This window comes from Paroedura picta, chromosome 3, assembly GCF_049243985.1.
Source record: "Paroedura picta isolate Pp20150507F chromosome 3, Ppicta_v3.0, whole genome shotgun sequence".
NCBI lineage: Eukaryota > Metazoa > Chordata > Lepidosauria > Squamata > Gekkonidae > Paroedura > Paroedura picta.
The window spans coordinates 158,220,326-158,506,737 of record NC_135371.1 but is presented as its reverse complement, the minus strand read 5'-3'; the positions used below and the strand labels follow the sequence as shown (position 1 = coordinate 158,506,737).

Below are 286,412 nucleotides of genomic sequence, written 5' to 3'. Positions count from 1 at the left end.
ATTGACGTGAAAACATCTTATGTGGCAGCCATAGGGGAAATCTTTAAGATTTGCAACAAAAAATGCAATGGAAATCCATTACGGAAGTAATACTTGTCCAGCAAAATTTAAAGAACATGGAGACACGAGCTGTAAATATCCAGGAGGCCGGTTTAATCTAGAACCCACTTGTTTGTCTTTTTGTCCGTCCATGGGCTCTGTAAATCCCTCCTCCTGCACCATGTTTCAAGCAAATCAACTTCTTTCCTACCAATGTTCTTCATTGCCTAACTTTCACAACCATACATAGTAATAGAGAACAGTATGGGATAAATTATCTAGGTCTCCAGTGACACCTCCTTACAGATATTTTCTAGCTCTTCATGGTTTCCCTTCCCAGTTTTAATCCCCTTCTGATTTCTTATTATTTTTATACCCTGCTTTTCACTGCCCAAAGGAGTCTCAAAATGGCTTACAATCATCCATGCCTACATCAATTAATTTCCATATTAGTTGAATAAAAGACAATGGTTCTCCCCACAAATTGCAGTGGTTTTAATATGGACTCTGCTTACCTTATGGATCTTGTGTGGCTTCTCAAACCTCCCTGGGAATGACCTTCACGGGAAGACTGTATCCAAAATGGGTTAGGAATGTGTGGACAGGACGGCAAAGATTTCTACACCTCCTGCCCATGTCCTTTCCCCCACCTTATGCTCACCACTTCCCCCACCACCACCTCAGGTGGTTGAGATCTAGCAATTAGAATCTATTTAGGATTCCTGAGCCTAGGACAGGCCGTCTCAACCAGGGTTTCATGAAACCCTGGGGTTTCTTGACAGACCTGAAAGAATATCCAAAATGGGTGGGGGTTAATTTTTAATATTAAAAAAAAAACGTTAAACATTTATCGGGTGATAAGACCATATGTGGTCATGTTGACATCCCCCGCCCAATAGCCAATAATGAGCCAGGAAGGGAAGGGGCCCTGGGTGGTCATGTCACAACTATGCCTCCCAACCATATCCTGCATGATATGCAGAGCGGCTCTCCGCTCTGCGGGTATGAATCTACTGACTGTCCCGGGCCCCCGGGACGTTTGCCTGGCCTCAACCAGGGCCAGGGCCTTTTCGGTCCTGGCCCCAAACTGGTGGAATGAGCTCCCGGAGGAGCTAAGGGCCCTGTCGGAACTACCATCTTTCCGCAGGGCCTGTAAGACGGAGCTCTTCCGCCAGGCGTATGGTTGAGGCCAGGGCAGAGCCCGGGTTCCAACCAGGATCCCTAATCCATCGGCCAGTCTTTCTCTCCTCTCCCTCTTACGGAATTAACGCCCGACCTCTCTCTGAACAAGCGGGGAAAGTTATAGAATAGAATGCCATCTTTTTTATTGTAATAATGGGGTATTTATGGGATTTTATGTGATTTTACTTTGATTTTATATTTTATTGTGAACCGCCGTGAGACCTTTTGGCGAACGACGGTAAATAAATAAATAAATAAATAAATAAATAAATAAATAAATAAATAAATGATCACACCACTTCTGGGGTTTCTTGAAGCCAGAAGAATGTTAAAAAGAAAAGCTGGAATAGATGCTGGTCAGTCTCTCCTAACTTTGCCTATTTAAAAGGGCTTATGAGAGGAGAAAATGGGACAGAACCATCCATGCTGTCATAGATTCCTTACAGGAATGGTGAGATAAAATATAATAAAGTAATAAAATATAATAAAGAAATTTGTGTGCACATGAAAGCTTATTCACTTTGTTGGTCTTGAAGGTGTCGTTAGATTCAAATTTTGTTCTGTTTGATATCAATTCAACTGTAATGGTTTCTCCTAAAGAAGTCGAGGGACGCTTGCCTGGTTAGAGCGCTGAGAATTCTTTTTAGTCATCAACAGAGCAATCCTAAACAGTTATGATCTTCTCATTCAGTAAGATTAGAGGGGTGTCATTGTTTTTAGGATTGCACTGCAATCCTTCTAGCTTTCCATTTCTGAACTGTAATTCCCTTGGGAAGATTTTAAAATCAGTTTATTTTTGTAGTGCCGAAACTTCACCCACCCACAAATCCTTCTCCAGTTTCAGTCCCAATATTATAGACAAATTAGACAGGTTTCCTCTTTGGTTTTTTTGTAAAAAAAATTCATATTTATTATTCAAAGGCAATAAATAACATTTAAACATAGCACCGAAGAAACAGCGGTAACCGCAGCAGCTGTTTTAAGTACAGAGGAGCCTAATGTACTTTGAAAAAACAATTCATCATTATAACAGCTTCTGCCACATCACAGGGAGAACTTTTATAAATTATAGGCTAGAGAAATATAAATATGTATTAAATATGAATGATTATTAGCATAATAGTAATAAAAACTTGGGGATATATAGATATGAAAAAAGTGATTGCACATTCTCAGACAGGGTATGCCTAACCTGCTTTATCTCCGCTTTGATTGACAAGGCTGTCCTCAAATAAAGAAAGATTTCTGTTATCGGATAGTCTTTTGCTGGAGATGCTGAGAACTTAGGCACATGTTGAAAGTTTGGCTTTCTAAACCAGGCTTTTTAAACCTGAGTGAGGACATGTAAGACTTCCAGACGTGTCTGGTGTCCCCCCCCCCTCCAAGACACAGCAAGTGAGGAGGGGTCTGGCATCAGGATAATAATCATAGTATCATAGAGTTAGAAGGGATCTCCAGAGTCATCTGGTCCAACCCCCTGCACAATGCAGGAATAATAATAATCACAGAAGAGTGTGTGTTGACATTCACCTGATATTAGAAAGCAAAAAAAAGGACATATTTCCAGATTTACTACTTCAAACAACTGGTCACTATACCCCCACTATTTAAGCTGAAAGTTGCCTCCTCTGGGGGCAAATAGGCTCAGCCTCCCAACCCCAAAAGTGGACATTTACACCTGTGTTTTTAAACTAGAGCCCAAAAGAGGACACACACACATACACACAAAGAGATGTCCTCTAAAAAGAGAACATCTGGTAACCCTATTTGACTTTGCATTCAATATGCCTGGGGGCCTCAATATTTAATTATTTTTATTTATTAGTTAGACTTTGAGGCCACCATTCCTAGCATTGCTAGCTGCCAAATGGCCAGGAGAAAAAAAATGTCCTGACTCTTTAAAAGACATTTAATGTGCAAAAAAGGGCACATGGAGATTGTCATGGCACAGAAGCAAATCATATCAGCTGACAATTTTTTGTGTTCAAAGTGGTATTAAAAGGACAGCTTGAGGGACCAGCTCTAAAAGTTAGACTCCTCAACGTTACTGAGCCTCTTTTGGGATTTTAGGGAAAGGGTAAAAGGCACTTGGACAAAATGGCTGCCACAGAACTGCCTCACAAAATGGAGGGCACTACAAAATAGTGGGAAGTTTTTAACTCAGCATTGTCCTACGATGAGGACAGTTATTTCCACATGGGCACTTCTGGTTGACCCAAAGCTGATGCTGCCTGTGGTTTCCTGAAGCACCATCTGCTCCAGTGAGGCGGAAGAAACCCAGAATTAGTTCTTTGCTTTAGAAAAGAGGTATTTGGAGGGATGAATCAAGTGGGAACCAGGAAACACATTGTTGGGCACTGCATTGGTGGTCACTGCACAATGCCCTTCACTAACTCACAGCTAAAGAGAAGACCACCTCCATTGCAGTGAATTTTACAATTCACGACTCAGTGGAGTGTCTAAAAGGCAAATGTGAATTCCCCCCTATTATTACATTTGCAGTAGGCAAATGCAATCAATTCCAGTTGTCTGTTCCTCAATCTTGAACCAACAAAGAGGGCACTGAGGCGCAAAACATCTTGCTCTTACATTTCAGGTGCATGTGTGCACTCTATGGTGGAAAAGCTCTGGCACTGGAGAACTTCTAAGCTCCTCACTTTTGAGACCTATCAAAGTATAATATGCCCAAGACAACCCTGGTTACGTCTTGAGCACCGTCTGGTCAGTGGAACAAGGTTGAACTCCTCATCACAGATTCTACTCCAGTCAGTCTCTGAGCGTCCAGTCAAAACATTCAGAAGGTCAGTCTCGCTCCAGCCTGCTAGATGGTTTCTCCTCTTGGCCTGGTGCTGTTTCGTGCCTTGTTGGGGAAGCTCCAGTCAGTGGTTCTGCTTCAAGCCCCCCTTAGCGACTCAGAAACTGGAGACTGATTTCCTTCTCAGGGACCAAGAGCGTCCGTGTCATGGGTTTCACAGCATGTCCTTCTTGTGCTGGCTTTACTTCAAAACGCATCAGGATCTTAAATGCAGAAAGGAAAAGAAGATACATTTTAGCTCCCTTTGAGTCAAAGCTTCTTTTTTTAAAGAGTAATTGCAGAGCCATCCAAGGTCATGGGAGTCAGTTTGGTGTAGTGGTTAGGAGAGCGGACTTCTAATCTGGCATGCCAAGTTCGATTCTGTACTCCCCCACATGCAGGCAGCTGGGTGACCTTGGGCTCGGCATGGCACTGATGAAGCTGTTCTGACAGAGCAGTGATATCCCGGCTCTCTCAGCCTCACCCACCTCACAGGATGTCTGTTGTGGGGAGAGGAAAGGGAGTGCAGTAATATCAGGGCTCTCTCAGCCTCCCCTCCCTCACAGGGTGTCTGTTGTGAGGAGAGTAAAGGGAGGGCAGTAATATCAGGGCTCTCTCAGCCTCACCCACCTCAAAGGGTGCGTGTTGTGGGGAGAGGAAAGGGAAGGCGACTAAGCCCCTTTGAGCCTCCTTTAGGTAGAGAAAAGTGGCATATAAGAACCAACTCTTCTTCTTCTTCATTTGGGGTCACGAAAGCCATCTGCGGGGAGAAGGCCGAAGCCTTTCTCCACATATGCCATGATCCGCGTCCACTCCACCCCTCTAAACTGTTTGTGCTAACCAGATTTCAGTTCACAGTGCAATCTGGTTTCCCTACAATGGGTAACAGCAGCTCTGCAAGAAAAGCCACAAAACATATGAACAATGTCGTCCTTCGGAAATTTGAGCCAGTTCACAAAATCAGATCAACGAAGAGGACAGCTGAGTAAATCCACGGTGCAGTTAGGGTTGCCAGCTCTGGGTTGGGAAATGCCTGGAGACTTTGGGGATGGAGCCAGGAATGGGCAAGATTTGGAGCAGGAATGGATTTCAGTGGAGTACAATGTTACAGAGCCCACCCTCCACAGCAGCCCTTTCCTCCAGGGGAACTGATCTCTCTGTCACCTGGAGATGTGCTATGATTCCAGGTCCCACTTGGAGACTGGCATCCCTAAGTGCAGTTTAGATTTCCAACTCCTTTAGACATCCTGGACATTGGACAGTGGTCCCTTGGAAGATACGTTTGGGGAAGAAACTGAGTTGGAGTATGAGGCCATGAAATCCATCCTCTGAAGCCTCACTGCAGCTGCCATGGTGCTGAAGGCGTCCTGCAACTGATTCGCTACACCCCAAATATACTGTACTAGGGTTAGGCCCACTTTCCGCACTGGAAACATGGTGGAACAATCCCATGAACACTGTGTCACATGGCCATGCCCAGAAATCTCTGGCTGGCCACTGCTGAGACTGGATATCTCTTAGGCTCTCAGTCCAGCTGTTCTGAGGGCTGACATATTCAATCAAATCAGCTTTATAATGTAATTTGACCCTTTATGAAAGGGGCTACATTTCCTCCCAGCCCCCAGACTCACCCTGGCCAGAGCTAGATACACCTCCAGCTCTGCGATGCGCCGGCCGACGCAGCTGCGCTTGCCGAAGCCGAAAGGGATGGAGGCATAGGGGTGATGCGAGTCTTCCTTGTGCAGCCATCGCTCCGGCTGGAAGGAGTTGGGATTGGAAAAGTACTTCTCATCCCGAGAGGTGGCGTACTGGCAGAGGCTGATCAGGGTCTGGGGAAGGAAAAGGGTGTCATAAGGAAAGCAGCCCAGAAATCCATCTCTGACAGCCCACATGCACAAGCACAAGCTCTTCGTGCTACAAGCCAACCACGAAGGAAGCCCTCTTAGCTCTGTTCTTTCCAACCCATTCTCCTCCTTTTGCTATTTCATCTGGGCTCGCTGTAACCAACCACTCCCCATTTTATTTGTTCGCTTGTTTATTTATCACATTTGTAGACCACCCCGTCTACAGTCTCAGGGTGGGTGACAGCAATTAAAAACCCGTACAAAAATAGGTTAAAACCATTATGCAATCTAAAACTAATTTCCAGTGTAAAGTAAGTGCTCCGGTAATCCCCACAGGGGCCAAATACAATCCAGAATTCCTCAGATCTAGTTCAAAGTTCCGATGCGGGGAGATAGGGAGTAAAGGACAGAGGCCATTTCGATGTTAGTACATTGGCCTCAACCATGCGCCTGGCGGAACGGCATCATTTTGCAGGCCCTGTGGAACTTTGGTAGCTCCGATAGGGCCCGGATCTCTGCTAGCAGCTCATTACACGAGGCTGGAGCCAGGGCCCAAATTTTTCCCTGTGTATCTGCTGGACATTCAACAGCGTTTTTCAAACCTCCTGTCCCCTTTCTACAGGCCTGCCTTAGAATACCAGATTTGTGGCCCTGACTCACTTTTTTAGGGATGAGATAGTCTCCCACTTGGATATCCCTGTCCGAGATGACGCGTGCATTGCCGGGAATCACTGGGTACAACCTGCAGGGAGAAACATAGAAGTGAAGTGAGTCTGAAGGAACCGTTCTGCACATGCTGCAAGGCTCATGGGGGGTCTGATTGCAAGGCCCCAGGGTACTGGCCAACCATCTGACTAAGCGACCATGTTCTTACAGCTGTCTAGATCCAAAGGGGAGCATTTAGAGCAGCCAACTTTATGCATCTTAATTTATAGCCTGCAGTGCTCCTGAAACTCAGCTTTGCTGCCAGAGTTTATACAGAAGATGGGAGCTTGAGTCTTCTTGGTTGCAAAGATCCCCAGAAGCACAAAAGGACTGATCATGGGAGATATTCCTCAAGTTCTTGCACAATGGCAGAAGACTCTTTCCTGGACATAGACCTTAAAAGGCCTCATGGCTTTATATTGGCTCCAAGTTTTGCTTTGCTTTTTGGCTGAAAGGGCTTTTATTTGTGGTGGTTGTCTTGGGTTTGTGTGGCTGTCATCCATCTGAATTGCCAACACCTAGTTGAATCGCTACTAGTCAGAGGCTCTGTGATCTATTGCCGATGTTTTGAAAAATCTCTGGCTGTTCTGCAGACATTGTTCAAACTGAGTCGAGGATCCTAATGATCTGATTCAGTGTTGGTTGCTTGGGCCTCTCCACCTGCTGCTGCATGAGAACTCACCTCAGTGTTTCCTTCATCACTGCCTTCAGCAGAGGCATCTTGGCTACATCAGCCGCTGTTGGGATGGGGCTGCCTTTCATCGTGGCTGTAATTTCCTGGTAGAGGTTTTCCTGCACCTGAGGGTGTCGGGACAGCTCATACAGGCTCCAGGACAAAGTGCTTGAGATCTGCAGAGAGCCAGGCAAGGCTAGATTAATCAGGAGGCAGAGCAGGCTCTAACTGACCAGACGAGGGGCTTAGTTGCAAAATGCTTGGCAGGACAGGGCAGGGCAGGGAAGCAGATGGCTATGCCAGTGCAAAGATTCAGCAGTCCGGCAGACTATGCATGACGTCACGTGGAAGAGCCACTCCTGCTATCCTGCAGTAAAAGATTAATGGCTAGGGACAGTGTTTGACCCTGTAGTTAAATTCCAGGACTCCAGTCCAGCCACGTACACCGCACATAAACAGAAGCACCCTCTTCAAAACACAGCCACTTTGCTCATCAATGACACTGGAAACTATAGACTTGATCTCTTAGCCCCCCATGAAGGCAGACAAAGGAGGAAGTGAGGGTTGTGGTACAGTGGTTAGGGCACTGGACAAGGACTTGGAGCCCCGGGTTCCCAATCCTCATGCTGCCTGGAAGCTTACTGGCAGTGTGATCTGACACAGCTATTCCCATCTAAACCCACTGTGGGAATTCCTTGAGCCAGACATTCTTGTGCTTAATTTAACCTACCTAGCATGGTTGTTGTGACAATGCAGGGAGGGCAAACTATATACACTACCCTGAACTTTTGGGAGGAAAGGACGGAGTAGGAAGGTGCAGGCCAGAGTGGAGACCTAGAATATAGGCCTGCATGATGCTTGGTTGAGAAAAAAAAGGTACAGATCATCCAGAAGGGATGGTCTTAGACCATATTCCTATACACACTACCAAACCCTTTCATGGATTTTGTCCATCCTCCAGACTATTTCAACATGGCAGCTAAGCACACAAGACTTCTACAAGCAGGACATAAAATTCCTCCTTCTGCACACAGGAAACCCTTCCCAAAATGCTCACCGTGTCCACGCCAGCCAGCAGAAGTTCAGTCACATTGCCATAGATGGATTTCATGGACAATTTCTCCTGAGCCAGGTAGTAAGTCAAATATTTTCCTTCCACTTTCTCCCCGCGTGAGATCCTCTCTGAAATCTCAGCCATCCGCTTGTCAATGTGTCCCTTGGCTGGAAAGAAATGGGCAAGAAATGAATGCCTGTTCCCCTAGGGTAACCATCAAGCGACATGCCACCTTTGACAGGCTGGTTCTTACTTAAGGCTAGTTCTGTACAATTCAGCACAAGTAGGAGGAAGACGTTAACCATCAGAGAAAAATACAGGTTAGGACAAGTGATGGCAAATATTGTTCTCTAGACAGGAGGGTGCTTCTTAGAGGACACATAATTGTGTCCCAGTAGCAAATAGGCTACACACACTACAAAATACAACAATTACATGAAAGGGAATACTGAGTAGCCCAGATGCTGGGAAACTAACAAGTTTCTAGTCCCCACTGAGAACAACCTTTTAAAAATCCCTTTAAAAAAAACAGTATTTCCTAGTGGCTTAACACAAAAATGGTAACTGGAAAGAAGTATCCAGTGGGAAAAGATTCTCCTTCCTAACCATCAAAAATTGTTAGTGGCCTCAGAATTGTGGAATTCTCTATAAGTTACTGAAGCCAGAAAATCCTATAACAGCCATTTTTCTTATGGAGCCTTTTAGTAACATATAATAACTGGAAAACTTGACAAAGTTTGGTTGATTAATAATCTATATTTAATTCTGTTTATTTTATTGGTCGTCAACTGCTCTGGGACACGGGGAATCAAGAGCAGTATACATTTAGTTAATAGTTAGAAGAAAAGAATAATTATTGCAGAAAAAGGTTTTCCATAATTTTGGGGGGGAGAAACCCACACATTTCTGTTGCAGCTATAGACTTGTTTGTACACAAACGTGCTTAGTCCACAGTACAGGTACAGAAAAGCAAGAAGAGCTTTTTTTGTATCCCAATTTTCATTACCCAAAGGAGTCTCAAAGCAGCCTACAAAATATACTTTCCCTTCCTCTCCCCAGATCAGACACCCTGTGAGGTAGCTGGGACTGGGAAAACTCTGACAGAACAGCTCTAACAGGACTGTGAGTAGCTCAAGGTCACCGAGCTGGCTGCATGTGGAGGAGAGGGGAATCAAACCGAGTCCTCCAAATTAGGGGCAGCTGCTCGTCACCATTGCACCAAGCTGGCTTTCAGGAACACCTGGAAACACATTGGTTGGTACTGAGACCCAGGGGTGCTATGTTGGGGATCACTGTGCTACAGCAACTTTTAAATAAGCCAGACAGCTCTTCTTCATGGCACTGAGAAACCCAGCATGGATACTCACCAAATGCAAACATATAGTCCCAGGACTCGCAGAATTTCTGCCAGGGCTTGGGAAAGATGCGGTGCAAGATCTTGGGCATGGCCATAGTGAGCAGGGTCATGACAAACATGGTGTTGATGGAACTGATGAAAGTCTCCGTCTCCTTGGGCACTTTGGGCTCCAGGCAGCCGATGCGGGATTCAAAGAGGACCGAAGAAATGCCTAAGGGGAGGCGGGGGAGACCAGAAAGAGAACGAGTCACGATCGATGGAGTTACCAGAGCAGATCACAATCTGAAAGCTCATCTTGACTCATTCCTTGCCCAACCTTGAAGCTGGGGAGGGATTGGAAATGGGGAAATAAATGCCCATCTGCTGTGAAGATGATTACTTAAAACTTACTCATTTCACAAGTTCAACAAAGGGAAAGCAACAAACATTGATTTAAAAAAAATGGACTGGTGCATGACTAACCATGCCTGTAAATTATTTGGCATCTAACCAGATTACAACGTGCCACAGCCTGAAAAATCTCCAATCATTGGGGCAGAACCTGGACACGACACATTCCTAAGACTGCCGTTGTTTTCATGGTAGAAGAAGGGTGTAGTAATTGGCTTTGCCAGCATTTGCCTTCCAGAAATCAAGTGACATGTAAAAACACAGAATACATCAGGGTGAAAATATCTATAGCCCATGAGCTTCCAAGAGGAATGATCCCCCAATTTACAACAGCAACCACCACCAAAGTTTTATGATTCTGCAGGCTGTGTAGGGTTGCAAAGTTCCCCGTGTCCACTGACAGGGGCCATGGGAGTATGGTTGCCAGATTCAGGTTGGGAAACCCCTGGAGATTTGGAGAAGGAGCCTGGGGAAGTCAGGGACCTGAGTAGGCTACAATGGCATAGAGTCTAACCCCCAAAACATCCATTTTCTCCAGAGTAACTGATCTGGAGATGAGCTATAATTCCTTGGCAGCCCTAAGGCTGTCTAACTTAAGACCATTGATTCTGGTTGACAGGCAAACGAAGAGCTATGCAAAGACACGTAGCTCCAGCTTCTGCCCAATTTGAAGTTTATTTTAAAAATCTGCTAATCAAAGTGTTCAATTTGTTTTCTGAGGTTTCAGCCATTTGCTCACATATTGTCCAAGAGAGGGAACATGCGTGTTTGTTTGAATGGCATTGAAACTGAAAGGGGTGCGGAATTCTGTGTCCATTGTCAGTTCTTGAATTCACAGAATGCACATTATTCTAGAGAAAGTGGGTAGCGATGCAGCAGAAGCAGTAAGACAGGAGGCTGAGGATTACTGAACGCTGGTGCCACTGGGCAAAGATGCTGGTGACGCTGGGCAAAAGGCAAAGGGAAAGCTCCCACAACAGCCCTGAATTCCCAGGGCTTACAAGATTCCGGGCAACCCCAACCGAGACCTTCCTCACTCCCCCTCAAGAGCCCCCCCAGCTTTGCCTGTCCCGACACGTACCTTCCAGCCCAAACTTGTAGAACTCGCCCGCCACATCTTTGACCACGCGCTGCTCGTGAAGATTCCGCTGGCGCTCCAGCCGGCTGACGAGATCACTGACCACCTCATTCAGAGTGCCCGTGTAGGCCTCCACCTCCTTGGGCTTCAACATGTGTTTGCCGAGGATGCTGCGGATTTTCTGCCACTCCTCGCCTTCCCTGGGAAGAAGAGCGGGGCTTCGGTGAGCTTGCTGGGCTGGAGAAGCCCCCCGGAGAGCAAGAGAGAGCATGGTGCCGCCACAGAACACAGGCAGGTGTCATTCCAAGTGATCCACTTCGGGATCCGGTACAGGGAAGGATGCAGCCCAGCCATAACAGAAGAGCAAGTTTTACTGGCCACCCAGGGAGGCTCGGTCTGGGCTTTGAAAGTGTGGCCCTAGCTCGTCTGCCCATCGCATCTCACTTCTGGTCGTTACTCATATCCTGTGTCTAGATTGCGGAAGTGGCGGCCCAGCTGTCTTAAAAAAAGACAATAAAACACCGAGGAAGCCCTGAGTCACAGCTGCTGAGAGCCTTGCATTGATTTCTCACTCTCAGCCCGTTCGTTGCACAAGCCCAGGCAGAAGCCTACAGTTCCTGAGTGATGCACTTCCAGGAAGACAAGCGTGAAAGCAAAACAGCCCGGAAGCAACACTGGGCTTAACGTATGAAACTGGAGAAGGGCTCCTTTTATAGGCAGGCTCAGAATTTGGGTTCCGGTGCTCTTTTAACTGATGCATAAACTGTGAAGCAAGGATCCCCAACACGGTGCCCAGGGGCCCTACAGGGCCTGTGGTCACCTTTCCTGGTCCCCCCCAAGGAAAATGGGTGGGTCAGGGGGGCTTTGCCCCAGTAAGGCCTCTGATTGGCCGCCAGAGATTTCATTGGCTGTGCAGATTTTGAAAAACGTTGCTTTGGCACCAGCTGCCTCCACAGCCCAAGGACCTTCTTCGCTTTGGGCCTGAAGGCATGCTGTTGTAGCTGGCCCCGCCTCTTGCTGCACAGCAGCCATTTTGCAGCTGCGCCCCTCACATTTCTGTAATAAACCCAAGGAGGCCCACAGGCTCAAAAACATTGGGGACCCCTGCTCGAATCATAGAATCATAGAATCATAGAATCATAGAATCATAGAATCATAGAATCATAGAATCATAGAATCATAGAATCATAGAATCATAGAATCATAGAGTTGGAAGGGGCCATACAGGCCATCTAGTCCAACCCCCTGCTCAACGCAGGATCAGCCCAAAGCATCCTAAAGTAATCGAAAATAAAGCATATTTGGAGAGAGCTTCTATGAAGCTATTGAAACAGCCTTTGCTTGGGACATGTTTTGGGGATTGGTCCACTGGGATCTTTCCTGATCTCTGCCAGTCATGGCTTAATAAGGACAGTGAAGCACCACAAACTGTTGTGTCTCTCCACATTCATCTCTTTCCCAGACTCCTTGGCTTGAGAAAAGCTCCTCAAGGGGAGGCCCCAGCGACTAAACTCATGCTTTTTAAGACGCCTCTTCTACAGAGTTTTTATTCAGAAAGGCCTTCATGGATTTGGGCAGGTGTGTGTGTGTGTCAAGTATTAGGACTGGCTTGGTGAATGGCGTTTAGATAGTTGCCTTTTGCATAACTGACCGACACTGCAAATCGATTTTCAATCTGTTAGTGAATCTGGCAAGTGGATTGCTGTGCTTCCCCTCCAGGGAAGGGCAGCATACAAGTATAAAAATAAATTAATTAAAGGGGAGACACAACCGAGGAACCCCATGCCGATTGGATGCTCTGGACAGATGCTTCCCTACAGATGCCCCTCCCTCTGCAGCGTGAAGCCAATACTTACGCAGTCAGCAGCCCGTAGGAATGGCCTCGGGACACCCTGTAATCCTTCCAGGAAGAGAGGTCCGAGCGGATGGGGTGCTTGCCTTCCTGCCGCAAGACCTGCTCGATCAGGCCGGGGTCGGCGACGTTGACGGTGAGGATGGGCCCGAAGCTGGCTTTCCAGATGGGGCCGTATTTGGCTCTGCTTTCAATCTAGGAAAGAAGCAAGAAGGCAGATGCTTATCGGGCACCAGAATGGCCAGTGGGACTCCCCGGTTCTTCTTTCCCCCTTGAGCCTGTCACACACTCTCTGCCTAACCTACCTCACAGGGCTGTTGTGGGAATAAACCGTAGGAGAAGAGGGTGATGGAAACTGCTGTGGGTCCCCATTGGGCAGAAAGGAAAGAGGCATAAATAAAATCAATAACAAAACAGAAGAAGAGTAGACAAAGAGATGGTTTTTATACCCTGCTTTAGACTGTATTAGAGGGAATTTCTTTTGCCTTGATTTCATCCCATTGGTTCTGGTCTATCCCTCCAAGGCAAGAGAGAACAACTCTCCTCCATCCTCTATATGGCAGCCTCTTAAATACTTGAAGATGGTTATCAGATCCCCTCTTAATTTTACCATGCCATCCTAAGCAGAGGACTTCTAGGTCCACTGACTTTGGCAGGTTCAGAAAAGTACAACTCTGTTTGGGATTAGATCCAGATGGGTAGCCATGCTTGCAAGTCTGTAGCAGTAGGAAGGAGCCAAGTTCAGTAGCTCCTTAAAGACTAACCAAATTTTCTGAGTAGCTGCTCACTTCTTCAGAGGGGATTGCCCTGTTACTGTCCAAACTCTATACAGACTTAATCTAATTTGAACCCAATTCCTAGTATTGCATTGTTAGTTTGTCAGCAAAGCATTCTCAGATCTTGAGCACTATGCAGCCCCCACTCCCCCAGTCTGTACTTGCTCTTGTTAGAAAGGCCTGATTTTTGTTATCTTTAAGTTTCTAGTCCACATGAATCAAGGTGCTTTTCGAGCTCTGGCAGCCGAAAAACTCAGATGCAATTAAAGAGATGTAGAAGAAGCCAAATCTGTTCTTTGACTACTTTTTTATGCCAATAAAGGTACTCTGATTCTGATTCTGACTACTTTTTCAAAGGATGACTCAGCTGCTTTTTGACACACACAAGGAACGCAAACCAGTGGCAGGCAACATGGCATAGTAGTAGAAGAGGAGGAAATAGTACACAAACACACACAAATATATCTTTACAAAAGGGCTTTACGCTCTGCGGGGGCTAACCTACTGGTCGTTCCCGGCCCCAAGGAAGCCCGCCTGGCCTCAACTAGGGCCAGGGCCTTTTCGGTCCTGGCCCCAACCTGGTGGAATGAGCTCCCGGAAGAGCTGAGGGCCCTGCGGGAATTACCAGCATTCCGCAGGGCCTGTAAGACGGAGCTCTTCCGCCAGGCTTATAACTGAGGCCGGGCGGAAAGAAGATCAGCCCCCCCCCTCACAAACTGGCGGTAGAGAGCGTCACCCCCCACCGTAGATGAGGATGCGGAGAGCAAATGAGTAGGCTACGCCATCGCTGTTACAATTATTGTAAATCATTGGTTTTTATTGTCATTTTATGGTTTTAGGGGACGGGTTTATGTAAGCCGCCTCGAGCCTTCGGGGGGAGGCGGGGTATAAATATAAATATAATAATAATAATAATAATAATAATAATAATAATAATAATAATAATAATAATAATAATAATAATAATAAAAGAAGAAGCATGAGCAATTCTCAAGCCAGCTGAAGATAACAAAGGACGTTCAATTCAGCCAATGTTACAGGTAAAAAAACGTATCTGAAATTGTTATTTAGCTCTGCAAAACAGCAACTGTCCCGCCACCATTATTTCATAGATGAAGAGGAGGCATAGAGGAAGTCAGAGCTGTGATAATAGTAGTCACAGACATTATGTCCTCTTCTCCATCTAGCAAAATCAATGCTGGGACTCTGGCACTCTGGATAAAGAAGTAAAAACGTGTCGCCAGATGTACAGAACTGGGTAGCCATAGTGGAATATCGGTGTGAAGATTTCAGCCCAGTGCCCATTTACTTGGCAGCCAGCTCCACGTAACTCAGTAGGGTTTGCTTCCTCTGAAACTGCCCAAGCACTTATTGTGAAGACAGCGCTGTAGAACGATCCAGCCAGTCTTCCTGTTTCGCAGAAGTGGCCAAGATAAAAGCTTAGCTAGCCAGCACCCCTGGCTGAAGCAGGCTTCGAAACCTGCTCTCTAGCTCAGTGCCCTGGGACCACATTGGTGCTTATTCAATGCACAAAGCTCATTCATTTAAAACAATACTCATTTCTGTAAAATGGGCATAATATCCGATCTCATAGGACTGAGGCAAGGATGAGGAAGGGCTACAGAGTTATCAATGAAAACAGAGGAAGAATGCAACCTTTGGGTGGATATTGGGCAGGTCTGGGCAATGCAATTCATTCCCCCAAATTAATTAAGCAGAGAATGAGATGCATCTTTGATTTCATGATCCCATTACCAACTGAACGGAGTTCAAAAGCATCTGAGCAAGGGAAGGCATTTTGCAAAACTTTTAGGTTTGCAGATTTTTTTTATTTACCCCTTCCTGGTATCACTGCCATTTTTTCATTTTTAAAAAATCTTTAACATTTTTAAAATCTACTTGCACACTTAAGACAACCTTGTTTGACATCCATGTTTAACCTGCATCCTGGATACAGACATTACAATGCTCCCCTTGATGCCAGCCCTTGTAGATTTCCAAAAGTCCTGCTTCCAGAGCCAGGTGATTCACCCTGCGAGGTCCAAATCGCTCGGCTGAGGCCAGGAACTAAAAGCGTGTCTACCTGCAGGCTTGCCAAGCTGACCCAGAACTGTATTGACAAGGCAACCAAAGAGCGCGATTGCTTAGTCTACATTATTTAAATAGCTTTTTAACAAGCACATTTGGAGACGGCGGTAGGCATTTCAAGGTTTAAGTGCACCTGGGGGAAGCTTCTTGTGCCTTGTTTTATATCCCTTGCAGGGCATATGTTTAAACTGGTGAGGCAAGGCATCAGGCAAACACACTAACCTACTTTATGGCATCAGGAAACGGTGTGCGTTTGGACATACGAGCAGTTCTGGGCTCTTGGAGAAGCCATTCCAAATGCAACTCCCATTGATTAAATTATGTGCATCAATACAGGATGAGAAGGGCTTTCTAACTGTAAGACACTGAGAGAAAGTACTCTTCCATAAGGATAGATTCAAATGGGTAGCCGTGTTGGTCTGAAGTTGCACAATAAAATCAGAGTCCAGTAGCACCTTTAAGACCAACAAAGATTTATTCAAGGCGTGAGCTTTCGAGTGCAAGCACTCGAAAGCTCACGCCCTGAATAAATCTTTGTTGGTCTTAAAGGTGCTACTGGACTCCGATTTTATTGGACTCTTCCATAAACATTCTGCTAGAGCACCAATATGGTGTAATGTTGAATGTCGGACCAAGACTTGGGAGAACCAGGTTCAAAGTCCTACTTACGCACTGTCCCCTAGCCAACCTCACTGGGTTGTTGTGAAGGTCAAAGGGAGAAGAGAGCAATGCACATGAAAGCTTATGCCCAGAATTCCATTTAGCTGGTCAATCTGGTGCCGCAGGACTCGAACATTGTCCTATAACTTCAGACCAGACCAGTTACAACCTGAATCGATCATTAGGGAGAAAGGCAAGGCGCAAAGGAAGCAAAATAAATACACCTTAGATCATCACTCATATAAAAATCAGACTTTAAGAGGATATCCCACACCTGGAAGGGATCCTCCAAAGATCCTACCTGGAGTTCATGCAGCCTGGACAGCCCCTTTTTGCAAAAAAGGTCGGTCAGGAAGCTCACAGTGCTGGGTCCCGGCATCTCCGCCAGGGTCTTGTGAGTTTTGAGCACTCCAGGCTGACTTTTGAAGAGGGGCTCTGTCCAGCTCTCGGGAAAGCACCTCGCCAGCAACGACGCCTTGTGCGCCAGCTTGAGCGTCTGCGGCATCTCGGCTCTGAGACGGTGCGGAGAACAAGCGGGTTTTTTCGCAGGGAGCATCATTTTTGACAGCCTTTTATTGATCTTGGGCGCACATGGCACGGGCAGGCCACGCCCCCCGGCATGGCTCATTAGCAATCCCCGCCCACTCCGTCTGCGTCAGCCATCGGATTAGGCAAACCCCAACGGGCCAATCGGAAGCGGTCGCGGGAGGTGTGGGGCAAGGGAGGGGGGGGGCGCATCTCGTGCGATCTGCGAGGCGTTTGGCAAGACCGGGGCGAAAATAGCCGGCGGGGGCGTCGGGACTGGTCGGCGGAGGGACGATGAGCCACTTCCCATCGCCGCGCAACTTTGCGGTCTGGAATCGGACAGGTTCACACGGCATCCTTGAGCGTCCGATTCGCATCGCGCTCGGATGCACGCCGCGATCGCACCGTTTTGTTCGCGGGGCATTGAATCCGGAAAGAGCGCCGCCGTTTGTGCGTCCATACAAGGCAGATTCCCCCCCCCCAACCTCACTTATAAACATGGTGCAAAAAATGGTGCTTGTAATGTCGCAGATTCCAGGAATAAACCTCGATGAAACTAGTTTAGTGGTGGCCAAGGATGTGTGCGTGTGTGAAAATACAGCGATCCAAATCAGAAGTGAAAGCAGTCCTCATGTAATTCTGGGAAAACTGGCTCAGCATGAGGCAGAAAGCAAGTTTTCCAGTTCCCCAGAACTTTTTTTACAAGCTACAATGTTCAGTGGGGGAGGAGGAGGAGCGCAAAAGCCATTCCAGCGCACATGGGAAAGCTGCACGGTCTGCAGCGCCTAACAGTTTAAATGCACAAGGAGTTAATTCAGATTTCATTGCGTGAAGGTGTGCCTGGTGCAGAACAGATTTCAGGTTTAGGGACAGAAGAACACTGGCTCTTCCTTAAACCCACAGTAGCAATAATGCCGGTCTCCAGCACAAAGCAGAGTGCACAGATCCCTTTGCAAGGCAGAGAATAGAATCAAGCATCTGTAGTGCTTTAGGTGGCAGTGGGAATTTAATTGTAAGTTAGTTTCAGACCTGATAATCGGAGCTTCATCGCACCAGTGCTCAAATACATTATGATGCGAGTCCAGGAGTGACATCAAGTCCAGGAGTGGCACTTTTCAGAGTCAAAGCTCCCCTCGTCAAATACATGAAGTAGCACAATAAAATCCAAGTATATAAGCACCTGACCAGTTTTATTTTGCTGCTACATTTTGACATTGCTAGCTGCCAAGAATTCTGGAGAGTGCACTAGGTAGTCAGCAGAAGCCGCATTTTCCTAGCGTGCATTACCCCCTTATGTTTCATTGATTTGTGAGAACTAGCCGTGTTATTCTGTTGTAACAAAATTACACAAGAATCCAGCAGCTTGATAAAGACCCAAGAAGATTATTCCATCATCGGCTGTCATGAGTCACTTTGTCATGAGCTCTGACTCAGGGAAATTTCTAATAGGATATATTGTGGTAGCCTCCTGGATCGCTAATTCTTTTTTTGCTCTGAAATCCGCACAAATGGCAGTAGCCCTGCCTGTTTTTTTGGTTAAGCTTGTAGCAATCTGTTGTTCCCTCTCTCTTGGAAACAGAACCTTTTCCAGCCCATACAGTGCTTGGAGCATGGATGATGGCATGAAAGCTCCATCTCCCGTTTCTGCAAAATCTATATTATGAGCCTCCAGGAAGGGTGGTATATAAATATAATAAATAAAAATAAAATAAATATATGGGATAAATCCATTACCACTTTGGTGGGTACTTAGCATGGGTTTACACATAGAGGTATGATTTTATTTCCTGTCACTTAATGGTGCATGGCAGAACATGTTGTCGGACACCCTCTGAGAACTGTATGAGAGGTGACACAGATGCTCAAGTGCTGGATTTTCGAGGGCTTAGATCCACCTGAAAGTCATCACTGCATGCCCGTTATCATAGGAGAGACAGATAAGACTGAAGAAAATGTGGATTTTTAAAATCACCCCCTCCCTGAGAAGGGAATTTGGCCTCGAGTATGTAGCTGGCAGGAGCCTCTTGTGGCGTAGAGTGGTAAGGCAGCGACATGCTGTCTGAAGTTGTCTGCCCATGAGGTTGGGAGTTCGATCCCAGCAGCCGGCTCAAGGTGGACTCAGCCTCACACCCTTCCGAAGTCAGTAGAATGAGTACCCAGCTTGCGGGGGGGGGGGGGTAAACGGTAATGACTGGGGAAGGCACTGGCAAACCACCCCGTATTGAGTCTGCCATGAAAACGCTGGAGGGCGTCACCCCAAGGGTCAGACATGACTCGGTGCTTGCACAGGGGACACCTTTACCTTTATGTAGCTGGCAAAATCCACCTTGTAGAAATCACCCTAAGTAAGAGACTGCAAGTGTTGCTGCAGCCAATTAGACCTATAAGCACACCAACGAAATTTGCAGGGGACGCTGCTGGACAGTACAAGAAAATCAGGCAGTAACGAGGGCTGGAAAACAGAACAAGCTGAAATCACCATATGCCTCCAGAACACTCTCCAATGGAAGCTACGGATTCCATTTGTAAATGTTTTAAATAAATAATAATTTCTATCCACCTGTTCTACCAAGAGATGCATGAGGTTCATATCTCCCCTGTCAAGTTGCAGCCAGCTTATGACAACCTCATAGGGCTTTCAAGGCAAAAGACATCCAGAGGTGGTTTGCCATTGGCTACCTTCGAGTAGCAACCCTGAACTTCTTTGGTGGTCTCCCATCCAAATACTGATCAGGGCTGATCCTGATTAGCTTCTAAGATCTGACAAGATCAAGCTAGCCTGCATTACCCAGGTCAGAAAGGTTATATTACTGCCCCTTTTATCTTCACCTCACCCCAGCTTGAAGTGGTTAAGAGCAGCGGCTTCTAAACTGGTGAGCTGAGTTTGATTCTCCACTTCTTCATATGCAGCCATTTGGGTGACCTTGGGCTAGTCACAGCCCTGATACTGCTGTTCTGAATGAGCAGTCCTGTCAAAGCTCTCATCTACCTCACAGGGTGTCCATTGTGAGGAGAGGAAGGGAAGGCTATTGTAAGCCACTGTGAGATTCCTGGTAGTGAAAAGCAAGGTATAAAGCCCAACTCTTCTCTGCTGGGTATATGTAATCTATTTATGTAATCTAATATGTAATCTTTGGCTCAACTGAAGTTTGTGCTGGACTTTTGTTGGTGGGAAGGGGATTGAACCTGGGTCTAACCAGTCAGTTTGCTGACTTTTATACCAAAGGTGGACTCAGCCTTCCATCCTTCCGAGGTGGGTAAAATGAGTACCCAGCTTGCTGGGGGGTAAACCGTAATGACTGGGGAAGGCACTGGCAAACCACCCCGTATTGAGTCTGCCATGAAAACACTAGAGAGCATCACCCCAAGGGTCAGACATGACCCGGTGCTTGCAGAGGGGATACCTTTACCTTTACCTTTACCTTTATACCATACTGGCTTTAGTAGAGAATTTAGATTCAATTGTCTTGGGGAGTGGTTTTCTTAGTACAAGAAACAAAATAATTGCCTTGTCTTCAAGAGTTAATATTTGATGTGCTATTTTGCTGTCAGGAACTGATAATTAGGAGTGGCAGAATGAGAGGAAGGGCAGTGCCAGGGAGTGAAAAAAGAGAATTGAAGCTTCAGTATATATTTATGCATGTAGAATACTTGATTTTTCATTTTTAAAAAGTTCAAGGATACTTTAGTTTGATCATGTATATAAAGGAAACATCAAAATCAATTCATGCCTAATCTCAGGTGTGTGACTTACACAATGTAATATTACTCGAACAAATCAAAACAGAATTGCTTTCTATTGTGCAGAGTCCACGCTTCAAAATCATAAGACAATAAGCTTGTATTGCTTATGGGACCCACTGCGATTCCATTTAGCATGAGAGGATATCTCATCAACACAGTGTTTTCATAGAAAAGAACCAAGAAAATAGCTTCATTTCATACAGCTGTGGCTGTTTGAGCAAAGAAAATCCAATTCATGAGATCTACCTACCAGCATGTTTCTTATTCTACCCTCCCTCCACGGAGCTTCTGGTAGCATATATGACTCTCCCCTATTTTATCCTCCTAGCAACTCCGGGGGCTAGGCTGGGCTAGGCTAGGCTGGGAGGTAGGCTAGTTCAATATCACCAAGGAATTTGAGCCTGGGTCTGGATTTCATAGGTGCTGGGCAGTTCTCCTTTACCTATGTGGTGGTTCAATGAACCCTACAGGTGAATGAGACAGGTGCTAGCAATGCCTTTGGAAGATGCCAGGTGTGAGTTGCCGCTATAAGCACCTTCCCCAATGACAGGTACTCAGGGCCATCAAGAAGAGATTAAGGGGGTTGGGTGGGGCAGGGACAATGACAAAATTCCTGTGGCCCATATCAGCTGGAGAGCCCTTGAAGCAAACTTCATGCTTCTAATTGTAACTTAATTTTATTAACTGAAAATGTGGGCTTTTTAAAAAGATTTTATGTATGGGTTTTAAATGGGGTTAGCTACCCTGAGACTGCTGCCAGAGAAGGGCAGCCTATAAATCTAACAAATTCAGAATGCATCCAATAAAATCAGAGTCCAGTAGCACCTTTAAGTGCTTGCCCTCGAAAGCTCATGCCTTGAATAAATCTATGTTGGTCTTAAAGGTGCTACTGGACTTTTTTATTGTTCTACTTCAGAGCAACATGGCTACTCATTAGAATGCATCCAGATTTTTAAAACTTCTAATGCAATTCTGCAAATCAGCCACTAGGGGCACAGGGAAAATAGCGCAATAAAATTTTTCTGCAGGGCCCATTCTGCACACACAGGATAATGCACTTTCAATGTGCTTTGGCAGCTGGATTTTCCTGTGCGGAACAGGAAAATCTACTTATAAAGTGCATTGAAAGTGTGGCTGGCCTCTTCAGAGGTAGGCCATGGCACTTTGGCACAGAGAGATTCCCATTTTGCCATGTCCTACTTCAGAAACGCTAAAACTACCAATGGCCCCAGAGTCCAGAAAACCCACAACAGTCAGTTGACATGAAACAGATTTCATTCTGATTTATTTTCAGAAGATTTATTGTGATCTAAGGTTTTGAGCAGCCCTGCAGGTACTTACCGAGAAAATTCCATGGAAAGAAATCCCACCGTGTTAGGTATGTTAGACTGCTACGATAAAAACAGAAGCAACCCTTGTGGCACTTTAAACACCCCCCCAAAAACGCTATTTCTGCATTGCTCTTTATATTTCAATGGGTCTATCAGTATTTAAGGAGCCACAAGAGTTCTTTTTGTTTTCTCCATCATAAGAAATAATTGAATGTGTTTCTCTACTAGTTTGGGATAGATTTTTTTTGTCTTTGCCTATAAATTTTCCTCCTCTGGTTGCACTTTTGCTGGGATGTTTGATATATATTGCATAAAGTGTAGTAAGATGAATGGATAGAATTGATTTCACTTTCACAATCCTGCTTCAGAGGGTGGCTCTATGTACCGCCCTTTTGAGAGGTTCCTTTATAATTTATTTAGTATCTTTTCATCCCAACCTCCTCCTGAGACAATCATTCTCCCCTGCCCTTCGCAGCAACCCTTATGAGGTGGGTTAGGAGAGAAATGGTTGGCTCAAGGTCACCCATGGTCACATGGGAATTCAGATCTGAGTCTCTTAGATCTTAGTCCAAGACTCTTTCCACTAAAACCACATTGGCACGCCGAATGCTTTACTTTTTAACCATGGTTGCTGTAGCATAACGTCATGCATGATATCATTAGTCAGTGCATTTTGGTTTAACAGAGCAAAATAGGGAAGTGACCTAGGAATTACCCAGTAACTAGATTTCATAACAAATACATCCGTGGCAGAGGAAGTGAAGCGGTTTTGTTTTCAATATTCCTAGCTCTGTCATCTTTTACGCCTCCTGTCAGTATGGGTCTTGTGTGCCACATTTTCTCTTGAGTCTTGTGTGAGGTACTTTTGAGGTGGAGGGAATTACAGATCTCCACACAAGATTCGGATCAGATACCTTTTCCACACAAGATGGCTTCCTTACAAAATCCCCAATATTGCCATGTCAGTGGCAACAGGACTCCTAGGGGGAAGATTTCCCTTCCCTTCCCTTCTCCTAGTTCCCCCCTTCCATACCAGGAAAGGGGCTTTTCTGAGTGCCCCCTCTAAAATCAATAATCGTGCCAAGATGGAGATGACAATTACCAATTTTTTAAAACCCTTAAAAATTGTTGCTATGCAGGGATGGGGGGGAATGGCAACGAGGAAGACAGGGACAGGGGAAATGGCTGCTGTTTGGGCAAAGCTGAAAAAATCCAGACTTTCCAAAAACACCACCCCACGGCAGGTTTGGTAAATATTACAGGAAAGTTGAGGAACATTCAGGTGGTGCTCTGAAGCATCACAATGGCATGGGGCATCAGGGAAGAAATATATATTTCTGTACATCTTAGAGCAGCGGTTCTCAACCGTTGTAGCTCCACAACCCCTACAGCAGGGGTAGCGGCGGTAGTGCATGTGTCCATGTGGGTGTGCGCAGACGCATGCAGGTTCACAGGCGCAACACGCATGCATCGCTGCTGCTCCTGTTTGCCATGGTGCTGTGGCCTCCTTCGGGCCACCTCAATGAGCTCTTAGGCGGTGAGGAGGAGGCCAGCGTCATGCCGCCACCACTGTGACCCCCCGGGAAAGACCGAGCGACCCCTGGGTTGAGAACCACTGTTCTAGAGGATGTAATTACAAAAATAAACAGCTTTAAAAGGGGATTAGATAGATTAATGGAGGATAAGTCTACCAATGCCTACTAGCCATGGTGACTGAGGGGAACCTCCACATTCAGAGCCCTAAACTTTGAATCCTCAAGCCAGGGAGCAACATCAGGGGAAGGCCTCAGCTTCTACGCCCTGTTGTTGGCCCTCCAGAGGAACTGGTGAGCCACTGTGTGAGACAGGATGCTGAACTAAATGCATAATCGGTGTGATCCAGCAGGGCTCTTCTTATGTGACATTTGAACCAGTAAGCCCCATTGGCTCTGGAATTAGCAGTCATGGGGGCCACAGGATGTCACTGTCCAGATTTGGTGTAAGGGCCACTAGGTGTGGGCCCCTTTTAAAGTTTACTTGTGACATCTGCTTCTAAAGTGCGTCATCCAACACACATGGAATGAAATGTACACAAAGTGTTTTGATCTCTCAGAAAAAGCGAGGTGCAAGTTCTAATTTATAAAATACCATTCCTTTTTTACAGGACTTCTCAAGGGAGGACTCCTCAGATGTATGTCCTCAAAAGGCTTAAAGAAATGGCTCAACTGGAAGACAAGGATTTAATTTGCATGGATTTATACTTGAAAGCCTCAGAGACAGTAACTTAAGGGAGGTTACAGTCTTCTGAAAACTTGAGTTCCTTTAACTGCTCCCACTGATCATGTTGTCTTCAACAGGAAAACTGGGTTGAGGAAGACCAGGAAGAGGCCTGTCCCAACTTTAAAAAAGCATTACTTTAAACCAGAAATGGGAGGTTCAAATGAAAATCACCAGGAGACGGTGAACATTACTGACCTAAGTCTCTAAAGAAGAAAAATAGAAAGTGGGGACTGCTAAGGCATTCATTGCCTTATCTTGGGAAAAGTCAGATTCTTTTGGTCAACTTTTAGGTTTATATTGCCATAAGTTGACAGATCAGTGGATACTGATAAATTTCTTGAAAAATCAATTCTATTTATTATTCTATTTATTACTGGATAATGTAGTAATAATACTTTGATTTTGTTTACTTGTCATGAATGATGTTATATACAGATGGAAAAGAAACTTTTAATTATACAGATCACAAGAATTATTTTAGAGAACACAAGGATAAAACATTGTTCTTATTTATCGTTCTGAAAGTTTTTTATCATAGTCATAGCCAAGCACAATAATACATTCCTCATTTGGTATAACGTAATAAAAAAGAAAGAGAAACAAATTGGCACTTCCTTTTCCTACAAACTTACAAACCCCATTACCACAAGGTGTTGTGACAGACACCAATTTGAATTACCGTTTAAAGCAGGGGTAGTCAACCTGTGGTCCTCCGGATGTCCGTGGACTACAATTCCCATGAGCCCCTGCCAGCATTTGCTGGCAGGGGCTCATGGGAATTGTAGTCCATGAACATCCGGAGGACCACAGATTGACTACCTGTGCTTTAAAGGATTATAGACATTCAAGGCTGGGCCTATCAATGCCTTTTGACATCTTTAATAGACCCAATCACGATGCTAGGTTCAGAGGTAATACCACATGCATTAGGTGGCTATGTCAAAAGTTTTCCTCAGGTACCACTTCCATCACTGTGAGCATCTCATGATCCATGTTGATTTAAGCCAGGTATTACCAACCAGGGTTCTCACGAACCCTGGGGTTACGTAGCCTTCCCGAGAAATTGGGAGGGCTGCTGACATCACTAGAACCACTTCCCCTATTGTTCTACAGGCCTAGTTTCTTTCTCCACAATGGAAATGGTAAACGATTGATCGATAGGCTGGCTCCTACATCGTACTTCGGCACCTCTGAAGGGGCGTGGCACCACCCCCGGGGTTCCTCAAGGTCTGGAAACTACTTCTGGAACAGCCATTTCCAGCTAGGGCAGCCTCGGCCCCAATCTGCCCTTTCACCAAAGACAAGACCTCCAACCAACAGGGACTTTTGGTCTCGTCTTGCAATACGCGCCTTGCATTACCCTCAGTGTGCTGAGCAGGGTGACTCTGCGAGACAGTGTGTGTAGGAGAGCCAGATTCCACAAATGCAGTCTAGTCAAATTGTGGGAAGAATGAGGGGATTTTCCCCTTTTTTAAAAGCCTGCAGCCAGGAAACCATCTCTGTTTCAGTATTAATCAGCCTGCATGGATGGATGGATGTCCTCATACTTGGACTGGGATGTGTGGGAGAGAAACAGATGTCTTCTGGAGGCAGCCGAAGCCCCTGCCGTTTTTAAGAATTCCCAACTTGCCTAGGGCAAGGGTTCTCTTGCCTTCAGCAGAGGGAACAATGAAGGGATTCACACTTCCCAGCCTGCGAGTGGGCACCCCTTTGGGCATAACAACAGGCTGCTCCAGCTCCATTAAGGCTGAGGAACAAGCCAAAGGATGACTCAGGGTTCACTCATACGACTGCTTAGCCTTGGGAGTGAGAACTATGGGAGTCGGCATCAAGGTGCGCACACTTAGCCTGTCTCACCGTGTCAGGATGACTCACTTTCTTGAGCGAGGGCCAAAGTGAAGGCAAAAGTAAGAGGGCACCTCTCACAGTTTAGAAGTTAAAAGCATCTCCTAGGATGGGGCAGGGCGGCTGAGGGAGAATTGGACTGGAACCGCAGCACTGAAGATTAAGGGCGTGTTTGTTCTTGTTTTTCCAATGCAAAAACTGCAGCACTGACAGGAGGGATGCTTTGTTCCTGTTTTCCTAATGCAAATCCCTGCCCCTTGGCTGCCTTTTGCCCTACTGGGCAAATAGTTTCGTTGAGAATATTTACATGGGGAAAAACAGACCGTCTTACAAGATCTACTTCCGGTTCTCTCTTTCAGACTCCATGGGGAGGTAGATGGCTTCTTCTCCAAGCATTAGGTGGATCCAGCCTAAAGTGGCGCCTGTTCTCCCTTCTTGCTGCAGAGACCTCCTTCATGTCATTCTTCAAAAACCTCTGTTCCCTAAAAGCAGTATTTTGTGGCGATCACCGGGAAAGGACAGGCAGGTCAGTCCCACTCTGCTGGTGGGAAAAAGCTGCCCTGATCCAACCCATTATTAATAAATATATAATGATGACACATGTTCTTTAAAGGTAAAGGTAAAGGTATCCCCTGTGCAAGCACCAGGTCATGTCTGACCCTTGGGGTGACGCCCTCTAGCGTTTTCATGGCAGACTCAATACGGGGTGGTTTGCCAGTGCCTTCCCCAGTCATGACCGTTTACCCCCCAGCAAGCTGGGTACTCATTTTACCGACCTCGGAAGGATGGAAGGCTGAGTCAACCTTGAGCCGGCTGCTGGGATTGAACTCCCAACCTTATGGGCAAAGCTTTCAGACGGCTGCCTTACCACTCTGCGCCACAAGAGGCTCATCACATGTTCTTTACTATCCCTCAAATACTGTGCTCAGCATGAAAACACATTCAGAGGTCTGTTCCTACACATGATGGACTGGCAAAGGGTTAACAAGGTGTTCATGAAACTAAGTCAGGGATTCCCAACCAGGGGTCGACGGGAGCTCCAGAGGGTGTCTGCAGCTTTTCCCTCCTGCCTTAATGGACTAAGCCAGGGGTACTCAACCTGTGGTCCTCCAGATGTCCATGGACTACAATTCCCATGAGCCCCTGCCAGCAAATGCTGGCAGGGGCTCATGGGAATTGTAGTCCATGGACATCTGGAGGACCACAGGTTGACTACCCCTGGACTAAACCACAAGGTAGAGAACTGGCTGCTTCACTGTTCCCCTTCTCCCCTTTCAACCATTAGTGACAGCTCTCATGGTTTCCCCTGCCTGGCAGGGGGCGGAGCCTGCACACCCTTTCCCTCCTTAAACCATCCCTTCTCTCCCCAACCCAGTACTCCTCAAGCCTGCCTGTTTATGCGGGTGGTGATGTCACTTTTGGTGACATGTCACTTCCAGGGTACGTGGCAGGGAGGCGTGGCCCTGACATCACTTCCGGGGCTCCTCGAAGCCTGAAAAAATATTTCAGGGTTTCCCTCCACGGGTAAAAGGTTGAAAAAGGCTCAGCTAATTAGCTGCTGTTAATTATAGAGGAGCAGCAGCTTTGCCTTGTGTAAGTCTACTAGACAGATCCTCCCATACTGGAACCTTCTACAGGTGCAACCCATGCAAGGAATTTCTCAAAGAGATGATCATCACCCATTTCAGAAATCTCAACCCGTGAGCGTTTTCCCATCTCAGGAGAGCCACGCTTTGGATTCTATGATTTCAAATTTTATCTCCAGCTGCAGGAGGAAATGCAAAAACGGTACCCATTCGCCTTGTGGCAGAACACTCTCCTACTCCTTGGGCGTTTAGAATTGGCACTGATCTGGCAGCTGGTGAATGTGTGACTCACCCTTACCCTGTGCCAGTCACCGGATGAGTAGGGAAGCAGGGAGTATGCTAACACATACGGGTGCACCTCCAGTCTACAAAACTACCAAGGTCCCTTCTCACTGAAATGCTGCACTGGGGAGCAGACTATTTTAAGTAACTCTTCCAGTATTATGTATTCAAAACTAAAGGGACACTAGGTGGTACGGGTTGGAGGACCCCATATAATCACTGATCTTGCTCCATGTTTATGGGACTTTCAGTTCAGCTACTATGGCCATGATAGCTCATTGTGACCCCGCTATGAGCAACATCAACCTCAATGAGACTCATTACACAACTGTACACTGTTTCTCTGAAGGGATTTCCCCCTTTATATCTACAGAAGGCTGACTCTGCTATGGGGATAGACATGAAGTCCTTTTCACTGCTGCTGCTGCAACTCCTCTCCCCATCCCTGAAAGGAAGGCACGGTCAACGTGAATTTTGTCAGGGCTCAGGAAATTCCCCGGTCATGTCCCAGCCACTTCCTGTGTTGCATCCGGCAGATCCTTCAGGGTTTTGTCTGCGACACGCCGGAAGACGGCAGGGAAGGTCTTGCCACCGTTCCTCTGAACCTTCTTTCCTTCTTCAGTTGAGCTTCCCAAGAGATTGACGACAGGGTCACTTGCCTTTTGGAGAAAGAGAGGCAAGGGCTATTAGGTCGCAACATGAACTGATAAGGCCCGGTCATCACCCCTCCTTGTACTCTCAAGGGTCGGGTAACGGACTCTCAGCATCCAATAGCTTGCCAATAAAATTAGGCTGCAAATTGTGCAGTCTGATGCTCAGATGCCTAATATTTTTAATTTTATATGTTCACATTATACGATAAACATATTGTTATTTCGTTGCATTTGTTGTAGCTTGAGCCTTTTGACAAAACTTGAATTTTACGGAGTCACCACAACTCCCAAGAGTATTGCTCCTACATTGTAGCAGTGACGGGACTTCCCTTCGGACAACTCCTCGGTACAGTTCTTGATTCCAAGAGCCCTTCCCTCTCCAAAACATGAGTGGCAAGGGGCTCTTTAACACTCCTCCGATCCCGTGTGAAGAACAAAACAGGTTTAGGCAGAGGTCTCATCCTCTGGTCGTCAGCTGCCTGCCCCATTGGCCCCTTTCCTAGTTTGCGTGGGGAAATCATTAGCGGAGGTGCTTGTGTTGCGGTGCACAGCAGCCAGGGGGTGGGTAGAGAGAGCCCTTTGCCTTCCTGTAGGTGGCTGCTGAACACAAGAAGAAGAGGACCCTGCCCTACTAACACTGCAGTCACGGTGGATGGATTTTATTATAGGAGAGAGACTTGGCATGCTGCCCCTGCCAATAAATAAGAAAAAAAAAACACCAGGACACTTTCTTTGTACTATTCTGCAGCACTCAGACTAGCAGGCTGCTTGCATTTTGGCCCAGTGGCCACTACCTGGGGCCTGAAAAACTAAGCCTCTTTAGCGTTTCCATTCCTGTATGTCTACTGCAAGCCCACCTAAGACTGTTTCTCGCCGTAATGCATTGTGACCCAGAATGGCCTTGATCAGTGATCAAATAAATATAATACTAGTTCAATAAGTCCTGGCTCACACATGAGGATGCACACTCAGGGTTGAATTTTGGCCTTGGACAGAGTGGTGAGTTTTGACCATTTTGATTCTTATTGTGAGCTCTGCATTTGGAATCATTATTATATATTATTGAGAGATTTGGATTTTGTGATTCTTATGCCACCAAGCAAGTCCAACTGAAATATACCCTGTGTGCATAGATATTAATTTATCTGACCCCTGATGGAGACCCTTTAGGGTCAAAACGTATTTTGTTCTATGGTCATACCATGTGCAACCATTAAGATTGTACAGTATTGCAGATTATTATTTTTATATATCAAATCTGCTCTTAATCCTCTTAATGTGCACTAAATAATAAATATTTGTCTCCTAATTTTTATATTTTTGTTCAACCTTTGGGTTCCCGACTTGTTTTCTAGGGTTGGGCTTTTGTTCCCTTTTTGTTTTGCATTATTCCCCTCACTGTCCATAGAGTTTTCATGGCAAAGAAAAGCAGAGACATCACCCTGCCAACAAAAGTGCGTTTAGTCAAGGCTATTGTATTCCCAGCTGCAATGTATGGCTGCGAAAGTTGGACCATAAGGAAGGCCGAGCGTCAAAGAATTGAGGCTTTTGAACTCTGGTGCTGGAGAAGACTCTTGCGAGTCCCTTGGACTGCAAGGCGAACAAACCGGTCAGTCCTAGAGGAGATCAGCCCTGACTGCTCCTTAGAAGGCCAGATCCTGAAGATGAAACTCAAATACTTTGGCCACCTCATGAGAAGGAAGGACTCCCTGGAGAAGAGCCTAATGCTGGGAGCGATTGAGGGCAAAAGAAGAAGGGGACAACAGAGAATGAGGTGGCTGGATGGAGTCACTGAAGCAGTAGGTGCAAACTTAAATGGACTCCGGGGAATGGTAGAGGACAGGAAGGCCTGGAGGATCATTGTCCATGGGGTCGCGATGGGTCGCACACGACTTCGCAACTACAACAACAACATTCCCCTGACATTTTAAACTTCGGATCAGCTTTGAAAAGAGCTATGCACTTGGTAGGGAAGGATTTAGCCCAATCACATTGGAAGGTATGTGGATCTGTATGTACATTCTTAGAACAATAAATATATTAATATGTTTACCTGTTTGGATGATGTATTTTAATGACTGTAATAAACAGCTTTTAAAAATATATATTGATGTTAACTGCCGTAGGCCCTGACTGTATCAGGAGAAATAAGCAGAATTAACTAGGTTAAATTGTAACTTAATGTGTTCATCTGTATATCATGCCCAACCTTTTTTGCCCATCTGAACACAGCCCGCGGCGCTGCGGACTAAATAAAGCCGTAAAGGCTTTGTGGGAGGAGTTAGGGCGGGCCAATTGATTGGCCCGGCCGATTCCCGTCCTGCTAACAAGGAAGCAACTGCGAGCCGTGCGGAGCGCGGCTCGCTGTTGCTCCTTTGCCGGCGGCCTGACCCGGCGAGAGGCGCGAAGCCCAAGGGAGCCCCCAGCAGTCGCGCGGAATTCAGAGAACAAACGGCATTGGTAGGACACTCTCCACTCTACGAGCCATGTACAGCAGGGGTAGTCAACCTGTGGTCCTCCAGATGTTCATGGACTACAATTCCCACGAGCCCCTGCCAGCAAATGCTGGCAGGGACTCATGGGAATCGTAGTCCATGAACATCTGGAGGACCACAGGTTGACTACCCCTGATGTACAGAACAGTAAAATGTGATGTTGTACATTTCAGAGTCTCTCTGTCTTACCAGTTCTTCTAAGGGCACTTGCTTAAAGAGTGGATGCTCTTGGAAATGCTTCACCATCCATTTGTGTACCTCTTCCACATCTGTGATGGTGTACACCAGACCCTGCATAAGCCACAAAGATACTGTAAGGAGAAGAGTGCCAGCATGCAAGGGCCCCCAAGAGTTCCATCATCAGATTGACACACTGGAAGGCAGTAACTAGATGGGAAGGGGAATACACCTAGAACAAAAAGCAATGCACTCTAAAGGCGAAGAATGGAAGTCCATCAGTGGCTACCAGCCATGATGACTGAAGGAGCCTTTGTTTGTAGGAGCAGAAAAACATCTGAATTTCATCACTATGCAGAAACAGCAGGGGACAGCCTTGGCCTCCAGGCCCCATTTCTTTGTCTGGACTGGATGGGTGATAGATCTTAATGATCTAACAGAAACCTCCTGTTTGAGGAACTGTAGGTCTTCATACCCTGATTTTCTCTACCTTAAGGGGTCTCAAAGCAGCTTGCAATCGCCTCTCCCCATCACAGACACCCTGTGAGGTAGATAAGACAGAGATTTCTGAGGGAACTGGGACTGGCCCAAGGTCATCCAGCTGGCTTCATGTGGAGGAGGCGTGGGGGATAAACCCGGTTCTCCAGATTAGGGGCCATTTCTCTTAACCACTATACCAAGCTGGCTTGGTAGGAAAGCAGATCTTGGACCCGTTTTCTAAAATGAGTTGCTCCGGACTTAACAAGGCCCTGATTTCCCTGTGGCGCAAGGTTCAGCTATTTCATAGAATGGAAGGGGCCAGTTGGAAGGGGCCATACAGGCCATCTAGTCCAACCCCCTGCTCAACGCAGGATCAGCCCTAAGCATCCTAAAGCATCCAAGACAAGTGTGTATCCAACCTTTGCTTGAAGACTGCCAGTGAGGGGAGCCTTAGGCAGCCTATTCCACTGCGGAGTTACTCTGACTGTGAAACTTTTTTTCCTAATATCTAGCCTTTATCGTTGTACTTTTAGTTTAAACCCATTACTGCATGTCCTCTCCTCTGCAGCCAATCTCCATGGTGGATCATACGGCTGCCACGGCAGGCAGGTCACCACCATCATCACTGCCATCACTTACAGGAAACACCTCAGAGCAACAGCAGAAGCCGCGCCCAGCCTCTTCCTCTGAAAGCAATGCCTTTGGAGGAACATTGACAGCTCTGTCTGTGATTCACCCCAGCTCCAGGTGAGGCCCCACACCGATTCATCGCCAAGATAAGATCTGCGGGTTCCAAGCCTGAAAGTGATGATGCAAGAAAAGAAAAGGGCTCTCTCTTTTCTTTGGCAGCGGAACGTTGAGGCAGCCAGAGAGCCCTAAAGGAGGCTGCTGAACGTCAGGGAGTGATGCAAAACCTCTGCCTACGAGGACTCCTGCCAACCCCTGGCTCGCTCAGTTGGATGCAGGGAAGCATTGCTCTTTTGCCCTCTGGCGTTAATTAGCGCCCTGCCCATGTTCTTGGGCTCTGAGATTCCCAAAGGATGAAAAGGTGCCTTTTCCTCTAGACTCCAGGATGTGTTGATACACAAGGGCTTTGTAAAGAGATTAGTCACCTATATGGCTTGACAGTAACACGAGGAATGGTTACAAGCTCTTGGCAGGGAACGAGCAGGTATAGTGGGAGGTCTAAGCTAGACATCCTTTATTGAAGCATCCTCTTGTGTTAAAATTCCCAGACTCCCTAGTCAGGCTTCCTTTGAGAAATCCGAAGCAGAAGACAACCTGTCAACACTGTCTCCTGAACTGCACCTCTAGGCCAGAGTTATCACAGTCTTCAAGGAACCTTTTCCACACTGGCTCAGCAGTTGAGGAAAGGTTTGGCTGAGAACAGGATCGTAGGGTGGTTGCTTTAGGAAGTTAGGAGCACACTGATTCCCAGCAGCCTCCAATTCCCTCCCCAGAGAGCCAATTTGGTGTGGTGGTTAAGAGTAGCGGATTCTAATCTGGAGAAACTGGTTCAATTCCTCCTTTCCCCGCATGCAGCCAGCTGGGTGACCCTGGGCTAGTCACAGTTTTCTTATAGCTGTTCTTGCAGAGCAGTTCTCTCAGAGCACTCTTAGCCCCACCTACCTCGTAGGGCGTCTGTTGTCCGGAGAGGAAGGGAAGGTCTTTTGTAGTGAAAAGCAGGGTACAAAAGCCCCCATCAAAGATGCACCTAGATAACCACTGAGGGGGAAGTGGTTTTTCTTTTGGACTAGGATCTTGGGACTAGGAACTCAAAACAGTTCTGCAGAGCCTGAAAAAGGGAGCTCCTCCGCTAGGCATTTGGTTGAGGTCGACCTGAACCACCACTTCCCGTGGGCACTCCCCCTGAGCCGCCCCTCCTATGGCACCCACTGCAATTCCACCCAACCCACTGGGCTATCAGTATGCATTAATTTAATGTTCTCCATATTATTCTATTGTTCTACTATGTTGCTTTCCGTTATCACTATATTGTTGTTAAAAGTTATCTGTACAGGTTCTGTTTTATGTGAACTTCCCTGAGCTTTCAGGGAGGGCGGTATATAAATATAATAAATAAATAAAATCTGGAAGACCCAGGTGCAAATCCCCACTCTGCCATGGAACCTTGCTGGGTGACCTTGGACCAGTCACACTCTCAGCCTCACCTACCCCAAAGGGTTGTTGTGAAGATAAATAAAGAAAGGGGGAATGCTGTAAGCCGGTGGTCCCCAACCACCGGGCCGTGGCCCGGTGCCGGGCTGCAAAGGCCCTGGCTGGGCCCCACATGCTCGTGTGCACCATGTGCGGCTACAACGTGTATGCGTGGCCACACCGCGCATGCGTGGAACTCCCACGCGTGCGCACATGTGTGGGAGTGCCGCACACGAGCATTTGCAGCTGCACATGGTGCAAACGCACATGCGCAACCTGGCAGCGCATGCATACTTGCATACTTGCGTAGCCGGGCAATCGCCCTCCCTGCCGCCGCTGGTCCGCAGCCTGAAAAAGGTTGCGGACCACTGTTGTAAGCCACTTTAGGTCCCCACTGAGGAGGAAGCAGGGTATAAGTATTTAAAAACATAAATATGAGTTCCTCCTGTTGGCGGAGGCTTGGAATACCTGAAGCGCATTTCACCGACTCACCTGCTCACGTAGGACATAGGCGTACTCCGCCAGCAAGGTGGTGCTGATAATCCTCCACTTGTGCTTTGTCTTCTTGAAGTGAGGGTCGGGGAAAAGGAAGAACATCTTGCACAGCTGCAGAAATATGGGAAAATTCCACCGCCATCAGAGCCCTCCCGAGCCTTGCAGCTTCAACAGTACCCTGATGCTTTGAGAGCAACCCTAAGCAGGTCTACTTGGAAGTAAGTCCCATTTTATTCAATGGAACCTTTCCCCCAGAAAACTGTTCTCAGAAGGACGGCCTTTTGTGACTTCATGGTCAAGTCAATCGAGGGGATTGTAATTTCCCCTAACAAGGGACAGTTCTTATTTTTGCCTTTTTCTCAAGGTTTGGACCAGTCTTGCTCAGCCTCAACAAAGCTGCTGCGTATTGTTCCTTCCTTCTAGCCAGGGCCTAGGGAAAGGACAGTAGCTCAGCAACAGCCTAAAATGTTGGCTTCTCAGCTCACATGTAAGTGGGACTGATGCATTCCTCATCTACCTTGGCCTCTTCATTACCAGAGCTGTACATAAAAGAAGAAGAAGAAGAAGAAGAAGAGTTGGTTCTTATATGCCGCTTTTCCCTACCCGAAGGAGGCTCAAAGCGGCTTACAGTCGCCTTCCCATTCCTCTTTGCCAGATCTGTATATGAGAAATTGGATCACAGATTCTTAGAATTCTGAGAGTTCTTTAAGTTCTTTTTGTTGTAACTTTCCTTTATTTCCATTAATTGGTTTATACTTGATGTGTTATTGTTATTCACATTTTATTTATTTATTTTTGTATTTTTAACCAGTCCATCCCCAAAAGCTCAGGGTGGTTACTGCATGTAAAAAACCACATAATTTAAAATATACAATCTAAACTTTCCATTACTTAAAATTTAGATTCCTAAAAATACAAATTACTAAGATGTAGAATTATAAAACTGCCAGCCCAGAGTTTTCCTGCCCAGAGAAGAAGAGGGGGCAGTGAGTGAAACATCCTTCCTCAGATGCAGAACAACTTGGTGGATTTAGGCAGTTATGGTTTCAATGTCCTCTTTTTCAATTCTGTGCTGAGGCTATGACCTTAAGAACACAGACATCGCAAATCTTTCAATAACCTTTTATGGGTAATCAATTATACCTCTAAGGCTACGAATTGTAATCGTTGTCTATCAATTTAATATTTGTACATCAATTGCTGGGCTGATCTTCAATCACAATAAATGCGGATGATAAATCTTTTAAAGGCCAGGAAACAGGAAGAGATGGCTCTGCCTTCCGTCAATACATCCCCTGGAAACTCACCTGTCCCTTGCGGAAAAAGTTGGGCAGGTGTTTCATGGCATTGCTGCGGATGCAGGCAATGTTCTGGTACAGCCCAGGGTGGGACACGCGCAGGGACTGGATCCTGTCCCGCACGTAATCCGAGACCTTCACACGGATCTCCAGGCCCAGCATCAAGGTGTTCGGGAACAGGGGAGACAAGGCAACTATGGAAGAGAACAGACATCAGCATCAGGAAAGTCACAATCAAACAAGGTGGAATAAAATCTATGACAAATGAGTAGATAAAGAACTAAAAATTGTTTTTATATTTTACATTGCAGAAGCATTCCGAATACCTCCCCTAGACTTATCATTCTCTTCTCGTACCATGACCAACTCTTCCCTCTCAATGGTCCAGTACTCACATACTTATGCCGGAACTCAAACAGTTCCGTAGGGCCTGAAAATTGGAGCTCTTCCACAAGTCTTCCGGTTGAGACAAATGACAGGGGCCTCCCTCAACCTGGTCCCTTGCCAAGCAACTTCTGACCCTCCGCACACCCTGCCTGGCTGCTGTCACTCCCCCTTCAGAGCTGACCTACTGCAACGTCCCAGTGTGCAACATTCTTAAACTTTGATTGACGTTGACTGTTTCATGAGCATTAGGCTTTCTGTTCATACCGTTGCAAATGTTTCAATGTACTCTGTTCTACTGTTCCGTGTACACCGCCTGGAGATGCCATGGTGAGGGGCAGTATATAAATTGAATCAATAAACACATATGTTTATTTTATTTCTTATATTTATATAAGTTAATATATTTATATATATAATGCACATATTTATATATGTGCATTAAAATACACTGAACTTCCAATTAAATGTGACTGTGACCAAGTTGATCACATCCAAACTGGCTCCTGGCATTAACTAGGCTTTAAGCATTAAGGCAGAGCCCCTTGTGGTGCAGAGTGGTAAGGCAGCCGTCTGAAAGCTCTGCCCATGAGGCTGGGAGTTCAATCCCAGCAGCCGGCTCAAGGTTGACTCAGCCTTCCATCCTTCCGAGGTCGGTAAAATGAGTACCCAGCTTGGTGGAGGGTAAACGGTAATGACTGGGGAAGGCGCTGGCAAACCACCCTGTATTGAGTCTGCCATGAAAACGCTAGAGGGCGTCACCCCAAGGGTCAGACATGACTCGGTGCTTGCACACGGGATACCTTTACCTTTAAGCATTAAGGCAGCCCGCTTCTCTGCTCATGACCCTGCAAGTGATCCTCTCAGATTTCAACATGAATGGTCATCAGCACATGCTTAAGACTCTCTGGTTTGAATCAATGAGAAATGAAGCACTTTTCAGTTTTGTTGGGCTGTACACACTGTCATCTCCTTCCTCTCCCCCGAATTCCCTCCTTGCTGTCCCCCCCCTCGTGCAAACCTGCCATAAGCAGAAACACATATATTCTGCAAGACAGAGCTAAACTCCACTTCCTGATTTTTTTCTGGGGAATGCAGAATGCGGCTGTAAGTCCCACTGATCTCATAGGGACTTTCTTCTGAGTAAACATGACAGGGATCGCAATGCCAGATGCCCAAACCCAAGTTTCCTTGGCTGCTCGGAGGAGGAACTCAGAAACTTTTACCACGGTTTGATATTGTCTTCTCCACCCACCTGCTCCACCCCTGTGTGTCATCGCTGTGTTATGATTGCGGATTCACCTGACCAGCTTAAGGATTGATGATGATGACCGTGTGATCAGTCTTTCACAGGGCAAACTTCCCTCCCCCATGAAAGGATGCTTCTGTGCGTGTGTGATAGACAGCACATCCCGCACATCCCGCCTTTTGAATCTAGCAACCAGCTTTTCACATGATAACTCAGTCATGGCACATAAAACACCACTGTGGGATCCCAACCGTAATTTCCTGTGCACAACAGATCGCAGAAGTCTCACTCTACAAACAGGCAGTGATGCTCTTTTTCACTTTAGCCGTTACAGCCTATGAAATCTGTGTGAATGCGGATTTTGAGAGATCGCTAGAAGACGACATAGTGGAGTAGTAAGGCACATCTCCTACATCCCCCGAAAGAATGCTACGATCATCAGAACAACATTTGCTCAGGACCCCAGGCCCAAAGGAAGTAAACCTGGCCTTGACAGGGACCAGGGCTTTTTCAGCCTGCGGTAATGTTTGGCCTAGGGAGATCAGGGCCCTGCAAGACCTCAATCAGTTCTGCAGGGTCTATAAGACAGAGCTGTTCTGCCAGGCTTACAGTCAGGGCCTGAAATAAACATCAAGAAGTGCTCACCGCTGGAGACGGGGGAGATCTGCTCCGCACACTCTAGATTCCCCCGTCTGCTAAGTAATTAGTTGGGGGAAACTAGATAACATTATAGTTTAACCTAAATTGTTGGTGTTAATAATGATGTTTCCAGTCATGAGCTGTATGGGAAAGGCGGGCTAGAAAAACAAAAATTTATTTATTTAAGCCATCTATATCTATATGAATAGCTTGTACCGTACTGCTCCCCTGTAGCCTTTCTAGCCTACAGAGCCTTCAATGCTTCATTTAAAATCCAATTGCCACACAAAACATATCTGCCTGAGAACCTAGAGAGCTTCTGGCAGTCACAGAAGTCAATACTGACCTTAAGAGACCAATTACGCCCCGATTACGCGTAAAGCAACGGCAGTGCTCACAATTTGTCATGTATAGAACTCCACCATGTTTGTTTGGCCCCTTTTTAAATATGCTAAAATCTTTGACATCCATTGCTCAAAGGACGAGGAGGGGGGAATCTGATCTTTCAACTGCCTGCCTCATGTGCAGCATGAAACTGCATCAAACTTGTTCCAAAAATGAAAAAGGAAGTACTCCAAAAGGACTTCTGCATTCGTATTTCGCAAGCCTCTTTCCTTGGAAACACCTTATATAACTTCTAGAACCAGCCTGCACAGAGATCTAGTGCCTTTCCAAGCATAGTTAGCGAGATGGCTCAAACTGGTTTCCCTTTCGGCGGCTCTTGTGTTTAACTTGTGCTGTTAACGGGCATTTTATTTATTTCATAATACTGCGCATTCCCTTGTGGTTCAAGGTGGTAACAGCAGAAACACAATTCCAATTAAAACCGGAATAGCAGACCCCATAATATCCCCTTCCCTGAGAAGATGCCTGCCATTCACACCCTCAAATGGCCAGACAAGTTCTGAACACCTCTGAAGAGGGGGCTGCCCTCATCTCTTCAGAGAGTCCATTCTATAAAGCAGGAGCCCAATGGAAATGGCCTGGGCTCTGATCAATGCCAGATGGGCCACCCTAATGGGTAGGAGAGCCAGCAGAGGGCTTACCTGAAGGCCGTAGTTGGCGCACAGGGAGATATGGAAGGAGACAGTCCTTCAAATGCGAGTGCCCCAGGTCATGAAGGCCTTTAAAGGTCATACCTAGCACCTGGAATTTAACTTGGAAATGGACGACAAAATCTGCACTCGAAAGCTTACGACTTGAATAAATCTTTGTTGGTCTTAAAGGTGCCATTGTATTACTTCAGACTCACATGGCTACCCACTTGAATCGATCTTTTGGGGAACACAGGCAGCCAATGCCGCGGTTTCTAAATGGGCAACATATATACTGCTACGTTCCACCATTTTATTTACTACAGCACATTCCTAGTTTTTCCTGCTTTTTTAATAGCCGTTTTAACTTTTAACATGGGGTCTGCTATCCTGAGGGCCAGTTTTCTGGGTTGGGGGGCAAAGTTTAAAAGCTTGACATAAAAAAACAAAATCATTGGGGGGAGGGGATGGGAGAGTGTGTGAAATTACCCAGCAATCCCCCATAACCACAGCCAATATCTGCAAATTCTACTTGAGAGGAAGGCTCAGTTCTCTCTTCCACCTCCTTTGGGTCGTCGTGCTGGTCATCTTTGGTTGTAGGCGTGAAGAACTCTGGGTAGAGCTCAGACCAGTCCATTTCCTCAGGCTTGGCGGGACTAACAGGAAAGAAAGCAGAGAGCCTCATCAAACACCCAGGGTGGTACCAACACACGTCCCCGTTTCCCAGAAGCACCACTCCCAAGCGGCTTCCAACTTTATCACCCTCTTTGGTATTACTGCTGCCACCGGGATTTGACAATTGGAAGCTATGAATTACCTGGTCAAGTTATTTCCGCAGGATGTCCTTATGACATCATTATTACGGATCGTTTCAATACTGAACAGGGACAAGGAGTTAGGGTCTGCTACTCATCCTAGGATTTCAAGAGCCAGAAATGTCCCAGTGAGTCGTGACTCGGGAGACATTCCAATTGTGTCTCACACCAACAATGAAGTGAGAACGCATGAATCCGGCCTTAGAGTGAAACCCACAGAAAAGAATGTAGTGGGATGAACGTTCTAATCCTAACCACATCTATTTAAAACCAGATTCCATTGGAGTCAAGGGAAATTACAGTTAAGAGTAATAGCACACTCACAGCGCCATCCTTAGCAGAGCTATGCTAGGTCTACTTAAAAGTCAATGAGTTTGGAAGGGTCAGCTCTGTTTAGGACTGCAATGTAAGGGCACTTATGGATCAGGCTGCATGGGCTACTGTATCTGGAATTCCCCAGTTCTCAAGTACGAGAATGCAGGATGTTTAAACCAGATGTACTACTTCCAGAAACATAAACACTACCAAGTAGACAATGATAACAGGGTGAGAAGAGACCTAACTAAGAATTCATGGCAGGATTTAGAGAAGGCAGGAAGAGCTGTAGGTGTCAGGCTGCAAACTTAAGCACACTTACTTAAGCACCTAAGTAAATGTGGGGTTGTTCTGACAGTTTCTCAAGGTCCACCCTGAAGAGTGTACAGGCAGACTCTGCCACCAAGGATAGATAGTAAGGAACAAAGATGAAGACAAAGTCTTGGGACAGGGCAGGGCAGTCAATAATCAGGTGCATGCTTTGCATGCAGGGGGTCCCAGGTTAGTTCCAGGTATTCCACGTAAAGGATCTCTTAAATGGGGCCTCCTGCTTCCTGTCAGAGGTGGTAATACTGTGATAAAGAAGCGTTGTGTTTTTAAAAATCCCGCTTGTAACTACCCAAAGGAATCCCAAAGCAACTTACAACAGTCTACCCTTCCTGTCCCTACAACAGAAAACCTGTGAGATGGGCAGGGCCGAGAGAGCTCTGAGAGAGCTGTGACTGGCCCAAGGTCACCCAGTTGGCTGCATGTGGTGTAGGAGGGAGGAATCAAACCCAGCCCTCCAGATTAGAAGCCACTGCTCTTAACCGCTACACAATACGTTGGCTCTAGGGCTGTGGTAGCTTACAGTCGCCTGCCCTTCCTCTCCTCACAATAGGTAGCCGGTGAATGAGGTGAGGCTGAGAGAGCTCTAAGAGGAACTGTGACTGGCCCAAGGCCACCCAGTTGCTGCAGGTACGGGATCAAACCCAGTTCTCCAGATCAGAGGCTTCCACCCTTAGCCACTGCACCACGCTGGCTGTCGTAGGGGTAGTCAACCTGCGGTCCTCCAGATGTCCATGGACTACAATTCCCATGAGCGCCTGCCAGCAAACGCTGGCAAGGGCTCATGGGAATTGTAGTCCATGGACATCTGGAGGACCACCATGAAGCACGAACAGGCTCGGTATTGGGCAACTCCACTATATTTCCCGATCACAGCTCTCAAGTAAAGTGCCTACCACGCGATCCCATATTTCCTAGACCAGGGGTAGTCAAACTGCGGCCCTCCAGATGTCCATGGACTACAATTCCCAGAAGCCCCTGCCAGCATTTGCTGGCAGGGGCTCCTGGGAATTGTAGTCCATGGACATCTGGAGGGCCGCAGTTTGACTACCCCTGTCCTAGACGCTAATCACCCTCACAGCGCTCTTGCCACGGGCCTCTGAAAAGAATCCAGAGGTAATTCAGAACAGGAAGCACTGCCGGAGGACCAAGCCACCCTGCCACCCACTCCACCCGGCCACTAGGGGGGACTCATAGGAGCGCGCGGAGCCCCAGCACGGGCGCCGAGGAGGGGCTGCGTGGTGGGCTCGTCTCCTTCCCGCACTCACTAGCGCAAAGTGTGGTCCGCCAGCGGGTTCGAGTGCGCGCGCTGCCGGTAGAAGCGCTTCTGGGGCAGCGGCGCCGACAGCACCTCCGCCATGGCCGGGGAAGCCACAACACCGGCACCGCGCAAAACACGTGGAGCCCCGCAGAGGCGCCCGGCGCCAGAAACAGACGTCAGCCGGGAGCGCCAGCAGGAGTGGACGCAGGGGGGCGGGGGGCGTCCTCCTTAAAGGGCCAGCAGCAGCGTCTGGACGGGCAGTCCGCCTCCGTTCCATATGGGGGGCCGGGGGTTGACCCATCGTGTTTTTATGACCTCCGCCTGACTGTTTAAGTTTTAATAACTACAGGAGGACTGGAAAAATGTAGGGCGAAGCATATTTAATTTGGAAATAAAACCCCGCTGATCATAGCGATATTTACTCCTGAGTAAATATGTAGTAGCCATTTGTTAAATCTCTTGCATACTTAAATTTGGTTAATAAAACCCCGTTGAGCAGAAGGTACGTACTTAATTTGGGAATAAAAGTCCGTGGAACAAAACGATATTTACTTCCGAGTAAATATGTAGTAGCCTTTCCACCTCCAGTCTAGCACCCATTGTATTCCTGAATGCAATGGGCTTGGCCCCTAGTATCATAGCAATATAATGATATCCAGTTGTTGATTTTTTTTTAATGTTAAGGCTTGGTGGTGCAGGGATGGCCCTGTTGCTGCTGTGATGTATCAGCAGTAACGGAGCTGCAGCCACACATGGTTATACATGTGTTTCACAAGGGTTGCACTGGAGCCATAGATAGCAGTTGGATTTTCCTGTGTGGACAAATCAGACCCCTAGGCTACCTTTCTAAAGCTTTCAAAAGTATGCAATAACACACACACACAGTTTAGCAATAAAGCAAAGGAGTGGGGCAAAACAAGAAATTCCCACAATTCAGCCCTCTTGCTAGGAGAAAAGATTGCAGTCTAAAACCCATCTCTGCGTCGGCCAGCTTCTTGCACTGGACTTGCAAACTTTTACCCAGTCACAATTCTATCCGTCCAGGCTGAAGCAAAAATAAACAGAGCATGAAGGAGCCCCGTACAATAGGGTTGCCAACTTCCAGGTGGTGATGGAAGATCTCCCACTATTCAAACTAATTTCTGGAGGCCTTGCGGTGCAATGGTTAAAGATGGTACCTCCACATGCAGTCAGCTGGATGACCTTGGGCTTGTCCCAGTCCTGATAGTGCTGTTCTCACAGAGCAGTTCTGTCAGAGATCTCTCAGCCTCACCTACCTCATAGGGTATCTGTTGTGGGGAGAGGGAGGGAAGGCTCTGGAGGGTAGATTGGACACCCCAGGATGGATTTTTTTCACACCCCTCTCTGCTATTTTTGTCATCCAGTCACAGCTGACAGGGCGGTCCCATAGGGTTTTCAAGGCAAGAGATGTTCAGATGTGGTTTGCCATTGCTTGCCTCCACATCGGCCTTGCTTAGCTTCTGACAAAATCAGGCTAGGTTGGGGCTATCCAGCTCAGGGACTACAAATAAATCAAATAATAGGTTTCGGTGGGTTGCCAGGCTGGTCTAAACCAACAGAACAAAGTATGGTGGCCTCATATCTAGAGAACTGCGCTTGATTCTCCTCTCCACCTCCACATGCAGCCAGCTGGGTGCCCTTGAGCCAGTCACAGTTCTGTCAGAGCTCTCTCAACCCCACCTACCTCACAGGGTGCCTGTTGCAGGAAGAGCAAGGGAAGGCGATTGCAAGCCCCTTTGAGACTCCTTCAGGTAGTAAAAAGCAGGATAGAAAAAAAACACCTCTTCTTCTGAAACATGCCACTGGACCGAAACTTTGTTCCAATGGCCAGAAAAAGGAACAAAGACAGTGTGGAAAAAAACCTTTTAGTAAACTTTTTATATATAATCATGGCAATTTTAAAAATTCAGATTCCAACATGCTATTCCATTGCAAGAGCCTGCATGGTGTCGTGCTTAAAATGTTGGACTAGGATCTGGGAAATCCAGTTCGAATCCCTACTCGTGCTGTGGAAGCTCGCTGGGTGATCTTGGGTGATCTTGGTCCAGTCACATGACCCTCAGCCTTGCCCTGACCTGGGTAGCCCCAGGATAGCCTGACCTCATTGGCTCTCAGAAGCCAAGTAGAACCGACATAGAGGCAGGCAATGGCAAAACATCACCCAAGTCTCTTTTCTTGAAAACCGCACAGGGTCACCGTCAGCTAGTTATGGCTTGAAAACCAAACAAAAAAACCACCACATGGCCCTTGTGTTCTTAGAAGACACTTGAGAGGGTTTCTGTTCTCCAGTCTGAAGCCCAAGAACAAACCATCCCGAACATCTACAATGCATTTTTGGAGAGTTAGGAGTCTGCCTTTGTACTAACTTTTACTAACATTAGCCAAAGCATTACAAAGTGGTGATTGCAAATTTCACCAGACTGCAGGTTAATATATGCACTCTTCCCCCTCCCCACAAAGAAGGTGCCCCCACCCTCCATTGTCCCAATCTCAAGCCTCCTGCTGCTGCTAGGGGAGCAACAGGAGAAGGATTTTTCTTGGAAGGCATCTTCCTCATTCTCCTGCATGCTGACCACTTTCCTAGCAAGTAGCAGCCACCACCCTGAAGTTACAAAATGGCATTGAACTATGAAGCTCTTTCTCCTTTAACGTCTGACCACTGAGATGATTCATGCATTTGGGCCAGGAGGGGAGGAGAAGTGCAGCTGGTATCGATGAATGCCGATTCTGGTATCCTGCAAGCAAGATTACTGCAAAGACACCACAGAGAAGAATTAAAAGGAAATGCTTCTTGCATGATGTAAATTTCTTTGTAATAAGAAAAAGAGAGAGACAAAGAGACAGACTTTTCCAGAAACAGAGGCAGTGGTTATTCAAATACCGATTCATTTTGCGCATATTCATACTAGACATTCTGAGGATGTTTTATACTGTTTCCCGGGAACAATATGGACTATCAACTTGTAAATTCAATCTTGAGTTTCTGAGAATTGTGTTACGATTCTTAGGCAATGATGAAACTGCAAGTATGGTCCATGCCTGACGATAATAGATAATATAGTTTTCTTCCACATCTTTATCTCACTACCCTCCCAGATGGCTGTTGCATAGGCTTTACCCACCAAATATTCCAGCCACTGTTCAGTGCTTACGAGCAATGCACACTTGGGTAAATAGAGTGGCTATTCTAACACAGGTTCTCTGCCTCAGCTTCAATGCTGTTGGCAAGTAGGTTGTTTCACTGCTTCCGCACAGCATCCTTGTGCATTTGTGCACCTCCTGGGGTTTCCCTGGGTTTTCTCTGATCTTTCCCAAGGCTGCTTTGCTTCAAAGTGTTGGGAAAGATTCCAGCCAAGACCGGAATTCTGTTGCATGGATTTCCCCCAGTTCTGCCCACACAAATATCATTTTCCCAGACCCCACTGGGACCATTCCTACCACCATCCCTCACCTGCTGGGGCTTTTCGGTGGGTTTTTTTAAAAGTGATCATTGCCATAACAATATACTGATATAATGATACATCAATACATCATCCATCCATCCACCCATCCATTCATCCATCCATTTAAAACATTGCAAAAAAGCTCTCTGAAGACTGCCAGGGAAGCGGGATGTGGGGAAATCCTGGGTCTGCCTAGCAACCAATGGAAATGGAATGGCAGATCAAAGTGTGAGACATTCAACGCTCGCCGGGGATAAGTGGATCCCATTCCCTCCACTCGCTCACTCCCTTGGCCAGTCATTTGCCAGCTAGCCCACCTTCCTGGCTCACATGGATGCAGTAGCAGCTGTTGCAGGGGGCAGTACTAAGGTCAAGGCAGCTCCCACTCAATCTCCTCTGCCTGCCCACCCAGCCCGTTCATGTATAGGCAGTTCTGGTGTTTCTTCTCCATCCACGTGTCTTGCCTATGTGGCAGCGGGCAGCTGCTCCTCCCATTTCAAAACTGGTGGCTGAGATCTCACAACAGAGGACTGTAAGATCTCAGTATGTTCATGAAAACATTGTCTTTTTCACCTGGAGTGTGTGGTCTGTAGAGAGATAACCCTGTCTGTACCTGGCCCAATTCTCTGGGTTTTTTGATACACACAACAGCCAGGTTCAGAGTTAGATAATTCTTAGTCCCTTGCCCCCCCCCTCCAAAAAAACAAACAAAAAACAGCCGCAACAGTAGTTTTGGCTCCCAAATGACATTGCTGTTCTTGTACCAAACTTCCAGATATTTTTTTTCCTCCTGGCTCTGCTGCAGGTTTCCCCAAACCTGGCTTAGTATGGCTTTCCTGAGAGAAGGGACCCAAAGCAAGATTGGGGAAAGCATTGCTGGAAGGTACAGATTTCTATATCACACAGCAAAAGCCTGTCAGAGGTGTGTGTGTGTGTGTGTGTGTGGAGATATTGAGTGGGAAGGGAAAACACAAAATAAATCTCCACATGGAGATTTTTCCACAAGAAGAGTTAGTTTTTATACCGTTCTGCTTTTCTTTACCAGAAGGAATCGCAAAGTGACTTACAATCGCCTTCCATTCCTCTCCTCACAACAGTGAGGTAGGTGGTGATAAGAGAGCCCCTGCTCTGTGAGAATAGCACTATCAGGGCTGTGAAGAGCCCAAGGTGAAGAGCCCAACTAGCTGCACATGGAGGAGTGGGGATTCAAACTCTCCAGATTAGAAACCGCCACTCTTAACCCCTACACCGCAAATGTCTTTGCATTTTTAGGAACAATGAGAAGGAAATAGGGAATAAACTCTGTGCAGAAGCAACTTTAACACCTTGAGGCCATGTTCTGCATTGCATGTTACTTTCAGGGACAATAGTTTTTCAATATACTCCATGTGCAGAGATAATGAATGTCAAGATTCATAGCTCTGCCTTCTGCAGACAGCTCAGCTGTCAGTTGATCCTGCTCCATAGCTCAAACTCTCCCCCCGGTATATCTATCAGCCTTGGGAAATCATCTTCAGAGGGTGACGTGCCAAAGATCTGCTTCGGGACACTCCAGTGGCTTTGACGCACATTGACAGAGATGGATGAAAGCCTTGGCTTCTCCAGCAGGAAGCTGACAGGGCACGGATTCAAGAACGCCTGGTCTTTGTACATGGATTGTCTCTTGCACTCTGGCAAGAGGAGTATGAGTAAACATGAGGCATCCAGCTCTCATAGACACGGAGATATTTCATCTCTTGTTCCTACCATCTTTTCTCCATCTGCTTGGCTGCTGCATAGAACACAGCAATGCTAACTATGGGAAAGTGGGTTCAGCGAGGAGTCACTTGTAAGCACCAGTTCTTCATTAAGATCACATCACAGATCTGAACTCAACAAGCCCACCACATATGCATTGGAAACTCACGGTAAACCAAAAACTGCCAAGAAACAACTGAGAAATGGAACAAGAAAGAATATCAAGTTGCAATGAAGATTTTTAGGGGTCTTTTAATCTTTAACTCTGTGCTGGTTTCTATTTAACTGCCCAAATGATGCCACTTAGACCAGCAGTGCCTTCTCTGCTTAGAAGCAATGCCAAGACAAAATTTAACTGTGATGTGCGTCAAGGGATGGCCTCAGCACTCAGCAGGTGACCTCTTGCTCCCTCCTTGAATGAGCAGATAACTTCCATGCTCTGCCCTTAACCCCCATTCCTATCCCCAGTCAATGAAAAGGATCAAGGAGCCATGACAGCCCATCAGATGCTATAGGGAAATGGGTCAGGAATTAGTGAGCCAGGCTGGTTACTGTTTTCCTAGTGTAATGAACGTCATCCCAAGGGGAGAGTCTACAGGTTGGCCCAAGACCTCAGGACAGAACTTTGCTTCCACAGAGACAAAGTGTTCCCCTCGTATCACCTACAAGTTCTTTGTCAAAAATGCCTGCTGATCTTCTGTGCCCCTTGGATTTGCCTGGGCTGGCCTTTTGTGTGAGATAAACAGGGGTGTAATTAGGTCAGGCTCTGTGGCTTTGCCTCCTTCCCTTGACAGAGGTGATGACAGCATGGCAGGAGAGAAGGGGTGGGAGGAGGGAGCATTGTCTGCAACCTTTTGCTATGGAGGGAATTTGAGGATACAGTCCTAAAGAGTTAAATGACAGTGCTTGCCTCTAAGCAAGCATGCACAGCAATTTTGAATTACACAGTCCAAAAGTACATACCAAGTTACCTAAGGCAAGCCCTACCATATAGGGTTGTTGTAAAGACTACCAAAATTATGTGCATGACATGATTTCCCCACTCTGTATGCATAACCTCTGCAACTAGTGTTGCCACTTCGTAAACTGATCCTTTTCATGTCATTTTAAAACGCCATTTACTTCCATGTCTTGAAAAACTTCAACCGCCAAGTTTCAAATACTAAGCCTCTGTTAAAGGATGTTTCTCTTCACAAGTTGACAATATTGTCTGCAATTACCTGGGAACAGTGTTCCGTAAGAAGTCAGAGGGGCTTCTATCTTTCTGATTTTTTGGAGGTTGTGAAATATGAAATGGGATTCATAGAATCAGAGTTGGAAGGGGTCATACAGGCCATCTAGTCCAACCCTCTGCTTAATGCACGATCAGCCTAAAGCATCCTTAGTCCAGCTGCGGCTTAAAGACCCGCCAGTGAGGGGGTGCTCATCACTGCCTTAGGCAGCTGATTCCATTGCTGAACTACTCTGACTGTGAAATCCCACCCCCATATCTAACCAATACTGTTCTAAAGGTAAAGGTAAAGGTATCCCCTGTGCAAGCACTGGGTCATGTCTGACCCTTGGGGTGACGCCCTCTAGCGTTTTCATGGCAGACTCAATACGGGGTGGTTTGCCAGTGCCTTCCCCAGTCATTACCGTTTACCCCCCAGCAAGCTGGGTACTCATTTTACCGACCTCGGAAGGATGGAAGGCTGAGTCAACCTTGAGCCGGCTGCTGGGATTGAACTCCCAGCCTCATGGGCAAAGCTTCCAGACTTCCACCACTCTGCGCCACAAGAGGCTCTACATGTAGTTTAAAGACATTATTGCGGTCCTATCATCTTCTGCCAACAGGAACTGCTCTGAGTGACCTTTCAAATACAGCACAGCCCAGAGACCATAATATGATTGTTTTATAATTGTATTGTTTTTATATTATTCTCAGCTATCTGCCACCAATGCCGATTTGTCAAATAATGGTGGTTTTACAATTAATTTATATGAGCAGAAATTAATCATGTAAACCTGGTTAACAGTCCCCCAGGCTCTCAGGAGCATAAGATTCCCTTCTCTGAGGCATCAAGGAGGAGCCTGGCAAAATAAAGAAATTGATAACTACAAGTAATTAAGCTTCTGCCATGTGCCGCACAAGTGAACAAGGTAAAGTTGCTTCTTCTTTAACCCCCACTGTACAATGACAGGTGTGGCTTTATGGGCCAATGGGAAGGGAATCATCCAAAACATATTGAAAATTAGATTTGCAAGGGATCCAAAATGTATGTTACTAAATATAGCATTAAAATGCTCAGTAAACTTGTTATATATATGGTAACAGCTGCCAGGATTTTATATGCATCAAAAATTGGGGGGGAGAATCCAGATGTTGCAGAATGGTTAAATAAATTGATGAAATATGGATCAATGGCAAAACACCTCAACATCCGATTTTAATAGAAATCGGAGTTCAATATTAGAATATATTTATTGATAAAATGAGATGGAAAGGAATCATTGATTAATATGAGGTCGATGTAAAGGACGGAAATCTGTAAAGTCGGTAGGAAAACAATAGGCAGTCAGGAGAAATATACAAGAGCTATTGTGTCTTGTCCGTTCAGTATTCATAGTTCTGCAAGTGAATCATGCGATGTCTCTCTCTCTTTCTTCTTTATTCTGTACTATGTAATGTTATGTGTTTTTAAAATACATTTTATATAAGTTTTTTTAAAAAATGGGCAAGAGAATCTTCCCGCAGGCGCAGCAAAGAGCTGCAAAGCTCGGGCCCCGTTCCCAAGGCATCCGAGACATCCAATCGCCTCTAAGCGGCGGCGGCCTAGAGAACCAATCGCAGTGCGGAAACGGCCGGCTGCGCCCGCCCTGCCGGAATCCCCGGCGGTGTTGTTCTTCCGGTAAGATGGCGGCCCCCAGAGTGGCAGTCGACGGGGAAGGGGCGCTGGAGTCGGTGTTCCCTCGGGAGCTGGGGTTGTTCGCGGATGCGTTCACGGCGGAGACCCGATACCGGCTCTGTGGCCGCGAGCTGAGTATCGTCCAGCACCACGGGAGCCGGCTGGGAGTGGCTGCCCCGGTCTGGGAGGCGGTGAGCCCGGGCGGGCGGCTTTCCCTCGTTTGCTGGAGTGGCAGGGCAATTGCACTTTGACAAGCGGTGGTGTCTGAAGAGGCTGTAGTTTGCCTGAACTGGGATCGTTATATATCCGTTTTCCACATTTTATCCTGTCCGTTCTCCAAGGACTTAAGGGTGGTGTATCAGAACACCCTTCTCCTATTTTATCTTCTCAACAATCCTTTGAGGTAGGCTTGGCTGAGAGAACGAAAGAGAGGGACTTCATGCCAGGCTCTCCTAGCTCAGCAGCCACACCACCCTGGTTCTTATTGACATCTTTTAGCTGTTGATGCAGATAGAATGGGAAGACAATTGAGACTCTGGATGTTCATGGACTATAAGTCCCTAGCAGCATGGCTAATTGGCAGGGGATCATGGGAACTGTAGTCTGTGAACATCTGGAGAGCCGCTGTTTGGCCATCCCAGATATGGTTCGTCCCTAGAGGGTTGCTTGAGGCAACTCGCAGGTTAAAAACAACATAAATTATTGTATTAAAAGCAATTGTTTTCTCTGTTATGTCATTCAGGTATTCTTAAAATCCTGTTCTTAAGGTAAGACATTTTTGTATATGTTGTAGCACTAGTTTAAAAACTTGATGTCAAGCAGAAAATAAAGATGGTGTGAGTGTGCACTATGGGATACAAAGGAAAACACAGACTCTGGAATGGCGGTTAACAAGATTGCTTGGATAGTGATAGGTGGTAGTACATTTATTGATTGATTGATTTCTAGCCCGCCACTCCTAGTAAGGCTCATGGTGGGTTACAAACAGATATAAAACCCCCAATAAAACTACCCCTAAAAACAAACAAAAATCTAGAAATGGGAATAAGGCAAAGCAAGAACTTGGTTGTAAAGACAGCTAGCTGGCAATGCAGTTCCTGAGCCATATTCTGGTAGACCTGGATTTAACCCCTGCACACACCATTTATTATATACCGTCCTATCCAGCAAACCAGCTCGGGAATTTGCTTGGCGACTGGACCAGTCATTCTCTCTCAGCCTGACCAACCTTGCAGAGAAGTTGTTAGGATAAAACTGGAAAAGGGAAATATGAATATACCTTTGAGTTACTTAAGAGAAAATTGTGTTTGGGAAGGAGACTGAGAAGTAATGGAGTAAGGCATGTTGCAGTGAACATTGCTAAAAGTAGCATCCTTATTTGTGTGAAGGCCTAGAATAGTAATGATCTGTTGATGTTAAAATGAGGCGGTTATATCAGTGGCATTGCTGTTTCTGTAATGTGGATTGCTCTTTATAGAATTTTTCCCTTTTGTGCTACAGCACTGTTGATTTAGTCCAGGCATCCACATTGTGAAAGCAACTGACATAATTTACTCCCAGAGAATTTGCACAATTATTCATCACAGGTTGTTAAAGAACAGCCAAATTGGTGAAAGTGATCTTGTACTCTGAAATGTGATTGATTTTGCAGATACTGAATATATTGTTTGAATTGTCTCCTTCATTCTAATATGTCCTTCTCTCTTATGTCTGGCCAAGGCTCTAGCCCTCTGTGACTATTTTGAAGAACATAAGTTGAACTTCTGGGGCAAGAAGGTGATAGAACTGGGTGCTGGGACTGGCATCGTGGGCATCCTTGTTGCCCTCCTTGGTATGTAGAATTGCTTAACCAAAAGCAATAATGTTTGTGAAAATTTCTAATGGTATAGTTACTCAACAGCATCTATAAATCATTTGTTTTGCTTTCCTTATAAACATAGTCTTTGTCTCAATAATGCTTTCTGAGCTACAGATATATGTTAGAGTGGTGCACAGGCTTCTGAGATGTGTAAGTTGTTGATAGGATGCAGTCACGCATGAGCGGGTGTGGTCTAATGTTTAGGACAGGGTTCCCCAATGCCCATGGTGCCCAGTGATAAATTCTGGCTTCTGCAAAGTGTTTTAAAAAGTGGACAGGGCGAGGTGGGGCTTTTGATCAACAAGGCAAGCTGTTGAAGATTTTATTGTTTGCTCCAAGTCAATTTATGTAGAGTCTATTATTATTATTATTATTATTATTATTATTATTATTATTAAATTTATTTCCTGCCACTCCTGAGACTGGCTTGTGGCGGGTTACAGAGTGTCCAATAAAACCCTCAATAAAACCCCATTAAAAGCAAGATGACAATCATAGACAGAACTGGAACAAACGTGGTAATTCCTCAATCTCCCAACCAGCTTCTAGTAAGGGGTGGAAAGAGGGGACTAACTGCTGCCTAACATGGGGGGGGGGGGGGAGAAACGGATCTTCCTCACTACCCTGACCTCGACTGTAGACCTGGCGGAAGAGCTCCGTTTTGCAGAGGCAAAATACTGCATTCCTTGGAGTACTGTGTACTCCAAAAAACAGAAAGCGAACAGAAAGCAAATTTCTGTGCTTTTCTGGACTTGATGTTGCAGGAGTCATAAGACAAAGAAAGCAAGGCACACCTCCGTCCCAGTCAAATCATTGGGATTTAAGTACAAAGTTAAGAATTAAAGTTCCACTGAGTGCAGTGGAACAAAGTGGTGCCTAACCTCAGGCCTGTACATATCAAGGCTGTCAATCTATGGCAGCCTTTCTCAACTTTTTTTTACCATTGGGAAACCCCTGAAACCTTCAGGCTTTGAGAAACCCAGAAAGTGTCATGATCGTCCAGAATATGGCTGTGCACCTCCCCACCCGGGACTGCTCCCCTTCCCACTCCTTCCAGGCCCATCATTGGCAATTTTGGGAGGGGAGGGGAAAAATCAACATGACCATATATGGTCATATCACCCAATAAATGTTTTAACAGATTTAAAAAATATATTAAAAAATTAATTAACCCCCAACCATTCAGGAAACCCTTCGAGGGCCGTCAAGAAACCCCAGGGTTTCATGAAAGTCTGGTTGAGAAAGCCTGATCTGTGGTCTCAGGACTGCTGGTTTCTTTACTTATGTTTTGTAAACTGGAATTCATTCTGTTTATTGTTTAGATGTTTTTAGCAGTATTTAATTAGCGATAATATGTTTTGCATAACCGTAGGTTTAAGTATGCAGATGAAAGGGCACACAACCATGGTTTGAAGTGGATTTGCAGACCGTGGTTAAGCGCAACATCTGTAGCGAGCAAATAAGTGGTTGTTTCTTTGCGTCTCCGCTTGCAAGGTGACAAGTAGGTCTTCTCCCTGTGCATGATCTTTGGGAGAAAAGCTAACATTATATTTCATGGTGCATTTGGGATCATTACCAGATTTGGCTATTAACTGTTGTTAAGCACAGTCTGCACTGCATCTCTCTTTGCATATAATGCTATGTTTGGGGGCTGGACTGTCTATATGCCCCAGAGATGTTTTTCCTACAGTCTCCAGTCACATTCCTCATCTTACTAACTTTAAAAGAATTTCCAGCTCTGCAAGAACTCAGTCTCTGCTTCAAAACAAAGCAGAGCATTAAAATAATGTGCATACTAATGTATAACACATCGCTGTTGTTACTATAGGCTATGGAATGGGTGTGAAGGTATTATTAATTTTTTTTTTGTGATTTACTGCTGTGCTATATTGCCTTTCTGCCACTCTATTTAAGGTGGTTTGCAACTGAAAATAAGATGAAAAAAAATTGACAGTAAGACTTCAGTGGGCTTTTGAGGAGCTGCTGGTTGGGGCTGCTTCATATAGTCTGCAGAGCTTTAAGCAGCCCAGGAGAAAACTGTAGCTGGACAACAGGACATTTCATAAAGTCAGAAGCCCTGAATGCCTAATAAAATGTGCTTGCTTGTGGATGATTCATATGCAATTTCAGAGTTTAGCAGCTGAGTTTCTGCTCTCTCTTCTCCAGGAGGAAATGTGACCATCACAGATCTTCCTGTGGCCTTGAAGCAGATAGAGGAGAACGTCCACCGAAATTTGCCTGCAGAGTACCTGGCTCGCACCAAAGTTTGTGCACTCTCGTGGGGTCTGGACCACATGGAGTTCCCCAGTGACTATGACTTCATCTTGGGTGCAGATATTGTCTATCTCAAGGACACTTATCCCTCACTGATCAGGACTCTCCAGCACCTTTGTGGGCCTCAGTCTACAATCTACCTGTCCTCCAAAATGCGTCAGGAACATAGTACAGTGTTGTTCTTTGAGACACTGCTCCCCATGCACTTTACCTCAAAGCTAGCCTTTAGGGATGAGAATGAGAATATTAACATTTACAAGGTGTCACAAAGAGTAACACCTGACCACAGCTATGTCACAGGGTGAGCAACATTAACCACCTTTTTATTTAAGTCTCTTAATCCACAAAACTGTAGGTGGCTGAACTCCTCATCCGTCCATTTTCTCTGCCCCTGGGTGAAAATATTTCTAATAGCTTCATTGGGATATTGCAGCACTACAAATCTCCAGGTCCCTTGAGAGATACGTGGTCCTAGAAAGGCTCAAGGATCTGCATTTTCTCTGTGTTCCCTGGATACTACAGGTGATTTCCTTCTCACCATCTTGATTCTCCAGTCCTCAAACAGGTTTCCTGGCCATGTTTTCAGTTTTCTGGTCATGGCAGAGGAATTCTGCAACTGTACAGTTCTGCCTACTAGGGAGTAGTTTTCCAATATGGGATCTGACTGCCAAGAATTGCTCATCTGTCTTCTCCCGTGGAAAGGACCTGTAAGAGGAAAGCAGAAAACTCCAGGGCTGCTTCTGTGTAGAGGTGGTTCTTTGTTGTTGTTGTTGTTAGTTGTGTCCGACTCATCGTGACCTCCTGGACAGTGATCCTCCAGGCCTTCCTGTTCTCTACCACAGCGGTCCCCAACCCCGGTCCGGGGACCAGGACCAGTCCATGGATCAGTCAGTACCGGGCTGCAGCTCCTCCTTGTCCTTCTCCCTGGCTGCTGCCTTGGGCTCACCTTTGGTGCTCTCCGGCGGCTGCCATGGCTGGGGCTCCCCCTCAGCGTGGCACTGCACAGCTGCTGCTGGCAGCACCCCCCAGCAGGCAGCGGGAAGTCAGGGGTGCCGGCAGGAAAGCAAGTGGAGCAGGGGCTCAGGCGGCAGCAGCGACGTCCCTCGGCAAAAGACTACACCCTCTCCCTAGGCCTCAGTAAAATTGTCAAGCGTTGACCGGTCCCCAGTGATAAAAAGGTTGGGGACCACTAGTCTACCATTCCCCATAGTCCATTTAAGTTTGCACCGACTGCTTCAGTGACTCCATCCAGCCACCTCATTCTCTGTCGTCCCCTTCTTCTTTTGCCCCCAATTACTCCCAGCATTAGGCTCTTCTCCAGGGATTCCTTCCTTCTCTTGAGGTGGCCAAAGTATTTTTCTCTGTATGGCTGTTAACACTGCTTCAAATACAGGAGCATTTGCAGTGGTAATGGAGCATTCGTACAGTAGTTGCTTCCATACTTTCCTTCAGCACCATTTGCTCCACAGTCCATTGCAGCAATGTATGAGTTCCCAGCTTTCATTTTTAAAAAAGTCTTGTCCTTGTTGTGTAATTCAGCCATTCTCAACCTTTTTTGGGGGGAGGGGGGTGCTTTTAAGAGCTCTTCTTGGGTTCTAAAGCCCCTGCAGTAGGCTTGTACAATGAACTAGGCTAAAAAAGGCCTAAGAGTGAGATAATTACACTTGATGTACCTTGTCATAATTACACAAGACAGATTTCTAGAACATTTAACCAAGAGAAGTGTGTGCATTCATATTTTTTCTTGAAAGCAGTGATTCAAGCATACACAAAGGAACAGATTCCATTATTTTTTTCCCTTGACAAAGATTGAATTTTCTAGCATGATGTCATTTGTGACAAATAGCTCAGTTACTAGGGCCCCCATCAACCCTTTGTGCTCTCCTTTTTACATTTTTCAGTGTGTGGCCAAAATGTGCCAGGGCCCCCCAGGGGGCCATATCCCCCCCGTTGAGAATAGCTGGCATAGTTACAAGATGAAAGTTGCAGCCAATAACTTTCTCATTATAAATCTGTAGTGAAAAGGGCTAGATACTTTTTTTTCCAAAAATGAAAGCTGAACTATAATCTGCTAATAGATTGTTATACCAATTTAACATCTTCTGATGAGTGTGTTAGGGAATGTAGGTTAGGGGGTGAAGTTGGGGAAATAGTGCTGATCTTCATACATTTGAATCCAAATGACATTCAAAGGTGCTTTGACTAGGATTTCCTCCCCAAAAGACCATACCAAACCAGGTTTGGGAAAGATTGCAAAGTGGGGGGAAATGAGATGGCATTGTATAGGTGCTCCCCCAAACATTGATGCTGTGAGGAAGTCATTAGTGGGGAGAAGAACGCCCATGTGGAAACCATCCAGGCAGGTGGAGCAGTAGGAATCATCAGATCCTTAGAATCCTTGTAAGGGAGGAGGAGGGGATTTGCTATCTAGTGTTCCAGTGTTTGGAAGCATGCTTCGTGCTTATCCAGGAGAAAACACTCTAGTACTTGTTCCCATCTCTATATTGTATTCAGATGAAAGACCAAAGTTATTGTGTTTTGATCCATCTTTATTTTAAAAAAAATTCAATGAGCTGAACTGAAGCAATGCCCAGTGCATTTAGACACCGATGGTGCCTTTGTTGACATTTGAGAGATACATTTTAAAATAAGGATTTTGTATTTTCATTAAAACATTTCTACAAGGAATATGTCTTTAAAAAAAGACTAATTTTTATATGCCTCTGATGTCTTATATGTCTTTTCATTTCCCACAGATGCGTACTGTCCTGTCTTAATTCTAAAGAGCCGGTTGTCAGTCAAATGAGTTCCGTATCATCAGTGGTTGAAGTTTCATTTGGTTTATTAATTGTGTAATTTCCCCACATTTCTATGGAAGTGTTATTCTAACTTCTACTTTAGTTGCTATATTGCAACTCTAGATAATATCTAAGGATTTTTGAGCACTTAAAAATGACTGTCAAGGAAGGGAGAGAGTGAGGGCGACTAACCACAAGGCTGCAGTGAAGTCCATGGAGAGGGTGGCCTGCCCAGTAGGAGAGCAGCTGCTTGCCAGGGCAGAAACTCCCAGGATATCTGGTGACAGAAGATCAGGCAGTGAAGCATGTGAAGAGACCCTTGCCTAAGAGCTGCAGCCACTCCGGCTAGACAGGCACTGACCATGACGGACTAAAGATCTCCTACAGCAAGCTCATGCTTTCTTCAAGAGGATGGGGGGAAAGCTGAGAGCTTGGCTTCCAACCACTGCCATTTAATTTCTCCCTCTCTCGAAATGCAGTCAAGTCACTTCTGGTGACCCTACAAATTAATATTCTCCAAAACGCCTCATGGTCAACAGTCGGTCAAAGTCTTTTGTGCTTATGACATGCATGTTAGACTGATGAGTGTGTAACCCATAGGGAAAAGAAGCGTTCCCCTTTTAAGTTTACTCAATTTATTACTAATTCACTTTCTCCTGATATCTGTACTCTCTGTGATGCAGCAGTAAAAAAGGCAAATGCCATTTTGGGCTGTATCAACAGGGGCATCACATCAAAATCACAAGATGTCATAGTCCCATTGTATACGGCACTGGTCAGACCACACCTGGAGTACTGTGTGCAGTTCTGGAGGCCTCACTTCAAGAAGGACGTTGATAAAATTGAAAGGGTACAGAGGAGAGCGACGAGGATGATCTGGGGCCAAGGGACCAAGCCCTATGAAGATAGGTTGAGGGGCTTGGGAATGTTCAGCCTGGAGAAAAGGAGGTTGAGAAGGGGACATGATAGCCCTCTTTAAGTATTTGAAAGGCTATCACTTGGAGGAGGGCAGGATGCTGTTCCCATTGGCCGCAGAGGAAAGGACACGCAGTAATGGGTTTAAACTACAAGTACAATGATATAGGCTAGATATCAGGAAAAAAATTTTCACAGTCAGAGTAGTTCAGCAGTGGAATAGGCTGCCTAAGGAGGTGGTGAGCTCCCCCTCACTGGCAGTCTTCAAGCAAAGGTTGGATACACACTTTTCTTGGATGCTTAGGGCTGATCCTGCGTTGGGCAGGGGGTTGGACTAGATGGCCTTTATGACCCCTTCCAACTCTGATTCTATGATTCTTACAATCCCTGTTCCATTGTCTGAGGAAGCGTGCCTGCACTTGTAAGTTCATGCCTTGAATAAATCTTTGTGGGTCTCAAAGGCACCATGGAATTCAAATTTTGTCGCGTTACTCCAGCCCTTCACTTGAATTTCCCTTTTTCTGTTTTTGACTATTCTAATCACCTTGATCTCTGTTAAATAAATCGTTTATTGAATATATATTTTAAGACGCTTGTGTCCCGCAACCTTTTTGGCCCTCCTCTGTTTTCCAGCTTGGGTTTCTTGTTTTCTTTTTTGCCCTTTGCTCATTCGATCTGAAACCCCACTCCTTTGTCTTTCGGGTGTTCTCCGCCAAACTCCCCTCCAGCCCCCACAGCCCACTCAGCCTTCAACACACGGGGGTTCATAACGATTCGGAGCGTCCAAAGGCGTTTTCAACAAGGCTGCAGTGGCCATTTCCTGGCGGCGGCCGGTGGGAGATTCCCAGCCAAGGATCGCCCTGCAAGGTGATCCAGAAACCCAACGCGACGAGCATCCCCGCCGCTGCTGCTTTGCGCGCCTGCCGCTCTTGAGCGCAATACAAAACCCGCAAGGCCAATAGGAACGGAGGCGCGTGCATGACTCGTGTGGCTGCGACCCGTCACGTGTGCACGCTCAGCCAAAGGCCGGCCGACTCGCATCGCCGAAAGCTGCCGACGCCAAATACGAGCGCCTGAAAGATGCAGCGGCTGGCCGGGCTGGGCAGGTCCCTGGTGCTCCCTTCGGAGGGGAGCGGTCCCGTGGCGCAGGTGGGCCATGCAAATCCGATGGCATTCTGCCTTCTGAAGGAGGGAGGGAGGGAGGGTTCTTTCTTTCTACTTGGGCGGTGGGTTCTTTCGTTCTTTCTTCCCTCCCGGAGTTCCCCACGTGGGGTCTTTGCCCTTTGCTGCCCTCTTTATAACCGATCTGGCCTTGATGGCCATTGCTTTTAGCAGTCCAATAGAGGAAGTTTGTCTTCACTTTAAGGGACTTTACCTGTAAAGGGATTTTACCTGTACGACTTCTGCCTGTGAGTCAGCGACAAAGAGCGTAGAGCTGGGGATGCCCTGTAAAAAAACCCGAGCAAGTTGGCTTCCCTTCTGTTATAACAGAGAGCCTTTTGTGCAGTGCCTTGTGAATGGCTTGCAATACCTTCTGTGTGATAACTTATGAAAAATAAAAATATATTTAATAAATGAATTCTCACATTTGGATCTTGCCCTGCCTTAGAGTAGTTCAAGGTGAGGTGCAGAGTTCCTCTTCCTCCTCCTTCACCCGCCCCCTGTTTTATCCTCACAACAAACCTGTTAGAAGAGTTTGTTTTCTGTACCCGAAGGAGTGTCAAAGCAGTTTACAATCACCTTTCCCTTCTTCTCCCAGCAGGACACCCTGTGAGGTAGGTGGGGCTGAGAGAGCTCCAAGAGAACTGTAACGGGCCCAAGGTCACCCAGCTGGCTGGCCCATTGATTTGCAACAGCTATTTTCATTTCTTTTCCAGTGGGGGTTCTGGAATCTCTACTATTGAATACCTAGAGCCCAGTAGCACCTTTGAGACCAATGAGGTTTGGGGGGCATAAGCTCCCTTTGTAAATTCTAGCTGTTGTACGGCAAATCCTTTAAAACCATCTGTTATTGAAAAGTCTTAAAAATTAGCAAACCACATGCCTCCCTTCAGGTACATGTACATTATCAAACGTGTGTACCTTCGACTCCTGTTCCTTGTAGCTGAAGGCCATAATATGAACTGTGATGTCACTTCTTCCCACCGACATCTGTCAGAAGATATTGAGAGACAATTTGATGGATTGATCCCTCTCCCTGTGCAGGAAGGTATAGGGAATCACATCAGTCCGAAGCAAACTCCAAAAATGAGTGCCACATAATCGTTTTCAGTAGGATTAACCCACACATACCAAGTCATAAACCATTGAGTTCTCTCTTTGTTGACACTTTAAAAATACTTTGGGGAGATGTCACAGGCCATGATTTCGTAGCCTTGTCTCATAAGCATCCTGTGTGAAGTGTCATGCGTTTATGCGGATTGAAAACGCTGCTGGTCTCACACAGGACAATGTAGCCGAGCTGAACTCCTAGGATCACCCCGTAAACAGGCCTCTTCTTTTGGCTGTAAGAAGCGGTGTGTCTCTGAGAATTTGACACTTTGTGTTGTGTGTGTCTTTTTCCCCTGGTAGTTCCTCGGCTGCCAGCTGTCTCGTTTTCTTCACACTGGCCTTCCGGTTCTGGCCGCAAAAGAACTTTTGGTAAAACTGAGGAAGAAAACCGGCTACTCGTTCATTAATTGCAAAAAAGCCTTGGAGAAGTTCAATGGAGACCTCAAGGAGGTGAGCATCGGTGTTGGTGCCTGGAAAGACACATGGATGTTGTCTGGGTGGGTTCTTTTTAAATTGAAGGCAAGGGAGGGAGCGGACCTTCCAGCAGTTTTTAAAGAAAGCCTCATGTTAAGAATGCAATCTTTTGCAAGAGAATAATGAGGTGGTTCATATGACATCTTTCCTCCGGTTTATAATTTTACCTCAGAGAGTTGTTCACTAGACTCCTGAGAGTTTAACCATGAGAAACAAAATTGCATTAATTTCCTCCGTAATTTTTAGATCAGGGCTAGTCAACCTGTGGTCCTCCAGATGTCCATGGACTACAATTCCTATGAGCCCCTGCCAGCATTTGCTGGCAGGGGCTCATGGGAATTGTAGTCCATGGACAACTGGAGGACCACAGGTTGACTACACCTGTTTTAGATGATTCAGAGAAATAATCAAATGTGAAGTAGACTTCGTTATTGGCACCCCATTAAAAAGATTCCTCCAGTTGTCCAAGTGTTAAATTTTAAAAAGATAGATGGGGACAATCTAAAGCTCTTGCGACGTTATTTTAAACTGGCAAATGTGTTTGAAAGGCAGTTGGTCAAATGCGGACATCGGTTCAGTTTGAAGGTGAACTGTTGCACTATGGTCTTTGACCCCTGTCTAACCATTCCTTTCCTTCTTTAGAGGTTGTTAAAACTTGAGACTTCAATAGATCCCGTCAGTGGGTCATTGAAAAGGAGGCAAGTCAGGTTCCCTGTATGGTATCCATATTGTGAGTCAGTCCAAACCTTCTCATGGTAGCTAGCAGATCTTTCTGATGCCCCTCTAAGGAAAGCATTCACAAATGCCCACTTTCTAACAATGCCTATCTTCAGGGCAGATGCAACAAAATCCCCTCTGAGCTGCACCTCTGCCCTTCTGCTCTCAGACTGAAGTCCTTCTTTACTATCTTTCCCACTGCTTACTATAGGATTCCAAACATTATAGGTGGCAACATTCCCTTGGAACAGAGGACCACGTCAGTTTTTTATCGGGGTTTTATTTAGAGTTGCCTCCTTTATGCGGTCATTGATAAAGCTAAGGAAATGTGTGCATGCCAGTTGATAGGCCTGTATCCTACTCCTTTTCCGAGTAAGTTTGCTTTGTATTTTTATAACAGTATTTTTATAGCATTTTATTGTTGATATTGGGACAAAGCTTGTTGCATTCAGGAATACAATGGGTGCTAGATTGGGGGGGGGGCAGGTAGAAGAACTCTGCAGATGGCCTCTGGGAACTGGTTCTTTGTGTGGTTTTGGAGCCACATGGTCTCACTTCCAGGTGTGTGTGTGTTTCTTTCCGAGGCTGAAGCCTGGCTGCACGAGCAAGCTCAGAAAGAAGGATGGAGCAAAGCTTCCAAACTGGAGGGGCGGAAGACAAAAGAAGGTCTGATTGGCCTACTAAAAGAAGGGAACTCGGCTGTGATGGTAGAGGTGAGCATCTTTCTTCTTGCCAAATAATTCCTTGCTATTAAAATTCTGTGCTACATCTGGAGGGAGCTGATTCCCAAGCTTGTGGCTGAGTCTATTAAGGCAGGACAGGAGATGCTGCAGACCCCCTCCACAGCAACCCCAGACCACTGGGGGCCCACGATCCCTTGGCTGGGAATTCCTGCCTTACAAATTAAAACCAGAACCTTCAACTTGTTCCGGAAATCAGTTGGCAGGCTAAAGGTATTACATAACGTTTTGTTTTGGAATTCCTTTGGAGGGGCAGAACAGAAATGGTCCACCTGAGTTTTCTAAACAGCAGTGTTTCTCTCCCACACTCAAATCTGTATTCATTCATTCATTCATTCATTCATTCATTCATTCATTCATTCATTCATTCATTCATTCATTCATTCATTCATTCATTCATTCATTCATTCAGCTTATTTACCACTCCTCACTGTGAAGTCTCAGGGCGGTGTACACAGAACAGGAACAAGATGTATCCCCTATGACGTTGTATGTAAACCGCCCTGAGCCATACGGAAGGGCGGTATAGAAAACAAATCAAATAAATAAAAATAAATAAATAAAATACATTGAACATTTTATGTGCATATATTTAGTCAAAGATTTCTACCCCACTTTCTGGTGTGTAGTGTCCCCAGGATGACTTATAACGATATAGTAAAAAGTATGCCGTAAAACCAGAAAATGTTAAAAAATGCTGTTTACAGAATCCAATAAAAATATAGAACACAGTCACAGACAATTCAGAACAGTCATGGCGAGGAAAGTGGGCATTAGCAGACTTCCCGAAGGCCACAAGAGAGGAAGTTGGTCATGCTCCCCAGAAGAGGGCCTTCCCCTCTTAATTTTGAGCCCTTGTTGAGAAAAAGTATTGGCTATTCCAACTTTTTGCTGTCCAAAGAAGCCACGGCTATTGTTAATTGCTCTGGACTGAATCAGGAAGGGCAGAGGATACAGACAAGTATCACAGCTTGGTTTGCATGATATCAGTCCATTCATCTTACAAAGGCTTCCGCTGATGGAAAGCCTTATACCGGCGGAAGCCTCCATATTTAGCTCAGCAGAATGATGGTGTCCAACCTACTGTTGGGCAGAGTGTCTCTAGGGGGGCTGGATCTCATCATGCCCTGCTCCAGAACACTCTTCATTTTCTTTTTCAAGCCATTCCTGGGGAAGCCGGTTGTCAGTCCAGCTCAGGGGTAGTCAAACTGCGGCCCTCCAGATGTCCATGGACTACAATTCCCATGAGCCCCTGCCAGCTGGCAGGGGCTCATGGGAATTGTAGTCCATGGACATCTGGAGGGCCGCAGTTTGACTACCCCTAGTCCAGCTGAAAGGATCAAGCACTAGGCAATAGGAAAGATGCCTGCCCGAGACCCTGATGAGCTGCTGCCAGTCAGAGTTGGCCAGTGGTCTGACTCAGCAGGAAGCAGCTTCCATTTGTGTTCATAACCCTGGCTGACCGGGCTCCTCAAAGCTAGTGATTCTTCTCTGCCAGGTGAACTGTGAGACTGACTTTGTGGCCCGAAATGCCAAATTCCAGCACCTGGTTCAACAAATTGCAGTGGGGACGATGCAGCATTACCGGGGCACTGTGGAGCAGCTAAGCACATATGCCAAGGTAAGAGTGGCAGGGGGGAAATTCCCAGTCCAATTGCACCTGCTAACGTAGGACATTTTCACAGTCTTTAACGTGCTGAAGTACATTGTGGAGTGGATCTTATGAGGCATTGGCCTGAATGCAAAGAAACATTTCCACAATTTGAATTATTTCTACCTTTTGGAGTGTGGATTTCTTGCCTCCTCCCCTTCCAGCTGCAGCCCCTGCTGCCCCCTTTTGAGGGGAGGCAGGGTAGTCATATTCCTCAGGGAGAAACATTTCCATTCATGGAAACACATTGTTGGATCCAAGTTGGATGTTATTAAATCATAGACCTAACTCTCTGTTGGGCACCCGATGGCCCACAAACTGGATCTGGATTGTACCCTCTGCTTTATGTCGCTCTTGCCACAATATACACCCAAACCGGGAGATTTCTGTCCTTCTCTCTTTCTGCCACCCACCACAAAGGGTGTTTGCAAAGAAAACTAGAGGATAGGAGAACCATATATGCTTTCTTGAGCAGGATAAAAGTGTTGCAGGCTTTTTTTAAAAGAAAATTTCACAGATTGAACAAGTAGGGACAAACTTGCATTAGCAGTCATCCACATCACACACACAGACAGGAACTTGTTGACTAGCTGTTCAGTGGCGAACCTGGATTTGCTGCTGTGTAATGTGCAAAAAGGCCCCAAGTGTCAGCTGCCTATTCCATTGCTTCATTGATTTGGGATGGTATCATCTAGCTCAGGGGTAGTCAAACTGCGGCCCTCCAGATGTCCATGGACTACAATTCCCAGGAGCCCCCTGCCAGCGAACGCTGGCAGGGGGCTCCTGGGAATTGTAGTCCATGGACATCTGGAGGGCCGCAGTTTGACTACCCCTGATTCTAGCTATCCGTTTCTCGAGTGTAGTCCCCGTCTGTGGTTACCTAAATATACAGATTGGGCGCATATTTACCCCAAGCAGAAAGTTCTGCAAACTTGGGGGACTATTGAATTTTGCAGAAAAATCAGAAAACTGAAAAAAACAAAACAATAGGGGTTTTAAATTCTACCCAAAATAAAATAGTATTGTCTCTGCACACACTGACAACACATTTACCTGTAGAGTTGTCTGCTAATAGTCATTTCATGGCCACACAGTTGGATTGCTTTCTGTTAAGTCATGTGGAACTTAGGTTTGCACCTCAGTCTTGGTCTTGCATGCACACAAACATTCTGCAAATAGTGGTATTACAGACCTCCTGATGTGGCAGAGTGGACAGTACCCCTTAACTCTATCAGGGAAGGTTGAGCTTTTAATACTCCTCATGCAAGAGAACTTCTTGTAATTAATCTTTAAACCCAAATTCTAGCACCTCAGGGAAAGAAATTCTAGCTCAGTGTGTGCCCTGTTCTGCTAACTCTGCATGCAGGGAACTTTTGTGTGTATGTGTGCTGTGGAGTGTTAAAAATGTGATCCTCCTGGCCCCTACCTGGTGGAATGAGCTCCCGGGTGAGCTGCGGGCCCTGCAGGATTTACCAGCTTTCCGCAGAGCCGCCAGGGTTTTGGTTGAGGCCGGGGTCAGCAAATGAGTGCCAGCATCCCCCCGGACCTAGTAAGTTAGATCTCCTCCCCACCCTCCCTGCCGCTCTGATAGCAGGGGTGGGAATAATAAGAACTTCCGCCATGTTGGGATTGTTTTTAAAGTCTTTTAATGGGTATTTTAATGGGGATAAGACTATTGTAACCCGCCACGAGCCTACAGGGAGTGGCGGGAAATAAATCTAATAAATAATAATAATAATAATAATAATAATAATAATAATATTTGTGCTTGGACACAATACAGCCCCCTTCTGCTAACCCTAAGGCTGTACTACTTAATTCTTCTCTAATTTCTTCCACGTAGGTGGATCAGGTTGCACAACTTTAGTAACTTTCTAAAAAATTGCAAAAGTGTGAAGTCCTGCTGTGTGTATAAGAGGATGTGGTAACTATAAGGCTGTTCTATGAATATGTAAGTTCATATGTGTCTTGCGACTTTGACTCCTTCCATAGCATTTCTTGAAAAGCAGTGAGCTGTCTCAGCTCAGATTGGGACCCGATGGATCCTTGCTTAGTGACCAGGTGGCTTTGACTATTGGTGAGTGTTGTTGCGCCAGATGGAATTACAGAATCCTAGAGTGGGAAGGGACCAGATGAGCCATCTAGTCCAACCCCCTGCTCAATTCAGGATCAGCCTAAAGCATCCTGGATAAGTATCTGTCCAGCTGCTGCTTAGAATCCTAGAGTGGGAAGGGGCCATACAGGCCATGTAGTCCAACCCCCTGCTCCATGTAGGATTAGCCAAAAGCATCCAGAATAAGTATGGTTAGCAAAGTAGCAGCTGTTTTGTTTTGTAGTAATCCTCTGCAGCAGTGGTCCTCAACCTTTTTATCACCGGGGACCGGTCAACACTTGACAATTTTACTGAGGCCCAGGGAGAGTAGTCTTTTGCTGAGGGACGTCTCCGCCACTGCCTGTGCCATGCCAAGGGGGAGCCCCAGCCATGGTGGCCGCTGGAGAGCACCAAAGGTGAACCAGCAGCAGAGTGGCAGGGCAGCCCCCGAGGCAGCAGCCAGGGAGCAGGACGAGGAGGAGCCGCGGCCCAGTACCAACTGATCTATGAACCGGTCCCGGTCCCCGGACTGGGGGTTGGGGACCACTGCTCTACAGAAAATGAGAATGTGATGGGTCTTTTTAGGGAAGATTGTTATAACCTTTGACCAGTTGCCCTAGCAGAAAAATATTGGACTGATTGAACTTCCCTCCCCCTCCAGGCCCTCATTGGCCATTTTGGGAGGGGGAGGCAGGTCAACATGTTCTGATCGCCACTGGAGGATTACTCCCAAGCAGAAGTCAGACCCTGCTTACTCATTGGCGCTCGCTCACAGGAAAAGGTTCTTAAGATGCAGCCCTCAGTAGCAGTAGCCTCCCGTGGTTTGTATTAGAGGCACAGGGGCTTGATGCTTGAGCAGAGTACCATAGCTCAACCTGGAAACACAACCTGTACCTCTTGATAGCTAGTTCTTTTTTTTCCTCCTCCGTTTTATGCTACTGCTTTTTTTTTTTTCCCCTAGGCAAACTAGGGGAGAACATGATTATGAAAAGGGCAGCGTGGGTGTCTGTGCCGGAGAACTTCTTCATCGGCTCCTACGTGCACGGAGCGTCCCCGTTGGGGAACCCGCTGCTTTCCAACATGATGTTCGGCAAGTACGGGGCCCTGGTGATCTGCAGCCCCCCTGAGCCGTGCGACAATTCAGACTTTGCCGAACTCGGCTGGAGGCTGGGCCAGCACGTGGTGGGCATGGCCCCCCTCTCCGTAGGCTCTCCGGAAGACGAACCCGGCGACGACTCTGAGACCAAAATGCTCGCTCAGCCCTTCCTCTTGGATCCTGCTCTCTCTCTGGGACAGTACGTCCAGCCCACAGGGGTGTCTGTGCTGGATTTTGTGCGCTTTGAGTGCGGGGAGCATACGGAGACAGTGGAAACTGAGTAAACAGTTTGTGTGTCTGTTAGAAAACTGAACTCTTCCAGGATCTACATAGAGGCCCTGGTGGGGTTAGAGATCTGGCTGAAACAGAACGAATTCTGGGTTTGAGGGCCAAAGGAGCCAATTGTTATACATGGAATCTTCTTTTTCAAAACCTGGAAAGGGTTCTGTGGTATATAACTGACAGAATGTAGCCAGTGGATGTTAATGAAACACGGAAAGGGAACCTGGATTCATCCTGGAATGACGTTGCTGGGGACAGTAAGACCCGGAGCTAGTGATTCCAACAGTTTTGCTCCATTACCGAATTGTCTTTTTAAAATGATCCCCTGACACATTGCAAATAAACGAAACAATCCTACCGTGCAAACTACCCTTTGAGTGGGAAGGCAGGTGTACCTTGCCTTACCAAAATGTTTAACCACAGTTGCAAGCTGTTAACCTGAAGCTCCTTCTAGCAATAGTAGTGGGTTTGTATATAGTATATTGGGGTGTCCATCAATGCTCCACCAATGCTACATGGAGCTAATAAGAGTGCCCCAGAAATGGGGAACTTAGGAGAATGGCTGCATGTTATGTGCTATCAAGTTCTTTCCGATTTACATTGAGCCGATCAATTAATGACTCAAACTTTCCTGAATGTCCTATCATCAACTGTTCAGGCCTCAAGTCAATTTTTCTCATGTATTCTTCCACCTTCAGTTTTTCTTGGCACTGTTGTCTTTACAAGTGAGTCGTCTCCCTTCCCCATCTCTAGTTGGAACCCACCCCTGCACTTTGAGTCATCACTACTTTCCTTTGAAAGCTTTTAAACCTTGAGAACTAGAAACATTTTCCTCCTGTGCAGAAATTAAGCTACATGCATCTCTCTATGCCAAAACTAAATTCCGTGTCTCATGAGCTTGGGCGCAAATGGATCCAGCACCCCCTGCCTCTGGCTAAGTAGAGATTTTGTGCTACACTGTATAATAATAATAATTAATTAATAATAATTAATACTTATTTATTTCTAACCCACCCATCCCTGAAGGCTCAGGGCAGGTAACAACATATATAAAAACAATGATAAAATAACAATTGATATTTTTAAAACATTCTACATCAGGTTTTCTCAACCAGGGTTCTGTGAAACCAGGGTTCTTGATGTCCCTGGAAGAGTTTCCCAAATGGGTGGGAGTCTATTTTTATCTACCTACCTTCCAACCTATCTACCTACCTACCAAATGTTGAAACATTTACCATATATGGTCATGTCAACCTGTCTCCCCTGTCCCCAAATGGCCAGTGATGGGTCTGGAGGGAGTGGGAAGGGGAGGAGCCTTAGGTGGGTGTGCATCCCACCCATATTCTGCACGATCATGCCCCTTCAGGGCCTGAAGAATGTTTTGGGGGTTTCTCAAGGGTAAAAAAGATAACAAATTAGATCTAGCTTAATTCCCAACCACTCACTGCTTTTTCCAATGGAGGGCAGTACTGTTGTCAGATATGATGGAGACTTGCCTGATGTTTTGGGACAGAAAGGCCACAATTTCAGTGTCATTTCTGGCCTCAACCGTAGGCCCGACAGAACAGCTCTGTTTTACAGACCCTGCCCTCCGTCCCTCAGGCTCCCTGATCTCTCCAGTGAGAGCATCCCACGAGGCCAGGGCCAGGGTTGAAAAGGCCCTGGCCCTGGTTGAGGCCAGCCTGACATCCCTGGATCCTGAGCAAGTTCTGTTATCTCTGTCTCCCTTGGGGGATGTAAGGGAGGAGGTGGTTCCACAGGTATGAAGGTCCCAGACGGTTGAATGTTTTGTCAAGCGTGCAGTACTTGACCTGTCCGGGGGGGGGGAGTTGCCCCCTGTGCTAAACCACAGGGTGTTACTCTTTCACAACACATCTTGTATGTTGGTTCCTGGAACTGTAGTTGCAGAGCACATTCCACTTCCTGCTGGATTCTCCAGAAATCCTGCGTTACGTGAATCTTCCTCCTCCAGCATCATTCCTATTGCTTCCTTGCATCCCAGGCTACGTCTTCTGCCTTTCAGCATCCTGTGCTCACCAGTCCACGCCAGGGGTAGTCAAACTGCGGCCCTCCAGATGTCCATGGACTACAATTCCCAGGAGCCCCCTGCCAGCGAATGCTGGCAGGGGCTCGTGGGAATTGTAGTCTATGGACATCTGGAGGGCCGCAGTTTGACTACCCCTGGTCCACGCTCTAAAGCTGCCGGCCCATGCCACAGAGGCTGCAGCAACAGCCAATGTGCTGCCAGGGCTTTCAGTGCCCATGTTCGGGGCCAGTCTGCAGCCTGTGACCTTTATAAATAGTGCAAATGTGTGTGCTTCTGAGTTTGTACTTAAAGCCCTTTAAAAGGATTTTTTTTAAAGAATACAGCAGCTCTCCAGAATGAACATGTTCTAAAGAATCCACTGCCTGCTCTGTGGGTGTTTTTAAAAGGTTTGCTGTACATTACAACAATTTGGGAAGCCTCAAAAGAATTAGGAAGCCTCAAAAAGTTGTTTTGGGGCTGTTTCTGGTAAAAGGCATGTGGAGGAGAGTCTTAGTTAATTAGGTGTGGCAGAAGAAAAGCTACAGGAATGAGATTACAGCCCTCCCTGATAATTCAGAGTTTGGGGCATTAAAAGCCACAAACTTTCTAGATATGCAGGAGCAAGGGATTGCCCCAGATAAGACAATTGGCATTTCCCCCTGCGGTATATAAATATAATAAATAAATAAATATTCTTAGTTCATTCCTCCTCCTTGAAGCCAGACTAATTGCTTCAGCAGCAAGAGTACTGTGTTCAGTTTTGGACACCCCAGTTGAAGAGGGATGTAAACAAATTGGTGCATGTCCAGAGGAGGGCAACAAAGATGGTGAGGGATTTGGAGACCCAAGTCGTATGAAGAAAGGCTGGGGGAGCTTGGTCTGTTTAGCCTGGAGCAGAGACGACTGAGAGGGGATCTGATAACTATCTTCAAGTATTTAAAAGGCTGCCATGTAGAGGATGGAGCAGAGTTGTTCTCTCTTGCCCCAGAGGGACGGACCAAAACGAATGGGATGAAATTAATTCAAAATAAATTCCGCCTAACATCAGGAAAAAAGTTCCTTGACAGAGCGGTTTCTCAGTGGAACAGGCTTCCTCAGGAGGTGGTGGATTCTCCATATTTGGAATTTTTTAAACAGAGGCTAGATAGCCATCTGATGGAGAAGCTGATTCTGTGAAGGCTTAAGGGGGTGGCAGGTTACAGTGGATCAGCAATAGGGTTGTGAGTGTCCTGTGAGTGACCTGCGTTGAGCAGGGGGTTGGACTAGGTGGCCTATATGGCCCCTTTCAACTATGATTCTGTGATTCTGTATAGTGCAGGGGGTTGGACTAGATGACCCAGGAGGTCCCTCCCAACTCTATTATTCCATAATTCTAAGGAACACTTGATGACTATTTTCTGAGGACCAAAATACACAATCCAGTCAACATGGGTTGGGTCACAAGTGTGCTCCCCAACTTGCATTCAGAGGTCCATGGGAGGAACTCACCTTAAGCAGCACATAATCACTTGGTGCTGTGAGGGAGGGGGAGGAGAGAAGAGCTAGTGTTTTATACCCCGCTTTTCACTACCCTAAGAAGTCTCAAAGTAGCTTTGCCTTCCTCTCCCCACAACAGACGCCCGGTGAGGTAGGTGGGTCCGAGAGAGTTCTGAGCGAACTGCTTTTGAGAACAGTTCTAACAAGACTGTGACTAGCACAAGGTCACCCAGCTGGCTGCATGTAGAGGAGCAGGGAATCAAACCTGGTTCTCCAGATTAGAGGCCGCTGCTCTTAACCGCTACACCAATCTGAGTTCCATTTTCCCTCCCATGCCTCTTGTCAGCAGAAGCAGTGGCAGGGGGGTGGGCAGTTTGCCTTTTTTCTCGCCCCTGTCCCCTTCCTCCTGCTACAGTGCAGCCATCCTGATGTGAGTCAACTACCTCCCCAGACTACAGACTAAATCAGACTGCTGTGGATCCACAATCATGTTTTGAAAAATGCTATCAACTTCCTTCATTGATAGCATTTTTAAAAACATGATGATTGTGGATCCACAGCAGTCTGATGTAGACCGTAGTCTGGGGAGGGGAGGTGGGTTTTAGCTTGTGCGTGGCAGATTGAAACAAGGCCTCTTCTGCTATGGGGAAAGCGTGAAAGGCGTTCTTTTCAGAAGCTTTCCGGGGTGCTTTCACCCCACTAAGAACCCTGCTGGAAGCTCTTTTGCTAAAGGTATCCCTCACTTTCCACAAGAGCAGAGTTGTACAGCTTCCGATGAGTGGCTGAACAGGGGTAGTCAAACTGCGGCCCTCCAGATGTCCATGGACTACAATTCCCAGGAGCCCTTGCCAGCATTCGCTGGCGAATCCTGATGGCAAGGGCTCCTGATAGCAAGGGCTCCTGGGAATTGTAGTCCATGGACATCTGGAGGGCCGCAGTTTGACTACCCCTGATCTATCATTACAACCGGTCTCCAGCCTGGGTCAGCTCGCACGGAGAATATGGCCACTTTGGAAAATGAAATCCGTGACATTACAACCCCCCCCCCCCCCCGGAGTAAGCCTCCCCAAACCTTGCCTCAGGTTCCATCCCCAGATCTCCAACACTGAGCCGGCAGAGTTGAATACAGAAAAACTGGTGGTGATGTTTACTTTTTATTGTTGTTTCCAGATGTCCAAATTTATTAACTTCCCATGGATCCAGAGGAACAGCAGCAATTTTTTTGTCACTTCAGGCAATGTATAAGGCACCCGCTCTCCATTAACAAACAAACAAAAAAAGCAATTTAACTCAAACCATTCTTCCACTGAATTCCATTGACTTCCCTGGAAGGCAGAGTGCATTCGGTGAGCCCCTTCGTGTCACTTGGGCTTCAGGCATGGCTAGGCGGCAGTAAGCTTTGCTAACGTTTGACACCAGCTTTACGGTTTGTAATAGGATCACAGAATCATAAACTTTGGCCTGATTTATGCAGAACAGCCACGCGGGGCCTCCAGGTGGCTTTGCAGCCTCTGAGTGGCTGTTTGTTTGCAGGGAAGAGACTGGAGCCCACAACAAAATGTTGGCAATACATCTTCTAAACAGGGCTGGCAACTCCAGGCTGAGAAATTCTGAAGCTCCAAATTGGCCATTTTCTCTGGGGAAATTGGAGATCAGTTGTAATTCCAGGAGATCCCCAGGCCCTACTTGGAGGGTGGCAACCCAGCTTTTGAGTTTCGGCCTGTTCCCAGCAATACTGACCTGGGAAGGTGATCCCTCCCTCCCTCTTTAGCTGGGACAGCAGCAGCCTCAAAGCGAAGGATTGGGTGACTTTCAAAGCATCATCAGGCACAACAGTGATAGATTATCAGAGCAAAAAAGAAGAAGAAGAAGAAGAAGAGTTGGTTCTTATATGCCGCTTTTCCCTACCCGAAGGAGGCTCAAAGCGGCTTACAGTCGCCTTCACATTCCTCTCCCCACAACAGACACCCTGTGGGGTGGGTGAGGCTGAGAGAGCCCTGATATCACTGCTCGGTCAGAACAATTTTATCAGTGCCGTGGCGAGCCCAAGGTCACCCAGCTGGATGCATGTGGGGGAGCGCAGAATCGAACCCGGCATGCCAGATTAGAAGTCTGCACTCCTAACCACTACACCAAACTGGCTCTCCTCTTAGGCTAAGCTGCTTCTGGACCCGGCCCCTGTTTGAGGCCTGGATGGCTCTTTCTCCATCTTTAGAACCCCTCACTTTCTCCCCCTCTCAGAAAAGCCCTCGTTCTTTCTTCAGGTTGAGCTGTTTCCAGGTTGGGAGAGCGGCGAAATCGTCTCTGTTCATTCCAAAGACTCTCGCGAAGTCTTCTTCCGAGAGGAAATTCTGGGGGTAGAGAAAGGGTGAGTAAGGGGAAGCTGGGCCCAGAGCAGCACAAAGGCTGGTAAACTTGTTGAAACTCTTCACTACTGAACTCTGTGCCCAATTCCAAACTGCATGGGAGCTTTCACACAATCTAAATCAGGGGTAGTCAAACTGCGGCCCTCCAAATGTCCATGGACTACAATTCCGAGGAATTGCCAGCAGGGACTCATGGGAATTGTAGTCCATGGACATCTGGAGGGCCGCAGTTTGACTACCCCTTATTTAGTGTGTGCAAAAGCACCCCCAATTTGTGTGGCATCACAGTCCCGACAAGAAGACGGAGTGCGCTTCCGATTAACGCATCACGGAGCTCACCTCTTTCTTTGCAGGATCCACATCTTCAGGTAGCTCCTCGTGGCAGTTCAGAAGGACCTCTAGAGGGTAGGTTTGGTGGGTGCCATTTTTTGAATGCTGGGGTCTAAGGGAGGCTTCATGCAGATCCTAAGCAGAAAAGGCATGGGGGTAAAATACCATACAAAGCCAGCCAGAGGTTCAGTTAACTTAAAGAATACATCTAACAGGCTTAGATGTTGCTACTTTGACCTCTATAACTTTAAAACTGGATTACTTTGATCTGTCACCCTTAAGCTGCCACTTTAAAATTTTTAAATTATTTTTGGCCTGACAGGATTATTGTAGCTTTTGCAAGTGCTTAGTATGGTTTGGGACAGGCACAGATGCAAAACAACTTCTGCTTTAGACATGCCCAAAATTCAAAGGATGCGTCAGCTGCAGGAGAATGGAATTAGCAAGAGACCATGCATATGGAATTTGCCTACAACCTGAGGTAAAACTACGCCAGTTTGGATTCAGTCGACTTCACACCTCATGCATCACCTCAGATTTACCTCAATTGTTACTGTAATGACCACCAAGTCATTCGTACATTCATGCCCTCTAAAACTTTTGTAAATCTAAAAATTGCTGGCCATTGTCATTTCAGTAGAGACCCACTGTTTTATGTTCCTCACAGAAATCAGGCCACAACCTGACACCAGTGGCACCACTTTATATCCTCACACCTGGCAGAATTAAGCGAACACTGATCTTAAAATCATGGCCTTTGTTTCCTGGCCGTGGGAAACCTTTCTGGCCAAGGAAGCAAGCCTGCAGCTCACCGCTGAGATTCTGAGAATGTCGGCAGCCTCTCCCAGTTCCTTCTTCAGCTGCTCGTACGTTTTTCCTTCCTGTGGAAGTAATGACAAAACTCAGCGGTCGATGGGATTGTTATGATAATTGAGCATTAGAGTGCTGAAGGCAGGTTTTATTTTGAACTCGCAAGGTTTAGTCTGGCACATGAGATCCAGCATGGTGTGGAGGCTGAAATGTTGGACTAGGAGACCCGAGTTCGAATTCTCATGGAAACTCACCCGTTGACCTTAGGCCAGGCCCTCAGACTAAGGTTCGGATCCCTGTGGAAACTCACTTGTTGAACCAAGGCCAGGCCCTCAGGCTAAGGTTTGAATCCTCATGGACATTTACCCGGTGACCTTAGGCCAGGCCCTCAGACTAACCTCACAGGGGTGTCGTTGCAAGGATTAAAGGGAGCAAGGGAGAATGATGCTGTAAGGTTCTTTGGGTCCTCCCACTGGGTAGAAAACTGGGAGAAAAACTCTTATGTCTTTGAATACTGAGGCTAAGTACTGGGCAGAGTGGAATGTAAGAACAATATAAGAACAATATAGCAGTATTAACTTTATGATCATTCATTCGTGTTGTTTCTTGATGCTGTGTGATCTGCTTATGCAGTTTGTAATAAATGCCTAATAAATGTTTTTTATTAGATTTGAATAAGTCAGAATCGTATCCTGCCTCCGGTTAAATCACACGCATGGCACTTGCTCAAATCGTTCCTAGTTCCTGCCATGCTGTTTATCGGCTGATATTTGGGACGCAGACTAGCACGCCTTCTGCTTACGCTCCATCGATATGGGTCCCAAGCCAAGAACCAGCCTGTGAAGTTGGGGGGCTCGAAACCTTGCTTGACTATCAGGATAGGGGTGTCGGCATCCCTGCCGCTCGGGTGGGTCTTCAGATATTCCTGAGCTGTCGGCAATGCCTCCTTCCTCTCGACCCGATTGGATTCTTTGCCAATCCACAGGAAGACCTGAAAAGAGAAGAGTAATCCTTTTGAGTGACCCATTTATGCACTATGCTCCTTTTTTCCTATGGAGAAACATGGTGATGAGTCAGGTATTTCGAAACTAGGCCGGAAGGCCTAGTTGTCACTGAGGTAGAATACTCTCTCTGGGCTGCACCTGTTCAAGCTCCACTGATGAAATAGCCTCTTGTTGAAAGCTGGACCCTGAAGAAGGAAGACAGGAGGAGAACAGATGCTTTTGACTTATGGTGTTGGAGACGAAAGCTGCAAATACCATGGACAGCCAAAGTTGCCAACAAGATAGTTTTAGAGAGGAGCAAACCAACTGTGTCATTAGAAGGGAAGATATCATGGCTAAAGCTCACTTACTTTGGACACATCATGCGATCAAACTCGCTAGAAAAATCATTAATGCTCGGCATGGTCAGCGGCGAAAGGAAACATGGTCGCCAAAGGATCCTCTGGCTCGACACGATTTATTTATTTTATTTATTTATTTAGATTTATATACCGCCCTCCCCGAAGGCTCAGGGCGGTTTACATTAAAACGATCAAAGCCGATATAGGAATGACCATGAACCAACTAAAAGAAGCAGTCAGAGACAGGGGCGCATGGCGAAGACTTTCCTATAGAATCACCAAGGGTTGGACAAGACTGAACGGATGACATCGTCACCATCAAAAGAAGATGACAGTCTAATATTCTATGGAGAACTGGTGCTGCTCTCCCCTTGATGGAGGGTGACACCCAGTGGTCAATAAGGAAAATACAGCTCTTTACTGCTCATGGGAACTTTACAATCTGTTTGCCCACCCACATAAAAAGCCATTTAGCTGGGACCAGGCTAGTCCAATCTTGTCAGTTCTTGGAGGGCTGGCCCTGGCTAGTATTTAGGTGGGAGGCCATCTAGGAATACCAGGGCCATGATGCAGAGGCAGGCAATGGCAAACCATCTCTGCATATGTCTGGCCTTGAAAACCCCAGCTGTAACTTAATGGCAAAAAACCAACAACAGCTGTGTCCAGGCACTGGATATTGACAGACTTGCCCTCCACAAGATTATCTTTAGGATGCTTAGGGCTGATCCTGCGTAGAGCAGGGGGTTGGACTAGATGGCCTGTGTGACCCCTTCCAACTCTATGATTCTATGATTATCTAATGCTTTTCTAAAGCCACTTGTACCAGTTCTTAAAACTTAACAGAAGCAGGTAACAGAACCTGGAGGTTAGGGACTCTGCAGGTGCTCACCCTTCTTCCTGTATGGAATTTCCCCACATCTCTGGCTTCCCCACTTGTGGATCAATGGGGGGGGGAAAGCACTGTTGTTGTTTTTAAAAGGCTATCACTAGCTTCTATTGCTTCTTCCCCCAAACAATAGAGACATTTTAAAGGCAGGCTTGAACTTCAAATAACCAGTGGGGAGTGAAAGAATAGTCAGAGTGTCTCAACCACCTCGCGATTAGCGAGACTTTAAAATTCAGGGGCATTTAAGAGTCTTTTACACACACACACATCCTTTTTAGCTCACCTGGTCCCATGTGTCCAACAACATGACATCGCTTTCACTGAGATCGTCTTGGATAAAGTCAGTGATCTCGGTGACAATAAAACGTCCCGTTTTGTTGGAGCATTCGAAGAGCCGAGGGGCGTGATCAGGGACCACATGCTGCAACCTACAGAAGAGTGGCAGTTTTTGGAGCTGATTGTTTGAGGTTTCTCCCTTACCACAAGCCCACACCGCAGGGCACACAAAGACATGAGGACGGACGTGCTGAGCAGAACCCAGCTGTCTTTGTGACCTTTCTCCTGGTTTCGGAGAGGTGTGGTGCAAAAACCCTTTCCAATGGGGCTTACCTTTTCCCACTGGCATACGGGGCCTTGCCCCCAAGCAGCTCCCAAAACGCTGCCGGCTCTTGTCCTTCCGCCACCGTTTCTTGAATCCCGTCGCCGAGGGTTGTAGAAAGCTGCTTGGCCATTTCCCGTTCGTCGCCACTGGAGCCCTAGCAGGAAAAGTGCAGTGGTAAAGAAGAGAGATATCTAGCCACCGATTGAGACCCCCCCCCCCCCATGCAGGGCACTGCTAAACTGGGATTTATGTTTCAACAAGATTTTGTCAGGAGAGGACAAATAGGTCATGTTTTGCTAAGTCACCTAGTGCCAATTCTTTATTCCCTGTTTGGGGAATACACGCCTGTATACCGGAAGTAAAAGTACAAAATTATGCTTTCTTCTCCTGGCTCATTGTTTCAAAAAAGGTACAAAGACAGCGGTGGTGTCAGATTCAGATTTATTTGCAATACAGCCCGAAACCAGCTATAGAACCTGCATTTGGCAAGAAGGGCTTTCCTCCTTGCCAGAGTCAACTCCTTTCCCTCAAGTGTGTCCTGGGGAAGATTCCATCAGATTCCCACCCCAAAAAGACTTTGTCTACATGTTTGTAAAGACACCACCACATATTATTTCGGAGTGTCCAGTCTTCTCTCCCCAAAGAGCTTCAATCTAGTCATATTTGAGGGATTTAAATTCCAAAGCCAATTCCAAATCCCTCCTCATCCAATTAATGCTTTCAGAAACGGATCCCATTAAACTTGCCAGGGTAGCCGATGCCCCTGGAAACATGTTCCAAATAAATAATTTATGTTTGCAAGAGCGGGAACGTAATATTGTTTCATCTATTTTGTTTCCTTGGATTGTGTTTGTGTATGCCAATAAAGGCTTTCTGAGTCTAGAACCTGCATGACTTTTAAAATTGTAATCTAATAAAACACTCAACAGCAAATACTTTAAAATTAAACCTTTAAAACAGAATTAAACTACAAACATATCAGGGTTAACAGTGTACCTAAGGCACGACAGATTCCCAGTAACATTCTTTTGGCATGATTTGCATGTTAGGGCACAATATTTAGCTAACTGTTTGGAAACCTCAATGTTTCCTCTGGAATGGAGGCTCAATTTCCCTTCCTCAGAGTCACTGGGAATCCGGGACAGGGGGGTGGGGGGGAGATGATCTTATTGCAAACTCCCACATAAAGTGAACATCTGGAAAGGATGTGCCCAATGGACTCCATTTCCCCAGCTCCACATATACAGATTCTCTCTGCCTTTGGAACTTTTTTATAGCGCGCCTCAAGCAATGCAGATGGTAAAGCTGATTAAATGCTCTCTGGTGGTTCTTAATTTGCAGAAAGGACAGATAAACTGTTTGTTTCTGGATCTATCTGTTTTGGAGGGCTGGGGCATGAACTCAGGTGAGCTATACAGGTCTAGTTGGTGCTCTGTGTCATTCATGCTTTCTCTAACGTGAAGGTGGTGTCTGGAACACAGTGCCCTCCCTCTGTTATTAGCTACCAGAGAGGACTCCTTGGTGGTATGCATGGTAGAGAGAGAAATGTCCTAGGGAGGTGTTGCTGAGCACATTGCAATGTAAAGCTTCCCCGGCCCATTTTAAGATATCACGTCTCTGTTAAAGGGGCAGGCCCTGACCTGGCTAATCCAGGCCAGTCTACTTTTACCAGATCTTCGAAGTTAAGGTTAACCTTGGCTAGTATTTAGATGCGAGACCTCCAAGGAATACTTCCTGAGTTTCCCCGTACCTCCGTGCCCCGTGTCGCAGGCTCACCTTGCCGTACCACAGGTAGTGCTCTGTCTGCGTCCTCAGTAAGAAGACATCGTTGGAATTGAGGGACGCGGCGGAAGCCGGAACTTCCACTGCTTTTGTGTTGGAGCTCTCCGTTCCGTGGATCTGGAAGAGCCTCACCGGTGGTTCTTCTTCACTGCCGCCTTTCCTGGAAGTCCCGCCCTGCAAAGGAAACCACGGGAGAGTGGGACAGCCCGAGGCTGCAGCCAACTGATGAAGCAGCCAGGGAAAAGCCCAAACGGAGGGTGAAACTTCATGCAATGCACCTGCGCTAGGAAAGCATCAGCTGGAAGGGATAGCCTGAAGGCTGGATTCTCTCTCTCTCTCTCTCTCTCTCTCTCTCTCTCTCTCTCTCTCTTGACGCCCAAGCAAATATTTTCGAACAATACTTAGCACTTAGTGCTTTTAAGCATTTCACATGCTTGTGGTTGGATCCTGCTGACTTCCCCTCCCAAAGACAGACCTCTGACTTCCTCCCCCCCCCCCCTGTTCCTCGGGTTCTTCTCCCCCAGGAGCAGCATTTTAGGGTGCATTTTGGGCTAGAGGAGGAAGCAGAGAAGTTGCCCTGCAATTGATGGAAATCCTTCTACCAGCAGAGGTTTGGGGCAGGATCCAAGCCATTATATTGCAATCCACAGACCAATATGATATGATGGGGAGGGAGGAATAAGGCTGGCTTGTCTAAGAAAACCTATTCACTTTGTAGTAGAAGAAGATTTGAACCATCTGGAGGATAGCTCGTGGGACAGGTTCATGGCTGCTGCTGGATGCCTGGAGAGAGCTTCCATTGACAGAGGCAGCAAACCTCCGAATACCAGTGCTGGGAAGGAGCAGGCATAGGGGAGGGCCTTGACCTCTATGCTCTGTTTGTTTGGCCCTCCAGGGGAACTGATTGGCCACTCTTTGCAACAGGATGCTGGACTAGCTAGACCATTGGTCTGAGCCAGCAGGGCTCTTCTTATGTTCTCATTTTCTTAGCTGTGACATTATGACAGCTTCCTACTGGCTTGGAGTTTCCAGGGGTGCTGCATGCCGAGATTTAATAATGCCTGGTTTCTATTCTGGGGCTCTGCTACTGACTTTCCGTGACCTTGAAAAAATCAGTCTCTCCGTGCTGCTTGGTACAGTGGTTAAGAGCAGTGGTTTCTAATCTGTCAAGCGGTTTGATTCCCTCCTCCTCCACATGCAGCCAGCAGGGTGACTTTGGGCTGGTCACCATCCTGTGAGAGCTGTTCTCGCAGAACAGTTCTGTCAGAGCTCTCTCAGCCCCACCTACCTCACAGGGGGTCTGTTGTGGGGAGAGGAAGGGAAGGTGATGGTAAGCTGCTTTGAGACTCCTCCAGGCAGTGAAAAGCGGGCTATAAAACCAAACTCTTCTCCTATTCAAATTGGCAGACACAATCTGGATATGGCACAGGTCTCTGAGCAGGTAAACTAATGCGCATTCCCATGTCAAACAACAATCTGAGATGCTTCATTGTGCCACTGAGGCCTTCTCCGTACCTCGTAGATGACAAGCTTGCCTTTGAAGATGGCCAAGAAGTGCTGCGGTTCCTTGCCCATGCTCACACGGACCTGCACGGGCTCCCCCTGGAGCTGCTGATCCACCTCCACCGCTTGGTACGCAGAGGCTGCCAGTTCATCCACAGTGGCATGACGGCCCTGGGACAAAAAGAAAGCACAGAAGGATCTAGTTGGCTGATGGATTCGGACTGGAGAGACTCAGGTTTGAACCCCTCCACCCACTCTGTCTTAAAGCTCCCTGGGTGACCTAGCGCCGGTCCCTCTCTCAGCCTAGCCTACCCCACATGATTATTGTGGAGCCCATGTGGGTGAGAGCCCTACAAGCCCTTCTGAGTTTCTGGGAGAAAGGGCTAAGTTGATACATTTGCAGAGTTTGCATTTGGTCCTTCATTTGAGGAGCTCAAAATAGAGTCATCTGCCTTCTCCCCACAACAATTTTGTGCGTTTGTTTAGGCTGAAGAAGAGAGAACGTCTGGTGCAAGATCCCTCTGTAACCTGGAGGGTAGAGAGGGCCCTTGAATCTGGATCTCCCCTCTCCTAATCCCAAATGCTAATGCTTGTGTCTGTAGTTCTGTAGTTCATGCGGAACGCAGTTTTAGTGGCAAAAACAAAATGTAAGACTAGTGCTATATTAAAGTTGTGCAGAATGGCCCCCAATAAAACTTGAAGAAAGAGTTATATTTTGGCCAGTTTGATTTCAATTTTTGGTCAGTTTCTTCTCTGGTGAAATCTACAGTATTGTGGTCCATCGCATGGGAATTCTTTTCCTGTTGAGGCAAAACTATATGGCAGAGGAAGGTTCAGTCCCTTCTTCCCCAGAACTGGGGCCCTGGTCCAAATTGGGGCCCAGCATGGCTGTTATTAAAACAGCACTGAAAAGAATCTAAGTCAGACTTGGCAATACGTAAAACCTGGAACAGAACTATAATATATTGTGGCATTTAAAAAAAAGTGCTTTAAGCTCATGACCTATTGTGCTTATAATGACTTTGAGGCAAAAGATTTTTGGAGCGGACTTTACAGTTGACAACCAACCATGGTGGGCAGTTGAGAGGAACTGCTGGATGGCACATTTCAAAGGAATCTACAGAAACAGTAGCCAGGACCAGCCCACAAAAGACTCTCTACCTACCTGCCAGATGTACAAGATATAGTGGGGCTTCCTGTTGATCTCATAGGTATACAGGACTAAATAACAATCTCCACCATAGAAGAATCCATGCCATTGACGTTCCACTGGCACCAGCTCCAGGTTCTCGATCCTCCAGACCTAAGGATAGCAAATGGGATGGAATTAGATGTGATCCTGGCAAGGGCCCAGGTTCCCACCCACCCCTTTCTCTCTCACACACACCCACACATGAAAGAAAGGCCAGATTCCCAAAGCCAAATGCTCAGGTTCTTGAGTTAGACTGTATTATACCAGTTAAGATAATTAAACACATTTTCTTAATTTGCCTATTTCTGGTTGCAGCAGTGTTCTTTCTTTGCCCTGAAATTAGGATTTTTCATCGAGCCTGTCTCCCCCGCCTGTTTGTTATGAATATTTTAACTAAGGTCTCATCAATATCCCCTTAGCTATTGAGCTGTAGGCTTCTCAGCCCTCTCTATGACATCACAGCAGCTAAGCCAATAGCTTAGCTAATAGTCAACTCCTCCACCTGCTCTACTCCCTGTGACATCAGAGCGCTGTTACCATTCAAACCTTGATGACACCACACTTAAACTGAAGATATTCTGGAAACACAGCAATGAAAAAGAATGTCATCTGCTGCTGGGTTCACTAGGCAAGTCAACAAGGATTCCATGTTGGGGTTGGCACCTGGTAGCTCTTACCTCAACTTTCCCTTCTCCATTATCCACCATCCTCTCCTGGGCTGCCAGCTGTGGCCTGGTGTGCAAAACGCTGGTATCAAATTTCTCCTGGCTGACCTTAGCTGGAAAGGAAACGTCAGTCAAAGGGAGAAGCAAAGAGCATCCACTGAATCAACATTTTGTGGAGGCAACTGGTACAAGGGTCCCAAGAAGAAGGCTGGTGGAACCTACAGTTTCCTGGCCCTTCTGTACCTCCACGCGACTGGCTGAAAGCGTACAGATGCTTTAAATACTCGTAGGCAGATGTTGGCTTTAGGCCAGCCTCAATTAAGTAGGCCCTCACCCCCATGGAGCTAAGGAGACTCACAGAGAGTTGGAAGGAACTTCTAAGGAAGCCCTGGAAACCCTGCAAGTTAAGTTAAGGCTGACTATCCTTTTGAACTTTTCATTAATGGAAGCAAATAGCAGGAGATATCACAGATTCAGGCAAAGGGATCTTCCTTACCAATTTGGCCAATGGCATAAGTTTTTCCTAGCCCCACTGTCTGGTCCTGGACAGTCCACTTTTGGAACAGCTGCTTGAACATGGCTGACTCTGCTCCATCATGCACAGTCTCTATGTTGGTGGTATACGGGTACCCTTGCATCTTCATGAATTCCTGTAGGGAACAAGCAACTGCTGCATGGTCTGCTGAATTCATAACACAGACCAGCTCGATATCCCCAACGCTTTCAAGTTTTTCAGTATGATCATATGTTGGGCTGCCCACATTTTTTTAATTGATAAAATAAATAAAATATATAATATAATAAATAAAAAATAACAATGGCAAAGTATGGTCTGTTAGTTATTGCTCAGTTGTGATTAATCCAGATTGCAAAGGGGTAACTGTGTAAGAACAGTTTCCAACTCTAGGTTGGGAATTAGTGGGCGGGATTTTGGGTGGGGAGAAGCCTCAGTGGAGTATAATCCTATAGAGTCCTCCCTCCAAAGCAGCAATTTTCTCCAGGAGTAACTGATCTCTTTTGTTTGGAGATGAGCGATAATTTCAGGGGATTCCCCAGGTCCCACCTGGGGACTGGCATCCGTATGTGTTAGACTGCTACAACACTACAAACAAAAATCCAATGGCATCTTAAATACTAACAACATGGATTTCAACATGAGCTTTTGAGAGACACAGCTCACTTCCTCAGATATATGTGACAGATATCACACTGGACATTAAAGAGTTTGAGAAGGGTGCTCAATGGCGGAGTGACGCTATTATATATACCCTCTGACACTGCCATTTCCTTCAGGCAAGAGTTGGTGGATGAGGTAAAGGAGGTGGGGACCCTAGGGGGAAGTGACCATGTCCTCATAGAATTCCTTTTGAGATGGGGAGCCAAGGAAGCTTGTAGCCAGACGCTGATGTTGGATTTTCGTAGGGCAAACTTTAATAAACTCAGAGACATGATGAGTGTCATACCATGGACAAGAATGCTGGAAGGGAAGGGAGCACGTGAAGGGTGGGCGCTACTCAAACAAGAGCTATTGTATGCTCAATCAATGACTATCCCAGAAAGACGAAAACACTGCAGGAGCTCTAAGAAGCCTATTTGGATGAATAGAGAACTTCAAGAGGAACTAAGAAAGAAAAGGGAGATGTTCAGGAAATGGAGGGAAGGACAGAGCTCTAAAGAAGAGTACCTACAGGTTACTAGGCACTGTAGATCAATCATCAGAAAGGCCAAAGCTGAGAGTGAGCTAAGATTGGCCAGGGAAGCCCACTGTAACAAGAAAAGATTTTTCAGTTATGTGAGGAGCAAACGTAAAGGAGGCAATAGGCCCACTGTTGGGTGTGGATGGACAAACTCTAAGGGAGTCCCCCCCTCCCACAAGTCCATCTCCCAAATCTTCAGAAATTTCCCACTCAGAGCTGACAACCCACTTATGACACCGAATGTGCCAAATAGGACCAGAGGACCAGAACTCTCTGGGACATATTCCAGAGAGTTACTCACAGCCCAATAAAATGATATTTGATTCCTGTCAGGGACAGCTACCCAGAGATAAAATCTACCCCTGGAGATCTGGGATAGTAAAAGGTAAAGGTAAAGGTATCCCCTGTGCAAGCACTGAGTCATGTCTGACCCTTGGGATGACGCCCTCCAGCGTTTTCATGGCAGACTCAATACGGGGTGGTTTGCCAGTGCCTTCCCCAGTCATTACCGTTTACCCCCCAGCAAGCTGGGTACTCATTTTACCGACCTCGGAAGGATGGAAGGCTGAGTCAACCTTGAGCCGGCTGCTGGGATTGAACTCCCAGCCTCATGGGCAAAGCTTTCAGACGGCTGCCTTACCACTCTGCGCCACAAGAGGCTCTTATCTGGGATAGTGGGACGGTACAAAATTGGTTCATATTCAATTAACAGCAAGTCTTATAAATAATACTACTAAATTATTCTCACTCACTGGTACTCTGACCATTTTACACACAAGTATATTGAAAACCAACTGAAAACCAATTTTAAAAGAGTAAAATAGGAAGATGAAATTTAGTTGGATTTTCATGTCATACCAAGGCCTTAGACATGGCTGTTTGCTTCTCCACTTTAGTGGCACCTTTCCCCTTCCATACATAGATTTTCATGCCACCATGATCCAGGATGTAGCAGTCCTGAGGGGGGAAAGAAGGGAATTAACCGTATCATATGAACAGCCTCCTGTGGTCCGTAATTGGCTTCATATCACGTTTCCTTGGGGAACAGATGAAAATGAGGTAATCCTTTATTCATTTGGGACACTAGCCACTGCCTGTCTCCCCCTGATTTTTCTCCTCTTGCCCAGCTGAGTGATGGTAGAAGGGGCATGCTGGGGATGGGAGATCCCAGAACCCCACAAGAACTTAGCAACCTATTATTAACCAGTTCCTGCCTACTAAACATGAGATAGGATCCCATCAACTTTTCTGCTTTATCTGGCCCAGTTCCCTTCCTCACTGAATAGAGAGGTCAGATCTCCTGCTTCAGCGGGAAGCCTCTCACCCTTTGATGCAAACTGCCCTGAGCCTTCGGGAAGGGCAGTATATAAGTAAAAAATAAATTAAATAAATAGTTCACAAGCTCTAGGCAATCCCACAGTTAGGGCCGTTAAGACTCTCTCAGTGTAAATCAGTGGTCCCCAACCTTTTTAGCACCGGGGACTGGTCAACGCTTGACAATTTTACTGAAGACCGGGGGGAGGGGTAGTCTTTTGCCAAGGGATGTCACCGCCATCGCCTGAGTCCCTGCTCCTCTTGCTTTCTCGCGTCCCTGACTTCCTGCCGCCCGCTGGGAGGTGCTGCCAGCAGCAGCTGCGCAGTGCCACGCCGAGGGGAAGACCCAGCCATGGCGGCCACTGGAGAGCACCAAAGGTGAGCTGGTGTTAGAGTGGCAGGGCAGCCCCTGAGGCAGCAGCCTGGGAGGAGGACGAGTAGGAGCTGCGGCCCGGTACCGACTGATCTACGGACCGATACCGGTCTCCGGACCAGGGGTTGGGGACCACTGGTGTAAATAATATGTGGATTGTCATTGTGGAGGGTTTTCTATGCATGAGCATCAAGGTGACCCCTAAAAAGAACCACATTTCCATCTTGGGCTTACATCATGATTCAACATCTCCTGAACGAGAGGCCGCCCAACTTCTTCTGTGACCTGCATTTTCCCTTCAGAGTCTGAGACACTAAATGAAAAGGAGAGAGAAGTGGGTTCATTTCGTGCTCCTGTCCTTCGGGGCTTTTGAAGAGCATTGAACTTTTGGAAGCTTTTTAGCATCGGCCAGTATGGTAAGAATGCTCTCCAGAAGCAGCTAGCAATTGGGGGGGGGGGGGCTTTTGTTCTTCAGGGCTCAGACAAAGATTTGAAAGTTCCTTTATAATCATTTTTCATCATTTTCACATTTTCCCCAGAGTTTTTAAAATTGAGCCCTGGGTGGGTGAAAAGGAGCAATCCCTTAAAGTTTCTGTATCAAAACCAACACCTCACTATTGTTCCAGTTTTTCCTTTTGGCCAAAAAAAAAAAAAAAGAGTTCATACAGATGTTCATCATGCAGCGACTGTAACAAAAAGCAGCCACTTGTACACATGAAGCAGACATCATAAATCAAACACCATACGTAGGAAACAGACATAATAAATCAAACACCATAAATCAAACACAACATAATACGCAGTGCGGTTGTACTACTCAGCTGCGAGTCATGAAGGAGTAAATCCACTGAATGACAGACATGCCTGGGTGAATCAGCCTCAAAGACTCGCCACACAGGGGGACATCCTTTGATTTCTCCTATTACCTAATCACACACATACACCATATACTTCCGCCCTCCCACCTTCAGTAGGAAAAAGTCACCCCCCCTGTTCTCATTTAAGAACAGAACTGTTAGGAGACCACATTAAGGCAACATCACAGCCATTAAAGGGCTCTAGCACTCTTTTGTCACAAGCCCTGCTTCCAGGCCCTTCAAACCAAACCATAGTTTCTAGATACCAGTTTCACCACAGGCATTTCAGTTGATTTATTGTCAGTGCCGTGTTACAGTCCTGATCTCCTCGGATCAGGTTTGCTGATCCTTAATTCAAGCCAGATTTCACAGAACAATTGACGCCCAGTGAGAGTCCTCAGATGTGAATAAAACTTAAAGCTATTTCCCCTCCTGACCAAATTATTCAGCAATGCTTGATGGGTAGTATAGTATAATCTGGATTAGGTGGATTGATATGTGAAGGGACTAAGTGTCAGGATAATTTTATTGAGAGGACGGAACTTATTTGGAAAGAAAGAAAGAAAGAAAGAAAGAAAGAAAGAAAGAAAGAAAGAAAGAAAGAAAGAAAGAAAGAAAGAAAGAAAGAAAGAAATCCCATCTATGGACCTACCAACTCTTTTGTGCTAGATTGTGTTAAACCGCATCCAAGAGTCACAAGACTTTTGAGCTTTGTGTCTCCACCATCAACTAACCGAATTCTCCATAGTTCTGCTCCTAACTCACTGAATTTTGTGTAAGAACTTCTGCATCTTGGTCCAACCTATAGTTCTGCCTGGACGTGGGTGATGAGCAGGATCGGGGAAGTGCAGAAATATTTTTGAAAGCCAAACTTGGCAACCTTACCTTCCGTCTACCCCAGCACAAAAGATTCTATGAACAAATACTGTTTCACACTCCTTCTGTATGATATCCGTATCGTTACTGAGTCACTACAACAAAGTCTTATTTTAGGCTGGCCAACTTCCACGGAAGGCCTCTCGGAATTCATCTAATCTCCAGGCTACAAAGATCAGTTCCCCCGTAGGAAAAGTCTGCTCCTGAGGATGGATTCCATGGCATTATACCCCACTAATGACCCAGATCCCCTCCCCAAAACCTGTCCATCACAGGCTTCACCCTCCAAATCTCCTAAAATGTTCCAACCCAGAGTTGTGCACCCTGTAAAATCTTATCCACAGACCGATAGAGAGAGATGTTGCTTCTCTGCTGCCACTCTACTGCTTCATCTGAAATGGCAGGCTTGAGGTCCTGTGGTCTCTCTCCAAGTTCGCTCTCCAAAACCTTCATCAAGTCTGGGCTGGCTTTTTCTTCGTCACCTTCCACCACCCTGATCTCCGTCCGTCCCCCGCGTTCTCGGTCACGGATATCTTTAGCAAGGAACATAGCCTAGGGAAGACATTGCCTCTGGGTTAGCATGAACATCTACAGCCGGCTCAGAACTTTTTCTTTTTTAAACTTTCTCAGACCCCTATTTGGAGTTCTATGTGATTGCTACAAATGCCTTAAGTCCCCTCCTTGGTTCCCCAACAGCTCGATTTCATGCTCAGCCTATTTATTTGTATTGTGCCTTACTCTGAAGTTCAAGGCAGCTTATAAGTTACAATTAAAACATGACCATCTAAAGACAACAAAGCAAGACCCTCAGGTACTGTCCCCTACCAAAAGATGCCTGTCGTTTATTATTTATTTATTTATTTATCATACTTCTATACCGCCCTCCCCAGAGGCTCAGGGCAGTTTACATTATAACAGAGAACAATACATAAAACAGTCTGTAGAACATGTATAACTGATAAATAATAATTGTAACCAAATAACAACACAGTATAACAGTAAACAATATAGTAATACAAACAGGTCCAGGGCTTATTGATGAGATTCTGAGGTGGGGGGGAGCAGGGGCCCTTGGTCGCTGATTGATTACGTCTGGTCTCGGCCAAATGCCTGGTGGAGGAGCTCCTTTTTGCAGGCCCTGCGGAACTGTTTAAGCTCCGTCAGGGCCCTGATCTCCTCTGGGAGCTCGTTCCACCAGGTAGGGGCCAGGACAGAGAATGCTCTGGCCCTGGTCGAGACCAGGCAGACTTCTTTAGGGCCAGGGATCCTTAGCTGATTGGAGGCAGTAGAGCGCAGAGCTCTTTTGGGGGCATAGGCGGGGAGGCGGTCCCTCAGGTACACTGGGCCCTGACCACGTATGGCCTTGAAGGTAATTACCAGAACCTTTAGTCTGATCCGGAATTTAACTGGTAACCATTGCAGCTGATGGAGAATAGGCCGGATATGAGACCTCCACGGTGTTGCTGTGAGGATCCTGACTGCTGCATTTTGAACTAGTTGTAGTTTCCGGGTCAGGGCTAAGGGCAGGCCCGCGTAGAGTGAGTTACAAAAGTCCAGTCTAGAGGTGACCGTCGCATGGATCACTGTGGCTAGGTGTTCCGGGGCCAGGTAGGGCGCTAGTAGTTTGGCTTGGCGGAGATGGTAGAATGCCAGCCGCGCTACCTTTGTGATCTGGACCTCCATTGTGAGGGAGGCGTCCAGAATCACGCTTAGATTCCTGGCGGAGTGAGCCGTAGAGAGCTGCACGCCATCCAGGGTGGGCAGGCGCGCTTCCTCGCAAGAACCCTTCCTACCTAGCCACAGGACCTCTGTCTTTGAAGGATTGAGCTTCAGACGACTCTGCTTGAGCCATCTCGTCACTGCTTCCAGGCAGCTGGCTAATGCTTCTGGGGAGAGTCAGGGCGGCCATCCATCAGGAGGAAGAGTTGGGTGTCATCTGCATATTGATGGCAACCCAGCCCAAACTTCCGTACCAGTTGTGCGAGAGGGCGCATGAAGATGTTGAATAGGATAGGAGAGAGGACCGCTCCTTGTGGGACTCCACAAGTAAGTTGCTGGCGGTCTGATGTTTTCTCTCCTATTGCAACCCTCTGTCCACGATCCTGGAGGAAGGAGATCAGCCATTGAAGGGCTGTCCCTCGTATTCCAGCATCGATGAGGCGGCGAGCTAAAAGCTCATGATCGACTGTGTCGAACGCTGCTGTGAGGTCTAATAATATCAGCAGTGCCGACCCGCCTCGATCCAACTGGCGACGGAGGTCGTCCGTCAGGGCGACTAGCGCTGTCTCTGCCCCATGGCCAGGCCGGAAGCCTGACTGGGATGGGTCTAGGACCGAAGCTTCTTCCAGGTTTACACCCTGTTAAAAGCCCTAGCAAACAAAAAGCCTTGTAGCACTTCCTAAAAATGTCTAAAGATGGCTTCTCAGGGAACAGGCAGGGGCAGGTTTATGCCAGGACAGCTAGCTTAAACTGGGGGACAGCCACCAAGTAGCAGCTTGAGGACCGTATTTTGTGCACTGGGAGATAATAAAGGAGATAGCTGTTTAGATTTAGTAACAATCATGGAGTCACCTCCTGCTTTTCATATACTATGCTTCCTGTTATCTCCAGTTGAGATATGTAGGGCTGGCCAGCAACTGCTGGGAGATGGAGAAGGCAGATACTTACTCTGTGTGTGTGTGATTGTCACCCCTATTGGAAGTGAAGGACTTTATGCTGCCCCTTAGCCTCAGACTTCAGAAGGGGGCTACATAGAGCAGTCTTTCTCAGCTTTTTTACTGTTGAGAAACCCCTGAAACATTCTTCAGGCTTCGAGATACCCCAGAAGTGGTGCGATCGTACAGAATATGGGAGCGAAACATAGCTGTGGGCACACCCCTCCCCTTCCTACCCCCTCCACGCCCACCCTTAGCCATTTGGGGATCAACATGACCGTATATGGTCATATCGTCCAATACATGTTTAACACATTTTAAAAATACATAGAAAATTGATTAATTCCCACTCATTCGGGAAACCTTTCAACCTTTCATGAAACCCTGCTTGAGAAAGCCTGGCATAGAATCAGAGAGAGAGAGAGAGAGGCTGAGATGCTGAGCATCCCTGCTTGCTACTGCTCTGCAGATTTGTGGATCGCTCCTCTTAGGGAAACTTCCCTCCTTCCGCTTTTGACTCACACTTTGCCAGACTCCTCCATCCTGGCACCATGCCCCGTGGGAGCAGGACATGCTTTCCTGCATTTCCATCCACCTTAGCTAGTTAGACTAGGTTAGAATCCTATCTCTATCCTGTGTAGTTCACCATTTGGAGGTTGACTCCCCAAGACATGGAGCAATGTCATTTTCAAAGGACATACAGCAGAATAGATAATTGTACAATTTTTCCCTATGATGCTAGGCACAAGTGAATTTTTCATTAAACACCCTGCTTGTCTGTAACCATCATTACATATCAGTTCCCCCAGTGGCTCTCCAGTGCTGTTTCGTTTTGGGGAAATGGTACAGGGATGAGAGGTTTACACTCTCCCCGCAGACTGGGGTTTCACTCTAAATCAGGCAGTGCACTGGAAATTAATTTCAAGCACAAAAATCCCAGGTATCTGATGCTAGTCCACATGAGTGACATAATGGACTTTGTAGAATGTCATAGGGTTGTTTTAAGGATGAGAGAAGGAAAGAGCTACATACATTGCCATAATCTCTTGCAGTATAACTAGGAAGGGCAGAATAAAGATACTTCAGGCTAAGCTGGCTCCAAGAAAGGAATTGTTCAGCCCTTGCCCTCCCTTCACCTTTCCCATTAAAGAAGTTAATAGAACCTCAAGAAAGTGCAGAAGCCCAAAAATTCCCGCCCCTTTCATAACCGACAGATTTCCCACCTTCATTCGTTCCTGCTTATTGCTCTCTGGTCCATTCCACTGTACAATGACTCTGCCAAGATCCAACAAAAATACGTCGCCAACATTAAAGCTGTCCCAGCTCACTTCCACCTAAAGAATGAAGGGAGAGTGTGTGAGCACAGAAGGGCAGAAAGAGAAGCAAGGTTGAGTCCAGAGTAACTTTTCCATCAGTGTCCACAGCGTGTGATTTTCTGATCTCTCCTCAACGGTGGCAGCCTTGAATCCTCCTAAACAGGTTTGGGGAGGCATTTGGGGCTGTTGTGGGAGAGAGGTGGCAGATAAACTGTCCTCTGCCGACAGAAGTCCTGGTGCCTGTGGAAATATTAATCTGGATCTGGATCCAAGCTGCCGTGAGCTAGAAGGTGTCGATTCAGGGCAATAGAGAAGTTGATCAACCTCTTTAGATCCAGGGAAGGAACACACCTTAGCTCAGGGGTAGCCAAACTGTGGCTCTCCAGATGTCCATGAGCTACAATTCCCATGAGCCCCTGCCAGCTGTTGTCCGGAAAGCCACAGTTTGGCCATTCCTGCCTTAGCTGAAGCTCACCTCTGTGGCTCTGACATTCCTCTTGCCCTTCACGTGCAGCAGCCGCTTGACATTGTAGACATTGGTCTCCACGTGGTTCATTCCAGATGCAACACCCCCCTTCTTGTAGCTGGTTGGGGAAGGGTAGTTAGAAAAGGAGGAGGAGAACTGTAAGTCTGGAGAACAGCCTGCCACACAGGTCAAATGAATTATGTTTTCCTGATAGAGAAACACATGTCAGAGATTAATCCAACCCATGCACATTGAATTTGAGATTTCTTTCGGCAAGGTTCCCCAAAGTTGTACCTTCTGCTATTCCTGCGGGCTCCTTCCGAGCTTTTCAGAAGGTGGATGTGGCCATTGTCAAGTGAGCAGGGCCAGTTTTATTGGCTGCTCTTTTTCATATAATGGCATTTTCCATGGCTCCAATAGCAGCCATTTTGATTTTGGCTCTGCCGTGTGTGACAGCCATTTTAGGGTGGCACTCACCACCCCCTCTCAAAATTCCAAAGGTGTCCTCAGACTCAAAGGTTGGGGATTCCTGACTAACAATTGTTTAATCAAACAATGAGTTTTGTATGATGTCTGAACAGAATGATTATTGTTCTGAACTAATGACTGACAAAGCTTCTACCTTGAGGGAACCGTTTTCAGTGTACCTTTTCTTTAAAAAAATAAAATAAAAAGAGCAACTGCCCCCCACTGATAATTATTTGATATTACTACTGTATCTGTGGGAATTCAGTTTTGGAAGATCTCTCCTCTAGTATGTTTGTTCCTTGTATGCAGAACCTAGAGACAAATTCCTTGCCAAGATAATCCCCAGCTCATACCTTCTTTCTGATTCTGACAAACTAACCAACCTGTTATCAGATACATTTGATGACACTTTTTCCTTTGGCTGCCAGGAAGATCTGACCTGAAGTACTTTTAATGAGATGCTGATCTTATATATCTTGCTGTGACACACTTTGTTTCATTTTTACGGGTTTTATACATTATTCCGAGAAATACTCTGTTTTATGCTTTTATGGATTAATTCTCATTTTGGAAAGGTAGGGTTGCCAGCTCTTGGTTGGAAAATATCCAGAGACTTTGGGGGTGGAGCTAGGAGTGGGCAGGATTTGGCAGGGTATAAGGCTATAGTATAATGCTATGGAGTCCACCTTGCAAAGCAGCCAATTTCTCCAGGGGAAACTGATCTTTGTCACCTGGAGATCAGGTGTAAAACTGAGGGATCCCCACATCCCACCTGGGGACTGGCAGGTAAAGGCCTTTGGCTATATACAATAAATATAACACTACTTCTACTATAAGATATTAAATGTTCTTAAAATATACAGTTTTTTCAGTTTATTTTGAGATAATGCTAAAGTGAGCCTTTCAACCAGCTGACAGCCTTACCTTCACTCCACCCCAAAATATGAACTGGCACCCCTGCTTGTTCCCCAAGAAAAAGTCTCCAGGCCAAGAAGTAACAATCCCGCCTACTCACATGATGCCTTGTTTAAAGTAGCCCTTGAAAAGCTCAGACTCATGATTTTGCACTTCCCGGTGCTGCACAGGGACCCCGCCAAGGTAGTCGTCCAGCTGGGTGGTGTAGATGGCAGCACAGCCCTGCTCATCTTGAGAGGAACTTTTCCCAATCCAGTAGTGGATATCATAGGACAGGCCACTGCCTGACTTGCGAGTCTGCATGATGGACAGACAAAGGCCCCAGAGAGAAATAAGGACATACATAGATCGAGCTGCTGCAGGTCAAGGTCAGAGATAGGGCAGCTGCCTCAAGGTCTGTAAGTTCATCCCAATGGGGCAGCTAGAACAAGTTTTTGCCACCTGGTACTGCTTTTATAGTAAGTTCATGAATGTTGGAGCAGCAACCTGCATGCATGCCCTGCAGAGACTCCTCCCCACCACTAGAGGTGCCACAGGTACTACAAAGAACAGCAATGGGTCCCAGCAGTTAGGCCTGGGGGCAGCTCCAGAATCAGCTTCAGGTCACTGGGACACCAACACCATTTCTCGATGTCTTTTTTGTTGTTGCACAAAAGGCTTGGAAATAATGCATTGACATTTATTGACACTCGTGTAAATACTCTGACATTGTACAAATGGTGACTTGCATCCAAGAGGCCTGCTTGTGAAACAGACCTTGTGAGTGGGACTTGCTAAGTTCCCCTCCAACTGCAGCCCTCCCCAACCACTGCCCTCTCATCCCCTCCACCAGTTTTGTCCCTGGGTGGTTGGCAAACTCTCCAGAACAGAATAGGGGACCATAGGGAGTCTACACCATGAAAGAGGAAAATTACATGCAAGTGCTCTTCGATCTTTAGAACTGAGTGATTGGATATGAATCAAAGGTATGAGAAAAAAGGGGGAGGGGGAACAAAACCTAAAAATTAACAGCCCAGCAACAAAGGGCTCTGTTATTCTGTTTTTCTTTTAAGACAAAAGATGTTAATGTGTGAGTTTTTTCTAACCCAAAACCTCAGTATTCAAGTCAAATTACTGTGTTGGCACTTTGCGATAAATAAGCGGGTTTTGGGTTGCAGTTTGGGCCCTGGGTCTCTAAAAGGTTCGCCATCACTGCCCTAAGGGGTCTACAAGCAGGGCACAGAGGCCAAGACCCTTCCAGCACCTGGTATTTGGAGCCTCTGAAAATGTTCCATTTAGTCATCATGGCTAATAGCCACTGATGGACCTCTCTTCTAAGAATTGGTTTAATTCCCTTTTGCAAATGCATCCTGGGTAATGCCGGAAAAGCACAGTGAACAGGAGAAGAAGGGCTCTCCAGCATCACCCTCGGCCCAACCCTCATGCCCTTACCGAGAGAAGAACGTAACAGTCACCCTCATAGAAGCTGCCATAGGCATTGGGAGGCAATGGCACCAGATCCATTTTCTGGGGAAAAGAAACAAACACACTGCTAAGAATGCAAGACAAAGTATACTTGAGGGCTTGAAAATACACTTGGGATATCATGCATGGAAGATGGATTATGTGGTTGCATTAGCTTGCTGGCTAAACATTATCCACTTTGTAGAAGTCAACACCCTTGGCCAAGCCTTGAGGTGCTGAACATGTTTATCTGAACCTATTTTTAATTTCTTCTGAAAACTCCGGTTTGGGACATCTAAACAACTAGAAGATTCTGTTGGTGTCTACACAACACTATTGAAAACAATTGTTAAAACATGGTGGATGAAATCATAAAGACAGCACCTGCATGGATTTATACCAGCTAATCATAACCATAACCGTTAAGAAATGTTTATATTACTCTCTTACAAGAGTCTGTTGTACAGATCTAGTGGATGGCATTCAGGAACGATTTCTGGGATCAAGGGCTCCCACCAATACCGCTCTCTTCCTAATGTGCATTAGCATTAGAACAAATTCCCATTTGCCATTTAAAGCACGTTTCAGCTTCTTTTGCAACATCATTTGAGAGACTGAAATCCAGATTTAAATTTTATTGTATTGTGTTTCTGGGAGGAAGGTTGCTATGGTATAGCCCAATCTCATCAAATCTTGGAAGCTTTGCAGGTTGGTACTTGGATGGAAGCAAGCCTCTTGTGGTGCAGGGTGGTAAGGCAGCTGACATGCTGTCTGAAACTCTGACCATGAGGCTGGGAGTTCGATCCCAGCAGCCGGCTCAAGGTTGACTCAGCCTTCCATCCTTCCGAGGTCGGTAAAATGAGTACCCAGCTTGCTGGGGGGTAAAACGGTAATGACTGGGGAAGGCACTGGCAAACCACCCCGTATTGAGTCTGCCATGAAAACGCTGGAGGGCGTCACCCCAAGGGTCAGACATGACTTGGTGCTTGCACAGGAGATACCTTTGCCTTTACCTTAACTTGGATGGAAGACCACCAAGGAAGACTGGATAGCTAAACTGTGGCTGTCTAGATGTCCATGGACTACAATTGCCATGACCCCCTGGAAAATGCAGGAAAGCATTGGTAAACTATCTCTGTTCATCACTTGTCTTGAAAGCACCTTTGCTGGGGCTGCCGTAAGTCAGTTGAGGCTTGAGAGCACTTAACACGCATATTTTGTTTCTGAAGTAATGGATGAGGGACGGTTGATTTACAATTGCTGTCCAATATATGTGCGATTTGAGTTTTAGTTCACAGAGTGACAGGACTCGAAGAAAGTCCCGATTTTACAGGCTCAGTTCATTGGGGGTGGAAACATATGAGGGGATGCTCATGTCCCAAATATAAGAAGTTTTAAGGTCTTAACACTTTGAATTTGAGCCAGAAGCTCATTGCAATGGCACAGTTCTTGTAATAGCAGTGTCCCGTGTAAAGAATGCATTACAGGACTTGTCAACTTGCTACTAGAGCATGCAAAAAATTACTCAGGCAAGTATGACAGGAAGAAATTCTGTAGATATTTAAGAACATAACCTAAGAGAAGCCCTGTTGGATCAGACCAATGGTGCATCCAGTCCATCATGCTGGGTCACCCAGTGGTCAAAACCCAGGTGCCATCAGGGGACACCCATCTTGGGCCATCAAGCAGCCCCAGGAAAGCCTGGTTGAGAAAGCCCGATCGAAGATCACTTTGTCAGATACGGGCATCTGATAAAGCAAGCTTTGACTCTTGAAAGTTTAAATCCTGAAAAATCTTGTTAGTCTCAGATTCTGTTGGACTCCAGTTTTGTTCTGCTACTGCAGACTAACACAGCTACTCACATGAAACTAACAAGTAAACAGTATATTCACAACAGGGTTATCTGCAAACGGAAGATAGTTCTTTCACATGTAGGATGTCAAATTCCCACTTGACATTGACCAACTGCCTTGCCTCACCTCAATTCTCCAGATGACCAGTCCAGGCGTCTTGGTAACAGCCCTAAAAGCGCTTGTCAGAGCCATGGTGGCTTCCAGTTTTTAGAATATTCTGTTATACCTGCCAAACAAGAACAAAAAGTTCTGCCTGTTATCAAGAGGAAAATGTGGAATGCTGCTCCGGGGGCAATGCAATTTTTATTCAAACTATGCTCTGGGTGGCTGGTGATCTCTCCCATTTCGGCCTGTGACAATGAGAAGATTCAATGTATGTTTTCTATAGTGATTACTTTATTGGTCATTCTTTCACAAAGATCAACAACGTATCAATTTTCCTTCTGCAGAACTATTGTCTATAGTCGTGACACAATCCCTTTCAAATGGGTTGGCTGGTTGGTTTTCCCAATAAGCAACTGAATCGGCAAGGGATGTGATGCATTCAGGATAGTTCATCACTGGCTTAGGTTGATGCTTCTTCCTATGGAGTGTCTTTTGCTCATCATAGACACACACTCTGTCACACTTTAGCATGACCCAAAAACAAGACGAAGAATGGGCCTATGTAGATGAAGAGGTGGAGCTATGTAAAAAGAACAAAGTGGGGCTTTTTTTTCATGGCTCGTGCCCCAGAGATACGAAAGGAACACGTTTGGCTCATACTTAGGGTTGCCAGCTCTGGGTTGGGAAATCCCTGGAGACTTTGGGGGGGGGGTGGAGCCAGTAGTGGGTGGGAATTGGGAGTATAATGCTATGAAGTCCACCCTCCAAAGCAGCCATTTTTTTCCAGAGGAACTGATCTCTTTAGCTATAATTCCAGGGGATCTTTAGGTCCCATCCGGGGATTAGCATCCCTACTGGTGTTTGAATGATTGCAATTCATTCCCAAGTCTGGAAAAGCTCTGTTTTGTGTTACCTGCCCATCTTATTTCAGCTAATGATGTAGGTATGCAGAGCAGGGCACCAGAGGAGAATTTAAAAGGCAGACTCATACAAGTGTTGGCCCTTCAGTTCTTCTAGTCACAAACTGTTTCGGCTAAAGGTTAACTTCAGCACTTTGAATTTAGATTTCCTTGTAGACTTGCAGTACCCTCTGGTTCCTTCTCCTAACCCACCTGCGGTCCTTTCTTCCAACAGCTAAGCACACAGAACCCTCTCATAAAACTGCATGTATGCAGCCCACAGCTCTGTGTGTTGAAGAGCTGCAGATTTGGGACACCATATCCATGCTGGCTTGAATGGGGCATCTCGAGATCTTTTCTGAAACCAGATAGTCAAAGAAGAAGGAAGCCAGTGGTGGAGATGACCTGCAGAGGTCAGAAGATCCCACATCTCTGCAATTTTCATGGTTATCACTGAAGTTTTGGTGCCTGTAACATAACAATTCTGATGCTTGGAAGACAGCGAACATGACATGAGAAGAACCCTGCTGGATCAAACCAGAGGTCCAGCTACTCCTGTTTCAGACAGTGGCCAACCAGTTGCTCTTACATTTGAGTTTCCTAAGAACACTCAGGTGTATGCCGTCAGGAACCGGAGACATATTAGTTTTTAATTCCCCCAACAGGTTTAAAACTTTATATCTCTCACCTCAGTCTGGCTCAGTCCTTCAGACTCCCTCCCCGAAAATAGTAGCTTGGCTCAGGTACACTTTCCACAGTGAACCCAGATTCAAATAATTAATTTAGCTTCTCTGCCATCTCCCTGTCTCCCGTTAGCAATCCCGTTATTCTTTTGTCATCCAAAGGGCCAACTGCTTTCTCCATCTAGTTTTCTTCTCTGGAGGTAGTTAAAGAAATGTTTTATTTTAAGTGTGTCTGGATCTAACTGCTAGGTACAGCCACTCTGGGAAATGTCACATTTACCCTATGCTTTGTGGCCCCCAAGCAGGATCTGCCTTACAATTTAAGACTTAAGGGGGAACCTTTATATACAGGCTATATATGTCGGGGACCCGCTTGCTAACTGAAAAAACAGGGTGCCCCTTTTGAAGAAAACGTCACGCCAGGCCTGGTGAACGATACAACAGGAACAAGCTTTATTTCAGCAACGTGGAGTCCGCTGGTATGGAGTAAGAGCTTCCACCGAACTCCAGGTGGAAGCTCCCTTTTATACAAAACCCACCTCCTTAGGCTGTATTGCCCCACCCAGTACTTGCGGAGGGAACATGCTGATACAATCATGACTCATGCACATATGCGAGGTTTTCCGGGGTTCCTGATGGCCCATTTTCCTGGAACAAAGGGCCATCTCCGGGCCCTTGTCAAAAGGTGGAGGGGGACATTGAGGTTCTTTAGCGGCCATTGCCACCTCAACGATCGGGTGGGGCGCCCAGCTGCCGGCTTGCCTATGATCACCATGCCCTACCTCCGTGATCGCGGGCGCCTCTGATGGCGGGGTTCGGTCCGGTTCCCAAGCCACCAAGGACCGAACCACGACATTCTGCCCCCCCAAAGGTCCATTCTCCAACCCCCCGGGACGGCCAGGATACCGCTTGTGGAAACGTTCAGTGAGTCGGGGCGCAAGGACGTCCGCTGCCCAGACCCATTCCCGGTCCCCCAAAGCGAAGTCCTTCCATTCCACGAGGTACTGCAACTTCCCCCTGTGGAGTCTAGAGTCCAGGATATCCGCCACCTCGTGGTGCTCCCCCCCCGGCAGGACCTCGGGCGCTGGCGGGGAAAACACGGGGTGCCAAACGTCACCGTCCGGAGTTTTTTTTAGAAGGCTCACGTGAAAGACGGGATGGATGTGCCGGAGGTTCTTGGGGAGCTTGAGCTTGACCGAAACTTCGTTGATCGGGGCCAAGACCTCGAAAGGCCCCAAAAACCGAGGGCCTAGCTTCTTGCTGGGCAAATTCAACCGTAGGTTCCGGGTGGAAAGGTAAACTCGATCCCCCGGTCGGATCTCCTCAGCTGGTCGTCTCTTCCGGTCGGCGTCCTCTTTCTGCGCTGCCTTGACTTTGTGGAGCTGCTCCTGCAGCGACTTCCAGCAGCTCCCGGCACGCTTCCCCCACTCGTGAAGGTCGGCCGATTCCCGGGCGGGGACCTCTCCAAGCTCCGGGAAGTGTCTCAGGTCTGTCCCGTAGACGACGGCAAAAGGCGACATCTCCGTGCTGCTGTGGTCTGCGTTGTTGTACGCGAACTCGGCCAGGGGGAGCAGGGGCACCCAGGTGTCTTGATGATAGGAACCGAAACACCGCAAGTACTGCTCCAGTACTTGATTAACCCGCTCGGTCTGCCCGTCCGTCTGGGGGTGGTAAGCGGAGCTCAGCCCTTGCTCGATGTCTAACAGGCGCAGGAAAGCTTGCCAAAACCGGGACACGAATTGTGAGCCCCGATCGGAAATCACCTTGTCCGGCAGCCCGTGCAGTCGGAACACGTGATCCAGGAACATCCGAGCCAACTGTGAAGCACTGGGGACACTGGCGCAAGGAATGAAATGGGCCTGTTTGGAAAATAGATCTACCACCACCCAGATCACCGTTTTCCCCTTGCTGGGAGGCAAGTCTGTTATAAAGTCCATGGAGATCACTGACCACGGCCGGGTCGGGACCTCGAGCGGGTGCAGCAGACCTTTCGGCTTGCCAACCCCCGGCTTGCAGGTCAGGCAGACAGGACAACCACTGACGTAAGCTTTTGTGTCCCGCCGCAGACTGGGCCACCAAAACCGCCGCCGGGCCAACTTCCAGGATTTTACGAAACCGAAGTGCCCGGCGGTCTTAGCATCGTGGCAGAGGCTGAGGGCTTCCCGTCGTAGCCCTTCCGGGACGTAGACAGCCTCCCCCCTCCGCCAGAGACCGGAGTCCAAAATCAAAGAGTCCCGGAGCTCAGCCAGCTCCTCGTCTGTCCCGTAGGCTGCCACTAGGCGGTCTCGGAGCGGGGCGGTCGCCGGGTCGGGCTCCCATTCCTCCCTGGCCCGACGCCTAGTGACGACCCCCCGTCCCAGCTGCTCCTCACCAAACACGGACCTGGTGCAGGGAGCGTACCCCTCCCCATAATGCGGCAGACGGGAGAGGGCGTCCGCGAGGAAATTCTCTTTGCCGGGGATGTGACCAAGCTTGAAATTGTACCGCGAAAAGAACTCCGCCCACCTCATCTGCTTGGCGTTCAGGGATCGCGGTTGCCGGAGCGCCTCCAGATTCTTGTGATCTGTCCAGACCTCGAACGGCTCCTCTGTTTCCTCCAGCCAATGCCGCCATTCGGTGAGGGCGAACTTAATCGCAAACGCCTCCTTCTCCCAGGTAGACCAGTTCCGCTCCGTTTCGGCGAATTTTCGTGAGAGGTAGGCCGCCGGCCTCAGCTGTCCCGCCTTGTCTCGCTGCAGGAGAACCGCCCCGGCTGCTGCGTCGCTGGCGTCGACTTGTACCACCATCGGCTGGGTTGGGTCGACGTGCAGCAGCGTGGGCTCAGACGCGAAAGCTTGCTTGAGGGCCAGGAACGCTGCCTCCGATTTCTCATTCCAGCCGAGCGCTGCGCTGGGCCGCGTGGCGCGAGGACCTCTCCCCTTGGTACCTAGCAAGTCCGTGAGGGGAGCCACTACGGAGGAGTATCTGGGGATGAAGCCTCTAAAAAAGTTAGCAAACCCCAGGAAGCTTTGTAGCTGTTTCCGGGTGCGGGGCCTTTCCCAGGACAGCACCGCCTGCACCTTCTCGGGGTCCATAGCTATGCCCTGGGCTGAGATGCGGTAGCCCAAATAGTCCAGGGAGGGACGGTGGAATTCGCACTTAGCCAGCTTCACGTATAGGTGGTTTGCCAGCAGGCGCTTTAACACCTCCCTCACCAGGGTCACGTGCTCTTGGGGATCTTGGCTGTAGATCAGGACGTCATCCAAATAAACAACCACCCCCTGAAACAGAAGGTCCTGCAACACCTCATTAATTAGACTCATGAAAACCCCAGGTGCCCCGCTTAAACCGAACGGCATCACTTTAAATTCGAATTGTCCCAATTGACAGTTAAACGCTGTTTTCCACTCATCCCCCTCCCGGATGCGTACCCGGTAGTACGCCTCCCTTAGGTCCAGCTTAGTGAACAGAGCCCCTTTGCCCAGCCGGGCCAGCAAATCCGGGATCAGCGGGAGGGGGTAAGCGTTCCCCGCTGCGATGGCGTTGAGGCCCCGGTAGTCCTGGCACAGCCGTCGGGACCCATCCTTTTTCCGGACGAACAAGACTGGAGCTCCCATGGGACTGGAAGCGGGCCGGATGAAACCTCGGGCCAGATTTTTACCCAAAAACTCCCGGAGGTCCTTGAGCTCACCCTCACTCATCTTGTAGATGCGCCCTTTGGGTAGTACCGCCCCCTCTGGGATGTTGATAGCGCAGTCCGTGCGGCGGTGTGGGGGTAGCTCGTCCGCTTCCCGCTCGCTGAAAACGGCTGCGAGGTCTCGGTACTCTGGCGGGACCTCGGGCTCTGGTATCTCCTGCTGCGCCGCCGCCGCTCCCCTGGGACGCGCCGCCGTCCTCTTGTGGCTGGAATTCTCGTGGGGGACCCGATGCCGTGCACCCACCGTCAAGTCGAACTTCAGGGTCCCCGCCCGCCAGTCCACCACGGGGTTGTGTTCCTTCAGCCAATCCAGGCCCAACACCGCCCGATATCCCGCTACGGGGACCTGGATCAGCCACCGCAGCTCTTGGTGGTCCCCTATGTGGATGGCGATAGGACCCACCTCCTCCCCGAAAGGTCCCCCCTGAATCGGGCTGCCGTCCATCTGGACGAAAACCAGGGGAACCTTCCGAATGCGCTTCGGTAGCCCCAAAGCCCGGGCTATCTGGGGGTGGACCATGCTGTGGTCGCATCCAGAGTCCAAAAGAGCCTCCCCCACCCAACTTAGTCCGTTCTCCGGGTTCCGGAGCTCTAAAATTACCACGTTCGGAGGTCGCGCCTCATGCTGTAGGGGTTTTCCCTCGCACCGCGGGACCTGCTGCCCGGCGCCGTCTACAGCAGGTCCTGGCCGTTTCCCGTCGCCTGGGCGCTTCCCGGTTCGTTGCGGAGGTCCTCCGCCCGGCGTGCCTGCTGGGGGCGTGTCGCACCTCCCCCCTGGGAGAGCCCGCGGTCCTCCCCCCCTTGCCGTTGGCACGCTGCTGCGAAATGTCCTGACCCCCCGCATTTCAGGCACAGACCTTCCCGGCGTCTCCTTTCCCGCTCGGGGTTCGGGGGTCGTTTGGGGCGAGAGTTGTCGGGGCCCGGTCTCGGCGCCTCGGCTGACCCGCCTTTGGCCTCCCGGGGGGGTGCGGCGGCCCAACCCAGGCTGGCTTCCAGCTTGGCGACCACAAAACACCACCCCTCCAGTGTAGACAGATCTTCTTCCGTCCCCTTGATCACGGCCCATTCCCTGAGCTTCGGGTTAAGGCCCTCCCGGAAGTACTCGATTTGGGTCTCCTCGTTCCAGGAGAACACCTTGCCTGCTTCCCTCCGGAAAATGTCTATATAGTCCATAACCCCCCTAGTACCCTGTCGAAGTCCCTTGATCCGACTCTTTGCCTTGTCCTCAGCCTGGGGGTCCTGGAATCGTCGGCGGAGCGCGACCACGAAGTCCTGCAGGTCCCGAGTTGCCGGGTCGCCGCGCTCGGCCAACCCTAGGTACCACTGACCCGCCTTGCCCTGGAGACACGAGGCCACCCCCCAGACCAAGTCCTCGGAGTCCTCATACCGGTCTCCATACCTCCGGGCATGCGTCAGCGCGTGGAGGAGGAACTGCGGGAGGTCGTCCGGCGTCCCGTCGAAACGCGCCTTAAGCTCTGGGGGGGAACGTTTTGGAGAGTAGTCCGACCCCCTCCGGATCCGGGATTCTCGGCGTCCGCCGTCTCGTCCTGCTCCGCTCCACCGGCTACCAACTTGCCCAACGATGCCGTGCCGCTCCCTGCCTTGCACGTCGCTCCTGCGTTGGTCCGGCTCTCGCCGCCCCGTCGGCTCACCCGCTCCCCCGAGATCCTCTGCTGTCTCGCCTCTCCGCTGGCCGTCTCGCCTACTCGGGACTGAAAACTGCTCCGGGTCGGGGTCCGGGGCCCGCTCACCAGTGCCGGGCTCGTCCTCGTCGCTGGAGACGTCCTCACTCGACGCGATCCCCTCCGCCGTTGTATTACCAGTCCCTCCGGGCCTGGCCCGAGCTTGCTCACGGGCTTCAGCTGCCTGCAAGCGCCTGGCCAAGTCCGCCATGGCCCGCCGCAGGTCCTCTAGGGATTCCTCAGGTCCTACCGGGCGAAGCGCCTGCCTCAGCTGGGTGTCCCAGGTTGGGGCCAACCCCCCAGACCTCGGCGCGCTCCCCGCCGTGCTTGGGAACCCCATGGCCCGGCGCCTTCCCTTGGCCGCCGCTGCCGAGGGTCTCGGGGTCCCGGACAGCTGCTCCTGGCCCCCCGATTTTCGGAGGAAATCTCCCGGGGACATTAAACTCATGTTCCCGGGGTTCGTGGGGGTCGAGACCGCCCCGTTGCTTGAAAACGCCATCTCTGGATCCGTCCCGATAAGCGCTCGGATGCGATGCCGACCCTGGAGTTCGGTGGGAAGCTCTTACGATGTCGGGGACCCGCTTGCTAACTGAAAAAACAGGGTGCCCCTTTTGAAGAAAACGTCACGCCAGGCCTGGTGAACGATACAACAGGAACAAGCTTTATTTCAGCAACGTGGAGTCCGCTGGTATGGAGTAAGAGCTTCCACCGAACTCCAGGTGGAAGCTCCCTTTTATACAAAACCCACCTCCTTAGGCTGTATTGCCCCACCCAGTACTTGCGGAGGGAACATGCTGATACAATCATGACTCATGCACATATGCGAGGTTTTCCGGGGTTCCTGATGGCCCATTTTCCTGGAACAAAGGGCCATCTCCGGGCCCTTGTCAAAAGGTGGAGGGGGACATTGAGGTTCTTTAGCGGCCATTGCCACCTCAACGATCGGGTGGGGCGCCCAGCTGCCGGCTTGCCTATGATCACCATGCCCTACCTCCGTGATCGCGGGCGCCTCTGATGGCGGGGTTCGGTCCGGTTCCCAAGCCACCAAGGACCGAACCACGACAATATACAGGCTGTAACTGAACCGCATTACAGATCTTCAAATGGGCTTTAATGCATTTTATTGATGCTGCTTCATTGATTTTTGCTTCTCATTCCTTTTAGCTCTTGGACAGCGCTAGCAATGGAAACTAATGTGAGCTCATGCCCTCTCACTGTCCAGGGCAGCCACGGCCTCTTGTCTTGTCCTCTCCATCAAGCCTGGTTGAGCTTCTTTGACCCCAACAGACATCCAAGCTTATTAGGCAATTCTCTGTATCAAGAAGAAACCTCTTTGTTCCTGCAATGCAGAGAACTTCCGTGGAAATCATGCATAGCCAAAGGCTATCCTACCGTTAGACAAGGTCAGGCTGGCCCTCCCGAGCAGGAGAAACAGGATGTACCATGAAAGGGAAGTCACTTAGTTCCTTTACGTGCTAAAGAACTGCCAAGTTGGAGAGGAGTTGTAGTTCAGTGTAGAGCAGGGGTAGTCAACCTGTGGTCCTCCAGATGTTCATGGACTACAATTCCCATTTGCAAATGCTGGCAGAGGCTCATGGGAATTGTAGTCCATTGACATCTGGAGGACCACAGGTTGACTACCCCTGGTGTAGAGCACCTGCTCTGTATGTAGAAAGCCTCAGGTTCAGGCCCTGGAGATCTTGGAAGCCATGGCCAGTTGAAGCAGACAACATTAAGCCAGAAAGACCAATGGCCTTCTTCATTACAACATAGCTTCATGTGTTTATCACCTGCAGGGGACCTATCCCGTGGGTTCCCACAGGGCGTACTTCTATTGCCTGTGCCCTTCAATCTTTATGTAAAGCGCTTATGATCGTATCACCTGACAAATGTTTAACACATTTTTAAAATATGTTAAAAATTAATGAACTCCCACCCATTCGAGAAACCCTTCCAGGGCTATCAAGAAGCCCCAGGGTTTCATGACACCCTGGTTGAGAAAGCTTGGTGTATAGATTGCTGCAGGCTGGGTGCTGTTGTGTAATTTTGTGTCGTTGAATGGGTTGTGTTAACAATCTTGCTTTGCTTGGGTTCTTTTCTTCTCCTTCTTTTAGATTTCTGGTTGGTTCTACAACCCATATTCTATTTCCTTGTTTATGGAAGTGGTCCCATCTTGTCGACTGGGTAAAGCAGCCTTGAGCCCCAGTGAGAAAGATGGACAATCAACAGTGTAAATAAAATGCAATCAACAAATACATGGGAGTAATGGATGCCCCTTTTCACATAACTCTGGAACTTCAGAAGAGGGAAGAGAGACATTACTCCCCCCCCTCCCCCGATACACATACATCATGGCATCCCTTTGGGAGTGTTGGTCTAGCATGGAGGATGCTGGTTATGCACTGAGAGAGCACATAGAGAGCTCATGGGCTTCCTTTATAAAATACTTCTTGGCCAGTCTCCATAATTTTCAAGAGCCGATTCCTATTTTATGGGGCAGCCACATACACTGTGGCCATAACCATTAGGAGGAAGAAGAAGAAGAAGAAGAAGAAGAGTTGGTTCTTATATGCTGCTTTTCTCCTCTCCCCATAACAGACACCCTGTGAAGTGGGTGTGGCTGGGAGAGCCCTGATATCACTGCCCGGTCAGAACAGCTTTATCATTGCTGTGGCGAGCCCAAGGTCACCCAGCTGGCTGCATGTGTGGGAGTGCAGAATCAAACCTGGCTCGCCAGATTAGAAGTCTGCACTCCTAACCACTACACCAAACCAAAGGACAGCTATATGGTAATATAAGATCGCTGAATCCAGTGTAGCAATTAGATAAACAAGGACTCTTCAATCTTCAATTATTATTTCTTTAATGAGCAGTATTCTTTAAAGATTTCCGCAATGTTTCATTAAACAGAGATTTATCAAGGGGTTTCAAAAGCTTTAAAACAAAAATATACAAAACAATGGTTAGTAATTAAGCATAAAATAATATTTGTATTGATAAAATGTTAGAATTCTGTAGTCCCTTGTTTTTTGTTGCTCTATATCTTCTTAATATATTTGTCTGGTTTTACAGTGTTTGGCTGCTGAAATTATTCTACTAGAATCGAATATCCTATTGTATTGATTTCATGACATGGTTTAATAATTTTTCCAATTTTTTAAGAGAGAGTCGTTGAGAGTCGTTAAATTACACTGCTCACTAAAGAAATTGTAATTGAAGACCAAAGACTCCTTGTCTATCTACTTGCTATGCTGAATTCAGCGATTTCCATATAGGTGTCCCAGTGTCCTTTGGTTGACTTACTATTTTGTATTTTTCTCTGGGTCCTACCCTTCTGTTCCTATAATTTCTGCGGTTATAACCATGGCAGCTGAGCAGCATGAGTCGGAGAGCGAATCGCACCGCGGTTCGGCAGCTAATTCTCTAGTAAATCCGGTAAATTGAATCCACAAATTATTATTATTATTATTATTATTATTATTATTATTATTATTATTATTATTACTACTACTACTACTACTACTACTACTATTATTATTATTATTTAGATTTATTTCCCACCTCTCCCGACAGGCTCGAGGCGGGCCACAACAACTAACCCCATTAAAATTCCCATTAAAAAATCAATCTACTAACATGACGGCTAAAAATCCCATCCTTCCCCCCATTATCAAAGAGGTGAAGAGGAAAGGATAGGGGAGTAGCGTACATTCCAAGTCCTGGGGGCTGATTAGCTGACCCCAGCCTCAACCATAGACCTGGTGGAAGAGCTCCGTTTTACAGGCCCTGTGGAAAGCTAACAAATCCTGCAGTTTTTTTTAAAGTTGAAGTTATAAAGGGCCAGGTAGCAAATAACGTGAGAAAACTTCTGGACTGAGTGGAGACCCTACTGCCAGGCAGAGGAGGCAACACGGACTTTGGTAGACCAATGCACTGACTCAACAGAAGACAGCCTTCTCTGTCAATGGGACTCCGAGGTCCCTGCCACAGGAATGCGACCCACATCAATCACACCTTTAGCATTTGTATTTCCCTCCACGTCTGTTTCCTATTGCAGTCAGGTTCAGACTGGGAATCTGCCTTTCCTGTGCCTTGGAGCAAATGGAGTGATAAGAAAGCATCTCTCTGAGCATGTCCAAATTGTTTTTCTTTCACTGCTAAGTAATCACAGCCAGCACAGACACATTGGCAGGGTTCTGCTTCCAGAAAGGCCCTACCCCCTATTCGTTTTTAACAGTCAGCTGTTGGATGCATCAGGGGTCTCAGTGAGGCCAAATGTCCACCTCGCAGAGAGACAGAGCCTCCTGCCTTGTTCTGACCACGCGGACCTCAGACCCACCTATGAAACATGGGAAGGGGGAACATGCAGATACTTACCCGTCACTGTGAAGCATTCACTGCTGGTTTCTTCTTAACCCGGCAGGGAGTGGCACACTCCAAGAAGAGTGAAGGATTCTGGGAGACCAGGCAGGCTCAGAGAAGCCAAAACCATAAAAGCATCCTGCACCCTTCCCCCTCCATACCCTTCAATTGTTCACTCATTGGAACCAGATGGCAGGATTTCGACGCGGGGAAGAATCCAGGCTGTAGACTGTTTTGCTGGGCTTGGAGGAAGCCCAACAGCTGGGATTGATTAGCCAGAAACAGGCAGGGTTGGACTTGCTTAAGTGCTAGGGGTTCAGCTGCTTGGACCTGCTTCTGAAAGAATTGTCCAGCTCCTTCTTCCTTTGGCAAGGGAGGGGCCCATCTTCACATGCCCTTCAGCCAGGCTGCCTATTCCTTCTAGGTATGCTGGGAGTTGAACTTAACCTTCTGCAAAAATCCCAGGCAACCCCTTACGGCTTAGGGATGGCTCCATTGCTAATGCTCTCTGCTAGCAGGAGAGCGTTAGAATATTTTCTACAGAGACACGTGCGCAGACACACACACGGAAAATGTTACACAAGAACGGGAAGGGATCCATGAGGATTTTGCAGGGAAGATGCAAGTCGGATATGAAAGTCTCGTTGGCTGCTGAGTCCTGCCAACTTGGTGTCAATTTCCATTCTTATGCAACTCTTAAAAAAAAAACAAATGTCCCACAGGAAGCATCCCATGGCACTTGCACAGATACACTGTTGTTATGGGAGAAACAGCCTTTGCGCGTTCCTCCCTGTACACTGAAGGAGGTGTTGGGATACACAGCTGGCCCAGATGTTCTTTGGCACTGAGATTTTTATTGCAGCCCCGCTGAACTTGATGGATACATCTGCTAACAGGACTGCGTGTCTCCATTTAGGGCTGCCAACTGCAATAAAGCTATGCAGGGATGAATCAGGGGTCTTTTCCCAAGCAGGGACCACAGGACGCTGCCTTTTACCAAGACTCTGTCTAGTCTCAAGCTCAGATTTTGAATAAAACTTTGTTGGTCTTAAAGGAACCACTGGAGTCAAACTTTGTTCTTCCTTGTCAGGATCTCTCCATGGTCACAGGTAATGTACTCAACACGTAAGACCCAAGATCCTTTAAGATATTAAAGATTGGACCCTGAGATCTTTGGGGTGAGAAGCTCTAACCCAAAACGTTAGCTCTGGGAATTTGGCCTGAGAAGCTCTACCCCCGAACCACAGCTCCTGCCTAAAATTAGATGATCCTTCAGTTCCATTTGCAGCCTTCCATTCACCAATTTTAAACCACTCAGTAGCTTTGTATGATGCCCTCCTCCTGCTGGCAGACTGTCATCAATTCATACTTCAGGGTCAGTATGACCAGCATTTCAATGTATACCTCTGGTGTCATGACAAAGGTAAACCTATTACAATGACGAGTTTCTGAATCTTATTTTATTTGTGCTTCCTTGCAGGCATGAAAGATCCCTCTGTTTACTAGTTAACAGCAGCAAAGGCAGTCCTAGCTTAACCAGCAGGTTAATTGCTTCCCTTCTGGGCCTTATTACACTTTGCACATGCCCCAGGGCAGCTGGTGCAATCTGGGAGCTGGGTGCCTCCTGTGTGCACACAATCCCAATTCTGATTTGCATCATAGGAAGGAGGGAGAGTTCTTCCTGAAGGATTTTCTCCCCTGTCACTTTACCTGTCAAGACACAGTGCAGTAAATAGCAGCTCCAGGTCAGGAAATTAGCACAGGGGTGAAGGATTAAACCTACTCTCCCACCCCACCATGACCCCGGTCTAAATATGGCTCATACATAAAGCACAGAAATTCCAGACCATACCTATCAGCCATACCTGGGGAACATTTAGTTAGTCCCTGAGATTCAGCGGTCAGCTAAAGTTTGCAATATATGTTCTATAGGGAAATGAACCTATCAAAAATTTATGAGCTCACAGGCAGGTGAAAAGCCAGAGACATTGGTGAGATTTCTGCTCCAGTCTGCAGAATATGTGGGACAGGCCAGATTCAAAGATGAGAATGTTGTCCATATATAAATGGATCTTGGGGGTATTGATCCCTCAAATTTTTAAGTTATATATATCCCTCACATTTTTAAATTACTAAATTGAGGCCTCTAAAAACATGATGGTTACCAAATTTCTCTTTTCATTAAACCACTCGAGTGGTTGTTGTTTCAGTTATTAGTGATAAAAAGAGCTGTTATTTTGTACTCTCCCCCCCAAGGAATCTCAAAGCAGCTTACAATCCTCTACCCTTCTTCTTGCCATAACAGACACCTTGTTAGGGGTGGTGGTGGCTGATAGAGCTCTGAGAGAACAGTGACTGGCTCAAGGTCATCCAGCCGGCTACGCGTGGAGGAAGACAGTAATATCAGGGCTCTCTCGGCCTCTCCTGCCTCACAGGGTGTCTGTTGTGGGGAGAGGAAAGGGAAGGCAGTGATATCAGGGCTCTTTCAGCCTCACCCCCCTCACAGGGTGTCTGTTGTGGGGAGAGGAAAGGGAAGGCTGTAATATCAGGGCTCTCTCAGCCTCTCCTGCCTCACAGGGTGTCTGTTGTGGGGAGAGGAAAGGGAAGGCAGGGATATCAGGGCTCTCTCGGCCTCTCCTGCCTCACAGGGTGTCTGTTGTGGGGAGAGGAAAGGGAAGGCAGTGATATCAGGGCTCTTTCAGCCTCACCCCCTTCTCAGGGTGTCTGTTGTGGAGAGAGGAAAGGGAAGACAGTAATATCAGGGCTCTCTCAGCCTCCCCTCCCTCACAGGGTGTCTGTTGTGGGGAGAGGAAAGGGAAGACTAATATCAGGGCTCTCACAGCCTCACCTCCCTCACAGAGTGTCTGTTGTGGAGAGAGGAAAGGGAAGGCAGTAATATCAGGGCTCTCTCTTCCCCACCTTCTTCACAGGGTTTCTGTTGTGGGGAAAGGGAAGGGAAGGCAGTAATATCAGGGCTCTCTCAGCCTCACCCCCCTCACAGGGTGTCTGTTGTGGGGAGAGGAAAGGGAAGGCAAATGTGAACCGCTTTGAACCTCCTTCAGGTAGAGAGAAGCAGCATATAAAAACCAACTCTTCTCCTTCTCCTCCTTCTCTTTCTTCTACTTTGGTTGGGTACATTTTTGTCTCTCATATTTTTAACCATTGTTTTTATCAGAACTTAAAAGCAGAGAAAATATTTTTTAGGCAGCTTCAAGCTTTTACAAGATCCGGTTATAAGGCAGGGCAGTTACATGGCTCCAGACCAAATGTCTGGAAAGGTGCATGCCACACTAGGCCTTGGAGTGGGAAGAGGGTTTCTGGCTGCATTATAACGAGGATGTAAATGATTAGCCTTGTTCACATTTTGTAATGCAAATGGGACCACACTGAAGGCTTTGGATCCAAATGTGCGTTGATATCCAGGAAGAGATCCCACAACTTGTGCATTCAGATGGCTTTAAGTTATTGTGTGTGTTCCCAAATGCCCTCCATGCGGAACCCATACAGACTCGGTAAAGTAAAAAATCCAAGGTATTGTTTTGAACATGATATAGTTAACGTGATTCTGCTTTTAAGAAACTAATTTTCTCCACAGCAGTCCTTCATAAAGATAATACCATTACAACAAGCTGTAATCTCATTACCCATGCTGAATTTGTACAGAATGTTAGATAGTCCATCAGATATCTACTGTTTTTAGTCAAAGAGAAATAGATGGATAATGCAAAAACGTTACACAAACATATCTATACCTCAGAAACAAACATGGTTGACCACCATTCCTTCTACCCAGAAAACCTTGGGAACTGTACTTTTGTGATGGGAGAGGATTCTAGGGAGACCTACAAGAGCCAACATAGTACAATGGTTAAGAGGGGCAGATTCTAAACTGGAGAACCCAGTTGGATTCCACACTCCTCTACATGCAACCAGCTGGGTAACCTTGGGCCAGTCACAGTTCTCTTAGAGTTGTTCTTACAGAGCAGTTCTCTTAGAGATCTCTTAGCCAAACTTACCTCACAGGGTGACTGTTGTGGGGAGAGGAAGAGAAAGTTGTTTGTAAGCTACTTTGGGACTCTTTCAGGTAGAGAAAAGTGAGGTATAAGAAACGAAACTCCTCTTCTACCCCAAACTACAATCTCATTTTATGGGGGGGAGACACAAGGACAAGCTGACAGAAAACCCTTGCCATTATAGACATGCCCAATACGGATGCTTGGGGAGTTAGGGTTGCCAGCTCTGAATTGGGAAATACTGGAGATTTAGGGGCTGTTCTCCATCTCAATGTCAAACTAGGACTTTTTGGAAGGGTAGCAGCATAACTAAGCAGAGTTACCCTCTTCTCAGTCTATCAAAGTCAGTAGGTTTGAGATTCATATGAATATGCTTAGAATGACACTATCTGCTTCCTCCTTCAAAATAGGTCTTATTTATTCACTTATTCATAGGGTTGCCAGCTCCAGGTCGGGGAATAACCTGGAGATTTTTTGGGGGGTGGAGTCTGATGAGGGTTGAATTTGGGGAGGGGACTTCCATTGGGATATATTCAATTGAGTCTACTTTCCAAAAATGGCCATTTCTCCCAGGAGAACTGATTGTTGTCACCCGACGATCAGTAGTCATAAGGGGAAATTGTCAGCCACAATTGGCTGACAATAAATAGGTTGGAAATCCTATTTATTCAGCATTTATCCCACCTTCTTCTAAGGAGCTCTAAGGAGCTCTTGGCTGGCAGGCCTAATAGCTCTTCCATGCCCTGTGAAGTTGGTCTAGAGAAAAGGACTGGCCCAAAGCTGTCCTGTAAACTTTGCAGCGAAGGAGGAGTTGAACCCAGGGTTCCTTTCTCCTAATCCACCATTCCAAATTCCCAGAGGTGCCGTCAGGGGCTGTCAAAAAAGAAAAAAGGAAAAAAAAGCAGGGCTCCTAATCTTTCTCTGTTCAGTGCCTCCCCGCCTTTCCTTGATCTATCAGCCGAATTCTTGTTGAAACATATTTGAATGTAAAAAAAAATACGGCAGTCAGAATAAGGGAATGGAGAATGGGAGACTCCTGGAAATAAATCACCAGATTCAGTTTGTTTGGTTCAGAGCACCCAACCTCACCTTGCACTGCCAGCTCTGGGGTGTGGAACACCTAGAGATTTTTTGGGAGGTGGGAGGAGCCTGGGGGAAGACACAGTCTGTGGAGGGGAGGGGCCATAACAAGGTACAATGCTGTAGACTCCACCCTCCAAAGTGGCCATTTTCTCCAGGGGAAGTGCTGTTGATTGTCTGGAGAACAGAAATCTTTTATCGGCATATGAAACCCTCAGTAACATTAGGATAAATAAATATCCAGGTCAAAGTTGAATAAAATGACAGAACGAATACAAAGAACCCAGAGGGAAAAAAAAAACATGTAGTAAGTGGTCTGTAGCACTTATCCTGATACAATTTCATAGCACCTTGCAAAAATTTACCCATGCTTTTTGTTATTTCAGAGTTGTAATTGTTCAAAAAGAAGGAAATCTTTAAACGATCAGAAAGCCTCATCTTATTCAACAAACGGGGCTTAAGCATTTTTTATGGATATCTACGTAGAAAGGGCAATTTAAAAGGCACATGCAAAATTGTTCGTTCTACATACAGTGTAAATAGAATTTGCTATTTCTTGAAATCTTCCTAAAAGGATTGCTGAGGGCTAGTGTCACATCTGGCCAAAGAAAAGGCTCTTTGTAGATTTGGTTTTTGAAGACGGCATAAATATGGATCCATCTGGCCTGCTTCCAATGAGATCCCTAGAGATCAATTGTAATAGCAGATCTCCAGGTGCCACCTGAAGGTTGGCAACCCCGATCCCACCCCTTTTTAAAACCTCAGCTATGGAGCTGAGTTTGATGGCTGTCGCTTCATCCCTCTCAGAGAGTCACTGGCGAACTTAATTCAGATTCTGTTGCTGAAGCGGCCATCAAAATGTTCCAGTCGATGGCCCTGCCAGGTAATCCCACAAGAGCACCACGGAAACAGGGCTCAAACTGAGTCATGACTCAGACCACATATTTGCCTTTATAGCCAGTGTTCAGCCCTGGGTCAGGTGGAGGAAGGAGTGTGCTTCTGAGCACACAAAGAAGACTTTTTGCTTGCCACTGGGTAGCCCTGCCCCACCCCTACACATCTCTGGGAAACCTGCCTTGAAGGATAAAATCGCTGTTCAGCCAGGTGAACAAATTGCAGGCTGCTTTTGCTATGCCACTCTGTCTAAGCCTAACCCACCCTGCATGACTGTTGTTGAGACACAATAAGGCAGTGCCACTTGTATGCCACCTTGAGTGCCAAGGATGGAAGGTGGAGGACAAAGGAGGTACCTTACGATTCCCATTCCAAGCAAATTTAAGTCCTGGCAAACTCATTTTGGAAAATCAGTAGCTGGATTTTGAAGAGACCTTCCCCTCTTTTTCCCTTTCTGATCCAAGAAATCAAGGTTACTCTAGGACACAGAGGAAAGCTCCAGCTGTTTTCTTCTTCTCCATCCTTTTATTCAACAGAACCGTCTGGCTGGGTCCCCATATATACTTTCCACACCCCACCCACTCTGAACTTCCCATCCTGGGAAGCTTGGTGGGACTTACCTGGGTCTGCTGCGGCTTCCTGCCCACTAGCTCCGGGTTGCAGAACACAAGCTGTCCCGTAAAGAGCAAGCAAACCCCTCCCCCTCAGTTGTGAGGTTCACGTCAGCCAGGGCTTCTTCCAAACCCACTCAGTTTATAATTTGCCTGCGTTTGCAACTTCTCTGCATATCTGCTGCCTGGGCCAATCAGCGCCAGCCTGGACTGATAGCTTGGATTAGTTTAGGGAAAGCATCTATTTGTTTCTGTTCAAGGGAGGGGGGAAGAGCCCCGAAATGTGAAAAGCCACAGAGAGAACTGCCAAGGCCGCCTTCACTCCCTGTCCACCATCACCACCATCACCACACCCATTTCCCATCAGTTTTTCTAAAGTGCACCAGTCCATCAATAATTCAGTGCCGCGGGCATGGGGGGGGGGGGATGTGCAGGAGGAGATGGGGACGTAACCACATTAGAGTGGTTTGCTCGGAACCGAGAGGCAAAAATGTTAAATCGAGGCCGTGGCTGCATTCCAAGGCGCCTCGGCTTCTGTCCTTCCAAGAAAAGAGTCAGGAGTCAGAGGCTGGCTCAGTGTCTTATGGGGGTGGGGAGTGGAGTTGGGTCAAGTCTGCTGTAGCAAAACAGAAGTCCGGTAGCACCTTACAGAGTATATGTAGTCTAGATATCTAGTGTAGAATGGAGTTTAGGGCAGGGTTTCCCAGTCATGATACCTAGGTACCATACAGCAGGGGTAGTCAACCTGTGGTCCTCCAGATGTTCACGGACTACAATTCCCATGAGCCCCTGCCAGCATTTGCTGCATACCCCTGCCATACAGCACCATGAAGACCTTTCCATGGTAACGCAGCATAGGGGTTTTCAAAATGGCGGCTGGAGAAAACCATCCCACTCTGAGAAAGAAAAAGGTTAAAAAGAATTATACCCTTATTTGGGCAGGTTGACCTGCTCCCTCCTAAAGTGGCCAATGATGGGCCTAGAAGGAGTAGGAAGGGGAGGGGCCAGGGTTATTTAAAGCTTTGCCTCCTAAGGCTCTTCTCATTTCCGAGGGGGAGGAATGGGATGGAGGTGTGCCCAGCTGACATCACTTCCTGGTACTCTGAAGCCTGAAAAATATTTCAGTGGTACCTCCATGGTCAAAAGGTTGGTTTAGAGGAGGGTTTTTGAACCTTTTGATCATGGACGAGCCCCTGAAATATTTTTTGATGTGGAACATCTTCTGGTGTGCCTCCTCAAACGGATATGAATACGGATGTGACGTCCGTAGTCCTGACCTTCCCAAGGGAGTGCGCCAAAAGAGTCCAAGGGAGCTGAGGAGGTCAAGGCAGCACCCTGCTGCGCTGCTGCCAGAGGACTAGCTATCAGCCATGCCGCCCCCGGGGGCCCAGCCAGCGCCTGAGCTGCCAGTGGGGGCCAAGGCAGCGGTGGAGGCAGCCCAAGGGTGAGAAGGTAAACAGGAGGGGGAAGGGGGGAAGGGAGTGTGTATGTGTGTTTGCGAGGGAGGGGGGAGAAACCAAGGAGGAAGTTGGGAAACCAATGGGTAAGGGGGGAGGGGGAAGAGAAGGGAGTCTGTGTTTGTGCGTGTGTCTGTGTGTTTGCAAAGGAGGGACGGGGCCCTGACCAAGTATGCCTAGAGCAGGCATGTTCCACGTACCCTCTGAGAGTCAAACTGTCAGTAGATTTTTCAGGCTCCAAGGAGACCCTAGAGTGATGTCAGCTGGCCCTGCCCCCCAAAATTACATGTCACTAGAAGTGACATCACCACCGCATTAACAGGCAGGCTCAAGGAAGACTGAGGGGAGGGGGAGAGGAGGCAATTTAAGGTGGAAGTAGGTATGCAGGCTCCGCCCCTTCCCAGGCATAGAAATTATGAGAAAACCCACTCACGCCTGAGAGGGGAGAGGGAGAGCAATGGAAGTGGCCAATTCCCTAGCTTGTGGCCAAGAACATTAAGACTGGAGGGGAAAGGTCACGATTGGGAATCCTTGGTTTATTAGAGCATCAGACTCAGAGCAGGGAGACCCAAGTTTGATTCCACACTCTGCCATGGAAACTTGCCGGGTGACCAAAGTTGGGCCAGTCACACTCTCTCACCGTAGCCAACCTCACAGGGTTGTTGTCAGGAGAAAATGACGGCAGAAAAAGATGTAGGCCACTTTGGGTCATTGTTGGAGAGAAAGGCCGGATATAAAATAAATAAATAAATCTTGTTTCAGGTGCCACTGGACTTCTGTTTTATTCTGGTTTGTTCCATTCTTTTGGCAATATGCCACAGGATTCCACAGATCCCTTATCCTGCAAGCCCGGTGTAGCTTTCAGGTGCATGCTGGGCCTGGTCCGTTGGGTGCTGCCAAGGACCAGCATTTAAAAGGTAAAGGTATCCCCTGTGCAAGCACCGAGTCATGTCTGACCCTTGGGGTGACGCCCTCCAGCGTTTTCATGGCAGACTCAATACGGGGTGGTTTGCCTGCAGCCTAAAAATGGACATAAGTCCTTCTGCCTTGACAGGCCTATCACACTTCACTCTTCAAACTGTACGAGTCCAGTTGTCAAGGCTGGCTCAAGGGACCACCTGAAGGGTGCCTTGGCTAGGGCTGCCAACCTCCAGATGGCACCTGGAGATCTCCTGCCACTACAATTGATCTCCACATGACCAAGATTTGTTCCCCTGGGGAAAATGGCTCCTTTGGAGGATGGACCCAATGGAGTTCTACCTCGCTGAGATCCCTCCCCTCCCCCACACTGCACCCACTCCAGGCTCCACACCCAAATCTCAAGGAATTTCCCAACCCAGAGCTGGCAACCCTAGCCTTGGCTGAGAGGCCCCCTGAAATCATAGAATCAGAGTTGGATGGTCCTCCAGGGTCATCTAGTCCAACCCCCCGCACAGTGCAGGAACTCACAACTACCTGCCTACCCACAGTGATCCCAATTTCACTGTCACACTCTTTGTCCTGGGTATAATTTCACAGTAAATTGTGGGTGAGGGAAGAGGTCAGTGGGCCTCCTGCACAACAGGCCGAAGTGGAAGAAAATGTGGCTGGGCCAGAAGCAATGGAGCATGCACTGCTACAGGAGGGATGGCCACCTTCCAACTGTGTTGAAGGTATGTAAAAGTCCCACGCAGCTGAGGCACAGGGCCTCAGGGCTGATAGGGAAGGTGGTAGCAGCTCTCTCTGGAAGAAGCTTCCGTCTGGAAGACAACCAGCCTGCAGATGCGCTGGTATGGGAGCTTAACAGAGACAGTCAGTTGGCAGTTGCCCCTTCAACATGTTACTCATCCATCAGAAATGGCATCTCATTTGTATTGACATTGCATAAGAGGGAGTGTACGTGCACACAAAAGCTCATACCTTGAATAAAAATTTGTTGTTTTTCAAGGTGCCCCTGGACTCTAAGTCTGTTTAGCTGCTTCAGGCCAACATGGCGACCCACTTGAATCTACAGAAGTTAAACCAGGCTTTCTCAACCAGGGTTTCATGAAACCCTGAAGTTAGTTAATGGCCTCGGAAGGTTTCCTGAATGGGTAGGAGTTAATTTTTAATATATTTTCTAAAATTTGTAAGCAATTATCAGGTGATATGACCATATATGGTCATGTCGACCCACCCACACCTCCCAAAATAGCCAATGATGGGCCTGAAGAGGGTGAGAAGGGGAGGGACCCCAGGTGGGTGCGGTCACGGCAACGCTTCCCAACCATATTCTGCACTCTGGTGCCACTTCTGGGTTTTCTCAAAGCCTGAAGTGGTTCAAGTGTTTCTCAACAGTGAAAAAGGTTGAGAAATGCTGAGTTAAGACAGTTAGGAATCTCTCCTTTTTCTACACCGTTCCTCCCCCTCACACAAAAACTATCTCATTATTTTAAGCAGCTTGGTGCTGTACATTTCAAGTCTGCCAACAGTTTTTGCATTTCTCTGGATGTGATAATTAGAGCTAGGGTTGCCAGTCTCAAAGTGGCGCCTGGAGATCTCCCAGAATAGCAGACTACAGAAAGCAGCTCCTCTGGGGGAAATGGCTTCTTCAGTTACCCAAGGAGTCCCTTCCCTTCCCTTCCCTTCCCTTCCCTTCCCTTCCCTTCCCTTCCCTTCCCTTCCCTTCCCTTCCCTTCCCTTCCCTTCCCTTCCCTTCCCTTCCCTTCCCTTCCCAAACTCCACTCTCTGCAGGCAATGCCTACATACCTCTAGGACAGGGGTAGTCAAACTGCGGCCCTCCAGATGTCCATGGACTACAATTCCCAGAAACCCCTGCCAGCAATGCTGGCAGGGGTTTCTGGGAATTGTAGTCCATGGACATCTGGAGGGCCGCAGTTTGACTACCCCTGCTCTAGGACCTTTCCAGACCAATATTGGCCATTCCACTCATAGCCGATTCTCACATGCAAGTAGGCCTAGATTTTTCGCCACACGGTAGCAGGCCGCTGAATGTGTGGACGGACTCCTGTGACAGGTTCGCAGGAGAAAACAGTGGCCGTCGTTCCTTTTGTGCTGTTAGATCTGCAGCCAGCAAGTTGTCCCACACAGAAGTCTTCACCTGAAGCCACAGCCCTCCCCTGCGACCCAGTCTTGGACACAGGATTAGAGGGGAGGGTTTATTTACCGCTGGCAGTGAGGCAGAATTAAAGTGGCTCACAGGTTACGTGCCCAGCACCACAAGCTGTTCTGTGCTGTCTCCAGCAACGCTAAAGAGAACCCCGACCTTCCCTGAAGTTTTAAGAAAAACAACCGGCTGTACCTTTACGCTTTTTTATTTTATTTTTTTTTAAATTGCAGTTAATACAAAGATTCCAAAAATAGAAAGAGATCGAAACGGCGGCAGCAGCACCGGCTTCAAGTTTTGAGATATTTTTTTTCAATTAAAATAGTTTTTTTAAAAAAACAACAACAAAAAACCCAGCAAAGTGAGAATGTGTCACAGAGGCAACCAATGTCTTTACACTTCTGTGAGATGGGGAGAAAGAGGAAGCCCGGGGCTTGGTTGCTAAAAACATCACCAGCCACAACTCTCCGTATAAAACGGGGCATCGATCCTTACCCGGAAGCAGGAGGAACAGAGCAACCAATGGAGTCACTTTGGCGGAGGGGGAGTGGCGCGGCCCCCCTACAGAAGGCACCTCCCTTGTTAAGTGCTAGGGCTGCCCCTGGGCTGGTCGTTTTACCCTGAAGCCACCAGCTGGGTTTGATCAAGGCACAATCCCAACAATGGCAACTGGACCCAGGTTCATCATTTATGGCTATTAAACAAGGCCTTTGCCGGCCTGACCATAAGAATACATTGGGGGGGAAGGGAGATATGTGTTAGGATCAGGAGCCAGGTGGCCTCCTAAGGGTGAATTCACCCAACCAAGTCTCCCCCCTCCCCTGGTGGGATTGTCTGTAGAGATCCCCCCCCACCTGACAAACTCTTCCCTCCGCCCCACGTGCTTTTGTCAGGACTCAAGTTGACACAAAACAGTGGTGGCACTCCAGTTCATCCTGCATCGGGCCCCTTCGGATTTAGGGGGGGGGGAAAGGCTTAATAAAGATCCTGCCATGCATTAGTAGCATGGATTCACCGTGTTATTTGGAGAAGGGGAGGGACACCCTGGTTACCTCAGGCTAACATTAGCCCAATATTTCAGCCTGGCAAGCGGACAGCATTTTCCGGCTGTCTGGGAGGAGTGAAGAACGCCATTGGAGCATGCCCTTTGCTTGTGTAATGTTTCCCCTGAGGTGGAAGCCTTGAGGCTGCGCATGGTGAAGGGCCCGTTGGCCGGCTTCACGTTGGCCAGGAGGTCCAGACAAAGGTCAGCAGACGGGAGGGGCAGAAAAGAGACCATTTCCCTTCAGCTGACAGAAGGCAAAGCCTTGACCGGGAAGGGAAGGAGACACAAGGGGCTTCTGTTCTTCCCTGCATGCGTTGACTTTGCAACAGTTCAAAGGTCTGTTTCCGCCTAGGAGAGAAACAGCCGCTTATCGGACTAGAAAAAGGACTTGCAAAGTCGGAGCGACTCCCCCCTCCAGCAGCTGAGCCAAAGAGAGTGTCGGAGGTGGGGTAGTGGCAGCAGATTCCCCTCAAACATTGGTTAAGGCCTAGCCCCACACATACACACACACACACGTGTGCAGGCACACCCGAGAGTCAGAAGTCAACTAGGAGCCCATCGGCATACTCTGAACGGCAATGAGGCTTCAAGCAGCAGTATGGCCGGGCTAAAAGCTACCCTGCTCACCCGACCAACAGCAAGTCTTAAAGGTTTGGTCCTTTGGAGCATCCTGTATCCAGGTGAAACACTGCCCTACGGCTCCCCCCTCCCCACTGGAGTCAAGCCAGGGGGTCAGCAGCGGCAGCTGGGGAGGGAACAGCACTGAAGTGTGGCCCCCCAACTCCCTCCTCGGCTCCAGCCGCTCACCCCAGAGTGACTTGCAACGTATTGCTTATGCGGAAAGGAAAGGGGGAAAGAAAAGCAAGCTGGTTTACAGTCGTATTTCGTTGTCCCGTTTCCCCCCACCATGGCACTTTGAAAGCGTTTGTTGACAATGCGGCAATGGAGACCAAGAAAGGCAGGCCAGGCCATATTCCAGTACCCCTGAGAGCAAGGGGGAAGGGTGGCTGAGGAAACCCCCTGTGGCATACAAACATTAACAACAAACGCAACTATTCCCCCCGACCCCCAAGTCTACATTTGGTTTCTCAAGAAGATGCAGCAGAAGACGAAGGACGCATGCAGGCTGGCTCGGCCAGGCCTCTGGGGCCTAGTCCTCCGAGAAGGCCTGACCCAACTCCCCCAAAAATCCTGAGGCATGTTCACTCGCTGACAGCAGCTTCAGGGCCCCAGGTGAGGTGCAGCGCCTTCCCTGGCTCCCCTAGAGACTCAAGGCGATCCGCATGGGGTGGGCTGTGTGTGTGCCGGGAGCGGCCCCCTCCTCCCGCAGCTTCTAAGACACGAGCCGTTTTTCCCTGAGGCCCCCGGAGGGCTGGGCTTTCAAGTGACAGCGATGGAGCTTGGAATGAGTCCTGAGAGGGAGGCGGTCCAGTGTGCCCAGGCCCCACCGGAGGAGGTAAGCGTGTGGCAGGGAAGCCGGCCGTGGGCAAAAGTCTCATCTGGCTGTGGGTAGAAGTGCCATCCAGCCTTGCAGGCCAGTGCCCGCACCAAACAAAAGTGGAAGGACGGACGGCGCCGTGACAGTCCCGTTTGCGGGCTGGCTTGCAAATCAAGTGCAGTTTAAGGCAGAGATATTGCTTGGTCTCCCCAAGAAGCTACGCTAGTGCAGGAACCTGGGAAGATCTGTAATGCCACTCCAACTAAAATGGAGTGTAGCTGGGGGAGTGGGGTGTTCTAGCTGGTAAGTCAGCAGCCGAGACTTTATGCTGCGATGCTGTTTTGATGTGGGAAGGGTTTCAGGGGGGCGGACAAGGACGTTGCTCTTCACCTGGAGGTACAGCGGACGCACAAGGTAGTGTGTTGAAATTTACTGGGTTCCCCCAATGTTCATGGCATAACGATGGGCCCAGGCCCCTGAGAGGGTGAGCTTGGCTATCCTGAAGGGGGAAAGGTGAAACAGGAGACCTCATAAAAATGGCTGGAGCTTGTGTGACTTTACCTGTAGGCAGGTATCAAAGACAAGGTAAGCCCCCCCCCCCCAGTCCCTTGAAGAACAGGATGCCACGTGAGGTCACCCCGCTGGGACTAGAGCTCAGACAGCCACCTCGCCTCGCCCACGAGGCGAGGGAAAGGTAGAACCACTAGGCCTCGCCTGGCTGCATGTCAAGGCCTAGGCCGTGCTCTCAAGGGAAGCAGGAAATGGAGTGCTGTTAAAATCTTCAGCCATATAGCTTGGCCTTGCTGGGAGGGGCAGGGGGGCTGAGCCGCACCCAAGCTGAAAACCCTGCAGCAGACGAAAGGGCGAGGGAAAGAGCCGTAGCGCGCGGGGAAATGGTGCATCCTCCCAGTCGCTTCCTGTCTCCTCGCAGTGCATAGATACGAGAGCTATTGGGGGATGGGGACTCTGTCCCACATGTCCCCGCTGCTGAATGGAAGAGGCCAGAGGTTCACCGGTCTCAGCAACACCCTGGTTGCAAAATGCACCAGCCCTGCCCCACTGGGCAGGCCGCTGCCTCTGAAGTCCTTGCATCCGCCTTTCGGTGGGGTCAAGGGGGAAAACGCCAGCACGGCTTCCCCCCAGCCCTCCACGCCGCTACTAAAGGCACTGAGTGAAAAAAAATAGTTCCCCTCTGGGTATCAGGCTGGGAGGGCCTTAGGGCGCCCTCAGCTGGCCAAGGCTGGAATACACGTCCTCCGCTGCGCTCAGCTCCTCAAAAATGGGGATAAGGTTCAGCAGCTCCGTGTCCGCCATGTCGTCGAACCACGACTGCACCGGCACCTGCAAGGGAGGAGAAGAGTCAGCCAGCAACGCGACAGGCAGCAAGCCGATAGATACTGTATTGACCAGAAAGGAAGATGATTCCCACCCTTAGAAATGTTACACACACGATTCTTACTGGACATATCTGAAAAAGGAGACTGTCATGTAACTATGACTGGTACAATGCAGTGTAGCTTGGAATGGTATACTGATACGTTTTGTTCTGGCCTGCAAACAGAGAAGACGGCCAAATGCTGTACTTCAAAGACGATGATGCCCTAAGACAGGGGTAGTCAACCTGTGGTCCTCCAGATGTTCATGGACTACAATTCCCATGAGCCCTTGCCAGCAAATACTGGCAGGGGCTCATGGGAATTGTAGTCCATGGGCATCTGGAGGACCACAGGTTGACTACCCCTGCTCTAAGATGCTTCCATGCCTGAGAGGAGAGGAAGGGGACATAAGGGCAAGGCCTCAGCTAAATGCTGTCAGCAACTAGTGACCTATTTGCTCATTATTCTCCTATGTAGACCTCTTAGAGCCTCTTGTGGCGCAGAGTGGTAAGGCAGCAGACATGCAGTCTGAAAGCTCTGCCCGTGAGGCTGGGAGTTCAATCCCAGCAGCCAGCTCAAGGTTGACTCAGCCTTCCATCCTCCTGAGGTCGGTAAAATGAGTACCCAGCTTGCTGGGGGGGTAAACGGTAATGACTGGGGAAGGCACTGGCAAACCACCCTGTATTGAGTCTGCCATGAAAACGCTAGAGGGCGTCACCCCAAGGGTCAGACATGACTTGGTGCTTGCACAGGGGATACCTTTACCTTTACCTTTTAGACCCCTTAATAGAATCCAAATGCTTCCCTTGGAACTCAACCACAAGTGAATCCAAACAAATCCAGATTGCTGTTTTTTTGTATCTATCTCTTGAATCTGTTAATCGGTTTCATTATGTTGGATGCCGATTTACTGCTCACACTTTGCCTACAAGTATCAACTGATTACTCCCATTTCATGGTATCGTTTCTGAGGCAGTGTGTGTGAACACGAAAGCTCACGCCTTGAATTAAACTTTGTCGCTCTCGAAGGTGCCATGGGACTCGAGAAATGCTGCTACAAGTGCAGAGTCAGTGCTGCTTCTGGATTTTTGCCTTGCTGTTTGGTTGCATGCAAAGAGACAAAGGAGACCTGGGACCCATGCTCTTGAGACAAGCACCCTGGTGGCAGGGCCTTCCAAAAGCACCCAAACCAGGAGCTTGCAAAGCACCTGACCCACCGGTTGAAGACCAGTGATACTGGGAGACTCCTCCGGGAATACTCACAGCGTTTTCTGGATGGAAGATATAGGAGGCAGGAGAATTGTCCAGGATTAAGGTCTTGCGTAGATCACGGCCCAGCCGGCTGAGATCCTTAACGTAACAGCCCTGGTGGAACACGCATGACTCCCGGAAGAGGCGGGTTCGGAAGACTCCACACTTGTCCAGCAGGTCAGTTACGGGGTCAGCATACTGGCCAGAAAGAGAGTGAAAACAGAGAAGATCACACTAAGGTTCAGCACCCAAGCAAAATCCCAAACGAAGGAGAGGTATATCCCCTGGCGAATGGAACCCATCTGCAAGTGCAGATCATACAAGCAGAATCCAGCAATTTTAAAAAAGGAACTAGCACTCATGGCTTTTGAAATGATTAATTAATCAGTTTTTGGGCCCGCCCCTGTCCGGATACTCGTGGCGGGGTACAATATATAAAAATCCTCATAAAACATCATAAAAACCCATCCCATAACAGAACAGACAAAACATTAAAATAAAACAAGATTGACAGCATAATCTCCCCCACCCCCTGGGGCATGATACGCTAGATGTTGCAGTGCAGCCTGAGGAGGGGTCCCATTGTTCCTAGCCCTGACCTCAACCAAAGACCTGGCAGAAGAGCTCCATTTTGGAGGCCCTACGCAACACTGATAGCTCCGTCAGGGCCTTCAGCTATCTTGGGAGTTCATTCCATCAGGTCGGGGCCAGGACCGAAAAGGCCCTGGCCTGGATTGAGGCCAGGCATACTTCCTTAGGGTCAGGGACCTCCAATAGATTAGTACCCACAGAGCAGGAGGCACAAGGAGATAAGCGGTCCCTCAGATAGGCAGGGCCCAAGCCACAGATGGCTTAAGCCCTGTTTAAACACATGATGTCTAACACCATTCCAAAAGCCAAAGAAAGGCTCAGTTGTCATGGTCAGTTGAGGATTGCAGTGGTCTGCGTAGGTTCCTGCCCCTCACTGCAGATAGGAGCACCAAACAGACAGTGAAAAAGATAAGCAACCATATGCAAAATGTGCCAGATTTGAATAATTTATTTGGGTTAATGGTATTGAGTATTCCTTGGGGTAGAATTTGCAATTTTAAAAAAAAGTATACAAGGTGCCAAATTCATTTTGGGCCTAAAAATATACAGTGTCCACCTTAACAATGTGAGCGTTCACACCTTAGTATTAACTTGCCTTGAAGCACTAGCGCAGCCCCCCAAACATCGCCGTCCTCATTCCGCTCACCTTAGCCAGGCTGGCCGTGAAGAGCACGCACTCAAACAGCTCCCCCATCCGCCTCAAGAACTCGTCTACAAACGGCCTCTTCAGAACATACACCTGGGAAATCAGCAGCAGAGGTCAGGAGACGATGCAGGGAAAGGACCTCTTCATGCTCACCTTAGGGGGGAACTGAGTAGATGCTAAACCAAAAGTCCCAGCTTCACATTTGCCAAATAACAGGGATGGGGAAGAAACAGCACTGCAGGCGGGAAGGGGGATGCTTAGCTTGGTCGAGTGGTTATGAGCGGCGGCCTCTATTCTGGAGAGCCGGGTTTGATTTCCCGCTTTTTCTCCACAGGCAGCCAGCTGGGTGACCTTGGGCCAGTCACGGTTCTCTCAGAGCTCTCTCAGCCTCACCTACCTCCCAGGGTGTCTGTTGTGGGGACAGGAAGGGTAGGTGAGTGTAAGCAGCTTTGAGACTCTGTTAGGCAGTAAGAAACGGGTTACAAAAACACCAGCTCTTCCCCCCCCCCCCCCATATTCATTTCTTCCCCGCCCAGCTTTCCCTGCAGGTCGTTTTCCTCTTGATTGGACACTTCTCAGGGTGTTATTTGGGGGGTGCGGAGGGAATGGCTGCTTGGGAGGGTGGTTGCTGGGGGAAGGCAGCAAGTAAAGATACAGATAGACACACCTCTTCCTGCTTGCTGCAAAATATCACACACATAAACCCCTGTGCCATTCATGCTTGCATTACTTGGCAAACACAGGATCTAAGATCCTACGTTTTCTGCACAACGTGAGCCTGGGGCCAGAAGTGGCCTTTACAAGGGCCTGGAAACCTTCTTGCCTGTTTTGCCATGCAGATGTACACAAAAAAAATTATAATGTTTCTATGTAATACTAACAAGACAGAAGAATAAACCATGAAAATCAGCTTTCCAAATTATTCCAAATTATTCACACATATACCCTATTTTAATCAATTATTACTGCCCATAAGAATCCCAACGTGAAAAATCCGACTGCAATTCTGCTATATCCGTCCGCAGTTCTGCAGCACGGGATTTCACAGAGGTACCTCTTAGGATTTCATTCTTAGAGACAGTCTTACAAAGCTAATTGCCTTTTGGAGCTCATTCTAGCATCCCATTTATTGGTTTATGCTAAGGATGGTTTATCAAAACTGGCCATTAACATTATAGCCACTGATTGGAGGCAGCAGCAAGTACCACACAGACTCGGGGGGGGGGGGGGAAGCAAACTCAGAGAATGAGCTCTTATGGCTAAATTAAGGAACTTGGTTAATCACATAGTACCAGAAGACTTACAAAATCACCAGGGTGAATATTTGAATCTTCTGCAACCTTTTTATGTGACTTTATTATGGGGAAAATAAAAAACTCTTTAAAAAACCTGGCCAGTAGTAGTAGTAGTAGTAGTAGTAGTAGTAGTAGTAGTAGTAGTAGTAGTAGTAGTAGTAGTAGTAGTAGTAGTAGTAGTAGAAGATTTATTTCCTGCCACTCCTGAGACTGGCTCATGGTGGGTTACAAAGTGTCCAATAAAATCCCCATAAAACCCCATTAAAATAGAGACAAAAATGACAGAACTGGCACAGACATGGCAGAATTCCACAATAATCCAACCCACAACCACCTCTGTCGAGGGTGGAAAGGGGGGTCAAGATGGTAATGACCTAACTAATGCCTGACACCGGGGGGTGGACCCCAAATTGATCTTCCTCACTGCCTCATGGAAAATTTGCAATTTCGTTTTTTCTTCATATTTTCGTCTGCTCCTTTTGTAGTATAGGCCATGCAGCTGCAGCCAGAGGCTCAGGGCAAGTGCCATTTTATTCTTCTGATGAGGACAACCCTCTGGGTTGAAACACACTTGATCTATGGTCATACCATGTGCAACCATTGAGATTGTACATGCAATATTGCACTGTGTCTTTGTTTTAATGTTGTTTTCAATCATCTGAATGTGCACTTAATAATAAGTATCTGTATTTCAATTTTAATATATATTTGCTGCTCAACTTTTGGGTTCCTGACCTATGTTACACACATGCCATACGCTGAATAAATAAATAATCCTCAGCAACTGGGTAAAGGGAAAGAAGAGAACCTCCATGGGTCACCAGAGTGTGGCAAAGCACCACTAATCTGGCATCTACTGGACTTCAAAGTATGGTTGTTTTCCATTTCTCCTTGTTTGTAACTGTGTGTTCTGAAGACCTGCTAGATGGGCAAAATTCACACCAACTTGCTGGCCTCAAAGACATATGGAACACCCCTATCAGGTAATGCTAAATCTAGATGGATTTATCTAGAGCAGGGGTAGTCAAACTGTGGCCCTTCAGATGTCCATGGACAACAATTCCCAGGAGCCCCTGCCAGCATTCGCTGGCAGGGGCTCCTGGGAATTGTAGTCCATGGACATCTGGAGGGCCGCAGTTTGACTACCCCTGATCTAGAGCAACTCCACCACATTTCTCTGCCTTTTCCAGACTGCCCCAGCACCGTTGCCAGATCTTTCAATCGAAACAAGACCTCTCCTTGCTGACAAATACAGAAATAACTACACAGGGTCCATTAGCATTAAGTTCAATTAAAGCAATTTCAAGAAATGTAACTTGAGTTTAGCGCATCAACAGCTGCGATGCCCACATCCCTAAATGGAAGCTAGCATTCCACAGGCGTCTCCAAATTCATTCGCCAGGAAGTCCCAGCATCTTTCATCCGGCTGCATTTCTCTCTTCTCAGCTGCTGCACAGCTAACCTTCTCAACTCCAGGGGTCTATCGGCCACTTCCTGAAACAAGTAATCAAGAATAGGCCGTGCTGCCTGGTAACAGCCTATCCTGGATTACTTGAACCAGGCTGCGGCCTGCATGGAACGGCTTTTCCGTCTCTTCTTTTTTTCAGCGCTTGAACAGAGGGCTCCATCGCGGTTCACAACGTGGGACTGGCCGCCCAGTTCCGGAATGAATCAAGTTGAAAGCCCCAAGGTCACAAGACCTTCCCCCCCACACACAAAAGAACTGGCTTACCTGATGGGTTGTCCCTTCTATTTCGACAGGCACTATGAAGTCGGCATTGTTGATGGGCTGTGGGAATTTTTTTTGAAGGATTGTGTTAATTTGGGAAGCTGTGCTTACAGAATGCTTGGTCCCCCTCTATCCCACATGCGCCCATGCCCAGGCTCTATAGAAGCTGCAGGTGATGATTTCTATACCTCACCAATGTCTTTCAACAATATTTTTGCTATTTATTCCTGCTCCAGTGATCCATTTTTTAAATGACAGTTACATCTATGTAAGCAGCGCATCTCGTCTGAATCCCTCTTTACTTGGGCCATTGCTACTCCCTGCCCTGTATTTTACTCATCTGGCATGTAATTTACTCATCTGGTGACCCCAAAATTGAAGAAACAACAAAACCTTTCAGGGTTACATTGAGCATAGCAACAGTTGCTAAGAAAAATCCTATTATTTAATATTTTCTTTTGACACAGAAGCTACAGAACACTAGTGAAGGGAGATATGATGTGTCAATTTTAACTAATGATCCCAACACAATCACTGCAAATTACACAAAAAATATTGCAAGTATGGGGCAGAAATACCACAGGGCTATTGATTTTGCCAAGACTGAGACCTTCCACTGAATTGTGGAAGATTGAAAAAAAAGTTTTATGCACTTTCCTCAACTTCTCCAGGTCAGTTTGACCCCACTTTTTAAGCTACTGCTGCCATGTTTTCTATTCTAAGTTCTTGTATCTTCTTCAGGTGTGCTGATCAGAATCAATGACACGACTACATTCATAGTGTTTTCCCAAATTCAGAATGTACACAAAGAGTTCACGGCCAGGAGACTGAGGAACTAAGGGCATCTTTTAAGTACAGAAGTCAACTTTAAGAATCAAAACGGAAGTCGTCATGAATTAGTAGAGCTCCTTCGCGAGTTCCAGGAAGAACGCTGTACATCTCATTTTTTTTCTTTATAGTAACAGAAGGTAATTTATTCAAATGAGGGGAGGAGCCTTATACCCCATCACTCTAACTTCCACAGTCCTCTAACTTAAAATTTTTTTATAATCACCTGGTTTCACTGAAAATAAAGCTTTGTGAGGGGCTCAGGGTGTCTAAGGTGATCTTCCCCTCTAAGAACGCAATTTCACCTCTTTACAGAATCATAGAGTTGGGAGGGGCCAGACAGGCCATCTAGTCTTGCTCAATGCAGGATCAGCCTCAAGCATCCAAGATAAGGATCTGTATGACTGCTGCTTAAAGACCTCCAATTGAGGTTCACCACCTCCTGAGGCAGTTGATTCCACTGCTGAACTACTCTGACTGAAATTGCTCCTTAGCAAATCACTACCTCTTTACGTAACTTGATAACTACCAAAAGCCCTTCTTTTCTTTCTCCTGAACCCTTGATCGCTATGGTGAAATACAACAGAGGCAGGCCAGGTCCTGCTGGAAAGATAGGCTTCACAAGCTCACACATGACATTTCTGACACCATTTAACACTCTGCTCCTCTCAAAAGTAAAGTCACATCACAAAGCCTTAGTGGACAGTTTTCTCCCCGGACTCCAAGTCTTGGCTTTCATGTCTAGCTTAGCATTAACACACATACACAAACATACCCTCACACACTCACATGCACCAACCAACCGCCCCCATCCCATGACTTGTGTGCTTTGCCCCTTTCATTTTGGTCTTCCACCCACCCCAGCAGAAAAGAGAAAACACCCCTTGGGGTTCACCTTGAAGGAACTGTGCACAAGGGTCTCATCCAAATCGATCACCACACAGATTCTACCCTTGTCCTGCTGAGTCACCTCAGGGAGAAGACACGTTCCAGGAATCTAGAAAAAGAGGCACACATTTTAGCACCAGAAAGACTTTGAGCTATTTAGGAATATAGAATATGCCTCAAGCCTGGTGGAAAACAAAGTACGTGTCCCTCAGAAATGGGCTTAAGTGTAAGCATTTTGTTTGGCTCGCATGAGATTTCTAGAACTAGGTGTGTAATATATGTGTTTTGTGTGATCTAAGGCAGGAGTAGATAACTGTTTTGGCTTGAGTGCCAAAAAAACTAACAGCATGTACACATGAAGGCTGTGTGCCTGGAGAAGGGGAAGGAGAAACAGGATCTGGCCTTACCAGATGCACTGGAAGCAAACTAGGCCTCGCTGGTGTGGCCAGCTCCTCAGGGATTTGTTGGAGACTGGGCTAGTGGGTTATCAGTCCAGAAAGCTATGATAAGGCATAAGCCAGGCCCATCGCTTTTGTCATATTGCTGGCCCCAGAAGCACCAGGGGATCCCCTTGGCTCCTGGGTCAGAGAATTGGCCACGCAAAGTGAGCAAAATGGCTGCTGTTTGGCCCACAGGCCAGGAATTGCCTACTCCTGGTCTAAGGCTCCCTTTCCTCACGGCTTCTTCCCTCCAAACCAGAGTTGTTTGGGGGGGGGGGGGGCTGATATACTTTTTATGAAAGACATATAAGTTGTAGCAGTACCACACATAAAGCTACCCTTTGACTGGTCCAACAAGAAGTCACGAGGTGTTTTTTTTTTAAGATCTATTTGATAATCACTCCAACTTAATGTAAAATATCAACTTATAAACACTTTTCTCTATAATACAGGATGACAGCCATAAAGCCATGACGCCTGAGGTTTGTCATGAATCTACTGTCACAAGCGACCGACTACAGACACCTTTCCATTTACAGTTCTCCCTCCCAGCTTGATAATCCTGGAGGTGTGAACAATGCAAATGCAGACTGACAGGTGAGCTCCTTGGGTTACAGCTAATATAGTGGAGTGTTTCTGCAAGTGGAAGGATTTCCAGAAGTGAAGCAAGACTTGCTCACCAACTCCCACTCCAGCCCCTCCCCCCAAATATGCTGTGGTTCTCTTCAAGGGACTTTTGGGGTCCAGTGGGGGAGGGGGAGGGGAGAACGTCATGCTCCATGGATGGAAATCTCCCTGCCTTCAGTAACACACCATCGTAAAATAATTTAAAATAAGATGACATGCGATTGAGCTGTTTTTAGGACTCCCAACCCCCAGATATGCAGCACATTCTAGCTTTTTATAAATATATATTATTCATTCCACTTCAGGACCTAAGCTTTGGGGCAAACTTAAAAAGAGAAAAGGATGCTTTGAAACCAGATCAAACCATCAACTTTGCAGAAAGATATAAAGTGGCACACGTTGAGGGAGAGGGGAACATCTACTTTTTGTACCTTTTTGGGATGGTAACAAGATGGAAAGAAAGAAAGAAGTGTTGGGGACCTGCGGTTTCATTTGTTGTGTGAAAGATGGGATTCCAGAAGATTTGCCTGCGTACAGCAAAGCTGGCCATGGCTGGATTGGCCCATGCAGGCAGAAACGCAAGCCAGGCACTTGGACATGTCCCGGACAGCACCCCTCCCATAGGGGCTTTTTACAAATATTAGAGCAAACTAATGGTTAGGATTGGATTTATTTAACCTCAAGTTCATGGGGAGTTTTGTGACAGGACAGCTTGTCGTGCTTTTTTAGGAGTTTTAAGGTAATCCGTAACTGGATTTATATAATCTTAGAAGAATATGTATATGGTTTTAATGGTGTTAACTGCCCCAAGACTGTTGTCGGCCTAAAAATTGCATAAATAAATAGGCCAATGGTGGGGTTACTATTTTCTGAGGTGGTGCAATGCTAAAAGGCCAAACTGGTCTCACAAAAAAAAAATTGGAAGAAGGAAAACCCTCCACCATGCCTAGTCTACTTTAACTTGCTCTGTGGAGAAGCATCTTTCCATTAGCAAGGAATTCCATTCAGGGACAAGAAGACGAAGCAATATTCTCCATGGTTTTCCCCTGGGGGTTATTAGGAGCATGAGAAAAATTGTCTCAAGAGCATTGCCGCTCAATGCATGGGTGGCTTTCGATGTGCAGACAGCCACTCCTGGGAATTACTTACAAGGGTCTCCTTGTGGCAGATGTTTAGCTGGCTTACTCCCCAAAGGAGATATTATGGGGAGGGGGAAGGGGGGGCCAGCATGGCTTTTCTTTTCTTTTTTTGCAGTGGCCTATACCAGGCTTCCTCAAGCAGGATAAACCTCCCCTTCCCCCATGGCCAATGATGGGCCTGGAGAGGGTGGGAAAGGGAGGGGCTGCAGCCAAACAAATCCTAGCTGACCTAATGGGAGTGTCTGGGTGATGTCACTTCTGGTGACATATGACTTCTGGGCGCATGGCAGGAAGGTGTGGCCTCCTGACATCACTTGCAGGGTTTCTTCATGCCTGAAGAAAGTTTCAGGGGTTTCTCAATGGTCAAAAGCCTGAGAAAGGCTGGCTTAGGCAAATGTCACCAAAACAGCACCCTACCTCCCACCCTATCTTACTGCAGCCATCACCTGCCTTGTGCTTGCATAAATTATGTATTAAATGATGTGAACAGCACTGCTTCAGAGCCCAAACTGAGGCCTGCATTATCGACTGCTCCTTCACATCATCAAATTCATTCCGCATTGGAAGTTAAATTCCAGAAAGAAGGAAGTCCCTGCAGGCCTTGATATGGAAGATGTCAATCTCAGCTTCCCACTGGGCAGCTGGTCCAGTCCAGGAGTCACCATCTTGATTGTGGTTTAACTGAATTATAGTCCTGTAATGGCTCTTTCACTCTTGGCAGGAGAGGGAAAGGGAATCCTGTTTCGACAGGACAGGAGGAGAGATTTGCTAAGCTGGGAAAGGACAGTTTCCCCCTTTCACTCATGAAAGCACACACATATGGGCAAAAAGACATTCTGCAGCAAAGTTAAGACAAACAAACATGAAATCAAGTACCGGGGTGCGTAGATTTTGAGACAAGAAGAATTTCACCCTCTGTCCCCCCATGAAAGAACATTTCCAATAAATTTTTTAGATTAGTTCCAAACTTAAATTGGTTACATCTAAGTCCCATTCAAAACAATGAGAATAGCTGCAATCAAATTATTCCATGGGGATATTGTGAAAGGGGAAGAACTTTTAGGGGTCAGGAGGCAACACTTTGATGCTCTGCACAGCGCCCTGGCCCTTCCAAATGGCCAGCAAGATTCAGAGCGCTGTGGTGATGAATATGTTGGTCCAGGATCTGGGAGTCTTGGATTCAAATCCCCACCCTGCCACGAAAGGGTGACTTTGGGCCAGTCACACATACACAGCCTAACTTGCTGCACAGGTGTGACAGACAGCACGTTGAAGACAAGCCTCAAAGTGCTGGAATATCAGGAAACCAGGCAGTGATGGGTTAGTTCTTCACTGAGGCATTTGAGTGACGGGCTGCTCAAAGCACTCTGGTTGGCCAACAACAGCTTTTGTAGTTAGAATCATTAGAGAAACTTTGTATGCTGGAGAACTGAAGCTGAATGCTGTGTAGGACTTAGGTCTAGAGGAAGCAATGTATGTATCTGAAGAAGTGGAATGAAACGAGTTCATCACCGGTGTACTTGTCGTGCCATAATACTATACACTGAGAAATTAAATTATCAGTTTACAACCCAGATGTGAATTGAGTTTATCTGAAGACGTACTTCAACCTCGAGGTTATTCTTTAGAATACTTTATTGTATGTGTGCATTTTTGCATTTTTGCATTTAGTTTTGACTATTGATACTGTACATCCTCTTTGTATTGTTTACATTTATTTATTTATTTATTTATTTATTTATATATATACCGCCCTCCCCGAAGGCTCAGGGCGGTTTACGGGGATAAAATGGGGGAAAGGAGTACAAGGGAGGCCACCTTGGGCCTCCATTGAGGAGGAGGCCAGGACAGAAACGAAGCAAACACATTTATTTATCTATTAGAAAGATTTTTGGGCCACCCCTCTTCAAAAATAGTGAGAGGAGGCATAATGGGACCAGCTCGCTTACATTGGACCAGATCAAAGAACTTGACATTGGTGCGGTGCTGGGGAACAGCTGGCACATGCAGCATTCCCGACCGTGTAGATGCAGCCCTGACTAGGGGGGAAGATACAGGTTTTATTTTTTTATTCCCCCTCCCAGCTGGTGAACAGAAACATACCTGGTAGAACTGGTATTGAAGACACTGCAACAGATCAGACTAAAAGGGGAGGAAAAAGAGGAGAGCAGAGATGTAGGTATCACGAAAAAGGAGAGACGGTCACGCCACCACCAGAGAGCCTCTTGACCAACCCCCTAAAAGCTCTAAGGGAAGAAGTCGCACATTTCCTTACATGGCACAGCAGGGGCAAAAGCAAGCGAGCGAGCATCAGAGCGAAAGGATGCCACAGGTGCTTCGAAGGGATATATTGTCAAAGGAAATTGTACTTAGAGGGAGAGGGGGAGGCTTGCTACCATCTGCCTTGAAATAAGCTCTTAATTCCAAGAGCGTAGGGGTAGGCTGCAGGGTTCAATGGAAAGACATTCTGGGCAGGATCAGAGGTCCTTTTTATCATGTAACTTTGTTTCTTTTTTTGAAAAGGCAGGGGAGGGTGGCACAACCATGATACGATATTAGGCACATACCGTTTGGGGCTATAAGATGAACAAGAACTTACAAGAACCTCATGTATCTCTGCCTCGCTGACATGCTTGGCCTTTATTGCCTGTTGCTTCGTCAAAACGCCAAGATTAGCTACGGCTTCTCATCACTGGAGCATGCAGGGAAATAAATCTGTTCACTCTGCAGGTTCTGGGCTACGTCTTACAAGGCACTGCATTCTGGGGTGGCCCCTAGTATACTGAACAGCCTTGGAAGATGCTGCATTCAAAGTTGTATCGGACAGCAGAGGGCTTTTTAAAATTGACTGTTCAGAAGAGAAACGGTCAGATGTAAACAGAAGCTAGCTAAGTTATTGAGAGGCCTGATTCATTGAAGGACTAATGACAGATTTTTACGTGGGGGCCTGAGAGCAGTGGACTTGGACAAGAGACAGTAATTTATACAAAAAGGCCCTTGCAGTGTTGCGGGGCTGGAGGCCCAGGAGTGTCTGCTAAGGGGCAGCCTCTAAGATGTGGTGTGCCAGAGAGAGAGAAGGTCAGCCGAAAAGGAGCTCTGATTCTGCTAGCTCTGCCTAGGGATGGTCCAGCGATTGCTTCAGCCTTGGCTTACCTTGGCGACGGTGTTGGCCTCCTCCTTGTGCGGGCCATGCTCTCCGCCAAAGGCCGTCTGCCCGACATTCTGGGCGCGAAGGCAACAGAAAAGCGCCTTGAAGATATTCCGGCCACGAGGCTTCTTCGGGGAGGATTTGGACACCAAGACTGAAAAACACAACCACAAGGACCTCGGTCAGAATGATTCGAGAAAGCAGCTCAATATGTGCAACAACACATCTGAGTTGTTTGTTTCTGGGAAGGCAGTAGGTGAGGCCAGGGCTGTTTTTGGGGCACCCTGACCTGACAATGCCTGGGGGGCCTGAGCAGGGGATACTGAGACCCTCTCCCCAGCTTGTGCCCCACTCCTAGCCTGTGTGTCCTTCCCTGCTACCTTACGAGCCCTGCCGTCACTTATGCCGCCAGCTTGCTGTAGCAGTTAAGAGCTTCTAATCTGGGAAGGCAGTTTTGATTCCCTGCTCCTCTACCTGCAGGGTGACCTTGGGCTCGTCACAGTCCTGTTCTCACAGAGCAGTCTCGCTCAGAGCACTCCCAGCCTCGCCCACCTCACAGGGTGTCTGTTGTGGGGAGAGGAAGGGAAGGCAATTGGAAGCCACTTTGGGGCAGTGAAAAGCAGAGTATAAAACCACATCTTCCTCTGCCCCCATACCTCTGGTGGTGCTGTGCCTGGCCATAAACACTGGCGGCCAGAAGGCTTGTGAGCGACTTGGTGGGTGGGGGCGACACTGGACAAGAGGGTAGTGGCAGCAGGCCCGGCCAGAAGCCATGCTCTCCAGCAACTGCCCCTCCTCAAGGTATGCTGGTGCCAGCAGAATACATCACGAGCAGGAATCACGGTGCAGCCGTAAACGGAGTTACCCCCATTTAAGCCCATCGGCGCCAAGGGACTTAGAAGGGGGTCATTGTGCTCAGGCTGTATGATCTAGCATCCCGCTAAATCACTGGGACCACTCAGTTGCCAACCTCCAGGTGGCACCTAGAGATCTCCCTCTGCCACAACTGATCTCGAGATGAACAATGGAGAAAAGGGCTGCTTTGGAGGGTGGAGTCTCTGGCATTATATCCTGTCCTCTCAGACTCTGCCCCCCAAACCTCCAGATATTTCCCAGCCCAGAGCTGGTGAGCTCAAGCTCTGTGCTCCCCTTCAGCAGCACTAACATGGAGGGCCAGATGTTGGTATCGACTTGGTAGAGCTGAGTTGGCACGAGGGGCTGCCCGGGTCCAAAACCAAGTTGCTCATCTCTGCTTCTAGGCTGTAAGGCCTGATAGCTAGGAACAAGGGGGAAGAACTAAGGATGGGGCACATACCACCGTCTCCCTGTGCCTTAGCTACTGGAAGCTTTCTGAAACTTCAGGCAGATGAAACACACACACGGCAGCCATGCACAGTCTACTTATCAAGGTTATAACGTATAGAAAGGCATTCTTCCCCTCCCACTCCCACTCTGTACAAAAATACCTGGAATATCCCTCAAATCACAGCAACCTGACAACGAAATGACGACACCACACACACCATGAACAGATTCTCTTGTTACTGCCATTTTGCTATACCATGACAATACATCCTGCCCTGTGGAGAAAGTAAGCAGCCTGTGAAGATATTCTGGGAGCCAGGTGAAATTTTGTCACCCTGAGCCGTAAGGATGAGGAATGACCGGCAGGGGGCAATGCAGGCTCAAAAATGGATACGTTGCCCCTTTCAAAACCTGGATTTCTTGTCTGGGTGAATGCAGGCACAATCAGATCAGGTGGGGTGGGGGCAGGAGGACAGGAGGAGAGGCAGGGGTTAGGCAGGCAAGAACAAGACCAAGCACAGGGACCTGGTTCTTGAAAGCACCGTTCTAAGGAGCTATTTAAGGAGCAATAAGCGACAAGCTGCACCCACCAGGAGCCTTGTCATCTGAATGGAGGAGAGATCAATTCCCTTTTCTGCCAGAGATTCTTTTTGTGAGAGTCCTATAAAGAACAAATGTTCCTGCTTTCTACTGCTTGTAGCAGTCTTTCTACTGCTTGTAGAGGTCCCACTAGAACAGTGCTCTCTCTCTCTCTGTGTGTGTGTGTTTGTGTGTGTGTGAGAGAGATAGAGAGAGAAGAGAGAGAGGCAGGATTTATCTTGCTACGCCTTTTCCCTGCTCCAGCTTTTTTTTTCCTGGTGAAAGAGACACTGGGGCCAAACCTGCATGAGGGAACCATCCTTCCCTCTAATCTCAGACAAGTGTTGTCCAAGATTACTCTGTTGTAAGGGCAATTGCACTCTGCACACTTTCAAAGGCACTGACTCCTCCATTACAAAAGATGAACGCAGCATTTCTCTGCTTCGTTAAGTGCAGCCCTTCGTTAAGTGCAGTACTTGAAGTGAGGGACACCATTTCTAAGAAAGATATATGTAAAATTCTGCACCAGAAATAACAGATTCTGCAATTATCAAATTCTGCACTTTAAAAAATTCCAGTATTCTGCTTACGTTTCCCCTACCTATTGTGTAGATCTACAGAACCATCTCTTTACATAGTGGGACTGGAGGGTCCAGGAACCAGAGGCAGCAATGCACAGATGTCCCTGTGACCCCAACTACAAGGGACAGTCTGTAAAGATTTCTGGATCTCCAGTCCCCCGTGTATCGTCTTTGCCCGTGCGTGACAAGCCTTGGGTTTTTCCCTTAGATGTGCACCTGTAGACGTGTCCTGTCAGAACAAATCATCTATGCAAAGGTGATGGAAGACAATTCTGCAAAACCGGATCTATCCGGGAATGCAGCTGCAGCTCTAAGCGGAGGGGCGGGAGGGGGGGAAGAGGGGAGGGAGTGAATTGTCTTTTCGAGCCATTCCGAGGAAACGTTTCCCTATGCCTTTCATGAAAGGTTCCCCAAGAGCTCCCCCCAGAGAGGCCACTTGCTGTGTTTGCAGGTGGCCTTAATCCTCAGCTACCTGAGCACTGGAGTACAAGAAACCTCCGAAGTTTGGATCTCACCTCTGCCAAAAAGATTTCCCAGGTAGCCTTGGGAAAGCCTTATTCTCGCAGTCTCTTCCTCTCCCCCAGTTCTGCACTATTTGACCAGTAAAGCATGACATGAAGTCTAAGTGGTAACTAGGGTTGCCAACCTCTGGGTAGCACCTGGAGAACCACCCCTTCCCTTTACAAGTGGTCTCCAGACATCTGAGATCAGTTCCCTTGGAGAAAATGGCTGCTTTGAAGGAGGGGCTCCCTGGAATTGCACTCTGCTGAAGTCCCGTCCCCCACCCCCAGAATCTACCCTCTCCTCCACTTATTTCTCACCCACGGCTGGCATCCCTAATGATAACACAGCACTGATGTCCACTGCTTTTCTACCACCATCACTAGAAACTTGTGCTCTCTTGACAACTGGTGCAACAACACTCTGGCATTTGATTACACTGGTATTTTGAAGAGAAAAAAAAACCCACACATTTTTACACACAAATAACCAGATCTTTGCTTGTGCCAGCTAGCTCTCCCTGGGAGGAAGAGAGAAAAAGAGAAACCAGTCCCCAAAAAACAAGAGAGTATTTTTCAGCAGTACCCCCAAACCTCTAGGAAGCTGCCTCAAGCTGATCATGCGACTTAAGCCAAATAACTACAAATCCTGATTGGAAACAGATATCAAGCAACAGGTTTGTTCTTCATTTCAAACTCCCTTAACTTCAAATGACAAAGATGGGCTTTTGTGCGTAGATATGTCCATTAAAAAATGCCTCGCCCACCCCCTTCCCAAGGATCATTGAACTATTCCTTCTGTATTACTATACACCAGCAGTGTGTATTCAAAACTGAAAGCCATTGTTCATAGGTGCACTCCCCAACTTCCGATAATGCCCCTACAAGCACATGCTGTTCAGCAGCAATCAGTAGCCTGCAGGCCGGGACTAGGGTTTGGAGAGGCCTGGAGTTCTTCCAGAATTATCTCCAGGCGACAGAGATCAGTCTTCCTGGAGGAAATGGCAGTTTTGGGGGGTGGACTCCCTGGCATTACTGTCCCACTGCAAGCTCTGCTTCCCTCAAGTCCCCAGGAATTTCTCCAAAGTTGGAGTCGGTAACCTTACTCCTTACTCAGTCCTGCTCTTTGGGGGCACCGCAGACCACCCTGAGGGGGCCATTTTGTATTGTTGCATACTGGAAGGACCTACTGCTTGGAAGGACTTACCATCCCAAGCCTCCTGCCTCTGTTGTGCACTTCCCAGCAGGACAATAAGCTGAGGTCAGTCAGCAATGTTTATTGACTTCATTTTTACCCCACTTTTCTTCTTAATGGGGATTCCAAAGTGGCTTATAACATCTTTAGCTTCTGCCTTTTATCCTCACAACGATCCCGTGATTTCGTTCTAAAGAAGTGTGCATACACACACGGAAGCTTATACCCAGATGTTGTGGGATCCTCACAGGATCCCGCGGTGTGCTGTGAGATTGCTGAAGCTGAGAATGTACAACTTGCCCAAGGTCACCAAAAAGACAAGGTCATCCAAAGTGAGATTTCAAACCTGGGTCTCCTGGATCCTCTGATGTTCAGAAGGTCCCATGCAGTCCCTGGGACTTAAAACTGGAATCCAAGATTTGAAAGCTTGAAGGCCACTGTTCTATAACCATCAGACTGGCTCTGTAGGGGAAATGCCTATCCCCAGAACAGTTTGTTAATGACAAACTTTTAGTTTGTTTTGCCAGAAATCCAAAGTACATTGCCTTGGGAATGGGGGAGGCAGGGGAGAGATGGGGAGCAATGTTCTCCTAGGAACAGCAGTTAACTAAAGTCAATGATAGCAGGCAAATGTCCAGGTTGTGCTACAGAGCAGGAGTGGGCAGGAGAATATGGCCCAACACTGGTATACTGCCAATTTCTGATGGCTCACCTATTTCCTGCTAGGATTCTTCAGCAGAACATTCAGGTAGGCATACACAAAGTGCTTTGCTGGATCACATCAAGTTGGACCACGTAAAAACATTCTTAAATTCAGGAGCATCAAAAAGATTGAGTAAGCTATAACAGGCAAGGGATCCTGACTATGTTTCCTGGCTTTGTAAATGTAACAGATATTGGTAAACCACAGGGATGCTTGGGTGAAGAGAGTTGACCAGGGGTAGTCAAACTGCGGCCCTCCAGATGTCCATAGACTACAATTCCCATGAGCCCCTGCCAGCAAATGCCTGGAGTAGATCATACAAAAGCCTCCCCCTCTCCTTACCAATGAAGAGATTCAGTAAGGAGCTCTTTTCTTATATTGCTCTGTCATTTGAAGAACTTCAGCAGAAAAGATTCCAAGGCAAGAAGCTGCAGAGTTGGGAATTCATACACCGCTATTAGATCATTGGATCCAATTGGAATGGGGCATGGTACGCTCACTGCAAAAAACCCTGCTTGTTCCTTGTTAGGCTTGTGCACTACATGCAGACTCTGCTAGTTTGTGAGGAGTGGGGAGAAAATAAGGGTTCCCAACTCAGGGCTGCAAAATTCCAGAATACTTGAGGGTGAAGCAAGGGAAAGGTGGCATTTGGGGAAGGGGTGGGGAGCTCAGAAGATATATGATATACCATATATCATAGATATATGATGCCATTTTCTCTAATGGAACTGGTATCTGTAATCTGGAAATCAGCTGTAATTTTAGGAGAACTGCAGGCCCTACCTGGAGGTTGGCAACTATAGCCCAAGATCACCCACTGAGCTTCTGTGGCTCAGTGGGGAATAGAATCTGGGTTTCCAGATCCTACTCTGAAATGCTAACCCAGAGATCCCAAACATGGCATCCACCAATGTGTTTCATGTTGCTTATATCCTTCCCTAAAGAAAAGTACCAATCCTGGCTTGCCTCCATCTCACAGAAGGTGCTTCAGAAGAGCCGAGGAGACCTCACCTAGGTGTCAGCAGAGAGCACTTATTTGAAAACTATCACCTCCACGTGGCTTGGAATCTTCCGCCATTTTGTGACTGGCCTCAGCTCCCACGGCAGCCATTTTGTAGTTAGCTGCACTTTCCCCACAGCAGCCATTTTGTGGCGGGTGAACACCACCTGTTCTCAGAATTTCAGAACTGTCAAACTCCGCATAATCTAGGCGGCCCTCTGCTCTAACCACTACGCAACAACGGCTTTCAACTTATAGCAAGGCTTCATTTTGACTGGAGACGTAAAGAGTTGATGTCTAGAGGAGCCTTTTGCAGCGGTGCAATGCAGAGAGAGTGTTCTGGGTATTAAAGAAATCCCAGGAAGGGTGGGGGGGCTAGGCTGGAAGTAGGGAAAGTCCTTTGCAAGACTATTATCAGGCTATGTTAAATCCTGGTTTTATACCCTCCCCCACACTCTCTTGCAGTTTAATTTCTTGCCTCCAGGCATTCCCCTCCTGAACCCCTGAGTCTAAACAGAAAGGCGATGTCAGTCTCTTTTGCAACAGCTGGAGCCGAAATAGAGCTGGAAGGAAGTGGGAAAGGAATGCCCTAGCTTCCCTTCTCTTAGCCACCCCCCCCTCTCCAGTGCCCTTGCGTTTCCCTGTCAGCTGTCAGGCACAGCTGAGGTACATCTGCTGCAGATAACAACAGCTAGAGGCAAGCGGGAACCTCTGAGCCAAGTTCAAACCCGAGGCTATTGAGGCAGACTCTCCAGCCCCGTTCAGAGCCTTAACCGCTCGGCTAGAGATACGCCTGACTGTAACTCAGAGCCGGGGGGGGGGGGGAACCCAGGGGGCACTGGTATCATCCTATGATTAAAGCAAGAGGGAAAATCATCGTAAAATCAGCACTCTAGCAGAAGGATTCGTAGCAACCGATGCGTTGTCCTCAGCAAAGATTTGCTTGGGAGCTTTCCCCAAATCAAGAACCCCCTTCCCTTTGGCAAGGCAACTGGGGCTTATAGGACATTTGCATGGGCTCGCTATTTTGCATATTTTTCTGTGCTTCTGTTAATCAGTGGGAGGAGCAACGTGGTGATGCAAGCACAAATAGTTCTGGCTGCGTTTCTCAGCCCAGCCACGCCTCTGGCTTTTGACAGAGCCTTCATAAGGGCTAGAAACTTGAAAGCAGGTAGATTTGGGGATTTGAAATCTCTGTCTAACATTCCACACTCTTACCTGCCTTTGTACAGAATCCCAAGGTACTTAGTGCTTTGAGGGGGAAGAGAAGTGCCTGAGAGAATATATCTGGCTGGCTGTTCCAGGATTATCCGAAGCACAGGGATTTCTTCCCAGGGCTTCTGGCAACACTGAACAAGCTGAGCACCAGTTCTCAAAAGGGAGAGGGGCACAAGCTGCCTCGGAAGGAGCAGATAGTTGTCAGGGGAGACACAATTGCTTTGGGCTGCTCCCAGTTTCCTGCTCGGCTGACACAGGAAGCAGGCAGCTCCCGTCTCCCATCCTGCTGTATGCTCCTCCCTCTTGACCTTCGGACTGGGTTCACCAGGGGAGTCCTGGTTGGACTGCCAATTTTCCTTTTTGCTTCCCCTCAAACTGTTCCATGTCTGAGCCTCCCAAATTTCTCCACTCATTTTCCTTAGATGATTCCCAAATCAGGAATGATAGGACTCCAGAACAGCCCTTGACGGGGTAGAGGAATTAAATTGCAGCTGAACCTTTCCCATAGTGTTGGAAAGTGCCATCATGTCATAGATGCCTTATGGTAACCCCCGTAGGGGTCACCATATGTTAGATCCTGTTTTACACTCACCCTTCCAGTTTCATTTCTTGAAAGGCATCTTCAGGATGCCATCATCTATGTGTAACAGCCCAGAACTGCCTAGTTGGACTACCCTCCAAGTACCAAACAGGGCCGGCCATGCTTCTGATATTGTATGAGATCTGTCTAGCTTGGGCCACCTACTTTGGGGCACTCGTCTCTTAGAAGTGAGGAAAACAGAAGAGGTTTCCAGGAGATCAGCACCATAAATATGCATTTGGGGGGGGGGGGTGGAGAATGAAAAATCAGCACCAAGGCACTCACAGCTCTGGCCCAAGAAAATCAAATTCTGAACATTTGTGAAAATGTGCTTATTTGGAACCGAAGCCCTCAACCCCTCAGTTTCTGATACAACACTTGGCTTACAGTCATCTAGACCAGGGGTAGTCAACCTGTGATCCTCCAGATGTCCATGGACTACAATTCCCATGAGCCCCTGCCAGCAAACGCTGGCAGAGGCTCTGGGAATTGTAGTCCATGGACATCTGGAGGACCACAGGTTGACTACCCCTGATCTAGATCATTACAATAAGCACTGGACTGTTTCTGATGCTTCAGAGCTGCTATCCATTTTTATTCCCTTCCACAGCCACAAGGACTGTCTGTCAACGCCAGTGATGCCCTGACGGTTATCCCCGAGGTCTTCAGGCTTCCCACCAATTGCTACATCACAAAAAGTACAGTAGTTTGTTTCAAGGAGACTCACACCCTCCTCCCACCAGGAACAAAATCCCATCATTTGTTTCAAGGAAATCGCAGTGCTCCTCTGCCTCCAAACACAGGCTCAGATGCAGCAGCTGAGAAAAGATGTCTCTGTTCTCCCCACTCAGCACACACAAACAGAAGGGGGCATTGACTGCCTAATTAAAAACTGATCATCTGGAAAGACTCTTAGGAATTTTGCTCAAGGTGGGCTCGGAAGGCTGTTATCCCAAACAAAAGCTAACAAAACAATTTCGGCACGTCTTGAAGGGAAGCTGTGAGAAAAAGGAAGACTTACCCCTTCCTAAATACAAACCAGAGGAAGATGCGTAAACAACGCATCTTTTATTTATTCGAATAAACAAATAAATTAAATATGCCCTGTTATTCGCTGTATTTGTTCATAATCTTTGGCTTGGACATGCCTGTTTTCACTGGACCCTTCTATCCGTACGAGAAAGAACTCGGTCTTTGAAGTTTCAAACAGAAAATCAATGTGCCACTTTCTGGAAGTATCTGAACAAGCAGGAAGGGGTGCACTTACCCTGCTGCCTCAGAGAGGGGCACATGATGAATGTCCAGTCTCTACTATCTCTAGTTAAAAGGACCAGGCAGCAAGTGAAGTAAAAGGCCTTCATTTGAGACCCTGGAGCAGGGTTTCCCAACCAGTCTACTAAGGTACACAAGTATCACTGGCAGTCTTCAACCAAAGGTTGGATACACACTTTTCTTGGATGCTTAGGGCTGATCCTGCATAGAGCAGGGGGTTGGACTAGATGACCTGTATGGCCCCTTCCAACTCTATGATTCTAAGAGCCCCTCAGGTGTACTGCAGCATGGGGGATTCCAAGATGACAGTCAGCTCCATGCCTACTTCTTCCCCTGTGGCTGAGGGAAGTTGGACCGGTGGGTCTTCTGTTGGGCATCAGGGCTGTCTTGAGTAGGGGAAAGCATATTTTAATTTTATTTTGCATATGGAGCATTGCAAGCAACATGTGTTGGGGTGAGGAGATGGAGGGGCTTCGTTCTATGTTTATTTGCATACTTTTATTTTATTTGCGTATAGGGACATGGCAGGGAGTTTGGCCACCAGACATCACTTTTGTGGTACCGCAAAGCTTGAAAAATATTCCAGGTGTACCTCCATGGTCAAAAGGCGGAAAAAGGCTGCTCTGGAGGGCTACTGCCAGTCTGAGTAGCTAATACTGACCTTGATACGCTGATGGTATATATGGCAGCTTCATGTCTTCTCCTGAAGGCTTTTTTGCACCATGATGATATTGTCAAGTTGGGGGACACACTGCAGAAACTATGATGCAGATATGCCCATGCCGTCCCTTTAAGGAAAGAACCGTACCAGGCTGTCCTGGATCCTCATTCCATAAAGCTACGGAAAAGCTACACATATCCCACGCTTTGGGTTCCATTTGAAAGCCACAATTTGGGTGTAAGAACCACTGTGCCAATAACATAAGAAGCTCTACTGCATGACCAACTGCCAACAAGAAGTGCCCATCAAACTTCCATGGAATCCCTTGCTTTGGCTAAACTGGCGGTGCTTTTTCTGAGCCAGGTCAAAGTGAGCTGTGGTTAAGAGCTGATAAGCAAAGCAACCAGGGGAAAGGAAGGCCTGTTGAGCGAATGGGATTGGGAAAAATGGCCAAGAGGCCTTTTGCAAGACTGTCTTACTGCACTCATGACTAAACATCTCAACATGGTCAATGATGTAGGGGCCCTTATTCCTGAAGGGCAAACCCTCAACCTGAGCCAGTCTTGTTTGTACTACAAACCAGAGAATGGTGAACAGAGTGCAATATGGGGCTCAAGAACCCAGGGAGGGGCACAGCAGAGGAAAGGAAAAGGGAAGGAACCTTCTTTCCCCAAAAACATTTCTGCCATTGTATTGAGAGCCATATAAGTTCCAGGGTGCTTACAGGCTCACCTTCTCCCATTTGGACCATGCCTGGCACCTTCAAATGAAGCCCTGATGCAAATGCCTTTTAGAAAAGGTACTACAAGCAGAAGAGCCTTTTCAGTGGTTGCTCCTTCACTATGAAACCCTCACCCCAGGGAAACCCACTCTTTTAAAAATATTTTTTCTACAAGGACATTGATCTGTCACCATTTCTGGATGTTGGCTCGTGGTCTTAAATTGCTTTAGGGAGCTGCAAGAGGCATCTTTGGGACCAAAAGACTGGATATAAATAAAAATTTGGTAGTACTACTTTATTTGTTCAGAATTTTTGCCTTGTGGCAAGAGTCCAGAGGGCTTTTTAGACCAGCTCACAATGTAATAGTAAGTCATAAAAAAGAAAAGTGAAATGAAAACAGGAGAGGAACTGAAGTTAGGTGTCTCAAAGCACCATAAATTATCAGAACCAAGCAGGCAAAATTTGCATTAAAAAATAAGAAGGGTGCTTTTACAATGTATTCAGTTTCTGTTTTTTCCAGAGTTTTTCACACCATCGAGCCCATGAAGAAGATGAAAGCTGCCTACATTTTCTGCAGATTTGAATAGGCATCCGGGAAGCTGAGCAGGGCAAAATCATGACTAAATCCATTGAGAGTGGGGAGAACAGCTCAATTAGAGCTTTGCTAGTCATTCACCAAAGAAAGCCAGCTTTGAATCAACACACCCATGGATTATAAATTATGTCCTTTCAGTTTTGTTTTTAAAGGCGAGCAATTAGTTCACTGCAAGTGGCCATCTTGGAAATATATTAACAGGCTGAAGCGCTGGATCCATTATTTAAATTTTAACTTGTGTAGAATTTACAAATACTTTCCAGAAACCAGACTGAGTGGCTTTCTCAGTGGTAGTCATAGCAGAACTCATTCGCTATATCTTTGTTGGTCTTAAAAGTGGTACTGGACTCTGATTTTATCATTCTCAAAAAGTTAGAGAAATGTATCCTGTATCAGGGGTAATCAATCTGTGGTCCTCCAGATGTCCATGGACTACAATTCCCATGAGCCCCCGCCAGCAAATGCTGGCAGGGTCTCATGGGAATTGTAGTCCATGGACATCTGGAGGACCACAGGTCGACTACCCCTGTCCTGTATCACCTCTTGAATAATCCATCCTCCCAAAAGTTCAGAATTATTTTTCAACATCATTCTGGTGAATACCTTTCTTGGTATATTTGGCTGTTCCCTGACTGACTGCCTTAGCTTTCTCCATGATCCCCAGACTGCATCCTAATCTCTAGTTGGGGTTGCAAAGTCCACTGGTCCAGGCAGCGGCCCCTGCTTTCTGGACATACCTCCCCGCCCCCAACTTACCACAAACCGGAAGAATGCCACATTTTAATGTGATGTACTGAGGTCACCCGGAAGTGACATCAGCACATCAGGAGTGTGTGTGTATGTGACACTCTGGTTTATGGGCAAAACTCTATGGTTGAAAGCAAATTCTACCATAAAATTTTGCCCAAAAGCCAGAGTGCCCCCCCCATGTCCGACATATCAATGTCATTTCCAAGTGACGCAATCACATCCCATTGCTCTTGGAAAGCGCTCCCATCCCCCACTGGCAGCATCCATGGCCCCAGCTATCCTATGTCCAGTTATGTATATGCAGTAGATGCCTCTGGCCCAAATCTCTTTCCTCATACTGGTTTTTCCAATGACAGAACAACTTGGATATCAAATGCCTCAGCCCACATTCATTTAACAGGGTTGTCTACAAGAATATAAATCTACATTTTTAAAAAATAAGAGACATCTCAGCGATAGCTCTATATTAAAGTGAGGGTTATTTTCAGTTCCGATAGAACCCAGCCCAGGATTCTACCACAAGTTTACAACAGGAACTGCGAGGAAAAACAGGGGGAATTTTATTTCTGTTTGCTTTTTCTCCCCTCAGGGTGCAGAGTCTGGATTTTCCCCTCGCACAACCGCCTTCCTGCATCTCACACACTCTGCAGACCCAGAGGGAGCTTGAGAACTAATTACAAAATGGCTCCTTCGTAGAAAGGCCTTTTCACTACAGAGGGGAGTAAACAAGTTGAAGCATTTGAAAGCGGCTCAAAGCACATTAAAACGAAGTGTCGTGGCTTGTTTAGAATGCTCCATAGCTACCAGAACACAGAGAGGAGGGGAGAGATGGGAAAGCATAGGGGGGAAAAACAAAAAAAAACCCCAAATTTACATCATGGCAGCTCTATTTTCACAATGAATTTAGTACCAAGGAACTAAATGTGGAAGGGCACACGGTCTTTTGACCTAAACCAATTCAAGTTTGATGCTCAAAATAACACACAGGAAAATTAATGCAACCAGTTTGCTGCTTTTATATAATTAAATAGAAATGAAATTTCTATGGTGGAGTCATGGCAGGAAGTAAGGTTGCCAACCTCCAGGGGGTAGCTGAAGATCTAGAATTGTAGCTGTTTTCCAGGCTACAGAGATCAGTTCCCCTGGGGAAAATGGCTGCTTTAGAAGGGGGACTGTATGGCATTATAACCCTCCTGAGGCCCCTCCCTCCCCCAAATCTTGCCTCCTCCAGATGCTACCTGCAAAATCTCCAGGAATTTCCCAACCTGGAGATGGCAAGCCTGGCAGGAAGGAAGATACCAAACAGGTAGGAACAGTATTTGAGGGAGTCAAGCCAGAGAGATACAAATGATAGACATGTGCAGGATAAAGAAGTTCAGCCTTGAATAAATCTTTGTTGGTCTTAAAGGTGCTCCTGGACTCTGATTTTATTGTGCTACTTCAGACCAACACAGCTACTCATTGAATTTCCCCTTAATCAGTAGAATATGATTGTAAACCCACATATTATCTTTACGGAAGGTTGTTTTTCTCATGAATGCTTCTTGCTCAATTTCCAGCAGCTGAGAGTGTAAACCAATTCCACTGAAAAGCACGGAGTTTGAGCAGATGAACAGCAATATTAATGTCCTGTGATTGGCTTGATTCCCATTCTAGAATCAAGGTGGCTTCTATCCTGTGCTACTCCATCTTTGATTTTAAGCGCACCGCTTGTATTTGGTCCCTCTGATGTTTGCAGCTGTGGCTAGAGCCGGCATAGAGGCAGTCTTTGGGAGGAAGGGGGAAGGTTTGCTCCTCTTGAAATTGGTAGAACTTTTAGAACAGTGGCAACAGCGCTCTACCTGTCCCCCAAATACCTGGCCATTGTGATCCATGCAACGGTCACCTCCAGATTAGATTTCTGTAACTCGTTCTACGCGGGCCTACCCTTGTCCTTGGTCCAGAAACTCCAGCTAGTGCAAAATGCAGCTGCTAGGGTCCTCACCAGCACACACCTTGGAGGGCCCACATCCAGCCTGGGCTGATGCAGCTGCACTGGTTACCAATTGCCGTCCGGATACGGTTCAAGGTTTTGGTTCTAACCTTTAAGGCTTTATGCAGGCTGGGACCCACATACCTAAGGGACTGCCTACCGCCCTATGCCCCCGCAGGGCTCCGCACTCTGCAAGTGAGAATCTTCTGGTCGTTCCCGGCCCTAGGGAAGCACGCCTAGCCTCGACCAGGGCCAGGGCCTTTTCGGTCCTGGCCCCCACCTGGTGGAATGAACTCCCAGGAGAGCTGCAGGCCCTTTCAACGTTCCGCAGGGCCTGCAAGACCGAGCTCTTCCGCCAGGTCTATGGTTATAGGCGGGTACTGCAGTAAACACCAGTTACTCTAGTAAAACCTTTCTCTTGTACCACCCAGAAAGGTGACATTTGTTGCACACCTAAAGACCCTATGATCACGAGGAAATATTTTCCACCCAAGAGCAGAAAGGAAATCAAACAGTCTTGTGCCACCATGCCGATCTCGCTCTTTTCCGCTGCTCCAGACTGATGAACGCTCTCTACCCTGCAAGGCTGTTGTGTGGATGGTGACCCCCCCCCTCCGGCCAAGCTGCTTGCCCTGCTGCAACCCCTCTGAAAGGGTTGTTTGACGCCCAAAGGGGTCCCGACCCCCAGGTTGAAAACCATGGGTCTAAGCCATTGGCCAAAGTGAAGACCAGCTGTTGGCTCTGTTGCCACCACCCCGGTTTAATGACTCCTCCGACTGTAGCATAACAGGGGCAAACTCCTAAAAGCTTATGTTGGAGTAAACCACATTCATCTTGAAGGTGCTTCTGCACTCCCGCATAATTTCGTCATAGGTCTGGCTGACTAATGTGGCTCCTGCTGTTGGAGCAGGAGCAGGAAAGACAAACTTTGGAGATGGATCAGCAGAGAAAATGGCAAATTATCAACTCGCTGGAGGGAAAGGTCAAGGTTTGTCTAAGTACATCTCCTACAAAGTTAGATTATATTTTTACCATCCCCGGGCTTTGCCAGATATCCCTTTTGAGTTTCCGGCTGCATCAGCCTCAGGGGTTGGAGCCTGTGCATTTGATGGCCTCCAAACGTCTTTCTCTTGCTTAAACCCTCGGATTCATGAACATCTCCCCAAGCTATCGCTACAGTTAATAGTTAAGCCTGTGTATATTCTAGGCTAGAAGAAAATAAGCCCCATATTCTGTACCATGGTTAACACACTGTTCCACAAAGCACTAATGGCTGTGACTAAGGTCTCCAACTTCCAGGTGGGACCCAGAATTCCCCTGGAATTACAATGGATCTTTGAATTACAGAGATCAGTTTCTCCAGAGAAAATGGCTGCTTGGAAGACAGAAAATGGCTGCTCTGGGGGGCTCCCCCAGTGGCCCCGTCACCAAATGTCAAGGATTTTCCCAATCCAGTACTGGCAACCCTATCTATGACTCATCCACGTTATACAAATTAGCATCCACTTACTTGTTTTGTATAATTCGTTCTGTTTCTGAAAGTCAAAATATAAATTGCTTCTGCTAAAGCTGTTGCAGGACCTTTTCTATCCCTGACCAGCAGAAATCCAGATCAGTCATGGCCCAGTTTCTGATTATCTCTCAAGACAGTTCTCCACACCCTTCAGGAACAGAAACTTGTCTTTTTAAAAAAATTAAAGCTCTGTATTTCAGAGTGCTGATTTCCTCCCTAAGTTTCAAATGCTGCACTTCTATGATAGCGAATTAAGGATAGAATATGTAGCCTTATGCCGTGTCAACTTCTGCTAGGATTGTATGAACAGTCAAGGGCCTCAATAGCTCTAGCTAGCTCCTAGGGTAAGGGTCTCTCCCTAACCCATGTGTGCCAAGTGTTTTTAGAAAGCAGGCAGGGCCAGGTGGAGCTTTTGCCCAGCTGTAGCTTCTGAGTGGCTCTGCTGGTGCCAACAGCTGTCTGAAATGTTGGAGAGCGTTACGCATAACCTCACTTCCTGATGTTTAGTGGCTGACTCCACCATTTGTGACACCCATTTTGTGGTTGCGGCAACAATCTTCTGACAGAATTCCAGAGGCACCTAAAGGCTAAAGGGGAAAAGAAAGACCCTTATCTAGGGGGAATGTTCTATACCCTACTGGAGAGAATTAAGCAAATACAGCAAAGTTTGGGAAACAACAGAAAAAAACAAAAGTAAAACACGAAAAGGTACTGTTTTAGAGGGTAGACAATACACAATTTAATACACAAGTTGTTTGTTATTTCAAAACTAGTTTATAGAATCATAGAATTGGAAGGGGCCATACAGGCCATCTAGTCCAACCCCCTGCTCAACGCAGGATCAGCCCAAAGCATCCAAGAAAAGTGTGTATCCAGCCTTTGCTTGAAGACTGCCAGTGAGGGGGAGCTCACCACCTCCTTAGGCAGCCTATTCCACTGCTGAACTACTCTGACTGTGAAAAATTTTTCCCTGATATCTAGCCTATATTGTTGTACTTGAAGTTTAAACCCATTACTGCGTGTCCTCTCCTCTGCAGCCAACAGAAACAGCATCCTGCCCTCCTCCAAGTGACAACCTTTCAAATACTTAAAGAGGGCTATCATGTCCCCTCTCAACCTCCTTTTCCCCAGGTTGAACATTCCCAAGCCCTCAACCTATCTTCATAGGGCTTGGTCCCTTGGCCCCAGATCATCTTCGTCGCTCTCCTCTGTACCCTTTCAATTTTATCTACGTCCTTCTTGAAGTGAGGCCTCCAGAACTGCACACAGTACTCCAGGTGTGGTCTGACCAGTGCCGTATACAATGGGACTATGACATCTTGTGATTTTGATGTGAAGCCCCTGTTGATACAGCCAAAAATGGCATTCACCTTTTTTACCGCTGCATCACACTGCCTGCTCATGTTTAGTTTACAATCCACAAGTACTCCAAGGTCTCGTTCACACACAGTGTTATCTAGAAGCGTATCCCCCATCCAGACATGCTTTTCATTTTTCTGACCCAGATGGAGAACTTTACGTTTATCTTTATTAAATTGCATCATGTTCTCATTTTCCCATTTTCCCATTGTGTTCAGATCTCGTTGAACTCCGTTTCTATCTTCTGGAGTATTTGCCAGTCCTCCCAATTTGGTGTCATCTGCAAACTTGATGAGTAGTCCCTCCACCCCCTCCTCTAGATCATTAATAAATACGTTAAAAAGGGCCAGGCCAAGCACCCAGCCCTGAGGTACCCCGCTACTCACCTCTCTCCAGTCTGATGAAACACCATTGACAACAACTCTTTGAGTGTGGTTCTCTAACCAATGCCCTATCCACCTGACTATCTGAAAATCCAGATTGCAGTCCTTCAACTTATCCATCAGAACATCATGGGGAACCTTATAAAAAGCTTTACTAAAATCCAAGTAAATGACATCAACTGAATTTCCACGATCCAGCAAACCTGTTACTTGGTCAAAAAAGGAAACCAGGTTGGTCTGGCAAGACCTGTTGGAGACAAATCCATGCTGACTTCCTTGGATCACCAAATTATCCTCCAGATGTTTGCAGATCGCTCCCTTTAATTATATTTTGCATCCGAGAAAATAATCTTTTATATTGTATGTACAAACCAAGTATCATTGGTACCATGCTACCCTTTGGCATTAATTCACATGAGGAAATTCCCCAAACTCTGATCCCGTCTCCAATGCCAGCTGTACTAATTTCTCTATCTGACTGCAGTCACGGGCTTCTGTTCTTCTTGGTGTCCAAGATCACCAAGTCACTACAACGTAGACAGGGAGAATTATCCAAACGAACCAAATAAGATCTTGCATATCCCCCCCTAACAAGGCATTCAACGTGATTCATGTCACAGCGGTCCTAAGGGTGTCTGTTGTGGGGAGCGGAGAGGGAAGGTGACTGTAAGCCACTTTGTGCCTCCTTCAGGTAGGGAAAAGCAGCATATAAGAACCAACTCTTCTTCTTCTTTCCATTTTGTGCATTCTTAGGAAGGACCAAAGAGTGGGAACCTTCCTGCCCATTCAGGCAGGCCATTCCATAAGGTGGGGGGCTACTACAGAGAAGGCACGGGAAAGATCATCTAGGAATCTGACCCACTTGTAAGATGGTTCCCTTCTGGTTCAACGGAGTCTCATGAAGAGGATGATTCAAGGCTCAAAGGATGTTTGAAAAAACAGGAGCTGTTTCAGTCATACTCTTGTTTGTCAGAAACTTGATATCCAGAATTAAGAGCTTCTTCTCATGGTCTGACAGTCTCCGCTGCAGGCTTAAAACTTCCTCCTAGTGAAGTTTTGCTAATTGCTGACTTGTCCTCCGCAGCCCAACACCATACCATCAAAGTACCTATTAACAGGTACTTGGGTTTAGGGTTATTCTTTGTTGGCTACAAAGACACTCTTACCAGCCAAGAAAATACAAGAAACACATAAATGAAGAATTCAATTTGCCTTTGTTATGAGTTCAAGTGAGCAGAATTGGGTTTTAGGATGTTGTTGTTGTTACAATGGATATGCTTGGAGATCTTTAGGAAGACAGCCAGCAATGGAGAACTTTTACTTCTTCCCCAAGTAGGAAATGCCCCAGGGTTTAGACCAAGATTGGACTACGAAAAGCTAAATAAGTTTTAGACCCTGTCTGGAGATATACCTAGCACTAAGTAGTAAAGAAATGTATTTAAAATCATTATTTTCACCTTTTAAAAGCCTTCATAAATGTCTGAGGTACCTTTTACAATTATCTTTTAAAGGGTCTCCCCCCCATACAATAATACAACACATTTTCATCATGTCCTCTCTACCTATGCTTAAACATTGTTCTATAGGTCTCAGACCGTCCTACAGATCCTAACCAAAACTTAATACTACTGTTAATAATTATGACCCCTTATCCAGAAAGCATTTCCAACGTTCTAGAAAGTTATCCAGTGATTATCTGCTCAATAGACTTGTTAGCTTTGCCACTGGTACAAATTCCCGTAATTTATTTATCCATGTCTATTTCTGGTAACAGTAGTTTCCATCCCTGTGCTACTAATAGCCTAGCTGCTGCTGTTGCCTAAAAGTAGATTTCTTTAGCCGTTTCAGTAAATTGGGCGGTGGGAAACAGAGTAACAGAAATTTGGCACACAATGGGAATCTGCAATCCATAATTTTCTGTATCTGAGTGTAGGCTTGAACCCAGAATTTCTGAATATCTTCACAAGACTACCGCGTGGTAGAAAGAGCCAATTGCCTTTTTGCACAGAAATTCTTTGAATATTTTTGGGGGTGATGTACCACCTGTAGAACATTTTGTACCAGCCCTCTCTTAGTGACTGGCATTTAGTTAATTTAATATTGTTAGGCCATAGTTGCTCCCATCCTTCGAAATAGATTTCATGGCCAAAATTCTGTATCCACTTAATCCTGCACTCCTTTATTTGTTCCTTTTCTGTTTCCATTTTCAATAAACACTTGTATATATGGCTTAATAAGTGTGGTTTATTTGTTTGGACTTGCAGTTCAAGTTCAGTAACATCTCTTAACCCTATGTTTAGTTCCCCCAATACATGTTTTATTCTGGAAACTAGCTGTCTCTGTGTTAACCAATCTAAGTTTTTGTTTTCTCTGGATAGTTTGGTATATTTTTGAAAGACCTCCATCAGGAACCATCAAATCCTGGTACCTCAACATGCCAATTTTGTATCAGTCACTACTGAATTGACTTCTTTGTTGTCTTCAGCCTCCTATGTGAAAGGTTTTAGATGTATTGGCCCCTTCTATGGGGTGCAGAGAGGGGCAGAAAATTTCCTGCTTCAAAGTATTGTGCATGCCCCTTCCCCCACTGGCCCTCATTAGCTACAAACTTTGTTTATGTCTGAGGTTTCGTTTCTATCAAACATTGCTTGAGCTCATACCATTATCCCAATTCAGCAAGATAACAAGGAGGGATCCATCTAGGGACCTCGGGTAAGAGAGAGGTCAAAAGTGGAATGCTGTAATGAACCATGGTTTACTTTCAGGCAAACACATTCCCAACTTTGTCCGGCTTTGAGGAACTGTGACATTAGCCAGGATGTCAAAGATCATAATTCCAAAGTTTTGAAGCACAGAAGTGGCTAATAAAGCCAAAGTTTTGTCCCCTGGACATCAACACCCGTTTTTTCTTCCCTACCTAATATCCAACACCACTTTGCCCTTCAGCAGCTTCCACTATTTCTCCTCCCTTGCTCTCAACCAGGCTTGACGGTACCAGCTGACACAGCTCTTACACTCCGAAAGGTTTAGCAGCCGTTATGGTGGATTCCAAAGGTCGGGCTCTTTGTTCCTTCTTCTTTACGTTGCAGCTGGTCCAGCTGTACATAAGACACAGCCTCGCAATCTGAAGAACAGTCTTTGAGCATCAGTTAAGTGTGGGAAGAAGCTACATGGCACAGTTTGTTCTGCTCCAACTACTGGCTCATCCAGAGAGCAACTGCGTGGCTCAGGCTTTCTCCACCAGGGTTTTCTGAAACCCTAGGGGTTGTCCAAATCGGTGGGAGTTAAATTTGTATATATATTTAAAATGTGTTAAACATTTGTTGGTTGATATGTGGTCATGTCAACCCACCCCCAACAAAACGGCCAATGTTGGGCCTGGAGGGGGTAGGAAGGGGAGGGGCCCCAGATGGGTGTGTTCACATCTATGCTTCCCAACCATATTCTGCATGATCACGTCACTTTTGGGGTTTCTCAAAGCCTGAAGAATGAATGTTTCAGGAGTTTTTCGATAGTAAAAAAGTTGAGAAAGACAGTAGCTTAAAGAGGACTGCTGCTCGCATGGTCAATGAGCACCTGGTGGTTATTAGAATGCCACTTAAAGCTACTATGCCCATTGATTGTGTGCAGGAAGTAGCAAGAATAGGAGAGTACTTGGAATGTTTGCAAGAAGGTAAGTGTTGGGGGTCAAGTACTACAAGCATGATCATTTGCATGGTAGCTCCTTTATACAGCCAGGTAATCACAGCTATAAGCCTAGTTAGGTATCCACCATGCATCCAGATGCTCACCTGACTGGTTCTGGTGTCTGAGCATTTCAGCCAGACAATTATGGAATTCACATTTTTCTCAGCAAGAATGAGGACTAGAAACATGTTTCTATTCCCCTCCCATAGGTACTTATTTTGGCCATAGTGCCATACAGAATAAACTAATTGGGTATATATCATATTGAGATATTCCACTTGCTTGGTATAAGCAGGATTCACACCATGTAGGCACCCCAGAATGTGGCCTTTTCACCTAGGGTTGCCAGTCTCCAAGTGGGGCCTGAAGCTCTCTTGGAATTACAACTGACCTCAAGACTATATAGATCAGTTCCTTTGGAGAAAATGGCTGCTTTTGAGGATGGACGGTATGGAATTACCCTGCCCTGCCCAGGCTCCACACACACACCAAATTATACCCATTGAATCCCTTCCCAGACTCCGCCCCCAAATTCCCAGGAACTTTCTACTATCGGCAACCCTACTGACAACTAAGAAGCACTGCAAGTCATGGAAGATGCTGAACGTGGTGGAGAACACTGGACATCCCATATGACAATCTGGATTATTTGCCTCTCTATTAAATCCACAGCTTTTGCTGAACAAAGACTGAAAGGTGCTGTAATCCAACACTGTGAGCTTGCCTGAATATAGCATCAAAACCCAGCATGCCAGGGTCCTAAGATCTGCACCTTTTATCCACCACCAGTTTTGAAATTTTGGTTAACAGCAGCCTCATGAAGGGTTCTATAGAATCCAAAAGCTTACACAATGTTTTGTGTCATTTGGGTTGGCCAAAGATCCCTGGCATCTGATAACCTAAAAGATGTATAGTCTGTGGAAAGAAGGACTTCCATCTAATAACAGCTATACGCAACATTCATGTGAACTGTTTTGATCTTGGCCACTGTAGTGTTGGCCCATTGCAGGTAGATATTTTAGTATCCATACAGTCACTGAAAGCGTCGGCAAAATCCAGTACAGGAACTCTGGATCTGACCTGTCCAGCATAGTGCAGGGGGTTGGACTAGATGACCCATGAGGTCCCTTCCAACTCTATTATTCTATGATTCTATGACTTCTTGAAAAAAGCAGAAATGTACTATTTCTAGATGCCTGGGACACTAATAGATGAAGGGACCGAAAGAAAGCAACTTTTCTCCAAATTGAGACCAGTGGAACACGAAGCAAGACCTCTGCAGAGAACAGTTCTGTTATTAGCCTCCAACACTTGACAGGTTCCCAGACTTTGAAACTACAGAAAGCAGCAAACTAAGAATTCAATATATCCCAGCAACCAATAACTCTCAAAGCACAACAGCTACTTATCAGCTGAACAGGCAGGGGCTGCACAAGGGTGCCAAGCCAACACCATAGCTCTCAAACCAATCTCAAAAACCTTGCTTGCTTTTGAACTGGGATGACTGGAAGGTTGCCATTCGATTTTGCAAGAGGAGTAAACGTCTGCAATTCCTGCTTCTTCCCCCAATTAGCACTTCTGACATTTTCACGAGAGCGCTCTTACAGAAATGACATCACGGAATTTTCTGAAGGGTGTCAAGGGAAGGCTATCCGCTATGCACATATTCTGCGGAAAGCTACGTTACTATAGGTTTTCATCACAACATTGAGGGGGGGGGGGGACATGCAGCAGCAACTATCACACCAGCTCTCAAAGTTGTGCAGCAAGTATTAAATGGGCCACCGGCTGAAATGTCAATGGTCCTCAGCTTCAGGTATGCACAATATAGTTGGGAAGCATAGCTGTGGACACACCCACCTGGGACCCCTCCCCTTCCCACCCCCTCCAGGCCTATCATTGGGCATTTTGAGAGGGTGGGGTCAACATCTGATAAATATTTAACAAATCTAAAAAATATATTAAAAAATAATTAACTCCTACCCATTCGGGAAACCCTTCCAGGGCCATCAAGAAACCCCAGGGTTTCATGAAACCCTGGTAGAGAAAGCCACACTGTTTCAGAAATTTCATCAAGCTCATGCCCACGCATACTCAAGGGCTATGTTTACAGTTTTAAAAGCTAACAAAAAGGCATGATTTAAAAAAGTGGTCTCCCTGGAATTGTAACTCATTTGTATTTGTATGAAATTTTAAAGTGCACAAACAGTAGCATTTCGCTACGGGTGAGGGGGGGGGGTTGCTAACTTGAACTACCAAGTAATTCTACTTTCCATAAAGATTGTTTCTAGATGATCATTAGACAAGTTGACCCAGCCCCTCAAAAATGCAACACACACACACACCAGCTGCAAATATCTGATAGATTTCCCTTCTGGCAACCCAGTGGACCATTTCCTTTGCAACCTATTTTTAATAAGGGGAAGGGACAAATGCAACGTGGTTCCCGACGCCAGACAGGAAACGGATTCCGGAGCTCCATAAACAAGGAAAGGCGATTCTAAATGGAGGCCTGAGATGAGAGGAAGGCCTGCTAGCACTACCCTCCTCAAGGCTGGTGACGAGGCCCGGTAGACATCTTAGAGAAGCTACTCAAACACACAGGACACCTTACGTACACATAACAAGTGATGGGCTCCCAGTACTGCATGTTACTTCCATCTTAATACTGGAAGGCCACTTCCTTCTTGTATCTGACAAGGTATGGATTACCCACGCTCATAGGGGAATACCCTTCTACAGGGAGAAAAGCCATTTAGTGAGTAGGCTGTGATAAATGTTGAAAGTTTGAATCCCCACTCTTAAGGTTGTTATTGTTATTAGTTGCAAAGTCGTGTCCGACCCATCGCAACCCCATGGACAATGATCCTCCAGGCCTTCCTGTCCTCTACCATTCCCCAGAGTCCATTTAAGTTTGCACCGACTGCTTCAGCAACTCCATCCAGCCACCTCATTCTCTGTCGTCCCCTTCTTTTTCTCTCAATCACTCCCAGCATTAGGCTCTTCTCCAGGGAGTCACTTCTCATGAGGTGGCCAAAGTATTTGAGTTTCATCTTCAGGATCTGGTCATCTTCAGGATCTGGCCTTCTAAGGAGCAGTCAGAGCTGATCTCCTCTAGGACTGACCGGTTTGTTCGCCTTGCAGTCCAAGGGACTCTTTTTTTAAATTGAGAAGCAATATCTGGAAGGTTTTTTTTGGGGGGAGGGGGGTGCCTGGAGAGGCTGGGGTTAGGGGGAGGGACGTCAGCAGGGCATAATACCATAGAGTTCTCCAACCAAAGCAGCCATTTTCTCCAGGGGACCTGATCTGTGTCAGCTGGAGGCCAGGGGTCATACTGGGGAATCTCCAGCCACCACTGTTTTTAACAAAAATATAATACTAAAATCTTTAGAAAAAAAATTGCTGTTAATTTCTTATTTCAAACATCACACAGTAGACCTCACAAAAAACCTGATTGAAACATCACTTTGCCAAGTTCTTGCTTCTTCAGTGGACTCACAGATCCACATAGGACAATTTCCTACATATGTACCCAAATAAAGGAACCTCAAAGTTTACAGCCATCCTAGAAGAATCCTCCAGAGTCTTCCCAGCTCACAGAAACATCTCTTTGTCCAACAATTCAGGAATGACCCAGGTTGAGGAACGGAGATGGGGACAACATGGCAAGTGAGTCTAGATTAAGGTGACCAGATTTTAACATTGGTAAAGCGGGACACCATTGACCGGGGGGGTCCTTGATTTAAAAAAATTGGTCTTTGAAAAAAGTTTCATAGAACGCATAGAACACAAAAATAGTATTGTCATTATATATATATATATATTTAATTGCAACATAAGTACAATTTGCCAGGTGCCCCCAGATGTCCCTCCAAAAGTGGAACAATCTGGTCACCTTAGTCTATATCCCCACTGCAGAGCAAAGTGGGATTTAAATTTAGAAAGTTACCATTTTGGCAGAATCCCTTTTAAAGAGAAATACCTCTGAAAGTCTGGGCAAGACGGTTTTACATCAATAACTACACTTCACACAAAAAATCTCCCGTATTGCTACACAGACTTACGCAACAAGCTTTGTTTCTCTTTTTGTTTCATGTGTTCTCATTAGAACTGAAGACGTTCCCATGCTGACAGAGAAGCGATATTGCTTCTGCTGCTCTTAAAACGGTACATTTCTGCACACCTGTCCAGGAAGCAAAGGAAGGACAGCTGGCAGCAGTACAAGGACATTTCTCGTTTTGCACACACGGCTCCCCCCTCCTCAGCCAAAGACAGGCTACAAATGCGACAGACGACATGGGGGGGGGCATTTAATTTAAATGTGCCCTTTAAAATATGGCTATCAAATTTGTATGACCTGATGGATATGCATTTTCCGTATTATACCTCGGAACAGAAGCATGCAGCCTTAAAATGCCAGTGGGGAGGCGGCTGTTGGGAAATCTAGCATATCAGCTCTTTTTCTTTGGCACATCCTATAGGCCACATGGTGGAAAATGCAGTACCCAGATGGATGTAGTATCTTATATTTAAGAGGGAGGGGGGAAAAGATCACAGAGCTAAGAAAAGGCTAGAAAGGTACACAGTGCTCACTTCCTGTTCCCCTTTTTCATCTGGTGCCAATGCAAACAGGAAAGGGGACTCTCTAGGCCTGCATCTCTATGGGCCTCGCCCTGTTTGCCGGGCAATCCTTGAAAGCCAAATAGCTGCGTTCAGTTGGAAATACGAAGTGCCAATCAAAGTGCATTGTGATGGCCAACCCTTCAACAACAATGGAGCTATTTGAATATACAATAATCTAGGCTGCTTAAGATGTCATTCTACAGATGTGGGAAATGCAAAAAAAAAAAAAAACCCAACAAACAAAAACGCCTAACCTAGCTTAAATATGTCAGCATAGCATGAAGTGAATTCAGTCTAGTACAGCAGGCCAGATGCTCTTATAACACGGATGCTCCCATTGTGAATAGTTACCGCACAAAACTCCTTTGTAAAGATTTTCGCAACCAATAGATAAGGGTTGCCTCTGTTTATCTCAAGACAGCTGATAGGATCAGAGACTGAGGAAATTATGGGACAAGCGCTTAGACAAATTGCCTTTTGTTTAGAAATCATATGTCCATCCAGATGTTCTGAGTGAAGTCTTTTTAGACCACGATTTTATGAATACTCATTTCTGTGAAGCACTTCAAGTCCTTAAGGCTACATGAGCTGGTTCATACATGTGAGTATATCTTGCTTGTTTTCATGACACAATTGTGCATTGGGTCACTGGGCACCACAGGGGTAAATGAATGGCCACTGAAAGTCCCTGTGCTTATGAGGCAAAGCGACTGGTCTCTCCGTGATGGGCCCATTTAAAAGGTATCTCCTGTGCAAGCACCGAGTCATGTCTGACCCTTGGGGTGACTCCCTCTAGCGTTTTCATGGCAGACTCAATACGGGGTGGTTTGCCAGTGCCGTCCCCATGGGCCCACTTACACCTGCAAAATAACATTTGATGCTGCGGATCACTTTATGAGAATAGGCATGTGTGAGCCACACTAATCTCCTACACATCTGTTCATGCCAGGTGAGCCTGATTTCATCTGTCCACCTTTAGATTTTGTTTTGGCCTGGCACTTCCAAGATAATAAAACAGGGGTGGAATCTGTGTTATTAGGTAGAGTTGCCAGCCTCCAGATGGGTGAAAAACAGGAAAAACCGTGAGAGGCAAAACAGGGGGGAAATAGTTAATGTTCTACTGCGATAGCAGCGTCCAAGAGTCTACTGAGAAATATCCTCCTTCCAAATTGCTCAAATGTTTGGAAGAAGGATATTTCTCAATAAACTCTTGGACGCTGATACTACAATAGGTTCTGATGAAGAATTAATTTAAAAACTGTTTTATACCAGATGCTGTTCAATGGTGAAATTTTAATTGTGAAAATTTCCTTGTGATAAATAATGCTTCAATTCTGTAATTTACATTCTGGAACAGGAATGATACTCTGATTGAGTCTTGCTAAGTCTGCGTTTTATCATTACTTTTGACTCTGTTCATTTTTCTGGAAAAGCATAGCATTAAATATCTTGCACTATTTTGCCTCTCGTGTTTTTTCATATTTTTCACCTACGTTGTGTGGCCCGTTCATTTTGAGCTTCCAGGTGGGGACTGGGGTTCTCCCACAATTACAATAGAACCCCAGGCTAGAGAGATCAGTCCCCCTGGAGAAAATGGCTCCTTTGGAGGGTGGACTCCATAGCATTATACCCCACTGAGGTCCCTCCCCAAACTCTAGTCTTTCCAAGAACCATAGAGTTCGAAGAGGCCTTACAGGCCATCTTGTCCAACCCCCTGCTCAGTCAGCCTACAGCATCCTGCTGCTTAAAGACTGTTCCACCACTAAACATCAAGGAAGTTCCTAACCCGGAGTTGGCATCCCTGTTTTTTAGGACCAATCTGTTCCCACAGATGGAAGATGAGATGCTGAAGTATGTTCAACAGCTCCAGCCAAAAACCTCTTAAGAAGTTAGGCTTCATCACAGAATTGGTGCTACTTACCACTGTGTATGTATAGTCAGGTGTGGTACTTGGGCATAGTTAAAAGAAATCTGCACAGAGATGGAACAGTCAGCATCTCTGGGTTTTTCCCCCCCTTAGGAATAAAAACGTGGGTCAGCTTTTGACCATGGCTTTATAAAAAGTCATCACAGGCTATGGCGGGAGTCCCCCACCCCCACCACATCCCTACTCTTTTCCAGCCCTTTAATTGCTCATAACTAGCTTACAAGCGAAGCTCTCCCTTGCCAAAAATACTGCCCGCCATTTTAAAATAAAGCAGCAAAGGAATTTCCTCCTGCAAAGCAGCTGCCATGTCATTACATGGGGAAGGGATATCATATTATTTCTGCTGGACTGGGTAGGGATAGTACGAGTGTTTCATTTGTAGATGGATTTAAGATGCCTTAAAAAAAATCAAGATTCTTGGCTCACTTAGTCAAAGTATCTTCTATCTGGACTGATGATGGTGGCTCTTGCTTTAGGATGCTTAGGGCTGATCCTGCATTGAGCAGGGGGTTGGACTAGATGGCCTGTATGGCCCCTTCCAAGTCTATGATTCTATGATTCTTTCGAATCTCAAAGTGAGAAACATCTTTCCTGCTGCAGGAGGCCCTTTCAGTCAAGATGCCAAGAAGAGATTAAGCATTAAGTATGGGCCCCACCATACAGCAATGGGTCAAACAGGAGAAACAAAATCTACATGTATGCCAATCCAAGTACTGCTCAATTTTAAAAAAATAGCTATCATATGCCAAGTTAAAAGCCTTCCTGGAAAAACAAAAGCTAACTCTGTCCACCTGAATATTTCCCAGTAGATCTAGTGAGACGAATATTCCTTAGAAGGGAATTCCACAGGGAATGGTGCCGTCACAAAGTAGACCCTGCTTCTTGCTACAGCCTGGTTTGCCTTGACTGGATGGATCCACTGAAGCACTTTTAGGAAGAGTGGAATACACTCTTGCTGAACAGCAAGATGCACATTTGTATAATAAAGAAATATGGGGGAAAGTATGAATGTAGGTATCCTGGGCCCAGTCAGTACTGCGCAGTACAAACAAAACCTGGGATTCTAAGATCCAAGAAGGGCCTTTGGAGCCTCTTGTGGCGCAGAGTGGTAAGGCAGCAGACATGCAGTCTGAAAGCTCTGCCCATGAGGCTGGGAGTTCAATCCCAGCAGCCGGCTCAAGGTTGACTCAGTCTTCCATCTTTCCGAGGTTGGTAAAATGAGTACCCAGCTTGCTTGGGGATAAACGGTAATGACTGGGGAAGGCACTGGCAAACCACCCCGTATTGAGTCTGCCATGAAAACGCTGGAGGGCGTCACCCCAAGGGTCAGACATGACTTGGTGCTTGCACAGGGGATAGCTTTACCTTTACTTTTAACCTGTTTTGTCTTTTCAGTGTCCAGTCTGAAGGCTAAGGCTGTGCACCAGCAGATAAACAATGGCATCCTAAGCAAAGTTAAACTTTGCCGAACCCATTGGTTTTGCAAAGAGTAACTCTGGTCGGCATCACACTGTAAGAGTATGCTGTTCCTTGGGCACAAATGGCTTGCAGACAAGCAGTGCACCAGCTGAAGCTGAATCAAGTAAACAAGAAGCAAAATTCTTCTCAATTGGCCAGCCACAGAATCAAGGGTCATCAAGGTGAGTTTCATTGCAGCTGGGAAAGAGGCACTCAAAGCCAAGTATGATGGAAGCCAAGATGGATTATATTCAGTAACGCATGTCGTATCCCGCGTCCCTTCCCCTTTTACTACCCGGGCAGTAACAGCCCAGCAGAGAGGCAGGCAAAGCAGATTTGACGGAGGCATGGGGCAGAGTCTTTACAATCCCAATGTTCTATCCTTGTGGGAAGAAGCGATACTCCAGAGCCTAGCAAGAACCCAGCTGTACCTTGTTAAATAACAGACAGCTGCATACTAAACAAACAGCCTTTCAGGCTAGGATTGTTACCCATCTTACTGATGCTACACTAGAGATTCTATGCTGGTCGCCATGACCGAACTCTGAATTCAGCAGCAGGTATGTGTATCCTGCAAGACCAAGGTGGGCCCTAGTCTCTCTGTCTCTCTCTCTTTTTTCTTTTAAAGGTGTGATCGTTTTTCCTTGGACCACCTGCATCCTCCTCCCAACTCTGGCAAGGTTTGCTTCGGCCATCTCAGCCTAACACCAATTACTCGCTTCCTAGGAAGAGAACTTGGAGGTCTGCCAAAGCCAGAGCCTGGGCATATTCCAGAAGCAATGCAAAATGTTTTTTTTTAAAAAAAAGAGTCAAGCATGCTTTTAGTGGCTGGCGAAGAATCCAGGGAGATATTTCTGCAGAGTGTTTTTAATGTGATGCCTTTTTCTCGTCTTTTAAAGCGTCTGTTCTCGCCCATGAATGTGAAGAAAGAAGGTAGTAAAAGAGAGCTTGAAATTAAATGTGCAGTAAAGAGCATTTCTGGCTGTAGGGACAGTGGCTCAGAACTGAACATTAAAGACCATCTTAATGGTTAGCAGAATAGCATTTCATTATTGGAAATTTTCTCTCTATATGGATTAACTAAATCAGTTTTCAAGATTGTATCAGCTGCCTGCAGGCGGGGAGACAGAAAATTCTGGCCCCTCAATAGCAGGCAGATCTTTTGCCAGTATCATCAGAGCAGGAGCAGTCTACCTGGGTAGTAGAAATTTCAGCAACAGAGCTGAAAACATCCTGAATTCAGTCCTATACTGGCTCAAAAGCAGAGATGGGTTTAAGGACAATTAAAAGAGACCAGTTATGGCTTTTGTAACCCCACCGCAAGCAGGGTAATTATGTGAATTTCAAAGAAGACTCATACTTCAAAGAGCCAAAAGCACATTTCAAATTCTCGGGGCATCTAAGAGAATGGAGTCTAGTCCACAAAAGCTTAAACTGCAATAAAAAAAGAGCACGTCATTAAAATGCTCCCAAACTCAAGTTTGTTTTTCCCTGCAGTAGACTAGCGTCACGTACCCTGATGGAATTCAGATTCTTAGACACTGACAACAACTTCTTAGGCAATCAGAGAATCCCATTCAACTCGGGATTCTTCCAGACCACAAACCGCGCTTGTCCATTAATGCTGTGCAAGCTTCACAAGAATTAGGGAGAGGAAATCCACATGTGCATTAAAGAGGCTGCAACAGCATAATCTGGCAGACACACATTGTAAAAAACAGTCCTTTTTTAGAGACATCGAATTAGAATTTCTCCAATGAATAGACTGAAGCTTTTTTTTTTTTAAAGATGGTTACAGCAAAACAATGGAATGGACTTCTTGGTATTGGGAATCCAATTATGGGAAGAGACATCCCAGGACAAACATGCTACTGTGCAAGCCACAGTTCAACCAGAGTACAAATTAAGGTTCCAGCCAGAGGGACAGCATACCGGATCCTGACGCCTAAAGGGACATTCCAGGCCTTTCAAATTATTCTAAGAAATATATAGGGGGGAACAAATATGCAGGACATTTTCTAATTGTGACCTAAAAAGGAACCATCTCACATCTAGGAGTTTAAGGAATATACAAGGCACCAGGGTGATTGAGAACACTCCACACATTTTGCTTTAAGTTACCCAGTTTTGTGTGCTGGTGGTTGTTTTTTGGAGTCAAGTCACCGCAGAACTCATGGCATGGTGCATATGTTTAAATTAAAAACAAACTAGTCTGTATTTGATTCGGATACCAAGCTGTGCTGATCTGAAACAACAGAGCAGACTTTGAGTCCAGTGGCACTTCTAAGACCAACATAGTTTACTTCCCGGAATAAGCTTTCATGTGCATGTGCATGTGCATGTGCATGCACGCTTCTTCAGATACGGGGGATGGCGATGTCTGTTTGAATGCATCTGAAGAACAGTGCCTGCACACAAAAGCTTAAACCCAGAAAGAAAGAGAAAAAAAACCTTTGCTGGTCTTAAAGTTGCCACCATGCTTGTCCTTTGTCCTGCTTGTTGTTGAGGCTTTGCTAGTTCTCAGCACTCTGGCCATGTTCACCATGGACTGAGCCTTTAGCTAGAAAGGTTATGCTGGGGGCACTCTTGTGAATGGAAAGGCGAGGACAGCTAAAGTAGCAAGTAGCCCATACAACGGTGGCAGTTTGCAATTCTACATTTCTCCTCCCGCCCTAGTCTGCCTGTCATCCAAGGCTCTGAAACCAACAGGCATGAAAAGAAGAGACTACAGACTTCGGCAATAATTGCGGAGACCTGTTTTGCTGCTGCAAATTCATGAAAAACAGGTTCTCGCTATTTCAATCAAGGGAAGCAAAAGGAAAAGGGATCTTCATAAACAGACTGGGGGAAGGGCTGTGAAAAGCCCATCAGATTACCATACAAATTAATCTGCATGGGTAGGGGGGGAACAATTCCGAGTCTGGGCTTTAGTGTCAAATGTGTAGGCGTGAGCCCTGTTCAACAACTTTCAAATGAGCTTTGGATTTTTTGCTCTTTGGCTTCGGCATCACATTTTTAGGTTTTCAGGGTATTTTCCTGCCTGTTTCTGTAAAATGTTGACCATTAAATACATTCAGGAATATTTTTGAAAATAATGATGAATCAATTGATTAATTGCTCTGTCAATGCCCATGAGTGCAGATACACAACAACACCTTCATACACAGACACTGTAGAACTCAGAATGCTAGCCTCAAATTTATTAGATTTTTATCCTGCCCTTCCTCCATATTCCTTAGGTTCCATAGGTTGGCATATTCCATAGGTTGGCATATTCCTTTGAAATTGTCCTAATCCAAGACTTTAGCCCTGACAACACTTCACTTCTGTTTTTATTGTCAGTATTGTTTTCTGTTGCCCCAGAGGATCGGACTATAATCAATGGGCTGAAATTAATTCAAAACCATATTCAGCTTAACATCCGGAAGAAGTTCCAGACAGAGCGGTTCCTCAGTAGAACTGGCTTCCTCAGGAGGTTGTGGGTTATCCTTCTTTGGAAGTTTTTAAGCAGAGTCTAGATAGTCATCTGACAGAAATACTGATTTTATGAACTTAGGCAGGTTGTGAGTGGGTGGGCAGGAAGGGATGTGCCAGTGTTTGTCTCTTGTGGCCCTTCTTTGCATACACAGGGAATTGCTGATCGCCACTGTGGGATGGCAGGTGAATTTCCTCCAGGCCAATCTTCTGGAGATTTTTGGTGGAGGGATCACTTGGGCATGTAATTGGGGTCACTGTGGGTGGGCAGGTAGTTGTGAGTCCTCGAGGTCCCTTCCTGAAATATTTGCTGGTAATGTTCACGTTCACATCTGTGTGTTGTTATGTCAAAGATGGCTTCTCCAAAGGAAGGAAGAGGAAGAGTGGCACTGGGCAAATGTCAGCAGGGATAACAACAACAAAAGGTATTTGGAGAGACAAGGGCGGGAGACCTGCCCATTTCTGAAATTCCTGGAAGGAACCCCCACAGCAGCCCCAAGTCTCTGCCAAAGGGACAGCACGGTGCCGCATCTTGAAAACTACAGAGCCTTTTGTACAGAAGAAAGACAAAACAGCTTCACTCTACTTGAGTATTTCTGCATAGAGAAGAGGAGAGAGCATCTGGACTGCAACAGGTGGGGGGGATTAGGTGAGAAAGCCCGTTCTGTTGGCAGGAACCCTTCCGCCCTTGGAAACCTTCTGGTGGCTTCCAAATTGTCCTATATTTGAGCCTTCGCTAGCAAGGCAGGTCGATCTCTCTGAGGATTCGAAGACATTTGGGGGGGAGCGGGGACATGTGAAAAGCGGGGACAGTATATATCAAAATTCTGGGCGGGGCAACAGAGTTCCACTCACCCACCCTGCGGTGTCTGCCAACAGCTCTCCTGATGCCTACCAAGTGTTTTTAGGAAACAGATGTAGCCAAATAGGCCTTTGCCCAGCAAGGCTTCTGATTGGCTCTGTATATTTTTTAAAATGTTGCTCTGGCAGCTGCTGCCACCTCAGCACAAGGATCTTCACTGTGTTCTTGAAGGAAAGCCAGGGGATTTATTGTGAGGCTGACTCCACCATTCTGCTCTAATCTAATCCTTAGGTCCCTTAAGAGATTTGGAAAGAGACCCTAACTCTTTGATGCTGCTAATATGCCTAAAAGTCCAGCATCGGAAATGAAACTTTTCAGCTTTGCTTGGTTTCAATTGAAGACCGGACCGTAACCTGTTCTGCCACTCCTAAAACACAAACTATCCAAGTGTGCTTAAACCTATGTAGTGTACCTTTCCATCGTTTCCAGTAAACAACTACCTGCCCTCTTGATCTATCTGAGATATTCCAGGCCACCAGGTGCAGTTTTCAACCCCTTGTTGGAAGAGTTTGAATAAGAAGAGAACGAAGTACCAGGCTGCTTAAAGAATAAAAAAAAAATTATTCAGAAGAGAAACTACTAGGTAGAAAGGGGAGAGAAGAGACCCAACTACCTAGTTAGCTGTTGTATGTAGTACGTCTTCAAGCAGGGAAGAAGTGTGCTTGAAAAAGCAAAAAGTCCGTTGAGCCTTTGGAGGAAATAATTTGAAAATCATCTGGAAGTTCCTACCCTATCTCCTCCAATGCCCCCCTGCAGGACACCCTTTATATTCTGCTCAGTTATGCAGACTACAGATCTTGCCTATTCCAATGCTTCTTCACAAGATCTAGTGTGAACAGTCCTTGAAGTTAGTCTTTCCCTATAAAGTCTTCTGGGACTCTTCTTCAAAAACCCAACGGCATCCTACTGCTCTCTTAGGTGGAAGCAGGTCTGTGGATGCCCAATTTCGGAGCTCCAATTTCCTATTCTGCAGTCTTTCTCCACCCTTTTGGCTGGTTGTTAGGAATCTTCTCTAAGTCTTCCCATGTGGAAGGTTTTGCCACAGACTGTTTCAGGTAAACAAGAGCACTTTCTCAATGGTACTTCCTTGTTCACTCTTTGTTGATCTTCTGGCCTCAGCTTCTGCATCCTTTTCTGGTTCTTGGGCTTCGGCAGGTGCTTCATCTGCAAAGTCCACAGTGCTCTGTTGCATGGCTTCTGGCTGCTTATCTTTCATAGGTGTGGATGCTTTGAGATTTGCCTTTTCTGTGATTGTAGGTTTTGGTTTTTCATCCATGTAGACTGTGATGCAATTTTTTACAGTTTCATTTCTTGGATTAAGGATCCTGTATCCTTTACATCCTAAGACATATCTTACAAAAATGCCTTCCTGAATTCTCAAGTCCATTTTGTTTCATTTCTCTTTGAAGGTGTAGGTTTTTTACCCAAACACCCTCAAATGCTTCATATTGGATTTGTCCATATGGCATTTTTCATGCACCTTTGATGGGTAACTAGCTGTGCACGTAGGCAGCAGTGTTAATCATCTCTCCCCAATATCTTTTGGGTAGCTGGGCTTCTAATTCTCATTAGGGTTGCACTGTAAATCTCATCCTAGAATCTGGATGCCCTACTCTGTAGACCTCACCCTTCTTGTCTATTGACCTTCCTGGCCCTGAGTGAAGCTAGCCATGTCACTCCAAAACCTAATAGAAAAACTATTACATGACTATTACCATCACCCAAGGCATTCAGCTATTTCATTACATTGGGAGGGAGGCTCCCCAAAGAGGTAAAAAAATGTATAAACAGTCAGCATCAAATACCTCCATTGAGTAAAAGCACTAGAGAAATATTCTAAAGGACAATTTTATACAAGCAGACACCTCTTGCCCACCAATATTAAACCTGAGACTTAATAAATTTTAGATACATATTAAGCACCAAACAATCTAATATTGACATGCATAATTGGAGTATTTTCTCAGACCTGCATTCAGTAGGAGCTTAAACTTTGAACACCTTCTCCTCCCCCCTCTAGTCTTAATGGTTTATATAGAAAACTAGACTTTCCACAGATCAATTAACCTTTTGATCTCAAGGAGACCTCTTCCCTAGGGTGTGCTTCTTAGGTGGGGAATTTGCACACACTCAAACCATAATGTTGCATTGCATAACAAAATGCCATTCCTCTCCCCCCCCACACACACACTAGTAGCAAGGGAGAAAGTCAGCTGTAATCTTCCTTTGCAATTAACTCTCATGGACACCTACTGGATAATACCCGTGATGTCACTGCTGAGCCAAAATACAATTTCCCACAACTTCTTCCAGCGCTGTTTTTGTTAGTTTAAATTTTAAAAAAATGCTTTTGATCATGTTTCTTTTGTTGAAAGTGAGGAATGATTCTGTATGTTCCTAGTAGTGTTCATGGGTCTCTTTAAAGAAAGCAAAAGGCTACCTCTTAGAGGGATTCCCCATTAACATCTTAAGTCATTCCATATTTACCTGACAGCATGGCTCCCATCTTCCACGGCTCGCCACGGCACTGATAAGACTGTTCTGACCGAGCAGTGATATCAGCGCTCTCTCAGCCTCACCCACCTCACAGGGTGTCTGTTGTGGGGAGAGGAATGGGAAGGCGACTGTAAGCCGCTTTGAGCCTCCTTCGGGTAGGGAAAAGTGGCATATAAGAACCAACTCTTCTTCTCCTTCTTCTCCTTCCTTTAGAACAGGGGTAGTCAACCTGTGGTCCTCCAGATGTTCATGGACTACAATTCCCATGTCCCCCTGTAAGCAAACACTGGCGGGGCCCATGGGAATTGTAGTCCATGAACATCTGGAGGACCACAGGTTGACTACCCCTGCTTTAGAAGGTTAAGAAAAGCCAACCTTCCATTTGCAGAAAAACCCTCCCTCCTTATGTTTATATTGTTAAAAACACTGGTGGTCCAGAAGCTAGTATTTTGTGAACATAACATTTTGCATACAACAGCAGCAACATCAACAAATCCCACACCTCCTGCTCATTTGGAAAGTCCACATAACCCTACATTTCTCAAATGGAGATATGGAGCAGCAGGTGAATATTAACATGCCAGCCTTACATATTTTTACCATGTCAGTGGTACATGGGGAAGGGGAGAATGGTGGCCTTAACCCTTTAAAGACTACACAGCAGTCATGGATCCACATTCAGAAGAATAACCAAAACTATGCATGACGGGGGGAGGGTGCTTCTTCCTTACAAAGAAAGGTGGTCGGAACTGAGCCAACAATGCATGTGCAAACACTGCTTCACATGAAGCATAACTCCATGCAACGCTGTTGTCCTTGCTTGTTTAAGAGGCCTGCTTCAAGATATGCAGCTGTCTCTTTAAAGGTATACGGGCATGTTTTGAACAAACAGAGGAGGGGGAAGAATCATTCCAAACATTCCTGTAAGAATTAAAGTAGTAAAGTCTGAATTCAGCCGTAGGGTGGCCTGCAACCTGGACAACATACATTCCATCTCTCTGTTTGAGGCCCACTGAATTCAGCCCACAAGAACAAGAGAGAGCTGAGAATATTCAGAAAAATCTCAGACCCCAAACACAGGCTGCTCTACCACAGGTCCAATCAGCAGACATTTTCCCTGGGAAAATGCTGCTACCTTTGAAGAATGTCTGTATGTGTTTGTGGGGGGGGGGTCCTGAATATTGGAAGATCTATGCCAGCTCTTTGATTTGCTCCCCTGCCTTTCTCTGCCAAGCCTACTCCTCCTCTTACTAAAAACAGCTGCTTTGGAGAAGAGCCTCCAAATCCACACACCCCACCAACAACAGCTTCTAAATGACCAGCGTCACTGAACAATGCAAGCAGAAACTTCTGCCTCCAACGTTAAGTGGCAGGATGAATTCTCATGTGTGGACGTGGCTCTCTTTGCATTCCGATGTTCCTCGAAATGGTAAATCTTTGCTGCGTGTTTCTTAAATAAAAGGATCGGAAGCTCCAGTTCCACAATCTCCCTAGAAAACTGCGGAACTCCAGTACCAAGGATCCTATTACGTCTACTCAAATGAAATGGTGCGATGCAAACAGCAGCAAAAAGCCACTCCTCAACTCAAGGCAGATCTCTGCTTCAGTGCCCAGCTTGCCCACTCTACCACAGGCCTTGGCTTTACACAGATTAAAGATATAATCTCGAATGAAATGGGTACAGAAATCAGGGAGTAAAACCTGTGAAGGGAACCCTTGGGTAGGCGGACTAGGCAGTTCCCTAAACAGTGATCCTTAAAGGTGTTGGTGCTAACATTTCAAGCTCTCTGCTCTTTTGCTGGCAGTATTGTGGCATCTACTCCGAAGACCCATAGACTTCAACTGGACTTACTCTCGAGAAACAGCACGTTGGTGGCAGCCTGAACATGCTGTGCTATGCTGAAGAGACCCCATTCCGGTAACCTGCTGCTCCCGCTAAGCCTCTGAGCACACAGAAATCTGTCTTTTTTAATTCTACCTTGAAAACAAAGCATGCATCGCACACCCTAATTTGGAAATAAATTCCACCGGATTTTACTCCCTCGTCAAGTCCGTTTAGGGCTGCTGCCTTCACAATACTAAACAGAAAAGGAAATGTTGCACAGCTTCAAATTATTTCAGCTCATGCTGCTGCTTGTTGTTGCTGTTTTTTGAGTGCCCCTTCCAGATTTATGGCAACCCCTCCAAGACAAGACATATTCAGAGGGGGTCTGCCATTGCCTGCCTCTGCATAGCAACCCTTGTTTTCCCTGGTGGGCTCCCATCCAAAAACTAACACTGCTTAGCTTCCAAGATCTGAAGAGATCGGCCTAGCCTGAACCATTTAAGTCTGAGCCTTTTATTGGAGATCCAATGAGGTCAGGGGTTCCCAAAGTGGATGGTATGCACCCCTGGGGGTGCTGGAAGGATCCGGGGTGTGTGTGTGTGTGCATATCTACTTTAGCCAAGGTTTCTTAAATGACAAGGGATTCTGGGATTATCTTGAGCCACATAAACAATCAGAATCAAGTTTATTTTACAGCTACAGTTTAGTGAATGTGCTCACTCTATTCATCTTCTCCTCCCCCATCCACACAAAAGAAACGAAACATCTGGTGACTCCTTAAAGACTGATTTACTAAGGCATCATCTTTTGTCACAATACAGCTGTCAGTCTTTAGAGAACCATCAAACTCCTTGCTGGTTTTGCTTCTACAGCTTAATGAGGCTACTGCTCCAGGTGTACTTCAACGTGTCTGGGATTCCATGGTCTTAAGCAGGGGTAGTCAAACTCCAGATGTAAATGTACTACAATTCCCATGAGCCCATGCCAGCGAACGCAGGGGTAGTCAAACTGCGGCCCTCCATGGACATCTAGAGGGCCGCAGTTTGACTACCCCTGATCTTAAGCTTGTACATTATTGAATCGGCCTAGGTCTTTCTTGGCGGTAGAGGCTAAAAGCTGCCTTCCAGGAACGTGTCTTGTCTATAGCATTACTTATTCATTTTAGTTCTGATTCTCTTCAGCCTCTTCCCAAAACTCAAGGGAGTTGCCCACTTTGAGAGACAATAAAAATGGTGTAGACCACAAAGAATTTTTTAAACAAACAACAACCCACTCCGTTTGATCCCTTTTATTTTAATCCAGTTCACCCAGGGATGCTTCCACATGATCGTTTTGCTCTGCATTGGCTCCCAAAATGGACCAGTCTTTTTTTGGGGGGGGGAGGGGGGACTGTAGCCCTCTCCTGTACTTTCCCTCTAATGCTGTAGCCGTCTCCTGTACTTTCGAGCTCTTCTCATTTTGCAGTGGCCATTCTGAAATGATTATGGTCAAAGTGGGTTTTCCTACTGTGTGGATGGGAAAGTGCAGAATATTTTTCACTTATTCTGGCACCATTTTACTGCCATGTCCCCTCGTGGACACCATCCCAGCCACTTTGGATCCCCATTGGGGAGAAAGATGGAACAGAAATTAAATTACTAACTAGTTGGCTATATTTATCCTACCAGAGGACTTTTTTTTTGTTTTTATTTTTAACAAATGGCACTGCTATTTCTCTGGGCCAGCCTTTCTTAACTTTTTTACCATTGAGAAACCCCTGAAACAGTCTTCAGGCTTTGGGAAATCCTAGAAGTGGCATAATTGTGCAGAATATGATTGGGAAGCATAGCTGTATACACACCCACCTGGGGCCCTTCCCCTTCCCACTCCCTCCCGGCCCATCATTGGCCATTTTGGGAGGGGAGGGGAGTCGACATGACCATATATGGTCATATCACCTAATGACTGTTTAACAATTTAAAAAATATATATTTGACTCCCACCCTTTCAGGAAATAATTCCAGGGTTGTCAGGAAACCTCATGGTTTCGTGAAACCCTGGTTGAGAATGCCTACTCTAGCAGAATATTATATAGAGCAACTCTCTTTTTTTGGGGGGGATGGGGCCAAAAATGCTCTGATGGCATGGGAGAGAAGGAATGACTAAGGAAAGTCAGGTGGAAAATCCCACGTGGAAACTCCATTGTCACTACAAATCCTCCAACACCTTTGTACTCACAGTACCTATGAATGTACAACGGAGAATTGGTGTGGTAGAAGAATGCTCCAAGGAAGGCACTGCAGCCTTTCCAGAAGGCGTCCTGGACTTTGCCAGGACTGTAAAGGAAGGGAGGTTCCACAACTCTGGACAACACCCACGAACAATCCTCCTCCTTTGTTTTCTTGAACTTCCCTTTTAACATACTTGTTAATAACAGCCCTTCCTCTACCGTTTCCCCCTTGAGGACAAACATCACCAACTCTTATCTCATTCATCCTCAGACTTTCTTCACAAAGCAATGTGCATCACTCCCTCCCCCCTCCATTTTTTATACTCCCAACATTTTTATACTCCCTAACCACTACACCACAGAGGCTCTCTTCTAGCCGTTCCATCACCCATCAGCTTAACATCCTTGCACATCTCCTTGGAATCCTTTTCAATACAGAACAGGCCATCGACAGGTTAAATATTGCTGACGGACCTCCTATTACCACTGAAAAACGTGGACAACCGTTCCGTGAAGGCCAAGAATGCCACCATGCAGGGGGGTAGATCTGAGCCCAGCTTGCCACTTAGCCTTCAAGCAATTAGGGGCCGACCTGACAGTCTGCGGCCGTCCAGATGTCCATGGACTACAATTCCCAGGAGCCCCTGCCAGCAAAAGCTGGCAGGGGCTCCTGGGAATTGTAGTCCATGGACATCTGGAAGGCCGCAGTTTGACTACCCCTGTACCAGACCTTTTCCTACAGGCTGCCCACCATAAACGAAAGCCAGCCGCAACAGCAAAACAGACACCCTAGGAAGCAACTCATTTAAATACAGTCAAATAGGGAACACATTATAATTTTCTTTAACCCTGACAATACCTTTGGGATGAATAAGCTATCTACCAAACTGTCCTTCTTTGGGGAGGCAGGGTGCAACGATGCTAGAACCTTTTCCCCTTAAGACATTCATCTGTAGCGTAAGAAACAGTATCCCCAAAGTATAACCACTTTCCACTTAGAATTTACTTTCTGTAAAAATAAAAACAGTGTATTCAAGGCACCTGGGTAGAAAATAAACCCCTTTGCATTTTTTGCCACAGGGGTGTTGTTTAGCACCATGGGGTTCTAAAATATCCCATTGGAGTATTTTTCCCTCTCTCATGAAGAAAACAGTGGTTCAGGAAGCCCTTTTTTTAAGTACTCTGAAGGGACCACAGCCTGACAACCACAAACAAACAGACAAATGTTGACATTTTTAACCCCCTAGCTACATGGGGGAATTCAGTTTGGGATGAAAGTAGACCCCAAACCCAAGAGGCACAATTCTTTTCCAGAGGACGGTTTGAGGGCGAATTGCAACATTTAACTAGTCGGTTTTTGCAAACAGCTTAAGGAGCCGACCTGTTGACAATTCCACTCTCCCGCTTCTTGAGCTGTTGTGGACTAATCCAATGTAACACTTGAACGTTCTCAGCCGTAGCATTTCTTGACATAGTAAATGCCCAGCCCAAACTTAGGCTCTGTTGTATCTTTGACAAAGCATGGATCTAGAAAGGAAAACACTGCGGGTGGGGTGGGAAGAGAAGCCCCCGGTCCCTGTAATACTGGTGAGGAGCCCAAAAATCCACACAAGGGGTTACAAAGAAACCACTCAAAATCCCCTTTTCTGTTGGCTGATCAAGCTGGGGAAAGTTACTCACATTTTTCTCTGCCTCGCCACCCACAGAGACTGAACACACAGGGAGACAAATGTCGAGGAACACCAGCGCCCCTCGAGGAGCTTGCAACAGCCTTCCTTCAAATGCCTTGACCAGATGAGGAACAGCAAACCCAGCATGCGAATGACTCTTCATTGTGCTTATTAGTTCTACCCGGTAACCTTAAGAGCAGACTGGAAGTTGGCGACAGGCATGCATCTGGGAGGCCCAGGTTCAAATCTCTGCTCAGTCATGGAAGCAGCTTGGGTCAGTCCCACACATATACTCTCAGCCAAACCTACCTCATAGGGTTATTGTGAGGGTGCAAAGGAAGGGGGGGGGTGCTGTCCCTTAAACATTTGGAAGGGAGGCGGGAAACATTTGGAAGAGAGGCGGGATAAAAATTAAACCAATCACAACACGGTTTGGCCTCTTGTTGTTTTTTTTTTCTCTGCAAGAGGAATCCATATCAGAGTCAGTACTCTTCTGGATAAATGCCATGAAAAAAAAAACCCGCCATTTTCTGAAAAGGAAACACAGTAATATGGTGCCTGGAAAAGCTGCCAGAGCCAACAAAAAAACACACACACCCCAAACCCTTTTAGAATACACTAAGAGACAAAAAAAACTGACAAAAAGGGGAAAGGAACGGACACATAAAACAAGAACCACAAAGACAGACACCTAACAATTTTTAAAGTTAAGAGGCCCAAACGCTACACGAAGCAGACAATCTGCAACAACAGGTTACTTCTGCCTCCCCTGCGGGCAGATCCAGCACACGCCTTGTCCTCATGGGACATACTCGGGAGGAAACGCACCTAGGATTGTCACAAGCCTCCAACTACTTTCACTTCTCTGAACAGGTGGTGCATGGAATCACTCACTCAAGAGGAATGTTAATCTCTCAAGTGGCAAAGAAAAGAGCATTAAAACCCAAGAGAGCATAACAAGGCTTTGGAACTGTAAGGGGAGCCCCTCAATTCAGAGGGCCAGGACGCACTTATGGAGGCAATATCTTGCGTCGATTAAATTATCCTCTCTTAAAAACCCTCTGTTGATTTTTGCTCTTTGACAACTTCTTGAAACCCCTGACATTGATAGAGGTGATTGGGTTTCGCAATCGCTTTTCGGAAAAATGTGTATGTGTGCACACGCACGCACGCATGCATTAGTCCGATTTCCAAGACCAGAGGGGCCGGCTGGCAGGTTTGGTCTGGCAGCAGCTGTTTATGTGAGAGACTTAATTTTAAAAATCCCATTAAGAAAAAGAGAGAGGTTCTCCATTAACTTGCAAGCAGATCCATTCCAATTTTCAAAGAAAATGTCCAGCCCAGTCCTTGGGACAAATCGGTCTCAGCACACCTCATTCTTCAAAGAATCCAGCTGCAATGCCATTTTAACAGACCCACTTGGAAATAAAACAGGAGAGCAACCGCCCGGTACAGACCAGCAGAATTTATTCCAGCATAAACACTGGTGAGTCAGAGCTCCCTTCATCAGATACAATGCAACTGACACAGGAAAGAAACTGCTCCTCCTGCTTAGCTTCACTACAAGAGAGTAATGCAACTCGTTCTTTTGGGATTACTGGAAAGTAAATGCCACCCACTCCTGACATGGGTGGCCGAGGCTCAGGCAATCTAGGAGGCTAAACAGAGTTAGTATTTGGATGGGAGACCAGAAAGGCGTACCAGGGTCCTTATGCAGATGTTGGGCAACGGCAAGCTACCTCTGCCCAGCTCTTGCTTTGAAAATACTACAAGGTCCCTATAAGTCTGTTGGGATTTGAGGGCACACACACACACAAATGCCATAGAAGTCAATGGGATATGCTTAGAATCCGGCTGCCTAGCATCAATAGGGGGCTCAGCAATCTGCAAGGCGACTGGGGTCTACAGACCCCTTTCCCCAAACACCCAAAGGGGAGGGGAGCCGCCAGCCAATGGCGAGGAGGAAAAGGCTGGTTAGCAAACATCAGCTGAATCAACATGGGCATGAATATAGGACAGGGTGGGGGAGGGAAGGCGCTGGGCACCAATTCTCATTCCGCACATGCTGTCCACTGCCCGGAGCCTCGCAGGGAGGTGCCGTTTGTAAATAAATCAGTAATATAATAATAATAATAATGCACTTTAGAGGCAGATTTTCCTGTTCCGCACAGGACAGCTGCAAAAGCACATCCAAAGTGCATTATCCAACGCGAACTGTGGAGTGATAACAAGCAGCAGTGATTCCTGTTTGGAGGAAGCTTTTATTTATTATTATTTTCTTTAAGAGCAACAAGCCCCAGGAAGGTTGAAGGGACTCGGCAAGGCGTGGGCCATCCCTGAAGGGCAAACATCAAGCTGAACGGATTGCCCTAATAAGTCACTCTTTGCAAAATAATAAAATAAAAATAAAATAGACCCATTTCCTTGACGTTCCGCACCGTCCGCCAGATGCGCGCCCATTAGGCGATCCGGAGCGTCGACAGGGGGGGGAGAGAAGAAGGCGCTTTAGATAAAAGGGCCACTTTCACCTTCGACACCTGAGAATCCGCTCTTTATTCTTTCTTATTATTATATGTTGTTATATTTTAAAGCGTCCCTTTCAGATGCAGAGCGGAGGGCGGGGGTCCCGGTCTCCCGCCGACATTTCAGATTTCGGAAAAGCGAGAGGGCGGGAGGGGAAAACCTCGGCACACTCAGACGTGCTGGCCAGCAAAACGTGTGCGAGTGTGTGTTGCGCGGTGCGTTACGCACGCGCAAAAACACACACACACACACACCCCACGCAAAAAGCGAAAGGGACAACCGGAGAGGTCGCGTGAAAAACAACCGCGGGCGGGCGGGCGGGCTCCTGGCTGACCACGGCAGGGACATGTTTACCAAAATCGCCCCCAAATCCCAGCCTCGCGAGGCGGAGAGGGGGGGGGAGAAACGCGAGGGGCGAGCGAGAGCGACAAAAACAAGCCCACCCCAGGAGGGAGGCGGAGGGAGGCGCCCGAGGAACCGGGCTTCAACTCCCCGCTCCCCGTCGGGGTCCTGTTTATTGGAGATCTACCGGGGTGACCGAATGTGGAGCCCCGACCTCGCTGCCTGCCGCCCCCCCTCCCCTCCTCTCCCCCGCGGTCCCTAAGCGGCATGACAAGCGGGCCAAGCGAGCCGTCTCCGGGCGAGGCTGATAGCGCTGGAGGCAGCGGCAGGTTTCCAGGGATCGGGGCCCCCGCTCGAGGTCTTCGATCCCCCAGAGGCGGGAGAGCCACGCGAGGAACGACTCCCACGCGGACACCCCCCCCCCCCGCCAGCCACCCTGGCCCTTCGGCCGCCCCCGCTGCCGGCCAAGGCGCAGCACCCCGAGCAAACTTTCCCAACTTCCCCCGCCGCAGCCCCTTACCTTGCTTCGAAAGCACCAGGGCTTCGTCCCTCTGCACTTGGGTGATGATAGACCGGCTTTCCATCTAACAATCCCACAGACCCTGGGGATCCTTTGGCTGCGGGCAGGAGGAGGAGGAGGAGGCGGAGGGGGGGAGAGGAGGGAAATGTCCAGGGAGGAGGAGGAGGAGGAGAGGAGGAGGAACGGGGTGGGGGAGGAGAAGCGGCGCCGTGGGGGGAAGCGGGGGTGGGTGGGTGGGGAGGGAGGGTGCCGCCCGCGCCTCCCGGCGATCGCAGAGCCCCGGCGTGAGCGGCGGCCAAAGGCAGCAACGCGGATGCTCCTCAGATCGGGTCCAACATGGAGAATCCAGGGCTGGAGCAAAAGGGGGGGGGAGAACCATACACTCACTCACTCACTCGCGCCCACACATACACACGCACGGAGAGGGAGAGGAAATGGGACACAGGCGGTTTCCAGTCTCCCCGCTTCCTCCTCCTCCTCCTTCCTCCGGATAAACAACCGGCCGCGGCTCCCTCCGCTGCACCTGGCGACGGCCTGACAGCTCCCGGCGTCCGGAGACCGCGGCCGCTCCCGCGCGCCCTGGAGGAGCCCCGGGGAGGGAGGGAGGGAGGCGGGGGCGCCCCGGGAAGTGTTGCAACGTTCGAAAGCTTTTGTTATTTTGTTGCCAGCCGTCCAGGGGCGCGCGGCGCGGAGAGCGGCCTTGAAACCGCTCCGGCCTCCCCATTGGCCCGGCGCGAGGGGAGTGGGCGGGGCCAGGAACTCTACTATGCGGTGTTTACCTAACAAACATTCCAGCCGCCGGAGGGGAGGGGAGAGGAGCGGCGGCCACGCCTCTTCGGAGGGGGCGGGCCTAATGGGAGGCAGTGGCCGCTTGGCTCCCGCCGGAGAGGAGAGCTCCGAGCTCGCCCGCTGGCGCTCGGGGCTCCGTGGGGAAAAGCAGGCAGGGCGAGATGGAGCTCGGAGGAGCGGAGGCGCGTTTGAAATCGGTCGCCAGCCGGAAGGATGAGCGGATTCCGCACGACCCTTCCCCCCCTCCCCCCAAAAAGGGCTACCGCTTTCCTCCAAACGATCCACGCTAGGGTGGTGACATCCCGCTTGACCCTTCCACGTCGCCGTGAATAGCAACTGATTTCGTTGGGAAATCCGCCCTCTGCCTCCCCCTCCTCCTGCTCCTTGTGGATTTCAATACGTTTTAATGCATCGTCTCCACGTTGACACCCACGCGTCCATTGCCCTTATTTCTTTGACCTACCCAGAGCCTCCCGGTCCAGTTTTTATTTATTTATTTATTTATATTTATATACCGCCCTCCCCCAAAGGCTCAGGGCGGTTTACAGGAAACAGATACAGATAACATGGGGTAACACATGTGACAACAGCAATAAGGAGAACAACAATAATCCCAACATGATAACAGCAATAATAAGATGATAGAACTGCAAAGGAGCCTCAACTCTTACTGGGACCCAGTGGGTTAGGCAGATTAGTGTCAGTCGTAGTAGTAAGGGGGGGGGTTGGGGGCCAATTGGAAGCGATGCTTTGGGTTGACCTCAACCAAATGCCTCGTGGAGGAGCTCCTGCCTTAAACAGAATCTTAAACACAATGCTCCTGCCTTAAACAGAGTCTTAAACACAATGCTCCTGCCTTAAACAGAGTCTGGCCCCATGGTCTCTCAAGGTCAGCCTTCATTGGCAGCGACAACTCTCCTGAGTCTCAGAAGGGGACTCGAAATCACTGACTTCACATCCCCTCTTACTGGATCTTTTCCAGGTGGAGACAGTGGGGATTGAACTTGGGGCCTTCCTAAGGCAGAACAGATGGTTAACCACCAGGCAAAAGCCCTCCCTCCTTTAGCCTAGCTCTTGATGGCATGGTCTGGATCGAAGGTCCAGCCGGTGCTGCCTGGAGCTACCAGAATCCGTCCGCAAGGCCTAGCTTCGATAGCTCGACTTACAACAGCAGTGGACATCTGGTGCCTGAGGCAGCTGCCTCACTATGGCTGCCCCACCTTCTCCTGCGGATGCCTTGCATACCAGAGATGCGTGAGAACCAGCATGGCTTCCTGGGAAAGGTGCCTATAAGGTCCCCCGAGACCCTTGTTTAGGCGTCTACTGCACTGCCCTGGAAGCTCCTTGGGTGACCTTGCACCTCTCACACTCTCTGTCAGACTGATTTACTCCCGAGGATTGTGGTGAGGATAAAATTGAAGGCGAGAAGGATGCAGGATCCCCCGAGATCTTTGGAGGAAGGAGGGGATTAAAAGTGTCCCAAACGTGTTACTGAACAGCCTATTCAAGACCTGGGAAATCTGCCAGGACTATGGTTAAGGCTAGGGCGTAGAATATCAGATATCCCCCCCCCTCCAGAAAAAGAAAAGAAAAGGAAAGAAGATCGAGGAAACTTACACCAGGCTGTTCATCACTGCTGGTGGGTTACTAGCATGAGGAATCCCTTTATGGTACACAGAGAGGCAGCCTCAGTGGCTGTGAGGGTTGTGCTGCCAGGGATATTATTTTAATGGGAGTTATTACAATATATGTGTTTATGTGGGGGGGTTTCTGTAACCCACCACGAGTTGGCTTGCTAGGAGTTGTTGTTAGGTGTGAAGTCGTGTCCGACCCCTCGTGACCCCATGGACAATGATCCTCCAGGCCTTCCTGTCCTCTACCATTCCCTGGAGTCCATTTAAGCTTGCACCAACTGCTTCAGTGACTCCATCCAGCCACCTCATTCTCTGTCGCCCCCTTCTTCTTTTGCCCTCGATCACTCCCAGCATTAGGCTCTTCTCCAGGGAGTCCTTCCTTCTCATGAGGTGGCCAAAGTATTTGAGTTTCATTGAATAGAATACTACTACTACTACTACTACTACTACTACTACTAATAATAATAATAATATGCTTCCCCCAACAGAAACGAATCGGGTCTAACAGCATGCAGGAGACTGCATTTGGAAATGAAGCAAATTCCTCTTCTAGCAACTATTGGTGCCTTTTCAATGGTCCCCATACATAATGTAGCAAGTCCTTTCAATGGGTATTTGATTTTTATGTTTTTTACTCCAATCCTGTGTTCAAATGAAGGCAAAGAAACAAATTGATTTACGGCCTTTCAGACCAAAGTCCAGTCCTGTGGTGCTTCTGTCTACCATGTTCTTTCGTTAACATTGCCTTTGCATGAGTCCAGTGGCACCTTTAAGACCAACAAAGTTTTATTCAAGACAAAAGATGAAGAAGTCTGCTCATGCACAAAACTAATATTTTGAATTAAAGGTTCTTGTTCTTAAAGGTGCCCCTGGACTCAAATTTAGGTCCATTCCGCAAGAGTTAAAAGTAGCAGAAGTCTTACAAACGGTAAACGCTACAAATTTGACGTTCCGCATGACGTCGCACACAATCTGCAACACTCCTGCAACACTAGCGCTAAAATCGCTTTGTTGTAGCGATTTCCAGGGAATCCAGAAACGTGGATTCACCCTCAGAAAATCACTACACTCCTGCCAACAACGTGCAACACTTGCAAAAAAGACCTGTGTGTTCTCAATGTTGCGGTTGCAACAAAGTCCCTCCCCCTGACTCTCTCCTCCAAACTTCCGGCGAAGCGATCGCCATTTTTTCCCCCTCAGAGCAAGCGGGGAAAGCAACAAACCAGCGAGGCTTGATTCACCCAGCGAGGCTTCTCCGGCTACAGTCCCTCCACAGAAGTGCTTTAAGGCTCCCCTAAGTCCCCAAGCACAATACAGCCCCATTTGCCAGTTTCCTTTAATTTCGGCCGAAAATCGCGCCCGTGCGGGGGGAGATTTTTTTTTCACTCATGGGAGCGTGGTAATGATGACTCACCAGCTCACGCACCAGCTAGATGGGTCTCTACGTTAGGAAGAATCAAGGCATATTTGTTGAAATGTTTGTGTGTGCGTTTTTTTTAAACCTGTGCTTAAAGGGAAAGGGGCTTTTCGGGAGCATGATAACAACCGCCCATTGGCTGTTTGTTTGATTGACGGCCAGGGGCGGGAACAAGCACAGAAAAAAATTGCTTCCTTTCTAGCGATTCCTGCGAGACCGGAAACCTGTGGGGAACAAATGAAACGCTACTGGATTCCACTACAAATGAAGGTATGCGGAACGCCGAGATTCCACTATTTAAAATACCATTATTGCTTTGTGAAAGCAATTGGCAACATTGGTCCTTGTGCGGAATGGGCCTTAGTTCTGCTGCTTCAGACCAACATGGCTACCCACTTGAATCTCTCACTTCTGTATATATACAACATTGAATGTTCTCATGGCTCTTCTGTTTTCTCCTCTGGAAGTGTTTTGGCAGGGTGGGAGGGACGATACCACAGAAATGTTGAGGGAGATGGGAGGTAAAAGACTATGTCTGAGGAGTGCCTGACTTTTCACCTGGAAGAACCCCCCCCCCCCCCGCCATGCCTCTTGGCACCCTCCAAGGAGAAGAAATACAACAAAGTTCTGTGAAATGCACATTGGAATCCAGCACGTAAGAATCTCCCTACTTCTCTCATATCCGTATCCATTATCACATTTAAAAAAGCATACAGCAGTACACATGGCTCAAATATTATCGGCTTAATAAACATGGCTCAGAAATTAAAATTCTTATCCCCGGCCAAATCTCCATATTCATGTGTGCATCGAGACATCCCACAAAACCAAATTCCATTGGACAAGTCGAGTGGAACTAAATGGTGAAAGGTCCTTCTGCAAGGTCTTCATTTTGCTTCCTCCCTTACAGGCCTTTCCGTGGCAATCAAAAACCTACTTATTCCAAATAGCCACTGAGAAGAAAAGTGTTAATTTTGCTGAACTGTCTGTAGTTAATCTTTTTTATCAAACTGTATTAAGTGGTTCATCAGCTCTAGGAAGAGGGTCAATTGCAGGTTATTGCAATGTAATTGTTTCCCTGTACCTGTACAGGGGCGCTGAACGAATTACTAAAGACGCGGGGTGCCAATTTTCAGTGCAAGGACAGGCGCCGGGAGAGGATGCCAGCTCACCCCCTTCAAGTTCTTCTTGACTCTCCTTTGACTTGTGTCAAAGCGAGAACTGGGAACGCCCTTCAGTCAGTAGGGGGAGAAGGTTGACTTTGACACTTGGGTGTGGCCGTTGAAGCGATGTGATTTTAAAATGAATCTTGGGAGCCAATTGGGTCTCCATGGGGCAGTTTGCAGAAGCAAAATCAGCCTGGGACAGGGAAGTGAATTCCACTCCTCCCTGTGCACTGTGACTGCAAAGAGAAAAGAGTCAGAGTGTGTTGTGCATGTGGTACTAAGTCCTTGTGTCGTTCCCCCCCAACGTACAAGAGGACTTTGTAATGCGTAGGTAGAACCTGAATAACAGGACCTGGGATAGGGGGGTGGGAGAGGATAGAAGAATAATAGGAGTTGGTTTTTATAACCCACTTTTCACTACCTATTGGAATCTCAAAGTGGCCTACAATCGCCTTCCCTTCCTGTCCCCATAACAGACACCCTGTGAGGTAGATGAGGCTGAGAGAGCTCTGACATACCTGCTCTATGTGAACTGCACTAACAGAACTGCGATTAGCCCAAAGCCACTCAGCTGGCCATAAGTGGAGGAGCGGGGAATCAAACCTGGCTTGCCAGATTAGAAGCCGCCGTTCTTAACCACTGCACCAAGCTGGCTCTCTAGCCACCACAACCTCTTCTGTTGTGGTGTTCAAAACAAAGTCATGATCTCTGGGTGGCAGCCTGGCAAGCCTCTCATGGCCCCCCCATCCCAGGATGCTGTTTTCGTTCATTGGGACATTCATCGCTTTTTACTACTTAGATTTATACTCCACTTTTCTTATTTTATAGTACCTTGGCATTATGTTGTATTTAAATCGAAACAAGCAATCACTCCACATTTCTCCCCAGTGGGGACCCCAAAGCAGCTGCCAGCATCAGTCTCCTTAGTCTTCATACTGACAACCCTATAAGGTAGGTCAGAGAGAGAGAGAGAGAGAGAGAGAAACTGGCTCAGCCTCACCCAGCTATCTTCCAAAGAAGAGTGAGGATTCAGGTCTCCCGAATCTTCGTCTAACCAACCACCCCATGCTGAAAGTTCTTTTGCAATTGTCCATGTCCTCACCATGTCATTCCCAGCTGAGCCTTCTTCCGACGCAACCACTGTCTCCCCAGCCAATTTTGGCCTTCCTTCTTCTTGGCACAAAGCAGCTTGGTCAGACACACTGACCTCAGTGCATTCTTTCCTCATCGAGTCTAGGAAATGGCCCTCAGACTGGGCGCCCCTTGGCATCTCTCTGCGGAGGCCTGTGCAGGGAATGGCGCTGGACGAGGGGATGGAGGGGGGCTATTTCCTCAGGGCCCATCCATGACAACTCCTTTGGCGTAAGGCTCCTTGAGATGAAGAGAAGAGAGAGCCAGCTGGTCAAAGGGTGGAGCAGAAGCTGGAACAATATGTATGTGGGGAGGGGGGGGGGCTCTGCTAGTCTTTGATACCAGGCTGTGGGGCCATCCTAAGATAAATTTTAAAAGGCCGGCCAGACTCCAAAAGCAGCAGGATGTGGGAAGCAGATAATGCAACCGATTTCCACCCCTCTGCCGGTTCTTAAGAGTCCATCACTCTGTAGTGTGACCAAGAAACAGAACTTCCCAGAGGGGGGCTGCGGAGACAAAACAAGGTCTATTTCTCCGCTAGTGGGGCCACCAGAGAAATGGAAAAGCCCCAATCCTGGGCTGTATGCTCAAGTACGCTTTTTCATAGAATCATAGAATCACAGAATCATAGAGCTGGAAGGGGTCATATAGGCCATCTAGTCCAACCCCTGCTCAACGCAGGATCAGCCCTAAGCATCCTAAAGCATCCAAGAAAAGTGTGTATCCAACCTTTGCTTGAAGACTGCCAGTGAGGGGGAGCTCACCACCTCCTTAGGCAGCCTATTCCACTGCTGAACTACTCTGACTGTGAAAATTTTTTTCCTGATATCTAGCCTATATCGTTGTACTTGTAGTTTAAACCCATTACTGCGTGTCCTCTCCTCTGCAGCCAATGGGAACAGCATCCTGCCCTCCTCTAAGTGACAACCTTTCAAATACTTAAAGAGGGCTATCATAGTAAATAGTTGTTCTAATTCACGACTGCAGAGAAAAGCGGAACCAAGCACATGGGGATACTGTTGTGAAGGGGAAAAAACCTGGCTTCGCCCTCCACCAAAGCGTGGGTTGTACTTCCTTTACAGTGATCCCAGGAGTGGGCAGGGCTATCATATAGCTCTTTGTGATGGAACTACAACGCACTTTCATTGTACTGTTGGATTTTCCTGGGCAAAATGGGAAAATCTACTTCTAAATTATGTTGAAAGTGCTTTATCCTACATGTGCTGAATGGGGATGTATTCTATTTATTTATTTGTATTTCTTAACTTCATTTATATCCCACTCATTTTTCTCCCCCTCCATTTTATCCACACAACTGTTGGCAAAGTTTCAGTATGCAAAGAGGAAGCTAGCACCAGCTGCTTAAAGAATAAAATAACTTTGTTAAGAAATCAAACAATTTTGTATGAGAGAAGAGAGAATCCTAGTGTACCTGAGGGATCGCCTCTCTGCTTACACCCCCAAAGAGCCTTACGCTCCAGCACTTCCAACTTTCTGGTGATCCCTGGCCCCAGGGAAGCTCGCTTGGCCTCAACCAGGGCCAGAGCTTTTTCCATCCTGGGCTCTACCTGGAGGAATGAGCTCCCAGAGGAGATCAGGGCCCTGACGAAACTTGAAGGGTTCTGCAGGGCCTGCAAAAGGGAGGTCCTCCACCAGGCATTTGGTTGAGATCGACCCGTACCAATGCTCCCAATGGGCCCTCCCCCTAAGCCTCCAGCTTATGGTACTCACTACAATTCCGCCCAACCCACTGGGCTATTGGTATGTGTTGATTTAAAGTTCTCCATGTTTTTCTATTGTTCTACTATGTCACGTAGTTATCACTATACTATTGTTAAACTAAGTTATCTACCATTTCTGTTTTATGTGAACCGCCCTGAGCCTTCGGGGAGTATGGTACATAAATATAATAAATAAATAAAATAATTCACAGTGGATTTGCATTCACTCTGTCTGATCTGGAGGCGAGCAGGGAGGAAGTGAGCTCACAGGAGCAGGAAGTCAAAGGAGCCAATCAGGACATAGGAGGAGACTATCTGAAAAGATACCAGGAAGTTCTTCTTTTAACTATGCTAAATACACGTCCCCTCTGATGCCCCAAGAGGACATGCTTTATGTGTTTTTGAAACCTGATAGGCATTCATTGTCTTATTTATTAAAGCAGCAGGCTGCTTCACTATGAGGCCTTAGTTCTTTGGCCTTAGGGTACTTACGTATTTTTTTATTTTATTTTATGAGGACTCCAGAATTGCAGTTGCAGAAAGAGGGATCCCTACTCCCATCTTGCTCAGGATTCTTTTTGTCATGGATTATCACCAACACATCTTTTATTATATTTATAATCTGATCTTTTAAAACAACCTATACAGGGTCACAGGTGTGAAAAATGGTGGAGCCATCAAGAGTGTTGGGTGCAACGTGAGAGATACTCAAGGTTCCTTCCGTTGGATTTAGGACCAGCAAGTGCAAATGAAGGCACCGGAAGACTCTTAGGCTTGAATCCCCCTGGATCAGGGGTAGTCAAACTGCGGCCCTCCAGATGTCCACGGACTACAATTCCCAGGAGCCCCCTGCCAGCTGGCAGGGGGCTCCTGGGACTTGTAGTCCATGGACATCTGGAGGGCCGCAGTTTGACTGCCCCTGCCCTGGATTAACCAAACCAAATAAAACCTGACATTAAAAAAACAAAATCAGAGTCCAGTGGCACCTTTAAGACTAACGAAGATTTATTAACGGTGTGAGCTTTCGAGTGCAAGCAATCTTCCTCAGACTATGTGCTTCGGACCAACACGGCTACCCACTTAAAACCTAACATTATTACTTTTAAATTTGTGATTATTTTTGCTACTGCTTGATGCTTTCCTGGTATTTTGTCATTCCAAAATTAAAAATCTATGTGCTTCATTGGATTTTAGTGGGTCCAGACAGAACAGCAAAGCATAGATTTGACAAAAGAAACACTGAGGAGTATGGTATTGTCAAGACATAACAATGGCTTAGATCCCCTTGGAGATTTTCCCAGCCCTCCCTGCTCCACAGGTGCCTGAAACAACCCAGAAATCATCTTCTTAGGGGACAGGGAACTCCAGAGGAATACAATTTGGGGGACATTGCAGTTGACCGCAGGAGGGAGGGAAGCCCCCCCAAAGTAGAGCATCCATAGAACAACTCAAAGCAATTCAAACCGATCCTTAAACCAAATGAATCAAGCACATGTGCCTGTCAATCAAACTAATACACAGGAGTTTGAAAGAAAGAGAGAAAAGAGGAAAGAAAGCTGTAATTTCTTGCTTTGTAATGTGATCATAAGCCCCTAACTTTGCTCTGGAGCCCAAACCCATCTGATTGTTTAGGGAAAGGGATTGTTATGGAAGAAATCATCAGCCCATCATAATCACCTGTCATTTCTGGCCCTTTCGCTTTCACTTTCAGCATCTGCTGCCGCCTTTGTCAAGGATGGGCCACTGGAACAATGGGCCATTCCACTTCGGTGACAACCCCCATTTCCCTCTGCCCCTTGACCCCACTGTCAATAGCAGTTACATAGCTAGAGCAAAGGAACTGCCCTGCCTGACCCGGGGGACACAGATGGGCTTGTTGCTGCCATCTGGAGAAGAAAGACGGCACAGTATGCAGCCAAACGGATCTCTCCTGCCCCTTCTCTCCCCTGCCTCCTTGACCTCTGAAATGTTCACGCTCCTCGTTCTGCCTCCAACCCTTCTGTCTCCAAAGAGTGAGGGTTATATCCCATAAATTGTCCAGCGTACAAATGTCAGCTTCTCCCCCCTCCCTGCAGGACCATATAAGGATTTCCAGTGTATTGCTCCAGTTACTCTCTTCGAACACATTTCTAGCCATGGATTCAGGTGGGTAGCGATGTTGGTCTGAAGCAGCAGGTTATAAGTTGAGCCCAGTGGCACCTTTAAGACCGACAAGCTGGACTCAAACTTTGTTCTTTCCCTCGACCAAAGAGTGGTTGAGGAAATTGGTGGACTATGCTGAAGTCGCCAAATCGTCTGCCGTCTACACAAAGCTTGGAAAATATGTTAAGCAATGGGGATTGTTTTGGAACTATATGAAACAAAAACCTATCCAGGCTTTGTGAAGATTTGTAAAATTTAACATAGTAACAGGAGGTTTTAAGTTATAATGTTATGTCACAGATTTAGGCTTTACTATTTCATTTGTTAGGGTTACTAGAGAAGTCTTGAATATATATTTGTATTTATTTGTGATTGAATGTTAGGTTAGTGAATTCATGAATTAGTAATGGGTATGGATAGTTTGTTTGATATCACAATAAAATATTTGAATTCTGGGGGTGGGGACACTGACACTGGACTCAAACTTTGTTCTTTCCCATTTAACCATAGTTTTGTAGCCACAGGGATGGCATGTTTTGGTACACACCGGGGATTGTAATGTGCATGGGAGGGTAGCCATGTTAATCTGCAACACAACAGAACAAAAACTGAGTCCTGTGACACCTTTAAGACCAAAAAATGTTTTATTCACGGTATCAGCTTTTGTGCAGATACAACAAAATGGGATTTGCCCATCCATACATACAGATAGCGTAAGCAGGAATTGAACATACAGCATAAGGAAAATGTTTAACGGATTCCAGAATCAATTCGTTCATAAAGTTACCATTTGTTTGTGTTCAATTCCAGAGGAAAACATAGTGAAGAAAATAATGAATATGTCAAAATGGGAGAATTATGGGCAGATGCATCTTCAGTTGTGGAATGCTGAGAGCAGTTAGCTGAATCTCTGTCCTTATGCTCGATCCATCTTGTTTTAGGCATGGAGGTACCCCTACAGCAGCAGCTTCCTTGAAATGAGGTGTCTGGCTGTGCAGTAGAACAGTTCGATCCAAGTCCAGTAGAACCTTAGAGACCAAAAGGGTTTTCAGTAGGGATGACAGCCTCCAGGTGAGACCTGGGTATCCCGTGAAATCACAGCTCATCTCCAGACTACAGAGATTATTTTCCTTGGAGAAAGTGAGGTCCTCCCTAGGCTTTGCCCCCAAATCTCTGGGAGTTTCCTGACCTGGAGCTGGCAACCCTACCCCCCATCCCCTGCCAGTGGCCAGCAGGGATCTGGCAGCTCTAGTTTTCTAGGGCATAAGCTTCTGAGAGTCAACGCTCCAACGCTTATACTTTGAAAATCTTGTTTGTTTCTATGGTGTTCTGGGATTCGACCCTCATGTGTATCCGCACCTACAGAAAGCCAGGAGTGATTGTCAATGGGAGTTTATGAACATGGAAGAAAACAAGGGCTCTGTGAATGTATCCTTTGCTCCTTCCAAAACGTGTCAAAACACTCCCACCCCCACCACCCCAATTTTAAGTGGAACTGTGATTACCACCGGAGTATAAGACGACTGGGCGTATAAGACGACTCCTCAACATTTCCACTCAAAATACAGTACTATGGGCCACTATGGGAAACTATGTCTATCCCAACTGAAGTGCACCCGGCGTATAAGACCACCCCCCCACTTGGAGGTATATTTTTCAGGGGGGAAAAGTAGTCTTATATGCCAGCAAATACTGTATATATCAGGATATCTTCCTGTAACCTTCCTCCCTTCTCATCTTAATTCCAAAATGTTTGAGGCATTAAGATTACTGTACTTGCATGATAAGAAAGATGCTGAATATGGGGCATTATAAGACAGAGCAAAACCGAATGAGAACTCCCACCATCACTGCTCACGGCGTATATTCATTCTGGCTCTTTCTTTGGGTGGTTCATAAAACGTGTTGGCTCACAAGTAAATTCTTTCAACATTCCCCCTTAGAATTCACATCTAATTACCCAGGATCACAAAGAAATATGTTTTGTCATGTCATTCCACTAGACTTCCATTCTTTGGGCGATGAGTGAGGTTTAGCATAATAAATGTACAGTTATGTCCATGAGGGGGAATCTTGCTTAAAGCAAGGCTTCTTTTGCAGCAGGGGCAACGGGGTCTTGCACTTAAAATTCTTTGGGACAGAGGTATTCTTTCCCCCATCTAGTATTTCTCATGTAAAGGATTTTTTAAAAACTCCTTGAACTAGATGGTCCCAGGCTCAAGAAAGGTTTCAAGCAAACAAAAGCAAACTCCCTGCCTTCAGCCACCATATGTGGCAAATTCCAGAGAATACATATCAAGAAAGGTTATCAAGATGCAGCGTGGGCTGTCCTGACTCCTTATCTCATATATTTCTGGAGTGTTATCTTTATAACTAACGCAAAAACTTTATACAAACTGCAGTCTTGTTCAGAGACTAATTTACAAGCTACTAGTTGACCAGGATTCTAAGGTTACAGAAAATGTGGCATTCCTTTGGGTGGTGGTATCTAAACCAACCCTTCTCAAGTTTTTTTACCATTGGGAAACTCCTAAAACATTCTTCAGGCTTTGAGAAACCCCAGAAGTGACACGATCGTACCCAATATGGTTGGGAAGCAGAGTTGAGCACATGCCTACCTGGGGCCCCTCCCCTTACCACCCTCTTCAGGCCCCTCATTGGCCATTTTGGGATGGGGTCAACATGACCATATCTGGTCATATCTGATAAATGTTTAACCAATTAAAATATATTAAAAAATTAAATAACTCCCACCCATTTGGAAAATCAAGCCTGATCTAAACAATAGAAACTTAGTTTGAGTAAGGGTGACTATGCAGACATGCTGTGGAACTGCTTGTACTTAGTAATTTTAGTAACTAAATCATGCCAATAAAGGTATTTGTTTGTTTGCCTGTCTTGTAAAAGTGAATGTCATGTAGAATTCTCCGAAGAAGAAAAAGTTGGTTCTTATATGACGCTTTTCTCTACCTGAAGGAGGCTCAAAGCGGCTTACAGTCACCTTCCTTTTCCTCTCTCCACAACAGACACCCTGTAAGGTGGGTGAGGCTGAGAGAGCCCTGATATTACTGCTCGGTCAGAACAGCTTTATCAATGCTGTGGCAAGCCCAAGGTCACCCAGCTGGCTGCATGTGGGGGAGTGCAGAATCAAACCCAACACGCCAGATTAGAAGTCCACACTCCTAACCACTACACCAAGCTGGCTCTCTATTGGACATTGTCAGTAACATCATTAAGAACGAGCAATTCAATGGTTCTTCTTTGTGGACAATCCATCAAGTGCCTGAAGTAAGTTGAGATACCAACAAGACTAAAAATCTTTCCATGTGTTTTAGTGAATGAGACCCATCCCTGTGATGAAGGAGGTTGTGCCAGGATTCCCTACAATTGGTGTTGGTGGAAAGTGCCGACAAGTCACAGCTGACATCTACCCAACCCATGCAGTTTTCAAGGCAAGAGATGTTCAGAGGTGGTTGCCATTGCCTGCCTCTGCTTTGTGTCCCTGGTCTTCCTTGGTGGTCTCCCACCCCTGGTTAGCTCTCCAGATCTGACAAGATTATGCTAGCCTGGGCACATTAATTAAAGTCATGGAGTTCTCTTGATTTTTAACTGATTGCAGTGATTTCTAAGTGTGAATACTTAACCCAAGCCTTTTAGCAAATACCTTACACAGCAGTTATGAAATTTAGGATGGCGAATAACCCAAGGCTGACTCCGTGCTCCTCTCACAGGGAGACACACTTGTCATCTCCATGAACCAAAAGAGCTCCATAAATATTCTATGACCCTTGCACCACTCCACTATATGCTACCCTACCATATTTGACCATTATAATAGAAGATATATTTACATATCAGAGTACTTCTGAGTGTGTCCGAAGTGGCCTTGGCCTTCTTACTCACCTGTTGCCAGCCTCTGAATCCCAGAGCCAGGAGGCAACATCAGGAAAAGCCTTGGCCTCTATGTCCTGCTGTTCACTGTCTAGAGGAACTGGTTGGCCACCATGTGAGATGGGATTCTGGAATAGATGGCCTACTGGTCTGATCCAGCAGAGCTCTTTTTATGTCCTTCTGAATGCCTTGCCCTGTTGCCCTCCATGCCCTGTTCTTCTCTCTAGAGAAACTGGTTGGCCACTCTTTGAGACAGGGTGCTGATCTAGAAGGGCTATTGATCCAGTAGGAATCTTCTTGTGTTCTTCTGGTGGGGCCTGGATATCTCCCAGAATTACAACTGATTCCCAGATGACGAAGGTCAGTTCCACTGAAGAAGGCAGCAACTATGAAGGGTGAACTCTAGGGCATTATACCTGCTAAGGACTCTCCTTCCCCAAATCTGCAGGATATTTTTAGCTCAGAGTTGGCTACCTTGCATCACCTGAGCTGCAGGCTTTGAGGGAAAAGAGTATGAACGAGGTCAGAGGTACATGGGCTTCCAGGTATGAAGGCCTGCTCTCAGCCAGTGAGTACCTGTAAACCTCTCTTCCCATCCCAGGCAGAACAGGTGCTTACAGCAGGAGGCCTGCATGCCTTCTCCTCCCATCTCTGCCTTTCCACTCCTGCCTCACCCCCAGGGCAGGCATCTTTTTTCCAGGGCAGCTGCTGGGGGTGGTGGTCGTACTCAAGTATTTGGATGAGAGTATGCATCACCTACTCTGGAGATTTGGGGGTGGAGCCTAGCAAAGACAGAGTTTGGGAGGGACCTCTGCAGGGACCCCGGCCCCCTAAAGCAACCATATCTCTGGAGATCAGCTGTAATTTCAGGAGATTTTCAGATGCCACCTGGAGACTGGTAGCTCTGGCTTCATGGCAGGGGAAGCTGAGCCTGGGATTTCCAGATCCTACTGCAGTGCTCTACCCATTACACTCCTCTGTTGTAAATAAATGGCCCCATTCTCCCTATGGGGAAGAAATGAAGCATAGCTTTTGGGGAGCACTAAAGTGGTGAGGGGACCCCCCCCCCCGGTTTCTAGGCACCTAGCCACCTCTTACAGGCAGAAACTAGGGCAGTGGGGCGTGCCCATAATGAGTCTTAGTGTACAGAGTAGGCAGCAGCTTCTATGACCCTCCTGCCAATACACATCTTTCCTCCACATTACGAGAGGCTTTCTGGTTGTCGTGAATAAATATAAGCAGTTTCTTTTATTTTTTAAAAAGGGAAATCAATTGCAGAAGACATCTGAATCTAGTTAGTTGTGTTTCCTAGAGGAAAACATTGAGGTTTTTCTTTTTTAATACACACACACACACACAATGTTTTGAGCTTTCCAGCCCCTGGGCAGCAGAGAGGCGGGAAAGACTGATGTTACGAGTGTTGTTTTAGTGGTGCCAGAACTGAGAGGAACTTCCTGTTTCAGCAGAACAGATTTCTAAGACGCCGGTTGTAAGAAAAACACACAAACACCGAATCAGCCTGAAGACAGTTGTTAGGCAGGCCTCCCAAATGCCAACTCGTTGCCCTTCTGCAGCTGGAGATGTGATTTCTTTAGCGTTATTGAAAAGCACCGGCTGTCATTTTCTTGTGCATGGATCCAAGTACGCCAAGGCACACTCAAAAAGGGCAGATCTACCTGCCTACCTTGCAGCACGGTCTATAGTAGGGGTAGTCAAACTGCGGCCCTCCAGATGTCCATGGACTCCAATTCCCAGGAGCCCCTGCCAGCATTCGCTGGCAGGGGCTCCTGGGAATTGGAGTCCATGGACATCTGGAGGGCCGCAGTTTGACTACCCCTGGTCTATAGCTAGAGTTGCCAAGCTCCACCTCCCTCTATTACAATGGATTTCCAGGCAATTAGGAGCCAGTCCCCCAGTTAAATGGCTGCTTCTCTGGCACTGTACCTTGCTGATGCCCCTCCCCTCCCCAAACTCTACCCTCCTCAGCTCCATCCCCCAAATCTCCATTTCCCAGTCTCTCAAGCTGGCAACACCAGCTGTAGCAGCTACTGTGGAAGTGACCTGCTGGTGTGTCACTTTGAGTGTCATTCATTTGCAACTCTTGCTAAAATCTGAATGTTGTGTTTAGCTAGCCTGTGAGGGGTTTTGTTGCTGTTGTTGTTGACGTTTCCCCCACCACTTCCGTTTAGATCTAACCTAAGGGCCTAATTGTACTTTACACTGTGTTACATCCTTGAGGTGATTCGATCTTCTAGATTATTATCTAGTATCAGATAATAATAAGTATTATTATTATTATTTTGGGGTTTGCTTTCTATCAAATATTCAGACTCACCTAACGGAGCCCACTATGTATGCCTCTGGGGCCCATTCCGCACGCACTGGATAATGCACTTTCAGTGTGCTTCTGCAGGTGGATATTCCTGTGCAGAACAGGAAAATCTACTTCAAAAGTGCATTGAAAGCACATTATCTAGCGTGTGCAGAATGGGTTTGGGTTTCCATGGGGTGTGAATTGCCCTCTCTGTATAGGATTGCCAAGTCCCTCCTGGCAACCCGAGGGGATGGAGGGGGACTTAACTGGAAAAAGAGAAAAGCCCAAGCCTTGTTGCCAGCATCACACAGGAAGTGACATCATCCCACCGGTGATGTCCAGGTGGCACTCTGGTATTTTAGCAAAAACTCTATGGTACCATAGGATTTTGGCCAAAATACCAGAGCATCACCTGGACATCACTGGTGGGATCACTTCCTGCATGATACCAGCAATGCCAAGGCCTTTCTCTTTCTCCAGGTGAGTCCCCCTGCTGGCCAGCTGATCAGTGGCTGGGGGGGCTGATCAGTGACTGTGGGGAAGCCCTGCCTCCACTGGCAACCTTGTCTCTGTGGGTTACAGCAAATGTTCTTTCTTGCATCACACAGATGCCTTTGCTGCTGTCTGTCTATCCTGGGTTGACAAACAAAAGCCTCTGAGCTCAATCTGTCTGCTGTTTTCCGGGGGGGGGGGGGCTTCTGTACAGCTCCCAGCATAGACGGCATACTAGGTCAGATGGCTATCAGTGCTCCTCAGCCATGGCACAGTCCCAGGCAGGGAGACATGCTGTGCCCCTGGGGTGAACGGTGATGTCAAACAAATGCCTGAACTGTCCTGAAACATGGTGTAATGCAGGTGAGAGCAACATGCCCTGGTCAAGGTAGATCCTGAGCCTGCAGTACAGAGAGTGCACCACAGGGCCATTTTTTAAAAGAAGAGGAGCTAATTTTTATACTCTGCTTTTACTATCTGAAGAAATCTCCAAGTGGCTTACAATCACCTTCCCTCTCTCCACAATAGACATCCTGTAAGGTAGGTGGGGCTGAGAGTGCTGACAGGACTGCTCCGAGAGAACAAGCACTATCAGGACTGTGACAAGCCCAAAGTCACCCAGCTGGATGCTTGTGGAGAAGTGGGGGATCAAACCCAATTCTCCAGATTAGAAGCTGCCACTCTTAACTAGTACACCGAGTTGGCTTTATATTAACAGTGACTAAATCTATTGCAATTAATACCTTTAAAAGTCTATGAAAGAGGACATTTTCCTGATGTTGTAAGACATAACATGTTTGATTTATGTATTATGGTCATTGGATTGGAAATGAAATAAACTGATCCTCTGTTTGCCACTTTTTCAGTGCCAGCTACGTTCTCTGCCTGCTTCCTTGGGTTGCCTCACGTAAGCCTCCTTGTGCCCACTCTGTTAGCCTCCTAGGGAAGGAGGCCAGCCGGCCTGGCTTGTGCTAACCACATGCAATGTGGCTCTCCACTGGGGAGAAACAACTGCACACTCTGCCATTTGCAATTCTAGTGCCCTGTATAACTGCAGTCCCATCCTATGTGTGTGTTAAGTGCTCTCAAGTCACCTATGACTTATGGAGACCCTGACCAATTCTGTATGGAGGCGTGAAACTAGCGTTGCCTCTTGCTTGCAAACACACATTTGTAAGCTGTGTGTTTGAAGGCTTCCTGTTGGGAGACCCCTCCTGCATATTCCCACTGCCTTGTTGCTGCTTTTTGCCTCCTGACGAGGCGGCAGGGAAAAACAAGTCAAACTCCCCTCCCCCGCTCCTCAGCTTGTCAATCACAGCAAGCCACCAATCACAGCACAATGGTTGACTTGGAGACTAAAACTTCTGTTCTCCCTCTTGAGCCCTGAAATTAATTTTTTAGAGTGTGCTTTTGTGATGCTATGCAGTAACGTAACATTAAACATTTAAAATAAAAAATGAACACTTCCACGTTGCTAGGGAGAAATGCCACAGTGATAAAGCATCTACCTCCCTTTGGGATTCATGTTATTTTGGTCTCTATTTATGTTCTGGTAGATTTGTGAGAGGCTGGACATGGTGACTGGACCCATGTAACAGTAAGGCTTAGAAACAAAGTGCACGGACACCTAGGTCATCCGGAGAGGGCTGCTTCATCATGTTCCCTGTTCATTCCCCACAGCCAGAAAACACAAACAACACTGTGTTTTGCCTGCCCAATCCCAAAAAGACCATGGATACTTAAGGGAACGTTTTATTTTAACTTACTTTGCAGTCCTGCAGCAACATGGACCACACCATTTAAAAAAAAATCTCATGCAGGAAATGGAGAGGGGAGAGCAGTTGCAAGGGTGGAGGACTGTCACACGTTTCTCCCTCCACATAGGCTTGCCCCTGGTTGCTCCCTGATGTGAAGCGTGATGTTAGGTGGAAAATCCAACTTCGGTGATTTCCCTCATGTTGAGCCAAATCTGGCGAAAACTCGAGCCAGTCCCTGGACAGCCTCTGGTTGCTGACAGCATCATTTGGAAGCAGCACTAAAACCTGCGAGCAACCAGAGGCTTTCCAGGGGCAAATTCCTTATGCGGAATCGGTCCCTATGTCCTCCCAAATGTCCTATTGTTAACAGCTGGGCTTATGTCTTGCAAACTGAGGGTTGTGCCTTCTTTGACTGCATCAATCTGTTTCATGTTAAGTCTCCCTCTCCTGCTGCCTTCAATTTTTCCTAGCATTATATTCTTTTTCAGTGACTCTTGTCTTCTCATAATGTTGTTGGTAGAGTTTAAATGGGTAAAGAAGAGCAAGGTACCAGGATGCTTATAAAAGAAATACAATAGGTTTTTTTATGAAGAGAAATAACTTTGTATATAGAGAGATTTTAAAAAAATGAAACAAAAATGGGGGGGAAATTGCGTTACCAAATTTGTATAGAAAATGATTCACTTTCAAAATATCGTTAGAAAATACCTGGTGTCAAAACAGCATCATTAAAAGGAGGAGGCCAGGCTGATCAGCAATCCAAGGTTACTTCCAACTGAGCACAGCAATTCCTTTTCAGCTGAGCAATGATTCTACCTCCAGCTGAGCGCAGTAATCTTTCAAATCTAGCTGAGACTAATCTTCCCCTAGAGGCTGTGATTTATTGTTCAGGCCTATAAGTAACAGCCTCTCTGTGTGATTTCCGGTCACTTGAGGCTTTAAAGTGGACAGTAGTTACAATATGAAAGAGACTATGCTGTGATGGAAAATAGCATAGATTGATTTGTTTGAGACTTTGTAAATATTCCTGCACCAGTATGAAGCATGCTGGCACAAAAAAAATTGTTACTTGTTAGGAATTCTTATTTGTTCTATGGATTTTTATTTGTTCTATGTGGTTGTTAACATCAGCAAGGTTGGTAACATCTATGTGGTTCTGTGTGGTTGGTAACAGTGAGGATTTAGAGCAGTCTTTCTCAGCTTTTTTACCTTTGAGAACCCCCTGAAACATTCTTCAGGCTTCAAGAAGCCCCGGAAGTTGCACGATCGTCCAGAATGGGGGTGGGAAGCATAGCTGTGTACACACCCACCCAGGGCTCCTCCCCTTCCCACCCCCTCCAGGCCCATCATTGACCCCTTTGGCAGGGCTTGGGTGGATCAACATGCCCATTTATGGTCATACCACCTGATAAGTGTTTAACAAATTAACAATATGTATGTGCAAACATAATTAATTCCCACCCATTTGGGAAACACTTCCAGGGCCATCAAGAAACCTCAGGGTTTCCCAAAACTCTTTTTGAGAAAGCCTGATTTAGAGGGTATCTGGATTGTCATTTGTATTTGTCATTTGTATCTGTGTTTTGCATAATACAATCTCTTATGGCTGTTATGTAATTTCATAAGATTATTAATCTAAATATTTGCATGTGTTGTTTGTTGCCATACAAGGTAATAATGGTCTTCCTTGTATCATGTGCATCTGTGTTGCTAATTGAGGTACTTTCCTAGAGAAGATGTAGCAACTAGCATTGGGGAAGTTTCCTTCCACCAGGGTGAGGTGCCTCTTCCAGCACAGTGGATTCATGTTGATCAGGCCTCCAAGACTGACAAAGGGCCTAATGCTCCGAAATCACCACCCTTCTCATTCTGCACACGGTAGACAAGAAGAACAGTGTACGAATTTTGGGCTTGTGTCCCCTGCCTCTTCCAGATTAAGGAGACCAACATTGGGGTCCTTGTTTGTGGGTCCCCAGAATTCTGCATCACATGGGCAAGATCCTGGATACAGCAGGCGGCAGCTCACCTGAGCCTGTGCCTGCAGTCTGGATATCACTTGTGAAAATAAGCATTCCATTGTATTTATTTCCTTTGTTTATATCCAACCCTTTCCCCTAGTGGGAACCCAGTTTAGACCGTTCTCCTCCCTTTTATCCTCACAATTAGCCTGTGAGTAGGGATGCCAGTCCCTAAGTGGGATCTGGGGATCCACTGGAATTATAGTTCATCAAGCAATAGAGATCAGTTCCCCTGGAGAAAATGACTGCTTCGGAGGGTGGACTCTGTAGCATTATTCTCCATAGAGGTTCCTCTCTGCCCTAAATCCCGGCCACTCCCATCACCACTCCCATCTCCCCCCCCCTTCGAAATATCCAGGTATTTCCCAATCTAGAGCTCGCAACTCTACCTGTCAGGTAGTGAGGCTAGAATCTGTGTCCCAAGATCCTCCAGCAAGCTTCCATGGCAGATCAAGGACACCCAAGTCTGATGCTCTAACCACTACACATACTACCTTTGAAAAATCTTACCCTTTCTTTTGTTTCTGGATGAAAAGAACTCAGAATGGCTGTTTTAGAAAGCATGATCTTACAGTTCAATCTGTTGGCAGAGCACCAGCTGCTTACAGAATAAATAGCTTTATTGAGAATAGAAACAACTGTGCAGAGACAGAGGTAGTCATATCCGTCTGACTGTGTTCTTCTATTCGGAGGCAATCTGGGAGGGCGTGTGCTCAAAGGAGAATGAAGTCTCTGGATGAGCCAACCAGGACGCAGGGGGAGATTATTTGAAAAATACCAGGAAGTTCCTAATCTAAATATGCTAATTACACATCTCCTCCGATGGCCCCTGAAGGATATTCTTCATCTGCAGTTGACTCATGCAGACTACAGACTTTTCATATACGAGCACAATCCAGTTTTATCCTTATAACAATTCTGTGAAATTGGTTCCATTCAGGAAGAGCAACCAACCACAGGTCTCCCTGTGAGCTTCATGGCAGAGTAGAGATTTAAACCTGGGACTACCAAGTCCTGGCCTGATGTTCTAACTACTGCACCACACTGACTTAGGAAACAGCTTGCAAAATAAGGTGAGAGTTTAGGGAGACCAAAAGGAGTCTTAGGTGAGAGATTCCGCTAAAGACATAATCAAAGCCTGCCTCTCGCATAAACTTCATCAGGACTGATGTCCAATATTAATAGCCGCACCCAAATAGCTTCTTTTGACGACAAAGCCTTCCTTGGAGCTCCTCGGACATTGGACATCAGTCCTGATGAAGCTTAACTGAAAACAGCTACAACCTGAAGCCAATTGACCATCATTGTTTGCTCAACTCCTAGTTTTAAAAAATAGTGACAGACGATGTGTTTTCCCCACAACTTTATCTAGCCTCATATGATTTACACACATTTTAACCTTCACCATATGCCTTTTCTTGGTCTGTCATTAACGTAGAAGATGGCCGTGGGAAGTTCTTAACCTGGTCCCCCCCCCCTTTTCACAATAGGAATAAATACAGATCAAAGGAGACCTAGTAAGATCTCACTGAAGGTTCTTACTTCCTCACTTGCCTTTAGTGATGGACACTGCTTTGAGAAAAGGAAGGACCTCTCCACCTCATGGCCCTGGCACTTGTTTTCACAGACAAAAGGTTCACTGGGCATGTATCCAAGGAGGAAGGCCCATGGAGGAAGGCCCCTTGGACTTGTGAAAGGCCAAGCAGTGGGGTTGGATAAAGCCTTTCTCATCTTCCCTGGATTCAAAAGGAAAACCACTTAAAACTGGACTACGTTAGTTGTTGTTTGAGGGAGAAAACATTTTCCTTCCTGGAACAGGAGGGTGGAGGCTGTAATGGCTCCATGCTCCTGGGAGGGAAGGATAGAAATGACACCCATCAATCAGCGGCAACTCATTGTGCCAAAAAAAACCAGTGTGACTAATGAAAACTTTAAAACGTGTACTAAAACTGTATGTTCTGGGGAGATGTGTGTGTGTGGCACCAAATGGGCCCCATTCTTCCCTTCCAATTCATTGTTCTCACTAGGGTTGCCTTCCTGCAGGTGGTGGCTGGAGAGCTCCCACTATTACATTAGCTTTCCAGACAACAATTATCTGGAGAAAATGGCCAATTTAGAAGGTGGACTCTATAGCATTACTCCCCATTAACATCCCTCCCTTTCCCAAATCCTAAGGCTCCACCTCAAAAATCTCCAGGTATTTCCCAATGCAGAGATGGCAACCCTTGTTCCCATTATGGAGATCTACCAATAGCCATCAGCCTAGGGTTGTCCACCTCCAGGTGGTAGCTGAAGATTGCCCGTTACTACAACTAATCTCCATGCAACAAAGATATGTTCACCTGAAGAAAACACCTGCTTTGGAAGGTAGACTCTATGGGATTATGCTCTGCTGAGGTCCCTCCCTGCCCCAAATTCTCTCTCCCCAGACTCCTCCCCCCAAAAAAATTTCCAGGTATTTCTGTTACCCAAAGGCCACAATTTATTTATTTATTTCTGTTCTGCCACTCCCGAAGGCTCATGGTCGTTACAGAAAAAATACATAAAACTCCCAATAAAACTACCCCTGAAAATTTATGTTACATCACATAAATAAACCACAAGATGGTTGCGATAAAACCAATTAAAAGAGCACCCCATACCTCCGGGGAAGATATAGGGGAATGACATAAGCCGCCACAGATGGTTTCAAGGGGGATCAGATCTTCTGGGGTACACTGGCCTCAACCAAAGACCTGGCGAAAGAGCTCTGTCTTGCAGGCCCTGCAGAACACTGAAAGCACTCTAATTAGTTGGGGGAAATTAGCCAAGGAGAGGGTAACTAAGGATCTCCACCAAAGTGAGAGAGGGTAACTAAGGATCTCCACCAATCTTAACAGGGATTGTTCCCTTAGAGAAACTCAAAATAAGCCAGTAGGATGAGGAGGAGGAGGAGGAGGAGGAGGAGAAGAGTTGGTTCTTCTATGCTGCTTTTTTCTACCCAAAGGAGTCTCAAAGCAGCTTACATTAATCTTCCCTTTCCTCTCCCCACAACAGGCACCCTATAAGTTAGGTGAGGCTGAGAGACCCATGATATTACTACTCAATGAGAACAGCTTTATCAATGTTGTGGTGAGCCCAAGGTCACCTAGCTGGTTGCATGTGGGGGAGCGCGGAATCAAACCCAATTATCCAGATTAGAAGTCCACACTCCTAAGTACTATACCAGAAAATCTTTACCAAAGGGAATAAAGGGTTACAACAGATACACAAAATTCTAGAACACACACAAAACCAATTAAGAAAATAAAGGAGGAAAAGGGATAGAGTATTTTTGGAGAAGGCGATATTTATCAATCACAACATGAAGAGAATCATGGAAACAGTAGCAAAATGCCCAATGTCTGAGAAGCAAGTAGGGGTGTGTGTATGGCACTGAGAACACACACACAAGCACACATCCTCGTAGGGCAGGATGCTCTTGATATAAGGCAAAATGTTGCCCAAGGTTATGTTTATGCCTTTGCCCTCAAAACAATGACTTAATGAGTGTTCTGAAATTAAGCAGTGACCCAGGAGAAGTGTAATGGCATTAGTAGTTCTTCATGACCCTTTGAGTACTGCACAGGGAGTTTATGAAGTTTGGGAAAGGTGTTAAATATTGCTAAATGAGGCAAATGTATGCAAGGGAAGTGAGACTGGAATTTGTTGCAATTAATTGCAAGTTCCTGGGAAACCTATTGTCCTAAATTATGCATCTCCCTAGAGCGGAGTAAGTTTCCAGAGGGTCAGCTGTTCCTTTCTGCATGTTCTAAACTATATGCCTATGCTTGTCCTGGAGACTTATTTTGAATGGCATCCATGTCTCTGTCCTGGTGGATCAGGTAGTGTATATGTACTTATGATCTGGCTGACATCTATTTCAGTGTCATTTAGTATTCATGTTTTTCGATCCATAAACAGCCTCTCAATTAAAGGAGAGGTCTGCCTGGTAACACAGCCTGGACTTGGAACCCTACATCACCCACCACAATCGGATGTAATATTTGTTTAACAGTGTTTAAAGCATTCCTTTATCGCTTCTACCCCCATCTCTGCAGAACCAGCCTGAGGCAGCTAACAAAGCTATATAATAGTAAAATCCAGTAGTCAATAAAAACCAGCAGCACAAAGTGATTATAGAAAGAAAAACAGCAGGGAGTTTGCGGGTGAGATGAGATTTCAGCCGGGGGAAGATTCAGAATGGATCTGAGACCTTCTTCCGGCATCTGTTCCAAAGGTCTTCACTTCAGTCTCCCATCCAAGCAGTTCCCCAACTGAACACTTACTCATAAGAAGGTCACTCTAGGCCTACGGCCAGGATTGTTTGTGTTCTTTGAGTCCCTCCCTCACTGCAACATACAAATATGCAAGCTGACAGAGTCCCCCCCCCCCCGCTTTCATTTGCAGAAGAAAATCAAGAGTTTTGCTTTTACAGCTTAAATGCTGATGACTACTGACATTTTAGAAGTTAGCTGGGTGCGGGAAACGGAGCAGGACTTCCACCAGAGCTTTCCTGCCTCTACAGCTGATTAGCAGAAACAACAATGGTGAAAAACAAGCGAATCACACCACATTGGTTTGGATTTCAATTTTTGCCTAGGCAGATTTATTTTTGTGCAGATTGTGGACACCATATAATCCTGCCTTACCCTTGTCCTGACCTGGATGTTCCAGGCTAACCTGGCCTTGTCAGATCTTGAAAGCTAAGCAAAGTTGGCCACAGTTCGTATTAGAAGTCCAGGGTTGCTCCTCAGGGGGAGCCAATGACAAACCAGCTCTGAACATCTTTTGCCTTGAAAACCTTCCGAGGTCACCATAAGCTGGCTGCAACTTGATGGCACTTTCTGCCACCACAGTGTTGTGGTCCAGTGTGCTACCTTATGAAAATACACAGGCTGCAAAATTAAAGTAGTCTTCCCCCACCTCCTCAACCCGGCCAGGCTGTTGTCTTTCTGCATCTTCACACTGCAATCCGAAGCGGAGTCACACCCCTTTAAATCCATTCAAATCACTGGGCTGGGTAGGGTGTAACTGTGTTTAGGATTGCACTTCCCTGACCCTGCTTGTCCTGCTACTTTAGGACGGCCTCAGAAACGACTTGGAACCTGCAAAATGCCTCCAGGTAATGGAGCATTTGTGACTCATCTCTCTGGATGTCTCTCCCTGGATTTATGCAGGAAAGCTCCACACCCCATGCTAGAGGGGACATAACCAAAGGAGGAGAGGGTTTGTTCCTACTTGTGGAATGCAAACTGGCTGCTGGAAGGAGATGAACGATAAGTAATGATGTCTCCAGTCTCAGGAGCGCTCGCTGGCCTCCGGAGAAGCGGGGAGAGGAAGAGGTAAAGAAGGTAAAGGTAAAGAAGCCTTCTGATTTAACGCTGCTTTTTACTACAAGGCCCTGTCAATTCTGACAGCTGAAAACCCTTCTGCGCCACTACAGTAAACATCTGCTCCCATTCTCTCCTTTGCAAAGAGAAGAGAAATCTAAAAAACATTTTTTCTGTTTCCTATGGTTAAGGAGGAGGAACACACACACACACACAAACACACACACACACACACATACATATATACATACACATATACATATGGCAAGGGGATTCCCATCCAGGGGTCCATGGGCTCTTGGGGGGTCTGTGGGAGCTCTGAAGTGGTGTGGCATGGAGGTGGTCCGGGCTGTATTCTCAGCTCCTATTCTTCTTTCCAGCCTACATGAGGCAGAGTCGCCACAGTAGTAAAGGTGGGTGGGGGGAGAGGGAGCAAAAGGAGGACTAAGGGTGAAGCTAGTGATGTCACTTCTGGGGGCGTGGCCAGCTCACTTCCGGGGCTCCTTGAAGTCTGAACAGTCATTTCAGGGACTCTTCCACAATTGAAAAGGGATGCAGTAAGGTAATGGAGAGGGCAGACAGTTGGACGTGGATCATGAGGAATAGAAATGCTCCCTCATACTTTGGGGACTGATCCTGACTCTTGTGTCTGAAGAAGTGAGCATGCACACAAAAGCCTGTACCTTGAATGATGGTCTTAAAGGTGCCTCTGGACTCAGAGGGCCCTGACCTGGGCCTATTCTGCACACAATAGATAATGCACTTTCAATGCACTTTAGAAGTAGATTATCCTGTTCTGCACTGGAAAATCCAGCTGCCAAAACACATTGAAAGAGTATTATCCTCTGTTTGCAGATTAGGCCCTGGATGGTACAAGCTAGCCTGAACTTGTTGGGTTTGGAAAGCTAGGCAGGGTCGACCCTGGTTAGTCCTTGGATAGGAAACCACCCAGGAAGTCCAGGGTCACAATGCAGAAGCAAGCAATGTCTTTTGGCCTTGAAAACCCTACAGGTTCCTCATAAATCAGCTGTGACAGGGTGGCATTTCCCACCACCATCATTTCATGCTCAGATGCAACAAAACAGCAAAAACTCCCCTCTTTAAAGCCTTCTGCAGGCTATCTGATGAAGGAAGCATTGACTCTTCGAAGTTGATACCTCCCAAAAAATCTTGGTGGTCTTGAAGATGCTACCGGACTTGATTCTAGCTCTTTTAGAGCAAACCAACACAGCTACATTCTGCAGTTATCTCTAAACCTTTTTTAAACTTTCAGGGGATTCTGAGGAGACGAATGCCTCTCCTCCTCCTTCAGCAGACTCTTACCAGCTCTCAGTAGCCTCTCACTTCCAGATCATTTTGAGTCCTTGTGAGAGATCCTCCCTCACTTTAGTTAATTGACAATGTTGTATTTTTTCAACATATACAAAGCACGCACTATGCCAAATAGCTCACGAAGCACCTCTGGTCTTGTTAGACAAGAGATTATTAACAGCTCCTCCGTCCAGAGTGGTAAGAACCATCTTGTTCTGAGAGTCAGCGTAGTGTTGTGGTTAAGAGCGGTGGCCTCTAATTTGGAGAACCGGGTTTGATTCCCCACTCTTTCTACACCTGCAGACAGCTGGGTGACCTTGGGACAGTCTCAGTTCTCTCAGAGTTCTCACAGCCCCACCTGTCTCACAGGGTGTCTCTTGCAGGGAGAGGAAGGGAAAGGGTGTTTGTAAGCTACTTTGGGACTCCTTTGGGTAGTGAAAAATAGGGTACATAACCCAATTATTATATGTCTTCTTCCTCTTCATCCAAGCAGAGAGAAACAGGCCTATCCACTGGCAATCATAGAATCATAGAAGAAAGAAGAGTGTCCTTTTTTTGGTAGTTTTCCTTATTTCTTTATTTTGTAGGACTTCTGTCAAAACGGAATCCAAGAGATTATCAATAAGTATTGAGAATTTAAACCTGTTCTCAATACTTATTTATAAATATACTGAAGACTCAGAGGTAGGGAGCTCTCTTTACTTATTGGATTTATTGTCAGAATTTCTTTTGATATTGTAATAATAATTCTTATTTAATGTTCAGGACTTGTCACTGATGAAAGAATCTCACTGAAAACGGATATTGCCTGGATTCCGTTTTGACAGAAGTCCTACAGAATAAAGAAATAAGGAAAACTACACAAAAAAGGACACTTTTCTTTCTTTTATGAATATATTTATTATATTGCCAGTGGATAGGTCTGTTTCTCTCTGTTTGGTTTAATCGTTAGACCAGGGGTAGTCAAACTGCGGCCCTCCAGATGTCCATGGACTACAATTCCCAGGAGCCCCTGCCAGTGTTTGCTGGCAGGGGCTCCTGGGAATTGTAGTCCATGGACATCTGGAGAGCCGCAGTTTGACTACCCCTGTATTAGACCGTCCTTCTTATATTATTCCTCTTCTTCTTCTTCCTCCTCCTTCTCAGGGGCTGCTCCTGTTTTATGGCACGGCCTTTTCCAGGACATGAGGAGGGCCCCAGCCATGCACAGTGTTTGAATGCTCTGGAAGTTTTCCCACAGAGCTTTTGGGGGCTTGGGAACAGAGGGTGAATTATTATGGTGGAGTAAAGGCTTGTTCTTTTTGTTTGTCCTGCAATTTTGCAAAACAGATTTGAGCTGGTTTTAACGCTGATAAAAGCTGTTGACAGGGAGGTGAAGCTGGATATCAACAGTCTAAATAAATGAATGTTGGTGGGTGGCCCTGCTGTGCAGCTTTCCTTAGGTACACAGAGGTGAGTCCCTTCCCTTTTTGATCCAGAGATGATGAGGAGGATCATCAGCAGTGGCGTCATCTCAAAGGAGTTGCAGGGAAAACAAATAGTCAAGCAGCACCTTAGCAGCATATATTGTGTCACCGGCTCATGTCAACCAGAGCTCCCTTTTCCAGATGCATGGAACATTTCCTGCAGTCAACAGGTAGAGTATCAGTATGTTTACTGCTAGAAAAAGGGGACTGGGATGGGATGGAAGTTATTACATCAGGCCCAAACCTTTAGGTATGGACGAGGTAAGTTTGTTGCATTATCATGCAGACAGCAAATGAAAACAAGATGGATTTAAAAGAGCCAAATATCCAATCGGAGAGTGTGTGGGCCATACCTTACTGGTGCAGAATTCACCATACAAATGAAGTTGCATCTACAAAGCTTTGAGAAGGGACAATTACTTCCTGCCGTGAACGAACAACTCCCAGTGTCTGTCCAGCCCCAGTCTAAAATAGCATCACATCTGCATTTGAATTCCACGCACTCTGATGGGAACTGTTGACTATCTTGAAGAGTCCTTGTTTTCATATGTACTCCATGTCGGTTTTAATTGAGAGCCTAAAGGTTAAGAAGAGCTGAATGTATAATTCTGTCCGTCTCATTAAAAATGAACTACTGACAGGTATACAAGAAATATGCATGCAATTATTACTAAGTAGATTTTAAAAAACAGATATTGGCCCTGATGATAGCCTCAATTAAGAATCAAATTGTAAAGTGACAACCAAAGATGACTATTTATTGACCCTGACCATATCCATTTCGGGCCAATGGTTAATGAAAATATATGACAGAATGGCTCCTGACTTTACGATGCAACAATCATCTCTTATAAACTGACCAAGTGGACATTTTTAAATGATGATTGTCCGTGACCAAAGACAATGCTATTAATCAGAGGCCTCGTTCTTGATAGTTTGCTGCCATGGTTCAGGTACACTTGCCTATAGTAATGGTGCAACTGTGTACCTTTCTCACTTGGTCAGGAAAAACAGATGCAGCCAGGAGCCAATAGTGATGTAATATCATTATCATCTCTGAGTTGGGAAATACCTAGGGAGCCTGAGGAGGGCAGGATTTGGGAAGGGACTTCAATGGGGCATCATGCCATATTTTCTCCAGGTGAACCGATCTCTGTTGCCTAGGGCAGGGGTAGTCAACCTGTGGTCCTCCAGATGTCCATGGACTACAATTCCCATGAGTCTCTGCCAGCATTTGCTGGCAGGGGCTCATGGGAATTGTAGTCCATGGACATCTGGAGGACCACAGGTTGACTACCCCTGGCCTAGAGATCAGTTGTAGCCTAAGGAGATCTCTTTCCACCATGTAGGATTAGGCAACTTCATGTAGTGCTACAGTAGTAACACGTCTCTTGGATTCTAAACCTTTCACCTGTTGAATCATTCCTCTGTTTCTTCTGCTTGCACCCGTATTTCTGCCCACTGTTTGGGGGATATATGGCAATTCTGAGTAGAAATGGGCACACATTTTTGTGATTTGGTTGAGGGGTTCGTACCTGAACCACACACCGAACCACAAGCCCATATGAACCAGCAAGTTGGTTTGTGAGCCGTTTAAAGTTTAAACCCCTGCTTTCTGCTCCCCATGAAAACCAAAGGGAGTTGAAAGCAGGGGTGAAGCTCAGCTGCTTTCTGCTCTTCGTGAACGGCTAAGAACTGCCTCAAGATTCATGAATGTTCGTCGCAGTTCTTGAATTCACAAACATGATTTGGCAAACTGTGAATTGGCCAAAATTTGTAACAAACTTCAGCTCATCAGATTGTTCATGCTCATTCCTAATTATGTGCTACTCTGAATATGTTATGAAGTTTAATGGGGTACATGTTTCCTTTCCCTTTTTTGTATTTTATGCTGTTTCCACTATAACAAATAAATTGATCAATTAAAAGACGGGCTGTAACTGATAAATTATTGTTTTATCCAGCTATTTGGAATCCTCAAAGCACTTAACTTGCTTTGTCTACGTAATCATTACAACGGCCCCGTACAAACAGAATTAGATGTTTTGTGGGATTCCCAGTACTTGAAAGGCAAATAGAGAGGCAGCTGGAATGCTTGACCCTTCGCCCTACCGCCAGTTATCCGCAAACGCTTCCTCAAGGTGCTTTTGATCATTTCCTCTCAAACTATGCTTTGAAACTGGAGAAGGGGCATCATGGTGTAGCCCAGTCTTGTCAGATCTTGGACACTAAGCAGCGTCAGTACTTGGATGGGGGACCACCAAGGAAGCCTCTGCGGAGGAAGGCAGTGGCAAGCCGCCTCTGCTACTCACTCGCCTTTATGGGTTTGCCATAAGGTGGGTGGCTTGATGGGGCTTATCTACATATGCTTGAAACTGGAAGCCCAGCTTGGGGGGAAAGGGCCTCTGATGGGGCACTTGTATGGGGGAATCAGCAAGCATGGGGGAGGCAACTAATGCTCCCCTGCAAGTAATTTCTGCATTCGCATATTCCCAGCACACACAAGACAGAGTCTACTTTTAGAATCATAAAGCAGGAAGGAGCCATACAGGCCATCGAATCGAACTCCCTGCACAATGCAGGATCAGCCTAAAGCGGGGGTCATCAACTCCCGGTCTGCGGCCCAGTATTGGGCCACAAAGGCCACGGTACCAGGCCGTCAGCAGCCGCACCTGCCTCCCCCCCCCCCACAGCGAGAAGGAAGGGAAGAGGCAGGCGGGGCCGCTGGCATGCCCTGGTGGCGAAAACGCACATACATGGCAACTGCGCGTGCGCGTTTGTGCGCAGCTGCCGCGCATGTGCCTGGCACCCGGGCCGTCGGCTCTCCTCTCACCCCCGGAGGCAGTCCCTGACCTCAGAAAGGTTGGGGACCGCTGGCCTAAAGCATTCAGAATAAGTATCTGTCCAGCTGCTGCTTGAAGACTGCCCGTGAAGGGGAGCTCACCATCTTCTTAGGCAGCTGATTCCACTGCTGAATTACTCTGACTGACAATTTTGTTCCTGATATCTAGCCAGTAACATTCTCCATGTAGTTTAAACTCACGACAGCAGGTCCTAACCGCTCCCTGCCCTCCTCCAAGTGACAATCTTTCAGATACTTAAAGAGAGCAATCATGTCCCCTCTCAACCTCCCCTTCTTCCAGCTGAACATTCCCAGGTCCCTCAACCTTTCCTCATAGGTTTTGGTCCTCGTCTCTTCCCTCTGCATCCTCTCGATTTTGTCCATGTCCTTTTTGAAGTGAGGCCTCCAGAACTAACCACGGTAATCCAGGTGCAGTCTGACCAACATGGTATACAGCAGGACTACGACATCTTGCAATTTTGACATGATGTTTCTGTTGATACAGCCCAAGATTACATTTGCCTTCTTTACCGCTGCATCGCACTGTGAATTGAGAGAATTGTACCTTGCCAAAACCCATGTAAAGATGCCCGCAAGTTTATCCATGAACGGGATGAAGAGTAGTTCCCAAGGGTCATTGGAGACAATGTTTGACATTCAGCTCACCAGTTCTGATTGAAATTGGGCCCTTGCATGCCTGAATATTATGTTCAAAGAATTACTGGGAGCTTCATATGTAGAATTCCCAGCACACATCTGGTTTGGCTCTGAGGAGTTCATGGCCAAGATAAGAATGGAACCAGGGGTTGTCTGAGTCACACAGCAGTATTTTGCATACATCGAAAAGAAAAGAAAAAAGGACGAGGAGGGAATGCTTGGAGCAAGCCGAGCGAACAAAAAGTTGCATCAGGGCTGGGATGAAAAGAACACGCTCGCTGTTGCTAATGTGAGGTCTCTGTTCTTACACAACTATGTCACTGAACTGTTTTTCATAAGCTGGATTTAAGGCACGGCAAGCCCTGCTTTATTTGGAGAACTTATCTTAGCCATCTCCTCATGTTTTTTTGTTTTGTTTCTTTGCAATGCCTTCTGAAACATTGCTTCCAAGGTTTGATGGGGATCATTGGGGTAAAGTGTAGGATAAACTGTTCAGGGCTACAACCCCAAATCTGCATCAATCCTAGACCACCCCCTTCTCCCTGAGTGGAAATGCCTCTGTGCAAAGTAGCTTCAGCAGCTTTTCCCATCACCACAGCACAAAGATTTTTACCGAGTGACTGAAGGGAAGTTGTGTGTGCAAAAGAAAATATTTGAAAGCAACGTGTTCATTTTAAAAGTGACCCTGGTGAACAGAGCTTCTGCCTGAAATGCTTCTGCCTAAAAAGGAGTTATGCATGACCTCACTCCCTGACATTATGTGGTTGTCTCTTCCTCCCGTGGCAGCCATTTTGTGGCTGGCTCCACCTCCTGTGGCAGCCATTTTGTACTTGCGGCCACTGCTCTGTGTCAGAATTCCAAAGGGGCTTGCAAACTCAGAAAGGTTGGGGACCCCTGAGAAGACAATACTGAGCTTGATAGACCAGTGGTCTGACTCAGTCGAAGGCAGCTTTTATGATACAGTTTCAATAAACAGGTTTGCGCATTACTTTTTGACTGCTGCTTTTCCTACAAGTGCGCTAATATAGCCAAGGTTCCCGGAATCTATCCTGCGACATCTCTCACATGAATCAAACCCACCACACCTTGACTGCCCATCAGACAGGCAGACTGGTCCAAGGATCAGATGCTGACTCAGTCTTGTGACCCCGCCTCAAAATGCAAGTTGTCTGTTTGTCTGTCTTAACTTATCCCCCCCTCTAAAAAAGCTATTGACACATATATCTAGAAGATATATGTTTAAAGCTATAGGGAAAGGGGGAGGGGGGATGTGAACATGTGATACCACAGGGGGCCGACCCTGTTCTCAAATTACTGGAATGCACTACGTCCTGTGTAATTGATTTTGCTTTATACATGTCTTGAATAAGCCTCATATTATATTACATTCAAAGGACATACAGTGGAATGTGCGATTTAAACCCCGTATTCACCCAGTTGCTGGTCCCTACTTTCCTTTTTAAGGTAAATGTGTGTAGGCTTTTTCACACAAAATGGTGTATGCTCATACAAACAGGTTGTAACATGTGAATAGAGATTCAGTTCAGCATTTTGTATGGATGGCTGCTGGAGAAGAGAAAGAACCCGTTTCCCTCACAGTGGAACCTGCAGAGAATTTTATTTTTCAAATTTATATCTTGCTTTTCTTCCTAAGAGGGATCAAAAGTAGGGTTGTGCACTCCTGCGCACTTCAGCTGCTTTGGCAATCACTAAAGCAGCACCGCAGTGCGGACGGGAGGGACAGCACCATCGCCGGTGAACCAGCCAGCGCCCACATGCAGGCACAGAGCTTAGTGCCAGCTGGCGTGACTCCGGTGCCCCTCCCCTCTGTGCCACGGCGCTGGCCGCTTAGAGCTTCAGTGACCGCCAAAGCAGCTTAAGTTCGCCAGAGCCCACAACCCTAATCCAAAGTGCTCCCTGTTTAATTGATACATGTCCACTTATGGTCAGTGCAGTGTAGTGGTTAAAGTGTCAACCTAGTATCTGGGAGACCCAGGTTCAAATCCCCACTTCTGTCATGGTGCCTTGCTGGGAGACCTTGGGCCAGTCACAAACCCTCAGCCTAACCTACCTCACCTGGTTGTTGTGTGGATAAAGCAGAGGAGAGGAGAGCTACTTAGGGTACAAAGGTAGGGCACCACAGTTGAAGAAGGGTGTAGACAAACTGGAGCGTGTCCAGAGGAGGGCAACAAAGATGGTGAGAGGTTTGGAGACCAAGATGTATGAGGAAAGGTTGGGGGAGCTTGGTCTGTTTAGCCTAGAGAGGAGACGACTGAGAGGGGATCTGATTAATTCAAAAGAAATTCCATCTAAACATCAGGAAGAAGTTCCTGACAGTTAGAGCGGTTTCTCAGTGGGACAGGCTTCCTCGGGAGGTGGTGGGTTCTTCATCTTTGGACATTTTTAAGCAGAGGCTGGATAGCCATCTGACGGAGAGGCTGATTCTGTAAAGGTTCAAGGGGGTGGCAGGTTACAGTGGATGAGCGATAGGGTTTTGAGTGTCCTGCATAGTGCAGGGGGTTGGACTAGATGACCCAGAAGGCCCCTTCCAACTCTATTATTCTATTAAATAAAGTAAATAAAATATAAATATAATTTCAAAAGTAGATTGCCATGTAAGCATGAGAACAGATTGCTGTTTAATGTTCAAAAATCAAATTCTGTTGAGTATACCCAAGTCTGTCGCCAAATTAAAAATTAGCAAGAAGTATTTTTATTTGATTTTCTTCCTTCTTGTTAACATAGCTGGCTCTTATAAAAAGCAATAAACATTTCCACCACATGCAATTTAAAAGGAAGAATCTCAGGAAAACATAAGACAACTGCAATACCTCTGGTTTCTGATCCATAGCTTTATGTGATTGTTACATTTGTGCATCTCGGGAATATACATCAATATTACAGCAATTAGACTAACGGGGGAGAATTCTAATGTAAACAACACACAATAAATGCCGGATTGTAAATGCCAATCGAGAAATGAAGGGTAAATAATGAACTTGTAATTGCAGATAATAAATTAGGCTGAATTAATTACCCTTTGGCGAGTTGTATAATCTTGAGCAGTGCTGAGAACACAGCATTTAAACTCAAATATAATCATGGTTCCCCTGGGAGTTTGGATTTGCCATAGGCTGAAGAGGTACAATGGAACATGCTGTATCTGACTAAGAAAAAACATAACTTCCCTAATTCCTCACTTTGGGCAGAGAGGGGCTGGGAATTAAGCTTACCCATCTGCTGCCACAGATATATCTGCTTAAGCCTTACCAATAATTTAAAAAAAAACAACCCACAATCATATCCAAACGTTGTCTTACAAGTATGTTGGCCTGCTCCCCCTCTCCTACTATTGGTATTATTCAAGTTTTATTTACTTAGATCAGGCTCTCTCAACCAGGGTTTCATGAAACCCTGGGGTTTCTTGACGACTGTGGAAGGGTTTCCCGGATGGATGGGAGCAAATTAATTTTATATACATATTAAGAAATGTGTTAAACATTTATGGTGATATGACCATCTATGGTCATGTTGACACCCCCCCCCCCCCGCAATGGCCAATGATGGGCCTGGAGAGGATAGGAAGTGGAGGGGCCCCGTATTGGCATGCACACAGCTATGCTTTCCAGCCATATTCTGCACTATTGTGACACTTCTGGGGTTTCTCGAATGTTTCCGGAGGCTCTCAAGGTTTAAAAAGTTGAGAAAAGCTGCTCGAGAAGCTAGAAATCCTCACTATTGCCAGGCCTGCACATGCGCAGTCCCCATCTGTGTATCAGAACCATAAACACCTAAGGCTAGAGCTGCCCATTCACAGGTGAGGCTGTAGACCTCCTGGAGTTACAGCTGATCTCCAGAGATCCATTCCCCTAGAGAAAACGACAGAAGGACAAACTCTATGGCACCATCTGATGCTGAGGTCCCTCCCCTCCCCAAGGGATAAACTGCTGTTGAAGGACATTTTTCCATATCCATTTGGTAACCCAGGGGTAGCCAAACTGTGGCTCTCCAGATGTCCTTGGACTACAATTCCCATGAGCCCCTGCTGGCAGGAGCTCATGGGAATTGTAGCCCAGGGACATCTGGAGAGCCTCAACTCTGCTATAGATGCTAAATTTTTGGAAAGAGACCGTGGCACACAACAGAGAATCCCAAACTGCTGCTGACTGACAGAGAGACTTCAAACCTCTGATAACTGGACCTTAGAAGCATAATAGGCTCCATCCAATGGATCCAGGAACGGTTCTTTCTAAATAGGGTGTAACATGCAAGGTCTAAAGCCTGATTAGAATGGGCTCAGAAGGAACAGACTAGTGCCATTCAATAGCCAGCCCTGCATCCAAATTTAGGCACCATTACTAGGTAAGTAGGTTTGCTCATATGCCTGCAAAACCAGTCCTGTCCCTTTATTACAGGGTTAATGTGTCAGAATGGGAATGGGCAGCAAAGCTCTTCTCAGCACGGAGATAAATCATATCACCTGGAAAATAACATCCCATTGAGCCTCTATTAAAGGGACAGGGCCTTTTTCCCCACCAGGTAGCTGGCAATCCTTTTAGTGAGAGGTCGCAGGCAGATTAGTTGAGCCATATGCAGCACTGTATCTTTCTCTGCACGGGAGAAAATAAAAGCATGCTTAAAAACGCCACTTAGATGGGAACGAAACCTTTTCCTAATGATCCCAACCTCTGCGATGAGAAGCCGGGTGTGGCCATTTCTCCGTTGTCTCCTACACTGCAGCTAGGGACGCCAGTCTCCAGGTGGGGATCAGGGTATCCCCTGGTTTTACAGCTCATCCCCAGGTGACAGATCAGTTCCCCTGCAGAAAATGGCTGCTTGGCGGTTGGATTCCACAGCATTAGACTCCACTGAGGCGCCTCCCCGCCCCACATCCTGCCCACTCCCAGCTCCACCCCCCAAAGTCTCCAGGTATTTCCCAACCCAGAGCTGGCAACCAAAGCTGCAGACTGGTATCGGTCCGTCGATCAATTGCTACCGGGCCGTGGCTCGTCCTCCTCCCTGGTTGCTGCCTTGGGGGCTGCCCTGCCACTCTGCCACCGGCACACCTTTGGTGCTCTCTAGCGGCCGCTGGGGCTCCCCCTCGGCGTGGCACTGCACAGCTGCTGTTGGCAGCGCCCCCAGTGGGCGACGGAAAGTCAGGGGCGCTGGCGGTAAAGCAAGCAGAGCAGGGGCTCAGGCGGCGGCAACATCCCTCGGCAAATGACTACCCCCTGAGCTTCAGTAAAATTGTCAAGCATTGACTGGTCCCCGATGATAAAAAGGTTGGGGACCACTGTGATAAAGAACTGAGCTGTGCAGTGGGCCAGTTGCTGATCGCCAGGTGGGCCTGCAGTCCTCCCACTTTTATAACTGATTGCCAGATTTGGTAGATCAGTTCCCCTGCAGAAAATGGCTGCTTTAGAAGGTGAATTCTGTGGCATTATGCTCTGTTGAGACCCTTCCCTTCTCCTAATTCCCACCCCTCCAGACTCCACCCCAGATGGGCATTGTGTGGAAAAACAGAGAAGAATGTTGTGAGACTCATCAGATCCTCACTGGGAACAAAAACCAGGTGTAAAGAGAGCCAGTGTGGTGTAGCGGTTAAGAGCGGCAGCCTCCAATCTGGGAAACCGGGTTTGATTCCCCACTCTTCCTCTACATGCAGCCAGCGGGGTGACCTTGGGCCAGTCAGTTCTCTCAGAGCTCTCTTACCTACCTCCCAGCGTGTCTGTGGTACGGAAAGGGGGGGGGAAAGGTGTTTGCAAGCCACTTTGAGACTCCTTTGGGGAGTGAAAAGTGGGGTATAAAAAAAGGGCTCCTCCTCTCTTTCTACCTAAATAAAGTGTGCATTGGAAAGGGGGGGGAAGCTTGGCTCCCACACCAATCCCAGGCCGGCTACCTTCCTGTATGTGACTCATTTTACATATCCTCAGATCAGCAATGCATGAAGTCTTCTCTCAGGTTGGCATCGGAATGCGGCCGAGGACTTCCGCAGACCAGCCTGGGTGGGCCAGAAAAGTCTCCGAGCTCTTCCAGGGAGGCCAATCTGCAGCTATTTCGGGAAAGTTTATTCGTGCCTCTGGGGCAGGATGGCAGTCAATGGGTGGTTTTTAAACAGTGGTGGCAAAGACGACGGGGTGGGGGATCAGGAAGCTCATGTTCTGCGAAGGTTGCCAAGCGGTGCTGACAGGCAGATTTCCCCTGATTAATAGACGGCTTCAGGACAATGAGAAGGGGCGAGGAGTGGTTGAACGTCTAATCAAGCAAAGCAGAGCTCAGCACGAGAGGCGGTTTTCTTTACTCGGTCTTTGCTCTGGAAAACCACAATGGGGACATCAGTGCTCTTGGACAGGATCTCCAGCCAAAGATGGGCATTCCCGTAGTCTTTGCCTGTGTCTTTTCCCAGGTCTGTTTTTCTTAGTAGCTGTGGAAGTGGTTTGATGCACTTGTTCCCTACCTAGAACTAGCCCACTAAGCTTCAGAACCAGTTTGGTGCAGTGGTTAGGAGTGCGGACTTCTAATCTGGCGAGTCGGGTTTGATTCCCCACTCCCCCACATGCAGCCAGCTGGGTGACCTTGGGCTCGCCACAAGCTTTTCTGACCAAGCAGTAATATCTGGGCTTTCTCGCCCTCACCTCCCTCACAGGGTGCCTGTTGTAGGGAGAGGAAAGGGAAGGCGAATATAAGCCACTTTGGGACTCCTTCGGGTAGAGAAAAGTGGCATGTAATAACCAACTCTACTTCTTCTTCTTCTTCTGCTTCTTCTTCTGCTGCTTCTTCTGCTTCTTCTTCTTCAGATGAATGCACTCCAGCCTCGAGTGTTTGATTGATACTCTCCAAAACCACATCTTCTGTACGTAGACAGCCCATTTGGTATGTGCTCAGTTGAATACAGATGGGGCAGGGCCTTACTTGTGAAGAAATGTTTTTTTGTACCCCGCCTTTTCACTACCTGAAGGAGCCTCAAAGCGGCTTACAACCGCCTTCCCTTGCTCTCCCCAGAACAGGCACCCTGTGAGTTAGGTAAGGTTGAGAGAGCTCTGTGTGAACTGGGACTGGCCCAAAGCCACCCAGCTGGCTGCATTTGGAAAAGTGCGGAATCAAACCCAATTATCCGCACTAGAGGCTGCTGCTTTTAATCACAATACCAAACTGATTGTCGAACAACTGTGTGAACTAGAGCCAAGATACATTTTAACTGTGACACAAGTTGGGTCGTAAGTGACCAATAGGATTACTAGGTCCCCCTGGACACCAGCACATGATGGTGATGTAGGATTGCTAAATTCAAGGTCGGATACTCCTGGAGATTTGGTGATAAATCCTGGGGAGGACTGGGACCTCAGCAGGGTACAATGCCATAATGTCCCCCCTCCAAAGCATCTGTTTTCTCCAGGGAAACTGATCTTTGTATTCTGGAGAGGAGCTATGATTCTGGGGAAACCCCAGGTCCTACCTGGAGGCTGGCATCCCTAGTGCCCAGCCTGACTCTCAGTCATGTATTCACATGGGGACTCATCTTCAGTAACCTTTCCATTGCTCTACACAGCTCCAAATGCTGCAAAGGGGCAGAAGGGGCTTCAGCCTTCCCTCCCACACCATTTTTGATAGCAGCAATTGCCACAAGGGGCTCCATGTCTCCATGTATTTCTGGCCATCAACCATCAGCAAAATACAGTCTAGGGCTGCCAATTCCAGGTTGGGAAATTCCTGGAGGTTTGGGAGTGGAGCCTTGGGAGGGAGGAGTGTGGAGAAAGGAGGGGCCTCAGTGGGACATAATGCCACAAGGGCCACTCCTGAAGAAGAGGAACTGATCTCGGTAGACTAGAGATCAGCTGTGATTCAGATTTTCCTGTAACTCTGGAGGCTCTTCTCAGCTTTGTGGAAAGCTCAGTCTTGTCTGTCCATGGCCCCAATGTCTGGATTTAAATATCTGCAGATGCATCTGGAAGTTGTCAGTTCTAAGGCGCATAGAATAAACCCAGCCTGCCCGGAATTTTTTTTTTTTTATTAGAGGAGCATATTCTTTTGCAAGGATAACTTAAGCAGTGGGCAGCCACAGAACCAAATTACATAGGCAGAGTTGAATCAGAACTCACACCTAATATCCCTGAACCAGCCCCACTCAAGCATGGCTTCTTCTTTCAGTTATTTCATCCCCTAAGATAAACACGAGTCTTTGACACCTTAGAAAAGCCCATTTTTAGCATAAACCTTTATGGACTAGGACTCACATAGCTCAATGCAGGCTCTAGACCACAAAAAGCTTATGCTAGAATAAGGACCTGTTTGTCTGTATGGTGCCACAAGTATCTCATCAATTCTTGTTGTAGACAGGCTGACATAGCTACTTCTCAGTAGTTATTTGCCCTCTAAAACCACCTTAGCATTGCTCAGATGGTTCTAGTCTCAGATTTTGTCCCATGCATGCAGTGGTTTTACACCCGCCCACCCCAGTCTCAGCAACATTTTTATCTCTGTTGAACTTTTGTGCCCTAAGCACTCTTGCACAATTCAGATTCCTGAATCTGAATAAACCAGGATGCCATGAAGATGCAGAGGGAACCGAGGCCCTGCTACCAGAGAGACACAGACAGATAAACAGAGACACAGAGAGAGACAGAGAGAGAAGGGCCAGCTCAGGTGCCTTAATACCAAATCTTGAGACTCCTCCAGCTCTAATTGCAGGAAGTGAGAGCAGATGAAGCAACACAGCTAGGACAGTCCTGGCTCCCAGACAGATTGGCTGGAACCGACAAGTCTTCCCTCTCCAAGGAATGGGAAAAGAAAATCAGCCCAGCTTGTTTCTCTCCTCAGAGGCCAAATCTTGCTTTTGGTCTTGTGCCCTTTATCCTACTTGACAGCCGTGGTCTGGAACAAGCTTGTCTGTACAGAGCCTCAGAAAGGCCTGGGGTGTCGTGGGAAGGTTGCAGCTGTTCCTTTCCAGTCAGTGGGGTGTTTGGTGGACAATTGGCCTTCCCAAATCATTGGTGTGTGTGTGTGTGTGTGTGTGAACGTGCAGTTCTTGTTAATTTGTTGGAGGCTATTCAGATGTTTTTTCCCCTCAACAGAGCTCTTCTGACATCCTTCCCAAATGCAAATATCAACTGGCTATCACGCAGAAGGTGTTGCTTCTTCCCAGTCATTGCCTTTTGTAACCCGCTGGGTGGAAGCTGGCTGTACAGGTGACTGACAAGAGGGCGTGGCAGTCAGACCAACCGGGAGGGAGAGAGAAGTTCATGCAGGGAAGAACCATGGCTCAGTAGGAGAGAACCTGCTTGGCAAGCAGAAGGTCTCAGGCTCAATCCCCAACATCTCCAGCTAACTGAGAGCGGCTGTAATATGAGTCGACCATCCTGACCTGGATGGACGTCCCTGGGGGTCCCTTCCAACTCTGAGATGAAATAAATAATGCATATATTATTAGCTCATGCCTGTGCTCAGAGGCGCCTAACCATGCTCTCTCCATTGCCGTGGTCGCGTTCCTCAACACTCTTTCCAAACTAGCGTGCAAAAACTGGAGAAACTTCCTGAATGGGAAGCCGTAGACCAGGCCCAGACTATTGGTTGAATGGCATCCATTGTGAAAGAAGCACCTGACACAAAGGACAGCCAATCTCCATCGCCTCATGTCTTCTTTGATCAGTAAAAAGGGGGGGGGGGAGACAGTGAGCCCTGGTGTTTTCTGCGCCGGGAGGAGACCAGGCCTGCTTTAAGGATTTGTGAGGCCCATAGCATCTCAGCCAGTTTAAGGATTTGCAGGGCGTTAACAGTGCACATGGGGTCGCGATGGGTCGGACACGACTTCGCACCTAACAACAACAACAACAACAACAGAGGACAACTCGCACTGGCACTTCTGCACCCGTCTTCCTGTTTGTTTCTTGAACCTTGGCAGGAATTGCAAGCGCAGTGTCCCACTACCTAAGGGGACCTTCACCCTTACGCAGATTGTGGGCTGCACTCATGCTCAGTTACCAACAGAGCATGTGTATTTCCCTTTTTTGTTCTCGGGGGCTGCAAACCACATAAGTATGAAGACCCCAGAAGAATCACAGTGTGAAGGCCCCCTAACTGTCCAGCACTGCAGTGCCCCTGGGACTGTTTCTGGAGGAGACAGTATATGTATATATTTTTTTTTTCTGCCCACTCACCAGTTCTCCCACTCACATTCATGCAAATGCATTCATGTGGCCTATGAGCTTTAATCTGTATGCACGAAAGAGCCCTATAAGTGTGCTTTGGAACATAATACCTCCAGGTGTGCAAGTGTATACTTGTAGGCCCTCTCTGCCTGATCAGAAATCCTAATAAATATTTCCACTTCCCTACCATAAAAATACGTCCTTTGTATGTCCTATAAAAGTCTGAAAAGGCCTTTTAAAATCTTATTTCACAATCTAACTGTTGTGCGCGTTCCAAAAAAAAGTCTTTGACAAAACAAGAGTTTTGCAAGATCCCTGGGCTACAAAATCTCTCCATTTTCTCCTTTCCATTAAAGCCTTTCCCTGCCGGCACTCAGCAGTCCTAGGGGAGACAGCTGCAGCTCATTCACGTAGGTATGGAATTCTCTCTCTCTCTTTCCTTCTCTCTTCAGCGCTGGTGGGCTCCATCAATAATCCATTTTTAAGCCTCCAAAATAACCATCTCAATAATCTTTTGGCAAGTCATCTGAAAGAGGAAACAGCAGATATTTAAGCAATACCTGCATTATAGGGAATAAAGAAGGCTGTGCAAATATAAGTGGGAGAGGAAGAGGGGGAGAGAGATTCCAAGCGACGGCTGCTCCAGGCAAGTGTTATAAGAAATAAACAGGAAGTGCCAGCAAGGAAGCCATCCCTTGACAACTTCACCATCCAGTGACAATGAACAAAAGTGAACGGGCCATCGCAGATCTATCTCATCAGCGGTCTAGGATTGCCAATGGCTACTTGGCTAATTCTTGGAAATTTGGGGGCTGGAACCTGGGTGTCACGAACCAAGGCTAATCTCTCATAGGAGACAAGACAACTGAGACATTCTGAATGGTAAGTTCAAAGTTGTTTATTGTGTCCAAGAGGGTACATCTGGAAGCATCATGATAGAAAGTCTATAGATAAGAGCGGTTGGTTTGACCAGTCTTAAGTAACATAGAGATGCCCTGTTATCCACCCCCCTCACCACTTGCCTGCAATTTGCTATTCTCATGGCAGAGGGCTTTTATCTTCAAAGGACAGAACAAAAAGAAATCTACATTTTTGTACCTAGTGCCCAAAAGGTGGCCAGAACTACTCGCTGGTGCCATAATATACAGAATAAGAGACAGCATCTTGAAGGACACTTTATACCTCATGGGACCAGATGTGTGTGTGCTGAGAAACATACGAGGGGAAGGGGGGGAGAGAAAATGAGAAAACAAGAATTTAACCCGAGGGCTCTTAGGAATTTGGTTTGCTTTTTACCAAATCCATGGCACGTAAGGGACAACATGACACTGGGAAGGACAGAGCTCGGGGACAGGCAGGACCTCAGTAGTGTATAACACCAGAGAGTTAGGATTAGGGTTGGGTGCACCACCATCCACGCCTCCCCTCCTGCTCTGTGGCACTGGCTGCTTTGGGTGCAAATGGCTGGTTCAGGTGTGAACGGCAGCTTTGGACGCCGAAGCACCCAACCCTAGTTAGGATTGCCAGGTTCTCTGATCTGGGTAGGAGTTCCCTGCCTTCTGGACATAACTCACCCTCCAAACCCCTCCCAAACAGGAAGAATGCTACAAGTTAACCTGAAGTGGTGATGTCACCCAGAAGTAACACTGGCACTGGGTTGTTAGGGGGTGACACTGTTTTCTGAGCAAGGTTCTGTGGTTGGAGGCTAATTCTACCATAGAATTTTGCCAAAAGACAGAGGGCCATTTCGCACGGCTTCAAAGTAGCAGAATGGTTGCTATTTGGAAACGCTACTAATTTGACATAACCCACGACGTCGTAGACAATCTGCAACAATCCTGAAACCAATCAGCAAAAAGCGCTTCGTTGTGGCGCTTTCAGGGGAATCCAGAAAAGTGGATTCACCCTCCGGATAGCGATACACTCCTGCAACCAATCTGCAACAGTAGCGCTAAAGATCTGTGCGTTACCATTGTTGCTGGTTCTTCAAAGTCCCTCCCCCTGGCTCTCTCCTCCAAACTTCCGGCGAAGCGATCGCCATTTTTTTTTCTCCGAGCGAGCGGGGATAAACGCACCGGCGAGCCTCTTTCTGTTTAGAGGCTTCCCTGGCTTCAGTCCTTCACCTTTAGTCACTAAGCACAAACAACTGAAAAGCCCGTTTGCTGAAATAAAGTCCCTTTATTTTTTACAAATAAATTCAGCCGAAAATCGTGCCCGTGAGAGGGGGGGGGGATTTTTTTTTTTATCACTCGAGGCAGCGTGCAAATGATCATACAATCAAACGACAGCTCACATTAGGCAGCTGGATGGGTCTCTCTGTAGCAACGAATCTACCTAGATTCATTGCTATGGGTCGTTTTTTTTTTTTAAAAACATTTCTTAAAGGGAAAGGGGCTGTTTGGGAGCATGCTAACGGCTGCCCATTGGCTGCTTGACGGCCAGGGGCGGGACGAGCTTGGCAATAGCGCTTCCTTTCTAGCGATTTCTGCCGAGACCGGAAGCCTGTGGGAAACGCTAAAAAACGCAACTGATTCCACTACAAAGGCAGGTATGCATAACGACGAATTCCACTATTTTAAATGGCGATTTTTCATTCCGCAAACAATTTGCAACAAAGATCCCTGTGCGAAAAGGCCCAGAGTGTCACCCACCCAATGTCCTTGATGTCACTTCAGCATATTGCATCATTCTGCCCCCAAGTGGTTGCAAAAGCCCTTCATTCCTCTGCCCAGTCTCCAGCTACAGCTCCCTTACCTGTCACCCGAGCCACTTAACCAATACTGGCTGTGACCGATGAAAGCTTCAGTCTAAAATGTACCATGCCATTTTATTAAGACAGTTGCTTACTTCAGAAGCCTTTGAGTCATCACAGGATGAAGACTGAGAGGCTACTGATCTCCTATATTGTGGACGCAACTGCAGCTATCCTGCTATCTTTCGCTGTTGACGCCCTGGCCAGCTTAGACAAACTCTTGACTCACCAGGCTGCCAGACCCTGAATTCCATCTGTTAGGTGTTCTTTCCTAAGACACTGACGCTTCCTGCCATCCAGCCAGCCTGTCTGCATCCGTGCCTACTTCCAGGGCCATGGCACAAACATTCTCCTCTAATATCACTTTCCTGATAGGAAGCAGCCTCACTTCAGGAAGGGAAAACTGCCCTAGAAGGGGGACATAATACTGATGCCCCCTCTCCCTGTGCACTACAGTCCCAATCCAAATCATCCGCCCAATGGCTGCAAATTAATACTTCTCCCAGACCATGTTTGTCAATCAGACCCAGGGGATGGGTTGAGGGTCAGGGCATTGTGTACACAGGGCCCAAGTGGGCAGAATTTCCATATCCTCTCTGAAGCAATGGCAATCAATGAGCATCTCTACGTGAACCAACTGTGATTTGCACTTATCTTAACACCGCCTAAATAATTCAGTAAGGCCTTTAGGGGCGGGATGTGTCCGGGATGAGGAAGGGTCCGGATTGGACCCTTCCTCTGGACAGACAATCGGAGAGTCCCTCTGATTTCCAGCCCCGAGCAACTGCGAGGCGCGCACAGCGCGCCTCTCAGTTGCTCCTTTGCCGCCGGCCTGACGCGTCGGGCCACCAACTGCCGCTGCCACAACTGCCGCTGCCGCCAACTGCCGCTGTCAGGCCGCCGGCAAAGGAGCCCCGAGATCCAGCAGGGAAGGTCGCCGCCTCACCGCGCTGCTGCAGCCTCGCCTCATTGCTGCGCCGCCGCAGCCTCGCCTACAGCCACAACACGGGCCCAGGTAGGTCACGCTGGGGTGGGGGCCCGGATGAGCCATGCCGTGCTGCGCCACCCCTGCCGCCCCACCCCTGCCGACTCCCGAGCCCCGCTAGCGCCCGCTGCATTCAGAGTGCAGCGGGCTTATTTACTAGTTTTTTATAATGCAGTGGCTTTCCCCCATTGTTTGCTGTCAGCACTGGGAATTCAGAGGCATGCTGCCTCTGCATCTCACCACACCCCCGGCCATTCAAAACATCTTGTTGCAGGCAAGAACAAGGTAAAAGTTTTGCTGCACAACAAACCACTTTCTCCCAGCAACTCGTCCTCTTGTTTCCTCTCAGCATCGACTCGTTGCCTGGGACGCTGTGTACTCTGTAAGGAGCAAAGATGCCAACAGATGACATCAAATAGGCTAAAGAGGCATTCAGAGCCAGATAAAAGATTTCCAACAGGAGACCGAGAGAAAAGGCCAGAAAAAGAGATAATAGACAATGAAGTGTGTCGCTTTAGACAGATGGAGTTATGACATTTCTATAGTGCAGCTGCCAAATTTACATTTAAAAAGTCATGAATCAACCTCTTGAATCACGAGATCGTGGGTTTTTTTTAATTAAAATATAATTTGAATAATAAGGTATTTAAAAAAATCTTTTTCATCTTTCTGGCATGCCTTGGCAATCTCTTCTTTTTACGTTTGAAGTAAAATTATGATGACTAGCAAACTACCCTCTAACTACCCACCGTAAATACTCTTTCTCAACTTTTTTACTCTTGAGAAACCCCCGAAACATTCTTCAGGCTTCAAGAAACACCAAAAGTGGCACAATCATGCAGAATATGGTTGGGATGTGTAGCGGTGTACATACCCACCAGGAGCCCCTCCCCTTCCCTCTCCCTGCATGCCCATCAGTGACTATTTTGGGAGGAGCAGGTCAACATGATCATATATGGTCATATCACCCGATAAATGTTTAACAATTTATATACCGCCCTTCCATACGGCTCTGGGTGGTTTACATATAACATCATATAACATAACATAATTACATAGAACATTGCAACAAATATAATAAATATTTATATAACAATATGTAACAATATATAACAAATAAATAAAACAATCATAACATGTCAACCAGAACAATATTTAACAGGAACATTGCATTAGCACTGGGAATTTATATATATATATTTTAACTCCCACCCATTCAGGAAACCCTTCCAGGACCATCAAAGAACCCCATGGTTTCACAAAACCCTGGTTGAGAAACCCTGGTTTATACTTTCAGAAAAAACCCTAAAGGTGCTTGCCAAATGTTTTTTAAAAAGGGGGCAGAGTGGGGTGGGGCTGTTTCCTGGCAGAGCTGGGAACTGGTCATTGTAGGAGGTGTGGCTTAAGTAGGAAAGCAAGGACATCGCAACATGGAGTACCCTTCAAAACTCTGCAGCTTGTAGACCGGGATGGCCCAGGCTAGCCAGATCTTGTCAGATTGTAGTTGCTAAGCAGGGTCGGCCCCAATTAGGACATGGGTAAGAAACCATCAAGTCAGCCCAGGGTTTCTCAGGCAAGCAGTGACAAACCACCTCTGATCGTCTCTTGCCTTGAAATCCTTACAAAGTCACCATATGTTGGCTGTGCCTTGATGGTACTTTCTACCACCACAACAATTATTATAATACCAGTGAGAGAGAGAGAGAGAGAGATTTCTGGTAGTTTAACGTAGTTCCTGCCTTGTGAACTGAGCAAAGCCTCCTGAACTGCCGTCAGAGGCAGCTGCTCATCAAAAAAGAACTGTGGGATTACATGTAAGGTGCAAACCTGCCCCTTAGGGCACACCTAATCCTTCCCAATACATGTAGGGACAGATTGGTAGGACCCAAGATCACTTGCCATTAATAATCGTCTTGCCAAAGAATTCTATGCAAACATCCAAGGAACGCCAGGGTTGTTCCGAAGACAGTTTGAAAACTTAGTATACGATAAGCATCTAGTCTCTGGCGCAATGGGGTTCTGATCATCCGGTGTGCCTGTATTCCTTAACAAGGGACTAGCATAAAGGCAGTTTACAAAGAAAGTGGCAGAGGTAAGCAAAACAGAGGAACTATTTGGGGGCTCCCTGCCTTACAATAGAAGGCCACGGGGGAAATTATAGGGCGACTGTTACTTAGAGATAAGCAGAAACCCAGCGATAAATAGGAAGGGGAGGCAGGCATGCAACCAGGCCCCCGCCTTCCCATTGGACGGGTTTCTGGAATGAATGGTAACCTTATCCTACAAAGGTCATGTGACATCATACCCCAGGAGTCAAGAGTTAATTTAGCCGCAAACGCCGGCATGTTCTCCTAAATAGGGAAGCAGTGGGGGAAGATTGTGTTTCATCCTGGGGGCTGTGTTTATGGGACACTTTGGCAAAGCATGAAACACAGGCCTCCTGGCCGACTCCTCCTGTGGAGAGGCTTTACCTTCGCTAACTCAGCTCGATGAACGGGCTTTTCAGAGGAATAATTGATATTGCCCAGCCCGGGGCAGGGCAGGGCAGGGCAGAGGGGAGAAGAGGCATGAATCTAGCTATTCAGAACATACACACAGCTTCTGTAGCGTCCCCAGTATAGATCTGTGTGCTCCGTCAACTGTCTAACAAGGATTCCCCTTTTCTGCAGGGGTCGAGTGGCTACCTATGAACGTCTCTTGGCCTTGAAAATCATAAGGGGACTCCATAAGTAAGATCCTGGAGATTCTAAAGGCATAGAAAGACTCCAGAATCTCCTTTCCTACTTCTCTCTGATGAAGGGCGTTTCGACTCTTGGAAGTTTATTCTCCCTTGTTGGTTTCTAAAGTGTTGTTGGACTCAAATCTGGCTCTTCTGCTGCAGACGGACGTGGCCGCTCTCCCTCCTGAATCTCCCTTTCAGCTGTGCTCCAAGACCGACTTCTGTCATGATATCAGCTTGAAGTGAGACCCAATCCATAAATGACAAAGAAGACATCTCCGAATTCCAGTTAGCTCAGCGACCTTGGGTTTCCAGTAAGGGCTCTTTCTATCCCTCACAGCACAAGTTTCTGAAAGGGCCATCCTATATTCCGCTCCTGCTAGTGGAAGAGCTGTAGGATCCCACTAAAACATCTACATTGGTGTAACCAGCACAGTGTATTGGTTAAAGAGCAGCAAACTCTCATTTGATTCTTTACACCTTCACATGTAGCCAAGCTGGGTGACCTCGGGCTAATCAACTCTTATAGATTTCTTGCAACACAGTTCTCTTAGAACCTTCTCAGCCCCGCCTACTTTGCAGGGGATCTGTTGTGTGGATAGGAAGGGAAAGGTGTTTGCCAGCTGCTTTGGAACTCTGGGTAGTGAAAAGCAGACTATAAAAACCAGCTCTTCCTCCGCCTCCAAATTAAGGGCCTTTTTCATGATAGGCTCTCATCTAGGGAAACTGTAGTGTAGTAATTAGAGTACTGAATTGGAGTCAGGGACACTCAGGTTCAAATCCCCAGTCAGACAGTCACACATTCTCAGCTTAAGCCTCACAACTGGCTTGTTGTGAGGACGAACTGGAGGAAAATTTTGTATGCTTCTTTGGACACCATTGGGGAGAAAAGTGGGGTATAAATAAAAAATAAACAAACAAGCAAACTTCCAGTGGAGGGTGAGCATGGATAGTTTAAGGAGTTAGGCCCAAATTTTCCTTCTTTAACTGATGGATGGTGTTTCATGGGGCTGCTGACTGAGATTTTTAGTTGGTCAGCCTGCCATTATTTAATGAATGTATTTATTTCTTAATCCTTTATTATTATTGTCTGTTGTCATATTGTTTTCTAATTTGGAACCCCTGGTCCTTGTTTATTAGATTTTTTAAAAGGTCTCTCCTGACACAGCCTAGCGACCAGCAGCAGGTAAGGGTGGCAAAGACTGACATGGAAGGGAGGTAAGACTGACACACCCAGCATGCTGACACAATTGCCAGCATGACCCAGAAGTGATGTCATCATGGGAGGGATGTTGTAGCATTTGGCCACAACTCTATGGTTTAACCATAGAGTTTGGGGCAAATGCTACAGCGTTACCCCACATGATCACATCACTTCTGGTTCGCTCTGGAAGTTGCATCAGCATGCTGGATACACTGATTTCACTGATCTCAGCCACTGTTTTCCTCCCGCCACCCAGCAGACTGGGAGGGTGCAGTGGGGGGGGGGGAGGGTGACACAGGAAATCTCCAACAGGAATGTGGCAACCCAGTTTATGATTGAACTGAGTCTCAGTGAGAATGAGGGGCAATAAAAGAGTAAATAAATGTGAGGCATCTCATGAATCCATATGGTTTGAAGGCAAGAGATTAAAGAAAATCCCTTCAAATAGATAAATCTTGATTAGCGATCCTAGGCTGAAGTAAGACCAAGTTTATATCTAGGGCCCGTGGCATGTGCTACATATGCAACATGAATAAACTGGCCCTGAGTACTTTGCACAACTGTGACCCAGAATGGGTTGGTAGTTGGAACCATCCACCCGTGTGGGGGAAATTACTGGGTGAACCAGAATAGACTAAGTGAAGAGGGGTGTTTTTTTTTTAATTACTAAATTTATGTCACCACTTGGTAAACCAGCTGTCTCCCTCGTCTTGCCAAATTGCAGGAAGAATTTTGTCCCCCATCATCGCTGGAAGTTAGACTTTCACACCACAGCAGTAATCAGGCAATCGGCTGTGGGCCTAAAGCCAACTGGCCAGGCATTCTGACTCCTTGCCATGCTATCTTGACACTGAAAGTGGCAGTGTGATGCCAGCCCTTAAAGGAGAGTTGGAAGTGGACACAGCTCTGAGCAGAAGTGACATCCCCAAACTCATGTGTACTTGTCAGTCAAAGGCATTGGGCCAGCTTGGTGTAAGGAGTGTGGACTTCTAATCTGGCGAGCTGGGTTTGATTCTCCGCTCCTCCTCCACATGCAGCCAGCTGGGTGACCTTGGGCTGGCCACAGCACTGATAAATCTGTTCTGACCGAGCAGGAATGTCAGGGCTCTCTCAGCCTCCCCTCCCTCACAGGGTGTCCGTTGTGGGGAGAGGAAAGGGAAGACAGTAATATCAGGGCTCTCTCAGCCTCCCCTCCCTCACAGGGTGTCCGTTGTGGGGAGAGGAAAGGGAAGGCAGGAATATCAGGGCTCTCTCAGCCTCCCCTCCCTCACAGGGTGTCCGTTGTGGGGAGAGGAAAGGGAAGACAGTAATATCAGGGCTCTCTCAGCCTCCCCTCCCTCACAGGGTGTCCGTTGTGGGGAGAGGAAAGGGAAGGCAGGAATATCAGGGATCTCTCAGCCTCCCCTCCCTCACAGGGTGTCCGTTGTGGGGAGAGGAAAGGGAAGGCAGGAATATCAGGGCTCTCTCAGCCCGACCTCCCTCACAGGGTGTCTGTTGTGGGGAGAGGAAAGGGAAGACAGTAATATCAGGGCTCTCTCAGCCTCCCCTCCCTCACAGGGTGTCCGTTGTGGGGAGAGGAAAGGGAAGGCAGTAATATCAGGGCTCTCTCAGCCTCCCCTCCCTCACAGGGTGTCCGTTGTGGGGAGAGGAAAGGGAAGGCAGGAATATCAGGGCTCTCTCAGCCCGACCTCCCTCACAGGGTGTCTGTTGTGGGGAGAGGAAAGGGAAGACAGTAATATCAGGGCTCTCTCAGCCTCCCCTCCCTCACAGGGTGTACGTTGTGGGGAGAGGAAAGGGAAGACAGTAATATCAGGGCTCTCTCAGCCTCCCCTCCCTCACAGGGTGTCCGTTGTGGGGAGAGGAAAGGGAAGACAGTAATATCAGGGCTCTCTCAGCCTCCCCTCCCTCACAGGGTGTCCGTTGTGGGGAGAGGAAAGGGAAGACAGTAATATCAGAGCTCTCTCAGCCTCACCTTCCTCACAGGGTGTCTGTTGTGGGGAGAGGAAAGGGAAGGCGATTGTAAGCCGCTTTGAGACTCCTTCCGGTAGAGAAAAGTGGTATATAAGAACCAACTCTTCTTCTTCTTCTTCTTCTGCCTCTCTTCATGAGGCAGGAGCTGACCCTATCATATATCTAGGAGCAATCTAGGAGTGATGATTATAGTGTGATCAACCAGTTATTGGAACAATCGCAAAGTGAGAGGAGACAATGGAGGTAATCTCCTTCCTCTACTGCCCTCCATCACAGAATCCAGATCAACTCCTCTATCGGTGAAGGCAGATAGGGTCCCCCCTGACAACTGGGGATGGGGGGACTTACTGGGGGCAGCAGGAAGGTCCATCCAACATACAGTGATGTGTCTCCTTCACTGCCCACATGATTCATAAGTAACATCATCAAGTCTGGGACTTTGGGAAGACACTCTGGTATCTGTGGGGGGGGGGGAATCTATGGTAAATTTGGCTTCTACCATAGAGTTTTTCTCCAAATACCAGATTGTCATCCCAATGCCCTGGACATGATTATACCAATTCTGGGTCACGTGGACAGTGACATACGCCCATTGCTGCCCATCAGATAGATATCCCCCTTTTATGAGGTAAATTCCCTGCCACCAGCCAGCTGATTGTTGGAGAGAACTGCTGGCTGGAAGGTGGATTACATCTGTCATTAAATCCAACTGAGGTCCTTCTGCTCCCCACTCTCTGAAGCTAACTACACCCTCAGATCTCCAAGTATTTCCAAACCTGGAGATGGAACCCCTAATTCCCTCCCCCCATTGCTCTGCCTCCTAAGTCCTGAAACCCCCTCCCTTTCCCGTGGAGCCATGCTCCAAGAGTTTAAAAGAAGGAGGGAGAACTGAAAGCAGAGCTCAGCTCTATCTAGGTTGCCAGCCCTGGGTTGGGAAATCCCCGGAGACTTTGGGGGTGGAGCCAGGAGTGGGAGAGATTGGGGGCAGGGGGGGACCTCAGTGGAGTCTAATGCTATGAAGTCCACCCTCTAAAGCAGCCAGATTATCTCTTATCTCTGGGACAAATCTGGGGATCCCCAGGCCCCATCTGGGGACTGTCCTCCCTACCCCCTTCTTCATGGTGGTGACAGAGGCAATGCCCACATTGACACTCCCTTGTGGCCACTCCGAGATTCTCCTTTCAGCCAGATTGAAACAAGTTTATCTTCTTTCTAAAATAAACTTTAAAGGGAACACCACAAGCCACGCTCGCTTTCACTTTCACGCAGGCTCTCTGTTTTCCATGTGAGGAAAAATCCTCATGTGGAAGCAGCCAAGGTCAGTTATGAAGCAGATCATGAGGGAGAAGGGGAGCGACAGTGGACTTTTCCAATTCTGATTACCATTTGGAGAGTCCCAACGGGCTGTGGATAGGAAAGCCATCGGCTCCTAAATTCTACTCATCTTTTCCAGGCTTGATTCCCTCCTGTGCCTTGTGTGCAAATCTGTCTCACAAAACCTTTGAACAGCAGTGCAGTTGAGATGTTTTGAGGACTGAGATTCTGCATGGTTTAAGCAAAGTAACCAGCCAATAGGATTGTCGGGCAGCAGCCAATGATGGGGTCTTCTCCTGTACAACTAACAATTCAATAGGAGATGCTGCAGATGTGACGTCTTTCCCCTGCTTTTCCACAGGCCCTTAAGGCCACCCCAAACCTCCCCATAGCTGCTGTAGCAAGCAAGCTTCCAAGGGTGCCACACAGCAGATGGAGGAATAGAGCCGGCAATAGGGTTACCAACCTCCAGGTGGAGCCTGGAGAGCTCACAGAATTGCAGCTGATCTCCAGACTACTGAGATCAGTTCTCCCAGAAAAAATGGCTGCTCTGGGGTGGACTCTATGGCATCACAACCCAACCAGGGTCCCTCCCTTCTCTAGAGCTTGCCTTCTTCAGGCTCCACCTCCAAATATCCAGGAATTTCCCAACCAAGAGCTGGTAACTCTAAGCAAACAGGAGAACCAGAAAAGGACTGGGCTGCAGGAGTCGCAGCTGCTGTTGCTCCCTTACTCAGAAGTTTTGGAAGGAAGGAAGGAAGGAAGGAAGGAAGGAAGGAAGGAAGGAAGGAAGGAAGGAAGGAAGGAAGGAAGGAAGGAAGGAAGGAAGGAAGGAAGGAAGGAAGGAAGGAAGGAAATAATCAATAAATCATCATTCTGTTACTTGGATTACCCATTGTCCAAAAATCGAAAAATCAGCCTGGCCAGAACTTTTGAACCAGTTGTCAAATAAATAAGGGGCAAAATCCTTCCATCACCACCCTTTCCCTTTAAAAAGCAAAGCAAAAATAATCTCAGGAGAACAGACCCCCTTTTATGCTTTGATCTGCCCTAGACTGGCCCCAAATAATGAACTATTCCCATATCTGCCAGAAACCCAACTGGTTCTGCCTTTAGACATGTTCTGAGTTGTGCTTCCTAAAGGACTGGATTGGGAGGGATTGTGGCTCAGTGGTAGAACATCTGCAAGGCATGCAAAAGGTCCCAGGTTCAGTCCCTGGCATCTCCAGCTGAAAGGACCAGGTAGGAGATGACATGAAAGATTATACCTGCGACTTTAGGGAGCTACTGCCAGTCTGAGCAGACAGTACTGGCTTTGATGACCCAAGGGTCTGATTCAGCAAAAGGCAGTGTAAGGTGTTCATGTGGTTAGCGGACAGGGACCTTGGCTCAGTGGTACAGCGTGGAAAAGTTCCCCAGGCATTTCCGTTTAAAATGATCTGAAAGTGCGGAAACCAATTTGGATCTGCTGGGCACAGGGAGAGGGGGCTATCCTTGTTCCGTAAGGCCTGCAAGATGGAGCTCTTCTATCGGGCCCATGGCTGATAACAGCCATAGCAAATATCAGGTGTCCCTCCTGCCCCTTCTGCCCTCCATTCCTCCTCCACTCCCCCCTAGAGGCTAACATCTGCTGCCTACAACTTGATCTCATAAATCAACATTGAAGCCACAGTATTAAACGGTGGTTTTATATAATTTTTAGCCAGGTTTTAATCTCATGAATCATTGTTTTATTGAAGTTCTAGAATTTGTAAACCACTCCGAGATCGACCGATTGATTGATTGATAACGATCGATCGATCAATCAATCAATCTTGTCTCAATTACTTGATCTGAAATGGCACTGGGGGAGGGTTCTTTGTCTCATTGCAGAAACTTATATGCAACTGATCCGTACCAAGCAGGGTACGAAACCAAATGGCGGATGGGCTGCTTCCCCTCTCTCTGTCCTGCTGAACTGTGAACGTTCAGGGAATGAAGCATCAGCAATAGGAGAAGGGGCCAAATCTGCGGAGGAGCTGCAGCTGCCCTTGGCCCCCTGCTGTGGATTTTAAACTTGAACTTGTGCGATAAATGGTGACAAGTCTTGCGGCAAATGTTATTCCTGTTCTTGCCCTTTAAATCCATCTCTCCAATGGGAGTGGCGGGAAGGTCTTGCACCCATTCGCCCTTCTCCTAGCTATTCCTGCAGCAGGCGGATACAAAGTTGGAGGAGCAGAGAAAAGGAGGGAGACTGTGGGAACAGGTGAAGCTTCAGGTGGTTCACGGGGAAACGTAAATGCACAGCATCAGTCTGCCCATTGCAGTCCAGGAACGCCATTCCTCCAGCAGCACTTGAGAGCTGAACAAACAGTTTAATCAGTTACTGGCGAGCTGAGCATGGCACAACTGTTCTCAGATGGGGTGGCCTTAAAACTCTCACTTGTCAAGGCCTAGAAGGAAGAAAGGTTATCTAGCCCTCGGATGTTAACCTTGGGCTCAGGGACTTCCAGAATAAGGCCTATTTCCCAGCTGAATGAGACCTAAAAGTATCCTTCCTTTGTCAGACGCTGAAGAAGGAAGTTAACAGGAAGCAGAGATATTGTAGGTTGCTTGATTCCTTGTTGCATCTATTTCTGGCTCAGCCCCACCTTCTCCTGTGCTTAAAGTCCCTAGGAAGTCTTGGCTAATAGCCACAGGTTTCCCTGTCTCCTAGAAACATGTCTCTTTTGCAAGCCCACTTAAGTCTCTGCAACGTCACACAGCAACATATCCCGCAATTTAGCCATGTTTTTGGAGTCCGTGGTGGGGGTGGGGAATTGCACCTGAATCCCTCTTGTGAGAACTGGGGGCCATTCTGCACCGGGATCCATGTAGCAAATTGTTTGCTGAACGAAAAATCGCCATTTAAATAGTGGAATTCGTCGTTATGCATACCTGCCTTTGTAGTGGAATCCAGTTGCATTTCTATCGTTTCCCACAGGGTTCCGGTCTCGGCAAAAATCGCTAGAAAGGAAGCGCTATTGCTGAGCTGTGTCCCACCCCTGGCTGTCAAGCAGCCAATGGGCGGCCGTTATCATGCTCCCAAACAGCCCCTTTCCCTTTAAGGAAGGTTTAAAAAAAAAAAAAAACACCCGTTGCAACGAATATGCGTTGATTCGTTGCAACGGAGAGACCCATCTAGGTAGCAGGTGGTGTTTGAGCTGCCGTTTCATCGTTGCCATGCTCCCCCCGAGTGAAAAAAAAATCCCCCCCCCTCACGGGTGCGATTTTTGGCCGAAAACCGTGTGAAAAATAAAGTGAAAATAAACCAGCAAACGGGCCTCTATGATGCTTGTGCTTGGTGACTTTAAACAGAGGGACTGCAGCCAGGGAAGCCTCACTGGGTAAACGAAGGCTTGCCGGTGCGTTGATCTCCGCTCGCTCAGAGAAAAAAAAATGGCGATCGCTTCACCGGAAGATCAGAGGAGAGAGCCAGGGGGAGGGACTTTGCAGAAACCGCAACAATGGTAACGCACAGAACTTTCCCGCTAGTGTTGCAGATTGGTTACAGGAGTGTAGCGCTTTCCGGAGGGTGAATCCACTTTTTGGGATTTCCCTGAAAGCACTACAACGAAGCGCTTTTTGCGGATCAGTTTCAGGAGTGTTGCAGATTGTCAACGACGTTGTGCATAACGGCAAAACAGTAGCGATTTCAATTAGTAACCATTGTGCTATTTTGGACGAATGCGGAACGGCCCTGGCATTTCAAGGGGGACCAGCGTGGTATAGAAATTAAGAGCGGCAGCCTCTAATCTGGAGAACTGGGTTTGATTCTCAACTCCTCCACATGCCAGCTGGGTGACCTTGGGCCTGTCAGTTCTCTCAGAGCTCTCTCAGCCCCACCTATCTCACAAGGTGCTTCTTGTGGGGAGAGGAAAGCGACTGTAAGCTGCTTTTTGACCCCTTAAGGTAGAGAAATGCAGGAAATAAAACCAACCCGTCTTTTTGTAAAAGATTTCACCAGGATGTCTTTTTGTCCTCATTCTGAATGTGCAGAATTGCCTCATTTATTCCTCCAGCATTGGTGGGTGGGGCGGAGCTGCAAGATACGGCATATAGGTTACCACCCTCAAGGTGTGGCCTGGAATTCTCCAGGAATTACAACCGATCTCCAAACTGCTGAGGTTAGTTCCCCCCCTGTTTGGGAGGGGCAGCTCCAGAGTGTGGGCTCTATAGTGTATCATAGAGTCTAGCAAAAAACAAACCTCCTAGAGTGACATCCCATACACAACACTCACCCCTCCCCCCAAAAAACTTCACCCTTGTACCATTCCCAAATTTCCAGGAATTCCTCAGGCCAAAGGTGACAAGCCTAGTCTCTGTCCATTCAGAGGGAGGGGTTGAAGGCAATGCTTCCTGAATTAGCACCAACTGATTCAAAGAGGGCCATGAAATCGCCTTCTACTGAATCAACCCATTGGTTAAGATCAGCATGGTCTCCAGGCTCTCAGGCAGAGAGACTTACTACTTGATCCTTTTAACTGGAGATGCCGGGGATTGAACTGTGGACCTTCTGCTCACCAAGCAGATACTCTACCATTGAGCCACAGGCCCTTCCAACCCAGGGTACACAGGGAGGGGGCTTAAGCCTTCTTTCCATGCTCAATTTTTATCTATTTAAATGGCCCCTGGAGAGCCATTATTTGCCCCACTTATAGTACCACCCCTAGTGGTGCAAATGTCCTCCCAGTAGGGTCTCCAGATCTGGGTTGGGAAATACCTTTCTGAGCTCTTGACCTAAATTTCATACAGTCTTGTAAAAGGTTTTGCTGATATGTTGGAATATACAGGTTTTCTTCATGTTCAATAATAAATGATTTTCTGCCATGTTGTATCCGTGTTGTATGTGCCGTGTTGCATCCTTGTTTGACAGGGGGCCCTGGGACCCTAGAAGACTTCCTAAAACTGCCCCGGCCACAGAAGGTTGAGAAAGGCTGCATGTGGATCAGCCCTTTTCAACTTCTTTATGATTGAGAAACCCCTGAACATTCTTCAGGCTTCAAGAAACCCCAGAAGTGGCGTGATTGTGCAGAATATGGTTGGGAAGCAGAGCTGTGGACACGCCCACCCAGGGCTCCTCCCCTCTCCCCCTCTCCTGGCCCATCATTGGCCATTGTGGGTGGAGTTAACATGACCATATATGGTCACATCACCTGATAAATGTTTAACAAATTTTATAGATCTATTAATAATTAATTAACTCCCACCCATTCAGGAAATCCTTCCAGGGTTGTCAAGAAACCCCAGGGTTTCACAAAACCCTGGTTGAGAACGCCTGGTGTAGGTGATGCGTAGGCACCTAACATTGTGTGGCTGTTCCTGAGAACCCTTCCAGTCTAGCAGTTCCCCTCCCAGGGAATTTACTCCTAGTGCTGTTTAATTCCTCTGTGACTGAAGTGCTCTTTATTCTGGAGTGACTAGAAGTCTGTATGGGCTGGGTTCTTGCGGTTCATCTGGTTTCTGTGACCAAGGCCACGGTGGAAACAGAGAAAACATTCTGGGGTGTGTTTGTGTGTGTGTGTGTGTGTGTGTGTTTGTGCGTACCACACAGGCTTCAGAACAACTGTCAGTCTGGCAGACATCTTCACTCAAACCACGATCCTCGGACCTATTCGAGTGGCTCTGTGCAAAATCGTTATTTTGTACCAGTCTGAAATTCAAAGGGTCGTTTCAGGCCAGTGTCTTTTCTCTTTGTCCCTGGGGACAATGTGCAGGGCCAGAAAGCACAGCGGCCCCTCCCTGCCTTTTCCCTCCACCCCAGAGAATGCAGAAGATTGGCGGCTGTATAACGAGATGTCAGGCAGCATCTTGGACTTGACCTTTTGAATGTGACAAAATAAGGGTGGTTTTTTTTTTTTTGGTGTGGCGGAGCATTTGTGTGCCCAGTGTGCATGTGTGTGTGTGTGGAGACCTGCATGAAGCAGCTGCTGTGCTTCTCCCCACCCCCCTTTCCCCCTCCCTGTGAGGTGGGTTCACCAAAGGACTTGTTTGTATGGGTTTCCAATTCGGCGTCATTGTTATGCAACGAGAATCTCTCAGGAGAATGGATTCTTATCGAGGGGACCTGCCTGGAACAGCGGCGTTCAGTTCCGCACCCCCGTCCCGCCTTCCCTTGGCTCTGATGCTGTGAAACCCTGTAATTTGACAAACCGGCCTTTCCTGGTCTTTTCGCTTTCTCATTCTTTGATGCCAACAAACTTGTTCCTGGTTTTGAAGGAGTGGGGAGGGTGTCAGATGACTAAGGAGGGGCGAGGTCATGCTGAGCAACACCAAAGACTGTGCCCAAGAATACGGTGATCGCTCTGTTCAGCGGCCGCACACGAGAAGTGACAAGGGGGTCGACCGAAAGGGCCAGAGCTTCTGGATTTATTTGGTGTAGTTGGAGCCAGCATGATGTAGCGGTTAGGAGCGGCAGCTTCCAAGCTGGAGAGCCGGGTTTGATTCCCCACTCCTCTTCCACATGCAGCCAGTGGGTTGACTTTGGGCTAGTCACAGTTCTCTTAAGGCTGTTCTTGCAGAGAAGTTCTCTCAGAGCTCTCTCAATGTCACCACAGGGTGCCTGTTGTGGGGAGAGGAAGGTGATTGTAAGGTGCTTTGAGACTCCTTCGGGCTTATAATTATAACTAACTTTACTTCTTTGTTCACGCATAAAACACAGATAAAGTAAAAACTGGACAGCATGGTAAGGAAAGCTAAATACCCTTGCGGTATCTTGCTGTACTCTGTTGTTTGATGTGTTTTTCTCCCTCCAGCCTATAGAAACTGAACCTCTTGTCAAAGACACTAGTTGAAAGAGGTTAACATTTTAATGCCAATTATTTTCCATCCTGTCTATTAGATTTTTTTAAGAAGAGGAAGAGTTGGTTCTTATAGGCTGCTTTTCTCCTTTGAACTGGATATTTACGACTACTGCTACTCCTCTTGGTTTTATGACCCAGGTCAGGGGTAGTCAACCTGTGGTCCTCCAGATGTCCATGTACGTTTGCTGGCAGGGGCTCATGGGAATTGTAGTCCATGAACATCTGGAGGACCACAGATTGACTACCCCTGACCCAGGTGGCATCCGGAGATTTTTCATTATCAGAGTCGATCTCCAGACAATCAAGATCAGTTCCCCTGGAGAAAATGACTGGTTTGGGCGGGGGGGGGGGGGGTTTAAACCAAACTGAGGCCATTCACTCCCCAAGTCCAACCTTCTTAGGGTCTACTCCCGACATCTCCAGGTATTTTCCAATCCAAAACTGGCAACCATTTTGTGTTGAGAGCATTGTTAAGAGCCTAGAGCAGGCTTTCTCAACTGGGTTTCATGAAACCCTGGAAGGGTTTCCCAAAAGGGTGGGAGTTAATTATTTTTCTATGTATTTAAAAAGTTGTTAAACATTTATTTTTATTTATTTATATTTATTTTTGTTAACCGCCACTCCTGGACCCAGCCGGCTCATGGGGGTTTACAGCAAAATTAAAACCCACATAAAATACATACAATATCATAAAACAATCATGGCAACAGAAAACCCTTCTTGAAAACTTCCCCCTCCCCTCCTCTATAATAGCAGCCACCACCGCACCCACACCCGAGAGGGGGGATCTATTGGCTCACCTTCCCCAAATGGCCAATGATGGGTCTGGAGGGGGCGGGAAGGGGAGGGGAGGGGCCCCAGGTGGGCAAGTACACAGCAGTCCTTCGCATCCGTATTCTGCATGATCGTTCCATTTCTGGGGGTTCTGGAAACCTAAAGAATATTTCAGGGGCTTCTCAACAGCAAAAATTGAGGGGCTTTTTGCACGCCTTCAAAATCGCACAATGGTTACTAATTGAAAACGCTATTGATTTGCCATAACGCACGACGTCGCCGACAATCTGCCACACACCTGAAACCAATCTGCAAAAAGCGCTTCCTTGTAGCGCTTTCAGGGAAATCCCCAAAAGTGGATTCACCCTCCGGAAAGCGATACACTCCTGCAACCAATCTGCAACAGTAGCGAAAAAGACCTGTGCATTAACATTGTTGCGGTTTCTACAAAGTCCCTCCCCCTGGCTGTCTTCTCTGATCTTCCGGCGAAGCGATCGCCATTTTTTTTTCTCCGAGCGAGCGGGGATAAACGCACCAGCGAGCCTCTTCTGTTTAGAGGCTTCCCTGGCTTCAGTCCTTCCCCTTTAGTCACTAAGCACAAACCACAGAAAAGCCCGTTTGCTGAAATAGTCCCTTTATTTTTTACACATTAATTCAGCCGAAAATCGGGCCCGCGAGAGGGGGGGGGTTTCACTCGGAGGAAGCGTGGCAACGATCAAACGATCAAACGACAGCTCAAACACACCAGGCAGCTGGATGGGTCTCTCCGTTGCAACGAATCTACCCAGATTCGTTGCTATGGGTGTGTTTATTATTAAAAAAACCCTTTCTTAAAGGGAAAGGGGCTGTTTGGGAGCATGCTAACGGCTGCCCATTGGCTGCTTGATGGCCAGGGGCGGGACGAGCTTGGCAATAGCGCTTCCTTTCTAGCGATTTCTGCCGAGACCGGAAGCTTGTGGGAAACGCTACAAAACGCAACTGGATTCCACTACAAAGGCAGGTATGCATAACGACGAATTCCACTACTTTAAATGGCGATTTTTCATTCAGTGACCAATTTGCAACAAAGATCCCGGTGCGTAAAGCCCCTGAGAAAGGCTGTCTAGAGATTCTATTGGACCCAGCATTATAAATGGAAAAGCAAGTTGCCAAAAAACAAAACAAGCTTTCTTCCCTCTTCATCTAGCCTGGAAGATGGCCTCCTCCCTTGACTTGGCTAATCCATGCTATAGTATCTGCAAGGTTAGGTGACTGTAATGCACTCTGCATGGTTCTTCTCTTAATGTCCACTTGGAAATACCAGATGGAAAAGAACACTGCAACCTGGGCTGATTCTGCTCTTAATTTGTTTTTTCCATTGTTGATCCTGCTGAATTCAGATTGATTTGAACCTGGATCTTCCTCCTATCCCGCCCCCCCCCCCCCCCAATTGAAACAGAAAATGTTCTGCACTTGATTGGGGAAGCTCAGAGCGGGGAGCCAAATGCAACAGGAGGCTCTTTCCTTCTTTTCCTTAATGGGAGGGAGGGGGCAGGTGGGCGAGCAGGCAGGAAGGATTGGAGACAGTAGCCTCACAGAGAACGAGGAGGGGGAAAATAAATCCAAGAGGCAAATCTCTGCTGAGTGAACTGTGGTCTTCTGGAGTGCAGTAACTTTAAAACAGGGGAAAAATAAGTCTTGGAAGGGAAATCTTGCATCTGGGAACTAGGTAGTCTTTGAACTGATACCCTGGCCAATCAGGGAAGACTGCTTTGCTATGTCAGCATTGCAGGCACGGGGCAGGAAGTTAGAACATCTGCAAAACGCAGAACATCTACACTTATATTGGGGGTTTTACAGCTGGGTCTGCAAATATAACGATTTATATCCACTCCTGGATATTGTGGATCAATTATGGATGTTGCAGAGGGAAAATTTAAAGCGCCCAAAATCAAAATGGAAATCGAATATGGTGCAGAGGGCAGGGTTTTCAAGCTGGGTGATAATAAAAAGCAAAGTGCAGACTCGACCCAGGTTAGTATTGGGCACCAGGTGGATTATCCATATTATACCCATGCTACAGATACTCCACTAATGTGCCTTTGTCACCCAGAAATGACATAGCTATGATAACATATAGGGATGATACTCTGGTTTTTTGGTAAAACTCTATGGTAGAAGGCTAATGTTCCTCTCCTGGTAAGTTTCCCCTCATTCTGCGCCAGCTGGTCTGATGGACCTGACAACCCTATTAAACTCGGTGAACCTAATTCATGTAACATGGGTGACAATGATGGAGGTCAGGAGCAGGAACATGAGAGAATTCATTGTGAACATAAAGCTACTCTTCTGCACCCATTGGTCAGTCAACTTTCACCTATTCACAAAAATTCACCTATTCACATAGGAATGCCAACCATGGCTTAGGAGACGCTTGAAGATTTAGGAGTGGTGCTTCAGGAGGGATCTCAGTTTCTAGAACCTATGGTATACCATATAAGCCACCCTCTGAAACTACTGATATCCCTACAAGGCTAATGTTGCCACGTAGCACCTGGCAACCAGTAGGAAGTTTATGGGGGTGCAGTATCCAAGGGGTGGGGAATATAAAGGTAAATAAAGCCTCAGCTACTTACAGAAAGTTCTGACCATAGAGTTCCCAACATTTCCTAGACCTACCTGGAAGTGACGAGGGTAACTCTAGCAGTTGCCAGAAACTCTATGGCAAGGCAATCAAGGCTACAGTTTCCACCTGTCAATCAGTTGAACATTGACCAGCAAGCACTCTTGATGACTTAAGGTCTCCTGCTATAAAGAGGTAAACAGGAACCCTAGGTGGTTTTGGGGCCTACCTGCACAACAGTAACTGATCATATTTTTAAACTGGTGGAGAGGGTCTCCTCCAATCACACGTAAACCTGCTTAAAGGCATGCACACAAAGGGGAAATGAGGAGAGCCAGGGCTGTTCCGCATTCGTCCAAAATAGCACAATGGTTACTAATTGAAATCGCTACAGTTTTGCCGTTATGCGCAACGTCATTGACAATCTGCAACACACCTGAAACCGATCCGCAAAAAGCGCTTTCAGGGAAATCCCAAAAAGTGGATTCACCCTCCGGAAAGCACTACACTCCTGCAACCAATCTGCAACACTAGCGGGAAAGTTCTGTGCGTTACCATTGTTGCTCCCCCTGGCTCTCTCCTCTGATCTTCCGGCGAAGCGATCGCCATTTTTTTTTCTCTGAGCGAGCGGAGATCAACGCACCAGCAAGCCTTCGTTTACCCAGTGAGGCTTCCCCGGCTACAGTCCCTCTGTTTAAAGTCACCAAGCACAAGCATCATAGAGGCCCGTTTGCTGGTTTATTTTCACTTTATTTTCACACTGTTTTCGGCCGAAAATCGCACCCGTGAGGGGGGGGGGTTCACTCGGGGGGAGCGTGGCAACGATGAAACGGCAGCTCAAACATCACCTGCTAGCTGGATGGGTCTCTCCGTTGCAATGAATCAACGCATATTCGTTGCAACGGGTGTTTTTTTTTTTTTTTTAAACCTTCCTTAAAGGGAAAGGGGCTGTTTGGGAGCATGCTAACGGCCGCCAATTGGCTGCTTGACGGCCAGGGGCGGGACACAGCTCAGCAATAGCGCTTCCTTTCTAGCGATTTTTGCCGAGACCGGAACCCTGTGGGAAACAATAGAAACGCAACTGGATTCCACTACAAAGGCAGGTATGCATAACAACGAATTCCACTATTTAAAATGGCAATTTTTCGTTCAGCAAACAATTTGCTACATGGATCCCGGTGCGGAATGGCCCCCAGTTTGGTGTAGTGGTTAGGAGTGTGGTCTTCTAATCTGGCATGCCGGGTTTGATTCTGCACTCCCCCACATGCAGCCAGCTGGGTGACCTTGGGCTCGCCACGGCACTGATAAAACTGTTCTGACCGAGCAGTGATATCAGGGCTCTCTCAGCCTCACCCATCCCACAGGGTGTCTGTTGTGAGTATAGGAAAGAGAAGGCGAATGTAAGCCGCTTTGAGACTCCTTCAGGTAGAGAAAAGCAGCATATAAGAACCAACTCTTCTTTCTGTTAAGTTTTCTCATGACATCTCCTCTTTAAACCTGCTCATACCTGGTTTCACTTCTGAAATCTAGATGAGGAACAATATCTGGGGATGGGTGGGTGGGACTTAAAAATTGGTTGTATTATGTTTGTCATTTAAGTTACCCCAAGGTCAGTTTGATTGAAAGGGTGGAGTAGAGATCTTTTAAAACAAACAAACAATAACCCACTGAACTGGTTTGCATGTGTGTGTGTGGCCGGGGGAGGCGGGGGTCCTGCACCCACCCATGGTCTTCTTATGGTTGGTATTTTAAATTGCAAATTCCAAAGAAATGCTTTTACATCTGCTTAGGGCAGATCTGCCTTGAAAAACTCTGAGGCATGCATAGTTTAGTGTCAGTGAGGATAAAAACATGCCAGGCTCCTTCATTTGACTATGAATTCCTATATACAAGACAAGGGGAACAATACCCGAACTTTGCTGGCCCCACAACTGGTTTGAAATTAAGATTTCTCAACAGACAAGTTCTTTTCAGGCCTCGATGTCCCAAGCAATATAAAATAATAAATAAATAAGTATAGCAATATGTTGTTTTTTTAAAGGAAGGTACTTAATTAAGACGCATTCTGACTATCTGATTTATTTCCTTTCAGTGACCACAACTACGATAACCGTATTGTCAATAATGTAGCAATTTGCAGATGTGGGAGGGATGTTACAGCTCAGTGATACAGCACCGGTGGTCTTCCAGGTCCCTGGATCAATCCATGCCATCTTCATTTTAAAAGAATCTCAAGGAGTTCAGCAGGGAAAGATCTCCTCCTGAAAACTCTTTGGTCAAATGTATTTAAAAGGGTGCCATGTAGAGGATGGAGCAGAGTTGTTCTCTCTTGCCCCGAAGGGACGGACCAGAACCAATGGGATGAAATTAATGCAAAAGAAATTCCGTCTCAACATCCGGAAGAAGTTCCTGACAGTTAGAGCGGTTTCTCAGTGGAACAGGCTTCCTCGGGAGGTAGTAGGTTCTCCATCTTTGGAGATTTTTAAACAGAGGCTGGATAGCCATCTGACGGAGAGGATGTGCAGTTATCCACAAGTACCCCTTGCTCAACACTGAATGGTGAAGAAGTGCTTGTTCATACATGCATGCACATTGATGGATAACTGCAACACTGATGACTTGCCTGTGTGAATGGGTCATTGCAGATGGTTTGTATCATCTTGCACAATCTCAGCCTCAATACTTCACAGTGAGACATATGCCCATGTGCATCTGCTAATCAGTAATTATATAATGTGCATGCCCACGTGAGCCACCCATTAGTGTCAAAGCTGAACTGGGTTTACTTCACATGTATGATTACATTTCTCAGATTTACATGTTTGTCCCCTTCCTCCTTTTGTACTTTCTGCAAAGGAGGATATAAAAACGCCTTGCTAGCATTTCTTATGCTTCTGAATTGGAGCAGAAGCAAATGGAAATGCAGACCAATTCTAATGAAGCATAAAAATTGAACATTTGCAATGTGGCACCAAAGACCCAGAAGAAAAATGCAGCTATTGCGCTAGATCACGTGACTGTCAGGTTGGGGATACGGGAAAGAGGTGAGCTGCATTCCGGGCACAGAAAAGTGCCACATTTCCTTGAATTGCAAAGGTCATAAGGCTTCTTTGCACATATGCAGAGCTATCTTAAGCATGTTACTCAGTATTCCAGTGAGTCAATGCAGCTTATTCCAGTGCAAGTGCTCATAATACTATGCTTGTAGATGCCTTTTGTTTCTGTGTAAATGTCAGAGGGATAACCATGTTGCAGCAAAGAAATAAGCAGTAATATTATGTAGGGTTACCAGTCCTCGGTTGGGGCTAGGGGATCCCCCAGTTTGGAGCCTCACCCCCTGTTTTAAGGTTCTAAGAAACCAGGTGAAATTACGGAGAAGGAAACAACCAGGAAGTAAACGGGATATTCCTTGCTTAACCTGGAAGCACTGTAGGGACATTGGTGACATTGGGGGGCAATGCTATGGGTTTTGGGCAAAACTCTATGGTAAGAAGAAGAGTTGGTTTTTCTATGCTGCTTTACTCTACCAGAGGAGTCTCCAAGTGGCTCACATTTGCCTTCCCTTTCCTCTCCCCACAACAGACACCCTGTGAGGGAGGGGAGGCTGAGAGAGCCCTGATATTCCTGCCTTCCTTTTCCTCTCCCCACAACAGACACCCTGTGAGGTGGGGGAGGCTGAGAGAGCCCTGATATTACTGCCTTCCCTTTCCTCTCCCCACAACAGACACCCTATGAGGGAGGGGAGGCTGAGAGAGCCCTGATATTCCTGCCTTCCCTTTCCTCTCCCCACAACAGACACCCTGTGAGGGAGGAGAGGCTGAGAGAGCCCTGATATTACTTCTCGGTCAGAAGAGCTTTATCGGTGTTGTGGCAAGACCAAGGTCACCCAGCTGGCTGCATGTGTAGGAGTGGGGAATCAAACCCGACTCGCCAGATTCACACTCCTAACCACTCTGGCTGGCTCTCTAATTCTATCATAATGAAGAAGTTAATTTTGCCATAATGGTTTTGCCCACAAACCCGGGCATCACCCCCAACATCCGCAACATCACTTCCGGGTAACTCAGGGATATTGCATTTACTTCCTGGTTCTCCACTCCCAGCTCCTTGTAAACCACCCCCATCCTTGAGAGACCTGGCAAGCCTAGTACTTTATCACCTAAAAAAACTATTAAAAAAAAAGATTGTGTGAAGGCACACAGCAGCAGAGAACTACTTCCCTCTGGCTATTGTTTGCTGTATCGAAATCACACATTTGCAATAATACTCAGTCTGAACTATTAGATAAAAGATTTACAGAGCTGTAGGCAGTCTTTTGCGGTGTGCTTCTGCAGGAGTGACTTGACTGAATGCCATATCTCTGCGCATAACCGTGACCACTTGTGCATGAAAACCATTTGGAGGGTGCAGAACACTGGCTAGCCTTTCTCATTCACACATTAACCCATTCAAATCCATTTACCCGCTCCTCCATCTCCCAGGACTTGATGGGGTGACTAGAGATGGAAGCCCATACGAAAACATACAACATGGCTTCCCCAGAACCATGGGCCCCCAAAGAAGGAGATGGCAAACTCCTGGGCTGTTTCTGCACTTACTTTGTTTTTTTCCATTGTGGATCCTGCTGAATTCAGATCGATTTGAACTCGAGTTTTCCTCTCCACCCCCCCCCCCATTGAAACAGAAAGTGTTCTGTACTTGATTGGAGAAGCTCAGAGTGGGGAGGGGAGCCAAGTGCAGCAGGAGTCTCTTTCTTTCTTTTCTTGAATAGGATGGGGGTGGGGGGGAGAGGATTGGAGACAGCAGAATAGGAGGAATAAATCCAAGAGGCAGATCTCTGCTGAGAGAAGTTAGGGCTTTTGGAGTGCAGTCACTTTAAGACAAGCCTTGCAACTGGGAACCAGGAAGTCTTTGAACTGACACCCTGGCCAATCAGCGTTGAAGGCACGAGGTAGGAAGTTAATTCACGAAAAGCAGAGATCTGCACACTTACTGATGCCAATTTTTCAAATATTGAAATATCACTTCTGGATATCATGGGGGAAAGGCTGGGTCACATCAATCATGCATGATGCAGAGGGAAAATTTAAAGCACCCAAAATCAAAATGGAAATTGAATTCAGTGTAGACGGCAGGGATTTATTCGGACTGGGTAAAAAGCCCCGTGCAGACTACACCCTGCATATTTTTGAGGTGCTACCTGAGATGGGCCAGGTTTGGGAGGGCAGGGACTTAAGTGTTTATAATGCCAGTAAGTCCACCTTCCACAGCGGCCATTTTCTCTAGGGGAACTGATCACTTGGTGTAGTGGTTAAGAGTTGTGGCCTCTAATCTGGAGAACAGGGTTTGATTCCCCCTTCCTCCACATACAACCAGATAGGTGATCTTGGGCCAATCACTATTCTCTCAGAACGCTCTCAGCCCTATCTACCTTACAAGGTGTCCATTGTGGGGAAAGGAAGGATAGGTAGTGATAATGTAAGCCACTTTGTGAGCCACTTGGTATAGCGGTTAGGAGCATGGACAATATGGCGAGCCGGGTTTGATTCCACGCTCCCCCACATGCAGCCAGCTGGGTGACTTTGGGCTCGCCACAGCACTGTTAACGATGTTCTGGCCAAGCAGTAATGTCAGCCTCACCCACCTCACAGGGTGCCTGTTGTGGGGAGAGGAAAGGGAAGGCAACTGTAAGCCGCTTTGAGACTCCTTTGGATAGAGAAAAGCAGCATATAAGAACCAACTCTTCTTCTTCTTCTTCTTCTTCTTCTTCTTCTTCTTCTTCTTCTTCTTCTTCTTCTTCTTCTTCTTCTTCTTCTTCTTCTTGAGGCTCCTTCTGTTAGTGAAAAGCAGGGTATAAAAACCTCTTCTTCTTTTATATTGCTTGGAGAGAACGTATAATCCCAGGAGAACTCTAGTCATCATCTGCAAGTTGGCAACCCTACCTCGAGGTAGCCAAGGCCCCTGAAAGTCTTGTTCCCTTAACTGGCCTGTCTCAGAAGTCACGCTTCTGCGGAAAAGTGGTTTAAGGGTGCGATCGTTTCTAAGAAACCCTGTTGCCTTGAATAGGACAGCTCTGAACTGTGTCATGGATTCCATTCTGTTTTTATAAAATTCTAGGCTGGTGGCCAAGCTACGTTTTCCTAAAAAGCATTTACTACAGTCCTCTTTGAATTCAGAAATCATTACCGGGCTCGGAGTGGGGGTAGCCCCCGTGATTCAGTGCTGTTCTATATCAAACACTTTTTGTCACGGAAACCTAGTCTGCCGGGGACAGAAGAGTTTTAACATTTTATTCAGAGGCAGATTTCCAATGTTCAGCGGGCAGAGAGCATTCCAGATTTTGCATTCCAAAATGGTGAGAAGTTTGTGCCACCACAAATTATTTCTTTATTTTTATTTATTCATAATTGTATTTATATCCCGCCACTCCCCTGGAAGAACCAGGTCTGGAGTTGGAGGGGAGTGCTCTAGAGTTGCCAACTCAGGTTTGGGAAATTCCTGGAAATTTGGGGGTGAAATTTGGGGAGAAAGCCATTTGAAGAGGAGAGGGACCTCAGTGGGATATAATGCCACAGAGTCCCCCCTCCAGTGGATGGCCGCCAAGGAAATCCAAGGTTGCTTTGCAGAGACAAGCAGTGGCAAACCACCCCTGTTCATCTCTTCTTGAAAACCCATGTTGTGAGAAATCCTGGTCATTGTGAGTTCCAGATCGTGAGAGTTCCCAGGGCCCCTTCCCCTCCTCTGCCCACCACCTGCTCATACCCTCATTCCCACCCACCCATCCTCATGTCTCCCACCTCCCTGTGGACTCTTCCCCTGCCTACCTGTGAGACCTTCCACCACCACCCATGCACACAGCCACCTGCATCACCCACAGCCTTTTATCTGATGACACTGGGAAGTACGCACAGCTGGGATAGGGATGAAGAAGAAGAGAAGAGTTGGTTTTTATATGCCACTTTTCTCTACCAGGGAGTCTCAAAGCTGCTTACAACTGCCTTCCCTTTCCTCCCCCCACAACAGATACCCTGTGAGGGAGGTGGGGCTGAGAGGGCTCTGATATTACTGCTCAGTCAGAACAGCTCTATCAGGAGTATGACTAGGCCAAGGTCACCCAGCTGGGTGCATGTGGAGGAGCGGGGAATCAAAGCTGGCTTGCCACTGCTCCACTATACCATGCTGACTGAAATGCCAGACTTCCAGGTGGGGGCGGGGGACCCCCGCTCCCAGGCCTCACCTCTCCACTGCCAATCAGCTGGCCAGTAGGCAGGCAGCAAAAAAGGGAAGCACACCCAACATTTTAGTGATGTCCCTGGCATGACTTCCGCATGACCCAGAAGTGATGTAGGCTTGTCAGGGAAGTTGGGATGCCCCGTTTTTTGGTAGAATTGGCTTCTACCATAGAGGTTTTGCCCCCAAACCAGAGTGCTGCCCTGGCATGCCTACCTCACTTCTGGGTAATGTTGGAAGTCATGTTGGAGACCCTGCTGAAACACTGGTGATACTCCCTGCTCCCACTAAGCCCCTTCCTTATCTTCTGCCAACTGCCCAGAGGGACCTGGCAATTGTCAGCTGGGAGCACAGGTGGTAGAGTGCTAGCAAGGGAATAGGAGGGTGTGTCAACAGTGTCAACTTAGGTTAGCACTTTTCACCACTGTCAAACTCTAGCTGGAGCCTGGGATTCCCTTGGAATAACAATCAATCTCCTGGAGAAATAGGCAGGTCTACAGTGTACTGTACAGAGTCTAGGGGAATCTTGTGTCCTAGAACTCTCCTCCCCAAATTTCACCTTCCCAAGCACCAATCCTAAACCTCCAGAATTTTCTAAAATGGAATTGGCAATCCTACAGAATTAGGGCTAGCAGGTCCCTCTGTCCAGCCAGTGATGGGAGATGGGGAGGACAGAGTTGCCAGATCCGGTTTGGGACACACCTGGAGACTTGGGGGATGGAGCTTGGGGAGGACAGGACCTCTGCTGGGTACAATGCCTTAGAGTCTACTCCCCAAAGTGTCCATTTTCTCCACGGGAAGAGCCTGGAGATGAGTTGTAATTCTGGGGGATCCCCAAGCCCCACACGGAGGTTGGCATCCCTAATGGATGGATTAAATCAGCATTCATTTGAATATAAGGAAAACAACAGAAGTATCTATGCCACCGCAGGGAACACCAGTTTAGGAAAGAAGCATTCCTTTTTGGTACCAAGGAAGGGGGGGGGGGGGTTGGCTGCTACTTCCAATTTTTATAAGTTGTAACAAAACAGATTAGCACTTTTACTAAAAATGGGGAAAGTTGGCCTATTCTTCAGGGGCTCCACTTCAGTGGATCCAAATATTTTTAATCTATTCCATTAACCCATGAAATGTTGCAAGTAATGAGTATTTATTTTGCAAACCCCTGAGCCTTGCGGCTCTCGAATGTCTCAAGGAAAGAGTTTTGCAGTCCAAAGATGTTGTTTACATTCAGTCTGTGTTTTGAATCCGCTGCCCCTTCATGGCCCCACTATAATCTCTGAGGTTATTTCCTATTGCTGTCACATTGGCTATGCATTCCTGAGCGTTGAGCAATACCTTTCCCCCATAGGCAGATGTTATGGAGCCGCAGCAGAATGCTCAGTGCGCAGGCCCAAAGCACATTTCTTAAACCAGGATGGGAAAATACCATTACCTTTAAGATTGTACCTTGAGCCTGAAAGAGCTCCATTGATTATTCTAAATTGCCTACTCCCAAAATCACTCCTTGTTGTTTTGTTTTCTCCTCCTGTTGTCCTGCTAACAGGGATTTAGAAGCCTAAAAAAATAATGCTTTGTGTGCAGCAAAAAAGACAAACAGATCAAAAGCTGTTAAGCTAACAGGAAGAAAGAGGATAGCTCTTTCTGATGCTCCAGGTCTATAAGAAAAACAAGGTACTCCTTTCGAGTAATGGACAATAATTCATAAATAGTGTGCTGGGCCTGTAAGAGAATTTCTGCAAGACATAAACAATGAAAGGAACTTTTATGTGCAAAACACCGTAGAAGAGGCGGCCTGCTGCATCTCTGCATGATGCCTTCCAGTCAGATCTTTCAGAGATGCAATAGGACTACCCACCCTAAAGAGAAGACTACTCACTGAATCCATGCTGTGTGTGTCATTCCTTTTACTCACCCAAATCAGTGACTCATGCAGAAACTCTAGTCTGCTTTATGGGTGGAAAGCATATAGCAGACCATGGTAGAGCCCCTGAAATATTTTTCAGGAACCCTAGAATCTGGTTGGAAGTGTGGCTAAGTCCATTAAGGCAGGATATAGGGCAGCCTTTCTCAACCTTTTTACTGTTGAGAACCCCCTGAAACATTCTTCAGGCTTCGAGAAACCCTGGAAGTGATGTCAGCAGGCCACACCTCCTTGCCATGTCCCTGGAAGTCACATGTCACCAGAAGTAACATCACCCAGATACCCCCATTGGATGTGACATCAAGCTCCGTTGCCCCCTTTACACATAGTCCTGTGGAAGCTGGTTGTGCCTACCACTAGTAGCTGGTTATTTGCAGCGGTCACCAAGTGATTGGGTTGCCAACCTCCAGGTGGGACCTGGAAATCTGTGATTACCATTGATTTCCAGATGGATCAGTTCCCTTAGAGCAGTGGTCCCCAACCTTTTTATCATCGGGGACCGGTCTACGCTTGACAATTTTACTGAGGCCCGGCGGAGGGAGGGTAAGTGAGGGCCTGAGCCCCTGCTTCACTTGCTTTCCTGCCAGCGCCCCTGACTTCCCGCCGCCTGCTGTGGGGGCGCTGCCAGCAGCAGTTGCCATGCCAAGGGGGAGCCCCAGCCATGGCGGCCACTGGAGAGCACAGCAGAGTGGCAGGGCAGCCTCTGAGGCAGCAGCCAGGGAGGAGGAAGAGGAGGAGCCACGGCTCAGTACCGACTGATCCACGCACTGGGACCGGGCTCCGGCCCGGGGGTTGGGGACTACTGCCTTAGAGGGTAGACTCTGTATCATTGTACTCTACTGAGGTCTCTCCCCTTCTCAAACCCCGCCCTCACCAGGCTCCACCCTCCAATTCTCCAGGTATTTCCCAACCCAGAGCTGGCAACCCTAAGAACTAAGCTTGCTACAACTGGCTGGTTGAGAGCAGTGAATTATAGGATTTTCAGGTGGCTCCCCACCAAATGCTTATAGCCTCTCTCTCTCTCTCTCTCCTGCTGATGGCATGGTACATCTAAGGACACTGGTTGTGGGTGTGCAGCAAACTAGTACCAGCAATCTCTCTGGTGACTTTCTCTTTCTGTAACCGATTGATAGAAACTTTACTGATAAGACAAGTAGCACCGGCAGCCTGAACAACCGAAACTAGTCAGAACTCAGAAGCCAAGCAGGGTCAGCCATGGTTAGTGCTTGCTCTGAGAAGGGGTTGCTGTAAGTAGGCTGCCAATGGACTGCGCCCAATCACTATTAGCAGCATCAGCAGCACTGAGAGGGCAAAATGCTATGCCACATTATGAAGGTCTTCAATGTAAACTGTCCTGAGTCACAAGGGAAGGCGGTATATAAATATAAAAACGAATGAACGAACGAACGAAAAAAGAAAGAAAGAAAGAAAGAAAGAAAGAAAGAAAGAAAGAAAGAAAGAAAGAAAGAAAGAAAGAAAGAAAGAAAGAAAGAAAGAAAGAAAGAAAGAAAGAAAGAAAGAAAACCTAGGGTTTGATTGAACAATTTCCTTTCATTGAGCCAGGCTTTCTCAACCAGGGGTTCGTCAAACTCTGAGGTTACTTGACAGCCTTAGAAGAGTTTCCTGAAAGGGTGGGGGTTGACCTGCCCCCCCCAATGGCCAATGATTGGCCTGGAGGGGGTGGGAAGACAAGGGGCCCCAGGTGGGCATGTTCACAGCTATGCTTCCCAACCACATTCTGCACAATCATGCCGCTTCTGGGGTTTCTCAGAGCCGGAAGAATGTTTCAGGGGTTTCTCAACGGTAAACAAGTTGAGAAAGGCTGCATTAAGCGGAAAGTCTTCCCTCTGATGGGGCAGCCTTCTCACACGGGTGGAAGAAATAATTGAATCCAAACTGTTATCATAAATCACTATGCATGCAATCATTAATATTCCTAAAAGAATCATTCAGACAACATATCAGTAATGTCTGAAATGCTCTAGCTCTAGATTTCATGTTGGTAGTTGGACTAGGTTGGGGAGAGGCCTCCCACCCCGTGCCTGCCATTTTGGGTTCTGAACAAAGAGAAAAAGGCTGGAGGGGGTCATTTAAACCAGTGGTCCCCAACCATTTTATCACCAGGGATATGCTTGACAATTTTACTGAGGCCCGGGGGGGGGGTAGTCTTTTGCCGAGGGACGTCGCCGCCACCGCCTGAGCCCCTGCTCCACTTGCTTTCCCGCCAGTGCCCCTGATTTCCCACCGCCCGCTGGGTGGCACTGCCAGCAGCAGAGGGGGAGCCCCACCCATGGCGGCCACTGGAGAGCACCAAAGGTGAGCCGGCAGCAGAGTGGCAGGGCAGCCCCCGAGGCAGCAGTCAGGGAGGAGGATGAGGAGGAGCTGTGGCCCGGTACCAACTGATCCACAGACCGGTCCTGGTCCCCGGACCGAGGGTTAGGGACCACTGGTTTAAACCTTTGCCATCCGAGACACCTCTCACTTCTGGGGTGTGTGGTAGGGAGGTGTGGCCAGCCCACATCACTTCCTGATACGTCAAATCCTGAAAAATATTTCAGTGGTACCTCCACGGTCAAAAAAGTTGAAAAAGGCTAGCCTAAGGAAATGGTAAAGGTATCCCCTGTACAATCACCGAGTCATATCTGACCCTTGGGGTGATGCCCTCTAGCGTTTTCCTGGTAGACTCAATACAGGGTGGTTTGCCATTCCCTTCCCCAGTCATTACCGTTTTACCCCCCAGCAAGCTGGGTACTCATTTTACCAACCTCAGAAGGATGGAAGGCTGAGTCAACCTTGAGCCAGCTGCTGGGATTGAACTCCCAGCCTCATGGGCAGAGCGTCAGACTGCATGTCTGCTGCCTTACCACTCTGCACCACAAGAGGCTCTAAGGAAATGGTTAGGTACAGTTCTGATGGCGGCAGGCAGCAATCACCAAGAGATTTGTTATTAAACAGGGGTTTGGGCTTGGTAGCCTGGAAAAATACTTCTCCCTCTTCCCTTCCAGCGTTTTAGAATCCTGGGCTACTGGTATGTCATTGTTTTGGGGCAGCCAAGGAATGCCTGTACGTGTGCTTTCTTACTCCCCACTTGACCTCTTCATTTGTAAATAAGCAGTGTGTTTACAAAGCGGACTTCACGTCTCCGATGCTCTGGTATTTTAGAAAAACACAGCCCAAAAAACCTGGCTTTGTAAAAAAGCTTCCCTAGAGTGTACAAAAGATTTTATAGTCTGGGGCATCCTAGTACAATAATTTATTTTCATAGCATGATATACAGAAAATAAAATCCTTGCTCTTGCACCGTAAACTACCACCATAATCCTGTCAGTGGATTGTTTAATGGAGTGTATTTGCTTCACTATTTCTATATAACCTATAATTTAAGCAAGTGGTTTTGAAGCTGCGTACAAAAGAAATCCTGAAGTTCTTGCATTAGAAGCAATGCATGGGGGGGGGGGCAAATGTTCTTATAAGCTTGCTTGTCCACCATTATTGTTGTTCCACGGAGATGCACAGGCACAGGACTATGTGTGGCATACAGCGGCAGATGTATCTATTGCACAAACTGCTCCAGTATTCATTCCCTCTCTCCAAGGAATCTCAAAGAGGGCCATTTGGTAGTGATGGTGGGGATTTCTAACAGAGAGGCCTGGATCCTATGGTGCCATTCTCTCTGTGTGATATCAGCTCCTTTGAAAGAACAAACTTCCATCCATCTAGAGAGGAGACAGATTTTGGAATGGGAATGCCATTGGTGTGTCTTCAGATTTAATTTCTCTCTCTGACAGTGAGAAAAATTGCATTCCTTAAGATCAAGACAACAATTTCGAGGTTTTTACAGTTGAGGAATATCAATGAAACTCAAAATTTGAATTTTGGCAAGAGAAAGTTATTGATATATTTGGTTAATATAGCACAATTTGCCCAGTCAAGAAGTATATTACTGAGTGCAATAAATATATCTTCCAAGAAGTCTACTGCAAAAAAGGTAAACTTGCACAGATTCAAGTAGATCCAGTTCATATTCAGGTTACGGTTCACCAGGAAGTTTCTACCCCCCCCCCATCCCCCAATCTTCCATGACTCTCCCAGGTCAAGCTTCTTGCTATTGTTTAACGTAGAAGAAAAAAGTCTCAAGCTGGCGATGACGAAGTGATTTAATGTTCAAAATATCACAATGTTCAAAACAATTTCAAAACTTTCAGTGAATTCTCAGCATTCTAATAACTCAACCTTCTCTAATAATGTTTCTTGGAAATACCTTAGCCTCTTATAATTTCTTAGTCTCTTATAATTCAATCCCAAACTGGTCGCATAAATTCAAATTTGTAGGGGTCTACTAATATTAACATCACTATGTGTAATTCGTCTATAGCAGGGGTCACTGCATTATTAGAGAAGACTGAGTTATTACAATATTACAATTTTGAGAATTCACTGATGAAGGAAGCGAAAACAGACTACACCTGGGAATCCGTTTTGAACATTGTGATATTTTGAACTTTAAATCACTTCACCCTCGCCAGCTCGAGACTTTTTTCTTCTACTTTATCACGGCTGACGGGTACTGACCTGTTGCTACTGTTCAAAAGCAGCCATCCCATGAGAGGCAATATGCTGTAGTGGTTAGAATTTCATATTAGGATCTGAGAGATTCAGATTTGAATCCTCGTTCTGCCGTAAAAATTCACTGAGTGACTCTGGGCCAATCACACACTCTCGGGCTAGCCTGTTTCACAGGGCTGTTGTTTCCAGGATGAAATGAAGGAGAACAGAACTGCTTTGGGCTCCCATCGTGGAATAAAGCAGGATATAAATGAATAATAAGTATAGCTGAAGAGGGGGGAATAGAAGGTACATTTGTGGGTGGGTGAAAAGGAAGCAGGATTAGCCAAGGATGTGGTGCTGCCAAGAAGAGAGAAAAAATAGTGTGGGGAGGACTGTGAGGGGCCCCATGCATGTTCTTCTGAGTTCCCCATCATAAACTACTATTCTCAGTCTAGTTTGAGGTCAGCCACAGCAAGGTATAAATATGGCACAACTTCTATCATGTAGAGTTCAGAATTTGAGTAAAATGAGGCTCAGCAGGTGAGGACAAGATCCTGGGTGTATCTGGTGCACCCCCTAAAATACACTACAGATGTGTGGGGTTCTCAGCCATACATTATAAGAAGAAAGGGTTTCCTGTGAAAGGTAGAAGACTGCCACCTCATTATCCTTTTAGACGATGCCACTCTTCTCCCCCTGCCTTCATTTCTTCCTTCTTGAACTCTTCCCTCCCTCTCCCCTTGCAGATTTGCAAGCGTATCGGACACACGCACACAATTACAAAAGGCTCACAGCTGCAGAGGACAGCTGTACGGGCCACACAAATGACATGTGCAATTCAACCACGGAGTAAGCCATGTGAAATATATAGAGACATCTCAATTACTATGGGAAGGGAGGGGGGATCTATGAGAAACAGAAACTGCATGCATATAATTCAAGGCCTGAGCTGGATATAAATTCAAAAGGACAGCTATGCATGTTCAGCAGCTGATGCATGCTCGTCTCCATTGATACCTCGCCGCTCCTGTAATAGGAAGACGTATTTGCAGTGCAATCCTAAAGCGTTTCACTTTATTAGGGGTGACAACTCCAACTTGGGAAACTTCTGGCAATTTGGTGGTACTGCCCGAGGAGCGTGGAGCTTGGTGGGGATGTAATGCCATATGGTCTACCCTCCATTTCCTACATGGGAACTGATCTCTTTAATCTGAAACTCAGATGTAATTCTCTGGTGAACTTCAAGCCCCATTCAGGGATAGGGGTGCCAGACCCCTTGGGGGGCAGGAATCCCCAGTGTGCGGGCAGGCAGGGTCTGGTGTGTTGCTACAGCAGCACAATGCTGGGTCAGAAGACAGGCCTTGAGCTGGAACAGCTGCAGAGTACAGATTCTGACTAGAACTGGAGTTCCTACAGCCAGAGGGCTGCACTGAAAGGAAGGTCCAACAGCAGGGTCGTTAACAAGCCGTGAGTCAGAAGCCAGAGGGTTACCAAAGCTGGGGGAGTCCACAGAAAAAGCTGCGAGTCAGAGCTGTGTAACTGATATCCCAGACAGCAAGGAGGATCCAAAGTCAGGGTCATCAGGAGATTCAGAAGCAAGGATATGGAGCCAGTCTATAAATTGGATCTTGTATCCACACTGCATTCTTTCCGACCATGCCTTAAATCAGGCTTGCAGTCTGCATGGGGATGCTTCTGTAACTACTCACTGTCAGAGTCTTGTACGCAGTGGCGTCCTTGCAGGCGTGTTGACTTTTGTCTTTCTTGTAAAGCTACTCTAAGCTTCTGTCGACAGCGTTGGACTGTGGGAGGAGGCTCAAGAGAGCTCTCGTTTCAGAGGCTATACGTTTATCAGAAGCCTTGCTACTTGTGGGTGCTGATTAGCAAGAATTGAAACAGCTGGCCCTTCTTCTCCTGTGCCAACTGCCTGGCTCTCTCTCTGGGCAATTCCACGTTCTCATCAGAACTGTAAGTGTTCACAGGGGAGCCGTAACGCTCTGCTTTCAGGACGCACCTCCCTACAATTAAATCTCCCCCCCCCCCCCAAAGGGAAAAGAAATTCTGGAAATTGACGTGCACATCAGAGGGTGACAAACTGGTTTGGGAGCAAAACTCTATGGCAGAAGCTAATTTTACCATAGAGTTTTTTGCCCCAAAACCAGAGTGTCACCCACCCAGAATGCCTACATCATTCCTGTGTCATGTACGCACATTGCATTAATTTACAGTGTTCCTCCTTGCTTCTGGTAAGTTCCCCCCATCCCCCACCAGCAACTCTGATGGATCTGGTAATCCTTCCTGGAGGTTGCCAGCCCTAGTTATACCCTCCTATAGTCATTGACTTTAGTGGGCTTAGAAGGATATAACTCTGTTGAGGGTTGGGTAGTAAGTCAATGTGTGAGAGAAAATTCGACAGAAAGCTACTGTTTTGGACAGAAGTGATCTTTGGCAACGGGCAACAGAAGCAACTGCCCTGGACTGTTTTGCAGAGGAGCTCTGACCACCAACAGGTCCATCCTAGGAAGGAGGGGTGAAAAGAAGGTAATCAGGATCCCACAGCAACTTTGGGGCACCAGTGGCCAGCAGATTCCTAGGCCCTTGTTCTCCTCACCCATCCCTTTCAAACAGGCAGTTCATACAATCACCCTGCTCTACATAGCTATCTCCTCCCTGCTTAACTGTACATCATCTAACAAAAAGCCCTATTGTTATGATTGGATGAGCGTATGAGACGAGATGGATTGAAAACTGCAAAGATCCCTGCAAGTGTATGTGCATGTAATGCATACAGAGACCTGTTCCAGGGAATCTCACTTTGTGGAGTCACTGTTTCTCCCCTCCATGTGAGTGTTTGGAAGCCATTTGTTTATAAGGTCAGCTGCTGCACCTAAAGGTGGCCAAGCCCCTTACTTGTGGGGAACGGGTTATTGGAATGGTATCTTCTGAGCAGAAAATGCCATTTTGTGAGTCAACGTGGAGATTAGCAGGGATATGCAAAATGGCACTCAGATACATCCTGTACTGGATGATTATGTGCACCAGCCTACAATGTCTGGTGAGGACTGAAAAACTGAATATGATGACAAAACCACTGCCAAGTGCAGGAAGGCCAGGAGGCCCATTCCACCTTGCAAAGCATCTTCCCAAAGAGGCATTCTGAATGGGAGAAGGTAAGATTGATCCTTGTGGGGAAATTCTTGACTGTACTTTGCACAAACTGCACATAATTCTTGAAGGTGTCCACTCAAGTCCCTGTGATTGGCTCAATAATTTATGCGATAGCACAATAACAACTTTGTTTTGGTGGATGATCTCCATCTTCAAAAAAGCAAGGGTGATGCTTCATTGTTAGTCCTACTAGATTTATCAGCTGCTTTTGGTAATATAAACCAGGGATTCTCCACCATGGGTCCATGGGCCCCTGGGGGTCCACAGGAGCTCTGAAGTTGCATGGGATTGGGGGGGAAGGGTCCAGGCTGTCTTCTCAGCTCCTTTTCTTCTTTCCAGTCTACATGACACAGAGCCACCATAGTAGAATCATAGAGTTGGAAGTTACCTCCAGGGTCATCTAGTCCCAACCCCCTGCACTATGCAGGAACTCACAACTACCTGCCCACCCACAGTGACCCCAATTTCATGCCCAAGTGATCCCTCCACCAAACATCTCCAGAATCCAGCCTGGCCTGGAGGAAATTCACCTACCCACAGTGGCAATTAGCAATTCCCTGGGCATTCAAGGAAGGGCCACAAGAGACAAACACTAACACATCCCTTCCTGCCCACCAACTCACAATCTGCCTAAGTTCATAAAATCAACATTGCTGTGAGATGACTATCTAGCCTCTATTTAAAAATTTTCCAAAGAATGAGAACTCACCACCTCCTGAGGAAGCCTGTTCCACTGAGGAACTGCTCTGGCTGTCAGGAACTTCTTCTGGATGTTTAGCCGAAAATTCTTTTGAATCAATTTCAACCCATTGGTTCTGGTCTGACCCTCCGGGGCAACAGAAAACAACTCTGCTCCATCTTCTATATGAGGCCCTCAAGTATTTGAAGATGCTTATCATATCACCTCTTAGTCGCCATCTCTCCAGGTTAAACAGACCAAGCTCCCTCAACCTTTCCTCATACGACTTGGTCTCCAAACCTCTCACCATCTTTTTTGCCCTCCTCTGGATATGCTTCAGTTTCTCTACATCTTTCTTCAGTTATGATGCCCAAAGCTGAACACAGTACTCCAAGTGAGGTCTAACCAGAGCGGAGTAAAGTGGTAACATCACCTTGGATGATCTGAACACTACTTATTGCCCCAATTCCCGTTTGCCTTTTTAGCTACCGAGTCACACTGCTGACTCATGTTCAGTGTATTATTATTATTATTATTATTATTATTATTATATTTATTTCCCGCCTCTCCTGACAGGCTCGAGGCGGGTCACAACAACTAACCCCATTAAAATTCCCATTAAAACATCAATCTACTAACACGACTGCTAAAAATCCCATCCTTCCCCCAATTATCAAAGAGGTGAAGAGGAAAGGATAGGGGAGTAGCATACACTCCAACTCCTAGGGGGGGAGCGATGTCCCTGATTCGCTGACCCCAGCCTCAACCATAGACCTGGTGGAAGAGCTCCGTTTTACAGGCCCTGCGGAAAGCTGACAAATCCCGCAGATCCCGCAGGAGTTGATGATGTCTCTGAGCTGGCCTCCTATCTTCTGGCCACCTCCCTTGAGGAGCCAAGGACAGGGGTCGAGGGGGCAGGTGGTCGCCCTGACCGAACCCAGCAACTTGTCCACTTCAGAAGAAGAGAGCTGCCTGAAGCCATCAAACCTCACTACCAACGGCGGACAACAGGTCTCCAGTTAATTCACTTAGTATGGTCTGCTAAGATCCCCCGAACCTTTTCACATGTAATACTGCCAAGTCTCACCCATCCTATAGTGATACATTTGATTTTTCCTAAATGCAGAACTTTACATTTTTCTCTATTAAAATTCATTTTAGCCCAGTTTTCCAGCCTGTCAAGATCATCCTGTATCCTGGTTCTGCCTTCTGGTGTTTGCTACCCCTCCCAGTTTAGTATCATCTGCAAATTTAATAAGCACCTCATCTATTCCTTTATCCAAATCATTTATGAATATGTTGAACAACACAGGGCCCAGGACAGACCCCTGAGGCACTCCACTCATCACTCCTCTCCAAGAAGATCACAAACCATTTACATGTACCCTTTGGTGGAGGGTGGGAGCAAAAGGAGGACTAAGGGCATTAGTAGTGATTTCACTTCTGGGGGCATTATAAGAGTTTCAGCCTTTTTTATCTAACCACTAATAGAGCATCTTGTGGTGCAGAGTGGTAAGCGGTAGAAATACTTTCTGAAGCTGTCTGCCCATGAGGCTGGGAGTTCAATCCCAGCAGCCGGCTCAAGGTTGACTCAGCCTTCCATCCTTCCGAGGTCGGTAGAATGAGTACCCAGCTTGCTGGGGGGTGAAACGGTAATGACTGGGGAAGGCACTGGCAAACCACCCCGTATTGAGTCTGCCATGAAAACGCTAGAGGGCGTCACCCAAAGGGTCAGACATGACCCGGTGCTTGCACAGGGGATAATAACCATTTATTTACATTTATGATTTACATTTATTTACATAAATTTACATTTATTTACCATTTATGATTTACAATGTGCAGAGTTCTACAGGGCTCACTATGAGTATACTGATGTTATTAAGCATCTGTGTAAGGCATGGAGTGAGGCCTCATTAGTACAATATTACTTCTGGGGAGAAAACTGATGTTTTCCATAGCCCTCTCCGTGCAGCAGCTTACAGCTTCTGGGATGCTATGTTTGATGGTAAATAGGATTTGCAAGCAGTGGCATAGAAAGGTCACATTGTACCTAAAAAACTGAAGGAGCAGTTTAAAAACAACAGTAAAGCAGGAAAAAAATAAGGTTTAAGTGATTGTCATTACAACATATAATTCTTAACCATGCACTTCCACTTTCCTCTCAGCCTTTTACTTGCTAACTGTTCCATCCTAAACAGCATTTCACCCTTATAGCCCCCCTTATAAGTCAATGGACTTTAAAGGGTGTAACTCTGTTTATTCCATAGGAACCTGGAACGTTTCCATAGGAACCTGGAACGTCAGATCCATGAATCAAGGCAAGCTGGACGTGGTTAAACAAGAAATGAGAAGACTGAACATCGACATTTTAGGAATCAGTGAACTAAAATGGACAGGAATGGGTGAATTTAATTCAGATGACCATCAGGTATACTACTGTGGACAAGAATCTCGCAGAAGAAATGGAGTAGCATTCATAATCAATAAGAGAGTAGGAAAAGCAGTCTTGGGATACAATCCCCAAAATGACAGAATGATCTCAGTTCGAATCCAAGGCAAACCATTCAACATCACAGTGATCCAGGTCTACGCCCCAACCACTGCTGCTGAAGAGGATGAAGTTGATCAGTTCTATGAAGCCCTACAACACCTTCTAGAAGCAACGCCCAAAAATGATGTGCTTATCATCATGGGGGATTGGAATGCTAAAGTAGGAAGCCAAAAGATAACCGGGATAACAGGCAAGTTTGGCCTTGGAGTACAAAATGAAGCAGGGCACAGGCTGGTAGAATTTTGTCAAGAGAATACAATGGTCATAGCAAACACTCTTTTCCAGCAACCCAAGAGACGACTCTACACATGGACATCACCAGACGGTCAACACAGAAATCAGATTGACTATGTGCTCTGCAGCCAAAGATGGAAAAGTTCTATCCAGTCAATCAAAACAAGACCAGGAGCTGATTGTGGTTCAGATCATGAGCTTCTTGTTGCAAAATTTAGGCTTAAATTGAAGAAAGTAGGGAAAAGCACTAGGCCACTCAGGTATGAACTAAATCATATCCCTGACGAATACACAGTGGAGGTGACAAATAGATTTAAGGAATTAGATCTGATAGACAGAGTGCCTGAAGAATTATGGACGGAGGTTCGCAACATTGTACAAGAGGTAGCAACTAAAACCATCCCAAAGAAAAAGAAATGCAAGAAATCAAAATGGCTGTCTGAGGAAGCTTTACAAATAGCTAAGGAGAGAAGGGAAGTGAAAGGCAAGGGAGAAAGAGAAAGATACACCCAATTGAATGCAGAATTCCAGAGAAAAGCTAGAAGAGATAAGAATGCCTTCTTAAATGAACAGTGCAAACAAATAGAAGAAAACAATAGAATGGGGAGGACCAGAGATCTTTTCAAGAAAATTGGAGATATGAAGAGAACGTTTCATGCAAAGATGGGTATGATAAGGGACCAAAATGATAGGGACCTCACAGAAGCAGAAGAGATCAAACAAAGGTGGCAAAATTATACAGAAGAACTATACAAGAGCGAGCTTAACATCCCTGATGACCACAATGGGGTAGTTACTGACCTGGAGCCAGACATCCTGGAATGTGAAGTCAAATGGGCCTTAGGAAGTCTGAGCAACAATAAAGCTAGTGGTAGTGACAGCATTCCAGTTGAACTATTCAAAATCTTAAAGGACGATGCAGTAAAAGTGCTACACTCAATATGCCAGCAAATTTGGAAAACTCAACAATGGCCACAGGATTGGAAAAGGTCAGTTTACATTCCAATCCCAAAGAAGGGCAATGCCAAAGAATGTTCAAACTACCGCACCATCGCACTAATTTCTCATGCTAGCAAAGTTATGCTCAAAATCCTACAAGCTAGGCTCCAGCAATATGTGGACCGAGAACTTCCAGAAGTACAGGCAGGATTTCGAAGAGGCAGAGGAACTAGAGATCAAATTGCCAACATACGCTGGATCATGGAGAAAGCTAGGGAGTACCAGAAGAACGTCTACTTCTGCTTCATTGACTATGCTAAAGCCTTTGATTGTGTGGAGCACAACAAATTGTGGCAAGTTCTTAAAGAGATGGGAATACCAGAGCATCTTATTTGTCTCTTGAGAAATTTATATGCAGGTCAAGAAGCAACAGTGAGAACTGAACATGGAATCACTGACTGGTTCAAAATTGAGAAAGGAGTTCGGCAAGGCTGTATACTGTCACCTTGCCTATTTAACTTGTATGCAGAGCACATCATGAGAAATGCGGGATTAGAGGAGTCACAAATTGGGATCAAGATTGCAGGGAGAAATATCAACAACCTCAGATATGCAGATGATACCACTCTAATGGCAGAAAGTGAAGAGGAACTAAAGAGCCTGTTGATGCGGGTGAAGGAGGAGAGTGCAAAAGTTGGCTTGAAACTCAACATCAAGAAAACAAAGATCATGGCATCCGGCCCTCTCAATTCCTGGCAAATAGAAGGGGAAGAAATGGAGATAGTGACAGATTTTATTTTCCTGGGCTCCAAGATCACTGCAGATGGGGACTGCAGCAAAGAAATTAAAAGACGCTTGCTCCTGGGGAGGAAAGCTATGGCAAATCTAGACAGCATCCTAAAAAGCAGAGACATCACCCTGCCAACAAAAGTGCGTTTAGTCAAGGCTATGGTCTTCCCAGTTGCAATGTATGGCTGCGAAAGTTGGACCATAAGGAAGGCCGAGCGTCAAAGAATTGAGGCTTTTGAACTCTGGTGCTGGAGAAGACTCTTGCGAGTCCCTTGGACTGCAAGGCGAACAAACCGGTCAGTCCTAGAGGAGATCAGCCCTGACTGTTCTTTAGAAGGCCAGATCCTGAAGATGAAACTCAAATATTTTGGCCACCTCATGAGAAGGAAGGACTCCCTGGAGAAGAGCCTAATGCTGGGAGAGATCGAGGGCAAAAGAAGAAGGGGACGACAGAGAATGAGGTGGATGGATGGAGTCACTGAAGCAGTAGGTGCAAACTTAAATGGACTCCGGGGAATGGTAGAGGACAGGAAGGCCTGGAGGATCATTGTCCATGGGGTCGCGATGGGTCGGACACGACTTCGCACATAACAACAACAACAACAACAACAACTCTGTTTAGGACTGCACAGAAGGGTGTAACTATTTAGAGCTTAATTTGTCCTAAATTTGCAAATTAAGCAACCATGGCATTTGGTTGCAACAGATCACTGGATCTCTGCCTGTGATTCTCAGGGTTATCTTGCTGGTCAGTGCAGAAAACAGGGTGGCTCCTATGTTGGTCACTGTGGAGACAGGGTGTTGGACTAGAAAGGCCTAGGATTTGATCCTGCAGGGCTTTTCTTGTGCATTTGTGGGGTCAGTTGTTCATTCCTGAGTTCCCACAGCAGCCCTGTGATGCAAGAACGGAAACCAGAAATATTTGAAATTCTTTTTTTAAAACTTGCAGTGCTCCTGTGGCTAAACCCCTGCAATGTATCAATGTTTTCTCCAGATGGAGTATCCAGGGAAATATCTCTCTGTTCAGCATCAGCTTCCATTCTCACTGGCATCTTTATCCATAGTGATACAGGCAGTCCATTTTGGAGAAGCATGTCTTTCTATAGTTAATAAATTAATCCACAATCTGGGATCTACACATTTTCCAAACACTCAACAATGAAGGACCAGCTCATATAAACATGTCACATGTCTTTTATTAAGGGACAACCCCATGCGATGTAATAGTCTCTGTCTACTCAGGGGATCTTCCAGGTATGCAGGAAAAAATGACTTTTTAAATCATCCAAAAAAAAAAAAAGAAGAGCAAAAAGAAAAAAACCTATTCTGATGAGAACTAAACATTCTTTGGGAGGGATGGAATGTTGGGAGTTGTTCAGTGTCCGTTAAAGGCAAAAATAAAGGGAGACAAATTATCCTGCTTAAGGGACACCGCAGAGAGGACAGTTTTCAGGGTTAGGGTGGGATTTCAAAATTATTCTCCCTGCCCCCTCCATGATTCCTCACAGACTCAGTTTGTAAGTTTGTAGTGTGGTCAGCCAGATGAGTCCATATTTATTTATTATATTGATGATGATAAACCATCTCTCCATCCTAGTAGCCACAAGGCAGCAATATTATAGGGAAAAATGAAATAGGTAAAACTAAGAAATTTAGAGCAGCCGCAAAAAAAGGACTTAACATTACTAGATAAGACAATCAGCAACATATTATAAAGGTTAATGATCTTTTGAAAGCAATTAAAACAACACAGCAAAAAAGATAATAAACTGCTCTACAACAGCAAGTAGTTTAGAAGTGCAATCACCAGATTGGCAATTAGGCTGGAGAAAAAATGCCCTGTCCCTTTAATAGGGGCTTTATAATGCGTGGACATGGGCAACTGAAGCTTTCCATTGCACCGCAGTAGGCAAATTTCCCTGTTCAGGGAAAAAGATTGGGAACCTACAGCCAACAAAACCGCATAGGGGGGATCCTTAAAGTGGAATGGGGAACTGTAAGCACACCAGATGCAGAGGATTGGAATGCACTGGGTGTTTGCTGCCACTGTGGAACATTACATCCTTGCCAATGGATCTCATTTGGCCCCTTACAGGCAGCCCTCCAACAGGGGTAGCTGTTAGGGTGGAGCTAACCACAATGCAGAGCCAACCACCTGTTGAGCCTACAACATAGTGGACAGCTGCAGCGACCACTGTGCCTCTGGCTGCTCTGTGGTGGGACTGTAGGCTCTCTTGTTCCAAGCTTCTTGCAAGTTGCTTAGCAGTGGTCAGCACAGTTGTCCCTCTCACAGGCACGCTGCACCTGTGACCTTGCAGGCTAGCGACACAGCTTCCAAAGGCACAGGAGCAGTGCTGGAACAAGACTCTGGCGATTCTGTTGTGGGCACTGTGCGCCTAGTTGGACAGCTGGTCAGAGGACTGCTCCTGAGCATGTGAGGTCTGAGTTCTAGTCCGTCTCTTCATTCCGTTCAGCTGCTGTTGAGCTTGTCACTGGCCAAAAGGCGAGCTTTGCCCCCCCCCCCCCACGCAAGATACAGCATATCTAACACTCATGCTAGAATATCTTCAGGATAGGCTAGCGTGGGGCTTACGGTGCAGCTCTATTATTATTTATTATTATTATATCAATTAGAAGATTTACTGGCCTCCTCTTCCTGACAGCAGGCTCTACGCGGCTGACGTCACTAAAAACATGTACAGAGTACATATAAACAGCAATTTAATTTTTTTTTAAAGCCTGGCCCCGTTTCGTTTCCGAGACCTGATGAAACCAGAGAGGCCTGGGCTATCCAGGTCATGGTAAATCCATGTGTGTGTGTACAAGATGCCAGTCTCCAGGTGGGACCTGGGGATCCCCCAGAATTATTGCTCAACTCCAGACTAAAGAGATCAGTTCCCTCTGGAGAAAATGGCTGCTTTGGAGGGTGGACTCCATAGCATTATACTCTACTGCAGGAGTAGTCAAACTGCGGCCCTCCAGATGTCCATGGACTACAATTCCCAGAAGCCCCTGCCAGCATTCGCTGGCAGGGGCTCCTGGGAATTGTAGTCCATGGACATCTGGAGGGCCGCAGTTTGACTACCCCTGTCTATACTGTCCCTCCGTGCCCCAAATCCCACCCACTCCCGGACACCCCCCAAAGCCTCCAGGTATTTCCCAACCCAGAGCTGGCAACCCTATGTGTATGGGGGAGTGTGTGTTCTTTTGGCCACAGAAGAAACATTAACGGAGATTCCTCAGAGACCGAATCCAGAGAAGGCGCCGTGTTTCTTCGCGGCCGCCCAGCACTGTGGGGAGAGAACCGGCATAGGAGGGAGAGCGTTCCCGGTCTCTTTCCCCCTCACTCCCCGTCCTGGTCCCCCCGTGGCACCGAAGTGACCAGCCAAGCCGCGTACCCGGGGGCGCTTCACTCCGTCTCGGGAAGGCCGGCTGGCTCCTCGGGACGCTCCCTGCGCCGGGGGGGCCCTTGCAGAGGCCGGCGGCGAGGCGCTGGAGCCTCCCTCCCCGCCTGGCTTGCCCCTAGGGGCCGTGGGCCGCGTCGGAGACCGCCGCGGCTCCTGCTGAATAATGCAGGGCGGCGTCGAGTGTCAGGTTTTATTAGCAACGCAGATCCCCTCATCTCGCGTTCATCACTAGCAACAAGCGATCGATCGGTCGCCGAGCCCTCTCCTCCGGATTTCCCCGGCCCGCCGCGCATTTGCATTCCCTTCCTGGATCCAGCTCTTAGGGCAAATCGACTTGTTCTCTCAATCCCCCTTCCCACCCCCTCGCACGCTGCCTGCTGTTTGGCAAGTCGATCCAGCCCGCGTCAGACTGGGGGTTGTTTTCAGGGTCTAGCGGCACCTTGGGTTCACTGGCCTGATCCCATTGTCCCTGGAATAAGGGCATCTGCTGGCGGCCGCCTGAAAAGCCTCCAACTCTCCCTGACCTCTGCTTGACCTTGGGAGAGAAATCACCTCGGTTTGGTCTCCGCGCTCCTGACCTTCGGGCCCCTAATCCTCTCCCCTCTCTGAGCCAATAAATACAATGCAAACCTCTTCTTTGCAGATGAGCCCCCATAGCAGGCTGGTTCACATTCAAGTTTAAGCCCTGTCCCCCCCCCCCTCCCCAGTTAAGGGAGCCAAATAATATTTCCAGTGTTTTCGGAGTAATGAACACAGCCCCTCGCCTGTATCAGCGCCGCGGCGGTAATGCGCATTTAAGATTAATGAAATTCAGTGATATTTCAGGTCTGACAGCCCTATTTCTGGCACTCTCTGAAATTAAATGCGCTGGGCGGTGTGCTACAGCTGCTATAAGGAACCTTCGCAGATTTCCTCCCCCCCCCTTCCCTCCCCCCAAAAGATGTGAATAGGTCTTCCAGCCCTTTAGCTCAAATCACTGCAGCCATTTATCCTGCTAATGCATTCGTCATTCCGGTTTTTCATTTGGAATTTCAGAAGCTGTGCCGGAGAGGGGATAAGCAGCACCCAGCACAGGGCATACCAAGTACATTTTTAAGGCATGCATGCAGGTCTCTTGCCAGAAATTTTGCGGTTGGGTGTGTGTGTGTGTGTGTCTGTGTGCCTAAGATTATACTAGAGGAGGGAAGTGGGGAACTTTGAAAATCAATGGAAAATGGGAGAAAGCGAAATACAGGCAATCTAATAGTCGGGTTTAATTTTAAAAAGTAGTAATTTGAATTGCTTTTTTTTTTAAGCAATTGCCTGTTGGTTAGTGTTGAGCCCTTGCCACTTCCTTGCCAAAACATTAGGCGGTGGGGTGCAGCTAGTTCTTACTGAGCAAATACTGCCCACACGTTTTTCTCTCCATCTCCACTGGCAAAAAGGTTCCAGTGCAAACCTTGAACATGGTTGTAAAACCACTGGCTTCAGTGGGACTTAGCTCTGGGTGTAGCTCTGCCTATGGTTTTACTCTTGGAGAGTTAGGCAAAATGAAACCTGAACATTCAGGGACAAAGGTCTGGAATACCTGTGAAAGGTAGAAGCTTCCAAAACATGCAGCTCTAGCCCAGGATACATGGAGTCAGGAATATTTCATGTTTCCATTCTGAGCACAGTTTTTGGTGTTGCTTTTGCTGCCAAGTTGCAGCTGACTTATGGCGGCCTTGTAGGGTTTTTAAGACAAAAGGCATGTAGAGGTGACTTGCCATTGAAGAAGAGTTGGTTCTTATCTGCCGCTTTTCTCTACCCGAAGGAATCTCAAAGCGGCTTACATTCGCCTTACAAGCCTGCGCTGGTTGCCGGTTCCTACGAAGATATTTCTAGCAAAGACTTTTTAAAAAAACAAAACACAATCCTCTAAAATTACAGCAGCTATGAACTGCACTGCAAAGCGACACCATATGGGGAACAGAAATCCAAAGAGCCCTTTGACCTAAGTGCATTTGGGGTGTTTTACTTTTCCCTTGGAACATAAAGTACCAGCTGTAGCTGGAAGCACATCAGGCTTGAGGCTGTGACAATGGAATCGGACGGTAGTCTATTGCACTGATCATTCTAAGTGTCATCTGCCTTTCACTGCATTTTCTTCTACCTCTGTGATCCCACCTAAGCATTTGTGGTTCACGTTGCCTGCTAATTCTGAGCCTGTAGTACATTCGCATTGTTCGTTGGATGTCTTAGCCTGCATGCTTGCATTTTGAATGTTCATTATTCCTCTGCAATCTGCCTTGAGTCTCAGCAAGAAAGACAGGCTATAAGTAATGGTACAATGAATCACAGAGGAGAGAAGAATTCCCCTGCAAGTGGGAAACAGAAGATTAAAAGTACCGGTTTCTGTTAGAGACCAAAAGGAAGGTGAACGCCAGTTAGAGACAATGGCAGGCCTCTCTTACCCATCCCGGACAACCAACCGTGATTATTCGTCAAGAGTGCCTGCATTTGTAGCCAGCTAAGAGCCTCTTGTGGCGCAGAGTGGTAAGGCAGCTGCCTGAAAGCTTTGCCCATGAGGTTGGGAGTTCAATCCCAGCAGCCGGCTCAAGGTTGACTCAGCCTTCCATCCTTCCGAGGTCGGTAAAATGAGTACCCAGCTTGCTGCTGGGGGGTAAACGGTCATGACTGGGGAAGGCACTGGCAAACCACCCCGTATTGAGTCTGCCATGAAAACGCTAGAGGGCGTCACCCCAAGGGTCAGACATGACTCGGTGCTTGCACAGGGGATACCTTTACCTTTACCTTTAACTTGTTTTAACACAGGCTGAGGGTTGCTAAGAATTAAAGCTTACCTGCATGCAAAGACACAATTCCTGCATGCATGTATTCTTCAATAACGAAGTCGCTATCTGCTAATAATGTTATAATTCATATGCAGTGTACCAGCTGTTAATTACTATTCCCCCCCCCCCTTGGCAATTTAACATTAAATACTTCATAGAATACTTCAGATCTTGCTGGTATTTCTGTCTATCCCCTACCCCCCCCCCCCCGGCCCAATATCTTGCTGTGTTCTACTGAAATCTGAAATGGCAACCCTGAATAGGAGGCTAAGTCAAAAATACAAAGCATTGATAAACCACAAAGCAGCAGCAGAAGAAGAGTTGGTTCTTATATGCCACCTTTCTCTATCTGAAGGAGTCTCAAAGCGGCTTACATTCGTCTTCCTTTTCCTCTCCCTGTGAGGTGGGTGAGGCTGAGAGAGCACTGATATTACTGCTCGGTCAGAACAGCTCTATCAGTGCTGTGGCGAGCCCAAGGTCACCCAGCTGGCTGCATGTGGGGGAGGAGCAGGGAATCAAACCCAGCTTGCCAGATTATAAGTCCGTGCTTCTAAGCACTACACCAAACTGACTCTCAGGATTCATCTTGAAGTCTAAGATTGTCAGCTATGGACTGGGAAATACCTGGAGAACCTGGAGAGAGCTGGGTTTGAGGAACAGGAAAGACCTCAACAGGGTACAATACCAAACAGGGTACAAGGCAGCCATTTCCTCTGGGTTGTCTGGAGATGAGTTGTAATAGCAGGGGATATAGAGGTACTGCCTGGAGGTTGGCAACCCTACAGGAACAGTCTTGTACACTATTGGCTGTCATCAACCTTCAATCTAGAATTTTCAATCAGGGTTACCGCCTAATTTCATTTTGTCTTCTCAACCCAGGCATGCTCAACATTAAAGTTATTCCGAGCTCTGATTTTGATAACTTAGATTGATTGCAACCATTATCAGCAACTAGTTTTGCAGGAAAGTCATTTTGCTAAGGAGGTGAAAGCTGAAAGAAAGTGAGTAACCCAGACTCCCAGGAGACACTAGATGCTATTTTTTACTGTATCCCTGTTTTTTTAAAATAAATCTTACCCTTCCTCCAAGAACTACAGTATCCATTGCCCAGTACATTTTGTCCACAAAAACCAGCCTTCCTCAACTTTTTTACCATTGAAAACCCTGAAGTATTCTTCAAGCTTTGAGAAACTCCCGAAGTGATGCAATTGTGCTGAATACTGTTAGGCAGGGGTAGTCAACCTTTGGTCCTCCAGATGTTCATGGCCTACAATTCCCATGGCCTACAATTCCCATGTTCATGGCCTACAATTCCCATGCCAGCAAACACTGGCAGGGGCTCATGGGAATTGTAGTCCATGAACATCTGGAGGACCACAGGTTGACTACCCCTGCTGTTGGGAACCATAGTTGTTTAAATGGCCATCCAGGTCCTCTCCTCTTCCCACACCCTCTAGGCCCATCATTGGCCATTGGGGGCAGGGGAGGGTCAAAATGACCACGTATGGTCATATCACCTGATAAATGTTTAACACATCTTAAAATATATATATTTTAAATTACTTAACTTCCACTCATTTGGGAAACCCATCCAGGACTGTCAAGAGACCCCAGGGCTGTCAAGAAACCCTGGTTCAAAAATCCTGACATAACCACACTGTGAGTGTGAGATGCTGACAGGCCCAAAGTCACTCACTGAGATTCATGGCTGACTGGTGTGTGTGTGTGTGTGTGTTCACACATGGGTGTCCTTGGTCCTCATCCAGCCACTATACCATACAGGCTATTGCCTTTTATAGGCTACCGGATCCTGATATTTACTGAGGAATGTTATTGGAAAGCTCACTATCCTCACTTGTGGCGAAAGACAAAATCTGCTGTCAGCTTAACATGTCCACAGTGAAGTGAAGCGAAGGAGGGCTGTTCGTATGTAACTGCATTTTGACAGTTAAAAAGCGGGCGAGGGAGGTGTTTGCAGGAAGCAAGGCTGTGCTGTTTTAACTGATGACTGGCGCTAGAATCTCCTCAGAATCCCACATCGCCTGTACCCTGGCACAGAACCTCTGAGCGACTTTGCCCATAAATATCACAAGCAGATCCTTTCTTCCCATTCCAAACTGTTATTTTACTAATGACTCATTATTACATTTATAGCTGTTCAGGGGAGGAAAAAAATGTTTAAAAGTCATGTTTTGTCACCTGTCTCTTGGTTCCCTCTCAGCAGACACTAAGGAAAAGCTGTATTTATCCACAGGAGCGGTTGACACTAATAGAACACTTTGCCGTGAAACTACGTTTTGTCTCAGACTTGCCAACGGCCCCAGAAGACATTTTTTCCCCCAGTCACAGCCTTTGTTTCAAGGTGTCTTTAAAGGAAGTGTCCCCACCACGACTATGTGGTTCAAAGTGGCTCATAGAGCTTAATGGGATGCTGGTTTCTGAGGCAGAGACTGAAGGAGTACTCCTGTTTTGTTAATTGCTAGAAAGGAGAGACCAAAGGTGCATAGCTGATTGACTGCATATGATAAATTTTCCTCACAGAGTAAAATCTTAGTTTGCTCAGCTGTCATTCTTCTCTTCCCCCTCAGTCAGCCATATCCTACGCCTACCTGTCATTCTCGTTTCTTTCTTTATTTAAAACCTGCAGTCTGCCTTTTTTGGCTTTCCAGGAGCATTCATAATGTTGCTTTTAACATTGTAAAGCAGCATAAAACCATTAAAATACAATAAATTTTTTTAAAAAAACATTAAGAACACTGGAGTCAGGAATCTAATCTAATGACACACTTTAGACCAGTTCTTAATATTCAATTATATTCTGTGGATCTCATTTTCATATGGTAAGATGTTTGTATAAACATTTTCCCACATACATGTTTTTTTTGGGGGGAGGGGGGGTTGCCTACCCAAACCACAGTTGAGATATGTACCTAGCTTTGTCTTTCCCTTAAGGTAGCGATCCCCAACCTGTGGGCCGCGGACCACATGTGGTCCGTCGACTAATTGGAGGTGGGCCGTGAAGGACGCCTTCTCCCCCCCCCAGCCCTTTACTTCATCCCCCCCCGGCCCTTTACAATACACTTCGGGTGTCGTTGTCCATGAAAATAAAATGTTCCTTATGTTCATTGTTGTGGCGTGTCTGTATCTTATTTTGAAGGGATGTTTAAACATTACCATAGCGATCAGAGAGCGTTAGGGCAGTGATTGAGAGTAGAGGAGTAAACTACCCCCACCCACCGGGTCTCAGTAAAATTGTCAAGCGTTGAGTGGTCCCCGGTGATAAAAAGGTTGGAGCCCACTGCCTTAAGGTACAGCTCATAAAGCCTGATATATCACTGGTAGAAAAAATCATGAAACTCTGCCTCACTTACTTTGGTCATATCATGTGATCCAGCTCAATGTAGAAAGTAATTATGCTAGGATTGGTCAGTGGCAAAAGGAAACCAGGCCGACAAAGAACGTGGTGGTTAGATATGATCAAAATGGACACCAGTTCAGAACATTGCACAACTAAAAGAAGTGGTGCAAGATCAAAAATCATGGCGATAGCTTAGCCATAGGATCGCCAAGAGTCATTGACTGAATGACTAACATCATCAACTTCCTTGGCATAGGATGTGTAGGATGTACCAGATCTACTGGCAAAAACTCCCCCAAAAGTTCCAAAGATAGAGGGGGTGTTGCCTTCTGTTATCAGACTGAGGTGAAAGCAGAGGTAGTAACACAAAAGAGGAAGAGGCTCAGCTCTTAAATTTTGACGTGCCTGCCTTTTTGCTAGCAAAGCCTCACCATGAACAACCTAGAGAAATCCTGACTGAGCAAATGAGAACAAAGCATGATTGACAGGAGAGCATTAGGGAACATGGAGAAAGAAGATGAGGTCAAAACTGAGAACAGATGTATTCTGGACAGGGTTACACTCATCCTGAAGGAGCAAGGATGTAGTTTTGGTGATATTCTTGGATGTCTTTCTGTCAACAAAGCTCTGTCCTGAGCTCAAGAGACAGATAATGGAAGTACCTTTTTTCACTTGTTTCTGAATAACCTGTAATTCCAGGCCTAGGCTTGGGTTTGATTAAGTGTCCTTAATAGATTGTAAATGAAAGGGTAGCCACTGAGGTAATGATTCATAGGGTGTCCTGCCAATCCTAACTTTGCATGAGCTATTGAGATTCCTGGTTAGTCTCAAAGGCCATGAGATACCGTATGGGAGGACATATAGTGCAGGCTCCCAAAGGTCATGGGGTACCAGATAGGAGGATGTACAGTGCCATCTCAAAGGTCATGAGGTACCAATGGAAGAACATATAGTGCCTTCTCAAAGGTCATGAAGTACCAAATGAGAGAGTGCACAGTGCCCCCTTAAGCAGTTATACCATTCCAAATCCATTAACCTCAACTGGTAGATGTGTGTAATGCTGCTTAGGATAGCACTGGTAGTTTCTTAGACATATGGTGTCCAGGCAACGAATGCACCATTAAAAAAAAAAAGTATACTTTCAAACAGCTAATTTTCTGCTCCCTTCCCCACCCTACATCTTATTTGTATCAAGCAATTTAAAGTGAAGAAAACACCCACACACCAGATTTGTAGCTTCTTTACTCAGCTTTCAAGGAGGCTCAACTCTCCACTTAAGTATAGGGTTGTTACCCGTTCATAATTTTTGTGGACAGTTTGTATTCTGGGAGCTCTTTGTAATCATTAGAGAACGGTGAATGAAGTTTGTCCATTTTGTTTGTTTGTTCAAAAATAAGCACTTGAGTGTTATTTTTTTTAAAGTCTTCTGTAAAAAGCGAGATAAGTTGCTTTGTTCAGATATAATGTGTAGGATTATTACTTAGTATGACAAATGCTACGCAGCCTGGAACAGACGTTTGCTATTAGTGATCGGGTTTTCATCAGTGCTATTTAACAAAAAAAAAATAACAATAATAATTCCGCCAAGGACAAATTTTGCCAGCAATTCTAGCTGCAATGGCTGTAATTTACCAGGTTGACAGGTGCCAATTCTGCTTTAATCACAGGTGGGCTTCTGATTTTTACGCTTAACATCTAAGTGACACAATGTTTCTGTATAAAAGCCACTTTCCAGCATTCTAAGCGTGACCGAGAAATAAATGTTGTAAACTGGAGTTTTTGGATGGAGTAAGACAAAAAGCAAACAAAAGGATGGTTGGGGGAGGGGGGTGTCAGTGTGGTGGGAACACAAATGGAAGAACAGGTTTAGGCTTAAGGGGTGGCAGGTGACAGTGGATGAGCAATAGGGTTGTGAGTGTCCTGCATAGATGACCCATGGGGTCCCTTCCAACTCTATGATTCTATGATCCTACGGAGGTTTGAATGCCAGGGCAGAATGGGAAAGAGGCTCGGGTTCACTTCAGACCTCTACTCTGTCATGAAGCTCACTGGAGACCCTGAATCAATCCTTTTTTCAGTCGAACCTACCTCACCGGTGAAGATGACATGAAGGAAGAGGAACCTTGTACACTACCTGAGCTTTGAAAAAGAGTGGGATAAAAGATTTTTTTTAAATGATAAAATGAGTACTGTTAATGGAGTGGGAAGAGACCAAAAAGTGATAAAGAAGGCCTAGATCAGCCTTTCTCAACTTTTTGACCATTGAGAAACCCCGGAAACATTCTTCAGGCTTTGAGAAACCCCAGAAGTGGCATGATCAAGCAGAATATGGTTGGGAAGCAAAGCTGTGGACACGCCCACCTGGGGCACCTCCCCTACCCACCCCCTCCAGGCCCATCAGTGGCCATTGGGGGGCAGTCGACATGACCATATATAGTCATATAACCCAATAAATGTTTAACAAATTCAGGAAACCCCTCCAGGGTCATCAAGAAACCCCAGGATTTCATGAAACCCTGGTTGAGAAAGCCAGCCTAGCCCCACCCTATCTCTCCCCGTTATTGAAATCTCTTAAGACCGTTTCTAACAGGAATGTATTTTTTAACACCTAAATTGTTTCTCCTGCATGTTGGTAGGCACTTGATCAAACATCAACAAATGGAGGGATCCTCCCTCCTCATTTCCCCCTGGATTATCTTTTACAGCATAGCTGGGAAGGATACAATGGGAAAGAACACCTGGCTTAGAAAACTTGGCAATCAGATGTTGTTGTTCAGGTTAGTCCCTAAAAATAGCAGGTTACGTAGAGAAGGCAACAGACGTTATTATTAGAACAATTTGTGTGGTTGTAATTTACCAACTTCTACATGGAAAAAGATACAGGGGCAGAGAGAGAATCCCAAAATTAATAGTTTTCTGGTTGTGGGGCAACCTCTGCTTTCCCCTTCTTTTAAGTGTACCTGGTGCTGAAGAGAAAGCCAACAGTTTCCCGCCCTTCTAAAAAATTTAAGGTGTACACTCTTGTTTCGTTTGCATTGTGCTTGCATAGTCTTTTGAATAAACCATTGCTCAGAACTTTATTTTTAAAAAAACATTCCCTCTTGTTTTTGCACTCTGAAAACCATTCCAAAAAGATGGTGGAAATGCACCCATGAATGCACCAGGACTAGCCAATTGGTACTGCACACAGCCCTGCTTTGACAAAGGTGAGGTAGCTTCCTGATTTGTCCAAGGGAAAACCTGTCAATACTGTGCGATGCCTGCTTCTCCTGAAAGCCGAAAAGCATCCCTCTCCAAACACAAACATACAGAGAAGATTTTAAGCATTTCAGAACTGTGGTTAAGTAGATTTCCCCAGTGGGCCTCCCCAGGCAGCATATAGATGACAAGATGTACATTTCTTGTACATAAATTAATTCTTGCTCATTTGAATCTATCCACACGTTGTCTGTAAACAGGAATATTTATGCTAATGGAACAAGATCCTAAGTCGCAGCATTAAAATTCTGGAAGTAATATTTCATGTGTGGGTGTGACAAAAATGGGGAGTGAAAAGACAAGGAAGAACATCAAGGACATTGCTGTGGTAGACAGATAATGGCTCATCCTATGTCCACATGCTGCCATGGGGAAGGCTGTTTGGTCTCATCAAGTTCTCTGATCCTGAGTGTTGCAACCAGCTAAAGTCGGGTCCTCAATGGATGCTAATATATAGAAAATGCTCGCTGAATGGCCAACATTGGTTGCTGGATATAATTGATACCACATTGTTCTCTCCACTGGGGAACCAAAGCCGCTTACATATCATTGTTCTCTCCGCCATTTTATCCTCACAACAAATTGCTCGGGAAGGCTCTGCAGCTCATGGACCATGGACCTGGCTGCCTCTCTCTGACTCTCACTCACACACACACACACACACACCCCACCAGGTCTCTGCAAGCCTTGTGCCATTGCCCCCCTGTCCGGCTGAGTCTCAAATCACATCCACCAGCAGTATAAGGTGGGCACCCCAGGATCGCAGCAATGGGTACTCCCAGAGAGTGCCAGGAACCGGGAGAAAGCGGGAGAAAAAAGCGGCAGAGCAAGAAGGCGAGAAATGGCGGGATTTTTAATAGTGACATGAACTTTCCCTGGCATAACACTATTCTTTTCAATGTGCGGAATTGCCCTGTAAGTCTCCAGTGCTCCAGATCAGGGGTAGTCAAACTGCATTCGCTGGCAGGGCCTCATGGAAATTGTAATCCATGGAGGGCTGCAGTTTGACTACCCTGCTCTAGATGGTTAGGCAAGGAAACCCCCCGACTACGGCGGAGGAATCCTCGCATCTTAGTGTGTCAGCTGTAGCGAGTGACAGCCACTGATGGATGTGTTAACATTAAGATCCACTTCTCACTCAATGGTGGCCAAGGCAGTCCGATGTGAAAGCAGAGAGCCCCCTGTGAGCCACTCCTGACCAGGGGAGCTGAGGGGAACCAGCACCAGCAAGTTGGAATGCCCCAGGGAAACGTGAGAGGTATGGGTTGTGTTTAATGACAACATGAATCAAGTCAATAAACTAGATGGCATGGAGGCAAATGGCCAAGGAGGAGGGTGAAATGCAGATGGCAGGAGGCATGTGCCGACAAGCTCAGGCAAAGCAGCCATGTGTCCTGGAATCTGAAAGGGAAGATCAGCATTAGATCAGGGAGACCTAAGATCTACGGGTTCCACATTTGTTCCACTTCTGGCTGCTCTCTTCTTTCACTGATCCAATGCAGATGTAATGCAAGAAACCGTGAACCTGTGCTTGGAATCACACGACCCCCCTCCCTTTCCTGCCCTCCATAGCTAAGAACTTATTTGCACATATAGAAGAATGAAGTGGTAAGGATGCTGTGGTGGAAGAAGGGACTGGAGACGCTGGGTTCCGGTTGTGGACAGTTTGTTCCATTAAAAAAGCATACCCTGAAAATTACCAAAGTAGCATTTGGATGCAGGCTTTCTATTTGCAAGGGGTTTTAACTTGGGTCAGCATTCCAAAATTTGATGCCTGATATTCCTCCAACATAATAGTCTGTTCTGCCACGTTGGCTTGGTGCTGCCTCATTCCTGGAATCCCCAGGAAATTCCTGGAGATTTAGGGGGTAGAACCTGAGGAGGGTGGAATTTGGAAAGGGCCTTCAATAATTCCATAGTGTCCAACTTCCAAAGCAGCCATTTTCTCCAGGCGAACTGATCTCTGTTGCCTGGAGATTAACTGTAATCTCAGGGTATCTCCAGCCACCACCTAGAGGTTGGCAACCATATCTAGGGTTAAAGGTGCCCACTGTTGTGGTTAAGGGGTCCACTTCAGCTTATTTTTATTTATTTGTTGTGTATATATATATATATATATATATATATATATATATATATATATATATATATATATATACACACACACACACACACACACATACATATATACATACACATACACATACATTTATTTATTTATTTATTTATTTGTTTATTTGTTTATTTATTTATTTATAGATTGCCACTCTTCCTAACCCTCAACGTGGACTGCAGATTATAAAACCAAACAGTCAGGCAGTATTTAACATCAAATGAAAAACACAGTACAACTCATCTTACAGAACTACAAAATAATGCTAACAACAAATTGTATATGGCAAAGAATACCATAAACCGGCCTTTCTCAACTTTTTTTTACCATTGAGAACCTCCTGAAACATTCTTCAGTCTTCCAGAAACCCCAGAAGTAGAGCAATTGTGTAGAATAGGGAAGCAGAGCTATGTACATGCCCTCCAGGGACCCCTCCCCTTCCCAACCCCTCCATGGTCATCGTTGGCCATTTTGGGAGGGAGGCCGGGTCAACATGACCATATTGTTGTTGTTGTTGTTAGGTGCGAAGTCGTGTCCAACCCATCACCACCCCATGGACAATGATCCCCCAGGCCTTCCTATCCTCTACCAATTCCCGGAGTCCATTTAAGCTCGCACCGACTGCTTCAGTGACTCCATCCAGCCACCTCATTCTCTGTCATCCCCTTCTTCTTTTGCCCTCAATCGCTCTCAGCATTAGGCTCTTCTCCAGGGACTATATATGGTCATATCACCCAGTAAATGTTTAACACTTTAAAATATATATATATTAAAATTATGTAATTCCCACCCATTTGGGAAACCCTTCCAGGGCCCTCAAGAAACCCCAGGGTATCCTGAAACCCTGGTTGAGAAAGCCTGCCATAAACACTGCAGAAAGTGGGATTACAAAGGTAGAAGACAGTGCAGTAAAAGTAAGAGGATCCCTATAATAAATATTTATTGGACTACTATCCATTTATCAAAGTACCCTCCCAGAGGGTTCCATTATATTGCAATTCTGATCCCTTTATAAAAACTTCTGCTTGGCACATTCTGCGGTTTAATGGAAGTGTGGGAGGCCATTCCAAAGGTGGGAAGCCACCACAGATAATTTGTGTGGCTGCGCAGTTGGGGATCTTTCACATTTGTATGGTGGCACCTTCAGAAGGCTTTATTCACATGAACAAATATTAACAATTCCGCACACGTTAGATAATGCACTTTCAATGCCCTTCAGAAGATTTTCCTGTTCCACACAGGAATTTCCAGCTGCAAAAGCACATTGAAAGTGCATTATCTGTGCAGAATGGGCCCAGAACTTCTGACCAACTTCAGACCTGAAGAAGGATACTAGTTAATGTTAACTATAGCTGACATTTCCATCATCTTGGTTAAGATGGGAGATGGACATTTCTCCAGAAAGGAAACGGGGAGGGGCTGAGTACACAATCACAAAGTCTGCTGCCAACCCCTTAACTATGAATTCCTGTCATCATCCCCCCCTCCCTCCCATTTGCCACCATGTTATATGCCTTCCTTGGCTAGACAGCATCAGATGGGGGAAGAATATTTCCTGCCAATGCCGGCTTTATTTTCATATCTATTTCAGTATTCATCAGCAGAATACGTGAGGGGAAAAACAGTGGAATTAAAGGCTCCTGATCTACTATATTTGTACGGAGATCTCTGGACATTTTTCTTTGTTGTTCAAAACAGCTACAATGGAGGTTGTGAACTGTACCGGAGTAGGAATACTGGGGAGAAGATGTTTAATCCTGTAAAGGTAAAGGTATCCCCTGCGCAAGCACCGAGTCATGTCTGACCTTTGGGATGACACCCTCTAGCACAGGGGTAGTCAAACTGCGGCCCTCCAGATGTCCACGGACTTCAATTCCCACAAGCCTCTGCCAGCGAATGCTTGTGGGAATTGTAGTCCGTGGATATCTGGAGGGCCGCAGTTTGACTACCCCTGCGCATTTCCATGGCAGACTCAATACGGGGTGGTTTGCCATTCCCTTCCCCAGTCATTTCCGTTTACCCCCCAGAAAGCTGGATACTCATTTTACCGACCTTGGAAGGATGGAAGGCTGAGTCGACCTTGAGCCGGCTGCTGGGATCGAACTCCCAGCCTCATGGGCAGAGCTTTCAGACTTCATGTCTGCTGCCTTATCACTCTGCACCACAAGAAGCTCTGTTTAATCCTGTAGTTGTTTCTTAATCACACACACACACACACACACACCCAACAGAGGGGGGAAAACACAAGCACAAAATTGTAATGGGGTGTACTTTGCAGAATCTGCCAGATAGAATGATCAGCCACCAACTGTTTCCTTCAAATCTAATAATGACAAAGGGCACCTTTAAGGGAAGAAGTTCCCTTTTCTGACTCTAAACATAGAAACCCCTGGTGGGAATGTGAACTTCAGGTATGGGAGGCTGCAAGGGAAATACCATTTTCTCATTTACATTTGTGTCACCATCCTGTCAGGACTCGGTCACAACGTGTCATGAGGGGCGGTATAGAAATTTGAAAATCAAATAAATAAATAAATCATGTTTATGGATTTAGGGAGGAAGTGGTTACTAGGCCAGCCACTGATTCAATGCATGTTAAAAGATGTGGTACAGTCTCTATCCATCTGCCTATCTTCAGTTTTGGAGTGTGGAGACATTATTTTTGTAACTTCATCCTGAGAACCACAAAATGGCAAGTGACCTTTAGCTTGCTTGGTATAGTGGTTAAGGGCGGTGGCCTCTAATCTCAATTCCTCATTCCTCCTCCACATGCAGCCAGCTGGGTGATCTTGGGTTAGTGACATTTGGGTTTATGTACCTTGCCTTTTACTACCTGAAGGAGTCTCAAAGCAGCTGACAACCACCTGCCCTCCTCTCCCCACAACAGACATACTGTGAGGTAGGTGAGGCCGAGAGAGCTCTGAGAGAACTGACTGGCCTCAGATCACCCAGCAGGCTTCATGTGGAAGAGGAGTGGGGAATCAAACCAGTTCTCATGATTAGAGACCACCGCTCTTAACCACAAAGCTGGTTCTCGTGAACAGAAAGCAATATTATTAAATGTTTCAAAGCATACTACCCCCAACCCATTTTTCAAATATTATATGTCTTCACCCCAAGATAATATAATGCTCAGTTAAGGACTGTTGTACCCCAAGTGCAGCTCCAAGAAAATGATATTAGCATATTCTTATAATTTGCCAAGCGAATTTCAACAAGTGGACTCTTGCCCTGCTGCAAACTTTTGCCTGACAGTTCTGAATAAGCCAGTGGCACAGAGTGGTAAGGCAGCAGAAATGTTGTCTGAAAGCTCTGCCCATGAGGTTGGGAGTTCAATCCCAGCAGCCGGCTCAAGGTTGACTCAGCCTTCCATCCTTCCGAGGTCGGTAAAATGAGTACCCAGCTTGCTGGGGGGTAAACGGTAATGACTGGGGAAGGCACTGGCAAACCACCCCGTATTGAGTCTGCCATGAAAACGCTAGAGGGCGTCACCCCAAGGGTTAGACATGACTCGGTGCTTGCACAGGGGATACCTTTACCTTTATATGGGAAACTTTTTTATTTGTGCGCATTTACGTTACTAGTAAGTTGCAAATCCTCCCCATTCTAACTTTGTATTCTTGTCAAGAGAGGAAGCTAACAAGTACCTTGAGATGGCCTGTAAAAAACCCTAGACACTACATTCGATATCATTTGTTTCCATGCACATAAATTCCATCCACATGTTTATAACACCATGCAACTCAGTCAGAATTTGTACTATTGTCTGGCAGACCTGGCCAAAATGGCTAAACTGACACTGTTAGTCAACGGAAAGACAGAAGATTTTCAAGAACAATGGGGCCCCTACTTAAACTATCTGAGAAAATAAATTAAACAGGGATAAAATAATTCATTCTGTATTAATGCGATACAAGAGTATAACTTGTATAATGTATAACAATTTATTCTTTATATATATATATATGTATGTATGTATGTATGTATGTATGCATGTGTGTATGTATATATATATATATATATATATATATATATATATATATGTATGTATGTATGTATGTATGTATGTATGTATGTATGTATGTATGTATGTATGTGTGTGTGTGTGTGTGTATGTATGTATGTGTGTATGTGTATATATATATATATATATATATATATATATATATATATATATATATATATATATATATATATATATATATATATATATATATATATATATATATATACTCTGTTTCTTCTATAAATGAAAAATAAAAATCTATATAAAAAAAGGAAGAAAAGAATTTGTACTATTAATTGCCCTCTCTATTTAAATATGGTGGTCAGGGTTCGGGGGGGGGGAGAAGTTGGTTCTTTTTTGTATCCTGTTTACGGAACACAGTCCATCTTTCTCTGATTGCAATTACCAACCAATCAATGCAATGCATTTTTGTACCAGAAAGTGGGGAAAAATCTTGTCTCCAAGCTTCTTACCGGTACTTTATGACAGTAGTTTGGGATGGAGACGAGCAAACCTCCTTTCTTCTGCTCAACCACATTCCATTACTTGCTAAACCACCTGCTCAAACATGCCATGGGGTTGTGTCGTGTATTTTTTTTCAAAACGCTGTTACATTTGCGTGCTGCTCTGATCCTTCAAGCAACCAACTGAGCCGAATCTCAACATTGTGGCCTTGAGCACCCCACTGTCCATGTCCATTTGGAAGTGCTTGTCATAACCTCACCGTCTGTGGACAGCATTGCCAACTCAGTGTTGGGACAGTCCTGGAGACTTGAGGCTGGAGCTTGCAGCCAGGAGGAAGCTCATTGGGGCTATGACGCTTTAGAGCAGGGGTAGTCACTGCGGCCCTCCAGATGTCCATGGACTACAATTCCCAGGAGCCCTTGCCTGCATCCGCTGGCGAATGCTGGCAAGGGCTCCTGGGAATTGTAGTCCATGGACATCTGGAGGGCCGCAGTTTGACTACCCCTGCTTTAGAGCTTTCCCTTCAAAGTAGTAGTTTTTCCAGGGGAACTGATCTCTATACTCCGAAGATCAGTTGTAATACTGGGAGGTCCTCAACCTAACTGAGGTTGGCAACCTTGTGATAAGGAACGGGTTTCAAATCGATTTGAGAGGGCATCGTATGGGCTTAAATGGCCAATTTGCAGAAGGCTATTTCCTTCCCTTGGATCATCAAAGGGAAATAACTTCATTTACAACCCTTGTTGCTCTGGCCCGGATGGCCCATCAGATCTCAGAAGCGAAGCAGAGCTGGCCTTGGTTAGTCCTTGGATAGGAAACCACCAAGGAAGTTACAACACAGAGGCAGGCAGTAGCAACCCACCTCTCAACATTTCTGGCCTTTAAAAGCCTGGCTGCAACTTGGTGGCATTTTCCTTCAGTGTTCATGATGGTTTGGATCCTTTGTAGCCACCCTAAAACCCTTAGAGAGAAAGGCAGGCATTTTTTAAAAACGTATTTGGTTAAAAACTTCCAGATCACCTTTCCTTACAAGAAAATGTGGACAAATAAATAGTAAAATTAGAACTTGCATTAGTATAAGCAGTTCATTGTCATGGGGATGTAGAGCTCTCAAGAACTGCAGAATGCTAAAGGTCAGGCTCATTCCGCACAATGGCAAAAGTAGCGTGATTAGTGCTGCATGGTTCAGCGCGATATATTGTAGCGTGTCGACATCATTTCACACTTGGCAGTCCTCTCGCTGTTTTCTTCGTTCATCTTTTGCTTCTAGTGTTCCTCACCCGCTTCCATTTAAGCCTGAAGAGTGAGTAACATACTTCAAACTTGTAGTGCTTATCCCTGCCATATTCCACGATCTCAGGGAAACTTACAGCAACCTACATGTTAGACCAACACAGAGCGATCCTAAGCAATGTTACACCTTTCTAAATCCATTAAAGTCAACAGGCTTAGGCGGGTGTAACCACTTAGCATCAACCTGGGAGTGTTGCCTCCATAAGACCACCCACTCTGTTCATGTCTAGGCGAGATAAGTACCTGGAGTTTTGTGATTTGTGGCTGAGCCACCACACTGTACCAGCACTGCAGGTTAGGGAGCGCTCCGAATGAATGCGTAAGAGCTCTTTAAGAGCCGCACCCTGCCACAAAAGATTCCAGTTGTATATCATGTTATAATTTCCAACATCTTTATACTCCAGGATGTTGGCAGCTCTAGGCTGGTCTCAGCTAGAACTTGGTGC

The 286,412-nt window shown here is 46.8% G+C and overlaps 6 protein-coding genes and 1 long non-coding RNA gene across 17 annotated transcripts in view; 2 read left to right on the top strand and 5 right to left on the bottom strand.

The window, feature by feature from the left end:
* Nucleotides 1-2,105: 2,105 nt before the first annotated feature.
* On the bottom strand, nt 2,106-17,004 carry CYP27B1 (cytochrome P450 family 27 subfamily B member 1). Its single transcript, XM_077328958.1, has 9 exons — nt 16,794-17,004; nt 12,973-13,163; nt 11,120-11,316; nt 9,659-9,859; nt 8,295-8,458; nt 7,247-7,413; nt 6,520-6,601; nt 5,647-5,844; nt 2,106-4,239 (listed from the first exon to the last, which is right to left on the bottom strand). The coding sequence occupies exons 1-9, from the start codon at nt 16,995-16,997 to the stop codon at nt 4,126-4,128; spliced, it is 1,518 nt and encodes a 505-aa protein (XP_077185073.1). The 5' UTR covers nt 16,998-17,004; the 3' UTR covers nt 2,106-4,125.
* Nucleotides 17,005-28,395: 11,391 nt separating this feature from the next.
* Nucleotides 28,396-42,026, bottom strand: METTL1 (methyltransferase 1, tRNA methylguanosine). Of its 4 annotated transcripts, none has more exons than XM_077328954.1 (6): nt 41,851-42,026; nt 39,615-39,781; nt 35,829-36,013; nt 34,519-34,632; nt 31,402-31,503; nt 28,396-28,723 (listed from the first exon to the last, which is right to left on the bottom strand). In XM_077328954.1, the coding sequence occupies exons 1-6, from the start codon at nt 41,940-41,942 to the stop codon at nt 28,565-28,567; spliced, it is 819 nt and encodes a 272-aa protein (XP_077185069.1). In that variant the 5' UTR covers nt 41,943-42,026; the 3' UTR covers nt 28,396-28,564. The 4 variants fall into 4 exon arrangements, with proteins under 4 accessions (XP_077185069.1, XP_077185072.1, XP_077185071.1 ...); XM_077328957.1 differs by lacking the exon at nt 41,851-42,026 and adding an exon at nt 39,943-40,177; XM_077328955.1 differs by lacking the exon at nt 28,396-28,723 and adding an exon at nt 31,180-31,225 and having other exon boundaries at nt 31,343-31,503.
* Nucleotides 42,027-49,913: 7,887 nt separating this feature from the next.
* Nucleotides 49,914-56,779, top strand: EEF1AKMT3 (EEF1A lysine methyltransferase 3). Of its 5 annotated transcripts, XM_077328953.1 has the most exons (3): nt 49,914-50,120; nt 51,649-51,760; nt 53,954-56,779. In XM_077328953.1, the coding sequence occupies exons 1-3, from the start codon at nt 49,938-49,940 to the stop codon at nt 54,364-54,366; spliced, it is 708 nt and encodes a 235-aa protein (XP_077185068.1). In that variant the 5' UTR covers nt 49,914-49,937; the 3' UTR covers nt 54,367-56,779. The 5 variants fall into 5 exon arrangements, 1 of the variants encoding a protein (XP_077185068.1); XR_013229589.1 differs by having other exon boundaries at nt 49,966-50,332; nt 51,649-54,094; XR_013229588.1 differs by having other exon boundaries at nt 49,966-50,332; nt 50,672-54,094.
* Nucleotides 56,780-58,771: 1,992 nt separating this feature from the next.
* On the top strand, nt 58,772-67,733 carry TSFM (Ts translation elongation factor, mitochondrial). The gene is made up of 6 exons (XM_077328952.1): nt 58,772-58,923; nt 60,346-60,495; nt 61,821-61,949; nt 63,475-63,597; nt 65,620-65,704; nt 66,681-67,733. Exons 1-6 carry the CDS (start codon nt 58,855-58,857, stop codon nt 67,097-67,099), a joined length of 975 nt encoding a protein of 324 aa, XP_077185067.1. The 5' UTR covers nt 58,772-58,854; the 3' UTR covers nt 67,100-67,733.
* A 4,007-nt stretch (nt 67,734-71,740) lies between these two features.
* Nucleotides 71,741-114,442, bottom strand: AVIL (advillin). Of its 2 annotated transcripts, none has more exons than XM_077328951.1 (20): nt 114,326-114,442; nt 96,438-96,537; nt 94,447-94,521; nt 93,116-93,312; nt 91,642-91,750; nt 91,074-91,184; nt 87,543-87,748; nt 85,698-85,776; nt 84,635-84,733; nt 82,576-82,729; nt 82,092-82,192; nt 81,388-81,525; nt 80,235-80,393; nt 78,714-78,893; nt 76,946-77,091; nt 76,620-76,764; nt 74,908-75,096; nt 74,108-74,176; nt 73,305-73,430; nt 71,741-72,950 (listed from the first exon to the last, which is right to left on the bottom strand). In XM_077328951.1, exons 2-20 carry the CDS (start codon nt 96,501-96,503, stop codon nt 72,837-72,839), a joined length of 2,463 nt encoding a protein of 820 aa, XP_077185066.1. In that variant the 5' UTR covers nt 96,504-96,537; nt 114,326-114,442; the 3' UTR covers nt 71,741-72,836. The 2 variants fall into 2 exon arrangements, with proteins under 2 accessions (XP_077185066.1, XP_077185065.1); XM_077328950.1 differs by lacking the exon at nt 114,326-114,442 and adding an exon at nt 107,734-107,928.
* A 4,608-nt stretch (nt 114,443-119,050) lies between these two features.
* CTDSP2 (CTD small phosphatase 2) lies at nt 119,051-180,473 on the bottom strand. 3 transcript variants are annotated; one of them, XM_077328946.1, is made up of 8 exons: nt 179,803-180,473; nt 135,305-135,453; nt 134,255-134,293; nt 129,953-130,054; nt 128,233-128,289; nt 125,206-125,298; nt 123,981-124,166; nt 119,051-122,682 (listed from the first exon to the last, which is right to left on the bottom strand). In XM_077328946.1, the coding sequence occupies exons 1-8, from the start codon at nt 179,864-179,866 to the stop codon at nt 122,557-122,559; spliced, it is 816 nt and encodes a 271-aa protein (XP_077185061.1). In that variant the 5' UTR covers nt 179,867-180,473; the 3' UTR covers nt 119,051-122,556. The 3 variants fall into 3 exon arrangements, with proteins under 3 accessions (XP_077185061.1, XP_077185062.1, XP_077185063.1); XM_077328947.1 differs by lacking the exon at nt 179,803-180,473 and adding an exon at nt 159,938-160,057; XM_077328948.1 differs by lacking the exon at nt 134,255-134,293.
* Nucleotides 180,474-279,173: 98,700 nt separating this feature from the next.
* Nucleotides 279,174-286,412, bottom strand: part of LOC143831367 (uncharacterized) — a 19,407-nt gene continuing 12,168 nt past the window's right edge. Inside the window, exons 2-3 of the long non-coding RNA XR_013228850.1 lie at nt 285,536-285,634; nt 279,174-279,490 (exon numbers count right to left, since the gene is read on the bottom strand). This is a non-coding gene — a long non-coding RNA (uncharacterized LOC143831367). The remainder of the gene's footprint in view (nt 279,491-285,535; nt 285,635-286,412) is intronic.

What these genes read in the sequence shown, in the direction of transcription:
- METTL1 (XM_077328954.1), bottom strand. Translation starts at nt 41,942, where the DNA reads ATGGCGGAGGTGCTGTCGGCGCCGCTGCCCCAGAAGCGCTTCTACCGG. An exon ending in GCGGACCACACTTTGCGCTA is followed by an intron (nt 39,782 to 41,850) that starts GTGAGTGCGGGA and finishes CTTTCCTGTTAG; the next exon opens with TCCCGCCAAGCCTGAGGAAA. An exon ending in CCTATGTCCTACGTGAGCAG is followed by an intron (nt 31,504 to 34,518) that starts GTGAGTCGGTGA and finishes TGGCTTATGCAG; the next exon opens with GGTCTGGTGTACACCATCAC.
- EEF1AKMT3 (XM_077328953.1), top strand. Translation starts at nt 49,938, where the DNA reads ATGGCGGCCCCCAGAGTGGCAGTCGACGGGGAAGGGGCGCTGGAGTCG. An exon ending in CTGCCCCGGTCTGGGAGGCG is followed by an intron (nt 50,121 to 51,648) that starts GTGAGCCCGGGC and finishes TGTCTGGCCAAG; the next exon opens with GCTCTAGCCCTCTGTGACTA. An exon ending in CATCCTTGTTGCCCTCCTTG is followed by an intron (nt 51,761 to 53,953) that starts GTATGTAGAATT and finishes TCTCTTCTCCAG; the next exon opens with GAGGAAATGTGACCATCACA.
- TSFM (XM_077328952.1), top strand. Translation starts at nt 58,855, where the DNA reads ATGCAGCGGCTGGCCGGGCTGGGCAGGTCCCTGGTGCTCCCTTCGGAG. An exon ending in GGAGCGGTCCCGTGGCGCAG is followed by an intron (nt 58,924 to 60,345) that starts GTGGGCCATGCA and finishes TTCCCCTGGTAG; the next exon opens with TTCCTCGGCTGCCAGCTGTC. An exon ending in AGCTAAGCACATATGCCAAG is followed by an intron (nt 63,598 to 65,619) that starts GTAAGAGTGGCA and finishes CTCCTTCCATAG; the next exon opens with CATTTCTTGAAAAGCAGTGA.
- AVIL (XM_077328951.1), bottom strand. Translation starts at nt 96,503, where the DNA reads ATGGCTCTGACAAGCGCTTTTAGGGCTGTTACCAAGACGCCTGGACTG. An exon ending in CAGCCATGTCTAAGGCCTTG is followed by an intron (nt 82,730 to 84,634) that starts GTATGACATGAA and finishes TGTTCCCTACAG; the next exon opens with GAATTCATGAAGATGCAAGG. An exon ending in ACTACCTGTGGTACGGCAAG is followed by an intron (nt 77,092 to 78,713) that starts GTGAGCCTGCGA and finishes TTTTCCTGCTAG; the next exon opens with GGCTCCAGTGGCGACGAACG.
- CYP27B1 (XM_077328958.1), bottom strand. Translation starts at nt 16,997, where the DNA reads ATGCCGCAGACGCTCAAGCTGGCGCACAAGGCGTCGTTGCTGGCGAGG. An exon ending in CCAGGCTGCATGAACTCCAG is followed by an intron (nt 13,164 to 16,793) that starts GTAGGATCTTTG and finishes CTTCTTTCCTAG; the next exon opens with ATTGAAAGCAGAGCCAAATA. An exon ending in GGACTATATGTTTGCATTTG is followed by an intron (nt 8,459 to 9,658) that starts GTGAGTATCCAT and finishes ATTTCTTTCCAG; the next exon opens with CCAAGGGACACATTGACAAG.
- CTDSP2 (XM_077328946.1), bottom strand. Translation starts at nt 179,866, where the DNA reads ATGGAAAGCCGGTCTATCATCACCCAAGTGCAGAGGGACGAAGCCCTG. An exon ending in TTCAATACCAGTTCTACCAG is followed by an intron (nt 130,055 to 134,254) that starts GTATGTTTCTGT and finishes CTCTTTTTCTAG; the next exon opens with ATTCCTGGAACGTGTCTTCT. An exon ending in TCTTCCATCCAGAAAACGCT is followed by an intron (nt 122,683 to 123,980) that starts GTGAGTATTCCC and finishes CCTCCCTTGCAG; the next exon opens with GTGCCGGTGCAGTCGTGGTT.